This window comes from Cetorhinus maximus, chromosome 11, assembly GCF_964194155.1.
Source record: "Cetorhinus maximus chromosome 11, sCetMax3.hap1.1, whole genome shotgun sequence".
NCBI lineage: Eukaryota > Metazoa > Chordata > Chondrichthyes > Lamniformes > Cetorhinidae > Cetorhinus > Cetorhinus maximus.
In genome coordinates this window covers 5,950,459-6,238,816 of record NC_135889.1, presented here as the reverse complement: position 1 = coordinate 6,238,816, position 288,358 = coordinate 5,950,459, and the positions used below count along the sequence as shown (strand labels likewise).

The 288,358-nt window shown below is 43.4% G+C and overlaps 3 protein-coding genes across 11 annotated transcripts; 2 read left to right on the top strand and 1 right to left on the bottom strand.

Annotated features, from left to right (window-relative positions):
* The first annotated feature begins 28,195 nt into the window (after nt 1-28,195).
* Nucleotides 28,196-67,124, top strand: LOC144686346 (eIF5-mimic protein 2). Of its 3 annotated transcripts, XM_078551421.1 has the most exons (12): nt 28,196-28,315; nt 44,348-44,421; nt 45,028-45,204; nt 46,692-46,786; nt 49,268-49,333; nt 49,704-49,839; nt 50,546-50,655; nt 51,769-51,939; nt 55,726-55,872; nt 57,263-57,401; nt 60,593-60,715; nt 65,915-67,124. In XM_078551421.1, the coding sequence occupies exons 2-12, from the start codon at nt 44,358-44,360 to the stop codon at nt 65,941-65,943; spliced, it is 1,257 nt and encodes a 418-aa protein (XP_078407547.1). In that variant the 5' UTR covers nt 28,196-28,315; nt 44,348-44,357; the 3' UTR covers nt 65,944-67,124. The 3 variants fall into 3 exon arrangements, with proteins under 3 accessions (XP_078407547.1, XP_078407549.1, XP_078407550.1); XM_078551423.1 differs by lacking the exon at nt 45,028-45,204; XM_078551424.1 differs by lacking the exons at nt 28,196-28,315; nt 44,348-44,421; nt 46,692-46,786 and having other exon boundaries at nt 45,069-45,204.
* A 3,511-nt stretch (nt 67,125-70,635) lies between these two features.
* Nucleotides 70,636-90,351, bottom strand: LOC144686350 (uncharacterized). Its single transcript, XM_078551432.1, has 5 exons — nt 89,872-90,351; nt 86,271-86,848; nt 81,519-81,597; nt 78,678-78,779; nt 70,636-71,540 (listed from the first exon to the last, which is right to left on the bottom strand). Exons 1-5 carry the CDS (start codon nt 89,985-89,987, stop codon nt 70,934-70,936), a joined length of 1,482 nt encoding a protein of 493 aa, XP_078407558.1. The 5' UTR covers nt 89,988-90,351; the 3' UTR covers nt 70,636-70,933.
* A 12,591-nt stretch (nt 90,352-102,942) lies between these two features.
* traf3ip1 (TNF receptor-associated factor 3 interacting protein 1) lies at nt 102,943-233,987 on the top strand. 7 transcript variants are annotated; one of them, XM_078551426.1, is made up of 16 exons: nt 102,943-103,442; nt 122,337-122,405; nt 129,459-129,620; nt 131,489-131,638; nt 134,990-135,418; nt 137,048-137,131; nt 142,398-142,427; nt 149,145-149,220; nt 151,402-151,422; nt 153,777-153,870; nt 155,521-155,604; nt 156,697-156,832; nt 172,811-172,847; nt 177,045-177,121; nt 221,264-221,487; nt 228,974-233,987. In XM_078551426.1, exons 1-16 carry the CDS (start codon nt 103,320-103,322, stop codon nt 229,137-229,139), a joined length of 1,962 nt encoding a protein of 653 aa, XP_078407552.1. In that variant the 5' UTR covers nt 102,943-103,319; the 3' UTR covers nt 229,140-233,987. The 7 variants fall into 7 exon arrangements, 6 of the variants coding, with proteins under 6 accessions (XP_078407552.1, XP_078407555.1, XP_078407554.1 ...); XR_013577908.1 differs by lacking the exon at nt 177,045-177,121; XM_078551429.1 differs by lacking the exon at nt 142,398-142,427 and having other exon boundaries at nt 155,524-155,604.
* Nucleotides 233,988-288,358: the final 54,371 nt, after the last annotated feature.

Below are 288,358 nucleotides of genomic sequence, written 5' to 3'. Positions count from 1 at the left end.
CAAATGCAGCCTTGATGTCAAGGGCAGTCACTCTCACCTCAACTCGGGAGTTCAGCTCTTTTGTCCATGTTTGGACCAAGGCTGTAATAAGGTCAGAAGCTGAGTGGCCCTGGTGGAAACCAAACTGGGGGTCAGTGAGCAGGTTATTGCTAAGCAAGTGCCGCTTGATAGTACTGTTGACGACCCCTTCCATTACTTTATTGATGATCGAAAGCAGATTGATGGGGCAGTAATTGGCCAGATTGGTTTTGTCCTGCTTTTTGTGTACAGGACATACCCGGACAATTTTCCACATAGCCGGGTAGATGCCAGTGTTGTAGCTGTACTGGAACAGCTTGGGTAGGGGCGCGGCACATTCTGGAGCACACGTCTTCAGTACTATTGCCGGAATATTGTCAGGGCCCATAGCCTTTGCAGTATCCAGTGCCTTCAGCCATTTCTTGATATCACATAGAGTAAATTGAATTGGCTGAAGAATGGCATCTGTGATGCCAGGGACCTCCGGAGGAGGCCGAGATGGATCATCCACTTGGCACTTCTGGCTGAAGATTGTAGCAAATGCTTCAGCCTTATCTTTTGCACTGATGTGCTGGGCTCCCCCATCATTGAGGATGGGGATATTTGTGGAGCCTCCTCCTCCAGTTTAATTTGTTTAATTGTCCACCACCATTCACGACTGGATGTGGCAGGACTGCAGAGCTTAGATCTGATCTGTTGGTTATGGGATCGCTTAGCTCTGTCTATCACTTGCTGCTTATGCTGTTTGGCATGCAAGTAGTCCTGTGTTATAGCTTCACCAAGTTGACACCTCATTTTTAGGTATGCCTGGTTCTGCTCCTGGCATGCCCTCCTGCACTCTTCATTGAACCAGGGCTGATTCCCTGGCTTGATGGTAATGGTAGAGTTGGGGATATGCTGGGCCATGAGGTTACAGACTGTGTTTGAGTACAATTCTGCTGCTGCTGATGGCCCACAGCACCTCGTGGTTGCCCAGTCTTGAGTTACTATATCTGTTTGAAATCTATCCCATTTAGCACGGTGGTAGTGCCACACAACACAATGGAGGGTATCCTCATTGTGAAGGCGAGACTTTGTCTCCACAGTGACTGTGCAGTGGTCACTCCTACTGCTACTGTCATGGACAGATGCATCTGCGGCAGGCAGATTGATGAAGACGAGGTCAAGTATGTTTTTCCCTCTTGTTGGTTCCCTCACCACCTGCCGCAGACCCAGTCTAGCAGCTATGTCATTTAGGACTCGGCCAGCTTGGTCAGTAGTGGTGCTACCGAGCCACTCTTGGTGATGGACATTGAAGTCCCCCACCCAGAGTACATTCTGTGCCCTTGCCACCCTCAGTGCTTCGTCCAAATGGTGTCCAACATGGAGGGGCACTGATTGATCAGCTGAGGGAGGGCGGTATGTGGTAATCAGCAGGAGGCTTCCTTGCCCATGTTTGACCTGATGCCATGAGACTTCATGGGGTCTGGAGTCGATGTTGAGGACTCCCAGGGCTACTCCCTCTCGACTGTATACCACTGTGCCGCCACCTCTGTTGGGTATGTCCTGCCAGTGGGACAGGTCATACCCAGGGATGGTGATAGTGGAGTCTGGGACATTATCTGTAAGGTATGATTTCGTGAGAATGACTATGTCAGGCTGTTGCTTGACCAGTCTGTGAAACAGCTCTCCCAATTTCAGCACTAGCCCCCAGATGTTAGTAAGGGAGGACTTTGCAGTGTTGACAGGGCTGGGATTGCTGTTGTCGCTTCCAGTGCCTAGGTTGATGCTGGGTGGTCCGTCTGGTTTCATTCCTTTTTTGAGATTTTGTAGCAGTACTAAATGGCTTGCCAGGCCATTTCAGAGGGCATTTAAGACTCAACCGCATTGCTGTGGGTCTGGAGTCACATAGGCCAGACCAAGGAAGGACAGCAGATTTCCTTCCCTTAAGGGCATCAGTGAACCAGACAAAACAAAAACAGAATTACCTGGAAAAACTCAGCAAGTCTGGCAGCGTCGGCGGAGAAGAAATCAATCAACGTTTCGAGCCTCCATGGCCCTTCGGCAGAACTGCAGCATAGTTTCAACAAGGGAGAAATATAAATTGGTTTAAGGTGGGTGGGGGGCGGGGGGGAAGAGACACATTGAGGGTGTGGTGTGAGCAGATAATCAAAAGATGTCAGAGACAAAAGGGTCAAAGAGGTGTTGAAGGTGGTGGTCTTTGTCTGAGAAAAGTGCTAATTAAGAATGGAATACAGGATATTCAAAGTACAGCTCTAGTGGGGGTGGGGTGGAAAGACTAAAGGTTTTAGTTTTAGATTTAAAAATAATGGAAATAGGTGGGGAAAGAAGAATCTATATAAATTATTGAAAAAAAAAGCGGGTGGGGGGGGAAAAGAAACGGGGTGGGGATGGGGGGAGGGGGAGTTTAAGATCTAAAGTTGTTGAATTCAATATTCAGCCCAGAGGGCTGTAAAGTGCCTAGTCAGAAGATGAGGTGCTGTTCCTCCAGTTTGCGTTGGGCTTCACTGGAACAATGCAGCAAGCCAAGGACAGACATGTTGGCAAGAGAACAGGGTGGAGTGTTAAAATGGCAAGCGACAGGGAGGTTTGGGTCTTTCTTGCGGACAGACCGCAGGTGTTCCGCAAAACAGTCGCCCAGTTTGCGTTTGGTCTCTCCAACGTATTCACTATACCCCCTGACCTTCCCCTCTCCGATGCTGAACGTTCAGTGCTCAGCAAAGGACTTAGTTTCATACCCTTACGCCCTCATCTCAATGAATTTCGGGCTCGGCATGATGCTGAACTCTTCTTCCGCCGTCTTCGTCTCCGTGCTCACTTCTTTGGGCAGGAGTCCTCTCCCCGTTCAACGGATCCTTTTACCCACCTCCAATATTCTCCCTCCACTTGGACCCCTCCCTCTGGATTCTTACCTTCTCTTGATCTTTTCATTGAGAACTGTCGGCCTGACATTAGCCGTCTCAATTTCTCTGCTCCTCTCACCCAATCTAATCTGTCTCTCTCTGAACTCACTGCACTCCGTTCTCTCAGGTCCAACCCCAACATTGTCATCAAACCCGCTGACAAGGGTGGTACTGTTGTTGTCTGGCGCATTGACCTCTACCTCGCGGAGGCTGAGCGTCAACTCGCAGACGTTTCCTCCTACCTCTCCCTGGACCATGACCCCACCACAGAACATCAAGCCGTTGTTTCCAGGACTGTCACTGACCTCATCTCCTCTGGAGATCTTCCTCCCACAGCTTCCAACCTGATAGTCGCCCAACCTCGGACGGCCCGCTTCTACCTCCTACCCAAAATCCACAAACAGAACTGTCCTGGCAGACCGATCGTGTCAGCCTGTTCCTGCCCCACGGAACTCATTTCTCGTTATCTTGACTCCCTTCTCTCTCCCCTTGTCCAGTCCCTTCCCACCTACATCCGTGATTCCTCTGACACCTTACGTCACATCAACAATTTCCAGTTCCCTGGCCCCAACCGCTTCCTCTTCACCATGGATGTCCAATCCCTCTATACCTCCATCCCCCACCAGGATGGTCTGAGGGCCCTTAGCTTCTTCCTTAAACAGAGGCCCCAACAATCCCCATCCACCACTACTCTCCTCCGTCTGGCTGAACTTGTTCTCACACTGAACAATTTCTCCTTTAACTCCTCTCACTTCCTCCAAATGAAAGGTGTGGCTATGGGTACCCGCATGGGCCCCAGCTATGCCTGTCTCTTTATGGGGTATGTGGAACATTCCTTGTTCCAGTCCTACTCCGGCCCCCTCCCACAACTCTTTCTCCGGTACATCGATGATTACTTCGGTGCTGCTTCATGCTCTCGTCGGGACCTGGAAAAATTTATTAATTTTGCTTCCAATCTCCACCCCTCCATCATCTTCACATGGTCCATCTCTGACACTTCTCTTCCCTTCCTTGACCTCTCTGTCTCAATTTCTGATGATAGACTGTCCACCAATATCCATTACAAGCCTACCGACTCCCACAGCTACCTCGACTACAGCTCCTCACACCCCGCTTCCTGTAAAGACTCCATCCCATTCTCTCAGTTCCTTCGCCTCCATCGCATCTGTTCTGATGACGCTACCTTCAAAAACAGCTCCTCTGACATGTCCTCCTTCTTCCTTAACCGAGGTTTTCCATCCACGGTCGTTGACAGGGCCCTCAACCGTGTCCGGCCCATATCCCGCGCATCCTCCCTCACGCCTTCTCCTCCTTCCCAGAAACATGATAGGGTCCCCCTTGTCCTCACTTATCACCCCACCAGCCTCCGCATTCAAAGGATCATCCTCCGCCATTTCCGCCAACTCCAGCATGATGCCACCACCAAACACATCTTCCCTTCACCCCACTTGACGGCATTCCGTAGGGATCGTTCCCTCCGGGACACCCTGGTCCACTCCTCCATCACCCCCTACTCCTCAACCCCCACTTATGGCACCTCCCCATGCCCACGCAGAAGATGCAACACCTGCCCCTTCACTTCCTCTCTCCTCACCGTCCAAGGGCCCAAACACTCCTTTCAAGTGAAGCAGCATTTCACTTGCATTTCCCCTAACTTAGTCTACTGCATTCGTTGCTCCCAATGCGGTCTCCTCTACATTGGAGAGACCAAACGCAAACTGGGCGACCGTTTTGCGGAACACCTGCGGTCTGTCCGCAAGAAAGACCCAAACCTCCCTGTCGCTTGCCATTTTAACACTCCACCCTGTTCTCTTGCCAACATGTCTGTCCTTGGCTTGCTGCATTGTTCCAGTGAAGCCCAACGCAAACTGGAGGAACAGCACCTCATCTTCTGACTAGGCACTTTACAGCCCTCTGGGCTGAATATTGAATTCAACAACTTTAGATCTTAAACTCCCCTTCCCCCCATCCCCACCCCGTTTCTTTTCCCCCCCCACCCGCTTTTTTTTTTTCAATAATTTATATAGATTCTTCTTTCCCCACCTATTTCCATTATTTTTAAATCTAAAACTAAAACCTTGTTAGTCTGTCCACCCCACCCCCACTAGAGCTGTACTTTGAATATCCTGTATTCCATTCTTAATTAGCACTTTTCTCAGACAAAGACCACCACCTTCAACACCTCTTTGACCCTTTTGTCTCTGACATCTTTTGATTATCTGCTCACACCACACCCTCAATGTGTCTCTTCCCCCCCGCCCCCCACCCACCTTAAACCAATTTATATTTCTCCCTTGTTGAAACTATGCTGCAGTTCTGCCGAAGGGCCATGGAGGCTCGAAACGTTGACTGATTTCTTCTCCGCCGATGCTGCCAGACTTGCTGAGTTTTTCCAGGTAATTCTGTTTTTGTTTTGTTTTGGATTTCCAGCATCCGCAGTAGCTTTTAGCTTTTTGTTTTTATCTCAGTGAACCAGACAATGTGAACTATCGGCAATGGTTTCATTGTCATCAATAGGCATTTTTTATTGAATTCAAGTTCCATCATCTGCCATAGCGGGATTGGAACCCTGGTCCCCAGAGCATTACCCTGGGTCTTTGGATTATCTCCAGCAACAATACCACTACGCTATCACCCCCCCTCAGTTTAATAATGACAGATGCCCATACTTCCCTTGGGGGCTAAGGATGGAATTTTGGATGAAACCTGAGCCTGCTGTGTTTTCACTCCATTTCCTCAGCATCTAAATTCTGATTGTGGATTGGACGGGTGTGTTGGTACATTTCTCAGCTACAACCCTCGTACATATCCTGGCAGGAGTTAGGGGTCATGTGTCCTGACTGTCTTGGGTCAACTTGGAAATTTCATGGATTGCACTGGTTTTAGGTGCCTTGCATCCCGAGCGTGTCAAAAGCCAAGGTAATAAATCCCAAAGCAGAATGATCACCTCTGAATGCAGATGCTGGCTTCCCTATAAGGATTAGTAAAGCTTCCTGTAACCTTTATCACCTGTTAAAGTCCTCAGATTTTTTTTTTGAAAAATATACTTTATTCATAAAATATCTGGAAGAACATTACAAAACATTTCAAAATCACCATCGCAAAAGTACAATCAGATTCAACTTTTACACATGGATCATGAGGTGCTTCAATACAATCAATGAATATTACAGTCATTTCAATATGGTCATTACAGACAATCAGACAATGGTATTGGAATTATCAACATGCATCATGTTGCATTCTGAGGTGCTTCAGTACAATTATAATACAACTATTATTCACTGCATACATTCATTGTGAGTCATACAACCCGAGGGGTCTATACAATTCCCAGTCCCTCGGTGCACTATGGCAGGAAGGTCTTAGACAGCGACCTTTCCCCTTTGCGGCGGCTGCCCCAAGCTTTAGTGCATCCCTCAGCACGTAGTCCTGGACCTTGGAATGTGCCAGTCTGCAACACTCGGTCGGGGACAACTCTTTGCACTGGAAGACCAACAAGTTTTGGGCAGACCAAAGAGCGTCTTTCACCGAGTTGATGATCCTTCAGCTGCAGTTGATGTTTGTCTTGGTGTGTGTCCCTGGGAACAGCCCGTAGAGCACAGAGTCCTGTGTCACAGAACTGCTCGGGATGAACCTCGACAGAAACCACTGCATCTCTCTCCAGACCTTCTTTGCAAAGGCACAATCCACAAGGAGGTGAACAACGGCCTCATCCCCACCACAGCCACCTCGAGGGCAACGTGCAGAGGGGGTGAGACTCCTGGCGTGTTGGAAGGATCTGACGGGGAGGGCCTTTCTCACCACCAGCCAAGCTACATCTTGGTGCTTGTTAGAAAATTCTGGAGATGAGGCATTCTGCCAAATGACTTTGACAGTCTGCTCGGGGAACCATCCCACAGGATCCACCCTCTCCTTTGCCCTCAGGTCCTCTAAGACATTACGTGCTGACCACTGCCTGATGGACTTGTGGTCAAAGGTGTTTCTCTGCATAAATTTTTCCACGAGGGACAGGTGGTACGGCACGGTCCAACTACTTGGAGCGTTCCGCGGCAGCGTGGCCAGACCCATCCTTTGCAACACTGGGGACAGGTAGAACCTCAGCACATAGAGACACTTTTCTAGTGCTTTTCTTGACCACTGGACGTCTCCAAGCACTTTACAATCAGTGTAGCCGCTGTTGTAATGTAGGGAATCTGGCAGCCAACTTCCATGCAGCAAACTCCCTGAAACAGCACTGACCAGATCATCTGGTTTTGTGATGTTGAACGAGGGATAAATATTGGCCAGGACACCAGGGATAACCACCCCCACCCCCCCGCCCTTCTTTGAAATAGCGCCACCACAATATTACAAGCAACGACTTGAGGAAGACACTTCTGTTGTATTTCTATATATTATTGGGGTTATGGCGGGGTCGCAATGGCAGGCGTGAATTAGTCCAGGACAGCAAATCCACCGCAGAGATTGTGGCTCTGAGTCACTTCCTTTTGTCTGTATCTGATTCGATCCCTGGTGGCGCTCGGAGGGCTGATTGACTTGGGTTGAGTATAGCAAACAATCGGAGCTGTTCACTACCTGGCTCTGCGAGAGAATGTTTTATTCCATTAAAAATCTTGTATTTATCATATGCTTGCTCCTGGACAATTTTCGTAGGCATCACAGTTCATAAGTGTCACACTTTGGGATATACTACCTTAAATGAGGCACCCACAAAATAATCATGCTTGGCTTAAATATCCACTCATCTGTTAAAGCTATCAACTGAATATCCAACTGTCTGAATGTAAATGAATCGCAAGTTGCAAAGGGGACCATGGAGGAATGAATAACCAGCAGAGAACTGAGCAATAAAAGCCCCTCAACCTGCCCTCAAGCAACCTTTCACTAACCAGCAAATTACTGGGGGGAGATCGTGGTAATGTCACCGGACTAGTAACCCAGAGGCCCATCCTAGCACTCTGGGGATACAGGATGAAATCCCACCAAGGTAGCTGGGGGAAATCTAAATTCAATTAATAAAGAATCTGGAATTGAAAGCTAGTCTTTGTATTGGCAACTGCAAAACTATCGTTATTCATCTTAAAGAAGAGTCATACGGACTCTGTTTCTCTCCACAGATGCTGCCTGACCTGCTGAGTTTTTACAGTATTTTCTGTTTTCATTTTATATATTATATATGAACCTATCATTGATTGTTATAAAAATCCAATTTCCAAGTTTGTCCATAACTATCTTCAGCTGCTTGTACAGGAAGAAAGATTTGTATTTGTTTAGCACGGTTTCGCAGCATCAGGACATCCAACGGTAAGGATACACAAACTGCAGTGAGATATGGGGTCAGGTAATCTGGTAGTGCTGTTGGCTGAAGGATATATTTTGGCCAGAAAACTCAGGTAAGAACCTGCTCTTATTCAAGTTGTGCCGTGCAATCCTTTACGACCCCCTGAGAGGTCAGGTGGGGCCTTGGTTTAACATCGCAACCAAAAGATGGCACCTCTGACAGTGCTGCACTCTGAGTTAGTGTCAATGAGGATTTGCCTCTGGGAGAACTCAGGGGTACAAGTGGGATTTGGCAGTGGAGAATGGAGGATCTATGGAAGCCAGTCCTGGTTCCAGAGCTAATGGACTCAGATCTCAGAGGTGTTACAGACAGGAGGGTGTTTAATTTTAACAGCCCTGATTTCTCCTCTCAACGTCCACCTGTGAACAGAAAGGTGTTTTTGATTTTTCATTCCCCCTTTTTGTAAGTGGTGGCATATTTCCCAATTCTCTATTAATAACCGCACAGCAAACTCGAGATAGGGTGAACTAAAAGGGTTAGTTTATTTTTACACACACTCAAAACACGGGAGTGGGGGTGGGGGGGGTGGGGAAATGTCATTATGTAGCCCCCAGTACATTCATACAATAAAAGAGGGATAAGGGTAAGAAAGAGGAACAGGGCAAAGACCACAGACAAAACTAAGAATTATTGTCCAGAGTCTGAATCATAAGTCCAATGGTGAATTCCTTCACAGAGGTTAGCAGGCTGAAGCTGATGCTGGGTGATCCACTTTTCCTTTAGAGTGGAGATGACTTCCATGATGGGAGAGGCACGTAGAGATGAATCAGTCTTGCAGGCGCTGGTACAGATGTTCCAAAGTTCCATAGAAACAGTGTAGCAGGGGGAGCCAGGCATTCAAACTAGGACAGAGCCCTTTATCTGCTGCTGCTCCCCCGCTAGATAGAAAATGGCAGCCTGCCTTATTCTTTCAGCTCCACAAGGCAATATCACAGGTTCTAGCAGCTTGTGGAGGGTGTCATGTCACATGACTCCACCTTGGTTTGGAGCAAAGGATGTATATTGTTGTTCTGGATTCTTGAAATGGCTAACGTTTCAACCATTAATAAGTTCAACAGAGGTTTCCAGGTCCCTTTGTCCTCGCAGGCAGATCATCTCCCTTGGTCGGTGGCCTGGTCTTAGAAATGTAAGTGATCTTTGAACAATTCCTTGGGATTTGACCTCTGCAGTCACAGGGGCATTAGCGCTCTTTTAGAGATAATGGGGTTGGTGCTGTTCTGAAGGCCAGGGCTTCCTTTGGTGTGACTCATAGCCAGTCATGGCTTCAGTCAGTTTAAAGCCTTTGTCCAGTTTAAATTTTTTTTTAATATATAAATTAGCCAGGATGATATATATATATATATATATTTTATAAAAATATAGAGTGAGGTCTTAGTCACCTGACACCCTTCACCACCTCGGGAGGAAGAAATGAATTGTATTTTTTTTACATATATGTGGTCTTGAGAAAGAATAGGAAGTGAAGAAGTATATATTAAGAATACTCAGGAAGCTTGACACTGTCCAGGACAAAACAGCCCGCTTGATTCACAAACATTCACTCCCTCCACCACCGATGCACAGTAGCAGCAGTGCGTACCATCTACAAGATGCATTGCAGGAATTCACCAAGGCTCCTTCAACAGCACCTTCCAAACCCATGACCACTACCATCTAGAAGGACAAGGGCAGCAGATAGGTGGGAACACCACCACCTGGAAGTTCCCCTCCAAACCACTCACCATCCTGACTTGGAAATATATCACCGTACCTTCATGGTCAAAATCCTGGAACTCCCTCCCTAACAGCACTGTGGGTGTACCTACACCACATGGACTGCAGCAGTTCAAGAAGGCAGCTCACCACCACCTTCTCAAGGGCAATTAGGGATGGGTAATAAATGCTGGCCCAGCCAGCGAAGCCCCCATCCCGTGAATGAATAATAATAAAAAAAAACGCTCTGGAACATCAGACACACAGCTAGCTAGGGGCAATTGCAGTTCCCTGCTGCATTTCGGGTTTTTTTTTTTGGTTGGTTTAGGTGGCTTGGGAAGATTCGAAATTCATCTGTGTGTGGGGGAGTCTATTTGGGGCTCGAGGTCCAAATTCCCTCTGTGGGGGATCAGGCTTTCCAACCTCCTGACTAAGCGTCCTCGAAAGGGTCTGGGGGGTTTTTGCGGGTGGTTAGCACTCAGGGTACACGTGATGGTCAAGTTGCTCTGTGTGATCCACAGGGAAATGCTGGGCCTCTCATCTCTGTGGGCGCCACGGCCCTGGATCATAGGGTTGAGCTGCTCTTATCCAGTTTTGTTCCTGCCTGTCCGCTTTGGTAACCTGGGGGTTCGACTGTTCAGACCAAAGGGCCTGTGGTTAGGCTGATGGTCAGGAGAGTGGCGTGTTTTAAAGGGACTTTGGCCTCTTTAGGGGATCCTGGTTCAGGGCCTAGCACAACTAGAGAGTTCCAGCTTCTGCTGCTAGGTGCTTTGGGTTGGCACGGCAATGGGCGAGTAGTTGGCTCCTGAACTTGAGCCTGCCTTTCTGGGCCCGGGTGACAGGAAGATGGCCTTCTGGGAGGGGCCTCTCCCACATCCATGCCAGATATGGATCGTTGTTAATAGGGTGGTTAACTCTGCCCAGTCACCTTGTAATTCTGCATTGTGGTGGGTGAGCATAGGGTCCAATCTGGTTGAGGTTCCTCTGCTGGTCAGTTGTGTGGTAGGTTATGTGTCTTTTGGGACACCACTGTCCTCTAGTGGATGGTCAGCTCTTGCTGTATCTCCTGGCGGCTTTTCAACTAAGTGAAGCATTACCGTCAATCTTTCTGGGCCAAATTGGGAACTTTTTTGGTCCACATTCAAATTTGCCATAAAGCTACTGGTCAGTCCAGTTAATGGCTTCCTGGCTGGAGCCTTTGGTTTTGGACGGGACGCTCTCCTAACTTGTTCTATAAACCCTGGAACACTTCTACCCTCAAGTGGAGGTGCAGTTCTAACTACACTCCTTTGAGGCTTTTCGGCTGGGGGAGGCATCACATTCCCTATCTGCTCATTTGTTTGGGAACTCCATTTGTCCCTATTTAGTGTCAGAAAGAACGTTTCTGCTCACTATACTTCAGGCAAGTCCTTTCCCTTTTCCATTCCAGGCTTAATAACCTGCCTTCCCTCAGGCTCTTCAACTATGTGGGGCAGATCCCTCACTATTTCTTTCCCTGTTCTAGGACTTCCCTGGTCCCGATTTAATTCTGGGATACCTGGGGTAAATCTATTTTGGATTCTAGGGGCCTTTCCTTGGACCTCTTTTAATTTTACTGGCCCGGCTTCAGCCTTGCTACCTTCGATCTCTCGCCCAAGGTCTAAGAGTGCTATTTCATCTTTCTGGGCCTCCCCAGCTTTCTACCCTTCTGCAGCTTTCTGCTGATTGGCATGGCCTCTTTTCTAATGCTGGCTGATACCGTCTGTCAGTCAAATCGTTCCCAAGGAGGGAATCAATTCCTGCTACTGATAGTTTAGGGACAATTCCTACTGTAACAGGGCCTGAAACAAGATCAACAAGGCACCACCCCCCACCAAGCTCGAGGTAGATCCTATGGAGTGGGGGCAAACACAAATCTTCATCTAACTCCACTGATTAGTGCTTTGGCCTTCAGGAGGGACTTGGGGGCGGGGGTGGTGCGTAGTGTGGTAGGTTTTAGGTTTCCCTCTAACATTAAGGACTGAGTGGCCCCTGTGTCCAGGAGCAGTACCACGGACTTGCTCACATTTTCGGATGGGTAGGGGGACACTGTTCCTGACAGGACAAAACACCGGAAGCTCTCTGGGACTTTGTCCGACTCTGACACACATAGTGCCACGCCTTCCAAAGGGTAAGCTTCTGTAGCAAGAGCCTCTGCCTGCTCTGCTGCGCCACCCATTGGAGCATCCTTCAGGGGACTACTCATGTGAAGCCCTATTATGCCAATGGGCTCGCCGCACAATCTCCAGCACTCAGATCTGGAATGGCCTTTTTTGTTGCATTGAGAACGCACTGGCCTCCGGGAGTTCTTCTTTCATAGAAACATAGACAACAGGAGCAGGAGTAGGTCATTTGACATTTGAGCCTGCTCCGCCATTCAATATGATCATGGCTGATCGTCTATCTCAACACCATATTCCCGTTCTCTCCCCATACCCCTTGACACCTTTGGAGTCCAGAAATCTATCTAATTCCTTCTTAAATATATTCAGTGACTGCACAGCCTTCTGTGGTAGAGAATTCCACAGGTTCACCACATTCTGAGTGAAGAAATTTCTCCTCATCCCAATCCTAAATGGCCTACCCCATATCCTGAGACTGTGACTCCTTGTTCTAGACCGCCCCCCCCAGACAGAGGAAACATCATCCCTGCATCCAGTCTGTCCAGCCCTGTCAGAATTTTATACATTTCAATGAGATCCCCTCTCACTCTTCTAAACTCCAGTGAATACAAGCCTAGTCGGCCCAATCTCTCCTCATACGACAATCCTGCCATCCCAGGAATCAGTCTGGTGAACCTTCCCTGCACTCCCTCTATGGCAAGTATATCCTTTCTTAGGTAAGGAGACCAAAACTGCACACAATACCCCAGGTGTGGTCTCACCAAGGTCCTGTACAGCTGCAGTAAGACATCCTTGCTCCTCTACTCAAATCCTCAATGAAGGCCAATATACCAGTGGCCTTCCTAACTCCTTGCTGCACCTGTATGCTTGCTTTCAGTGATTAGTGTACAAGGACACCCAGGTCCCTTTGTACATCAACATTTCCCAATTTATCACCATTTAAATAATACTCCGCCATTCTGTTTTTCCTACTGAAGTGGATAACTTCACACTTATCCACGTTATACTGCATCCCATTTCAGGCTGCAGGGGGGCTTCTCGCACCCTGCTTTGTGTTTTCTTTTCTGGGTGCGGGGCATCTCCTTTCTAGGTCGACCTTCTTATCTTTCCAATGCTCCTGGGAGTGGTTTGGAAGTTTCCAGGTCTATGGGTAAGAGCAGAGCTGTCTGCTGTGACCGCTGCATCCCGGGTTGTCAGGATTCTCTGCTCCTCTAGGTGCATTCGCAGGTAAGCAATTTTTGAATTCCTTCCACAATACTAGCTCACGCAACCCCTCATAGATGAGTGGGATTCTTAAGTATCTTGTCGATCAGTCAAACACGATTTGCTTCAGCCATTCACACTTGATGTAGGTTTGTGTGAGCTTCTTACGAGTGTTCCAGAATTGCTGGCGATATGCCTTCAGGACTAACACGTAGGTACTTAGGGTGAGAGACTTGATCCACTCATAATTCAGGGACACATCAGAAGGCAGCATGGAGTAGGCCCCTTGGGCTCTCCCTGATAGCTACCCTTAAATTATGAATGTCCAGATATCTGAGGGCCATTTTAGCTATCCTGATATTTTCCCTAAAGTGGCAAACAGTGACTCCACATCACTCTCTTCGAATTTGGGAATGAATCTCGCCTACTTGAGGGCTCAGAGAGTGATTCCAGGTTAGAGGGATAGCGAGTGCTCCTGGGTAGAGAGAGATTTTCCCTTGCCGCTTCCAATTGTTTGGTCTCTCTCTTCCCTTGAGTTGCTAGCTCCATTTCCAATTTTCGGAACTGGAATTCTCTTTCCCTTTCTCATTCCCTTGTTCGCTCTCTCTCTATCTCTCTCTCTCTTTCCCTCTGCTGAAATTCTAGCTGTAACCTGAGGTTTTTCACCTCGAAATTGGCTAAGGGAAAGGATTCAAACTCATGATCGATCTTTAACATCTAACTGCTCCACTGACAACGTGAGATCCAAATGGTCCCACCAACGACTGGATCAATTCACTCCTTTTCATTTTTCTGGGTAATTTTAACTGTATCTCTCTAGGTACAGCTTCCAATTGTTCTGTGCTAAGGGTCGCCTAAGTGTCACCATTTAAATTCTGAACTTGCTGAACAAACGTCTGGGCATCAAACATTGCCATTTTACTTAGTGTTAGGGAAAAGGAATTTGCTGTGATAAGTTAACTTGTTTTAGGCTTTGTTCCAGCCACTAAGTTTTCCTCTTAGCTTCCAATTGACTCTTTTATATCAGATTTGGCTCGTCTCTTAGCTTGGACTCTGGTCAAAATCAAATTGGGTTTTCCTGGCCTTGAGCTCCCAATTTCTGTTATGGACAGGAGGGGGTTTAATTTATACAGCCCTGATTTCTCCCCTCACCATCGGCGCGTAAACAGAAAGGTTTTTTTAGTTTTTGAGTTCCCCGTTAGTAAGTGGTAGCATATTTCTCAACCCCTCAGTGTTGGTGTGATCCAGTTTCTATTAACAACCCCACAGCAAACTCGAGATAGGGTGAACTAAAAGGGTTAGTTTATTTTACACGCACCCAAAACGCGGGAGGGGGTGTCGCTACGCTGCTCCTAGTACGTTTGTGCAATAAAAAACCGATAAGGGAAAGGAAGAGGTACAGGGCAAAGACCACAGAGAAAATAAAAATGATTGTTTCACCAGAGTCCAGAACCAATAGTCCAATGGTGAATTCCTTCACAGAGGTTAGCAGGCTGGAGGTAATGCTGGGTAATCCATTTTTCCAGTAGCGATGACTTCCACAATGGGAGAGGCATGTAGAGATGAATTAGTCTTGTAGGCGCTAGTACAGAAGTTCCAGTAGAAGGTGTTAGTGGGGACCCAGGTATTTAAAAACCTGACAGAGCCCTTTTCCTCCTGCTGCCTGCTAGACAGAAAATGGCAGTCTGCCTTTTTCATCTCCACAAGGCAATATTACAGGTTATACCAGCTTTGTGGGTTGGGACGGGGGGTGGGGGGGGAGGTGGAGAGGTTTAATGTCACATGACTTCCATTTCTGCACCTTGGTTTGGACAAAGGATATAAATTCCTGGTCTGGATCCTTGAGAGGGTTCAACCATTAATACATTCAACAGAGGTTTCAAGGTCTTTTTGTCCTTGCAGATCGATCGTCTCCATTTGCCTGGGGCCTGGCCTTAGAAATGGAAAGGGCTTCCGTACATTTCCTTCGGATTTGATCTCTGCAGCCACAGAGGGCTTTGGCGCCTCTTTAGAGATAACCAGGTTGCTGCTGGTCTGAAGGACAGGAATTCCTTTGGTGTGAGTCATAGCCAGTCATGGCTTCAGTCAATTTTAAGCCTTTGTCCAGTTTTTAAAAAATGATAGATTAGCCAGGATGAGATATATATACTATATATATATATATATATAGAGACAATGAGGTCTTAGCCCCCTGACAGAGGACATACCATGAAAAGAGAAATTCTGAGTGAAAAACACACTCTGAGAGCCATTTGGGAGGACAGAGAGAGGGTAGGGGTCACATGGAGGTGAATTCCACCCTGAGTGTCAATATCTGAGGCAGGATAGACTCATTGCAGCTCTACCTAGAGTGATTGATGTGACCAGAAAGATCAAACTCCCACCTAACAGAGAGGCTCCGGGCCAATCAGCACATCCCAAATGGGTGTTTTGACCATGTCCTTCAGGCATATAGAGAGTGTTAGAATAAAACACTGTAATGGCAGTTATCCTCTTGAGAGATTCAGTGCACTATCTCTCAAGGTCTACAGGATCTAACTGACACCATCAGGTGTGCCCTCCCACTGCGTGATGGGCTCTGAGATGCAGGCCCCAGCAAGAGTGGCATTACTAGAGTTGGCCTTCATGCTCCCACTTGCGTGGTCATTGAGAAGACCCCTGATATTCTGAAGCAGAAGTGTCAATGCCCAGATCATCCTGGAGCCAATTTGTAATACAATCTGGGGATTGAGGTTATTAGGATGTTATTGAGGACAGTTCTGTCTTGCGACAGAGTCATTGACAAGGGCATCCACCCTGAATAGCTACAAGTGGAGAGGGCAGAGGAAACCAGGATGATTTGGTAGGTGAGGAAAATGGGCTTTCAGAAAGGCCACTGGACAATTAAGCTCTTACCGGGCTATGCATCTGTATTGTAGCCAAATTTGCAAATGATACGAAGATATGCAGGAAAGCAGGCTGTGAGGAGCATATAAGGGTCTGCAAAGGGCATGTAGATAGGTTAAGTGAGTGGATAAAAAATTGGCAGGTGGACCACAATGTGGGAAAAAGTGAGGTTGTCCACTTTGGCAGGGAAAACAGAAAAGCAAAATATCATTTAAATGAAGAGAGATTGCAGTGTGTTGTGGTGCAGAGGGATCTGGGTGTCTTTGTACATGAATTACAAAAGGTTAGCATGCAGGTGAAACCAATGATTAGGAAAGCAAATGGAACGTGGCCTTTTATTGCAAGGGGGACAGAGTATAAAAGGAGGGAAGTGCTGCAGGCTCCCCTTCGATAGCTCAGCTGGTAAAGCGGAACACTGTAGGTGACTGTAAAACTAGCATCCTTAGGTTGCTGGTTCAATTCCGGCTCGAAGGAAAAAAACTCTTCTTGTTAGGTCCCCAGTTGGGGGGGGAGCCCTCTATGGGGGGTGTCCTCCCACTTTCCATCAGGGACCTGGGGTGGAGGGTGTTGCACGCAGTAGTTCCATACAACCGTAGGTTGTGTCAGTTCACGGACTCCCAAGACACCTGCGTCTTTTGCAGCCTTGTGGAGTCCGTGGACCATGTCTATGTTAATTGTTGTAGGCTGCACCCTCTTTTTAGTTTCCTGGGCCTGGTCAAGTTGGCCATTAGCAGGTCCAGGCAGCGGGCGATGGAGGGGGTCGTTCAACCCAACTGTCTGCTTCTCTTCCGCAGCTATGTTCGCAGCCGGGTGTCCCTGCAGAGGGAGCACGCAGTGTCCACCGGCACTGTCGAGGCCTTCCATGCCTGCTGGGCACCGCGGGGGCTGGGGTGTTGTATCGACCCCCTTTAATCACATTTTGATTTGATGTTGGTAAGTTTCCTTTGCATTTTGTCTTTTGTTTTTGCAGTTTCCCTTTAAGGGGCTGCTTTTACTTTGTCCCTGGTTTTGTTAACTTAGTTTAGTTGTTTTGACTCAAAAAGAGTTACAACTGGAAAGGCATTAGTGAGACCACACCTAGAGTACTGTGTGCATTTTTGGCCTCCTTACTTATGGAGGGATGTAATTACATTGGAAGCAGCTCAGAGAAGGTTTACTAGGCTGATTCCTGGGATGAAGGGATTGTCTTGGGAGGAAGGGTTGAGCAGGTTGAGCCTGTACTCTTTGGAGTTTAGAAGTATGAGAGGTGATCTTATTGAAACATATAAAATTCTGCAGGGACTTGACAGGGTAGATACTAAGAGGATGTTTCCCATCGTAGGGAAATCTAGAACTAGGGGGCATAGTTTAAACATAAGGAATCTCCCATTTAAGACTAGAGATGAGGAGGAATGTATTCTTTCAGAGCCTGTAATTCTCTTCCCCAGAGAGCAGTGGAGGCTGGGTCACTGATTATATTCAAGACTGAGTTAGACAAACTTTTGATTTCCAAGGGAGTCAACAGATTATGGCGCACAGGAAAGTGGAATTCAAGCAACAATCAGATCAGTCATGATCTTATTGAATGGCAGAGCAGGCTCAATGGGCCAAATGGCCCACTCTTGCTCCCATTCCTTATGATCTGAAGAAATCTCATCCTGAAACCCTTCCCCTGAACATATCATTCTCCTGACCACCCCTGCATTACATTCTTTTCTTTTGACCGACCCCTGTTATAAAGACATCCCTGAGAAATGTACACTGAATCCATCCTCAGTCCTTGTCACCATTATTCAACCTGCTACAAATCCCTCCAACTTTGGTTGCATTGAAGGGTTTTTCACAAAGCATAAGCGCCAACCAATGCATTTGTCACAAAGACATACGACTGTGACTGTCCAATTTAATTCATTCCACCACCTTCCTCCTCCCTTCCTTTCTAACAACGGTTGTCTTTTATGTAAAGTCAACGAGTTTGGAGTTTCATTTAAGTGGTTTACACAAGACAGGAATGGGTGGAAGGATGGCAGCCGGGTATCTCCAGGTTTGAGCCACCTCCACTGTAAGAAGATGTCCATTCAAGAAATGACATCTCCTGTCCATTGAAGAAGTAACAATGCAGCTGAAGGTCTGTATTGCAGCAGTCTGAGCACACTTGAGAGAGCCTAACCTAAGAACATAAAAGATAGGAGCGAGAGTAGGCCACATGGTCCCTTGAGCCTGTTCCGCCACTCAATAAGATCATGGTTGAAATTCTGCAGCAACTCCATTTCCTCTCCAATCCCCATATCCCTGAGGGCCCATAACTCTATCAATTTCTGTCTTGAATATACTCAGCAACCGGGCATCCACAGCTCTCTGGGGTATAAACAGTTCCAAAGAATCACAACTCTCTAAGTGAAGAAATTTGTCCTCATCTCAGTCCAAACTGGCCGACCCCTTATCCTGAGACGCTGATGCATAGGTCTAGACTCTCCAGCCAGGGGAAATAGCTTCTCAGGTTGCACCCTGTCAGGGCTGGCAATCAGTCCTCACTTCTGACAGGTTGCAAAGCAGGTGGTTCTGGAGCTGCCACCCACTCTGGGGATGTGGGATTTCATGTGTTCAATAACATAGCTCAGAAGATGCCTGTTTTTAAAAAAAAAAATTCTGGTGAGTGGTGTAGGAGGAAATGTAGCAGCATGGATGGAATGTTGATTGACGGACAGGAAACAAAGAGTCATGGCAAAGAATTGTCACTTGGCTGGGGAAGAATTGGAAGTGATGTAACCTAGGAGTCAATGCTGGAATCACTTTTATTATTAGTATTGTATGTTATGATATGGCAGGTGGTAATTAACAGGCTGACCAAAATCCCAAAGGAAACTTGGCCAAGCTATCACAACAATTTGCAGTTTGTATTTGTATTACGAGAAAGTATATGCACTAAAGTCAGAAGTAAAGAGTCCACTACCACTTTTAGAGATTTTAAGCATTAAATTAAAACATTTATTAACAAAAGAAAAGAAAACTTAGGCACACAAGATTACAGTTACACAGCTAAATTTAGTCTTACCACATTTCTCAAATGATTTCTACTTAGCTAGACTCCCAAATAAATACCCTTTTCCAGGCAACAATCCAAATAGATTCTTAATCTATAAAACATCCAGTAATATTACTGTAAGGCACTCACTGTTACTATAAGGGAGGTATTTCACAGCTTCTCTCCCCTTCTCGCTCAACACTGGAAATCCAAGGTTTTTAACAAAACCTTGCTTTCTGGAACAAGCACACATTTCTCTGGGGTGGATAGAAGTTGCTACTTCACAGTACACATTTCGAGATCTCATATGGCCACTCCACTCATACAGCTTTTGATCTTTCCTGAAATATGTTTTCTCCCTTTTTGATCTGTAAATACTTTGTTTCAATCTTTCTTTGCAAGTTACTTTTCCCAGAATATAAACTTCTTTCATGTTTCCATCTTTGCTTTGCTTTTGGTTCAATAAAACATGATATCCCCACTGCTTGTTTACCTATGAACTCCTGCAAGATGCAAACATTTTCCTTGGCACCTTCTAATTCCCCTTTGAAATTCAAACAGCCTCTCAACTTATCTACAAGTGCAAATGTTAGCTCATCCATTTCCATTTCAAAATGCCTGCTTACACCTAATCCTTTTGATGATTTAAACCTTGCAGTCTGAGTGTCTTCAGTTTGCTTAAATTAGTCTCACACACACACACACCCCACAAGCCTGCTTTACAATATCCCACAGTAATATTAGGAAAAAAATAATATTTCCTTTACCTATATATAAATATATTTGTCTCTCCCACGCCTGTAACTTGTTCTCCCTGACTATAAGCGCCAAGAAAACCTTGGTCATGGAACAAGCTGTTGCATTTCTGCCCCTGATCACACTAAATTACATCCCACTGGAAGTGGTTAACAAACTCTGCTACTTCAGATCCATGGTGATAGACAATCTGTCTCTTGATGCAGAACTTGATACACACATGGGCAAAGCAGCTACTATCTTTGGCCAACTCACAAAATGCGCATGGGATAAAACCAAGCTGGTGGTTTATAAAGCCTGTGTTCTCAGCACCTTGCTGTATGACTGTGAAACATGGGTGGCTTACAGCTATCAAGAAAAGAAGCTCAACAATTTCCAATTTCCGCCAACTCCAGCATGATGCAACCACCAAACACATCTTCCCATCACCCCCCCGGCGGCATTCCGTAGGGGTTGTTCCCTCCGGGACACCCTGGTCCACTCCTCCATCACCCCCTACTCCTCAATCCTCACCTATGGCACCTCCCCATGCCCACGCAGAAGATGCAACACCTGCCCCTTCACTTCCTCTCTCCTCACCGTCCAAGGGCCCAAACACTCCTTTCAAGTGAAGCAGCATTTCACTTGCATTTCCCCTAACTTAGTCTACTGCATTCGTTGCTCCCAATGCGGTCTCCTCTACATTGGAGAGACCAAACGCAAACTGGGCGACCGCTTTGCAGAACACCTGCGGTCTGTCCGCAAAAGACCCAAACCTCCCTGTCGCTTGCCATTTTAACACTCCACCCTGCTCTCTTGCCCACATGTCTATCCTTGGCTTGCTGCATTGTTCCAGTGAAGCCCAACGCAAACTGGAGGAACAGCACCTCATCTTCCGACTAGGCACTTTACAGCCTTCCGGGCTGAATATTGAATTCAACAACTTTAGATCTTAAACTCCCCCTCCCCCCATCCCCACCCCGTTTCTTCCCCCTCCCTTTTTTTTCCAATAATTTATATAGATTTTTCTTTTCTCACCTATTTCCATTATTTTTAAATCTACAACTAATACCTTGTCAGTCTTTCCACCCCACCCCCACTAGAGCTGTACCTTGAGTGTCCTGCCATCCATTCTTAATTAGCACTTTTCTTAGATAATATCACCACCTTCAACACCTCTTTGATCCTTTTGTCTGTGACATCTTTTGATTATCTGCTCCTATCACTGCTTGCTTGTCCCTACAACCACCCCACCCTCAACTTCTCTCCCCCCGCCCCCCACCTTAAACCAGCTTATATTTCATCCTTCTCCTAACTATACTTCAGTTCTGTTGAAGGGTCGTGTGGACTCGAAACGTCGAATCTTTTCTTCTCCACCGATGCTGCCAGACCTGCTGAGTTTTTCCAAGTAATTCTGTTTTTGTTTTGGATTTCCAGCATCCGCAGTAGCTTTTTGTTTTTATCAACAATTTCCATCTCTGCTGTTGGCGGTGCATTGTGGGTATATCCTGACAGGACAAGATCATGAATGTGGCAGTCCTCTCAAAGGCAGAGCTCCCAAATGTGTTGGCACTAATCAAACAGAAGCAGCTTTGGTGGAATGGGCACATTCGCAGGATGGAAGATGGTCACATACTCAAAGACCTCACGTATGGTGAGGTAGTTGGAGCTAGATGACCAGTGGGATGCCCAAGGCTCTGCTTCAAGGATGCTTGCAAGCGTGACGTAAAAGCCCTAAACGTCGCATTTGGGAGTCACTAGCAGGCAAAAGAGGGAAATGGCGACACCTCCTTGGAGCTGCCGTTCACCACCATGATGACCAGTGGCTACAGCAGCTTGGCAACGGGCGCCAACACTGGAAACAACAACCCACAACAGCACCTGGTAGCTTCGTGTGTGGCACTTGTGGCAGAACCTGCCTCTCAAGGATTGGCCTTCATGGCCATCAGCAAAGTTGCACCAAATGAAGACACCCACCTAAATGGATTCTTTGCTGCGTGCCCATCTCTCGTAGATGGCAGGATGCCAACAACATATAGAAATATATATATATATGCCTACGATACTAAAGTAGGATATCTGGGAAACAGTGAGGGGACTGCAAACTACCTCAAGATGAGACAGACAGGTTAGCAGGATGAGCAGGCTGGTGGCATCTGCAGTTTAATGTGTGAGGTATTACATTTCAATAGAGAGGAAAAGAGCAATCAATGGTAGAATACTTAATGGAAAAGACATTGAAGGGTGTGGATGAGCATACACATGTTCAAGGGGGGTTCAAATACATCTTTTACCCAAAGGATGTTGCGTAAGAAATCAATAGAATTTTGGCGCAGTACTTCCGAAGAGTGGCAGTCACCATCGGACTGCCACTCTGCTCCTTTTTACTTACTAAAGCTGCACATTTCTCACCCAGACTTCCGACCTGGGCCTGGTGAGAAATGTGCAGCACGGCAGCTCCTGAAGTCCTTCCAGTGCACTAGCTGCCGTAAAGCAGGTACGTCTGTAGGTCCCAGCCACCTGAGAAGCTATGGAGAAAGTAACTGTGCAAGGTAAGTGGTTAGGGCAGTCAGGGGTGGGGGTGGGGGGGAGGGGGTGGGTGTCCAGTGGTCAGGGGGAGGGGAGGTTGGGTGGTCAGGGAGGGTCAGGTGGTCTGTGTGGTTCGGGAGGATAGTCAGGGGGTGGGAGGGTAGCTGGGGGGAATGGGGTAGTCAGGGGGTGGGAGTATAGTCAGGGGAATGGGGTAGTCAGGGGGTTGGAGTATAGTCGGGGGATTGGGGAGTAGTCGGGTGTTCGGGAGGGGTGGGAGGGTAGTTGGGGCTGGAGGGTAGTTGGGAGGTGTGAGGTAGTTGGGGGATAGTCGGGGGATCAGGAGGTCGGGGGTTTTCGGGGGATCAGGGAATAGTCAGGGGTTGGGAGGGTAGTCGGGGGATTGGAGGGTAGTCAGGGGGCGGGAAGGTAGTCGCGGGATGTGGAATAGTCGGGGAATTGGGAGGGCTGACAGGGGATCGGAGGGGATAGTCGGCGGGACGGGAGGGTAGTCAGGGACCGGAGTGTAGTTGAAGGGTGTGTGGTAGTTGGAGGTTAGTTGTCGGATCAGTGGGGAGAAGTGGGAGGGTAGTCAGGGAGGTGTGGGATAGTCAGGGGATTGGGAGGGTAGGCAGGGGATCGGGGGTAGTCGGGGGGGTGGGATGGTAATCGGAGGATTGGGAGGGTAGATGGAGGATTGGGGAGTATTCAGGGGCGGAAAGGTAGTCAGAGAATCGGGAGCATAGTCAAAGGGTGGAAGGGTAGTTGGGGGATTGGGAGGGCAGTTTGGGGATGGGGGAGCTATTCAGGGGGTGGGAGGGTAGTCGTGGATCATGTGGGTAGTCGGGGGATCGAAAGTATAGTTGGGGGGTGGGGGATCAGGAGTGTAGTCAGTGGTTGGGGGTGATCGGGGAGGGGGTCCAATGGGAGGTCGGGAGGAGTGGAATCAGTACCATAGTTACTCAGGAGTTGGAAGTGGTTTTAATTTTAACATTTCCTGGGTAGCTATTCTGCTAAGTGAGTAAGTAACATCTGAATTCTCCAATTTAAATCAGAGTATAGGATGGTTCCCAGTGCAGGGTAATTGCCCATTGGGAGTTTAAACTTGCTTGCATGAGGACTTCAGTGGTGTCCCCCAGCGCATCTTCTACAATTCCCCTGTGGAATGGAGGTTCTGGGCCTTTGGGTTTGACATCTGGTTCACTAATGTCCTTCAGGGGAGGAAATCTGCCATCCTTACATGGTCTGGCCTACCTGTGACTCCAGACCCACAGTATTGTGGTTGACTCTTAACCACCCTTTAAAATGGCCTGGCAAGCCACTCAGTTCAAGGGGTAATTAGGGATGGGCAACAAATGCAGGCCTTGCCAGTGATGCCCACATGCTATGAAATAACAAATAAATTGGCACATAGACCAAATGAGTAATGATCATTTGACATAAAATGTTGGCTAGGCCGCAGTTAAAATAGTGTGTGCAGTCTTGGGTACCCCGTTATACAAACAACATGAAAGTCATGCAAAGTGTAATGTGTAGATCCATTCAAACAATATCGGGTTGGAAAACTGTAGTTATGAGGAGACTTGAGCTCCTATTTTTAAAATTCGTTCACAGGATATGAACATCGATGGCAAAGATCAATTCGTTGCCAATCCAAAGTTGGAGAAGGTGGTGGCAAGCCGTCTTCCTGAACTGCTGCAGTCCCCATGACGAAGATGATCCCACAATGCTATAGGTCAGATGTTCCAGGAATTTGACCCAGCGATGATGGAGTGGTGATATATGTCCAATTCGAGATGGAATTTGACCCAGCGATTATGGAGTGGTGATATATGTCCAATTCGAGATGGTGTGTGACTTGAAGATGATGGCGTTCCCATGCCCCTTCTAAACTTGTTCTCGTAGGTGGTGGGTCTCCCGGGTTTGGAAGCTGCTGCTGTGTAAGCTATGGAATTCCCAGTCTCTGACCTGCTCTAGTAGCCTTGCCATAAATGTATGTGATCTAGTTGGGTTTTTGGTCAATGGTGACCTGCAGAATGTTGATTATGGGGGATTCAATGATGTTACTCCCAATTAATGTCAAGGGGATATGATTGAATTCTCTCTTGTTGGAGATGGTCATTATGTGGTGTGAATCTTACTTGCCACTTACCAGCCCAAGCCTAAATGTTATCTAGCTCTTGCTGCATGTGGACATGGACGGCTTCATTATCAGAGGAATTTTGAAGAGAGAGGATTTCTACTGGAACAGAGGCAATACAATATTTTTAAAAGTTATATAAGATTTTGAAACACTGATTAGGGAAAGACTATTTCCTCAGGTTAGGGAAATCAGTGAGGTGGCTTCACCAATTTAAAATTGCCTACAGGGGAGAGGTTAGGAAAAATGTTTTATGCAGAGTGCTGTTTAAAACATCAGCTTTGGCTCAATTAGAGCACTCGCTCCTGAGCCAGGAGGTTGTGCGTTCGAGTTTCACTGGTTTTTATACATAAACATCTTGACTGTGCAGTACTGACGGAGAGCTGCACTGTCAGAGGTGTTGTTTTTTGATGTGATATTAAACTGAGGACTCATTTATCTCTCAGGTCAATGTGAAAGATCCCACATTACTTTGAAGAAGATTTGGTGTTCCGACCCAAATTTATCCCTTAATCAACATCACAGAAACAGATTATTTGGTCACTATCACATTCCTGTTTGTGAGAGTTTGCTGTGTGCAAATTGTCTGCTGTGATTCCTACAACACTTCAAACATATTTTGGCTTTAAAATGCCTTAGGATGCCTGGTGGGTCTGGAAAAGTGAAGATACAATAACTAGTCAGGAAGATACAATAATTTTCATAATGTTATTGCAATTCATTGTAGAGTAATAGTGAGGTCTGTGTCTATGGGTCTATTTCTGTGTGCGTGTGTTTGTGAGTTAATTGAATTAAAGGCAGCTGGTCTGAAGGCTTTGATGTAACAGAAGATGAGCTAGGTTTGAAATGTTAAGTAGGTAAACATTGGTGTAAAGGGAACATTTGCATTTTTAAATAAACCAGGCTAGATTGATTTCAAAGGAGGGGTGAAATGCTCACCTAGCCAGGAGAAGTTAAGAAACAGTGTGTTTATTTTTCCCAAAGATTACTGGTAAAATTGCTACTATGATAGATTTTTTAAAAATCAAAATAAAGTCCAAAGACATAAGGAACCAATGGGAATTTTGCATTCAAAGGGGAAAATATGGATAAAGGAGAGAAGGCTGTGTGCAAGGGAAGGAATTCTAAGATCTAACAAGTGTGAAAAAAGTCTCCAGCATCTCAGCCTCAAGCTGCTGTCTACAAAGAACTGAAGTTAAGGAAACTCACTTTGAATTGGATTGTCCAGGGTATTGCGTTTCTTTGCCTGGGTCTTTTAAAATCTATGTGTTTTACTGTTGCCTTAACAAAAGTGTAACTGGGGGTTAGATTAACTAGGGGATTTAGAAATTATCATAGTAGTAAGTTATAGATTTATGTATGTATTTAATATCATTTCTTCTATTAATAAAGGTTTAATCTAGTTTTGTAAGGAACCTATAATACTTGGTGGTCTTATTACTACTGAATTCTAGGCACACATCTCAAAATTTATACAAATTGAAAAACAGTTGAGGTGTTTCAAGTTTCCCTTTAGGATTTGAGCAGCTCAGCATTTACCATTGGCTGTGCCATAACAATATATAAATGTGTTATGGCACAGCCATTGGTAAATGCTGAGTTGTTCAAATCCCAGAGGGAGCAACTTGTTTTGCAATTTGTATAAATTTTGAGATGTGTGCCTTGAATTCAGTAGTAATAAGACCACCAAGCTTTATAGGTTCCTTACAAAACTAAATTAAACCTTTATTAATAGAAGAAATTATTTTAAGTACATGCATTCATCTATAAATTACTGCTATGATAACTTCTAAATCCCCTAATAATCTGACTCCCAGTTACACTTTTGTTAAGGCAACAGTAAGACACACAGATTTTAAAAGACCCAGGCAAGGTGACACACACAATACTTTGAACCAGTCGAGTTCAAAGTGAGTTTTCTTAACTTTAGTTCTTTGAAAACAGCAGCTTGAGGTGTAGATGCTGAAGGCTTTTTACACTTGTTAGATTTTAAAAATGCCTACCCTTACACACAGCCTTCACTCCTTTATACATATTTTCCACTTTGAATGCAAAGTCCCATTGTTTCACTATGTCTTTGGACTTTACCTTTCTGATAATGAAAATCTCTCATAGTACTAAGTTTTACCAGCAATCTTTGGGAAAAATAAAGACTGTCTGAACTTCCCCTGGCTAGGTGTAACATTTCACTCCCTCTCTTTGAATCCAAACTAATCCGGTTTATTTAAAATGCAAATGTCCATTTACCTCTTACATTTTAAACTTCCCCGTTTACCTACTTAACATTTCAAACCTAGCTCATCTTTTGTTACCTCAAAGCCTCCAGCCCAGCTGCCCTTAATCTAACTACGTCTCTCACTCACACACAGGCTCATATAGACACAGATACCACCATTTTACAATAAATAGCGTTATGACAATTATTATATCTTCCTGACAAATGTAAGACTTTCTTTTTACGTTGAAGCACTCTGCCTCAGGGAGTGGTGGGAGGTAGAGACCATTGTGCATCTCTAAAGGGAAAGTTGAATAAATACTTGAAGCAGGGAAACAGCAGACACAATCTAATATTCAGGCAAATGCTATGCTGAGGACCTGGCGCCAGGAAGTGTGTGGCACGCATCTCAAGTGGTGGAGGTTTGGAACTCTCTTCTGCAAACAGCAATTGGATCACATAGTCTTTACAGTGCAGGAGGAGGCCATTTGGCCCAGATTGATTGCCCATTTTAAAGCTGAGATTGGTAGGTGTTCTGAAGAAGTCACATTGGACTCGAAACGTTAACCCTTGTTCTCTCTGCACAGATGATGCCGGACCTGCTGAGATTTTACAGCGCTTTCTGGTTTTGCTTCGGATCTCCAGCATCTGCAGCATTTTGCTTTTATTGATAGGCTTTTGTTCACCAAAAGGATGTGGGGGCAGGGGCTGCAGACTAGCCACCATCTCACTGAAGGGCTAGAAGGGTCGAGTGGCCTCCTCCTGTCCCCCCTCTGGCCATCCAGGTGGAGGAGTGAAAGCAAAAAATAAAAAGGCTACACAGCTGGACGCTACAATGGGAGGTATTTTCTGCAGTGATGAATAAGGAGGGCTTTACTCATGCCTTTACTCCCTTGTGGTGCTACTGTAGTGAACAGCAGTAGCACATGCACACGCCCAACCTTGCTGCAACGCATTGTTCAATCACACTCCGCCCCCTACCTCTGACGCACGCGGGACGCCGTATTTTGTTTTCACGTTTTCTTACGTCAACAGTCAGGTTACGCGGGGCGACGTCAGGCGCCGGCGGGCGGAACCAAGGGGCTGAACCAGAGAGGGTTGACGGCCAGTGCGGAATAAAGTAAAAAGTGACTTTTCACAGGAGGAAACCGTTCGGGTTAAATAAGACACACGTTGAAAAAAATAAAATAAAACCAGTAGCGCGGTGTGGCACGGATTTAAACCCCGGTTCCCAATGATGCATCACCTGAGATTTCCCCCCCGCCCACACTCCCCCGCGTATGAATGGTTTGTAACCCGCTTGGATTGTACTATCAGCATCTGTACTCCCCCACCTCCCCTCCCCTCCCCTGTACAAGCAGTGGAATAGTCCAGGCCCCGGGTTAGGGGGGGGTGGAAACACTGTGCATGCGCAGTCAGCTCAGATTCTTACTGCCGGACACCATTTGAACGTTAGACCCAAGTCTCTTTGCGTGTCACTGACTTTCACAGCAGTATTTATCTCGGTGAGTTTATATATTTTTAAACATATATAAATATATATAGACGCCGAATCTATACATATATAAATAAATATATGGGGTAGGGGAAAAAAAAATAACCCCGACCTTTTTCTGGCTACGGTTTGAGAGATGCACGCACTCTTGCCGTCCATCGCCGGGTGTGGGTTGGTTTGAGGGGATGTGAGGTGAGCTGAGGCGAGGCGAGGGCAGCGCGAGCCTCCTCCTCAAGCCTGGGCCCTCGCGCGCCGGGTGGCGGTTGGAAGCCGCTCGCGCTTCGGCACGGGCGGCGGTTTGTTCCTGTTGGAACCGGCACATGGGATATGAGGAGGGGGGGGGGGGGGTGGTGCGCGCGGCGAGCGACGTGGCCTGGGAGTGGGTGTGGGGGAGGGGAGGGGATTCCGGGCCGGCCTGCGGCAAGGCCTCGACCATCGGGGCCACCCCCCCTTTCCGCTCGGGGGTGTGTGTGTGTGAGCCCCCCCCCCCCCCCCCCCCCCCATATCTCCCAGTGTCTTCACTCTGACTTTAACAAAATGGCTGACGGGCCATTTTTCCTCAGTAGACTTGAGTTTTAACTTGTCTGTATTATATATCTATAGGGGTGTGTGTGTATGTATTATATGTATGCGCATGTACACATGTGCACATAGACATGTATGTTCCGTGTGTATGGGGGGAAAAATATATATTTATTTATTTATTTTCATGGCCATGTGCTTCCCTGACCAGCCTAGTCTGGGCCCTTCCTGCCCCCTCCCTCATTGAGAGGTACACCCACCACGGTGGGTGAATTGGTGGTGGGGGCAGGAGGTGTTTTTCCAGAACTTAACGATGTGAAGGATTTAAAAACAGGGGGTGGCTTGTGGGGGCTGGGGGCGTGGCTTGTGGGGGCTGGGGGGGTGGCTTGTGGGGGCTGGGGGGGGTGGCTTGTGGGGGTGGGGAGGGTGGCTTGTGGGGTGGGGTTGGGGGTAACTCAGCAGGCCTGGCAGCATCTGTAGGGAGAGGTTGTTGATTCAAGTCACTGGCTTTTTTTTACTTGCCAAGCTGGGAGACTGGGTCTTGAACAGAAAAGGGAAATTGTGTTTCTCTGTGTTGGTTTTGAAGTTTTAGTTTGGGGTGGGGTGGGGGGGCAGGCTCTGTCCTTAGGGAGTTTGTGATCAACACTGTGCCTGTGCAATAATCCCCTCCCTTGTCCTAGTTCATTTCCTGTTGATGGGTTGGTTCAGGGTGGAGCAGCAAGTGGATAAGAAGGGAGGGTGAATAGAACTGCCATTCAGTCATAGAGGCCTGCAGCACAGAAAAAGGGCCCTTCGGCCCATCGAGTCTGCGCCGATCAAACAAGTACCTAACTATTCTAATCCCATTTTCCAGCACTAGGCCCATAAACTTGTATGCCATGGCATCGCAAGTGCACATCCAAATACTTCTTAAATGTTATGAGGGTTTCTGCCTCTACCACCCTTTCAGGCAGTGAGTTCCAGATTCCCACCACCCTCTGGGTGAAAAAATTCTTCCTCACGCCCTCTCTAAACCTCCTGCCCCTTACCTTAAATCTATGCCCCCTAGTTATTGATCCCCCCCCACCAAGGGGAAATGTTCCTTCCTGTCTACCCTATCTATGCCCCTCATAATTTTATACACCTCAATCATGTCCCCCCCTCAATCTCCTCTGCTCCAGGGAAAATAACCACAGTCTATCCAATCTCTCCTCATAAACTCCCCAGCCCAGGCAACATCCTGGTAAATCGCCTCTGCACTCTCTAGTGCAATCACATCCTTCCTATAATGCGGATTCCAGAACTGCACGCAATACTCTAGCTGTGGCCTAATGAGCGTTTTATACAGTTCCCAGCATAACCTCCCTGCTCTTGTATTCTATTCCTCGGCAAGTATCCCATATGCCTTCTTAACCACCTTATCTACCTGTCCCGCTATCTTAAGGGACCATCTCGTCAAAAAAAACTGAAAAAAAAGCTTGCATTTATTTTTGTAATCGCCCTTTTCTTAAAGTTACTCAGACAATAGAAGAATCACCACAAGTTAGGAGGTGGCGCAAAGCTGGACCTTAAAGAAGGAAAGGGATGGAAGCTTATGGAGAGAATCTCAGAAGTTGGGGCTCTAGATGGTTAACGTTAGTGCTGGAGTAAAAGTGAGTAGGAGTTGTGAATAGCCCACTCACTTGGAGCATCTAAATCTCTTTTGCATCGGATTCATGCCTCTAATTTCTTAACGTTTAGATAAAACATCCTGCAAACTTATTGGCCTGGCCATTGATTAAAAGCTGAACAACAGTGGGCCTAGGACTGGTCCCGGGGGGGGGGGGGGGGGGGGTCACCATTAGTAATCTATTTCTAGCCTAATCCGTGTTTATCGACTACAACTTTTTAGCTATAGGATTGGAGCTAATTCCCATTGATACCACAAGATCCTATATTTGTGAAGTCACCTTGTGTGTGGTACTTTTATGAAAAAATTTCCTGGAACTTGGATAGACACTGTCTACTGGGTTTCCCTTATTCACTTAAAAAATCATTTAATACAAAAAAGTTAATGCATAAACTCCTTTTCTAGAAGCCATGTTGAGTATGTCGAATGGCTCCTTCACTTGTAAAGTGATGACGGGTATCTTTTAAGATCCCTTCAAACATCCTCCATAAATGTGTCATGATTGACCTATGGTTCCCTGCCTCTGATTTGTCTCTTTTATTTCAAAGAAAATATCAGCCAGTAAATTGTACAAAGTACCTTGATAAATATATTAGGCCAATAAGTTTGCAAGATGATTTATTTAAGCGTTAAGAAAATAGAGTGCAATCTGATGCAAAAGAGATTTAGATGCTCCAGGTGAGTGGGCCATTTCCAATTCCCACTCACTTTTGCTCTAGCACTGACTTTTTTAACTATCTAGAGTCCCAACTTCTTGGATTCTCTCCATAAACTTCCACCATTCTCCTTTAAGGTCCAGCTTTGGACCACCACCTCACATGGGCCAATTTTTTTTGTGCCTGAGTAACTTTTTAAAAAGGGGGTTACAAAAAATGCAAGCATTTTTCTATAAAATTCCAGTCTGAGGAATTCCTAAACCTATTGAAGATATAGATGAAGGGTCCTCGAGCATCTGTCCCATTTCTTTAATCAAGTTTGAGTGGATATCATCTGGACTTGGAGCACCATTTTGATATTTCCTCCTCTTTCCAAGAATTGTAATTATCACGGTATTTTGTACAATTTACCATTCGTCACAGGAATATAGAATTGTGTAAAATGTCATTTAGCAGCTCTACCATTACCTGAGAATTGGTTTGAATTTTTCCCAAGCTGTTTACTGCAAAGACTGCCTACTTCACCTTTGTAACAAAATGCCTTGTCTCTGCTCCTTCTTCAGCCTGTCTGATGTAAAATGCTCATCCATGACTTTGTCACCTCTAGACTGAACTGTCACTATGCTGTTCTGGTCTACTTTCCATCCTATACCCTTCGTGAACTTCTCGCACAAAGTGTTTATCCTGTCCTGTGCCAAGTTCTGCGCACCCAAAACCCCCCCTCCTCGCTGAAAAATATTTGGCCCATGGGTCTTCAATGCCTCAGTATAAAATGGATTATTCTTGTTTTCAAATCTGTTCATGGCCTTTCCTCGTGTTTTTCTAAGCTCTTTTGCCCAACCCTAAACTCTCCTTTCCCCTGACTAGCCACCTGAGTATTTCCCCCCTTCATGTCCCACCATTTGTCGTCATACCTTCAGCCATCTAAACTGTACACTCTGGGATTTCTTCCCTAAATCCATCCACCTCTCCACCACACTCCCACCTTTACCTTTAACCCTTCCTTAAAATTCCCCCTCTTTAACAGACTTTTTTGTTACCTCGTTTAATATTTTCTTCTTTGGACTTGTTTGGGGTCCGTTTATTATTTCTGGAGTGCCTTGGAGTAATTTTTTATTTTAAAGCTGCAATGTAACTGCATTTTTTGTAATTCATTCATGGGATGTGGATATTGCTGGCAAAGCCAGCAGCTACTGGGAATCCCCAATTTCCCTTGAGATGGTGATGCTGAGTTTGCTTTTGAACTGCTGTGGCTTATATGGAGTTACACCCATTGTGCTGTTGAGGGAGTTCACGATTTTGACCCAGTGACAGTGAAGGGAAGTGGATATTTTTCCAAGACAGGATAGTGAGTGACTTGAAGGTGGCGGGATTCCCATGTACCTGTTGCTCTTCTCCTTAGGTGGAGGGCGTGCTGTTAAGAAGCCTTCGTGAGTTCCTGCAGTGCACCTTGCAGATGATGAGCACTTCAGCACGATGTGCCAATGATGAAGAACATGAATGCTTAAAATAGTGGATAGGGTGTCAGTTAAATGGGTTACTTTGTCCTGGACAGTATTGAGCTTCTTGAGTGTTGATGGTCCCACTCATCCAGGCAAGTGGGGAGTGTTCCATCACACTCCTGACTTGTGACTTGTAGATGGTGGACAGGCTTTGGGGAGTTGGAAGGTGAGTTACTCTGTGGAACTTCAACCTTTGACCTACTCATGTAGCCACAGTGTTTAAGTAGCTGCTCGGATAATATTTCTGGTCTTTGGTAACCTCCAGGGTGTTGATGGTGGATGTTGATGCCAATGAATATGTCAGTGGGAGGTCTCTTTCTTGTTGGAGACTGTCATTACCTGTAGTTGTGCATAAAGCATATAATAGTATATACTAACATCAGCTACCTGTCAGGTCTTCATATGTGGGGGAGGCAATTGAAGAAACTACTGTGAAGGTGTTCTGGGATGGCCCCCTTGTTGCCTCTGAAGTGGTATAGCAGCAAGGAGATCAGACGTTTTGGACATTTGTGAGATCTGACTTAAGTCAGGAGTTGATCAGTTTTTAAATGATATAAGTCTCCCCTTGATTTCAGCTTTGAGATGAATAAATGATTGACCTATACAAGGTTGGGAATTTTCAGGGTTATTGTTGTGCATCTCCTGCAGCTTGAGGTTGGAATGGAGGCAGGAAAATAACTGGGGAAAAAAAGGATTTTTTTAAATAAAAGAAGGCTAGTTGATCCAACAATCAGGTTATTTTTTGAATCACCACCTCACATAGTGCATTATATTTTCTCCAGAAAGATGTCTGTCTAGTGGTATTTCAGAACATAATTGTGAAATGCTTTGACAACATTTTGATAGGTGCTATATACATGCTTAAGAGCATCCTCTTGAAGAGCAACTATCCTGTTTTCTGCAGTAGCCTTGCCTGGTAATTTAGTCCCAGTACTGCCTTTCTATCTGAATTTTCTTCATTTATTCAAGCTAAAGACTACAAAATTATCCTACTGTTTGAAACCGTTGCCAAATGGCAATCAACCTTTCTGTTTTCTTCATATCTACCTTCAATTAAATACATTTATTTCCTGGAAACAATGAACCCAACTTCCTTAACCTTCCCTCATGTTTTGCTGTTCCCTCCCCTACATCCCTTTGTCTATATTTTGGATAATCAGGACTACATAAAACATGTCAGGATTTGGAGTGCTCTAATGTTTGTCCATAAAAGTCCCTGCAGTTCAGGTCCATTGTTTGAAGTATTTTGAGATGTGATCAAGTGCTATTTATAAGCTTCTGGTATATATTGATGTGGTTTGTTCATACTTTGTACAGCAGAAATACAACAGTTCTGATTTTATACAATCCAGCACCTCATTTTATTCTTTTATCGAAAAAATGTAGATGGGAGAATTTCCAGCTGGCATTCAATAAAGTTTCCGTGTAAGAGATGTAGTTAAATTTAAAAGCTCATGAAATTGATTCATTAGGTGGTAGATAACATAGAGCTAGGGTAATGGTTATGTACACATGTACTTAAGACAATGAACCTGAACTGCAGTGACTTTTGTAGACAAACAGAGCATTCCAAATCCTGGCATGTTTTATGGAACCCTGATATACCCCAGATATTGAAAGATGCTTGCACGGGTGAGGAAACAAAGCATGAGGGAAGGTTAAGGGAATTCAGCTCATTCTTAGGAAATAAAAGAACTTAACTAATTGAAGGTCAAGATGAAGGAATGGAAAATTGATTACTATTTGGCAAATAAAATAGGGTTATTAATTATTATAGAATATTAATTGTTTGGCCATGACCAAAGGTGCCCCACAAGGATCTGTTCCGCAGCCTATATTTACTATTTTTAAAAAACGCTATGGATAACGAAGACTCATCCAACTTTGCTGACACAATGCTTGGTGGCATAATAATTAGTGTGACTGGTGGCATAAAATTGCAAAGACACATTGATAGATTACGTGGGCAAAACACAGATTTCAACTCAGCTAAGTGTGAAGTTATCCATTTTGGAGCAGTAAACTGTAGATCTGAGCTTTTAAATGGTGAAAAGCTAAAACATTGGAGGTCCAATGAGATTTAGAGGTCTATGTACCTAGATCACTAAATTACAGGGGTCAGAAATTAAAAAAAAAAATCAAAGGCTAGTGGAATGTTAGTCTTTATAAGTAGAGTGTTGGAATACAAAAGTTTTGCTACAGCTGTGCATAGCCCAGATTAGAGTACTGCATACAGTTCTTTGCATCACATTTTTGGAATATATGGTCCTTGCAAGAATTGCAGCATAGATTCATCAAAAGGTTGCTGGGGCTACAAGGGTAAATTATGAGCAGAATTTGCATAAACTAAACATTGAAATATAGAAAATTGGGTGATTTGATTGAGGTTTTTTGGATTTTGAAAGAAATTGATGTGTAGGTAGAGAATTTTTTCCTCCTCATTGGTGAGAGTTATAGGACAAGGGATATAACTAGAATTAGAGCCAGGGTATTCAGGAGAGAAGTTAAATACTTCTTCACACAAAGGGCACTTTCCCACAAAAAGAAATAGTGTTACAATCCCCGTAGAGGTCTATAACTTTTAAAGCGATTTGAACTTCCAGTTGACAGCTGAAAGAATAACACAACAGCAAGATTTACATTTTAAACTTCTCCTTTAATAAATGACTAAAATGCTATTGACTAAACACTCTACCTTTTGTGGCAAGTTAAACTACAGAGAGAAACATTCTCCTTTTATATTTATTACATATTTTACCCTCCATGGAATTACAGCCCTTATATCAAACAGCCCACAGTTGTTCCCAGCTTCCGATGGGTTCCCATATCCCTGCTCCGTCAAGTAACAACTTAAGGATGGCTATCTCCAGGTGCTTTCCTCAGCTTTCAGAGAACTTCTTAAATCCACCATCAGCAGTAAAGCCTTTTCTGATGATGATTCTTTCCTCCTGGCTGTGCCAGGACAAATTTCCTGGAATCCATAGAAAAATGCAAGGTGCATCTCTTCAGCTAGAAACTGCCCGCCTCCCACAGTGGTAACTCGCAAAGTCAAACATCTTTTTCTCTCTGTTGACCACCCATAACCTCTGCTATCTGTTTGTGACATTCATTGATTTGTAGGGAAATTTGTAACCTAATCTAAAAAAAAAGTCATCTTCTGCACTCTTTCCGATGGCAACATATGTTGTCTTTGTATCTTGATAGAATTGCTGATTAGCTGTCTTTGATCCTAACTCTGTTTCATCTTAGAAACTGTTTACAACCTGATTCCTGGAACATCTTCCTGGGACTTTGAGAGACTCAGTGCCCACTCATTGCAAACTCAGAGATGATGGCAGCAGTCTCTAAGTGTAAATACCTTGCACCTTCTCAGTAAAACAATCTAAACCTTCCTTTCATCTCCAACAATCAAACTGCCCAGAAATACTATCAGGCAGACTGCAGAGCAGGTCACATGACCCTCTTCATTTAAGTTTAAGGTATAGTCCTAAAATATACTTTTATAAACCTTCTAATTGTAAGAATAGACACCTGAAACAATTAGTTTTAAAACTGAGGTTGTAGACTTTAGTTAGCCAAAGTTATTAAGAGATGTGGAACCAATAGAAGAATAAAATTTATTTAAATGGAGATAAACTTCAGAATGCTTCAGTGCAGAGGGATCTGGGTGTCCTCGTGCATGAATCGCTGAAAGCTGGTATGCAGGTACGGCAGGTAATAAGGAAGGCAAATGGAATTTTGGCATTTATTACTAAAGGAATAGAGCATAAAAATAGGGAAGTGTTGTTGCAACTGTACAAGGCATTGGTGAGACCGCACCTGGAGTACTGTGCACAGTTTTGGTCATCTTACTTGAGGAAGGATGTAGTTGCATTGGAGGCGGTTCAGCGGAGGTTCACTAGATTGATTCCAGAGATGCGGAGCTTGTCTTATGAGGAGAGATTGAGCAGTTTAGGCCTATATTCGCTAGAGTTTAGAAGGATGAGAGGAGATCTAATTGAGGTATATAAGATGCTAAAGGGGTTAGACAAAGTAGACGTGGAGTGGATGTTTCCCCTTGGGCATTCTAGAACGAGAGGCCATAGTTTTAGGCAATGGGGTGGTAGATTTAAATCAGAGATGATGAGGAATTACTTTTCTCAAAAGGTTGTGAATCTGCGGAATTCACTTGGAGTGCAGTGGATGCCAGGACGCTGAATAAATTTGAGGAGATAGACAGATTTTTAATTAGTAACCGGTTGAAAGGTTATGGGGAGAGGGCGGGAAATTGGAGTCGAGGCCGAAATGAGATCAGCCATGATCGTACTGAATGGTGGGGCAGACTCTAAGGGTGGAATTGCCTACTCCTGCTTCTAGTTCTTATGTTCTTAATGGTGGTAAATTGAGTTCAGATCGGGCATGATCTCCCTGAATGATGAACAGCCTTGAGGGTTGAATGGCCTGCTCCTGTTACCATTTTCTGTTTGATTTTAGCTTGGTTGGTTTTGTAGATTTATCCACCATTATTTATAGATCTCTGCTGATCAGTCAAATGTTTATATTCATCTAATGCAATCTCTCTAGATTTCAACCATATTATCAGAACCCCTGGAAGCAGCGTCGTAAGGCCAATTTCTCCTTCAGGTACCATTCCCTAAGTGGGTGTGGTGGCCATAGACTTCCATTGGATTGGTCCATGATTAAACTTGGCAAAGTATTTAAGGTATCTGAAGTATCCGAAGAAGGGCCATATTCACTCGAAACATTAACTTTGTTTTTCTCTCTCCACAGATGCTGTCGGGCCTGCTGAGTTTATCCAGCATTTTCTGTTTTTGTTTCAGATTTCCAGCATCCACAGTATTTTGCTTTTATCAAAGTATTTAAGGGGTTTGCCGTTGCCCTCTGCAGTATGGCTGACCAGGCAACTCTCCCGCTCTTAACACCTGCCATCAAGCATATTGGAAGGATTTACAGGCTGATAATCAACCTGTTTGGCCATGTTATGAACACGCCTTCAGTGGCCATTAAGTCCTGAAGTGGGACTTGAACTGCCTGTATCAAATGTTCCAAAAATAGGTGCTGTAACTGGTGCACCTGATGCATATAAAAATAAGTTTATAACACTTAGTAATGTAAGTATAATCAAAATTTTTATAGAGAAAAATAATCAACTATAATTACAATCAAAAATTAGCTGAACTATTGCAGTCGAATATTTTTAAGAAAGTTATTAGTAAATTAATTTTAGAACTGATCACTTAAAGGAGAACATTTTTCAAACACATTCCCTCGCATTAAAAAACAAATTTGTTTAAAATAAATGCTTTTTAAATTTGGTTTAATTGAGTAAACAGTTAAAATACTAATGAAGTCACTTGATTGCAAAAATTAAATGGAAAAAGGCCTAACCTGTTACAAAGAAGCACTGACAAAGTGTTGTTTCAGGCTGTTGATAACTGTCGCTGAAATTCTCAAAGTGGAGCTATTGATGATTACAGCTGTTCTGGGATTGTATTATTTGTTAAAATTTTTACCATTTCACCTGATCAGGTTAGTTTCAATTCTCCACAAAAGAGGGAAGCAGTTCTCTCTAGCATGTTTGCTAACAATAAATTCACAAGTTGGGAGCGTTGGTGGTGGAGGGGAGAACGACAGTTGTGTGATTCTGCAGCCACAGAATTGTTGAAAGATAGGGTCCTTTTTTATATGATGTTGAGCTGTATCTGCTACCAATGACCCAACAACTTGAAATGGCTATACATTCTAAATTGGGTTGTATTTTATTTCTGTCACCTGCCTCTACCTACAAATTCAGATTTTTCTGTACAGCAGAATGTGACAATTTTAAATAGCAACAGGCGTATAGCCAAGGTGTCCTCGGGGCTAGCTTAGACTCCCTTTACTATTCATGTGATCTGACTGTCACAAGCAAGGCTAATGTTTATTGCCCTCTCCATGTTACCATTGAAAAGGTGATGGTAAGCCACTAAAGGTAAGTAGGAAATTCATGGATTTTGATCCAGTGATGACAAAATTGTTCTTTACAAGATCAATGGGAACACCTTGTTTCAGCCAGTCACTTGGCCTATTTTAACCCTTTGGAAACTACTTGGTGTTAAACTGCTTCTCTGAGTTTTGCGCTCAAAATAGATTTTCACTTATACTGGAATTGCTGTACCCTCAGTTTACTATTTATTAGTAGAATCGAGGAAATGTTTTAAAAGTGCTCGCTGACCTGCATTGGCTCCGGGACAAATAATCCCTATTTTTAAACTTGCATCCTTGTTTTGAAATTCCTTCCTGACTTGCTTTCCCTCCTGCACCCACTCCCCTAGATATGTACTTCACAAATTCTGGCCTGCAGAACATTCCTGATTTGAATCACTTCTTAGTAGGCAGTCATGCATTCAGCCTCTCTCCCTAAACCTCTCTTCCTTGTCTTCCTCTTTAACAGCCCGTCTCCTTTGACCAAGCCTCCTTACATGGCTTGGTGCCTAATGTTATGCCAGAATGCTCCAGGGAAATGCATTATCAGAAAGTTTACAAAACTTTAATTTGTAAGAGTTAAGAGTAGGAAAGAGCAAGAAAAGGGGGTGTATGGCAAAGGTCAGCTTGATAATACAAGAGTAAATCAGAGGACAAGACAAGTGAAAAAGTGAGGGGCAAAGAACCACAGATATACTCCGGTATTAACTTTGAAGTAAATACAGAACTCTCCTATAGGCATATTAAAGGTAAAAATGTTGTTGGAGGACAGGTGGGACCAAAATGTAGATCTTTAGGTGCAGGCAGAAGACATGGCTGAGGTACCAAATGAACACTTTGAATCTATGTTCATCAAGGAAGCAGACAACCAAAGTGTGATAAATGAGGAGGCTGTCAGGATACTGGGTGCGTTTAAAAATGGATAAAGAGGAAGTACTAGGAAGACTTGCAGTACTTAATATGGCTAAGTTACCTGGTTCAGATGGGATGAATCTTAGGCTGCAGAGGAGTAAGGGTAGAAATTCGCAGAATCACAGAATTTTAACAGCACAGAAGGAGGCCATTTGGCCCATCGTGTCTGCACCAGCTTTTTTTTCCTTTGCAAACCACTTCAAATCTGTGCCCTCTCGTTCTTGATCCTTTTGCGAGCAGGAACAGCTTCTCCCTATCTACTCTGTCCAGCCCCCTCATGATTTTCATCATCTCTATCAACTGTCCTCTTAGCCGCCTTCTCTCCAAGGAGAACAGTCCCAACCTCTCCAACCTATCTTCGTAACTGAAGTTTCTCATCCCTGGAACCATTCTTGTAAACCACTTCTGCACTGGCCATAATCTTTCACTCTACCCTAGACTCAGGGGTGGTGCTAGAGGACTGGAGAATTGTAAACATTACGTCCTTGTTCAAAAAAGGTTGTATGGATAAGCCAAACAATTACAGACTAGCCATTTTAACTTCAGTGGTGGGCAAGATTCTAGAAACAATTATTCGAGATAGAATTAGTCATCACATGGAACCATTCTTGTAAACGTGTGTTCACGTCCTTCCTATAATCCCAGAACTATATACACTACTCCAGCTGAGGTCTAACCAGTATCTTATATAAATTCAGCATAACCTCCCTGCTGTTGTACTCTATGCCCCTATTAATAAAGCCCAGGATACTATAAGCTTTATTATCTGCTCTCTATACTATAAGCTTTATTATCTGCTCTCTCCAACTGCCCTGCCTTCAATTATCTATGCACATATACACCCAGGTCTTTCTGCTCCTGCACCTCCTTCAAAATTTCACTCCTTATTTTATCTTGTCTGTCCATGTTCTTCCTACCAAAATGCATCACCTCACTCTTCTCCGCATTGAACTTCATCTGCCACCTATTGCCCACTCCACAACTTGTCTATGTCCTCTTGAATTTCCACACCGTTCTCCTCACAGTTCACAATGCTCCCAAGCTTCGTATCATCCTCAAATTTTGAAATTGTCCCCTGCACACCAAGATCTAGATCATTAATATATATTAGGAAAAGCAAGGATCCCAATACCGAGCCCTGGGGAACTCCGCTACAAACCTTCCTCCAGCCCGAAAATAGCTGTTGACCATTACTCTCTGCTTATTTTTCAGCCAATTTTGTATCCATGTTGCTACTGTCCTTTTTATTCCATGAGCAATAATTTTTCTCGAGTCTTGTGTGGCACTATATCAAATGCCTTTTGAAAGTCTATGTACACCACATCAATAGCATTACCCTCATCAATCTTTTCTGCTACCTCTTCAAAAAACTTGAGCAAGTTAGTTAAACACGATTCCCCCTTTAGAAATCCATGCTGGCTCTTCCTTATCAACCCATATTTTTCCATGTGACAACTGATTCTATCCCAAATAATTGTTTCTAGAATCTTGCCCACCACCGAAGTTAAACTGACTAGTCTGTAATTGCTTAGCTTATCCGCACAATATTTTTTGAACAAGGGTGTAATGTTTGCAATTCTCCAGTCCTCTGGCACCACCCCTGAGTCTAGGGAAGACTGAAAAGATTATGGCCAGTGCCCCTGCAATTTCTACTCTTCCTTCAATATCCTTGGATGCATCTCATTCAGTCCTGGTGCCTGTCAACTTTAAGTACCGACAGTTTATTCAACACTCCCTCCTTATCAATTTTGAACCCTTCTAGTGATAGTTTTCTCGTCTGTCACCATGGCCTGGGAGGAGCTGACCACAATCTTCCATAGTTATAAAATTTTGCCAGAGGACTGGAGGATTACAAATGTTATACCCTTGTTAAATCTGATAAATCTTGACAATTACAAGCCAGTTGTTTAATGCCCATGGTGGGAAACAATCTGGGAGAAAATGAACAGTCACTTGGATAAGCATGAGCTAATGAAGGAGAACCAGCATGAATTTAAGGGAAAATACAGTTTAACTGGATTGAGTTTTTTGAAGAGGCAATAGGATGAAGGGGTGAGCTTAGTGCAGTCATGTGTATATGGACTTTTAAATGGTATTTGAAATATTAGGCTTGTTAGCAGAATTGAAGCCCATGGAGTAAGTGAGGCAGTAGCAGCATTGATACAAAGTTGGCTAAAGGATAGAAAAATATTGTGGTGACTAGCTGATTTTTCAGGCTCAGTGGAGTTCCTGAAGGTTCTGTACTAGGATCTCTGCTCTTTTTGATATTCATTAGCGGTTTGAGGGTACAGGTCACAATTTTGAAATTTCAGGTGACACGAAATTTGGCAGTGTAGTAAAACATTCAGGAGAATAGTAATAGACTGTAAGAAGACATAGACGGGCTGCTGGACAGGACAGAAGTGGCAGATTCAATGCAAAGAAGTGTGAGGTGATGCATTTTCATAGGAAGAGAGAGAGACAATACATGCTAAATGGCAGAATTTTAAAAGGTGTGCACAAGAGACAGACATGGCTCTTGGCGGACCAGGCTAAGAAAACAGTTAATATGTATGGGATCCTGGGGATTATAAATAATTGCATAGGATACAAAATGCAGGAAACTATACCAAGCTTGAGTTTTATGTCCAATTCTGGGCACCACACTTTAGGAAGGATGTGAAGACTTTGAAGAGGGTGCAGAAAAGATTTCCTAGAATGATTTGAGGGATTGCAGTTACACAGACTGGAAAAACTGGGTGCTCTCAGAGCAGAGAAAATCTGATACAGGTGTTTAAAATCACGAAGGGTTGGATAGAATAAATAAAGGGAAAATGTTTCCAGAGGCTCAAAGATCATTGAGAGGGTGCAGATTTATGGTGATTGGCAAAAGAACCAGAGGACAACATGAGAAACTTTTTTACACACAGAGTGGTCTCCTGTCCTCAACTATTCAATGCACTGTGTTTGTGTTCTTTTATTGCAGCACTGATCTAGAAAATTCTCTTGATAGGCTAGAAATTGTTGGGAAGTCAGGTCATTATAATAAAGATCCATTAATGATGCTTGCCGTTATAAACAAAACAATAGGCAATTGCAGAAAAGGAGATGTATATGAATGATACGCCATAAGTTGTTAAAGAAAACACTTGTATTTAGTGTTAAGTGTAGCATGAAAAGGTGACTTGGACCTGTAGTTCGCAAAACTGCACCACTGGGGATTTTCCTCATGTTTGGGTCTGTTGTAGACAAATTGATAGAGATTGATTGCTATGATTAGCCAACAAACCCATTATTATACCTTGCAACTGCAGGGTAGTAGACGACAAACTAGCTGGACATTTATCATCTAGCAGTCCTTCTGCTTGTTTTTATATTTGTTCTCTTCCTTTCTGTATCACCTAATCTGGTCTTTCTTTCCATCTCCTCTTTCTGTCTTTTTTTGCTTGACTCTAATTTGCCCTGTTTCATTTTTGTTTTCTCACTTTATTTTAAATCCTTTTTCATTTTTTGGTTCAGGAGAGAAATCATTGGACATGATGCTCACAAGATCTCACATGTAGCATTGACATTGCTACACTATCAGATTGTATTCATAGTAATTTACGGCGTAAACCTGTCATTACAGAAGTTTCTGGCCCAGCAAGTTTTGGAATTACAAGTTAGCTGTTCAGTTTCTGTTAAGTGAAAAAATGTCAATTATGATTGAAATTTTACACAAATATAAACTGAATAGAGTAGTACAGCACACGAAGAGGTTATTTGCCCTATCGAGTCTGCATTAGCTCTTTTGAAGAGTTAGTTCCACTCACCAACTCCTTTTTATGCCCACCCCCACCCTCAATCCTTGCAATTTTTCCACCTTTTAAGTATTGATCCAATTCCCTTTTGAAGGCAGTACATTCCCAATTCTAACTACTAATTATGCTTAACCCTTTTCTTCATGTTGCCCCAGGTTCCTTTTCCAATCACCTTAAATCTGTGCCTTCTGGTTAAGGGCTTCTATATTTTTAATTGTATTGCCATTTCTATTTCATTTTTCTCATGCCATGGAATACAGGATTTTAAAGTGACTCCTCTGGCTGAAGGGTGCATGAAGTACTTGGTACGGCGGTGATCCATTTCAATCATGGAGGCCATGGTCACCACTAAGTCAACTGATCTAGGGCCCAGGCAACTGAAAGCATGGTCTGCAATGGTTGAGTGATGAAAATTAAAGATATGCAAGAGAATAGAATTAGAAGTGCTGAAATTTCAGCGGATTATATGGCTAAAGTAGGCCACTGAAGTGTGGAGAGGTGAGGCCATTGAGCAATTTGAGCACAAAGGGGATGATTTTAAACTTGAAGTGCTAGAATGGGAGCCAGTGTAGGTGTGAGTTGGGATATGGGTGGTAGAGTTTTGGATCAGCTGAAGTTTACAGAAAGTGGAAGGGCGATTAGCAGAGCGTAGAAACAATAAGAGTTTGGAGATAACAGCATGGTTGAGGGTTCAGCAGCAGATGGGTTGAGGTGGGCAGAGATTGGTGCAATTATGGAGGTGAACATATTTTAGGGAACCTTGGTGTGACAACTTGGAACAAAGCAGTGAACTCATTTGGTGAATTGTTTGAAGTATGTTATATTGACTAGAACTTTAAAATGATTTTGATATGATATTGACATTTTAGTTGAGCCATTTGATGCTTCAGTATTCACAAATTCTGAAGTATTTCTTGTATGTTGCTTTGGTTTGTTAAATTCTCATTACATCTGACCAAATTTGACTTGGGTTATTTTAAATTGATACACGTTCTCTGCTGAACTGAATTAGGTTTGTATAGAGAGATTTGTAAACTTTTTACTCTTATTTCTTGGCAGGGTGTCTTTTATGAATAATCCAAAGCAGCAGAAGCCAACGCTAACTGGCCAGCGTTTTAAAACTAGGAAAAGAGGTATGTTACTGAGGTAAAATGTATCAAAATACTAATTTGAAAATTATAATTCTACAGCTTAACCATATGTAATTGTATGTAATTATAAAGCATGTAAAAGAATGTGGACGTGTTGTCTACGGTGTTTGGTGTTAATTGCTTGTTCATGTAAATGAATCCCATTGGATGTAATCCTACTTTAGATTGAAAGAAAGTGGTTGGGTGAGCCTGTTCTATTTTTTTTCCTGGGTTTAGAGGGATGGTGGTGTGCTGTCAAGTGGTATGGAGAAGAGGTAACATTTAGAACGTCAAACCATGTCTTATCCTTAAATTAATATGGTTGAGATCGGAAGCTCAGTGTGGGGTTTTGTTTTTCTATGGCATTGGTCTTTGTTATGCTACACATCAATCAATTGTGTGTGAACTTGGTGCTTTCACCAGTTGAGACACCACAGGCAGTTTTTCACACCCCTGCCCCTCTACTGCCACTGGGTTAAACAATTCCTAGGGCTCTGACATTCGACACCTGTGGATAATGTCAAGTTTTTATTTCTGGGAAATAAGTAAAAAGCATACTTGTATGATTAATATGTTTGCCATGCTGACGATGAGTTTCTCCTTGCGTAGATGAAAAAGAGAAGTTTGAGCCTACTCAGTTCCAAGATTCTATTATCCAAGGTTTGAATGAAAATGGCAGTGATTTGGAAGCTGTAGCAAAGTTTCTTGATGCTTCTGGAGCAAAGCTCGACTATCGCCGCTATGCTGAAACTCTATTTGATATCCTGGTGGCCGGTGGGATGCTGGGTGAGAGCTCCATTTAAGTTTTTTGCAAACTTTTGAATCTGCATTGCTAACTTCGTTTTGGCTGTTGAAGGACAGCTTTCTAAATTGAAAGGAAATTGATACATGGTTTGGGTGGGAAAATTATAAACCGATTCAGAACCTTGCCTGCAGGAGAAATAACTGTCCACATTTCCACTGAACCAGTGTTCAGCTGGCATTCTGCTTTACTGTGTTTCCTGGCTAGAGTTTACATGTGAAATCATGCAGGGGAGGGATATTGCAGTTAAGCAATCCAGATACATTTATGTAGAAAATAATGATTACACAGTGATTTTTTCCCCCATCCCTTCAGACTTGCGCATTTCCATCACAGCTCTTTTAAATGTCCCAGGCCTTGGAACTGGTAATGGCTGATCCTGTTTAAAAAAAAACTCTGCTTTCTGAATAAACCAAATCAGGGACAACATTTGTCTTAAAAAAGAAAGGAATCAGAAGGGGCAGATTTGACCCACGAGCCACATGCTAAGCGTTCCATTCTAGTGACATTCTTTTAACCTTTTTCCTCGAGATTGAGAAGTTTGCTGTTCTGTCTGTCTCCCTCCCATTCACCCTCTCCCTCTCTCTCACTGTCTCCTTTCCTTTTCCTTTCGGGATATCTTCTGTTCGCACTTCCAGCTTCTCTTGCTGGCATCTCCAGTGCAACCAAAGCAAATGCAACACACCTGCCCGTTTTACCTCTTCCCGCACCATTTGATGTCCAGGATGTCAAATGGCACTGCTATGAAGGCAGCAATTTGTATACAATCTCCACTGAATACATTAGTTTAATGCATTGAAGAGAATGAACTTTAGTTGATGTTGTGCCTTTCAAGCCCTGTTTTGGATTGTGGCTCCAAAGTCACAATTCCCCAGTAACCAGTTTAGCACTATTTATCTGCTGATTGCTTGATAAAGTACAAAAGGTCATTTACAAAACTAGCACTGAATATTGAAGAGGCACAGGTGGCATTCTAGCTGATACTTGGCAGTGGGATACCTTGGAAAGTGTCTATGTTCAGTTTGTAGTTAACACTTCTTACAGCAGTTTTTCAGAGATTACTGAAATGCTGTGCACTGTACTTTTTAAGGATTAGATCGAGACTGTTCATTTTTCTACTTTAAAACTTACATTTGGTTATGAGGATCCTCATATCTCCTCTTACACTGCCCTCACCTGAACCCTTGTACTTTGGGTTGCAGTTTGAAATTTGTGCAAACCTAGGATGTATATTTTGCTGTCTCATTTGGACGCTCACTTTTTGAGGAGTCTTGCACAAGGCTGAATTTATTTCATAGAATGGTTACATCACAGAAGGAGGCCATTTGGCCCATCATGTCCGTGCCAGATCTCTGCCACTGTTGGACAGTGCATTCCAGATCCTAGCCACTCATTGCTTAAAAATTTCCTCATGTGCATTTTGGTTCCTTTACCATTCACCTTAAATCTTAATTTCCTTTCTACTTTATAGCTCCAGGTGGTACCCTTGCTGATAACGTGACCCGTACAGATGTCTGTGTGTTTGCTGCTCAAGAAAATCTAGAGACCATACGTGCATATGCTCAGGCAAGTTTTATTGCCTTTACATTTCTTCTCCTATTGGAGAAATGCAAAGTTCACTTCATTTATTTATGGATCTGACTTACTGGGAGTGCCTACTAGTGGAAGCCATCATCTCTGTTCCTAGCTGCTGACCCCATCTCTCTCCCTGACAATTGATTGAGATTGAACCAGATTGTTCACAACCTTGGTATCTTATTTGATTCTGGGGTGAACTTCCAACCAGATATCTCCGTCATCACTAAGACCACATATTTCCACCACCTTTGCAACATTGTCCAACTCTGTCCCCGTCTCAGCTTATCATTGCTGAAACCTCCATCCATGCCTTTGTTACCTTTAGACTTGATAACATGCTCCTGGCTGGCCTCCAAACTCCTATCTGTAAACTTGAGGTCATTCAAAACTACTGACCATATCCTAACTGTAGCAAGTTTTGTTTATCAATGCTCACTGAGCTACATTGGCTGCCAGTTAAGCAACACCTTAATTTTAAAAACTTCATCCACGTTTTCAAACTGCAGCATGGCCCCACCCTTCCCTGCCCTTGTAATTTCCTTCAGCTGTACAATCTCCTGAAATATCTGGTCGTCTTGAGCATCCTAATTTTAATTGCTCAACCATTGGCAGATGCGCCTTCAGCTGCCTAAGCTCTGGAATTCTCTCCACAAAGCTCTGTTCCTCTCTTTCCTCTTTTAAGGCGCTCCTTAAAACCAACTTCTTTGATAAGGCTTTTGGTTACCTGCCCCAGTACCACCTCATGTGGCTCGGTGTCAAATTTTGTGTAATGCTATTGTGGAGTGTCTTGAAACATTTTAGCATTAAAGGCGCTATATTAAACATAAATTGTCGTGTGACATGTTTAAGTATTCTTTTAGTGCAGCTTTGAATTAAGCTTGCATGCAAGCATTTTTTTCTGTCCCAATTTGCAATTTTTAATTTGTCAGAGCTGAGTTGTAAATTGTTACTGAAAGCTTCATATTAATGATTTAGATTTGTGGTTCTTAGCTGGAAAAATTACCTGGAAAGGGAGTTAAATGCCTTGCTGTAATAGATCTTTAAAACTGGCAGAGAATGGAAGGTAGCTTACTTTGATTTGCACCATTCAGTTACCAGGTGTTCCTTTTAAATATTAAATTAAAATCTCTCCTCACCTCGACTAGTTCTGTTCCTTCTGCCTTATATTCTGACGTACAAAATCATGCACCACTTGGTGTTCAGCATATCCAATAGATGATCAGCTATTTGTTAGCATTATGTTGAAGTGACACTTTTTTTATTAGAATTAAGTTGAAGCGTAAAAAATAGTGTTCCAAATAATCTCATTGTCAGCCTGGTAAGGAAGAAGAGAGAAAATGTTCAACCACTAATAATGTTGTAAATGATGCTTTATATATTTTGTGCATTTGAGCTTCACAAAATGAATCTTGTAACTCTACCTGAATTATAAAGCTGAATATAAAAGTGCTGTTTGCTATAAATTGTCTTACCAGGCAGGGTAAGGTGCTTACTTTTAATTGGCTAGATTTTGGTAAAAACCTAGTAACTGCTTTTGGGAGTTCAGCAGGGAATGGTCGTACTGTGCCCGAGGGATATTCGGATGCCATTATTAATGCTCCCAAATACTAATTAATGTGATGGGAGGACGATGATCCTATGCAATGAAGCCACAATAATAGGTATTCTGCAGCCACTCTTACAATTTGAAATGGAGCACTAAGAACCACCAGCAAACACTGAAAGAATCTGTGTAACATGAGCTGATGAGCTGATTTACATGGAGATAAAGTGCCATACAAGAGAACATTAAACATGTCAATTTTTGACAGACAGGCAGATCGTTTGTAGTTTTGAGCCTCTGGACAAGAGCTGATTATTTGTCAAATAGAAAAGTCTTGCACTGCACTCTTCCAAATTGTATGAAACTTAGAAATTAAAACACTCTTCTGAAGGGAGTGCTTTGTTCCTGTGTTGTAGAATGTGGGACCAGCCATAACATCAAAGTAAACTCAATGCACAACTTGTTCAAATGTTGGAGTTTTGTTCACTGCTTTTAACTCCCGTGACAAATTAATCTTTAGCAATCCATTTTTGAATGGTGAGCAGCTGACTTTTTTCAAGTTAAGCAGGTGAGGTTGTAGAAAACTGATATAATGATTTGGGACTGTCTCATTACAGTAAACCTGGAATTGTTAACGTATATTTTGCATGGATAATAGAAATATGAATAGTTTGAGCTCTGAAACCAACAAAATTTTTGAGTTAGAAATATCTTGCCTTCAATAGCTGCACTCCTAAATAGTTAAAACTTGTGCGAGACTGCTTATATTCCATTATGGCTGAATTTTCAGTGTAATTGCTTGATAAGTGAAGACAAGGATGTTTATAATGAGGCCAGCTAAAGGATAAATTGCTGAGCATTCCTCTTGCTCTATGCTGGTAATCACTTTTCAGCCACTTGCTGAAATCTCAAATTTTGTATTACAGGTGTTTAATAAGCTGATCAGGCGTTACAAATACCTGGAGAGAGGATTCGAAGAGGAAATAAAAAAGGTCTGAGCTGATTCAAATAACTATCTTGGTTACTTGATGAAATACAAAAAAGTTGTCAAATTTTGTCATCAGTAATAGAACTTGGAACATATGATTTTATTTAGTAAACCTATTCTTTACACTGGAATCTGGAATTCGTGAAATCGTATCCATTTTTAATAGCTCTAAATTCATTATTCTATTGGTATTTTTGCACATAATTACTCTTTTGCAACCAGAACAACCAATCAAACTGATCCTGCATGAGCAGATGTCTTTCTTTTAGGAAACTATCAATTCATGAAAGTTTTTATGCTAATTATATTTGCAGTATTAAATATTTCTGCAAATGATGGATAAAGAATTAATATTAACCACTGGCTTGTTTCAGCTGCTGTTGTTCCTGAAGGGTTTTACAGAATCTGAACGAACCAAGCTAGCCATGTTGACTGGGATTTTGTTAGGCAATGGAACATTATCATCCTCTATTCTGAGCAGCCTCTTCAATGAGAACTTGGTCAAGGAAGGTAAATTCTAAATTCATTCGTGAGCTTTGTCGTAAATCTTGGTTGATCAAGGCAGCCATTAGATCTGGTTGTCTGCTGAGGTGTTCCCATTTGATCCCCGTGTCCAAATTATGCTAAGATGTTTTAATTCACCTTTCTATTAATTTTCTATGCAATAATTCATTTTCACTAATGTTCTTTTGGGGAAGGAAATCTACCATCCTTACCTGGTGTGCCCTATTTGTGACTCCAGATCCACATTAAGTGGTTGACTCTTAACTGTGCTCTGAAATGGCCGAGCAAGCCACTGTTCAAAGGTAATTGGAGATGGGCAATGGATGCTGGCTTAGCTAGCGACACCCACATCTCATGAAAGAATAAATGAAATAAAAACTTGTGGCTGCTTTTATTTTGGATGAATGATGTTTCAATTTGGTTAATTTTAACTAAAGTGAATGTTTTGTTTGGGTCATTGCAAATTGGTGCAGTTGAGGGGAACCAGAATGGCACCTAGTCTATTAGCTCTTGGATCTACTTTACGTAAGAAGGATGTAGGCTGAGAGAAGTAATAATGTGAGGTTTTTGAAATAACATTGGTTAGGTTAGTGGTAGATGGAGTATATCCCAATATGGGTCGATGGTTTATGTGGTTACATCATGTCTCGATGCAGTGGATCAGTCTGAGCTTTTTTCTGCTTATATATTTAATATTTTGTTTTTGTTTCAGGTGTTTCAGCAGCATTTGCTGTAAAACTATTCAAATCTTGGATATCTGAGAAGGACATCAACGCTGTTGCTGGGAGCCTTCGAAAGGTCAATATGGACAATAGATTACTGGTGAGCATGAAAAAAACTATTGTATCAGTTAAAATTGAAAAATGCTTAACTCTTTGAAACACTTTCTTTAGAAATATCCACAATTTCAAGTTGATAATTTACGTTTCGTAGCATGCCATTATAAATGGATTTTTGTTTAGATCATCCAAATTAGGAATGACATCTAAGTGTTTTTCTCCTATTATACATCCTTAAGGGAACAAAATATGTATAGACCACTGAGATTGTTGATAAGTTTTATATTTACTTTTTTTTCTAACTCTTTAGGTCATTAATTTTCATCTCCCTGGACAAAGAGTTCTGTAGAACTTGTGTTGCGAGTTGATGAAAGTCTGCATTGCTTCAGTCAGTGCCTGTTGTGCTGTACTTACCTTTTCTGCTTTTGGTTAAAGCAAATATGACTAGAGAAATTTCCATTCCCTATTTTGTAGTCATTGTTTGGGCACCAATAGTATAATGATTATTAAGGTTATACAACTGATTCACATGACCTGTCATCTTGCAGACCCAAGGTCGTCGAATTTGGCCTATGTCAGTGTTGTCTTTCCAACTGTCCCGTGAGTTCTGATCTTGAGGGCTGTTCTCTGATATTTGTGTACCCTTTCTTTGTGAGTTATTATCACGTGATAACCCAGAATGTATATTGAAGTGAGTTCCTTCTCATCCAACCTCTAGACTTGACATAATGGCTGTGTTCATGGTTTAACTGTTGAGCAGTTAATATTACAAACAGAACAGCGTGACCTAGACAATCTCAGATAGTTAACTGATGATGCTTGGGTCTTCCCATTCTTCTGGCCAACACCTAATACTCGCACCTGATGTGAGTTGTAGCCAACATGGCAACTATCGTTTTTATTCCCACTGCTCTGGCCAATAACTGATGTTAACACTCATTCAAACTCAAATCCAAATCAAGATGTGATTTACTATAAGGTGAGTTGCTCCTTTAGAGAGCCAGCACAGACACGATGACTGGCTTCCTGGGCTGTATATGATTCTGTGATATAAACAGCCAAATTTCCCAACATCTGCATTTAGTTTTTAGCCAACATACGTTGTGTAAGAAAGTATGTTATAAATTGATTAGTAAGTCTTCTAAATCTTTTGCAGGAATTGTTCCCAGCTAATAAACAGAGTTATGATCACTTTGTCAAGTACTTCACTGATGCAGGGTTGAAGGAACTTGCGGACTTTGTCCGTAACCAGCAATCTCTTGGTGCACGAAAGGAGCTGCAGAAGGAGCTCCAAGATCAAATGGCCCGTGGTGATCCCCTCAAAGAGGTAATAGTGAGATTTAGTGACATTAACCTTAACTTCAAGGTTAGTTGGAGAACAGAACATAGAAATGTATAACTGACTTAAATGATGTGATATTGCTGCTGTTGGTTTCTGATTGAGTTTATGGCTTAAGTTTACTGTTCTTAACATTTGGACATGGAAGTTTGGTAACTACACACAGATTGACTTGATCTGTGAAGAAACAAGATGTTCCATTGCCATAAAATTGCACCTGGCTGCTCTCTATGATATTCCCATGGTCCCATGCAGTGGAAAGGTGCTTTAAGCCAGAAAAATGTCTGTAGTGCCTGGGGCATGGATTCATGATTGCGATGTCTTGGGTCTTAGGTGGTCAAGATAGTTGCCTGTGTCATCTTCTTAACTTAGTTTCATGGCCTGCACTAGACTTTGAAAATTGCAAGCCATGAAGGATAATTGAGGCATATCAATATAATACTGCTTTTGCTACCCAACTTCTAGCTGTTTGCTGATTTTAATATGATGTCTCAAGAGATTGGAATCGTTGACTATGGCCTTGGCTGTAGGATATGCCTTTGTACAGACAACCAAGCAAATCTAAATATTTCCAATTCTTCTTACTTTTATGTAACTGTTTCTTGTTTTTTTGTGTGAATATATTAAAGGCATACAATGTTTATATATCTGGTGTTGTCTTGGAACACAATCTCTTCAAGAAGGTCCCTTTCCCACTCCTGATAGCTCAGTAAGTTTAGCCTTTATGTAACAGAGTTAGAGATCAGGAAGTCTTAAGTTTTGATTAACAGCAACCACAAGAACTAGGAGCAGGCCATTTGGCCCATCGAGCCTGCTCCGCCATTCGTTAAGATCATGGCTGATCTGATTGTGGGGTCTGTCCCACATAACCCTCGAGTCCCTTGTGTAACTCAGCCTTGAATATATTAATTGACTCTACCTCCACTGCTCTTTGGGGAAGAGAATTTCACAGGGTGACAGTCCTTTGAGGGGAGAAAGAAATCTCTTCATCTGTGTTCCCCCACAAGGCAAAATATCCTCTCAGCATCCACCCTGTCAAGTCCCCTTCATGATCTTATTGGAACATAGAAGATCCTTTTTATTGTTGTTAAGACCAATGGGTACCAATTGGTATCAAGGGCCATTTACACACAGACAAAATCAGTCGTGACCCACACATGCTTAAAAACCAACTTAATTTATGTTTTTTGAGAGCATACAGAAAAGTTCATCTCACCCATTACTTTAATGTGATGGCTGTTTGCTTTTCCTTAATGAGTACCACAGCTTCTGTGTCTCAATCACAGCACTCCTGAAATTCAGCTCAACTTTTTGCTTGCTTTCCTTTCCCATTTATTCACTCTCTCTGTCTTGGCCCCAAACCAGCCCAGGGCAGTGACACAACAACCCAGGTTCTGGCCAACTCCCAGTTGAAGACTGCACCTGGGCCTCTTCCTCAGTCTGCAGGGGCTAAGCCCCTGTCCTGGGATACCAATTGAACTGGGAGGGGAGGGGGGTGGGTGAGCCGCCAGTGAAGCTGGGTGCCCTGCTCCCTTTCTCCCCTGTCCTGGGTTACCCACTATAAAGTTTATGGTACTCATTGGGGATAGTGAGCTGTTATATCAAGCCCCACTGTTCCCCAAGCCGTGACAAGTGTGAAAAGTTTGATCAAACCACCAAATTGCCTCAATTCTACCTAACTGTTTAATTTAGGTTAACAGAATACTGGCACCAGGTTTGTAAACTTAATAAGTAAATAACTGTTTATTGAACAAACTGTAGTTAACCAGTGGCGAAAGAAATATGAATTGGTAATTTCTAACTCTAACCTAAACTCTACCTCTTCTTAGATCCCTATACACGCTCAAATAAGACACACAAAAACATGGATTTTAAGGGTGGGATAAAACAGTTCAATAGCACCAATTCCGGAGTACAGGATTCAATGGGTTGATTTTGATCTATGTCTTCCAAATTCCTTTAGTTCTTGTTGCTGAAAGAGCACCTTGTATCATCACTTTCGATATTTAGTTCACTGGCTGAGCACTTGTCTTTCAATGTCTCTAGTAGTGATTTTCCCCATTGCCTCTTGACAGGGGTTGTCAGAGAGGGCAGGTTATAGAGATATGAGGAGAAAAAGGCCAGCTAGGTGGTATTGTAGAATTACAGGAATCTTCTACACACAGGAGAAAGAGGTTTTAGGTCTTGTTCCTTTCAGGCTAGGAGCTACTTTGCTGCCATACTTCTCACACAAAACCTTGGTCACCTGGTCAGGACCCAATCAAAACGTTGTTGCCAGGCAGTTCCCTTGATCCAGGACTCCTTTCTGACACCATCCTGTCTTTCATGGCACACTCTGTTCCAAGGCTGGAACATTGTATATATATCTCATCCTGTCCATTGGACATGTCTTTCAAACTTCAGCCATTGTAATTTTGATCCACAATCCAGCCGAAAATAAAAGATATGTTCTTTACAACAGCCCAACAGAAATTAAAAAAAAATGTTCCTAGCAGCTTCTAATTTCTGCGCTATCCCAACAAGTTCCTCTATCCTGGAAAGAATTGCATCTCTTGTCAAATCCATCTGGAAAATGAAGTTTTCTGAGTTGAGATCTCAATATTTAGCACACTGACTGTCCTATTGAAAAATAGATAACATAATAGGAAGTTATTAAGAATACTAAAGTACTTGTTTGTCGTCTTTCTGTTCCATGGTATAAAAGTAATTTTTCATGTCCTCCTTTTTTCTCCACTTCCCCTCAAGCGCACATCATTCTGACCAGCCTAGTAGTCATGGTTGACCTAGAGATCTGGTCGCAGATCTTTCCTATTAAGACTCTTAAGTTGGCCATCCACTGTAGCTGTCCAGGTTACTCTCACTTAACCACCCGATCGGCAGCTGGCATCTTCCTGTCCTTCGACAAATAAACATTGAATTTCAGAATTCCAAAGCCATGTTTCTGTTTGCATTAAGTTTTAGCTGCATCAACGTGAGCTCTTGTTTAAATAATTCACTTTTCCATTGAGCCCATTTTTCGTACCACTTGTAAACTCTCTATTTAACTTTGGTTTCAGAGCACAATTTGCACACAATCCCACAATTCATTGAATACTGAAAGTGTCTCCCAGTTTTCTAAGACCTTTACTAGAGACCTTTGTTCTGGTTTCCACAATGTCCAAAAAACGCACTTTTTAAATGTTGAACAGCATTTTTTTTAGCCACATCTTGTCTGCCTCAATAACCTTTTCTGCTTTCAGCCACGCCCCTTTCAATGCTCAAGTCCTCATCGAGGCAGTTTTGTAAATAGTCAATGATGTTTAAATTGTGTTAGTATTGGCCAGTAGTAGAAACTAACTCCTTGGAGGTGCATGCAGCCTGTTCGATTTACTGAAATACATTTCACATCACTGGCTATGGGAGCTCAGTTTAGGAGGAACATTGGGACCACAGTGAAGCATTGATACCCTGAGAGGAGGAAATCGCAGGAGAGAGTTTAAATTTGTATAGCATGGACCATTTTTAAAATAGCAAGTTGTGAGCTTCTAGAACTAATTTATGAAAGGAGTCCATAAAATTTGTGGCATTTTTAAAACATTGAACAGTTGCCCTGTTTCATGACATACTCTTAGTCAAAAAGGTCAAATGTATATCATCTTGAGGGTGGAGCAGTAGGATATGCTGCAGTGAGTTGTATAAAATCCGATTAAATGGACAAGTTTGGATCAAAATTTAATACTATTTGGAGGTGGGGGGGTGAGATGAGGATATTAATTCCATAAATTTATTTGACAGATCATCACATATGCCAAAGAAGAGATGAAGAAAAACAGCATCTCTGAGCAGACAATGATAAGCATTGTCTGGAGCTGTGTAATGGGTGCAGTGGAATGGAACAAGAAGGAGGAATTGCTAACAGAACAAGCCATTAAGCACTTAAAGGTAAACTTCTGTTACAGTGTCTTCTGATGGGATTTCCTTGTGAAATGGCTTCTGCTCAACATCTTTCAGTAGTTGAGCTAGCAATGCTTGGTGACTGAAGGCCTTCCTAGATAATTTTGCAAAACATTGAGAAGCAGGTGCTGTTTTTGAGGTGGAGTATCCAGTTACCTAATGGTTCATTTTTAAAATCCTGCTATTGGGAATTTTATATGGCTGTACAGTATGCAACTAATAAATTCCATAAACATTTGGAGTCTACCATGTAGGAAAGGGAAATGGGAGGAATGATGACAAGTCACTAGCATTAGCATTGAGCCTATTGTCCATATGACCCCATTTTATCCACCATATCATTCTGCTAATTGATCTCAGAAAGAAATAGTCTACAATTCACATGAAAAGGGAGCCTGAGCTCCTTTTGTAGACCGTGAGGAATCTTGACCCCTTTATTCTTGAGTGACCTTTTTGGAGTAGCCCTTAAGGTTGGGCGTCTGGAACCTATATTTATGCAGGTGCTCCAAAGTCTCTGACTGGCCACCTCCAACTAGAGAGAATCCAACCATCGCCCCATGATGTCCAATGGCATTATCATCACTGAATCCCCCACTATCAACATCTTGGGGGTTGCTATTAACCAGAAACTGAACTGGACTAATCATAAATACTGTGGCTACAAGAGTAGGTCAGTGGCTAGGAATCGTGCATTGAACAGCTCCCCTCCTGGCTCCCCAAAGCCTTGTCCACCATCTACAAGGCACAAATCGGGAGTTTGATGGAATACTCCCCATTTGCCTGGATGAGTGCAGCTCCCACAACACTCAAGAAACTTGACACCATCCAGGACAAAGCAGCCCGCTTGATTGGCACCACATCCACAAACATTCACTCCCTCCACCACCGATGCACAGTGGCAGCAGTGTGCACCATCTACAAGATGCACTGCAGAAACTCACCAAGGCTCCTTAGACAGCATCTTCCAAACCCATGACCACTACCATCTAGAAGGACAAGGGCAGTAGATAGATAGCAATAGCACCACCTAGAAGTTCCCCTTCAAGCCACACACTATCCTGACTTGGAAATACATCGCCATTCTGTCACTGGGTCAAAATCCTGGAACTCTTCCTAACAGCACTGTGGGTGTACCTACACCACATGGACTGCAGCGGCTCAAGAAGGCAGCTCACCACCACCTTCTCGAGGGCAACTAGGAATGGGCAATAGATACAGGCCCAGCCAGCGAAACCCACATCCTATGAATGAATTAAAGAAAAAATTATACGCCCAAGTCCAACCAGATCAACAGAGAGCAAATATTTTGTTTGTGGTTGCACTGAGTCTCATTGCTTAGAAAGCATGCATCTGATGTCTTTTTTTTTGGGATTTTCAGCAATACAGCCCTCTCCTTGCTGCCTTCACCACCCAAGGTCAGTCTGAGCTGACTTTGCTGCTGAAGATTCAGGAATACTGTTACGACAATATTCAGTTCATGAAGGCCTTTCAGAAAATTGTGGTGCTTTTCTACAAAGGTAAATGTATGCCATTGATAACCAATATTGAGGGCATTGGACAATATTTAGCAGTATCTTGGAAATAAAGCTGTTGAAAGTAGTAATTTATAACTTTTTGAATGTCAAAAAATGACCATGGAATTTAATGTTCTGTATACAAAATAAATATAATCTCATCCAAATATGGGGTGCAGGGGGTTTTGGGGGCGGGGGAATGCCAAGAAACAATAAAGTTACATTTTTATCCCATTCCTGGTAATGAAATTTACATGATGTTCCTGAATTGTAGCTTTTTTCTCTTGGTATGCATTTGTGTGTGTGGTCAGTCTGTACAATTTTTATTTCACTAGGGTAGCATAAAGTTTTTTTTTCATATTTATACCTAGCAAGTTTTTAAAATGTCATCTTAATCACAATTGTTCACATGTTCATCAAATGAGGCTTAGACTTCTGAATCTTGTTTGATCTGTTGGTATTTGGTTTAAGATTTGTATTGGATGCTGTGAATTATTTGTCGGTTCTACCAACTATACTAGTTTGTATTGATTTGTGAAATGCTTCACTTCACCACAGAAACTGTCTATTCTCTCTCCTGGAAGGCAGTTTTGACCATTGGAGTGAAAACCAAGTTCTGTTTCTTATGAAAAGCTTCTCCCCATATGTAGATCCAATCTAATATCTTGCCTACAAGATTTTTTTTGGACTGTCCCTAACAAAACTCTTAGGCAAAGAAGACGCTAGCTCATGCCATCAGAACATTTCCTTAGTATGTGGTTTGGCTCATTTGGGTTGCCAAGATGCTACTGCTGACATCAGTTCTACCAGACATTGTTAGCTTGTTAATTGGCTATTAATAGTGGATGAATTAACAAGAATTTTGGGACCAGAAAGCAGATTTCAAAGTAGGTGTTCCCTCAAGGAATAGAATGTTGAAACTCTGTATTCCTTCCAATCGGTTCCTAGTCTCACTCTTCTTCACTAATCAATATTGCCATTAATTTTCGTATCTTGAGGAATGCTGACTGCTTCCTGGGTCTGTTCTCCTAAATTAAGATTTTTATATCTTTTTTTATTCCTGTACCCTGCATGGCCTGTCTCAAACTGGGAGAATTGGTCTGTTTCTCAGTCCAAGATCCTGTTCACAAGAAATTTGTTATCGTGATGGCACTGTCCCTAATTCTCTTACCCCGCAACTTGAATGTTTTTTTTTTATGTTAGCCTTAGCTAAACTTACACATCAAATAATTATCAGGTACTAGAAAGCTTCAGAAAAAAATCAGACATGTCTTTAAAGGAATTGGCCCCCAAAGACCATATCCAATCAGCGTGTGCTTGGATGCACTACTGCAATTGAGAGGCAAAGCTGTCTGTGTACCAGATGGAGCTTTGCCATCCAGATTTAAAGTTTTATTCAAGGGGGTCATTGAAGGATTAGCAGCTATCTTCAAAGTTAAAGTCACGCTTTGGTCTCACAATTGGGACCTCATATAGACCAGTGAGGAGGACTGTTCAGGAATGGGTTTATAGGAGAATGGCTTTTTTTTTTCTTTCAAGTGTTCATATTGGGAATTGAGATTTCTGACGACGGGAATCTTTTAATACAAGAGGAAATTATTGCAAATTTCTTACATCCCAAGCAGTTTTTGATGCTTAGGAGGTCTTGAGTAGGCTAAGAAAAGTTGACTTTTCTCAAACTGGGAAATAAGTTGGACTTCTTTATAGGGGCCTGCAGTAAGATCTTGGCCATGGTATAATTACCAGTGTGAATGCACAAATTACTGGTAGACAACTGTTTCTAATTTCTATTTTGAATAAACCTTTGCTAAGCAAAGATTAGGACAGCAGGATATTTGGTTACCAGGAGAACCAGCTTTTATGAAACATGTGAATTCCAAGCAAGAGTTTCAGCCAAGTACCAAGATTTTGTATTTAGTTGAACCATGACTCCTGCTTCTGGGACCAAAGGGTCATGAACTGTCATAAAGATGCTGGGTATGAAACACAATCTTCTTATGCTGCAAAAATAATACTGTTACATTTGCAGCAGTAAAATTACGATAGTATTCTATGAGGAGGCTTCACCAGTTCCTAATTCCTGATTTTGTCAATTGCCATTTCATTTCTGTTCTACTTGCCCTTGGAGTACAGTGCAACATGAAATTATTGGTCCACTAAATTGCTCAAAGAAAATAGGTCAGCAAAGTAGAAATGATTTTTGTTTTCTGTGCTGTCCTCTACTATCACCATCTAAAGTGTTGATTCACATTTGCTGCATGAATGCAGAGCATTGCAAGATCGCTTGCAAGGTGTCCATTATATAGAATTTAGAACTGGGAGTGGAATTCTACTGCAACTCGTTTGAACGCCATCTTGAATAAATGAGGGCGATCAAAAATATTGCCTACAGCAGGTAACTTGAATTTTATGAACTTGGCACACCTTCAGTTATTGTGATGTTTTATCTAGGATATATTTTTAAGCGTGGGAAAGGAGCCGATTAGTCCCTTTTGTTCTTCGCAATCTCTTCTGTGAAGTTCCATAATTGGGGGTAGCCTTAGGTTATCCAACTCTACATGGTATTTGATACCAAAGAGTTCAGGATTTGTTAGGAGACAGACTTGGTGCCTTGCAAGGAATTTCTGATGTAAAACCATAAAAGATAATGGTAAACTATGGATGCACAAATGATATTTCTTTTAGATTCTGACACTTTTAGTAATAAGCAGATTAAAATAATATTGTTTTATTCTTTGATTTTAATATTGACTGATATTGCTGCTTGCATTTGCTGTTTGTAGGATGGGAGGAGACTCGCGGAGTATTAAGATCAGTATTAACCATTTGGGCTAAATGCCTGTTTCTGTGCTATAACATCTATGTAACAGCGTTTCACATGTTTTGCCACATTCTTGCCCTCCAATTTCTTAACATTTGTATTGTAAATCTCAAAAATGTACATAGGGTTTAGCTTCAAAGCTACTGGGATGCAGCTCTGATAATGATATAGCTGAGATATAACCACATCTGGCTTAAACATTGCGTTGACTTGGGTACTTTGATTCATATCTGTACAATTTTGAACCAAAGAATTTGGTTATTTCTTCTAAACTACCTTGGGATTGGCAAAAATTGCATTTTATAGCTTGAGATTAGCATTGTAAACAAGATCTTAATTTCGTTTTTGGTCTTTTCCTTCATCCACATTATAGCTGATGTTCTGAGTGAAGAAGCCATCTTGAAATGGTACAGAGAGCCTAATATGGCAAAAGGGAGGAGCATCTTCCTGGACCAGATGAAGAAATTTGTCGAGTGGCTCAAGAATGCTGAAGAAGGTAGAACCTTATGGATAAAAACATTAAAAGTAGGGTGCAGGAATGCATGGTCTGGAATTGATTAAGCTATCATTGAAACCAGCCTTCTGGCAGAATGTAGAAGACAACCATTCAGGCCCCCTGCAACTTGATTGCCTATGTTGGTGAAAATAATGCAGTGTTAGGTTGGAATTGAAAACCCATCTATAAATTTTAAAACCCCATCTAGTATACCATCCATTGTGTAATGCAACTAAGTATTGATACAGGAACATTGCACCATTGATCACCTTTGTAGATAAGCAGTGTTTTATGCAGTCTTGTGTTGCAAGCTGGCTGTGCTTTAAATGGAGGCAGGGTATTTCCAGCACAGATTCGCTGACTGTCAGCCATGATCTAATTGAATGGCAGGACAAGCTCAAGGGGCTGAATAGTCCGTGCCTGTGCCTTTCTATTGTAAATGGTGCTTATTACTGTAGGTCATGTACTTGCAAGATTGTAACCCATGCTACTGGAGAGTTGACTTACATTTTGGTTTTGTGCAGTGTCTGAGTGGAAGTGAACTCTTAGTTACCCTTGAGATTTTTTGTTTTCTATTTTGCTCAGTTGTGACACTCTAGTCTCAGAGCAATGAGGTTGTGTTTAAGCTCTGCTTCAGGACTTGACACTCCAGTGGAGAGCTGATTTGTTGGAGGTGCTGTTTCAGATGAGATGCTAAATTTGAGGCCCCAATTTGCTGACTGGATGCACAAGATCCTGGGGCACCATTCCAACAGGAGGGAGGAGCAGGAAATTGACCTGGTCTATAACCTTTCTTCAACCATTAGCCAAAGCTGATTAATTAGTCATTTATTTTTGATATGTTGCTAGTGCAGAATGACTGCGTAGCAATCACCTTCATTCAAAAAAATAATTGCTGTGTTCACCTGGACGCTTGTTTTTTTTTGAAGACCAGTTCGAAATCACTTCAGAGCTTCTCAACTTTGAGTTGTCAATAGACTACATTCAAAAGATTAACAAAATTTAACGCTGACAAATCCAGATATTGCACCATGGCTTTCATTTTTATATCTATGCAATAGATTGGACAGAATTAACACAGGAAAAGTTGAAAAGGAACTACTTGTAATAACCAATGTCTGCAACGAATAAGCTACATAGCTGGAATACTAGTGTGCATGTTTCGAGGCTATGCTAAGGCTTTAAGTTGCATCAGTCAGATTGGTATTATGCACCATAGCAAGTACACAGGAACTAGAATACAAGATCTTCTGTTATAGAGATCACAGAATCTCACAGTGCAGAAGAGGCCCTTCGGCCCATCGAGTCTGCACCGACACATGAGAAACACCTGACCTATCTACCTAATCCCATTTACCAGCACTTGGCCCATAGCCTTGAATGTTATGACGTGCCAAGTGCTCATCCAGGTACTTTTTAAATGATGTGAGGTAACCCGCCTCCACTACCCTCCCAGACAGCGCATTCCAGACCGTCACCACCCTCTGGGTAAAAAAGGTTTTCCCCCCATCCCCCCCCCTAAACCTCCTGCCTCTCACCTTGAACTTATGTCTCCTCATGACTGACCCTCCAACTAAGGGGAACAGCTGCTCCCTATCCATGCCCCTCATAATCTTGTACACCTCGATCAGGTTGCCCTCAATCTTCTCTGCTCCAACGAAAACAACCCAAGTCTATCCAACCTCTCTTCATAACTTAAATCTTTCATCCCAGACAACATCCTGGTGTATCTCCTCTGCACCCCCTCCAGTGCAATCACATCCTTCCTATAACGTGGCAACCAGAACTGCGCATACTACTCCAGCTGTGGCCTCACCAAAGTTCTATACAACTCCAACATGACCTACCTACTTTTGTAATCTATCCCTCGATTGATAAAGGCAAGTGTCCCATGTGCCTTTTCCACCACCCCACTAACATGCCCCTCCACCTTTAGAGATCTATGGACACACACACGCCATGGTCCCTTTGTTCCTCAGAACCTCCTAGTGTCATGCCGTTCATTGAATACTTCCTTGTCAAATTACTCCTTCCAAAGTGTATCACCTTATACTTTTCAGGGTTAAATTCCATCTGCCCATTTGACCACCCCGTCTATATCTTCCTGTAGCCCAAAACACTGTTAACCACCCGACCAATCCTTGTGTCATCCACAAACTTACTAATCCTACCCCCCACATAGTCATCAATGTCGTTTATATAAATGACGAATAAAAGGGGACCCAGCACAGATCCGTGTGGTACGCCACTGGACACTGGCTTCCAGTCACTAAAGCATCCTTCTGTCATTACCCTCTGTCTCCTACAACTAAGCCAATTTTGAATCCACCTTATCAAATTACCCTGTATCCCATGTGCATTTGCCTTCTTTATAAGCCTTCCATGTGGGACCTTGTCAAAGGCTTTGCTGAAATCCATGTAAATTACATCAACTGCACTCCCCTCATCTACACACCTGGTCACCACCTCAAAAAATTCAATCAGATTTGTTAGGCATGACCTCCCTCTGACAAATCCAAGCTGACTATCCCTGATCAAACCTTGCATCTCCAAGTGGAGATAGATTCTCTCCTTCAGAATTTTCTCCAATAGTTTCCCTACCACTGATGTGAGACTCACTGGCCTGTAGTTCCCTAGCTTATCTCTACAACCCTTCTTAAATAGCGGAACCACATTAGCTGTTCTCCAGTCCTCTGGCATCTCCCCTGTGGCCAGAGAGGAATTAAAAATTTGGGTCAGAGCCCCTGCGATCTCCTCCCTTGCTCCCCTCAGCAGCTTGGGACACACATCACCTGGACCTGGAGATTTGTCCACTTTTAAGCCTGCCAACACCTCCAATACCTTGTCACTCCCTATATCAATTTGCTCAAGAACCTCGCAGTCTCTCTTCCCAGAGTTCGATACCTTCATCCTCATTCTCTTGGGTGAAGATGGATGAGAAGTAATCGTTCAACACTCTACCGATGTCCTCTGGCTCCACCCATAGATTGCCCCCTTGGTCCCTTACAGGCCCTACTCTTTCCCTGGTTATCCTCTTCCCATTGATATACTTATAGAATATCTTGGGATATTCCCTATTTTAACTAGCCAGAGCTTTCTCATATCCCCTCTTTGCTCTCCTAATTGCTTTCTTAAGCTCCACCCTGCACTGTCTGTACTCCACTAATGCCTCCGCTGATTTGCTTCCCTTGTACCTGCTAAAAGCCTCTCTTTTTCTTTCTCATCTTATCCTGAATATCGCTGGTCATCCATGGTTCCCTGGGCTTGGGTTACTCCTTCCTACCACCTTAGAGGGAACATATTTAGGCTGTACCCTCCCCATTTCCTTTTTGAACACCCCCCACTGCTCCCCTGTAGATTTCCCCACAAGTAGCTGTTCCCGGCCTACCTTGGCCAGATCCTGCCTTATTTTACTAAAATCTGCTCTCCCTCAATCCAAAAATTTTTATGCAACTTGTCTATTTCTTTGTCCATAACAAGCTTAAACTGTACCATGTTGTGGTCGCTTCACTAAAATGCTCCCCCACCACCACCTCAGCCACCTGTCCGGCTTCATTCCCCAGAATTAGGTCGAGCACTGCGCCTTCCCTTGTTGGACCCTCTACATATTGACCTAAAAAGTTCTCTTGTACACATTTCAAGAAATCCAAGCCCTTAACACTATGTCTATCCCAATTAATGTTGGGAAAGTTGAAATCACCTAATATAGTTACCCCATTATTGTTTTTACACACCTGCAAATTGTGCACATTTGCTCCTCAGTTTCCTGCTGACTGTGAGGGTCTATAATAAACACCTAACAATGTGGCTGCCCCTTTTTTATTCCTAAGCTCCACCCACAAAGCTCATTCGATGCCCCCTCCAAGATATCATCTTGCCTTACTGCAGTAACTGACTCCTTAACTAATAGCGCAACACCTCCTCCTCTTTTACCCCCTCCCCTGTCTTGCCTGAAGATTCTATATCCCGGAATGTTGAGCTGCCAATCCTACCCCTCCCTCAACCATGTCTCAGTGATGACTACTATATCACAATTCCACGTGTCAATCCTCACCCTTAACTCATCCGTTTTGCCTGTAATACTGGCATTAAACTAGAGGCCATCCAGTCATGCCTTACTCCCTTGAAACTTAATGCAGTTGTACTCCCTCTGACTTGATTGTTTTACTGTATTATGATGTGTCTCTATTCTGCTAACATTCTGTGTCCCCTCCCCCTGCCAAATTAGTTTAAACTCCTCCCAACAGCACTAGCAAACCCGCCCGCAAGGATGTTAGTCCCGCTCCGGTTCAGATGTAGACTGTCCTGCTTGTATCGGTCCCACCTTCCCCAGAAATGGTCCCAGTGATCCAGGAATCTAAAACCCTCCCTCCTGCACCAATTCTTAAGTCACGTATTCATCTGTGCTATTCTCCTATTTCTGAGCTCGCTAGTATGTGGCACTGGGAGTAATCCAGAGATTACAACCCGAGAGGTCTTGCTTTTTAGTCTACTGCCTAACTCCCTGAATTCTTGATGCTAGACTTCATCCCTCTTTCTACCTATGTCATTGGCACCAACATGTACCATGACCTCTGCCTTATCACCCTCCCCCTTCAGGATGCTCTGCAGCCATTCAGTGATGGTTAACTTCTGCTGTTAAGGTTTGGAAGGAACTTCAAAATATGTCTAGTTGGACCAGATGACTTATTTTGAACAGTAAACTTAACATTTTTCTTTACTTTAATGTTGATGAACATAGGATAATCTGATTGGTAGTGGTCGTTGGAGTTGTAGTTTGGAAATTGAGATTTTAGAGCATTTGGATGCTAGGCTGAGAGAGATGGGTTGTAGAACATTCAGCTGTGGATATTCTCATTCTTTGATCACTCAGTACTCTGCAGTTGAAACGTGAAGTAATTAAGATGGTCCTTGGACACCTGCACTCCGATTATAGTCATGGTTTTACCAGATGTGGGGAACTATTCTCAGCAGTTTTTGGCTTTGTTTAATTAAGTTGCCTGCTGAAAAAGCACCTTTTTACACTTGTCTAATCTAGTGCTAAATTCTCTTCAGTCATCAATGTTTACTTCAAATCTTCCAAGAATATAAATGAATTGATTTACAAAAGTATATTTTATGTTTAAATGCTGTGTTGCTTTTGCTGTGCTTAAAACTAAATGCCTACCCTACTTGATAACTTTATTCTTCTCTCCACAGAATCTGAGTCTGAAAGTGAAGAGGACTGAAATTGGAAGAATGTCAATTGAAATCATGTTCTGTATTTTTAATAAACCACAGGGGTTGTAGAATTGAATTTCAGAGTTCAGAAATTGTCTTGATTTGGCATTCTACCTCCTGTATTTTCTACTGTAATATCTAGATGTAAATTAAGGGCTTTACAGTGATCGCACTGGTTTGTTTTAATTCAGTTTTCTATATAATAAAGTTATTGCAGACATCTTCTGACTTCAAATTACCGGCTATGAAAGTCAGTTGCAGTTACTTTTGACCGGTTGTTTTTTTTTTTGCTGTTCATATTGATGAAGCTTTATATTTTTCTGGGGAGGTTCTCATTTTCAGATTTAATGGTGAATCAATGCTTTCTTGATCAGTCTTGGTTGTATCAGAGGACACAAGTTGTACTCTAACCTTCAGTTAAGCCTTGGAGAACTCAGTACTTAGAAGCAAGTGGCAGCATCTTGTGGGCCTGATAGTTGAGATTTAAATTAAGGATGTTATGCCACTACTGGGTTATTCTATACATGAAGTGTTCAGTCTGTTTGAAAGTTACCAAGAATTTACAGGAGGATGAAGTCCAGAAAATAAGACCATTTTATTATAACATCCCTTTCTTTGGCTACACATTGTATTCTGTCCAAATCTAAATTGAGTGCTCGTTCAGTCCCAACTAAAGCAGTAGTGTTGTGACTTAATGGTTTCTTGCATTGTGAATGGAGAATTTCAAGTGCATCTTATTTTGTGTAGTCATACAATCCCTTTGCCAGTATACAGAGTGGTTTTAATTCAAGTTGGTTCCTTTGTTGTTCAGTGTACTCTTGACAAATCTGTTAACCCAAGAAGCACAGTCCATCAATCTACAAATGTGCGCAATGACTGCAGGTTATTAGATAAATGGTTTTGAATCTTTTGCTTTCATGAGATACTCATGTGAATACACTTACTTTTTAACCCATTTTTGTAATGCACAGAACCCACCTGAAGTGCATTCCTTTCGGTGGTCATTACGTACAAATTAAATGAAGCCAGTTGGAGGGATACAAGATGTTTTCTCAAATCATGGTTGGAAAACCCCTTCACATGGTTAATAATAAGTGTTAAATGGTGGAGAATCCTTCCCATTACAGTAAAAGAATTGTTAACTTTGGTTATATATGTACCAAAAATTAAACTACTTTTTATCAACCAATCTGCCTAGAACACTGGCTTTTTGCAGTTAAGTGCATTTCGGTTTGTAAATGTGGTACAGAAGGTTTCTGGGGTGTTCTTGGGCTCCTTTACTTCATAATGGAAATTAACTGAGCAGTTTTTTGTTTTTCCACTCTGAAGCAGTATCACAAATGTAATTTTTTTTAAGGCTATTTTACCTAAATGCTGTTGTGTATATAAGTTTATAGATTTGAAGCTGCATGTGCAAAACTGCCAATTGAGTTTCCATAATTGATCTGATTAAACATTTTCTACCTCTAATATCAAAAAGGGTAGAAACAAATTGAATAGTACCTTGAAACTATGTGGGGGAAATGGAATCAGGCCTGTGCGGTACCTATTGCCATTTTTCCTGAATCAATGTCTGTTTTTATACATCAAGTCTTGAGTGTTAATGAATTACTGTGAAAGTGTAGATTTTGTTTGATGTGAAGTGCACTCTCCATTTACCAAATAGCAGCATGTGTTCTCTTGGCTACCTTGATTTCAATTTTTAAAACTTGGCTCCCCAAAAAGATTCCATTTGTAGGCTGAACACCTAAAATTTAAGAATAAATCATCTGCCAGTTACAGGTCAGTCAGTTTAACATTGGCTGGGGGGGACGCTTTTAATTCTGGAGAAAATTAACAGCCACTTGGACAAGCATACACTGAAATGAGCTAGCATGGATTTAAGGGAAAATTGTTTGAACTTGGTTGAGGATTTTGGAGTTAGGATGGGTGAAGCAGTGCAGTTGGTGTATGTGTGTGTCTATGGCATTTGATCAAGCTACATTAGGCTTGTAGCAAAAATGGGAATAAGCAGCAATAGCCATGTGGATACAAAATTAAGTGATAGAAAACCGTTATGGTGCATGGCTATTTTTCAACTGAGAGGAAGGTATACAGTCATTGGATCCCTGCTGTTTTGGGTATACAGTGATACAGTGCACAATTTTTGAAACGAAGTAAACAGTGAGGGTAATAGACTGCAAGCAAATGAAAATCAGTTTCAAGAATGAACAGACCATTCAGCGGAGAGAAGGGTAAGATTTGGAAGAGATGATGCATGGAGAGACAGCAATGGCATTGTGTATAAAACTTGATCTGACCTGTCTTCAATAGAGTTGATCAATCAAGGTAGAGTACAAAACCCCCACAAATACAGGCTTTACGTAAAGAAAACATAGTTCAGCTGGAGTATTGTCAAATTTTGGATGCTACACTTCAAGGCTTTGGAGGGGTCCAGATCCTGACAATGTGGTGGATAAATATTCAACAGTAGCTTTCAAAAGGTGAATTGGATAAATATTTGAAGAAAAATTGGAGGGCGAGAGCAGGGGAGTGGGATGAAGTAGATTGCTGGTGAAGATTTAATGGGCCAAATGGCTGCCACCTGTGCTGCAGTTTTCCCATGTATGTTACAATAATTGGGGGATTTCATTTTTGACACTTAGAGGTTAGTCTGTTCACAGTGCATTCTGCTTATACAAAGTAGGCTGAAACACCTAAAAGACTTAAGCTTAGGAGTTGGTTGTCCAAACAACCACAAGTGTGCTCCTAGGACGAAGTGGCTAAGGTACATACATTAATGCTGTATCACTATGTACTGAGGATTAACAGGCCCAGCTAACAATATGAATCTTTCAAGGTCCCGTTGCCAAATGACAGTATTAAATGGTGTTTATTCAGTTGTCCTTAAATGTCCCTCGAAGGTATCCCAAGATCAGGTTCCTTGAACCTTCATATTACTGGCCAGAGTAAGCAACTTAAACTCAGCACTAATTCTGTAATTTTCAGTCAAAAACTTAACTTGCTCTCTAGTAAGCAATGTTTTGAACCAGACAATTCAGAATCCAGTTTCACCAGAGACCACATTTCAACTCCAGTCAATGCATTCAAAGGAGAGGGGGAAAAAGTTATCTTGGAAGGTGTAATGGTAGGGATTCTCATTCTTTGCTCCAGATCCCTATAATCTAACACGTCCATTTAAAATTAATCATACCATTAAACATCTTCAAGCACAAGTGAAGAGTGTGAAAGACTACTCACTATTTGCCTGAGAGTGCAGCTCCAATACTAAAAAAGCTTGACACGATCCAGGACAAAGCAATCCACTTAATTGGCACCCCTTCCACATACATTCACTTGGTCTGCCATTAACAAACAGTGGCAGCAGTGTGTACCATTTTCAAGATGCATTGCAGAAACTCACCAAGCCCCCAACCATCTAGAAGGACCAGGGTAGTAGATACATGGGAACACCACCACCTGGAAGTTCCCCTCCAAGCCATCCAACATCCTCACTTGAAAATATATCACTGTTCCTGGATCAAAAACCTGGAACTCCCTTCTTAACAGCACTGTGGGTGTGCCTACACCACAGGGACTGCAGTGATTCAAGAAGGCAGCTCAAAACCACCTTCAAGGCCAATTAGGGATGGGCAATAAATGCTGGCCTAGCCAGTGATGCCCATATCCTGTAAATGAATAAAAATATATTTTGTTTCACTTGAGCATAAATATGACACTCCACATGCCAGGTAAATAGAATTGTGCAACAGCTGAACCCTCCCAAGGTATTTCTGCCGTACCCTTGTGACAGAAGTGTGTTCAGGGTAATTTCCAAACATCCACATGACTGCTTGCTCCCAGTATGTGTCACACAGGAAGACCATGCATATTTTGACCTGATGTCTGTACACCTACACCACAGTCAGCCTTTTTTTAATATAAAAAAAATTGATAAAACATTCGTATTTTAATATGTCAAAAGCCGATCATAGGAGGGAGGGATGGTGATGATTGCAGTTTATAATGTCCTGCTGGCACAGCGAGGGTGCAGGTAGACAACAGGCAGACAGGGAGGAAAGCCAGCAGTCCCCACTTTTTGTCTCCTGCCAGCAATGCTGCAGTCTGGATCTAGTGACTGGACCTCCTTTTCAAAAAAAAAGCCCAAGTCTTCACTGCCATTCACATTAACTGCATGCAAAACCAAAAAGCATATTTTATTCAAAAAACATTTGGGGTACTAAACATTACACATTAGTAAAATGGATAAGTTCAGATTTACAGAATTAGTGAAATCTGACTGATGGTTGGTATTGCTGTGCAATTGAGCTGGTCCTAACAGGTGAAGTATAATAGGTACAAAGCTTTTTCTCAGCGTATCCCTTATGATAGCAACAAGGCATTTTAAAAGTTACTGGCTATTTTGAAAATCAGATTCTACTCATAGCAAGATAAAGGGCAAATCAAAGTGATTTTGTGTATATCTTGGATCAACATGTAAACATTAATAGTTTTCAAACTTCCAGGTACATTTTCATCAAACTAGGAAAAGTCTGATACTGAAGCTGTAACTCTTCATCCGAGGTGAGAATTGGATGTTCATCTACTTGTCAGTGGGCAGCACTTGGCTTCAATTTCAAATGGGATCATTTAGAAAGTCAAGCGTTTACCAACTTGGCTGCAACACTAGCTTTTAAATGAAACAATTTATTACCAACCGCAACGGTCTTCACAAATTCTACTTTTAACTCATACCGAACGAGGGGGTGGGGGCAGGGAATTCAGAACTAAGCCAATAGAAAAAGAAAGCAATGTTAATCACTGCTGTGCTTGTTTAATAAATATAAACAAAAACATTGGTCAAACTGTCCAAAATTAAAATAATTGGTGATTTGACTAAATACTCCAACAGAAACAAACAGTATTAGTTATACATTAATTGCATACATAAGCGTGTGCGAGTACAGAGAACAGCTTTGTGCTGACTTCTTTAAGATAAGTTTGAAAGGAAAGAGCAAGTCATGTCTCTTTGACAACACTGCCTGATGAGGTCAGAGATCTAGCCTTCAGCTTAGCAATCATAGACGTGAAGCCACCAGGTTTTAACCAACCAAAAGAACTGGGAGGAGCTATCCTAGAATTTATTTTGCTTTGCGTTCCTTCCCACGTTTTTGCTTTTCCATTTGGAGAATGCAGCTGATTCTCAGGACACGGTGAAGCAGAAGTTGAAAAGGCAGGCTCTGTCTTTCCTGGATTAAAATTCAAAGATCTGGAATCATATGCAAGGTTGGTACAGGTGCTACTCTCGCACTGCACCGATTTGCTGTCGGAGCTGTAAAACCCACTTTCACAGGTATTCGAATCGTCCTCAGAAAAGTCACAGCTGCCTTTTTTGGTCCTGTCTTCTCTGCTCAGGACAGCCGTTGTTAGTTTCCTTTTAACAGTACTGATTTCTATTTCGGAATCTTCATTATCTGAGATTATAATGGAAGATGCAGGAGTTTCAGGAAGCTTGAAAACAAACAGCTCTTTCTTCCTTGATCTTTTTCTCGTCTTTTTTTGAGGCTGTTTTTTTCTATGCTTGGCAAGAAATTCATCAACTTTTCTCCTGGAGGATCGTAGATTCCTGTGGTTAAAATAGCATCACTTAATTTACACCTTTATCCAAAAATAAAGCTATCTGCAATATACAAAAACAAGGTTATCCAACTGACAGGCAGGTGTTTTGGAATCCTTATTCTGGAAGCTGTGCATTAAAACAGTCGCATGTGATTTTACAACATTGCTGCTTTGGTTACCAGAATATAAAATCTTGAACTGCAACTCAATTATGAAAACATCTCTCCTGAATATGTGCCAGGGAGCAATCATAGTTGACATTTTCACAATGAGGGTTAATCTAAACTGAGGAAGAGTAATAAATATATCATAACTTTCTAACCCAATGTATATTTTATTCAACTCCAAGTGTGTGAAAGCCTCATATTTTCTAATTAACTGCTCTCCTTCCCCACCCACCCCTACCTTTTCTACCATTAAACATTTCTATTAACAGCCACTGTGCTTACCACCACCAATTGCACTTCAACATATGCAAAGCCAGAAACAAACTGTTTTACTAAAAGGAGCGTGCAACTTGTTAACTGGAATTTTGTTCTATTACGAAAATAATTTGAAGTAACTTATTTGAAAGAATTTCTGAAAAAAAGAGACATGTCAAAGCTTTTTGTCTTGCACTCTTCAGGATAATTCGCAAGAATACCAATTTAGGGCGAAGACAATTTATACTGTATGTAAAGAGTGCGCTGATTGGTTGGCAAGTAGACTCTGATTGGAGAGGCGTTGCAATGGAGAATGCACCAGTGATGGTGACCGATAGTTAACATTGTTTGAAATTTAAACCAGAATGGTCAAGGCATTGCCCTGAGGAATGAGCCAGCGAATGGCTGTCACTTATTTTGTTTAGCTGAAACAGGCACAATGTGTGTACATGTTCTTTCTGCCTGTAAAGAACAGGGCCCTGTGTATTAATGTATGTAGTTTCCTTTACATGCAAATGCACCACACTGCAAGCCCAACTGAATCTTAAATTGGTTGTCAGCGTAATTCTTAGCCTCATTGAGGATTATTTAGCAAATGATGTCAAATTGCAGAATCACATCTAATATTGGACACCGTGTTTTGAGTTTTGCAAGCACAGACTGGTTGTGTACAGACTAAACCTTGCCTGTTGCGAACAGCGGCTGGGACATGCTGTTTGACACGATCCGTCTGTGGGATGTATGGCCTATATACCTAGCATCACACTGGCACTGAAATTCATATACCACATTACTCATTTGTGAGATAGGCAGAATATCTTTTTGGCTTGACGGCAGCATCCCCTGTGGCAAATACCACTCATGTTGCTACTATGTAGTAGCAGCATGACTCTCAGGTATTCTTGCATAGTGTCCTGAAGAGTGCAAGACTAAATCCTTTGAGCTGTCTCTTTTTCGGCAATACTCACGTTCTGTACTACCAAATGACTATTTGGAAGAATTTCACTAAAGTAGCATTTGGCACTTTTGTATAATTAAATAATGGGTTGATTACTGTCCGGCATTAATGGAGATAGTCTGGAGAGCACACGACTCAATTTTCCCCTTTTAGGATTAATTCTGTGATTATCAAGGTGATATGCTATGGAACAAATATTTGCTACTTTTCAAATCTAGTACCAGCATTAAGTAGCCTCAGATCTGAAGTCTGACTGTTTTGGCACAATAATTTCAACTTATTCCCCAAAGTTGTTAACTCCGAAAACTATCCTGGAATGCAAAGACAACCCCAGCTCCTTTTCTCCACTGCAAGTACTCCTTTAACCTCTTTCCCGTCTTTTCCACCCTCACCTCCCAACAATAAGTGTGAGGAGCTTGTGGACTTTTGTCACAAAGATCAAGAGCATACAATCAACTACCTGTGCCAAAACTCTCCCTTTCACTAACCCACCGGGCCAAGTTTTCCCCACTGCTCTACCCTTAAAGTCTCACGTTTCTCCCACATCTCCCCTCATGTCCTCTCCAAATTAATCTTGTCCATGAGACCCACTTCCTGCTCCCTCAACCTTATTCCCATTAAACTGCTGATTATCCAACCTCCCCTTCCGTTTCCTTGCTCCCCCTTGTTTGGTAGTTGATATTTCTCTCCAGGGGTTGTCCCCCCTTTCCTTTAAATCTGCCATCATCACCATCTCTTTAAAAATAAAACCATTGGCCCCACCGTCCTGGAAAACTAATACTCCATTTCCCTTTCCTCACCAATGTCCTTTAACACGTCGTTGCCTCCCAAGTCCTTGCCTGTCTCTTCCAGAAACCCATTTCCCTCCCATCAGGTTTCTGCCCTTCCAAAGCACCAAAGAGCTCTTATCTAAGTTCTATGTGATTGTGACAAAGATATCCCTTCACGTCCCTCCCAAACCATCTGCAGCATTAGACATGGTTGACCAGGCCAGCCTCCAATTAAATGTTAGGAAGGCTGAAGCCACTGTCTCAGTCCCCTCATACTGTGCCCTAGCAATATCTGAGACTAAACCAGACTGTTCACAACGTTGGTGTTAAATCTGACTGCGATGAACTTTCGATGCATATCCATTCCAACATTAAGACCACCCATTTCCACCTCCATAACATCACCGGACTTCACCCCGCGTCAGCTCATCTGCCGCTGAAACACTCATTCATGCCTTTGTTACCTCAAAACTCGACTATTTCAACACGCTCCTGACTGGTGTCTCAGATTCCACCCTCCGTAATCTTGAGATCATTCAATTCTGCTGCCTATGTTTTAACTTGCAGCATTCACCCATCGCCCTATGCTTGCTAACCTACATTGGCTCCCAGTCAAGCAATGCCTTGATATCAAAATTCTCATCCTTGATTTCAAATACCTCCATAGCCTCACCCCTCCCCATCTCTCTAATCTCATCCAGGACCACAACCCAAGATCTCTGCACATCTAATTTTGGCCTCTTGCGCACCCAGATTTTAATCATTCCAAGGGTATTGGGACCCTTGCTTTTCCTGATATATATTAATGATCTAGATCTTGGTGTGCAGGGGACAATTTCAAAGTTTGTGGATGATATGAAGTTTGGGAGTGTTGTAAATTGTGAGCAGGACAGTGTAGAACTTCAAATGGCTGTAGACAAGTTGGTGGAGTGGGCAGATAGGTGGCAGATGAAGTTCAATACAGAGAAGTGTGAGGTGATGCATTTTGGTAGGAAGAACATGGACAGATAAGATAAAATAAGGAGTGAAATTTTGAAGGGGGTGCAGGAGCAGAAAGACTTGGGTGTATATGTGCATAGATCATTGAAAGTGGCAGGACAGGAGGAGATAGGAGTTAATAAAGCTTATAATGTCCTGGGTTTTATTAACAGGGGCATGGAGTACAAGAGCAGGAAGGTTATGCTGAATTTACGTAAGACACTGGTTAGACCTCAGCTGGAATATTGTGTACAGTTCTGGGCACCATATTATAGGAAGTATGTGAACACATTGGAGAGAGTGCAGAAGAGGTTTACAAGAATGGTTCCAGGGATGAGACACTTCAGCTATGAGGATAGGTTGGAGAGGTTGGGACTGTTCTCCTTGGATAGAAGGCGGCTAAGAGGAGATTTGATAGAGATATTCAAAATCATGAGGGGGGTGGACAGAGTATATAGGGAGAAGCTGTTCCTGCTCGTAAAAGGATCAAGAACGAGACGACACAGATTTAAAATGATTTACAAAGAAGCAAATGGGACGTGAGAAAAAAAACTTTCACACAATGAGTGGTTCGGGTCTGGAATGCACTGCCTGGATGTATGGTGGACGCGGATTCAATTGAGGCATTCAAGAGAACATTAGATGACTATTTGAATAGAAACACAATGTGCAAGGGCACAGGGAAAAGGCAGGGCACTGGCACTGGGTCATAATGCTCATTTGGAGAGCCAGTGCAGACATGATGGGCCAAATGGCCTCCTTCTGTGCTGTTAAGATTCTGTGATTCATTCATGACTGTGCCTTCAGTTCCCTCCCTACACCTCTCCACCTTTAAGACACTCCTTAAAACCTCTGAACAAGCTTTTGGTCATTTGACCTAATATCTCTATGTGGCTTGGCGTCATATTTCGGTTCATAATGCTGCTGTGAAGCACCTTGAGATGTTTTATTACATTAAAGCAGCTATATAATTCAAGTTGTTGTAGTGATGGGATGGGCAAAGAAACAAAAGATGTGTCCAGAGTTGGTTCAACTGGTTACAGCAGAATAGTGGGGAGGAAAGCATGGAAAATCTGTCAAAGAGGAGGGGGTTGCTGTGGTCCAGGAATGTGGAGGAGAAGGGTGGATAGACCCCAGGGCTATGGACCACCCCTGGCTGGGTATCCTTAGGAAGTGCCCCATCCAAGCACCAGCCCACACATCCTTCATTCCCAGCGGCTTTGGTGCAGCCACCTTCCATTACCTACTGTACGAGAAAATGACTAAGATCTAAAGTTGTTAACCCCATGTTAAGCTTGTAAAGTGCCTATTAGGAAGATGACATGGTATTCCGTGAGTTTGCATCGTTTTGTGAGAACAGTACTGCCCCTCCCTTACAGCACTGTAGCTGTACGAACACTAGAAGGACTGCAGTGATTTAAGGAGGCAGCTCACCACCAAAATCTCAAGGGCAATTAGGGATGAGCAACAAACGTTGGCCTTGCCAGTGACGTTCACATCCTGTGGAAGAACTTAAAAAAGTATGAGGTAGAGGATAGAGGAGGTCCAAGCATGATAGAGAATCAAAACGACAAGCAGCTGGAAGCTCGAAGTCACGCTTATGGACTGAACATAGGTGTTCAGCAAAGTGATTAACCAATCTGCATTTGAGCTCCTCAATGTAGGTGAAACCACATCGTGAGTAGTGAATGTATTATACCAAGTTAGAACTAGTGCAAGTCACTCACTGTTCACCTGGAACATGTTTTTAAGGGCATGGGTTGTGGGAAAATAAAAGATGAGAGGGCAGGTGTTGCATCCACTGCTCTTGGATAGGAAGGTGCCAGGGGAAGGGTAGTAGGCAATCGAAGAGTGGACCAGGGTGTCAAAGAGGGGATGGTCTCTTTGGAACGTTGAAAGCAGAGGAGGAAAAGATGTGTTTGGTGGTAGCATTATAACGGAGATGACAGAAAACAATCTGTCGGAGGCTGGCGGGGTGGAAGGTGAAGACCAAGGGGGCCCTCTCATGGTTCTGAAGGGGAGGGATGGGGTGAGGGCCCGATCAACCACAGAGGAAGGAAATCCTTGGCTAAGGAAACAGGAAGACATTTCAGAAACATTGGTGTGGAAGGTCGCACAGCCGCAACAGGTGCAAGAGAGTCGGAGAAACTGCTGAATTGAATGAAGTCTTTGCAGAAAACAGGGTGGGAGGGAATCAACAGTTAGCTGAGGAAGGGGAAATTTACTCTGCAAAAGAAACAAAGTGGCAGGAGTAAGTATGTGCATTTAAACTTTACATTTTTTTACAGTTTAACATCGTCGAAAACAGCTCACTATAGAAATGAGTTGGACAAAACGTAAGTGGGGAGAACAATGACGAACATTTAAAATGCAAGATAGCACAAATAGGAAAGCAAAATAAGCAACACACATATTCCACAAATTTGGTTAAATAGATAAGAATGAAGCTGACAGGGACCCAGGAGTCTTAATAGATTGGAAGCTCAAGATGGTCCTATTTCCACCTCTGTATCATCCAGGTGCACCCCTGCCTCAGCTCACCTGCTGAAACCTTCTTCCATGCCCTTTTTTTAACCTCTAGATTCGACTATTCTGATGCGCTCCTGGCCAGCCTCTCACCTCCTACCTTCCATAAACTCAAGGTCAACCAAAACTCTGCTGCCCAGATTCCAACTCCTACCAAGTCTTGTTTGCCCATCACCCTGTGCTCACTGGTCTACGGGGGCTCCCAATTTAGCCTGGGTTCTAAAATTCCCACCCTTGTTTTCAATTCCTTCCACTGCCTTGTCCCCTCCCCATCTCTAATCTCCTCCAGCCCTTCAACCCTCCAAGTTATCTTCGTTCTTTCAATTCTGGCCACTTGACTACCCCGATTTTAATTGCTCCGGCACTGGTGGCCGTGTCTTCAGCTATCGGGGTCCTAAACCTCTGGAACATCCTCCCTTAAACCTCTCTGCCTCACTTCCCTCTTTAACATGCTCCAGAAAACCTCTCTCTTTAACCAAGCTTTTGGTCATCCATCCTACTATCTCATGTGGCTCAGTGTCAATAGATAACACTCCTGTGCACCTGGTCTTGGGACTTTTACAACATTAAAGATGCTATATAAATACAAGTTGTTGTTGTTCAGCCAATGCAGAGCAGCAATCAACAAAGGGAATAGAAATTTGAACAGTTACACCAGAATACTGGAATAAAGGTCAACAACTGAATACACGGCAGAGGGAATAGTTAGCAGATTAAAGTACTTTGGTCAGACTGCACCTTGAACACCACATCCACTTCTGGTCTCAGACGCAAAAGAGACATAAGTACTGGAGTTAGTGCAGAGAACAGTCACGAGACTGACTGCCGGTGTCAACAGTCAGAGTTTGAGAGAAGACTGGGGAGACTTGGGCGTTTCATCCTGGAGATGAATGTCTAAGCGGTGATCTTATCAAGATGTACAAAGTAATTCTAACAAATCTGGAATACTACTTTTAAGTTGTGGGAGTAGGAGAAGAGGATATGGACCAAAACCGGAGAAAAATATATTTAGGGTAGGTATCTGGAAGGTCCTCACACTGAGTGAACAACATATGGAATAGACCTTATGGAAGAATACTGGAGGCAAAAACTCAAAAGCACATGAATAATCCTTGGGTACTGCAACGGGGCAACCATAGCAATTTGCTAGATAGATACATTTAGATGGGCTGAATGGTCTACTTCGTCTATAATTATTTGCGATCTACATTCAGGCGGCACAGTGGGTAATAAGTTCGATCCAGAGTGGCATCAACTTGATGCAGTATTCAAACCAGGTTTTATTGGGTTATGCATCTTTCGGGTCAAATTAAAAACGATTAAAATTGTGGGTTAACGGAAATAGAGACTCCAGTCTGGTTCCATATGATGCAGTGAATCACGGACATTTATTGGGTAGGAAGGAAAAGGACGACTCTGACTAAGTTTGTGGGTAAAAATAATTTTGCACAGAAGGCAGGACTCCTCTTTGGGAGGAACAGGGTTATTACCTCTGCAGAAACACGTGAGGCCGGGAACACCGTGGGATCCACTTCCTAGTGACTTCACTCTGAGCAGATGCACCAATCGATTTCTTCAGGCACCAAATCTCTCTGCAATTAGAACCGTAAGTCACGAGAAGATTTAGCACATACAAACTAGATTTGAATAAAGCCAACTCCACTACAAATTGAGAAACAGCAACAAAAAAACAACAGGCCAATATGTGAAAAAAAAAGATTCAAGGTGCAAGTACAAATGCTGACTTTTTGTGCAGTTCCAACAGAAAACCTACTGATGGGTTCGAAAAACTTGGAGAATGAGCTCCAAAAAATAAAAAAACAATTTCAATGCCATAGATGTTTCCCCTTATAAAATTCAGAAGGAGAATACGGTGAAAGGCAAAGATTATAAAACTCCAAATATATTCATTTTGAAGCTGTTATTCTGCTTCTTTGCGTCTGCATCAGAATGCAAAGTAGCACTGGAATAATTGAGTTTACGTAGCTCATCATAGTTGTAAAGTTGCCTGGGGCAGTACAGAAAATTGCTCATGCAATTGTGGGGAGAGACAGGAAGAACACTCAAAAAGAACCAAAGTTTTTAGGTGCTTTTTCACCCATAGTAGGAGGCTAACCTGAAACCATAACATTAACTAACACATTTTTTGCAACTAGTTAAACAAACTATTTTTACCCCACATATCTGACTTAGGATCATACTTCACATAGCCCAAAATGTTCAAATTCAAACAGAGTTGATACCTCGCACTCGCATAAAAGGACTTCAGTGTTGTTTTTCTAGAGGATGCCACATTAATATCTGTAACTAAGCAAACAATGCCCACGTCTTGGAACCTCCTCCCTTCCATAAAGTTTGAAATCATCACTGGTGAACCATTTTAGTTTTAAAAAAAAATATCAAAACTTGCTTCTAAAATGAAAGGTGGCACTAGACTTCCCTTAGCTGGTTATTTTTTAAAATTAGTTACTAGTAATTCTGCTGTGATGTTGCACAGAAGGATCCAAGACAAAAATGTGATCCCTCTGGATGAAGCAGGGTTAAGGGAAGAGTAATTGCGCTAGTTTGTACGCAAAGGTCAGTCCCATTTTGCGTTCTTTTTAAGGCACTTGGGATTTTATATTACAGCGGAACAACAAATCTCAGCGGAATTTAAGCAGGAAATTGAAGTTTCCCTGCGGCACAGGTGGAGAGTTGGAACTAGCAAGGCTGAGGTGCTACAGGATTGTCACTGGAAGGATACAATTGCAGCATGTTGGTTACTATTATAAAGGTAGAACACTGCAGATGCTAGAAATCTGAAATTACGAGAAAACGCAGGAAACTTGGGCTGAGAGAAGTTCGGTGCGCTGATCCAATCTTTCTTCTTTTGGGGCGGGGGGGCGATTCTGCCAATGCAGCAACATTTTCCTCGTCATTAAAGGTACCATTAAAAGGAAGGAGCGTCTTTCCTTTATATGGAATTCTATGCTGGAGTTTGATAGGATAAATTGAGAAAGACGTGTTTCCAGTGACCGAAGGTTCAGTAACAGAGGACACACCCAAAGAACCAGATGCAACATGAGAAAGCCATTTTAATAAGACTAGCCAAGCTGCTGTGATGTGGAATGTACTGCCTGAAAGGGTTGGAAGCAGATTCAACAGTAACTTTCAAAAGATTAGACAAACATTCGAAGGGGAAGCATTTTGCAGGACTTTGGAACTAATTGGATTGCTCAACTAAAGATCCAGCACAGGTACTATGGGACGAATGGCCTCCTCCTGTGTTGCATCATTCTGTGAACCTGTTAGAGACTTAACAGTTCCTCGAGGAAGTTCTGCTCTTCTTCCAATGGGGTTTCTCTTTAATTTTTTTTTTAAAAAGCCTGGTTCATCTTCATGGTTTAGCAATTTATAAACAAATGTGCTGATAGTTTCCAGCATTTTCTATTTTAGTCTCTATCATAGATTTGAACAAAGGAATTTAGAATGGAAAAAAGCTGACAAAACGTGATGCTAAGATAAAAAGGAAAATATTGTGGATGTTGGAAATCTGGAAAAAAAAAAGTGTGCCGGAAAAACTCAACAGACCTGGTAGCATCTGCGGAGAGAGAAACATGAGTTAACGTTTTGAGTCAATTATGACTCAAGTCACGTTAACTGTTTTCTCTCTCCACAGATGCTGCCAGACCTGCCGAGTTCTTCCAGCACTTTCTTTTCGTGACAAGACGCAACAGCTGGAATTAAAATTTTATAGACAGGAAGTGTACAGGCATTTCTTTTTTAAAAATACAGGCGTTAGCAGACCTTTTGACTCCACTCACGGGCCTGATGCACGTCTCTCATGATGCACGGTACATTTAGATGCAACTCAATTTAAAAGCAAGGGCACCAGACGAATATTTCTGATCATTCGAAAATTACCTTGAAGAACGTTTACCGTAGATGTCAGCGCACAAGACGACGTTGAAGCCTCGAAAAATCCCTCCAAAAACAGCGGTCGACTTACACGCCAGGCATGAGAGTGAACCGCTGGTGAGGGGCGGTCACCAATTTGAAATGTCATTAGCATCCGACGCAAAAAGTGGGAATGTCTTAAACTCCCACAGATCTTTGAAACATAACCCACATCGCCTGCTTGATCTCTGGTGCCCAGTTATAAGGTACTGGGATTAAGTAAAACATGCATTTGTAGGGTAAAGAATTGAGGCTTACTACTAGTGCAAGTAGTGCAAGCATGTGTGGCTGAAAAATCAGGTGCGGGGTGGGGGGGGGGGGGTTCAACTTATACACTGAGTATATGCAAAAACATGATTTTTGGGGGCGGACTTATACAGCACGATTTACAGTACCTTCTACGTTTCTGTAGATGACTTCTAGGCAACAAAGGTTTTTTCAAGACCCACTGGTCACAGGATAAAGAGGTGGGATCTGAAAAAGAAACCTATATAAAAATGGTGTTTATAGCAGTTTCAGTCCAGCTTACGTTCCATTTAAATACAAACATTTGTTATCCAACGTTGCTTGGCACATTCACCAGGAACAGTTTTTGAATTACTAATACATGGAAAAGCTAAATGTTGATACCCATTGAAGGTGCTAAACAATTTTTAAAATAGGCTGTCGAAAGTGGGGAGGGGGAAGAACAAAAGGGAAGGTCTGGGATAGGGTGCAGAGCAGGGGAACATAAGATGACAAAAATGTCATAGAACAAAAGGCAAAAGAAGTGGTAATGATTGTAGTAAAGAGACAAAGCATTTGTCCAGAGTGAGCATAAATGCCAGAATAACTGTTTCTCTCTCCACAGATGCCATCAGGCCTGCTGAGTATTTCCAGCACTTTGTTTTTATTTCAGGTTTCCAACATCTGAAGTACTTTTTTTTATTTTGATGCTTTGTGTTACTTATGTCCAAGGAAAATATTATAAATGCATATTTAAGAAATGCAATATGAAAAGTCTCAATTTTCTAAACTTGGTGATTCTTGTTGGAATTAATCATATATAATACAAACTATGTAGAAAGCCCAACTTGGGAGGGGACAGTTCTGGACCTAATATTTGGAAATGAGCCTGGGCAGGTGGAAGGCGTATCAATTGGGGAGCATTTTGGAGATAGTGACCATAACTCAGTTAGATTTAGGATAGTTGTGGAGACGGATAAGGTTAGGCCGGGAATAAAAGTTCTAAACTGGGAAAAGGCTAATTTAACTAAGATGAGATACGATTTGGCCCAAATGGACTGGGAGCTGCTACTTGCAGATAAAACTGTGTCAGAGCAGTGGGAGGCATTCAAGGAGGAAATAGCTAGAGTACAGGGCAAATATGTTCCCATAAAGACAAAGGGAAGGACAAAGTCCAGACAACCCTAGATGTAAAGGGACATAAAGATTAGGATTAAGGAAAAAAGAGACGCTTATGCCAGATACTGAGGGCTGAATATGGCAGAGTCCTTAGAGGAGTATAAAATGTGCAGAGGGCAGCTTAAAAAGGAAATTAGGAAAGCTAAGCGAGTGCATGAGAAAGCATTGGTGGGTAGAATAAAGGAATCCCAAAAGAGTTTTTTAAATATATAAAGAACGAGAAAATAACTCAGGAAAGAGTAGGGCCAATTAGGGACCATAGAGGTAATGTACTTGTGGACCCGGAAAACGTGGGTACAGTCCTCAATGAATACTTTGCGTCGGTCTTCGCAATGGAAAAGGACGACGCAGATGTGGACATCAGGTTGGAGGGCTGTGAAATATTAGAGGAAATTAACAGGGAGAGAGGAGGTACAAGTGGATTTAAAGGCCTTAAAAGTGGATAAATCCGCAGGCCCGGATGAGATGTATCCCAGGCTGTTGAGGGAGGCAAAGGAAGAGATGTCAGGGGCCCTGGCAGTAATTTTCAAAACCTCTCTGGCCACAGGTGAGGTGCCAGAGGACTGCTAAAGTTGTCCTATTATTAAAAAAGGGAGGGAGGGATAAACCAGGAAATTACAGGCCAGTCAGTCTAACCTCGGTGGTGAAGTTACTAGAAAGAATTCTGAGGGACAGAACATACCTACACTTGGAGAGACATGGATTAATCAGGGACGGTCAGCATGGATTTGTTAAGGGAAGGTCGTGTTTGACAAATTTGATCAAATTTTTTGAGGAGGTAACTAGGAGTGTTGATGAGGGTAATGCATTTGATGTGGTCTACATAGACTTTGGCAAGACTTTTGATAAGGTCTCTCATGGCAGACTGGTCGAGAAAGTAAGAGCCCATGGGATCCAAGGCAAAACAGCACATTGGATCCAAAACTGGCTGAAAGGCAGGAAGCAGAGAGTGATGGTAGAGGGATGTTTCTGTGACTGGAAGTCTGTTTCCAGTGGGGTTCTGCAGGGCTCGGTGTTGGGGCCCTTGCTGTTTGTGATGCACATAAATGATTTGGACTTAAACGTAAGGGGTATGATCAAGAAGTTCACGGGTGACACGAAAATTGGTAGGGTGGTAAATAGTGAGGAGGAAAGCTATAAACTGCAGAAGGATATCAATGGACTGGTCAGGTGGGCAGAGCAGTGGCAAATGGAATTCAACCTGGAAAAATGTGAGGTAATGCACTGGGGGGGGGGGGGGGGGCTAACAAGGCAAGGGATTACATTATGAATGGTAGGACCCTGGAAAATACTGAAGATCAGAGGGACCTTGGTGTGCATGTCCACAGATCCCTGAAGGTAGCAGGGTAGGTAGGTAAGGTGGTTAAGAAGGCATATGGGATACTAGCCTTTATTAACTGAGGCATAGAATTTAACAGCAGGGAGGTTATGCTGGAACTGTATAAAATGTTGGTTGGGCCCAACTGGAGTACTGCATACAGTTCTGGTCACCACATTATGGGAAGGATGTGATTGCATTGGAGAGATGCAGAGGAGATTTACCAGGATGCTGCCTGGGCTGGAGGTCCTGAGCTATGAGGAAAGATTGGATAGGCCGGGATTGTTTTCCTTGGAGCAACAAAGGTTGAGAGGGGACCTGATAGAGGTGTATAAGATTATATGGGGCATAGATTGGGTGGATAGGAAGGCACTTTTTCCATTAGTAGAGGTGTCAATAACCAGGGGGCATAGATTTAAGCTAAGAGTTAGAAGGCTAAGAGGGGAGTTAAAGAGAAAGTTATTTCACCCAAAGGGTGGTGGGAGTCTGGAACTCACTGCTTCAAAGGTTGGTTGAGTCAAACTCTTGTAACATTTAAGAAATATTCAGATATTCACATGTGTTGCCACAGTCTCGAAGGCTATGGGCCAAGCGCTGGAAAATGGGATTAGTGTAGTCAGATCTTTGTTGACCAGCATGGACACAATGGGCCGAATGGCCTCCTTCTGTGCTGTAAACGTCTATGGGCACTGTAATTATTCTTCAATACGCTCATGCAAATATGACAGCAAAATACTGTGGATGCTGTAAAACCACAATAAAAACGAAATAATGCTGCCAATACTCAGCGGGTCCGACAGCAACCTGCGGAGAGAGAAACAGGAACTATTGTCTCGGAGCTGTTCCGACGATGGCTCAGCAAACTGAAACGTTGACTGTGTTTCTCTCTCCACAAGTTGCTGTCGGACCTGCTGACCATTATTTTGTTTTTATTTTGGATTTACAGCATCCACAGTATTTTTCTCCACAGTTGCTGCCAGGCCTGAGTATGGCCAGCATTTTCTGCTTTTATATCTCGCAAATGGGATGCCACTTTCAAGGGCAGCTAGTGCAATTCACGCGGAAAGTGCATCAATGGCATCTTTCCAAATACATTCGTTATCCTCAAAAAGTCCAACATTCTACCAAGTCAGATGATGCAATCGCTCTGATATTTTCATGTCAACATACCAAGCAATAATTAAATTCTAGGGTTTTCAACTTACTATTCAGTTGGGATTTTGAATTTAGTTAACTTGCAATAAAGCAGTTTTAGCGTAATTAAAAAATCACTTGATAATCCGATAACTGGTTCTCTCTGAGGGACAAGAGAATGTTTCATATGTATCAAATGGGTATTTTATGTAAACATTGAATATTCAAGATACTGTATCCTTAATGAGTAAGCCTGTCTCACTGGAGCAACGCTAGAATTTGTCATACCAAGTTATTTGCAGTGTCTGATTGGCTTAGTCAACACCACTCCTACTTCTGAAGCACATGATTACGGTTACAAGATCTACCTTGGGACATGTGCACATGAACTATAGTGGCATTTCAATGCAATGCTGAGAGAATGCTGCATTGCTGAGGGTGCCATTCTATGGAGAAGGTGTTAAATCGATGCTGGTGATTCAGGCAGAGGTTAAAGATCTTGTGGCACTACACAAAGAGCAAGAAGCTTTCCCTATACCCCGATCAACTTCTTTCCTTTAACCACCAGCGGGTTATTCATCTTGCTGCTTTATGTACAATGGCAGACACACTGGCATACATAATAGTTACTGCCTGTTCAGGTATTCAATACATGAGGTGCTTTAAGATGCTAAGAAACAGGATAAGAGGCAAGTCTTCTCACAACAACTTCTGCTGGAGCACCTTTCAAAGCGCATGGGTTAACCAATATTTAACAAGCGTTTTGACAGATGTTCAGTATTCCAGTAAAACAAGCAAACTAACTGCCTGCAAACAAAGCCTTTTTTTCAGAAATCCTTTCAGCCCTCAAACTTGTGCAAGGACAATTCTTGACTCATCCACTCTGATTCTATAAGGCACGATTATAAAACGTTTCTACTGACTGAAAGGTCAGCTTGTATTTCGATGTAAACCAAGTTGTGTGCCGTCTCCTAAATGTTGGACATGAGATCTGCCTGGGGATAGACTCAAAGTAAGTTTTCTACAACTGTATCATGACATAGGCTGGGTTAGTAATTATGTAAAGTGCAAAGAATTCCTAAAATGTGTACAAGAGAGCTTTTTAAAATCAGTGTTTCCAGCCCAAACTGACATCAGGTTCTCACTAATGAAACAAGGGATAAAATTCAATGGTATCCATCATTGAATTTCACCCATGGTACAATATATTGCCCTTACTAGGACACATACATACACTGTACATCGTATACAATCAGCATTAAGGAATGATTGTGAAAATGCACCATCCTACCATAAGGTTGTTTCTTCCCTGATGCACGCCCCTTTTTCTTAGTTGCCTTTTTATTTACCACTTTCCAAAACATCTCCGAGCAGGCCTCACAGGTGACCGTTTCTCTGTAATCCTCCCCAGAGTTTGTCGAGATAGCATCATCATCATCATTAGAGAATTCAAAAATTCGTTCTTCGTTCTTATCACTGTTTTTGGGGCTTAGACCCGCTGCTTGGAGAACTGGTTGCTCCACAGCAAAGAATGAAGTCTCAGTGTTTGACTTCAAGTTCGCTTTTGCCTTCCCTGGAAAAGTGTTATGTTTTAGATTGGGTGTTTTGGCAGAAAGCCTTGCAGCTTCATCACCGCAGGTGCTAGGGATGGCTCTGCCACTGTCGCTATTCCTCAGCCTTAATTGCTCAGATAGGATGGAACCCTCTGTTATAAGGACATCTCGAGAGGCATTTTTTAGGTTATTTTGGGGGGCATTCTCCAATGCTAGGAGGTTGTACAAATCTTTCTGTGTCGTGGTGTGAGCACAATGGTTGTCCTTCGGTGCTGATTTTTCAACTTTTTCTTTATTGCCAAGCAAAGAATTATACCTATAACAAAAACAAAATAGTAAATGAAGCACAAATTTCTCAGGATAGTAAACTAAAACAAAAAGTTTATAACTCAATTATTGTCCTGTTTCCATTTATAATTAAATCTTTCTTGCTTGCGCTCAAATTACTAACTGATGCCACAAAGATACTTCCAATGATGCTTAAGTTCAAAGTAAAGACTGAAGAGCAGAATAAAGCCAAGGATTACACTGGATCTCCATGGTACATAAAACAGACACCAATACCAGGGCTTTGTAGTTCAGGAATACAGCTGGCCATGTTGCTTCTGTAGAGAAATTTCTTCAAAAGCAAGTCTATAAACATCAAGTTATCAAGTTTCTGAATCAAACTGACTTTGAGAATTGTACCCAAATACCTGAGATATGATTATAGTGGGTGTGAGACAGTGAATAAATAAATGGATAATGAGTATCAGAATCCAATTATTTTTCTTGTACTCAACAAGAACACTTCCCAAGCAACTCCCCTTTCCCTAAAGGAGAAAGTATGGCCTTGTGTACATAACATCTAACAGTGTAGCATGGTCCGGGGATTGAACAGAATGTTGTTGGTGTAATTTGCTTACTGGAACTGACAAGCCTCATGCTTTCCTAAACTTCAAACAGGAGAATAAACACTAAGACTTAGGCTATAAATATAATTGGATTAAATATAGAAAACAAATAAAATCAATACAGCTGGCCAAGTTGCTTCTGTAGAGAAATTTCTTCAAAAGCAAGTCTATAAACATGCCATAATCTTGTCAAGTTTCCGACTCAAACTGACTTCGAGAATTGTACCCAGTCTTTACTTTGAACTTAAGCATCCTTGTGGCATCACTTAGTAATTTGAACGCAAGCAAGAAAGATTTAATTATAAATGGAAACAGCACAATACAGAAATTTTAAACTGAAGAAAAATGTAAGATGCAACATTTTGCTAGCTTTCCCAATAAGAACAAATCTTTGTGTTAATAGAACAGAGCGGATAGCATGTGAATTTGGCTGTTTCGGCACTGTGAGAATCATGAAAGCCAGACTGGGAGGATTTAAAGAGGTAGTTCCAGGAGTTGGAATGCACTTGGGAAGCAATGAGATGTTCAAGATCCTTGGATAGGAAAGAGGGGTGAGAAATGGGGCTGAGGTTGAAGCCGATGGAGCAGTAGTTGAGACAGAATGGATTTGAGGGAAGAGTGACAGGAGTTTTGAAGGAGAGAGGAACTGCAAAGAACAGGGAAGTACTTACAATCTCAATTAGAATCGAGACAAAGGAAAGAATTGGTGGAAGTGGTAGATCTTAAGGATGAAATGTGCCCGAGGAAGATAGGGAAGGTGAAGAAAAGCTACAAAAGAAAAGGCCATTGAAGGTTAGGAGTGAGGGCAGGGAGAAGGCTGGGGGAAAAGGAGAAAAAGCAGAATAAAAAAAGCTACATGAAGGGCTCTATCTCAAAGTAAGAAACCCATGAGTTCCCCATGTTTGCTGTTTGTGACAAGGCTGAAAGGGGCAAGGAAAAGGGTTAAAGCAGAGAGCTTGACATGAAAAGAGAGCTTGGGGTTAATTTGCCCTCAAGGAAATACTGAAGAGGCAGGCAATTTTCAATGCAGAGAGCAAACAACTGTAATGCTTGAATTGGTCGAACAAGGTCTGCCAACAAGCAGTTAGGCCAGTTGCTTGCCAAGTAAGTTTCAGTTTACACCCATTTTACTCGTGGAAGAGCAGCTGGAGACTGTGTACTGGGGTGGGAAATGATGATTACTTTGCTAGGTACAAGGGCAAGAAAAAAGGTTAGTGAGCAGTTGACCCCAAGTCAACAGGAGCAGAGATGTTGAGACAAATAAAGGACTTAAGGCAAGGGAGTTGGGAATTTATGCACAAGGTTGTAAGAATCCCAGGAGGGAAGGGGATGGGAAACTGTTTCCTCAATGGGCAGATGACAGGCATAGTGGTACTGTTTCACAGTAAGGCAATGGAGATGGAGAAGTGGTCAGGTATCAGGATCTCACACGCAGAGAGACCATGATTTTCATGAAAGTGACCAAGACATGGCATGGGGAATTCATGAGGGTGAAACATTGAGGGTGGATGGGACTGAAGTCAGAGGGCTTAGGGGACTGGAGGGAGAGGCTGGAAATCAGCAAAGCTGTGGGGTCATTTCATACAGGGACCAAAGGAAGGAAAATACCTGAGGGAAGTCAGGCTCCCAAGTGGTAAAATGTCAAGTTTGACCTGGAAGGAGGTTCTGAAGTGGTCACACAGCCCGTGTCACTGCAAAACATTTCACCGGAGATGAGAGAGCATCACCTCCCTGTTTGAGTAGCACAATTACCAAGGTGCTTTTAAAAAAAAAACATGGGGGGGACCTTTTTAAAAACAATGCATGCTGTGTGGAGATGCACGGTACACACTGCAGAACAGAGCGTGGCAAATTGGGATATACAATAGGCAAGTCCTCCAAATTGAGGCGACGAGGGGAGGTGATGGTGTAGTGGTATTGTTGCTGGACTAGTAATCTAGAGACCCAGGGTAATGCTCTGGGGACCAGGGTTCAAATCCAGTTATGGCAGATGGTGGAATTTGAATTCAATAAAAATATTGAGGCGATATTGAGAACGGGTTTCTTCGGGAGGGCAGGAGCTGCAAAGGTTGGTTTGTTTTTTTTTTGGAGGGGGGGAATCAGGGCAAGATATTCAAGTGCTTTGGTGCCAAAAGTCCTTTGAGATGAAGCAGCGGGGCTGGCACGGGATACCTGGCCAGTCAAATGCAGGAACAGGTTATTCGTCCAGGTGCCCGAAATCAAAGCCAAAACCTTTCTGGGCCTGGCGAATGCCTTTAAAAACACGGTCAGGCCCCCAACACCCTCAAACTCGGGGCTTCAACGGCTTTAAGCAGCTGTCCCAGCTCCGTGACCGCCCTAAAAAAAAATAAACCTGGCTCCGTGAGCGGCTCGGGCCTCTCGAAACGTAGTCAATGCACCGGCCGCGCGGCGGGCTCCGCGTAACAGAACGGGGAAAAACTCTCACAGCTCCTGGAAGGCGGTCTCCACCTCCACCGGGCTGAAGGCGTTGTCCGGCCGCGAGGTACAAGCCTTGTCTTCGGTGCCGCCATTTTGTTGTCGTCGCCGCCGTCTCCTTCGCATCCTCCTCCTCCTCCTCCTTGCGCGCGCGCTCGCCAGGCCGCCGCCCGGCCCGTTCGAACCGCGCGCTCCTCCCACCACCACCACCACGCACCACAGCGCCTCTGATTGGACCGCTCCGCTGTCGATCTATCGCACTCATCCAATAGGAGCTAAGACTAGGCTTTGGGCCAACCAAAGGGGTTGGGGGGGGGGGGTTGCTCGTCCCAGCATGCGCGCGCCACTGCGGCTCTCTTGATTGGGTTAGCTCCCTGTTCGTCAGACATACTCGTCCAATAGGAGCGAGGTCAGGCGTTGCTTTTGCCCCCGCCCCCCGAGCCAGGCGGCTCGCTCCAACCCTCGCGCGGCGCACCGCCCACCGTCCTCCCCACGACGCGTCGGACTGGACCATTCGGCTGCCAATGATAAGCATTTGTCCAATAGGAACAAACCCCGACGTTCTTTACCCCACCCACCAGGTGGCTTGCTCCAATCCTCCTGCGCAGCAGCACCCACCACGTTCTCTACGGTGCGTCTGATTAGATCATTCCACTGTCACTCACCCACCAAACAGCTCATTCCAACCCCTCCCCGCAACTTCCGGCTCCTTTCCTCGTCTGATTGGCTGAAATGCTGTCAATCACACGCGCTTGTCCAATAAGGGTCAGTTGCCCACCCACTGACATGGCCCATTGGATCCCACACTCGCCACCCACCTCTGCTGATCCTATTGGACTAGCCCGCTGTCAATCAGCTGCATTTGCCCAATTGGAGCGAAGGGGTGGGCGGGCGCTGCTTGTCCTTCCAGCTTGAATGGTTGGTGAAATATTCTTTGCGCCTTATTTGTGGGCATAGCAACAATTTGATGCAAACATAGTGTGGAAAAAGGAGCAGATATGCCTTGGTGTTTATCTTTCACACCAAGAAGAGCTGATATGCCAATTATTTTTTGAGTATTGAAGTCAGTGAGGATATAGCCTCCTCAACTCTACCCAGAGTGGGAGTCAACAAGGAAAAAAAAAACCCCAAAAAAATGATCTATTTCCTTTCAGATATGGAAAACCCTGGGATTGCTGCTGTTGTGAATGTGGAGCCACTTGATTCATGGGTCCAATGGTTTTGGTTGCTGCAAATGAAGCTCCTCACCTGCACATGCACTTACTGGGATCACCTGTGCACATTTCCTACACATTTGGTTCTTCTGGCTTTGACTTCTTGCTGTTGGATGTTAAGAAGTCTTTTAAATGCAGTTAGATAATTCCTCTTGATTCAGGCTCGAGCGTGTTGTCCAACTGCAAGTTCATTACTCAGGCACCAGTAGCATATCTATTACAGTTACGCAATAGGCATACGTCCTGGTTTCTTGCAGACCCAGGATGATCAAACATATTTTTTTCCAAAACTATACTTTATTCATAAGATGATAGGAAGGAGTAACAAGCCCAGGGAACCGTGGATGACCAGAGATATTGAGGTTACGATGAGAAGGAAAAGAGAGGCTTTTAGCAGGTACAAGGGAAGCAAATCAGCAGAGGCATTAGTGGAGTACAGACAGTGCAGGGTGGAGCTTAAGAAAACAACCAAAGAGGGGATATGAGAAAGCTCTGGCTGGTTAAAATAGGGAATATCCCAAGATATTCTATAATTATATCAATGGGAAGAGGATAACCAGGGAAAGAGTAGGGCCCATTAGGGACCAAGGGGGCAATCTATGGATGGAGCCAGAGGACATTGCTAGAGTGTTGAATGAACACTTCACGTCCGTCTTCACCCAAGAGAATAAGGATGAAGGTATCGAACTCGTGGAGAGAGACTGCGAGGTTCTTAAGCAAATTGATATAGGGAGTGACAAGGTATTGGAGGTGTTGGCAGGCTTAAAAGTGGACAAATCTTCAGGTCCGGATGATTTGTGTCCCAGACTGCTGAGGGAGGCAAGGGAGGAGATCGCAGGGGCTCTGACCCAAATCTTTAATTCCTCTCTGGCCACGGGGGAGGTGCCAGAGGACTGGAGAACAGCTAATGTGGTTCCGCTATTTAAGAAGGTTGTAGAGATAAACCAGGGAACTATAGGCCAGTGAGTCTCACATCAGTGGTAGGGAAACTATTGGAGAAATTTCTGAAGGAGAGAATCTATCTCCACTTGGAGAGGCAAGGTTTGATCAGGGATAGTCAGCTTGGCTTTGTCAGAGGGAGGTCATGCCTAACAAATTTGATTGAGTTTTTTGAGAAGGTGACCAAGTGTGTAGATGAGGGGAGTGCAGTAGATGTAGTTTATATGGATTTCAGCAAAGCCTTTGACAAGGTCCCACATGGGAGACTTATAAAGAAGGCAAATGCACATGGGATACAGGGTAATTTGATAAGGTGGATTCAAAATTGGCTTAGTTGTAGGAGGCAGAGGGTAATGACAGAAGGATGCTTTAGTGACTGGAAGCCAGTGTCCAGTGGTGTACCACAAGGATCTGTGCTAGGTCCCCTATTATTTGTCATTTATATAAATGACATAGATGACTATGTGGGGGGTAGAATTAGTAAGTTTGCGGATGACACAAAGATTGGTCGGGTGCTTAACAGTGAGGTTGAGTGTCTTGGGCTACGGGACGATATAGACGGGATGGTCAAATGGGCAGATAAGTGGCAGATGGAATTTAACCCTGAAAAGTGTGAGGTTATACAATTTGGAAGGAGTAATTTGACAAGGAAGTATTCAATGAATGGCATGGCACTAGGAAGTTTTGAGGAACAAAGGGACCTTGGCATGTGTGTCCATAGATCTCTGAAGGTGGAGGGGCATGTTAGTGGGGTGGTGAAAAAGGCATATGGGACACTTGCCTTTATCAATCGAGGCATAGATTAGAAAAGTAGGTAGGTCATGTTGGAGTTGTATAGAACCTTGGTAAGGCCACAGCTGGAGTACTGTGTGCAGTTCTGGTCGCCACATTATAGGAAGGATGTGATTGCACTGGAGGGGGTGCAGAGGAGATTCACCAGGATGTTGCCTGGGATGAAACATTTAAGTTATGAAGAGAGGTTGGATAGACTTGGGTTATTTTCGTTGGAGCAGAGAAGACTGAGGGGCGACCTGATTGAGGTGTACAAGATATGAGGGGCATGGACAGGGTGGCTAGGGAGCAGCTGTTCCCTTAGTTGAAGAGTCAGTCACAAGGGGGCATAAGTTCAAGGTGAGGGGCAGGAGGTTTAGGGGGGGAATGTGAGGAAAAACCTTTTTAACCCAGAGGGTGGTGACGGTCTGGAATGCGCTGCCTGGGAGGTGGTGGAGGTGGGTTGCCTCACATCCTTTAAAAAGTACCTGGATGAGCACTTGGCACGTCATAACATTCAAGGCTATGGGCCAAGTGCTGGTAAATGGGATTAGGTAGGTAGGTCAGGTGTTTCTCACGTGTCGGTGCAGACTCGATGGGCTGAAGGGCTTCTTCTGCACTGTGATTCTGTGATTCTAATTTGTAAAAGCTTATTACAAAACATTTTAAATTGAATATTACAGCAAGTGCAGTAAAATTCACCTTCCAAACCCATGACCACTATCATCTAGAAGGGCAAGGGTAGCAGACACATGGGAACACCCCTCCAAACCACTCACCATCCTGACTTGGAAATATATCGTCATTCCTTCAATGTCACTGGGCCAAAATCCTGGAACTCCCTCTCTAACAGCATGGTGGGTGTACCTACACCACATGGACTGCAGCGTTTCAAGAAGGCAGCTCACCACCACCTTCTCAAGGGCAATTAGGGATGGGCAGTAAATGCTGGCCCAGCCAGCGACACCCACGTCGCATGAAAGAATATTTTAAAAATTCAACTAATGCAGCATGTTCTATTCTGAGGTGCCACAATAATCTTGATATTTGCAATAATAAAAACAGAAACTGCTGGAGAAACTCAGCAGGTCTGGGGCAGCATCTGTGGAGAGGGAAACAGTTAACCTTTCAAGCCCAATGTGACTTCTCCAAAATGTACACCTCATGGTGTTATTTCAGATCTCTAGCATCTGTCGTTTTGCTTTTATATAAATGAAAACAACCTCTTTGTGATTTGTATTTACACATCACTTAATTTTTAAATAACAACCTGAAAGGATTCTGCTTCCACAACAGATAAAAGTTTCATTCAGGGAAAAATACATCAAAATGTTTGGACAAAAATACCAAGTTCTCAAATACTTATCTTGATTCAACTGCTGTAAAAAAAAACCTTAAATACTATTGATAATACGCTCTTTGAATCTTTCCAGTGCCCCTCTATAGCATGCTTTACTTTGTACACAAAGTTCAGCTATGGTCGTTTGGTAGTACAGAACTTGACTATTGCTGAAAAAAGAGACATGTCTAAGCTTTTCATCTTGCACTCATCAGGACACTTCACAAGAATACCAATCTAAGGTGAAAACAATAATTTATGCTTTATTTGAAGAGAGTGCTGATTGATTGGCAAGTGGCATTGCCATGGAGAATGCACCCATGATGGTGACTGACAGTTAACTGCCAAGCATTGTTTGAAATTTAAACCAGGCAGCTTGACCTTGATTGGTCAAGGCATTGCCCTGAGGAATGAGTCAGCGAATGGCTGTCACTTATTTTGTTTAGCTGAAATGGGCGCAATGTGTGTAATGTTCTTTGCAGACAGAAAGAAGGATGCTTGCATCAGCTCATCTAGAAACTACATTGGAACTTTTTCAATTCCACATAGTTGCTGCAGTCAAAGTGACTTCACAGGCAAGATGACAACAAATGCTTTCACTCCTTGTGATACTGATCAATTGATTCACAGAATAAGTAGGTCTCAATGGTGTTTCCTGCCACCTTAAATCATTAATTAGTCCACTGAGCACATTCTTATCTTTGCAGCTATTTCTAATCTAGTGGTCAAAATGAAATGAAAGATTGTAAATGCTGGAAACATGAAATGACTGCAGTTAATGTTAGAAAGACATAGTTAATCCATCAACATCTGGAAGAAAAATCACAGTTTATAGCTTTTCATTGCCAGAACTGCTGCAAGATTCTGGATTAAAAACTGCAAATATTAAGCTTCCTGTTGCCCTCTAGCGTTACTGGAGCAGAACTCTCTAACAGATTTACATTCAGACCTCAATACTATAAAAAATAAAATACTATGGATGCTGGTAATCTGAAATAAAAACAGATAGCGCTAGAAATAGTCAGCAGGTCTGGCAGCATCTTTGGAGAGAGAAACAAGAGTTAATGTTTTGAGTTGAATATGACTCTTCTTCGGAACTACACTCCCACCTCCTCTGGGCAATCTTTTATTTCCTTACTTGTCCCATTACCAGTCCCTTTGCCTCTACCCCACCAACTCTTTTTGTCATTTAATGTTTTCTATCTTCCCTCCATCTGTCCTTTTTCCACCTTCCCTCATTTCACCCACTTAACAGCTGTTATGTCTAACTTTTTCCAGTTCTAATGAAAGGTCACAACACTTAAATCTTACCTCTGTTTCTCTCTGCACAAATCTCTCTCCATCCTGCTGAGTTTTTCCAGCACTTTCTGTTTTTACATTTTGTGACCTGTGCCATATTTATTATTATTGGGGGGTGGGGTGGAGGAAATCAATTATCCTTGAAACAACCGATTTTCCTTTGAATATTTAACACAGTCAAAGGTGATACCACCTTGTAACTTCAGTGCTTTTTCTTGGGCTACAAATATAATAAAATATGAATTATTATTAATTTCTCTTTCAATTCAATTGTGTGTTATCCAGTTAGCTAATTAACAAAGTATTTCTCATGTCACAAGGCTCGAAATGGTATGCCATTTCCACATTTTTTAACATATATATAACAAATATGTGGTACTAAACTAAATAATAATATATTTATACAGATTTATACTTATAAGCATATACAAACATGTAGTGTTATGAATATCTAGTTCATAACTCAAATGTCCTGGAATATAACTTTTAGTTTCAGGAATTAAAGTTTAACCGTAAATAAATGGAAACTTCTGAGTAAAAAACTGATAAGCGACCCTGAAGTAATGTAATTCAAATGAGCTCGGAGTTAATTAGTTAAAAGCTAGCCTATGTTTATCTTAAAAGGTCAGATGTAGAGGTGTAAAGTTTATAAACAATGAATATAAACATCTCTGGGCTTGTAATAAAGCCAGAAGGTATATTTGTTCTTGAGTTCTCCGCCCAAAGGCAGGTCCAACCCACAGCACTATGACATCCACATACGGGTAGGGCAAGGAGGCAGGTCCCAAATCCACCCCAGCTGGAACAGGGTTCACACCCCATGTTGTTGGCACCAATCTGATCCACACCAGCCAACTGTTACCCACTTCCCCAAGGAGACAGAGTTGCTGTGGCAATTGTAAATAACCTTTTTTTTTTGGACTGTAGCTTTAAAATTGGACTGTGGCTTTTAAAAAAACTACCATGGCTACAGTTGAAAGACATGTTTACTGGAGCAGGATGAGAAATATCTACAATGTTGCTATCCTGGAACATAGGGTGCCATAAGAGAAAAGGATGGTGCCAGAAAGGGGTTCTGGACTAAGGGGAATTGCCTGACAACAGCATTTTAATTGGCTCCTGACCAGGGTTTTGTGTGGTAACAATGCTGGCAGAATAGCTCCTAGCCTGCAAAGAGGGAAGACCTAAAACCTCTCTCTCCTGTGATTTTAAGATTCCAACAATTCTGCCATAAAAGCTAGCTGGCTATCCCACACGTCTCTGTAACCTGCTTTCTCTGAAAACCCCTGTCAAGAGGGAAAGGGGAAAAACCACCAGAAGAGACATTGGAAAGCAAGTTTTTCAACCAACGAACCACAGACTGAAAGTGCTGGGAGACCACCTCATGTCATCAACAACAAACTGCAAGGAATTTGGAAGACATCAATCAAAATCAACCCATCTAATCCTGTACTCCAGATTGGTGTTATTGAACTGTTCTATCTCACCCTTAAAATCCATGTTTTGTGTGTCCTATGTGTGTGTTTGTGTATAGGGGTTTAAGAAGGGGTAGAGTTTAAGTAATTGAGTTAGAAGTTAGCAGTTCATATTTCTTTCTTTTGGCATTAGTTAAAGACAATTTGTTCAAGAAATGGTTATTTGCTTATCAAGTTTACAAACCTGGCGCCAGTATTCTGTTAACCTAAATTAAACAGTTGGGGCAATCTGGTGATTTGGTCAAAGTTTTCACATTTGTCACAGTTCATGGAACATTGTGGGGTTTGATATTACAGCGCACTATTCCCAGTCAGTCGTGACACAATATTCACTTTCATATGCATGTTGTAGCCAGGTGCTGATAGTGATGGTAGGCGCTCCAATTTGTTTTCATCACATGGCTGACCAGCAATCTCTCCCGCTGTTACCGCCTGCCATTGGTGTCTGTTGGAAGGATTTACAAGTTGATCCTCAACCTGTTTGGCCGCGTTATGATCACATGTTCCTTGGCCATCAAGTCCTAGAGTGGGACTTGAATCCGGAACTCCTGGCTCAGAGGCAGGGATGCTATCCACTGCCCCACAAGACGTCCTGGGTGCAGGTCTACACCTACTTCAATAAAATATTTAAATCATTTATGTAGTTCCCAGATCAAAAGAAAGTAAAACCAAGTTGTAAACAAAGGATTTCCTTAACAGGGCCAGCAATTCTGGGAGAGGGATCGCAAACTCCACTAGCAATATAAATTATTCTTATGGTTTACAGAATCAAAGAGTTGTATTGAAGGTAAAATAATTAGTTTGCATTTCTGTTTGAACCATCCCAAAGCATGCCATGTTTCCTAGAGATAGTGATTCAAGGTGGAGCCTTGGTTAGAAGGTTCTTTTGTTTAATTTATGTCTGTGTGTGTTTGCTGATAGAAGCAAGCAATTCACTTTGGGAATAAACAGAGTAAGTTGCAGATTTGGTCTTGTGTAGGCTGCTAATCACTGAGTGGGGAGAGCCAAAGGAAATGAATGTTAGTCAGGCCTGCATTTAAGCAAAGAAAATACTTACCTTATCATTCACTGCATGGGGCTCAATCTCAGTTTGGATTCTGTGAGGAAAAAGCAGCTGGAAGATATGCTCTAGCTTGCAGCCGGTGAAGAAATGAACAGTGGCCCTCACAGAGAGTTGTGACAGAATGCAGTCAGCAGAGTTAGCTTGGAAAGCAGTGGGGAGGTAGCTGTGTATCTGCCAACAACCTGAGCAAGGAGCTGAGGTATCCACAGCCTTGAGGTCTGTAAAGAAAAGTTGGAGGCTCGTGTAACCGAAAAGGCAATGGAAGGATCACCATAGAATTTTTCTTCGGAGAATAGCTGGACCACTGAAGAGAAATCAAAGTGACTTTTGCAGTGCTGTGGCATACCTTTAGGTTGTCCCTATAGAAGTGAATGAACCTTCAAGATTTCTTGAGATAAGGGAACTCTTGGGTGTGGGGTGGGGGGGGCGGGGGGGGTCTAACAAGTAGAACTGAGTTTATAGCATAAGTTTTTATAAACGATGGTGTTAAGATAGTGGCACTTGCTTTGTTTAAACAGTAAAGTTTGTTTTTGTTTAAATATGTGAAATCTTGCGGCGTAGTTCTGTCTGTTAATTACTGGGTGTTCAGATTTCTTCTTTAAGCATTAACTGTCCCTAATAGGATCCTAACAATTGCCATACATTAAAACATCTTTCTGTGCTCTGCAATCTTTGAAGGTTTGCTGATCAAATGTAAATTCAACCTCATTTTAGTGGATGTGAAACTGCAGTGTCAATGTCATCGCTTAAAAATCACCAGCAGAGTTATGATAGTGCTGGCTTAAAGAACTGGGGGAAGTGTGCAAGTGTACAATTCGAGAAGATGTTTGCAAGGCTCTCCTGAGACAGTATTTTTGATTGCATCTTGTAAAATAGATGATTAGTATTTTTCTTATTCACTGCAGGTAGATAAAATGGAAGTTCTCCTTATACATTACAGCAATGTAAATAAATCTCTACATGTAATATGGAGAACACCTCTTTATCTTTATTGCCCATCTGGCTGTGATGTGAAATATCATAGCTAGGGCCAAGAAATATGTACAATTTAAGATTAAACTAACTCGCATATTATTTTAGAATAACTGTGTTTAATGTTACTGAAAAAAACACCCTACCTAAATAAAGATATTTAAACTCGGGACTTTTATACAGAATCTTACTTGAAACTTAAAGACTGTTCTTCCAGTATCCCTGTTTTTAATATGAGTTTTCGCTGAGAGAAATATAAATTAAACAAGGCAGCTGCTATCACTACCTAGGAACCACTGCAAATGTAAAATTAAATGATGAATTCTGCATTTTCTAAACAAATGCAGCCATTTAATTACGCACATTTCATCATTTAATTGTATATTTTGCAGTGGATTCTAATTGGTGATACCAGCTGCATTTTTCAATTTATAACAAAATAATGCTGTATTTACTGCAGCATTAAAAAAAAGTGAAGATTTTATGTTTTACCTTGTTGTGATGTCCCATAAAATAATATCTTGTTAATTTTAATTAACCTGAAAAAAAATGTTTCCCCGCAGGTTTTCGTCATTGACCATTGGTACACAGATGTGGTTAGGTGACTAACTTTACAAATAGCAGGTCATGCAACTGTCTATGAATGTCCAGTCTTGCTGCCAGTCATAATAAAGATCGGGAGGAATAGGTATTAATTTGTTTTGTACCATTTTTCTTCTGATACTCTTGGCACATTGGTGATCCCTCACCCCCTAAGTCCTCATGAGTGTTCCCACTTTCCTTGTTCAGTAGAATATTGTAGTGCACCTGGGATTAAATACAAGCATACAAAAATGGAGAACAGGATAAAAGCAACTGGTCCATCTAACCTGCCGCGTACAGTTGTGATGCTTTCTGCATCATGATTCAGACACTTCTTACTGACCTGAAAGCATGTTGTCTCTTGAGAGAGGCAGAAAATCACAGAAAAGAGCCCACACATGGCTTATATTTCAAGCTCTTGTAGGATATGATCTCTGGCCTAGCCAGAAGCAGGTCCAGCTCTCTCTTGGAGATAGTGAATCAGAGTTTATTGCACAAGCCAGAGGTTCCAGAGGTCTGTTATTCTCTTGGAAAAGAAGAACCACCTGATATCACAAGGTACATTTTAAGGAACATGCTATCTATACCTGTCTTTACATAACACACCAGTGTGAACCCTGGTCTTCCCTAACCTATCCAGTTACACCAATTTGTCCGCATAAATAGAACCTAGTCAAGTTGTTTTAAACTGGGATTCAACACTATGGCCTTCTTCTATGATGGAATCAAAACTGGACACAGAACAGAGAACTAATCTTTTCACTTACTTCACCTACTGTTTCTATATTGTGACTCCAAAGGATCTTCAGAAGTGTAACCCTCACACTCGACCTTATATTAGGCTTTAAATACCAAAAATGTTTATTAAACAGTAAATGAATAATGATGACTTGTATTTGTATAGAAACTTTAACAGGAAAATATCTAAATACACTTTACAACAGCATAAAAATTGACACTGATTCAACGAATATTAGCAAAGATGACTAAGAAGAGTTGCTAGGTCCTTCACTGTCACTGGGTCAAATCCTGGAACTCCCTCCCTAACAGCACTGTGGGTGTACCTGCATCACATGGACTGCAGCGGTTCAAGAGGGCAGCTCACCACCACCTTCTCAAGGGCAATTAGGGATGGGCAATAAATGCTGGCCTAGCTGGCAACACCCACATTCCATGAAATAATAAATTTTAAAAAAAGGAAGGTTTTAAGGAAACTTTTAGAAGAGATACAAAGAGAGAAGTGGGGGCAGAAGATTTAGGGTGGGAATTGAAGAGCTTAGAACTTAGGTGGCTGAGGGCATGGCCACCAATTGCAGGGTAAATGGATTGAGTGATGCGCAAGAGGCAAAGTTAGAGGATCTTGGTTGTAGTATTGGAGGAGGTTACAGAGATATCGGTTGGCATGGAGCAACTTGAACACAAGGATGAGAATTTTAGAATTAAGGCATTGCTGAACCAGGAGCCAAAGTAGGTCTGCGGGCACAAGGGAACTGGGTGTGGGATAGGGTTTCGGTGACAAAGTTTTAGATGAGCTGAAGCTTATAGAGGGTGACCGAAGCTAGGCTGGCCAGGAGAGCATTAGAATGGTCAAGTCTGGAGGTCACAAAAGCATGGGTGAACGTCTTGGCAGCAAATAAGCTAGGGCAATGATATAAACAGGCAATGTCATGGAACTGGGAGTAAACACTCTTCATGACTGAGTGAGTATGGAGTCAGAAGCTCGGCTCATGTACAGCAAGGTTGTGAACAGTCTTGTTGAACCTGAGACAGTGGCCAGGGAGGGGGATAGAATTGGTGACTAGGAATGGAGTTTGTGTTGAGAGATATTTAATTGGGGAAAATTGTTGCTTCGTTCAAAACTGGATGCAGGACAATCTGCCTTACAACAGAGTCAGTGGAAGGGTTCGAGAAGATGGTGATGAGGTAGTGCTGGGTGTTGTCAGTGTACATGTTAAATCTTTGAATAATGTTGCTGAATGTAGATAGGAACATATTTTAAAGGGTAAAGCATTCAGCCCCTCAAGCCGGATCTGCCATTTTATTAATTTATGGCTGATCTGTGTCCTCCACCTCCATTCACCCGCCTTGGCTCCATATCCCTTATGTTGTTTTGTTCAATTATTCAAAGCCTTCGCAAGTTTGATTATTATTCGCCTCTGATTATTATTTGCTCCACTCTTAATGCTTTAACCCTTGAACTTCTATATCTGCATTACTAAAGCTGCCTCAATTGGTTCCTCACTTTGAACTAAATGTTTTCTTCCTATCAATAATTCTTAATATCTGTAAAATTCCAATGCTTTCCCAGGTTGCAAAACTGAGCCTGGGAAACACTGCTTTCATGCTCTTTAACCGGTGCAAGGAAAAGCTTATTTTCTAGGATACCATCCCTCGATTCCCCTCATATTTTTGGCATCATAAAGCTTTTAAAACCTAGGTTGGCCATCGCCTAACCTCTGCTGATGAAAGAACTGAAGAAGAGTCATACGGACTCGAAACGTTAACTCTGTCTTTCTCTCCACAGATGCTGCCAGGCCTGCTGAGTTTTTTGCAGCACTTTATGGTTTCCCCTTTCTGACTTTTTAAAATTTTTTTTTCTCCAATTTTTGATGTGACCCTGCATCTTGGCAGGGGGGAGTGGAGTTTCTCAACGAATGAAGTACAGTAGATGAAGCGGTAGCACACAAACCAGTGAGAATGTGGAACTTGGTGGGGGAGGAGAAAGGGAAGGGAAGGGAAGGGGAAGGGGAAGAGGTAGTGAACGAAATTGGGAAGAGGCAGCAGGCGGGGCTGGCCCAATGGGTCAGGTGAACTGCACCTTTTTGTATTTACTCTTCAGTGGGATGCGGGCATCGCTGATCAAGCTAGCACTCGTTGCCCATTTCTAACTGCCCTTGAACCGAGTGGCTAGACGAGGCGATGTCAGGTTGCCGTGGGTCTGGAGTCACGCGTGTCGGCCGGGCCAGGCCAAGGATGGCAGATTGGCGAAGCTGGCGAGACAGGAGTTTCTGTGTGTGTGTTTTGAAGAAGGTCGGTGTTTTGAAGACGCTCACCCCGCTGTCCTCTCTCCGCAGATGCTGCCAGGCCGGCTGAGTTTGTTTTTTGGGCAGCATTTTCTGTTTTTGTTTCAGATTTCCAGCACCCGCAGTTGTTTTGTTTTTTTTATCTATAAGATTGGTGAACCGGGTGGGGTTTTCTTTTAAATTTCAATAACAAGGTGGGGGGGGGGGAGCTTTCAGTTCCAGATTTGATTTAATTTAAAATTCCACCAGCTGCCCTGATGGGGATTCGAACCTGCGCACCCAGAGCATCAGCCTGGGCCCCGCGGGTGGGTTGGCAGCCCCAGTGACGTCATCACTGGGGCCACGGACCCTCCCAACTGTCGCGGCGGTTGCTAGGCGGGCGCGTGGCGCGTGGCGCGGTTGCTAGGCGGGAGCGCGGTTGCTAAGCGAGCGCGTGGCGCGGTTGCTAGGCGGGAGCGCGGTTGCTAGGCGGACGCGTGGCGCCGTTGCTAGGCGGGAGCGCGGTTGCCAGGCGGGCGCGTGGGGGCGCGGCGCGGTTGCTAGGCGAGCGCGTCACGCCGCGGCCGGCTCGCGCGGTGACGCAGGCGCGCGGCGGCGGTTAGCGCTGAGCAGCAGCGGCGGAGAGGGAGCGAGAGGGGGGCGGTGGGAAGGTGCTTGCGCCCGATTTTGGTGGTGGTGGTGGTGGTTGGGGCACCACGAAGCGATCGGCGTATCCGCCGTTCGCCGCACTTGCGCTGCCGGATGAGGTAGATCAGGGAGAGAAGGAGGCAGAGGCAGAGCCATGAGCGGCCCGTTCGTCAAGCGGACCCAGGAGTCGCTGGGGAGGGTGATCAAGAAGCCGCCGCTGACCGAGAAGCTGCTGAGCAAGCCGCCTTTCCGCTACCTGCACGACATCTTCACCGAGGTGAGGCTGCGGGGGGAGGGAGAGGAGCCTGGGCCCCGGGGTGTGGGGGTGGGGACCAGGGACCAGAGACCGACGCAAGGCCCGGCTGGTTGCTAGGGACTCACTCCCGCCCCCTCCCGGTATATTATTCACTGCACAGGCATCAGGAGGGGAGGGGATTCATTGTTCCGGACAGGCTGGTGTGTGGTTGCATTTCCACAGCCTCTCTGACCCTCTGGCTCCTGTACACAGGGACACACTGTGTGTGTGTGTGTGTGTGTGTGTGTGTGTTGACGGGTCCTCTCAGCTGTTTTGTTTTTGGTCAGGAGGTTCTTTTATTTCAGGATTGGCAGAGCGTTTCTCCTCAAACACCTGGTTGAAAATTGTCACATCCAATACATGGGGGCTATCCTCACATTCTGAGTATACTCACACTGTGTGAACCTGAGGTCACCCCCCCCCCCCCCCAATCTGCTGCCCTCTGTGTCTTCACTCAGACCCGAGTCCTTTATCACCACCTTCAACACCTCTTTGTTCCTTTTGTCTGTGACATCTTTTGATTATCTGCTCCTATCACTGCTTGCTTGTCCCTACAACCACCCCACCCTCAACTTCTCTCCCCCCGCCCCCCACCTTAAACCAGCTTATATTTCATCCCTCTCCTAACTATACTTCAGTTCTGTTGAAGGGTCGTGTGGACCCGAAACGTCGACTCTTTTCTTCTCCACCGATGCTGCCAGACCTGCTGAGTTTTTCCAGGTAATTCTGTTTTTGTCCCCAATCCCTGTGCTCGCTGATCTACATTGGCCGGGAACCATTTTTGAAAATGGTTTCAAAATGAGGCATTTAAAAACCATTTCAAGGATGAGAGTTTTTCGAAATGCGGCATTTAAAATTCAAAAATAAATCTCAACCTTGCTTTCAGATCTCTCCATGGTCTTGCTCCTCCCGACCTCTGTCATCTCCTCCAGCCCCACAACCCAGCAAGACCTGGACAATATCCAGGCTTGGGCTGACAAGTGACAAGTAACATTCACGCCACACAAGTATCAGGCAATGCTCATCTCCAGCAAGAGAGAATCCAACCATCTCCCTTTGATGCTCAATGGCATTACGATCACTGAGTCCCCCACTATCAACATCCTGGAGGTTACCATTGACCAGAAACTGAACTGGACCAGCCATATAAATATTGTCAGAGGTCAGAGGCTAGGAATCATGCAACCTCCTGACTCCCCAAAGCCTGCCCATGATCTACAAGGCACAAGTCAGGAGTTTGATGGAATACTCTCCACTTGCCTAGATGAGTACAGCTCCCACAACACTCAAGAAGCTTGACACCATCCAGGATAAAGCAGCCCGCTTGATTGGCACCATGTCCACAAACACTCCCTTCACACTGACGCATAGTAGCAGCAGTGTGTACCATCTACAAGATGCACTGCGGGAATTCAGCAAGGCCTTTTTGACAGCACCATCCAAACCCACGACCACTACCATCTAGAAGGACGAGGGCAGCAGATAGATGGGAACACCACCACCTAGAAGTTCCCCTCCAAGTCACTTACCAACCTGACTTGGAAATATATCACCGTTCCTTCACTGTTGATGGGTCAAGATCCTGGAACTCCCTTCCTAACAGCACTGTGGGTGTACCTACGCCACAGGGACTGCAGCGGTTCAAGAAGGCAGCTCACCACCACCTTCTCAAGGGCAACTAGGGATGGGCAATAAATGCTGGCCCAGCCAGAGAAACCCACATCCCGTGATTGAATTGAAAAAACCTTCTGAGATCTCCGTGCTCCTCTAATTCTGGCCTCTTGAGCATTCCTGATTTTAATTGCTCGATCATTGGTGGCTGTGCCTTCAGCTGCCAAGGCCCTAAACTCTGGAATTCCCTCTCTACGTATCCACCTTTCTACCCCACTTTCTTTCTTAAAACTTATCTCTTTGACCACGTTTTTGGTCATCTACCCTGATATCTCCTATGTCGAGTTTTGCTTTAAAGCACCTTGGGATATTTTATTATTTTAAATGTGCCATATAAGCTGTTGGAGCTTAACAGTTTCATATTTGATGGAAGATGACTAGAGGTTGAATTATTCCCATATAATACTCTGCACACCAAGTGCTCATGTATTATAACTCTTAATAACTATATTATGTGGTTAACCACTCTCAGTTTGACGTTTAACACAGAGCTTCATTCATTGGTCTGTAACAAATATTTTCAATGTCCTATGAAACAGGTTCCCATCCAAATCTGAAAGCAGCAATATACAAAGGCACCTCTCTACTTATGATCTTATTGCAACATGTAAGATTCTGAGGGGGATTGACAGTGTAGATGTTGAGAGAATGTTTCCCCTCATGGGGAATGTAGAACTAGGGGGCACTGATTTAAAAATAAGGGGTCTCCCATTTAAGATGGCGATGAGGACAACTTTCTTCTCTGAGGGTTGTTAGTCCTTGGAGTTCTCTTCCCAGAGAGCAGTGGAGGCTGGGTCATTAAATATATTCAAGGCTGAGTTAGACAGATTATTGATCGACAAGGGATTGGGGGACAGGCAGGAAAGTGGATTTGAGGCAACAATCAGATCAGCCATGATCTTATTGACTGGTGGAGCAGGCTTGAAGGGCCGAATGGCCTACTGCTGCTCCTATCTCTTATGTTCTTATGAACATCAGACAGACTGTCATGTCTTCCATGTAGCCAACTGCAATTTTAACTTTAACTCTGTGTGCTGTGACAAGAGATGAACCATTAAATAAGCTTTCAAAGAAATAAAGCAAGCTCCACTCTTCCCTGCTAGGTTTCCTTGATTCCTGGATAATAAATCAAGGTTAACACTAGGGCCACCAAATCAGAAAAAATACCGTCCTTACTGGTATTTTGAGGGCCTCGTCCCTTAATTCAAACTATTTAGCTGTGACAATAGTAACATTGATCATGATTCACAGATTTGCAATGATTCTCAGTTGTTAGTATCAGCTGTATCTACTGACTAAAACTACCCATTGTGATATCTACAACTAACACAGAGAGAAAGGAACCATACCACCACAAGACTTCCATACGTTTGGCCTGTACTACTCCGTGTGACAGCTTGGCTCTGGTAACATTCTTGCTTCTGACTCAAAATCCAGTGAGATGTAAAACTGCCTACCCATGCATGATTGCCCCTTTTTAACCCGGTGGTAAAAGTTAAAATTACCTCCAAGGACGGGAGCACATAATCCAGACGGACATTTCAATGATGGAGTTCTTCACTATTGGGGAAACTGCTTTTTGGATGAAACATTAAACTGAGATCAGGCGGATGAAAAATATCCCATGGTAGTTCTCCTAGAAGAGCAGGAGGTTCTTCTGGTGCCTTGGCCAACATTTACTCCTCAATCAACATGATCAAAACAGATCATTTTAAAGCTGGTTTTCTATTGTATTGCTGTTACGGGAGCTTGGTGTGTGAAAATTGACAGTTGCCTACAGGACAACAGTGAAACCTAGCTCCATCCATGATTACCCCTGAACCTTTTGTGATCCTGTTTGGATTCAAAGATTCTAGAGCTTCTTCCTAAGGGAAGTCTGAAAATCAAAGCTAGATATATTACTTCTGCACTAGAACTTCAATCAGATATTGCACAAATTAATTTATCTTCTTTTAGATTCTCCTGGTACTTGATCTAAAATAGCAATCTGTAATGGTTGATGTGATCCAGGTACTGATCATAGTAAATGTTAGCAGTTGTGGCATTGTGGAGTGATGGACATATCCAGGTTTTTTGTTCAGGTTAAGAAATTGGAATCTCTTGCTTTTAATACACTCCTCATCACAATTGGAATCAGAGAAACATTTTCATTTCATAGCACTCTGGTTTATTATACAGGCTGTAACTAATTCTTTGTCAATTTCAGCTTTTTTTAAACATACTGTGTAACAATTGGGCTTGTCCAACATATAAGCTCTAATAGGCAAGCCTGTACCTCCTATGATCTGAAATGTGATCTTATTCCTTAGGTAGACTGGCATTGTATACTCTGGGTCAACAGTTGATGTCTGGAATGATGCATAGGAATTCTCTTGTATACTGAAATCAAAGAAAGATTTATAGCACCCATCACAACCTCAGGACATGGCAAAATACTTTATGGGCAATTAAGTACTTTTTGAAGTATGGTCACGATAGTCACTTCTAAAGGCAGCTTGGTAAAAGGACCCTTGCTTGGTTCTCCACTCTTAGCTGTCCAATCCTAGCTGGAACATCATCACCAAAGGCTTTTCTGCCCACCCCTCTATCTGTGGAGTCTGCGCGGATCTATTCTTGACCACCTCTTCCTCAACTACATGCTGCCCCTTGGTGACATCATCTGAGAACATATTCTTGAGTGTAAACTGAGGGCACTTGACCCCTCCACTATTTGCCTCATGCCATCCATTGGCAGCTATGGCGTCGGATTGCTTGTCCAACCTAAGCTGCAATTTCCTTCACTTAAACATTGGGAAGACCAAAACCATTGACAGTGATCCCTGCCACATGCCCTGTAACCATACCTCTGATTCTCCTCTGCCTCTTTCTGTTTGAACCAGTTTGAACCTGTTCACTGGCCTTTTCGATGCTTAGCTGAACTTCCAATCCCTTACTGTGTCCATTACAAGATTGCCTATTTTCTCTTCTGTAACATTGCCCTCCTCCTCTCCTGCCACAACCCATCTGTTGCTGAAAGTCTTATGCATGCCTTCTTACCTCCAGACTCAACTATTTGAATGCTCCCCTGGCTTTCCATCCCCAACATTTTGAAAGTTTCAGCTGATCTGAAGCTGCTAGTATCCTGCCCTGCAGCAAGCTCTGTTCACCCATCACCCCCGTCCTTGCAACCTACCTTGGGTTGTGATCTTTCTATGCTGACAATTTAAAATTCAAATCCTCATTTTTTTATTTTTTTTTGCCCCTCCCTATATATGCAACCCATCTCCCCCTACCTTGCCCAACTATTGACAGCTTTGCCTTTAGCTGTGTAAGCTCCACACACTGGCATTCCCTACTTAAGTCTTAAGACCTCTTAATTTACAATCTTGCTTAAAACTCACTTCTTTGACTAATCATTTGTTGAGCTTTCCTAATATCTCACCTTCTGGCTTGATGTCTGCTTATGTCTGATTACACCACAGATGTTTTTCTTTGTTAAAGATATGATAAAAATATAAACTTTCTCTTTCTGTTTTATGTCCATCCATTTAAACAGCCACCTCTCCTCTCTGCTTGATATTTGCAGGATAGCGCTTGCCTGGTATGATTTAATGCTTTGAAGTTATGTGGGAGAGGGCTATGAGTAACTTCTGATGAACTATACCCCATAGTACAAGCCTTAAAAGAGTGAGAATTTGATTAGAAGCGGGGTTCTTTGGGACTGAGAAAATCTGTTAGGTGTAATGCTATCCTGGTGGGTTAACTAATTTTTTAGATACCTACCTTTTAAAAAAAAAAAGACACATTGAAAACTTTCTTCTAAGGTGAATGAAAGCAGGCTGGACTCCTATTGTGACCATTCTTCATCACATGGTCTAGTCAACTTGTTTAAAAGTAACATTCACTGAAGGCACTTATAAGAAAAGTCCATTCATAGGGACAGGAGTAGGCCATTCGGCCCTTCGAGCCTGCTCCACCATTCAGTAAGATCATGGCTGATCTGGTTGTGGTCTCAACTCCACTTTCCTGTGTATTGTTTATATGATTATATTATTTTATATTAATTGAATATGACTGTTTAGGGTTTATGTAGAGGAGTCATATACGACTCGAAGTGTTAACGCTGTTGTTTCTCCACAGATGCTGCCTGACCTGCTGAGTCTTTCCAGCATTTTCTGTGTTTATTTCAGACCTCCAGCATCCACAGGATTTTGCTTTTATTTTAGTTATCAGGGATGATTGGTAGCCAAATCAAAGAATTGTAAAATAGACAAATATATATTTTTGTAAACAATGGAATTGCAAGATGAGTTGAGCTGTGCTTCTGCATTGAAATCATGTTTGCTTGATAATATTTTGGTATTTTTATTCAGGGTAAAATCAAACTGAAGGACATTTTCTTTTTTCCTAAGCTCCAGAAGGTGGAGCTCCTCATATTTTTGAGGAATTGACTGCAGTGAGCTCATGATGATCTGCCCTAGTTATGTACAGGATAAGTTGAACTCATTAAGCATGCACAGCATTGCTGATGCTCACTGTAGAACAGAAAATCAAAGTCATTTTAATGTAGCCCCCTAGCTAACTTATTACCAGATTGTAAATATTTGTTAATGCACTTGAAGTGCAACAATTCAGGTAGTGATTTGAAGTAATGAACAATTGAAGTTATAAATTGCTTGTGTTGTGTGGATGTTGTATTTGTTTCTGCTGTTACTATGGTACTTGGAAATGAACACAACTAGGGGCTGTCTTAAAAGTCTGTTGTCACAAAGGCTTTCATTATAAGGCTTTTTTTCCTTCCGCTCGTCAGTATGAAAGAAGTTTAAATTATTACCAGAAATTGCAAGAGAATCATATGTCTTCTATGATGCAAAAGGTTGCTCTGTGTGTTCCCAGGTAGTGATTCAAAGTTGCCCGTGCATTTTATTTAGTAATCTACTTTAAGAAAATAGCTTCTATGCACTACTTAAAATATGAAAATGCCAAGCAGCACATACTTTCACGAAAAGAATGGGATCATGATCAACCAATATACAAATAAAGCACTGTGTGCAAAATCATTTAGTTTGCTGACAGAAAGGCAGCGTGGGTGAATTTTGGCCCTTCATCACAGCCTGAAACGTTAACTCTGTTTCTCTCCACAGATGTTGCCTGACCTGCTGAGTATTTCCAGCATTTTCCGTTTTTATTTCACATTTCCAGCATCTGCAGAATTTCGTTTTTGTAACACTAACCTCTGCATGTTACAGTGATTTTTTTTAACATAAGCAACGAACTTTAACACACATCCACAAATAACTGTATTGTACTTGCAATTGTACTATTTTAAAGTATTACATTAAATAGCAAGCAATTAATACTAAATCAAAATACTGCGAATGCTGGAAATCTGAAACAAAAACAAAATAAGCTGGAAATGCTCAGCAGATCAGGCAGCACCTGTGGAGAGGGAAATGGAGTTAACGTTTCAGGATGCCATGACCTTTCATCAGGCCCTTTCGTCGAGCAATTAATACTACCTGTTGCCTCCAGAACGTCCAAAATAATCAAATTTGCACCTTTATGGGCTACCGTTAAAGCAAAAGAACTCCTGACTCCTGTGAGAACTCCGGCTTTACTAATTCGCATGCTTGAGCTGCACACACTCATAACAGTGTTGTTTTATTATCTCACCAAGCTGATGCTATGCTGAACAAAAACAAAAATACCTGGAAAAACTCAGCAGGTCTGGCAGCATCTGTGGAGAGGAGCACAGTTCACATTTCGAGTCCGCATGGCTCTTCAACAGAACTAAGGAAATATAGAAAAGGGGTGAAATGTAAGCTGGTTTAAGGTGGGGGTGGGGGGGGGGTGGGAGGGGGACAAGAAGAGCTGGATAGAGGGCCAGTGATAGGTGGAGATAACCAAAAGATGTCACAGACAAAAGGACAAAGAGGTGTTGAAGGTGGTGATATTATCTAAAGAATGTGCTAATTAAGGGTAGAAAGCAGGACGAGCAAGGTACAGATAGCCCTAGTGGGGGTGGGGTGGGGTGGGGTGAAGGAATCAAAAAAGGCTAAAAGGTAGAGATAAAACAATGGATGGAAATACACTTAAAAATAATGGAAATAGTGGGAAAAAAAAATCTATATAAATTATTGGGAAAAAACAAAAAGGAGAGGGAAAATCAGAAAGGGGGTGGGGATGGACGAGAGAGTTCATGATCTAAAATTGTTGAACTCAATATTCAGCCCGGAAGGCTGTAAAGTGTCTAGACAGAAGATGAAGTGCTGTTCCTCCAGTTTGCGTTGAGCTTCACTGGAACAATGCAGCAAGCCAAGGACGGACATGTGGGCATGAGAGCAGGGTGGAGTGTTGAAATGGCAAGCGATAGGGAGGTCTGGGTAATGCTTGCGGACAGACCGAAGGTGTTCTGCAAAGCGGTCACTCAGTCTGCGTTTGGTCTCTCCAATGTAGAGGAAACCGCATTGGGAGCAACAAATGCAGTAGACTAAGTTGAGGGAAGTACAGGTGAAATGCTGCTTCACTTGAAATGAGTGTTTGGGCCCTTGGACGGTGAAGAGAGGGGAAGTAAAGGGGCAGGTGTTGCACCTTCTGTGGTTGCATGGGAAGGTGCCGTGGGAGGGGGTTGAGATGTATGGGGTGATGGAGGAGTGGACCAGGGTGTCACGGAGGGAACGATCCCTACAGAACCACAGAAGGTGCAACACCTGCCCTTTTACTTCCCCTCTCCTCACCGTCCAAGAGCCCAAACACTCCTTTCAAGTGAAGCAGCATTTCACTTGCACTTCCCTCGACTTAGTCTACTGCATTTGTTGCTCCCAATGCGGTTTCCTCTACATTGGAGAGACCAAACGCAGACTGGGTGGCTTTGCAGAACATCTTCGGTCTGTTCGCAAGCATTACCCAGACCTCCCTGTTGTTTGCCATTTCAACACTCCACCCTGCTCTCATGCCCACATGTCCGTCCTTGGCTTGCTGCATTGTTCCAGTGAAGCTCAACGCAAACAGGAGGAACAGCACCTCATCTTCCGACTAGGCACTTTACAGCCTTCCGGACTGAATATTGAGTTCAACAATTTTAGATCATGAACTCTCTCCTCCATCCCCACCCCCTTTCCTAGTTTCCCCCTCCTTTTTGTTCTTTCCAATAATTTATATAGATTTTTCTTTTCCCACTTATTTCCATTATTTTTAAGTGTATTTCCATCCATTGTTTTATCTCTACCTTTTAGCCTTTTTTGATTCCTTCACCCCACCCCACCCCCACTAGGGCTATCTGTACCTTGCTCGTCCTGCTTTCTACCCTTAATTAGCACATTCTTTTGATAATATCACCACCTTCAACACCTCTTTGTCCTTTTGTCTGTGACATCTTTTGGTTATATCCACCTATCACTGGCCCTCTATCCAGCTCTTCTTGCCCCCCCCCCCCCCCCCCCCCCGCCCCCACCTTAAACCATTTCACCCCTTTTCTATATTTCCTTAGTTCTGTTGAAGAGCCATGCGGACTCGAAACGTGAACTGTGTTCCTCTCCACAGATGCTGCCAGACCTGCTGAGTTTTTCCAGGTATTTTTGTTTTTGTTTTGGATTTCCAGCATCCGCAGTTTTTTGCTTTTATCTTGATGCTATGCTGAGCTGTTTTCACAGCCTCCTAATCTCCTCTGTCCTGTAGTGTCCTCCAAAACATGTAGGTTTTACCTGTAAACGTCTTGTTCTCTGCGGTTTGTAACAGAACAAAGCCTGCTGTTTGTAAGCCCAGCTCGTACGTTTCAACTGGCCGTGCACAGGACAGGCCTGATGGGGAGGTGGTTGACTAGTAATGGTCAGTGTTTTAACGTCTCCTTTTGAACCTGAGTGAACCACTTTGGCTCAATTTTCACTTTACTCATTAATTTTCCTTTGAATATTTGGTTTTATTATGTTTACATAAACACATTACATTCGCATTGCTTCAGCGGTTCCTTTGGCATCACCTTATTTGTTGATAATCACGTATGAGTTCCTCTGTACTCCACACAAGATGTTTTTGTTTTCGCCTTTAATATTTAACAGTCCTCTCAAAATTAGTGACTGGAATATTCACAGTTTGAATCGATTCAAAACCAAAAGTATGACTCATTGTATATTAAAAATAATACGCAGGTTTATACATATCTAGAGAAGGCAATTAACAAAACCAAAACAGCACACGTCTATAGAAAAGACATTGATTAAAATAATTAATGTACTTCCAGCATCAAAGACAAAACCACAGAGGGAAGGTCAGCAAACACCCACACAGGTAATGTTGAAGAACGCTGTATCAATGCCTGCCACATCTTTTTCTAATACTCATCCAGCTTCATCACATCACCATCTGGGGAGCTTGAAGAGGTTATGGTTCTGGATTCTGGTCCTCCTCCTCCCTGGCTTGACCATGCTTATGCTTGTTAACAGCCTCTGCTAGTTGTCTAAGGTTTACCCCTTCCCATGAAGAATTACTGCTCTTGCTATTTTGTGGATAAATGAAGTTAGTTGTATACCTTTCTTTTGCTTCAACTCACCTCTAGCTCCTGCCTATTTTTTTTGACATCATCAATGCTCACTGTGTCTCCATCACTATGTTGTTTCCCCTGCTGTTGTTTGAGGACACCATTTAAGACACTGGTTAACTCCTCTACCTTTTGTTTCAATTTTATTTAAACTCCTCTTTTTGCTCTGCATCGCATGCTGCTATTTTCTGTATTTCTTTGCACCTTTGGCTTGAAGATAATCTACTGACATGACCAAGGTCAGGCTTTCTTTTGGCTTTTTGACCGATTGGAATGTTTTAAAGTTTTGATGCAATTGCTATCTGTTTGGTTATTTTGCTATAATGGAATTTTCCAGGTTCTGGCGGTGATTGCTGTCTGTTTTTGATTGTGTCTTTATATTTATTATTTGCTGTCCTAGCCAGACCATAACCACAATTCTTCTTTTTGAGATGGTGCTCTTTGGCTAGTGTTTTAACCAAATCCCCTCACTGTTCTATGTTTTCTGTTTGCTCAGTCATGGGGATGTACAACCCTAACCATTTTTCCACATCTGTGTGTGGTGCACATGTCATTCTTACTTCTTTAGCTTTTAGGGTTGGCTACTGTCTATAAATCGATCATAACCAAATATCTCCTTCTGATTTATGTTTACTTAAGGGTTAGCTATCGTTTATAACTCGGTCACAACCAAATATTTCTTGAAATTCTCAAGTCAGAATCAAATACCTGTTATTTTTAAAACTCAGGCCCACCCAGGGACGCCAATTTTAGTAGATTTCCCGTGGTTACGGTTCCAACAAAGGATTGTCAGTTCTGCAGGAATAACCTCCACATGCTTCAGCCCTGAGTGGTTTTCAACAGCAAGCTTTAATTATACATTGACTAATAGTTTAGGAAGGGAATTCTAGAGTTTAGAGAACAGTCATACAAACTTACGAATTAGGAGCAGGAGTAGGCCACTCGGCCCCTCGAGCCTGTTCAGCCATTCAATAAGATCATGGCTGATCTGAATGTAACCTCAACCCCACATTCCTGCCTATCCTCGATAACCATTCACCCCCTGTTAATCAAGAATCTATCTAGCTCTGCCTTAAAAATATTCAAAGACTCTGCTTCCACTGCCTTTTGAGGAAGAGAGTTCCAAAGACTCACAACCCTCTGGGAGAAAAAAATTCTCCTCATCTCTGTCTTAAATGAGCGATCCCTTATTTTTCAACAGTGACCCCCTAGTTCTAGATTCTCCCACAAGAGGAAACATCCTCTCCACATCCACCCTGTCAAGACCCCTCAGGATCTTATATGTTTTAAGCAAGTCGCCTCTTACTCTTCTAAACTCCAGTGGATACAAGCCTAACCTGAAGGCATGGCTGTCATTGGTGGAGTGATTAAGATTGGGGTTGCACAATTGGAGGAGCGTGGAGATCTCAAAGACTTGCAGGGCTGGGGGAAGCTACAGAGTTAGGAGAAGGATAAAATCATGGTTCAGCTTCAGACAGTTGTCAAAGAGAGGAATGAAGTTGGTGGTTGGGAATGAAGTTTGTGGTGGAGATAGGAGGCATAATTTTCGGGCTTCCAACTCTTGCTGCAGGAATTTTCTGTTTATCCAGTTCTGTATGGCAGACAAGTATTGTGACAACTCAGAGACAGTGAAGGGGCTTGAGAGAGGTGGTGGTGAGGTTGAGCCCAGTATGATTAGTAAACCTGTCATTAAGTTCATAGTTGCTGCTGCTGATGATGTGAAATAAGAGGGGCCATGGATAGATTCTTGGAGGAACTCAGAGGTGAGAGCAGGAAGAGAATACATTGCAAGTGATTTTCTGGCTATAACTGGGTAGATAAGAATAGAACTGCTACAGATGGTCCGGTTTTCAATCTAGTGGAACAAGAATCAATCCTCTCTGTCCGATTCTGATATTACATTATTTTATTAATATGCTTCTAATGCAATAACAACTTGCACTTACATAGCATCTTTAATGTAGGAAAACATTCCAAGGTGCTTAACAGAAGCATAATCAGACAAAATTGAGACCGGGCAAAAAGAAACTGATGCTAAGAGGGGTCACTAAAAACTTGATAAAAGAGGTAGGTTTTAACAAGGCTATTAAAGGATGAAAAGAGGTAGAGAGGTTTAGTGACGGAATTGTTGAGCTTGGGGCCTAGATAGCTGAAGGCATGGTCACCAATGGTGAAGCAAAGGAAGTGAAGATAGATTACTTGTAGTTAAAATATTACATAATATATATTGTGTTTTGCATTGAGCAATTTCAAGATAGTTATGGATGAGGAAAGCCATTTAACCCACTTTAGTTCATTCACCTTTACATTGTAGCAATGAGATGTTTCTTCAATGATTTCAAGGTTTTTTTCTCTGCTATTTTATCTGAAAATTGATGCCCTGTTTTGATCGCTCTATAGACAACTTCCTGATATACCAGTCCTAAATTTATTTTTTACTGGTTTGAATCCTTATCTTAATTTAAAGTATAATTCCAGATCTAGCTTTACACCCTTGACTATTTTGTATACCTTTAAGATCACCTTTCAGATGTCTCTTCCAAGCTGAGAGCCTTAATTTCTTGTCTGTTCTCTCTTAGCTTGAATCTTTTACGCTAGCAATCAGCCTCGGGTTGTTCTCTGCACTGCCTTCAGTGCTTGGATCTTTTCATTGTTCTTCTGCAACCAGTACTGAGCACAGAACTTAAGGTGCACTCTGACTAGAGCGTTGTACAATTTGATCACTACCTCCTCTGACATATTTCAGTATTCTTTTAACTTTTATTACTGCTTGCATTAGTTCAGCATGTTGAGTTTGGGTTTATGAAGATTCAACTTGGCAATTTCAACATAAATCATAGATAATTTGTGTCATCTTTCTTTTTATGTGCACAACCTTACACTTGTCTTTTTACCCATTGTATTTTGTACAACTTGCTCTGTAATTTTTGAGTTGCATCGTTCAATTCCATTGCCTCTTCCCCAACCCTCCCCGTTTACCCCCCTCCCCTGTTTAATATCATCTTCGAGTTTGACTGATTTGATTGAGTTTCTGAGTGCACATCAATAACGTAAGTTAGAAAGAGTAATGGTCCCAACACTAAGCCTGCAGGCATCCTACTCAGTACCATCTCCTCCCACCCCCAATGTAACTCCGCTAACAGGTGCCTCTTGTTTTCTACCCTTCAGCCAATTTTGTGTTGTCCGTTCTCAAGATTTACTGTGGACACTCTTAGCTTTGAGCTTTGTTAATTGTCCTTCATGAGGAATTTTGTCAAATACCCTTTGGAAGAACCCATCCTATAGAGTTCTCCACAGTCCATTTGGGTTGTCGGTTCCACAAAGTTATTGAGGGGGTCAACAAGGCAGGATTTTCCCCTCTGCAAAAATGTGGATAATCAAATTTACTTATAATTGATTCCATTATATTACATTAAAGTTATAGTAATGAACCTGTTGTAATCCAGGTCTGGCTGCCATTTCTTTTCAATATGGATACAACATAAATTTTTGCAAGCTACTCCCCAGTGTTTATTGAATCCCTCATACTAATTGTCAGTTTAGGTTTTTCAAGCTCATCTGAATATCTTTGACATGCAATCAGTTTTTTCAATTCACTGCCACCGTTTAGATTATTATTGTTGCATAGTCTGTCAATTTATGCACAGTTGAACATGAATTAAGCAAATCTTGTCCATTTTATTCAGATGATTCATCTATCCTTTCCTCAGGGACACTTCTGTTCTTTCATCTCTTCCCCATACAGCTTGAGAGTGTACTGTAAGGAATGATTAGCTCCACATCTGAAGAGCTAGAGATGTGTATGCTTTTAACTGTGCTCGTAGCAACACGAGGAAGTTGCACATCCAAATTAAATAAAGTATGAAAAAGAGGTCCCATTTTCCTTTGCACCAGTAAATATTTTGAATGGAAAACACCATTTAGCTGCAAGATGGTTTGTAGTGGTGCAGTTCCCATTGTACTGTTTGATAGACACTTAATGGACGCTTTCTGTGAAATCTCTATTCCACTTTGCCCATTATTTGTTCGTGGATTTAGCAGTTTTGGTTCTGTTTGCTGCTGCTGGGCTGCTGCACCAATTCAGAAGCTGGCATCTAGAATCGTGAACCAGTGTTTAATGCTGTGATAGAATGAATGGCACAACACAGCACTTGAGGGACATTGGCTACCCTGGTACTCTTCTTTGGAAAAGAAGTGAGTAATGTAATAGAAGCATTTAAAATTGAGGGATCTGGAGAATGTGGATTTAGATATGTTTTCTACCTGGCAAAAATTTGAGAGCAATGGGTTATAGTTTCAAATTGAGGACAACAAAGGAAAATGCTGAAATTCAGGCAAATTTATTTGCAGTATAAAGACCTGTGCAATAGACTTGCAATGAAGGCGGAGAAGCAAGAGAGCAACACATGGTTCTAAAAGAGGCTAGACATCTTCCTGTCAGCACGTAGAATTCAGGGCCTTTAAATTTAAAGGTATATGCAGGTAATTTTGTGCAATGTTGATTGATAGATGGACCAATGGTTTATTTCTTCCTGAAAATTGTAATATTCCAAATTTTTCATCCTTGAAGCAGTGAGTTGATATCAACTGGGACAACAGTTTGCTCTCCCTCTGGGTTAGGAAAGGAAGAATTGTTATTTCTGATCCTGATTATCGTCTAGCAATTGTACACCTGCGAGTGTCCAACGAGGGTTGGGTTTGATTATAATGCACCCAAGGCCAAATAGCTTGCTGTCACTCCGCTCCCAGGCTCACTATTGAATAATCAGAACATAAATAGGGGCAGGTGCAGATCATTTGATTCTTCATGCCTCCAGGTATGGTCTCACCTAGGCCTCTACAATTGCAGTGAGACTTTTTCACTTCTAACCTTTATTACTAAGGCATTGGAGTATAACCTACTCTTTACTGCTTGAGCAAGATAATAGCGTCAAGCAGCAATAGAACCAATTAGTCAATGGCGAAAGTGTGGTGCTCACCATTTCGCCCACAGAATTCTCTCTGCCATATAGTTTTCATGGACTTTAGAGTGGAGACTTGCTCTAATCCACGGTTTATTTCTTAACTGTGCCCTCTACAGGAGATCTGTGGCATGTGAGCAGGGCAATAAACATTAAGGCTCTTAAAACCAATCAGACTGAGACATAGGGCTGAATTAAGGCCCGCCCAATGTGACGTCTGGCAGGAAGTGCGCTTCCTGTGCGGGCGGGGGGGGGTTTTCCCAAAAGCGAGAGTTGCTCTTTCGCGCATGCGCACATCTCTCAGAGGCTAAGTGCTGCCTCAGGGAAATCACTTACACTTCTAAAAATATGAAAATTAGAAAAAAAAATTCCCTAACATGTCCCCCTCATGTGACAATGTCACATGAAATGGGACATGTTCATAATTTACATTATAAGTTTATTAAACTTTTTAAATCCCTACATGAAGCCTCATCCCACGGCTGGATGAGGTTTCATGTTTTTTCTATTGCCCGCCGGAGCAATCAATCCTGACCGACTCGCCAACTTTAAGGTTGGACGGGCAGGTCCTTTAATTGTTTAAATGATCCTGTCAATGGCCTCAATTGGCCATTGACAGGTTGGCGTGCGCACAGCTGATTTGGCTGTGCCCCCGCCTTCCTGAAAATTTAAATGGGGCGGGATAACATTGGGGTTCCCCCCTGACATCATCCCGCGTCATATTACGTGTTGGCGAGCGGGCCCCGCCCCCTGCTCGCCGATGGCCAAATTCTGCCCATAGAGTCCAAATTGGAGTATAAAGAAGGAAGTATAAATTGGATTTAAACAATGTACAATAAGTGGGATAAAGATTGGGAAAGACAGATGGGATTAAGAGAGAGATAAGAGACAAAATTAGTTTTAAAAATATCTCCGACGCTAATTAACTTCTGAAGGAATAAAACTTCATAAAATTAAATTTTCGAGACTGGAGAGGCTGTATGACAATAATTTTCATTTATCACACCATTAAAATTTCATTTACTCCTGAATGCACCAGCTTTTTATGGTTAACTTTAGTGGGAACTAGTGGGCATGCCCCCCAAATTTATTGTTGCATATCTATCAATGCTGATTATATCAGTGAGATTGACATTGTTACAGTGCACCCTGTGGAGGATTGGGATATTTCTGGCAGCAACTTCTGGATTTCCGCATTAAAGTGTGCATGTGCAGACACCAGAAGTTGCTGTCTGATTTACTCCATAATAACAGTGAGCTCTGTTAACCTCATTGTTATTAACACAAAATTGGGGCCAATATCTTCGCAAGGGGTGGGAAAGAAATTCGCGAGAAAGGAAATGTTGAAAGTTTGCATGCAATAAAAAGCCATCAGTTTTACACTTTGCTTTGATTTAGTCTGTACTGAATGCATGGAGTGTGTTTTGAATGCTATTTTTAAATCTAGTTGTTTTAAAGGTGAATTACATCAAGTAGGTCACCAATCTGATCCATCTCTGTAATGGATGTCATCAGTTACATTTGAACTCATTTTGTTTACATTGGTGTTACCAGGCAATCGTTACCATGTGTGAAAAAGATTCTAGTAATGCTAAAAGAAGGATTTGGAAGGGAGCAAATATACATATTAATTCATCTGTAGGTTAATTTTAATATCTGGAAACAGACATTTTAAAAAAGTTTTTGCATAATTTACAGATGTAAATATTCAAAAGAGAAAACCAGGTTTTTGTACCAGATATTATTCTTTCTTACCACTCAGATGAGCTGGAGTCTTTAAGACATGGGGTGAAGTATGTAGGAGCAAAGAAGGTCAGGAGAAGCATTGCCACAGCAGTTTAGAGAAGAGACCACAAAAGTGTTACATGAGTCTGAAGAGTTTGAAAGCCAAAGATGAGAAATGTTGCATATCAGAGTTTTGGTTTCATACTATACCTTGTCCAGAAGTGTAAGGGAAACATTAGAACAATCTTATAGGTACTGGAGCAGTATTCAAGACTTGGGCTTACTTGTAACACTATTTTTGATGATAAAACCCCTAAGGCGGTCATGTATTCACAAGTTAAACTTGGCCACCACCTGTGAGGTAGGCCAAGATTAAGGTTCAAGGACTCCTTGAAGGCAAACTTCAGGAAATGTTGCATGTTCACCATGGGCTGGGAGAAAATGCACAAGATAGAGCTACCTTGGGAGTGATCTCAAGCAGTGGTGTTGCTTTCTTCAAACAGCAAAGGATACAGGTAACTAAGGATAAAAGGCAAGCTAGAAAGACAGGGCAGTCTCAACAAAATCAGAAAATTCTTCCTTTCCCGCACTGTGGAAAGCCGTGCAGATCTGCAGTCAAGCTCCACAGCCACGTTAGAAAGCACAACAGATGACTCAATACACGCAATGAACAGCCATCTTGATAACAAAGGGAAACTGGCAATGATGACGAGGTGTTTCAGTCTATCTGCTGTGTTCCATGTGCCCTTTCCCAGAAATACTTTTTAATCATTATTTTTACATTATTATTTCCACACTTGTGTGTACATTATTTTCTTGGTGGTTCTATGAACAGTTTTCCTTACTGCTTTTTAAAAACCCTGTCTATCAAGACCATTGAGAAATCTGTCCACATTTCTCCTTTAGCTTACATTACTTTTTCATTTCCCTTAAATTTCTTTGTAGTTGATGGCATTTTACTAATAACTATTTTTGCCATTTTTAAATTATTACAAGTGGATATGTTGCTTTTAACTGAAGTGTCTACAGTTGTTATAAAAGTGTTACAGTCTGAACAAAGTTATTGCCCAATTCACACAGAACAATAACTTGTATTAAAATATCTACATAAATATCAAACAATCCCAAGATATTACAGGGCTAGGTGTATGCACAATAAGTGTGGAACCAGAGGGATAACCAAAAGTTTGGCCCTAGAGAATGGGTTTTGAGAAGAGTTTTAGAAAGTAAATGGTGAAAAAGCTGGATGGAGTGGAACTTATAATGGGTCAAAGATGATGGTTGTGGTTTTAGTGTTGAGCTAGATGCTGAATCTTGTGTAAGACTGAATGGTGGACAAGCAGTCTGCCAGTTTTGAGGCTGTTGCTGAGTCGAGAATCGGTGGAGAAGTACAGCTGGATTACAATAATTATTGGTATGCAGAAGCTGCGATCCTATGTCAGTTGATGATATTACTAAAGGAAGCAAATACACGAGGAAAAAAGAAGGAATGCGGGTAGATCTTTGGGTGATACTTGGTGATAATGGTATTAGAGTGGTAAATAAAGCTGCTAATGAAAATGCTCTGGCTATCTTTGGATAAGTAGGAGTGGAATGTTGATTTAATTAAGGGCAGTCCCACCAAGCTGTACACTGGAGGAGGAGTGTTGGAGAAGAATCTCATGATCGCAATGTTTAGAGATCGAGAAAGGATAAAGAGTGTCCACTTAGCGTGTCATTCATGACTTTGGTTCAGTCTGTTCTTTTGGGAGGGATTTGGACATGGATTTTTAGGACAGAGGAGCATGATACTGCGAGGTGACAACACATTCAATGACCTTGGGGATTTTTGATGGGGGATGTTTGGCGGGAATGGTAGGGTTGAGGGTGGGTTTGTTGAAGAGGGAGTGACGACAGCAGTTTTGAAGAGCAAAGGGACTGACTGGTGTTTGAGGGGCTTGAACTATTGATACTGGTAATAGTTGAATAAATATGTTTTGAGTTACTGTTCTTTTCTATTTTTAGGTTATAAGGACCACTGGGTTTCTGAAAGGACTGTATACAGAGTTTGAGATGAAATCTGATAATGTCAAGGTAAGTGAAAAGTAATTGCACACATTGCATTGTTTATATAGTAGGCTGTTTAGGTTAAATCATTAAAAAATGATGAGCTCTAGCACAGTGTAGTCGATGTGAGGGTTGATTCACCGTTCTCACATTCCCAGTGGGAATCCTCTCACTGATTATGGTTATACACAAATTGGAAAAATGAGAGCATGCACAATTGGAGATAGCCCTTTAACTTGGTTTGGAAATTGGTTGGGAGGCGGGAGACAGAGTGTGTGCATTAGGGGCATGTACTCAGATTGGTAGGATGTGACAAGGAGTGTTCCCTAGGGATCTGTACTTCGGGCCTCAACTTTTTACCATAGTTACTAATGACTTGGATGATGCAATAGAGAGTTGTATACCCAAGTTTGCAATTGACACTAAATTAGGAGGAGGTTTAAGTATTTCAGTCGGGAGCAGGAAGTTGCAAAGGCCCATAGGTTAAGTGAATGGCAAAACTAAGACAAGTATGAGGTCATCTACTTTAGAAATAAGAAAGGTAAATCAGAATATTTTCTAAATGGTGAGAAGCTAGGAATTGTAAAGGAGAAAAAGGAAATAGGAATCCACACACACAAATCAATTAAAGCTAGTCAACATGTTTTTTTTATTTATTCATTGACGGGATGTGGGCTTCACTGGCTAGGCCAGCATTTATTGCCTCTCTAGTTGTCCTTGAGAAGGTGGTGGTGAGCTTCTTGAACCGCTGCAGTCCATGTGGTGCAGGTACACCCACAGTGCTTTTAGGAAGGGAGTTCCATGATTTTTGACCCAGTGACAATGAAGGACCGGCGATATATTTCCAAGTCAGGATGGTGAGTGACCTGAATGGGGGACCTTCTAGCTGGCGGTATTCCCATCTATCTGCTGCCCTTGTCCTTCTAGATGGTGGTGGTTGTGGGTTTGGAAGGTGCTATCGTTTTGGTGAATTCCTGCAGTGCACCTTGTAGATGGTACATGCTGCTTTTACTGTGTGTTGGTGATGGAGGGAGTGAATATTTGTGGATGTGGTGCCAATCAAGTGTGCTGCTTTGTCCTGGACGGTGTCAAACTTCTTGAGTGTTGTTGGAGCTGCACTCATCCAGGCAAGTGGGGAGTATTCCATCACATTCCTGACTTGTGCCTTGTAGATGGTGTACAGGCTTTGAGGAGTCAGGAGGTGAGTTACTTGTTGCACGATTCCTAGCATCTAACCTGCTCTTGTAGTTGCAGTATTCATATGGCTAGTCCAGTTCAGTTTATGGTCAATGGTAACCCCCAGGATGTTGATAGTGGGGGATTCAGTGTTGGTAATGCCATTGAACATCAAGGGGCGATGGTTGGATTCTCTGTTGTTGGAGATGGCCATTGCCTGACACTTGTGTGGTGTGAATGTTACTTGCCACTTGTGAGCCCAAGCCTGGATATTGTCCAGGTTTTGCTGCATTTGGACATGGACTACTTCAGTATCTGAGGAATCGCGAATGGTGCTGAACATTGTGCAATCATCAGCGAACATCCCCACTTCTGACCTCATGATGGAAGGAAGGTCATTGATGAAGCAGCTGAAGATGGTTGGGCCGAGGACACTACCCTGAGGAACTCCTGCAATGATGTCCTGGAGCTGAGATGACTGACAACCATCTTCCTTTGTGCTAGGTATGACTCCAACCAGTTTTCCCCCTGATTCCCATTGACTCCAGTTTTGCTAGGGCTCCTTGATGTTACACTCAGTCAAATGCTGCCTTGATGTCAAGGGCAGTCACTCTCATCTCATCTCGGGAGTTAAGCTCTTTCGCCCATATTTGAACCAAGGCTGTCATGAGGTCAGAAGCTGAGTGACCCTGGCGGACCCAAACTGGGCATTAATGAGCAGTTATTGCTATGCAATTGCCACTTGATAGCACTGCTGGTGACCCCTTCCATCACTTTACTGATGATCAAGAGTAGACGGATGGAACGGTAATTGGCCGGGTTGGATTTGTCCTGATTTTTGTGTACAGGACATACCTGGGCAATTTTCCACATAGCCGGGTAGATGCCAGTGTTGTAGCTGTACTGGAACAGCTTGGCTAGGGGCGCAGCAAGTTCTGGAGCACAAGTCTTCAGTACTGTTGCCAGAATGTTGTCATGGCCCATAGCCTTTGCAGTATCCAGTGCCTTCAGCCATTTCTTGATATTAGGTGGAGTGAATCGAATTGGCTGAAGACTGGCATCTGTGATGCTGGGGACTTCTGGAGGAGGCCGAGATGGATCATCCGCTCGGCATTTCTGGCTGAAGATTGCTGTGAATGCTTCAGCCTTATCTTTTGCACTGATGTGCTTCATTAAGGATGGAGATATTTATGGAGCTTCCTCCTCCATTGGGTTGTTTAATTGTCCACCACATTCACGACTGGATGTGGCAGGACTGCAGAGCTTATATCTGATCCATTGGTTGTGGGATTGCCTAGCTCTGTCTATCACTTGCTGCTTAGCACGCAAGTAGTCCTGTGTTATAGCTTCACCAGGTTGACACCTCATTTTTAGGTATGCCTGGTGCTGCTCCTGGCATGCCCTCCCGCACTCTTCATTGAACCAGGGTTGATCCCCTGGCTTGATGGTAATGGTAGAGTGGGGGATATGCCGGGCCATGAGGTTATAGATTGTGTTTGAGTACAATTCTGCTGCTGCTGATGGCCCACAGCACCTCATGGATGCCCAGTCTTGAGTTGCTAGATCTGTTTGAAATCTATCCCATTTAGCACGGTGCTAGTGACACACAAAAGGATGGAGGGTATCCTCAATGTGAAGGCAGGACTTCATCTCCACAAGGACTGTGTGGTGGTCACTCCTACTGATATTGTCATGGACAGATGCATCTGTGGCAGTCAGGTTGGTGAGGAAGAGGTCAAGTATGTTTTTCCCTCTTGTTGGCTCTCTCACCATCTGCCGCAGACCCAGTCTAGCAGCTATGTCATTTAGGACTCGGCCAGCTCAGTCAGCAGTGGTGCTGCCGAGCCACCCTTGGTGATGGACATTGAAGTCCCCCACCCAGAGTACATTCTGCGCCCTTACCACCCTCAGTGCTTCCTTCAACTGGTGTTCAACATAGAGGAACTCATTCATCAGCTGAGGGAGGGTGGTAATCAGCAGGAGGTTTCCTTGCCCTGGGATGGTGTTGGTGGTGTCTGGGACATTATCTATAAGGTATGATTACGTGAGGATGACTGTGTCAGGCTGCTGTTTGACTAATATATGAGACAGCTCTCCCAATTTTGGCACTAGCCTCCAGATGTTAGAAAGGAGGACTTTGCAGTGTTGACAGGGCTGAGATTGCCGTTGTTGTTTCTGGTGCCTAGGTCGATGCCAGGTGGTCCATCTGGTTTCATTCCTTTTTTGTGACTTTGTAGCGGTTTATTATAACTGAGTGGCTTGCCAGGCTATTTCAGAGGGCAGCTAAGAGTCAACCACATTGCCGTGGGCTTGGAGTCACATGTAGGTCAGACCAGGTAAGGGCGACAGATATCCTTCCCTAAAGGACATTAGTACATAAAACAATCAAAAAGGCTAATGGAATTTTGGCATTTATCTCGTTCAGCTTTAGTTTTAGTACAGAGCCCTTGATCAGATCTCATCTGGGGTGCTGTGTTCAGTTTGGGCATCTTACATTGAGAAGAATATATTGGCCTTGGAAGGAGTACAGTGCAAATTCAAAAGAATGATGCTGGGGCTTAGAGGATTAAATTATGAGGACCGGCAGCGTTAACTTAGTTTGTATTTTTTTGAGATGAGAAATAGTTGATGGGAAACCTAAATAAGCTCTTTAAAATGATAAAAAGATTCAAGGGCTGAATGGTCACTCCTGTCCATAAGGTTATCTGATGTCTGGCAAAGGATGCACACCTACAAATAATACGGAGTTAGGGGAATGTGAATCCAAATGCATGCTTGCTCATGTAAAAGTAAATGGGTTTTTTGGTGAAGGACAATTTAGTTGGTCCTGATATTCTGAATATAATAGTAACAGGTCCATGATGAACCAGAGTGTAAACAAACAATACAACTGCATTGAAGTGGCACTTAATTGGCCAAAGGGTGGATGGGCTATCTGCCATCTACCCCTCAGTTGGTAAAGTACAGCGGGAAGGTGATGGGCGTGGCACCTCCTGTCATCCTACCTGATTTTATGCCCTCCTCTGCCTCCCAGCATGCTTCCTGGGGCCCTGTAAAATCCTAGACCTATTCACTCTACTGAGTAGTCACAGTGGGTACCCTCAGCAAGAACAAGGTCCAGACTCAAAATGTCTTCTACTTTGTGAGAATGCCCAGGATTATTTCTATCTGAGTCGCGTAGAAATAGATCTTCCAGACTGAAAGATTTGAGATTCTGCTGTAAGAACTAGGCCAGCTGTTTGGTTGTTAACACAGTCAACCTAATGAATTGAAAAACTTCTGGACACCTTTGGTTACAAAGTTATCATCAGGATTAATTTGGAATAAGCTGATCATTTTTAGGGACTTTACTGTCCAAGGAAAGCTTGGTCCTTGGATCACCTCTCGGGGACTTCCTTCACCCATATCAGTTCCCATGTAAACAGGACTCCTTGTACATCACCCATGAAAGGCATAATGCTAACTTCAACAATTTGAAGAGACCTTCAGTGCTACCAAAACCAATGACTACCTGTAGTGTAACCAAAGCACAGAACTGCCCTTGAATTTAGCTAAATTCTATTATCCCTCTCCAATACTGTTCCACAGTTGATAGTTTTGCCCAATATTTGCATCTTGCTTTGCATTTTCAGCTTTAAAGATGGTCAGGAACAAAAATACATATAAAGGCCACTCATTTAAAGTTTTCACAGAATAATGGATAAAGTTGTGGAATTTAATCCCCAAAAAAATTGGAAAAAAAACAATTCTCAAATACTATTTAATAAAATGGAATTTCATTTTTTTCTATCTGTGAAAATTATTAATCCCAATCTTATCCCCTATTTGGTATGAACACACTGCTACAAATATCTGACTTATCCTAGTTCTTCTGTCTGGTTAGCGCCACTCTGTAAGCATCCTTCATGATTGGGAGTTTATCTTCACTACCCAATATTTAGATGCCTCTGGATAATATGGCCCAAGAGGTTTTAACAATAGGGCTTTTCGCCATATAGACTGAATATGACTGTGGGAAAGTTGTGTTTCAATAGTATAAAATTTGGGGATGGGGAGGTGCAATTTGAATTTGGGGTAATGAAGGTGATTATGGCAGTGCTGAGGAATGGAATACTTTCCCACAATGGGTATCTATTGTCAGCCTCAATTGTTTTCAAGCCCAGGATAGCACAGAATAAAGCTCTGTCTGTCTCCTCCAGGGTAAAGAGCACCCATGCTTCTCTTCCCACAAAAGCTCTATTTATAGTACTTTAATGAAGCTATCAATTTGCATTGAAATGGAGGTAATTTTCCATATGGCCTAGATCTTCTGTTCAGCGATAATGCTGGGCACGTTGCCTCTGCCTGCGACCTTTTTACCGACCCAATGCTGCTGTCCATTTCTTATGGATCTTCCGATCCTGGTTGAAGGAGAAACTAGATTAAGATTTTGAGATGCTCAGAATCATTTAACTTAGAACTCTTAAAACTGGTAGATGTATACTGTTGTATTAGTCTGACTTGGATTTGAAACTAAGTTCCAGAGGAGAATGTGCTCTCTTTACCAGTCCCCATAAAAGCTACTTTCTGTTCCAATAGGTAGTTACAGGTTGCCTGTGGGTGGCTTGAGCCACCCCACCCCACTTCTTCCCTTTGCTCACAAATATTTATTTCTGTACTACTTAAGCATTTCAGTATGTTTTTGATGAATACAAGGTTAAGAGGAGAATTCTAGGCTGTTAGCTAGAAACCGTGCAATGATTTCAAACAAGGTGTACCTAGGACAGCACTGAGTAAACAAATTGGTTATATTACCCTTTAACATTTGATTGCTTGAAGGATCAACTGTCTTACACTTGAGTTCTTTCTTTAGCGGTAAGTTAGCCATTATTTCAAAATTATGGTAGATGAACAGGTGGGTCTAACCATGCTGGGAAAGCTCATTGCTTAAATTTTGATTCTTGCAACAATTTTGATTTACATTTGACTCGAAAAATGTAAAATTAATTTCTATTGCTGTTTTTGTCGGTTTCTCAAAGCGGCTCACATTCCCTCTCTGCCTGTAGGAACTGAATGAGCTAGAACCTTCTCCAAAAGTGAGTGTCTCTCATTTCTGCTTTGTCATAGCAGTGGCCAATACCATATCCAAGGGTAAACTATAGCCTATCATTTCAGTACTTCTGTCTTGCACTTTGTGAGTGATGCTCCTCTGATCTTGCCTCCTTTGTTCTTTCGGAGTTCCAGATATAACAGCCTATGTATTTTTCCATTCTTCAGCATTATCGGTCTTGAAATCAAAGACATTGCAATATTTTCCTATCTTCTATTTTTTCCCTTTAAATTGTGTAATTTTGATTTCCTTCGCCTTTTATTTCTGTTTAAATCTGGGCTTTGGCCCTTCAGTTAAGTTTTCAATTTAAAAAATATATGTGTTCAAGAATATGAAGGCAAGCATGGCTTGGTGATAGTGATATAATGCGTCAATCAGAAGGCAGTGCATTTAAGCCTTATTCCATTTGAGCATGTAATTTAGGCTGACCTTTCAGTGCAGTACTGAAGGAGTGCTGCTGAGTTGGAGGGAACCACCTGTTGCACAGGATGTTGAATTGAGGCCCCATTGGCTTGTTCAAGAGGGCGGAAAACAAAATCCAATGCACTATTTGAAGAGGAGGAGGAGGAGATTTTTTTTCTTGTGTCCAGGCTAACATTTATCCCTCAACTAACACAATCAAAAAAAGACTGGTAATTTATCTTAGTTGCTGTGAGAAAATTCTTACCACATTTGTTAGTGAGAGATTCATTACAGAGGCTGTAAAAGGTTCTATATAAATAAAAATGTGTTCTTTGCTAGGTATAGATATTATAAATTGAAAGTTGTGATTTTAGCTTGCCCAGTTAATTTATCTTCCTTTGTTTTCTTGTCAGGATAAAGATGCTAAAATTGCATTCCTGCAGAAGGCTATTGATGTAGTGATGATGGTGTCTGGTGATTCTTTGTCTGTGAAACCTGCGCGTGTAGTGGCTGGTCACGAACCAGAGAAAACTAATGAGCTCTTGCAAATAATTGCAAAATGTTGTCTTAACAAGGTAAATTCTTTCTGGGGGAGATAACCCTGGGTATGTGAAAGAACCAAAATGGGCATCTAGCACCCATTTTTAAGTACTCTGTAAGAGGTATTATCTTGTAGTCTTCCTGCACCACTGTGTTACTGTATCACTCTAGCAATTCTTGTGTTTTCTCCAATGCTGACAATTAATGTTTAATTGAGACATGATTTGAAGGAGCACTTCAACAGCAAAATGTATATAAAATGTCCAATTATGTAAACTACACTCAGGGATACAATTATGCACATTTAGTCTTTTAGACACTTACACAATCCAAGACTGTTTTCTGCTAATTTTTTTATGATTCTTGTCATTCAATAATACAACACTAAAGTAAAGGTAGTTAACACTGAGCTGTGAGTAATGGGGAAAACAGTAGAGTAATAGAAAGACACTGGGGTTCTACAGTCTGGATTTTGCTGTCAAAATAATGATGAGGGAAGCGGTGCTTTGCGTTATTTATGCACAAATGGTACAGCAACCTCAAGCAAGGGGCATGGTTAAATTCAAATGCCTGGAAGTTGCTATTCAATTTGCGCCATTCCACTGTTAGCTTCAAGAAAATGACATCTCGCTGACTGCCACCCCAAAAAAATATTGTTAGCTCCTTTTAGAATAGCACTTTTCCCAAATAAGTGATAAATAAGAGTTGTATCACAGTTTAAAGTGCTAGTGATAAATGAACAAAAATAAATGAATAAAAACATTTCAGGAATTGGGGTATATGTTGGGGGTGGGGGAAGCTTCAGAAATATTGGAATTGGTAGAAAAACTACGTTGACCTTTTTATTTTAAAATGAGACTAAAACCAGGAACCTTTACATTATGCCCTTCAGAACTATTTTTTTTTTTGAAGGAGTTAAATAATATAATCTCCAGTTAAAAACTTTCTCCTGAAGATGGAATTCGGTAGTATTTCAATAAGAATTAAAACAGTCAGGGATGCAGCTGATGGTGGTGTATGTTGAGAAAATGACATTGGCTGAGTGAATTCAGCCTGTTGTGGGAGTAGGAAAAAGAAATTCCACTTTGAGAGGGAAAGAGGAGAAACAGATGATTTGGGGGTGACGGCAGTGTGTGTGTGCTGGAGAAGAAAAGACATGAAGACTAGTGGCAGGAGGGGGGGTGGTTGGTGGAGGAGGGAGATCCTGATCCAATTGTAGTCACCTCACTACTGTATGCTTGGTTCTAATAAATCCTTTTGGATAATTGACATATTTCATGACTTGCCAAACAATTGTGTTTGCCATTAGAGGCAATGTTTGTTCAAGAGCTTTTTATTTAGATGAGAATGTTTCATTACCTTCCATTCAACTTGGATGTTTCACAAATAGTTCCAGACTTCAGAGTTCATGTGTGGTGATATTCCTTTTATCAGGTCACCAACCTGAAACACAATTGTTTCTCTTTCCACGGATGCTGCCAGACCTGTTGAGTATTTCTGGCATTTTGAATATCATGGCAGCAGCCATTGTGGTAGTAACATGATACTTTGAGGTGGCTACAGTCACTTACTGGTTTCTTAAAGAATTACTACTGTCACATTTGATGTAACTGCTCCAAGTTTTTTTGAATTTTTGGTGAAATAACACAATTACAGGATGCCAGTTATATTGGACTCAAGCCTGTGTGACCTTGCATGTGGCATTTCCTTCACAGGGAGGGAGAACAGATTTGCAAAACTAGTTGAACCCAAAATACTTCAAATGAAACATAAACACCAAGAATTGTGTTTCTTTCCAGCCCTTGTAAATTTTTAGAATATTGTCCATAGTAAAATCAATGACCACTTCAGCTTTGTATAGAGTTAAGAGTAGTATTAATCCATTTTGTTTCCTGCCCTCCAGCTTTCCAGCGATGAATCTGTGAGGAGGGTCCTTTCTGGTGAAAAGATAGATCTTAAAGCAAAAGCACTATCCAGTTCCAAATCACAGGGCAAAGAAAACAGAGAAAAAAAAGATGATGAGCGCAAGAGGCAGAAGGACAAAGAACAGGAGGTAACTCCAGACTTTAATTTGTCACTCAGGAAATGCAAAAGGTACCAAACTTTAACATATTTTTGAAGTGGTCAGGATAAACCAATATGCCCAAAGCTATTAATAAAAGGAAGCAGCCCTGTCACTCCATTATGTCTATGGTATTGATTTTTTTAAAAGACGAATATTAAAATGAGTTAAGGGTGTTGTGCAACTAGCATAATTTATATTAATATTATTGTACATCAAGGGGATTTTCTACTATTTACACAAATAAAAATATGTTTATGACTTCACTTTTCATGTTTGTCTCTTCTTGTGCCTACCTAAGTAACTAGACTTGGTAAAGAAACTTGTTGGGTGTGGTGTGCTTCAAGATGTCCTGCAGACATCGTACAGATTTGTATGTTTTTTATGTAGTTGGGAATTAATAATTTATCCAATTTATGAAATGTTGTTACTATTTGCATATCCAATCTATTTGAGTGAAAAGTGAAATTGATATTTTGAATTCAATAGTCTACAACAGTGAAACAGTCCATATTTTCTTGTATCTAGGTATTTTTGTGCATATTTGTGTATGCATTGTGCATGTTTGTGTGAGTATTCTGTATCACTCAAAATGTTACTGTTTTTCTTTTGTATTTGCATCTTGATGCTTAAATTTACCTTTATTTCCTATGTTTGCTTTAGCTCACCTTCTGTGTCGTTGTTGTTCTCTGCAAATAATGTTGTTTATTTATTTATTTAATCTCACTCTCGATTTCCAGTCTACCTTATTGCTATGCTTATTCTTTTGCTAAACTCACTGATTGCTATGTGCTGCATCAACATATATGTCATCAATACTGCTTAACAGATTAAGGATTTTGTTATGACATTTTTGAAGATATTGACCATAATTTCCAAAGACCAGCATAAGTAACTGAAAGGAGTGCTACCCGTGCCCATTTTTCTATCAGGAATCATGTAAAACAAGGGATTCCCCACATTGAGAGTGCATGTAAACTGGAATTCATAAAACCATAATAAAAATGACAGCAGAGAGGCCATTTGGGCCAGATTCTGACCTTAGCTCATCTACTAAAGCCCCGTTTTCCATGCCCATTCCCTGTATTTATTATATTCTTTCTCAAATACCTATCTAGTTTCCTTTCCAATTTAAATGGCCCCCTCAAAGCCGTAACCCTCTGAGGTAAAATAAAATCTTGTGATTTTCTCTTTCATTCAGCCTGCATCCTTTGTTGTCAATTCTCCAATCAGTGGAAGAATCCCTCACTATGCCCTCCAAATTTTTTGTCATTTTAAAAATGCTTACTAGATTCCTGTTTCAGTGAATAATATCTAAATTTTTCAAGCCTTCCTTCATAATTATAACATTCTGTTCCTGGTTTCATTCAAGTGAGTCTCTGCTGCACGCTTTTCATGGCTTTAATATCATTCCTATTATCAGGTGTCAAGGGCTAACCAAGTCTTGATAAGAATTTTTTAATCAATTCCTTGTTTATTAAACACAGCCTTAATTAGCCTTTTTATGCCTTTTGCTACTTGCATCTCTACCATCAAATTTTAAATATTTCCATCTCCAAATCTTTTTCTACCTCCTTTTCTTTCTCTTTTGGCTTTTCTCATATTGCATGGGGTTGCCACAATGTTGGTGGATCACTCCTTCATATCAGCCATCATTTTTGGACTTGGTGGGTAGGATGCCTTTCCTGCCACTAACTCTCCCCATTTATCTAGGCTGGGGACTGGGACTGGCACTGGTACTGATGCCTGCTGGCTTGCCTGCACTAGTGGCTGGGTCAGATCTCTCTCCACCTCCATTCTGATAAATATTACACTATTTAGGGCCCAGTTCCTTTCATTGTGCTTTTCCAAAACGTACAACCTCACATTTCTCTGTATGGAATTACATCTGCCACCTATCTGCTTACTCTGCCAACCTAATAATGCCCATCTACAGTCTTGTTTATCCTGTCCCACAGTTTGCAATGACCCTAGTTGCATAATTTTCTCTGGTAAGAAATTAACTATGTTAACAGATACCCCAAAATATCCACAGGCATAAAACTTTTCTTTTGTGGTCTCTGGTTGTGTGGTCAACATTCATGGTATTCACTTCTGTGTCATCTCCTGTTTTTCCTTCTTTGAGGTGGCAGCAATTTTTCTTTCCCACGACTGGGAAAGAGAACCAACTTTTGGCTGTCACAACACCCAGCAGGACCTCCAAGGCAAGTCGTTAAATCTGGGTGTATCCTTTGCTGTCCTGCCCTCAATAACTGTTAATGTAGCCCTTCAAATCCAATGTAGCAAACTTCAAATCTCTTCTTCCATTCCAGCTCGCAACTGGATTTTTAAATAGTTGAGGTGTAATTGTATCATGGGAGTTCACGTTATCTTTGCTCACAAACAGCAAGAGGGACACAGAAGTAAAATGATAATGAGGCATACCTGGAGAAATCTGGCATTTCCATATGTTCCACATGATGTTGCATGTTTGTCACCCTCTATCATGCTCTTCCACCACCTCGCTCCATTCTGTACCCATGAAGAAGTTTAAGGCAGGAGTTCAAGAGCTTGGGGTGCGGACAGCTAAAGGCATGGTCATCAATGGTGGGGTGAAGGAATTTGGGGATGCACAGCAGGTCTGAAAGCGAGGAACACAGAATTCCCCAAGGGTCACAGAGCTGGAGAAGGTTACAGAGAAAGGGAGGGGCAAGGCCATGGAGAGATTTGAACACAAAGATGCGAAGTTTAAGTTTGAGGCATTGCTGAAAGAGAGGGCTAATGTAGGTCATTGAGCTAAGGGGTGTTCCTGAAAATCATGTGCTGCTCCATGACCTGTGTTTTTCTTGGTCTGTTTTTTTCTTCCTACTTCTTGATATACCCATTATCCAGAATATTTACTTGCATATCGAAGGGAAGATGGGCTGGAGACTGAATCACACCTTTGTGTGGTTGATAAATTTACCTTACTGTGTCTTCTGGCTGAGCGTTTATTTTTCTTTAACACTGCTGTGTTTTTTCTAACTTTGAGAGTCAATATTTAAATCATTGCTGTTTGGTGTTTCTCAGCCAACTTATATAAGGTGCCGCTCAGCCAACTTACATAAGGTGTCCTGCTGTATGAGATTTGTTCTGGAACTTTTTGCCCTGCAGTAGAATGCTGCATTCTGGTTGAAAATTAAAAGATTTCAATGAAGCAACTTTACATGTTGATTCCGATAGTTGCAAGCTGAGTAGAAAAGAGTCCGTTTGCTAGTGCAGGTGCCAAACAATCTCCATCTTCTAATCTCTTTGGGTTTCTATGTATTATATTTCAATCATCTTTGTGTTTATGAAGCATACTTTTCCAATTTTTCTTTTAAGGAAAGGAATGAGAATGGAATTAAGCACACCAGCGGAGACCGGAAAGAAAAGGAACAGTCAAAGGAACAAGGGAAAGCAATGGACAAAGAAAGAGATCGACACAAAGATGGTGATAGACGAGAAAAGGGAAAGGAACATGAGAGGGACCGAGCAAGAACAAAAGAAAGAGATCAGGAAAACCACAAGAATCGAGGGGATGGAGAAAAAGTGGAAAAGGACAAGAATCGAGAAGGAGAAAAAGTGGAAAAGAACAGGATTAGGGGAGATGGAGAAAAGGACAAAGAGCGAAGCAAAGAAAGGGAAAGAAACAAAGACAAAGTGAGAGAAAAAAGACAAAGAGACAAGGAGCGTGAGCATTCGAAAGACCAAGGCAGAGATCAAGAAGCAGAAAGGGAAAAAGCCAAAGAACAGGACAAGACAGATAGAAGGGTAATTATAAATTACATGACTTTGTTTTAGTGAAATATGGTAGCATGTTTACAGTACAAAGTACGGCAATTAAATTTAGCAAATGTTTTGCAGATGTTAAGAGAATGTGTGCAGCAAAGTACAAAACAAACCCATGTGATATTTCACATTCTGCAAACCAATTAAATCCCAGTTATGCCAATTCATTAAGGATGGGCCCTTTCCAGCAACACCCACATGCCATGAATGACTAATATAAAAAGAAATTCTGCTGAAGCCCATTTCTGACCCGTGTTGGTTTTGCATATAATCTTGCAATTCATACTCTTATTCCCAGAATTAAATGCCACATTTAAAATGTTCTGTTTAACCTGGAAACTGTAGGCAGTAAAGTTGCCAAACAGGTGTAACCATTTTATTATTGTAAATATAATATTACGTTTTTCCTTTAAATTACCACTCTATATTACGGTGAAAATGGTGGTGTAGTGGTAATGTCACTGGATCAGTAATCCAAAGGCTTAGGCTAATGCTGTGGGGCATTATGGCAGCTGGTGAGATTTAAATTTAATTAACTAATAAACCTGGAATTGAAAACGAGTCGCAGTTACATGGTTACTATTACCAACATCGATTGTTGTAAAAACCCATCTGGCTCACTAATGTCCTTTAGGGAAGGAAATCTGTCACCCTTACCCGATCTGGCGTACATGTGACTCCAGTCCCACAGTAATGTGGTTAATTCTTAGCTGCTCTCTGAAATGGCCTAGCAAGTAACTCTGTTCAGGGCAATTAGGGATGGGTAACAAATGCTGACCTTATTAGTGATGCCCACATGCCATGAAAGAATTAAAAAAAAAAAATCTAAATTTGCAAATGAGATTAACAGCCAACTATCAAGTCAACGTGGGTTTATACGGATTGGATCTTGCCTGCCCAATCTGGTAAGCATTTTGGAGGAAATGACATCCCAAATCAATGACTAAGTCATGTGATATAGTTCACCTCGACTTCAAATGGCCTTTGATAAACTGCTTGACATAGTTTTTCTCCTTTTGAAGTCGAGTGCTGCACTCTAGAAGCAATGGCCAATGAGTATCAAGGAAAATGCATGGATATGGATTAGTAGCTTGGTAAAGGGAAGAAAGTGAAATGTTGGTGCCAGATAAGAAAAGTCACCTTGGGGAAAAAAACTTTATGTAGGATATCCTAGATTCCCTTCAGCCTCAATGAAGGATAGTTCATTTCTTGGGTGATACCAAATTGGAGTGGACTGTGTAGTCAGAGGCTGCTGCCGGGATTTTGCAAAGAGAGAGATGATTTGCTGGACTGAATTGAAGTTCATTATGGGCCAATTAATTTCATTATTGACAAATGTGAGGTACTGTATTTGTGAAAATATATATATGCACCCCTTGGGTGGGATAAAACTTAACCAAAGACTTTGCTCATGAGAAGCTAGTTTGTGACTGAACACTGTGCACAATTTGAGATTTAATCATTTATTCTTTTTTTAAATTCATTCTTGGAGCGTGAGCATTGCTTGTAAGGCCAGCATTTATTTGCCTTGCGAAAGTTGTGCCTTCTTGAACCACTGCAGTCTATGTGGTAGCTTTCTGTCTGTTTTAATGCTGCTTTTTATTTCTGCAGCTTAAAGTTGCAGCTGAGGAGAAACCACACAAACTGCCTCCAGAGGTGATGAAGAAAGACAGCAAAATTGATACAGACCAAGAGGTATGTATGCAATGCGTGATTAACTCGGGAGAAGATTTGTTGTGCACCTGCAAACTATTTACTGTAGAGAAATATACACTTTATAAGCTAACTGTAACACTCAGACTGAACACTACCTATAAGCAAATATTATGGTGTCTCCAAGTTAGGGAGTTAAAGCAGTCAAAAAACGATTAACCAATATTTGTAAAATGAAAACATGTCCATTTTTGCGCGTTATGTTTAGCAATAAAAAGGTAGATTTTTGTTGCCATTTTTATGTGGACTTGTTCTTCAGATACCCTGTTTAGATGGTTGTTTTGGAATAGAAATGGCACCAATGTATTCCAAATTCCAAGAGCAAAAGTGCAGCAAAACTACATGTGTTTGCTACAACACCAAAGCAAATATAACTGGCATTTGGGGGGGGTTCTGTCCAATTTATTCAGTATTATATCTGCAAAAAGTCTCAGTTGAGAATTACAGGCTGGAGAATGCAATTCTTGAGGACATATTCGGTTACAGGAGGTAAGTTACTCATCAGCTTATGATTGTGATGTGTCTGGGGGTAATTATGGTCGCCTGGACCTTGCTTCATTTCCCATTGGGAGTCAGAGCGATTTCCCAGAGTTTCTCCTGAATTTACTGCAGGTTTTTCCCTTCTAGTATTTTGCATCAGTCAGGCAGTAGTTAGCAATGGGTGGGTGAATAGCACGTAAATTCGCACCCTTACTGGGATGGATTGGGCCGTATGATTTTTTAAAAAATTTTCATTTTGTATACGAATGCAAATGTTGTGTCATGTACTCTTGGGAAATCATTGTGTGCTTTGGAACGTTATTGGGAACTGTCGAAGCTCCGTTATAATGGGTTTAAAGTACAAATGTCAATTGAGCAGAAAGCAGAACGTAACTTTTTTTTTGCTTTTAGCCACCAAGGTGTGTAAGACCTTTATAAATCTTCAGTGAAAAGATCAGCATCTCGGGAAGAGGGTATAAATAGAAGCTCTGAAGGGTGAAAAACCACAATTGGAAAGACAGCCCAACAGCATGTGTTAGGAAGATCAGACAGTTTGTTCCGATGGCTCTTGCAATCAGCTGATCAGCATGGCCCTTGATGGGTGCTGAATTGTTGATCCCAGCCATTTGGAATAAGGACCCTTAGCAGGCCTTAGTTAGCCATGATTAGGCAGGGGTTCAGATCACTATCCAGAAACCCATTTTGGAAGTGTACTTTCTTGGGCATTAGATGAGCACAGAATTACACTTGGCTTACCCTAGACACTTGGTGTCAATGAAATTAGTGGAAATTTTTGAAGCAAAAAAGGCTCAAGACAGCTTATATGTCATGAATTTTGTCATCATGAATACATTTGTGAAAAAATTGGGACCATTTTAAGCTTCCTTTGAAAATCTGAGCAGAATGGCTCAATCTTTGCGGAATAAACTTGACGTTTGTTATAGTTATCTCCTCCCCCTTAGGCAGTCCCTCAGGATCGAGGATGACTTGTTTCCATTCTGGTTCAATGTGTTCTGAAATGGCTGATAAGTCCAATGTGTGATCTGTATGTACACCCTGCCACTTGTGGGGCAGGTGTGCCTGAAGGGTCAGTTAGATGGGTTGTTTGGAGGTTTGTGTGCTCTCTCCAACGCCTCAACTTCACATCTGCGTGTTCCTGACGAAATTGCTCAATGTGTTCGGTGCCTTCCCCAATTAAGCCTCTCTATTTTGTTCGGTCACGGACTCTAATGATTGAATAGCTCAGCAGGGAAATTTGACCTCTTCAGAGACATTTTGCGGACATCCCCAAACTATTTCTGCTGTCCTCCTGGGAGCCTCCTACCATGACTGAGTTTGGAGTGGAGCAGTTGCTTTGGAAGCCTGGTGTTAGCTATACGAGCAATCTGCCCCACCCAATGGAGCTGGTTTTGGGTGATTAGAGCTTTGGTTCTGGGCGTGTTGGCTTGGGAGAAGACATTGCTGTTGGACCATCTTTCTTGCCTCTGGATTTAAAGGATCTTGCGAAGGCAGTGCTGTTAGTACTTCCCCAGGGCTTTGAGGTGCCTGTTGTAGGTTGTCCAAGTCTCCAAAGCATCTCGGAGTGCAGGGATCACTACTGCCCAGTAAACCATACCTTAGTCTTGGGTTTGAGAACTTAGTCCTTAAATACTCTTTTCCTCAGCTGGCTGAAGGCTGACCTAGCACATTGGAGGCAATCTATTCTACTAAAGGCCAGTTTTGTTGAAGTGTGGATAGAGTGTCAAATTTCACTGTTGGGATGAGAGTAGGGAAGATGTGGTTCTCTGCACAAGTACTGAAGTGAACGCACCCACAGAGTATGTCCAGGATACTTGGAAAATCCTACTTCAAATAGTGTCATGGAACCTTTTATTCCCACCTGAGAGGGCAGGCGAGGTCTCGGTTTGGTCTCACCTGAAAGATGACGCCTGTAACAGAGCACCATCCATCAGCTGAGATTATGTGCTTGCCCACAACCTTCTCAAACAGAGGTGTTAGAACTGTCCATCTAATCATTGCTGACAACTGAAAGGAAGCAAGTAACTTTTAGAAATGCCATAACAAAAATAAAAATACCCGGAAAAACTCAGCAGGTCCGGCAGCATCTGCGGAGAGGAACACAGTTAATGTTTCGAGTCCGTATGACTCTTCAACAGAACTAAGTAAAAATAGAAAAGAGGTGAAATATAAGCTGGTTTAAGGGGGGGGTGGGACAGGTAGAGCTGGATAGAGGGCCAGTGATAGGTGGAGATAGCCAAAAGATGTCATAGACAAAAGGACAAAGAGGTGTTGAAGGTGGTGATATTATCTAAGGAATGTGCTAATTAAGGGTAGAAAGCAGGACAAACAAGGTACAGATAGCCCTAGTGGGGGTGGGGTGGGGTGAAGGGAAGGGATCGAAATAGGCTAAAAGGTAGAGATAAAACAATGGATGGAAATACATTTAAAAATAATGGAAATAAGTGGGAAAAGAAAAATCTATATAAATTATTGGAAAAAAAAAGGGGGATCGGAAAGGGGGTGGGGATGGGGATGGAGGAGAGAGTTCATGATCTAAAATTGTTGAACTCAATATTCAGTCCGGAAGGCTGTAAAGTGCCTAGTCGGAAGATGAGGTGCTGTTCCTCCAGTTTGCTTTGAACTTCACTGGAACAATGCAGCAGGCCAAGGACGGACATGTGGGCATGAGAGCAGGGTGGAGTGTTGAAATGGCAAGCGACAGGGAGGTCTGGGTCATGCTTGCGGACAAACCGAAGGTGTTCCGCAAAGCGGTCACCCAGTCTACGTTTGGTCTCTCCAATGTAGAGGAAACCGCATTGGGAGCAACGAATGCAGTAGACTAAATTGAGGGAAGTGCAGGTGAAATGCTGCTTCACTTGAAAGGAGTGCTTGGGCCCTTGGACGGTGAGGAGAGGGGAAGTAAAGGGGCAGGTGTTGCACCTTCTGCGGTGGCATGGGAAGGTGCCGTAGGAGGGGGTTGAGGTGTAGGGGGTGATGGAGGAGTGGACCAGGGTGTCCCAGAGGGAACGATCCCTGCGGAATGCCACCGGGAGGGTGAAGGGAAGATGTGTTTGATGGTGGCATCATGCTGGAGTTGGCAGAAATGGCGGAGGATGATCTTTTGAATGCGGAGGCTGGTGGGGTGATAAGTGAGGACAAGGGGGACCCTATCATGGTTCTGGGAGGCAGAGGAAGGTGTGAGGGCGGATGCGCGGGAGATGGGCCGGACACGGTTGAGGGCCCTGTCAACCACCGTGGGTGGAAAACCTCGGTTAAGGAAGAAGGAAGACATGTCAGAGGAACTGTTTTTGAAAGTGGCATCATCAGAACAGATGCGACGGAGGTGAAGGAACTGAGAGAATGGGATGGAGTCCTTACAGGAAGCGGGGTGTGAGGAGCTGTAGTTGAGGTAGCTGTGGGAGTCGGTGGGCTTGTAATGAATTTTGGTGGATAGTCTATTACCAGAAATTGAGACAGAGAGGTCAAGGAAGGGAAGGCAAGTGTCAGTGATGGACCATATGAAAATGATGGAGGGGTAGAAATTGGAAGCAAAATTAATAAATTTTTCCAGGTCCAGATGAGAGCATGAAGCAGCACCGAAGCAATCATCGATGTACCGGAGAAAGAGTTGTGGGAGGGAGCCGGAGTAGGACTGGAACAAGGAATGTTCCACATACCCCATAAAGAGACAGGCATAGCTGGGGCCCATGCGGGTACCCATAGCCACACCTTTTATTTGGAGGAAGTGAGAAGAGTTTAAGGAGAAATTGTTCAGTGTGAGAACAAGTTCAGCCAGACGGAGGAGAGTAGTGGTGGATGGTGATTGTTGGGGCCTCTGTTCAAGGAAGAAGCAGAGAGATGCCATGTTGTTGCAGCTATATAGAGTCATAAAAATAGTAATTTAGAGAAGCCATTTGGCTCATCACGCCCAAGCAGTGCTTTGATGCATGAGGAAACTGGTGGATTTGACTTCAAAAGCACAACAAAGGATGTGTATTGTATACCATTCAAAATGGAGCTGGATATGTTCATGCAAGCAGAATACACCTTGAGTTATAAAATATGGCAATATTGACAACAATAGTGGTACCAACCACTGTGGACTCCTGCAGCTTGCTTGTTTGCCTGTGACAGTCATGGAGGAAAATGCCAGAGTTACTTTTTCTGAGATTGGCATATTTTTTTTTCTTTTTGGCTACCTGTTCCAGGTGATTGTTTGGCTGCAGAGAGGGACACAGGGTGGGAAGGGCTGAATGATTTGTCCATGTTTCATCATGTGGGATGGGACGGGCTCGATAGATAAGCTGGTCTATTCACCTCCTTTGTCAAGTTAGTTGCTAAAAGCATATGGCATTGGAGTATTCGCACCCACAGTGTGCAGGGAAGAACATTTTTAAGTTTTTTCCTTAAGATTAGGCGATGGGGGTTTTTGCTTTTTCGGGATTTTTAACTTGGAGAGTTATTTTGATGGATTGCTCGCCAATAAAAATTTGTTGGGCCATTATTTCTAAAATCAAACTAATGTGATTTTGACTTCTGGGTTTCAATTATCTCCCAGCTTTTAGTGATGATGTAGTGCTGCGGTTTACCTCCCTAAAATTTTCCTTCAGTATGTACTTTATATTTAAAAAAATTCCTTGCAAATCATATAATGACGTAATTTTGGTGTTTGTAGTATTACAGTTTGTAAAATAAATAGTTTTGCATTTTTCTGTTTACTCACAATTTAATGACCCCTTTTTCTTTTGACTCCAATTATTGCAAGCAGGATAAAGTAGTTGAGATTCCTGGAGCAAAGGTATTGCACTGTTTACACATTTCCTAACGATGCTAATTTTGTGAGTTAATTTTACAAGTAAGACAACCCTTTTTTAAAAATAGAGTTTCAACTAATCCCAGAAAACTTATTTCTGACTGCTTGCTGCAGCCAGTGCTCGCCACACTGTTCATTGGCTGCATGCATCACAAGGGGAGCTGATATCCCGAGTGGCCAGTTCTACTTAAATGCAGACTGTATCTCTTAAAGGGGAGCCGTATTGTGGCTGCAAGTAGTGGTGAGAATCATTTGAAAACTCAATCTGTGCTCTGATAGTTTGAACACTGGCTGAGCTTGGGAGAGAGTGAGCACCAAGGTTTCCTGACAATGCACTGGAGATCCTGTTGCAAGATGTGGAAATGAGATACATCCTGCATCCACGGTGGGAGCAGGACACCCTCCAGACTACTCAGGAGGTGACAGAGGTCAGGGCTAGGAGTGTGATTTCAGCATCAGGAAAAAGTTTTAACAATCTTTTGAAAAGGCTGAAGGCACTGGGCACTGCAAAGGCTATGGGTCCTGACAATATTCCAGCAATGGTACTGAAGCCTTGTGCCCCAGAACTCGTTGCGTCCCTAGCCAAGTTGTTCCAGTACAGCTACAACGGGCATCTACCTGGCTATGTGGAAAATTTCCCAGGTATGTCCCATCCCAAAAAGCAGAACAAATCCAACCCGGCCAATTACTGTCCCAACAGTCTCCTTTTGATCATGATGGAAAAGTGATGGAAGGGGTCATCCACAGTGCTGTCAAGTGGCATTTGCTTAGAAATAAGCTGCTTACTGGTGCTCAATTTGGGTTCCACCAGGATCACTTATCTACTGACCTCATTTCAGCCTTGGTTCAAACATGGACAAAAGAGCTGGACTCCAGAGGTAAGGTGAGAGCGACTGCCCTTGACATCAAGGCAGCATTTGACCAAGTGTGGCATCAAGGAGCCCTAGCAAAACTGGAGTCAATGGGAATCAGGGGGAAAACTCTCCACTGGTTGGATTCATACCTAGCACAAAGGAAGATGGTTGTGGTTGTTGGAGGCCCGTCATCTCAGTTCCAGGGCATCACTGCAGGAATTCCTCAGGGTAGTGTCCTCAGCCCAACCATCTTCAGCTGCTTCATCAATGATCCTCTATCAAATGGTTAGAAGTGGAAATGTGATGACTGTGCAATGTTCAGCACCATTCTCGACTCCTCAGGTACTGAAAATACCCATGCCCAAATGCAGCAAGACCTGGACAATATCCAGGTTTGGGCTGACAAGTGGCAAGTAACATTCATGCCACACAAGTGCCAGGCAATTACCATCTCCAACAAGAGAAAATCTAACTTTTGCCCTTGACATTCAATGGCATTACCATTGCTGAATCCCCAACACCCTGGGGGTTACAACTGACCAGAAACTGAACTGGACTAGCCATATAAATACTGTGGCTACAAGAGCAGGTCAGAGGCTGGGAATCCTGCAGCGAGTAACTCACCTCCTGACTCCCCATAGCCTGTCCACCATCTACAAGGCACAAGTCAGGAGTGTGATGGAATACTCTCCACTTGCCAGGATGAGCGCAGCTTCCACAACACTCAAGAAGCTCGACACCATCCAGGACAAAACAGCCCGCTTGATTGGTGCCCCATCCACAAGCATTCACTGCCTCCACCACCCAGGCACAGTAGCAGCAGTTTGTATCATCTACAAGATGCACTGCAACAACTCACCAAGGCTCCTTAGACAGCACTGTCCAAACCCATGACCGTTACCATCTAGAAGGACAAGGGCAGCAGATGCATGGGAACACCACCACCTGGAAGTTCCCCTCTAAGCCACTCACCACCCTGACTTGGAAATATATTGCCGTTCCTTCACTGTCGCTGGGGTAAAATCCTGGAACTTCCTCCCGAACTGTGGGTGTACCTACACCACATGGACCGCAGCGGTTCAAGAAGGCAGCTGATCACATCCTCAAGGGCAATTAGGGATTTGCCATAAAAATGCTGGCCTAGCCAGGGACACCCACATCCCATGAATGAATAAAAAATGTGCGCTCACCTTCAAAAGGCATATCCTACCAACTATATCATTAGCCTCATCTACTGCTCAATTCACTGCAGCCCAATCACCCATCTAACACCTATCTCTAGCAATCAGTACTCAACCTTTGGATCATGTTTTACCTTGCCCTCACTCACTAAGCACTCTTGCAAACCTTGCACCTACAAACCTCAGCTCACACAAGCTGGATTTATTCAGCCATGACAGCCACATAACCCAAACATATTGCAGGAAACTCACTGATTTACTTCTTTTTACAAGAGAAAGTGGTGCATAACAGAAGTCAGCAGGAAAGAACTGGAGGAGGACAAGTGTACCTTCATGCTATAACCCCTATGGAGCAGACGGTGCTGGCTAGCATGGGAAAGGGCATTGCTGAGACAGTGACCACTGGAGATGTTGGAGCTTTCCCCTCCCCCCTCCCCCCTCCCCCCACTCCTGCTTTGCGCTTGCGTCCCCCCACCCCCCTTTGCCCTCATGTGGCGGTTTCTTCTGACTTTCAAGATGCATTAGCGTAAGCATGCACTTCTTATTTTCTCCTCATGAGTGGAGAAAAGTCTTATCACCCAGTAGACAAACATTGTTTGTGATGCATAACATTGGCGTTGATTGGCCCTCGATTCGAGGATGAAGTTTACTCAAGGTCGTGAGTTTCTGCCATGGGTCTTCACTTGACTGAACAGGCTAATTTTCGACTTACAGATCTTTGGGCGCATGGGCCAGGATGCCCCAAGAGGTAGTTGAATCCGGAGGGCAGGATTTGCTTCCTTTTCTTTCCTTCTCTGCTGCCGCTCTGTCTCATCATTGAGACGTTGTGACTCAAAGCAAAATGCAGCTTGATGGACAAACTGTTGCCACTTTGAACGATTAGTAGCAAGCTTTTCCCAGTCATTAATGCCAATGCTGCTGCGCTTGAAGGAGAGCTTCAGTGTCTTAGTAGCATTTTCTTTGTCCTCCCCTGGAACACTGACCATTTGAGAAAACGAGACCTGCCGGGGGAGTCGCTTCTCGGCCATCGGGCCAGTGTTCAGTCCATCAAAGTTGATTTTGTAGGAATTTTTCCTGAATGCTTGTGGCACTGGTTTCAAAAAGGACACTAGTATTTGTTCAGTGGTCCTCCCCATTTGAATCTGAAGGATGTGGCGAGACATTGCTGATGGAATTTCACTAGCTCTCTTATGTGTCGCTGATGCACAGCCTAGGTTCCATTGCAGTACAGTATCATGCTAAAGGCAACTGCTCTATGTGTGATGACCTCTGTTGACTTGCAGTGGTCTTTATTGTCACACACTTGTTGCTGTACTTTGTAGAAGGCTGAGCTGGCACAGCTGATCCAGTGTTGGATCTCCTCATCAATCTTTTAGAGAGAGATATCTGCCAAGGTGTGGGAAGTGCTCAATGTATTCCAGAGTCTCTCCTTCAACATATATGGGAGGTGGAATATTTAGCTGACCTGGTGTGGGTTGATATGAATTTTCTTTTGGCAACAATTAAGTACAGGCCAAGTTTCTTGTATGCAGAATTGAAGAGATTGTGAGTGGCTTGCAACTCTGGTGCAGAGTGGGCAACAACACTGCAGTCATCTGCAAACTGTAGATCATGTATTTCTACGGTGGTCTCATAATTTCCAAGCTCCGGGGTGTTGTAACTGGGGGAATACCCCAAAGATGCACTGGGGAAGCCCCCTCTCCCCTCCCCTACAAGCCCCCAGGTAAGGATTGCACCGCAATTGCCCTGCCTGGGAAGTTCAAACTTCCGTTGGGCAATTTCCCTGCAATAGGAACTATATGAAAGTACGGTATAAATTGCAAACTTCGGATGGTTCCGACTGATTTACAGCAATAGTTACCTGGAAAAGGTTAGAAAAATTAAAACCACTTACTTATAACTTCTGGATAACTATAGGACTAGTGCTGTTAAAAAATGGGGCATGGCTTCCTTATCTCCGATACAAAGCCTCAGGAGCCCACTGCACTACACTGCTCTCACCCAGCCTGAGTTGGAAGGTCGGGTGAGAAAAGAGCGGCTTCATTTCAAGGTAAGTAAGTAGGAGCAGAGTGGCAATCCGACTCTGCCACTCCAAGCAAGTTATGGACCCATGTATATCTATGGTGGTCAGTTTAGTTTTGGAATGGAGGCGACTGAGGTGAAAGAGCTTCCATCTAGGCAGTATTTAATACTGACACCTGAGGGCACTTGATCTTTGGCAAGGTGAATAGCCACTGTCAGGAGGATTGTAAATAGTATGGGGGCTATCACACAGCCTTGCTTCATCCCATTCCGGATCTTGAGGGCGTCTGTTTCAGAACTCCCACTCAAGACAGTTGCAGTCATATCATCATAAAACAATTACAGGATTGTGATGAAGTTTCTTAGACATTCAGACCTTTGGAGCACAATCCACAGAGCCTCGCAATTTACTGAGTCAAATGCTTTAGTCAAATTGATGAATGCACTGAAGAGTTCCTAGTGTTTCCTTGGATTTTACTTGGTCTTTGTTGCCAGACAAATCCCTGTTAGAGGTTCATCTGCATGGTCTAAAGCTACCGCTGTATTGGTGGGTCATCCCTTATAGGTGGCACAGTGGACTGCCACAGAGGTGCCTTCATTCTGTTCAGTTGTGCAAGGTTAGCTCGGACTTTCTGGAGTGTGACTTTTGAAAATTGCAACACTGGAGTCAAATCAGCATTCCACACCGCATCTTAATCTGCCTGCTGTGTATGCTGCCAGCAGTTGTTAGCTCCCCGGCTTCCCTTCATGCCTATCATCTTAGCCGACATTGTTAACAGTTCTCGCTCTTCAGGTTTTTCCCCTTCTCCTTCAAATCTGCCATTATCACCACTTTCCTCAAAAAAAACTTGACCTCTCCATCCTCGCAAACTTCTGCTCTATCTCCAACTTCTCTTCTTCTCCAAAATTCTTGAATATGTTGTCACCTCCCAATTACGTGCCCATTTTTCCTGGAACTCCATGTTTGAATCCCTCCAGCAAGTTTTCCACCCCTGTCACAGTACCAAAATGGCTCTTATCAAAGTTATAAGTGACATTCAATGTGACTGTGGTAAAAGTATTCCTCCTCATCCTTCTCAAACTTTCTGCAGCCCTTTACACACTTAATCTTCCAAAGCCTCTTTTCTATTGTCCAGCTGGGTGGGACTGCACTTACCTGGTTCCATTCTTATCTATCTAATCGTAGCCAGACAATCACTTGCAATGGCTTCTCTTCCTGCTCCAGCACAGTTACCTCTGATGTCCCCCAAGAATCTATCTTTGTCCCCTCCTATTTCTCACCTATATGATGTCCCTTGGCAACTCCATCTGAAACATAGCATCAGTATCCATATTTACACTGACAATATCCGGCTCTACCTCACCACCAACTCTTCAACTCCTCCAATGCCTCTAAATTGTTAGAATGCTTATCTGACATCTGGTACTGGATGAGCAGAAATTTTCTCCCAGTTAAATATTGGGAATGCCGAAACTCACTACAATCTCCGCTCCCTGGACACCAACTCCATCCCTACCCCTGGTAGCTGCCTGAGGTTGAACCAGACTGTTCACAGCCTTGGTACAATATTTGACCTGGGACGAACTTCCAACAACACAATTGCGTCATCACTAAGACCACCTATTTTTACTTCCATAACATCACCCATCTTTGTTCCTGTCTCTGATCATTTAGTGCTGAAACCCTCATCGATGCCTTTGTTACTTCTCGGCTTGACTATTCTAATGCACTTCTGGCTGGCCTCCCAAGTTCTACCCTCTGTAAACTTGAGGTCATCCAAAATTGCTTCCTAGCTTACACCAATTTCTGTTTCCCCCGTCACCCCTGTGCTCACTGTCCTACACTGGCTCCAGTTCAGCAAGTCCTCAATTCTAAAATTCTCACCTTGTTTTCAAATGCCCCATGGCCTCACTCCTCCCTGTCTCTGAAATCTCGTACAGCCCTCTGAGATATTTGCATTTCTCTAATCCACTCCTAGCTTCTTGAGCAGCCCCAATTTTTATTGCTCCACCATTGGTAGTCAGGCCTTGAGCTACTTAAGACCCTAATCTCTGGGATTCCCTCCCTAAACTTCTCCACCTCTCCACCCCCTTCCTCTTTTAAGGTGCTGCTTAAAGCCTACCTTTTTTGCTCAAGCTTTGGTCACCTTCCCTAATATCTCCTTATGTAACTTTGTGTTATATTTTGTTTTATAATGTCTCTGTGATGTGCACCTTGCGATGTTTTACTAGGAAAGGTGCAATACAAATGTAAGTTGTTGTTGTTAGGTGCACGCGCCTTTACGAATGCATCCTGCGCATTTCCTGTCAGAAGTGTGCACTCACACCTCACAATCCATTTTTGAATGTTAGGTTGCCGTGTAGCACCTAAAAAAAAAAAGGCTGTAGACTTTGATTCAGCTCCCATTATATCTTAATCATTGTAGAATGATTAATATCTCCACTCACAAGGCTGACTTAGAAGCTAACCTTAGAAGCTGTTCTGTTGATTCAAATGTGTCACTATGAATCATTTTTCACTGGCAATGATATATTGCAAATGTCTAGAATTAGGAATGCTTTAAATAATTGATGGTGACCTAATGTAATTATGACTTGGTCTTTCAGCAGTGCTTGTGAACTTATAGATACCTTTTATTTTGAAGGCTGAGAGCCCTGTAAGGATACCCAGACCCTCATCAGCAAAAGGCCAAAGACGAAAACCAAAACCGGGAGTTGAAGGTATTAAGTTTTACTGTAAACAGTCCTAACCTTAACCAAAAAAAGTCCTTTAATGCATTCTAATATCTATAGTTCATGCAAGATAGAGATGTTTCATGCTTGTTTTCATAATGTGTGTAATCAATAACCTCCTCACCTTTTGTGAAGGGTAGAGAAATCAAAATATCTGGAATCTTTCAGAGCTGGTTAAAACTGCAGGTGTTTATGGATAGGGAGATGGGTTGAATGGCCTTCCTCTTTTACTTATTTTTCTGAAATTGAGAGTTCTAACAGGAAATTGCAAGCAGCCAATGACGTGTGCTTTTTAAAAAAAAGTATTTATTTTGAAAGGCACAGATAGTAAAACTAATTTCGAGAGAGAAGAAATTTGTGTCTTTATAAACCTGGACTATTTAAATTGCAGTGGCCAGCTCGTTCTTAACACTGCTTTATGAAATGTCTTTTCGAATACACCAGTTGCAGATTATTTTAGAAGCTTGAAAAAGTTTGAAAATCTTTGTCAAGTCAAATTATTGGGAAGTGTGGTGCATTGTTTGTTTGTGACCTGAAACTGTCAAAAAATTGAGTATTTTCATGCATATTGCTGGAATAGACATTTACATTTTTGCAGTTAGGAGTGAATCGATTATATTTCACTTTGCTCAGTAGTCTCCCAGCCCTTCAACACCTTACCCAAGGTGGTATACTTCACGTGTGAGCATAAATAGTGAGTGAAAGGGGCTATTGAGGAGCAACTTGGTTGAGCCCAATCCTGCCCTCAACTAATGTCCACAGAAGCTTAATTCTAGCAGGGTTCTCTGGCTGGTTTTCTCCTTAGCCCCAACTTGGGCAGCACTGAAGAAAATTGTTTCATCATCGGTGCCACCTTACCTCATATCCACCAACTCAACCTTTGTGGCCTATGGAATATCTCAATTCTTCACTGGGCTTATGCTGGATTTTGATTCACATTATTGTTAAACCAGTTTTAATTTGCAGTTTTTTTTTGTTCTAGACTCCAAGAAAGTGTTATTTGGGCTGCTTCAACTGTGACAAATGGAACCTTCCATTTGTAACCCTTTGACAAGTGCACACAGCATCCTTGAGAATTCAACATCTTTCACAACTGTGACATACTCTGGAATAACCAGAATTATACCGTCAGTTTGCAAAATGGAGCATAAAAGCAAAAAACTGCGGATGCTGGAAATCCAAAACAAAAACAAAAATACCTGGAAAAACTCAGCAGGTCTGGCAGCATCTGCGGAGAGGGACACAGTTAACGTTTCGAGTCCGAATGACCCTTCAACAGAACTATCTGTTGAAGGGTCATTCGGACTCGAAACTTTAACTGTGTCCCTCTCCGCAGATGCTGCCAGACCTGCTGAGTTTTTCCAGGTATTTTTGTTTTTGTTTTGCAAAATGGAGCATACTGCTATACAAAACCTACAATTTGCATAATAAGTAGTCACAGTCAATTCACGTATTTTTGAGTTTATATATTGACCATACTGCATCCCATGACATACACTCCTCCCTGACCAAGAGGTCAGTCAAGCTACCTGCTTTCTTGGGCTTAAGCCCAAGGTGTTGAATACATTTTTAGTAGCTTGCCTTGTTTGAAATCTTTCCCTTCCAACGCAGAAGTGCTTTCCCTGGGCAGCCTGGTTAGCATTGATAACTTGCTGTGTAAGAAGTGTGTGCTAAGTAATTACAAAAGCCAGCAGAAAAACGGACAGGTATTTTAACTCAGTGCAAGCATTAAGCCATTTACTTGGGGGGCATACTAATGTGTTCTGCTTTTGCCCAACCCTTACCGAACAAAATAAACTGAATAATGTATTCACAGCTAGACAATAGATTATTTTTTAATGTTGAAATCATTTTTGATGAAATATTTTTAAGAGTGACTTGTAACACTGATTTATTCTTTCTGCCACTGTCTGTCAGAAGAAGAGAGAGAATCTAATACATCAGTTAGTCAGCAAGAGATGTTAGAGCAAAAACCTGAGAAAGAGACCATTATAAACAAGCTCGGTAAGATTGCAGGGGCAGATTGACCTCTGAATAGACTTTACGAGTAGCAATAGACAGCATGAATTCTGAATAATTTAGTTCTATTTTTGGTTTTGGGTTTGAAATTGAAAATGGCACTAGTGATTCAAGCATCTCACTACAGCATATCCTATTTTTCCTTTCCAGATGAGTCAGATATCGAAGGAGGTAAGTACTTATATTTCAGCATTGGCTGTTACTCTCTGTTTAGAACTGGAAATAAAAGACATTGTAAGGTCACTGATTCAAATGTCTGGTATCTTGTTTTTTTGAACAGATGAAGAGAAACACAATTTTAGTTCATGACAACTGAGTTTCGCTTTCCTCCTCATATAATGTATGCATTACACTGCGCCTCTAAAAATGTGCTCTCACTCAACCTCTTCAGAAAATTTTTGTACTCATTATTACATGTTATCTTCATTCATTTGGTGAAATTCTCACTAGTCAGGAGGTGAGATTCAATCCCCAATTCTATCTAGGCTTGCACTTTAATACTGCACCACACTCAATACTACGCTTTGGAAAGCCCTGTCCTCAAATGAGAAATTGGAACTTGTCCACCTGGTGATTTAGGCAAACGTTAAAAATTCCCATGGTGTTGAGCATCGGAATAGAAGTAGGTTATGTCTCTTGAACATATCCACCATTGAATTAGTTCATAGCCAATCAGTATCGTAACATCATTTACCTGTCTCTGCACCATATCCCCGGATACTTACCTAATAAAAATCTGTTGATTTTAGTATTGAAAATTTTAATTGCCTCAACATTCACAGCCTTTGGAGTGTATTCTGGATCTCCACTACCTTTTGTGCCCAAAGGCGCCTCCTAATTTCACTTCCAAATGGTCTTAAACCAGAGTAAGTTGCGAGGAGGATATAAGGAGTGTGTAAAGGGTTATAGATAGGTTAGATGGAGCATGATGTTGGAAAATGTGAATTTGTCCACTTTGGCAAGAAGCATAGAAAAGCAGTGTATTATTTGAACGGAGAGAGATTGCAGAACTCTGTAGTACAGAGGGATCTGGGTGTCCTGATACATGAATCACAAATCCTCAACTCCACTTTCCTGCCTTTTCCCCATAACCCTTGATTCCCTTACTGATTAAAAATCTGTCTATCTCAGCCTTGAATACACTTAACGACCCAGTCTCTACAGCCCTCTGTGGTAAAGAATTCCACAGATTCACTACCCTCTGAGAGAAGAAATTCCTCCTCATCTCTGTTTTAAATGAGCGACCCCTTACTCTGAGATTATGCCCTCTGGTCCTAGACTCTCCCCACAAGGGGAAACAACCTCTCAGCATCTACCCTGTCAAGCCCCTGAAGAATTCTATATGTTTCAATAAGGTCGCCTCTCATTCTTCTAAACTCCAATAAGTACAGGCCCAACCTACTCAACCTCTCCTCATAAGAAAATCCCTCCATACCTGGAATCAACCTAGTGAACCGAGTGAGCTTACCTTTTCCAAGATACTTTGAATCACCTTTTGAACAAGTGTCAATATCGTTTTTATGTAGTCAAATACAGCAACCAGTTTTCATACAACGTCCCACAAATATCAAATGAGAGGCATGATGAGTTATTTTTTAATTGGTAGTGGTTGGGGAAGAAATACTGGCTCGGGCTCAGGAAATACTGCATGTTGCTCTTCAAATAACATTAATGGGAACTTTTGCATCCACCTGAACAGGTCAAGAATTTTTAATTCAGCATCTTATTCAAAAGACTGCACTCTAACAATGCAGCATTCCCTCAGTAATGTATTGAAGTGCCTGCTGAGTGCCCGAGCTATAACAGACAGGAGTATTTTATGTGCAAGTTTAAGTTGAGCACACATTGAATTTCTGTGACCTTTTAATACTGGTTTAAAAAACATTGAGTTGCAAACCAGCCCCACCCACAAATCTGGTCACACTCCAAAATTGAAATAATGAGCATGGCAAGTTTCCACCATTTGTGACCATTCGAGAAGACTCTTCAAATTAAACTGTTTAGGCACACATGTACTAGGGAGCACATGTCAAAAAAAGAAACTTAAATAGTAATGATTTAACTGACTAATGCACACCAATGAATTTGTTAAATGGTTCAGCATAGTTTTTTAAAGTAGGTTTTTTAATTATTAAAAATCAGGTTACTCACAGGTGGGGAAAAAACACCTATTAAAAAGCTTATTTGTTATGACAAACCTATTTTCAGCTGTATTAATAAAACCATACCTGCTTAGCACTGTATTTTAGGAGTATTTTTTAATTTAAGGGGGAAAAAAATAAGCAATTACATTCTACTGTGCTGGTTCATGGGAGATTTTACATTTGTGATTATGCAAATAAGTTTGAACAGAAGCTTGAACTGTAACTTCACTTCAGAAAACCAGTTCAATTTCAAGCACCTCGTCTACCAATTATGCCCAAAGTGGCAATTGCAGCCATTGCTACCTAGGAGCTCGCAACCCCAAAATCTTGTCCCCAGTTTGGGAAGCCCTGTCCTAGTGATTGATGTATCAATATTTGCAGATCTTGAAGCTGCCCACAATTCCATCGAGAAGAAGCATACAGCTGAGGTGAATGGAGAGATTCCTGATGAGCTTTCTCCCCAAGTTGCACAGAGGTTTGATGTCTTTATATTTAATGATTGATACTCAGCTGATAAACCTTACTTTCATATGACTGATGTACTTGTATAGTTGCAACTATAATTTTGCATTCACGTGTATAAGATCGATAATTGCTTTAGGAGTAGTGGAGTGTATTGCTATGATGCCTGTGAATCAGCATTGAGTCATGTGTTCCATGCTTTGTTCTGGAAGACCATAGTTACAGACTGGAAAGTTCTTAATTTTCCATTTGTGCATCAAGTATTCACATTTGCCATGGTTTGTGCAGATATAGCCTAGAGTTGCACACGGAAGGTCGAAGCCAGGTATTTTCTGCGCGGGTCTTTAATGAGGTATTTGCTTGTGACTTCTTATGAACTTCATTCAACTTTTTAAGCTTCATCAAGTTTGAACTCGCATTGTCAAAGGTTAAGCAAGTGAGTCCAAAATGCCTTGCGCAACTAGAAGCTGTGTTGAGGGGCATTGTTAAGGTCCTGGTGGATGGGATGACATTTGTTTTCCTAGATCTTTTGGACTTCTTGGAGGGCTGCAACATTGTGGTGAATGGATGGGGTAGTGACAGCGTGGGCAGTCAGGTTATTGGGGTTGACTTAAGGGGCTCCAGTGATACACCACTTTGGTGTATTCAGCTGGACATCAACAAGTAATATGTGGCTACTTCTAGTCCATACTGGTGCACAGTACTCACTACGGACTGCACTATGGTCATTACTGATGTCTGAAGCACTGCTTCCTAGCTTCTGCTTGACCTTACCTGGTCTAAGTTGGCCCTCAACTCCATCTCGATGGCTGCCTTCTTCAGATGGTTATGGAGGGCTTGTGTGTGGCCTGACTTTTATTCTTTCAAGGGATTTGGGCGTCGCTGACGAAGCCAGCATTTTTATTGTCCATCCCTAAATGCCCTTGAGAAGGTGGTGGTGAGCCGCCTTCTTGAACCGCTGCAGTCCATGTGCTTTAGGTATACCCACAGTGCTGTTTGGGAGGGTGTTCCAGGTTTGTGACCCAGTAACAGTGAGAATGGTGTGTGGCCTGGAGGGGAACTTCCAGGTGGTGGTGTTCTCATGTGTCTGCTGCCCTTGTCCTTCAAGATGGTAGAGTTTGGAAGGTGCTGTCTAAGGAGAGGTCCGAGAGGTGCCATATTGCATGGTGTTCCTGCAAAAGGCCACCTTCAGGGTGCACTTAGTGTTCCAGTTTTCATGATGGTTACCGTTTTCTGGGTTTTGGCTTGAGCTTCCACTTCCAGTAATATTCCTACATCATGCTTACTTGTTAAGTGACTTTTTGAGATTTTATTGTTTCTGAGGCAGCTTATTTAATTCCTGAATAATTCCAAACACAATCATAAAGGATGGATTTAGCACAGAAGGAGGCCATTCGGTCTGACATGTCCTTGCCAGCTCTCTGCAAGAACAGCTTACCTAGTCCCATCCCCCACCTTTTCCCTGTGCCCTGTTATTTTTTTCTGTTCAGATAATTATCCAATTCTCTTTTGAAAGCTTGGATTGAATTTGCCACCACCACATTCTTCAGCAGTGCATTACAGATCCTAACCACTCACTGTGTAAAAGTGTTTTTCCTCATATCTCCGTTGCTCCTTTTTTATTTAGTTATTTTTTTCCATATTTGTGTGACTCAAATAACAGCAGGCGAGTACCTCGACCAGGAAGTGCAAGACCAGCACCTCCCAGAATAAAGAAGCAGGAGAGCTCAGATTCACCGTCAGAGAGGTAGATTTTTCCCCTGTTATTGTAATATGGAGGGTGTCCGAGAAATTCATTGCAAATAAAACAAAAAAAATCCTGCAAATCCTTGGGTTTTACATCACAAATTGAATATATTTTCTGCCAGTACATTATATGGTGTCAGTGCATTGCAAGGTGATAATTGGATAGTAAGATTCAGATGACAAATGTAAATTACTCCACCTTTGCCTTTACTGGATTATATTATCTGAACACCTTCTTTGAATAGCCAGCTCTCCTATCAGTGAGATTAGTCGATTAACATTATGAAAACAAAAACACCCTTGACATAAGACTGGAAATTCAGTGCTTCATTTGTTTATGGTTAAATGGTAATTGATTTCTCTTTGGCATAGCTCAAAGCAAAGCTTAAATAAGCTACATTTTTCTCTGACATTTGGGTGCAAATAGTTTCATGAGTGAGATGTGGCGCAAAAGCATTTCAAAATTGTTGGAATTAAATTTAATTGTCATTTTATTGAAATAATGAAGTGAGACAACCCAAGTATTGTGTGCCATGATGATTGTGATAATACAGTTTATTTGATCCCAAATGTGATGGGGGAAAAGCCATGAGGAAAGATTAGAAAAGCTGCAGTCTAAAGAAAAAATAGTTTAATGAGGAAAGATCATCAAAGCATATCAAACTATTGAATGGTATAGAAGGCAAACCCAGAATATTATCTCAATGGAAATAAGGATTAAAGGATCAGAATTCACAAATTTAAATTGAGAGTAGAGAGTAGAGAAATTCTTTCAAAAAGTAATACTTTTTTTCCCCCATAATTTGTCTCAAAAGTTAATATTCTTTAGCGGGCATTCATGCTGTATAATTGAATTATAGGCAGGAAAAGTTAGTGTTATAAAGCGGGGGGCTTCAGTAGGTCATTTGCAAAGATACCCTGTATTGCTGCACATTAAAGAAAGAATATTGGTTACTCATGATTGTCTTGACAGCTGCTATAACATTACAGAAGTTTATAGCACATAAGTCATTTAGCATTTTGTGTGCTTCACATAAATTTAACATATTTTTGAAATGAGTTATTTTTAACTGGTTTTATTGCCCTATTCCAGAATTGGTAGTGCAAAGCCTGTGTCTAATGTAATTGTGGATAAAGGAAAGAATGTTGAAGAGGAAGAGGATGATGATGAACAGTTTGTGGTGGAAGAAGCAGTATCACAGCTGCCAGATATGCCTGAGATGGAACCTGTAAGTCAAGCCCATGTGTTGAAATGTGATGTGGGAATAAGAGTGAAAGACTCCTTCAGTATTACACTATTAACCAACTGGGTAGTGCTCACATAATCTCTTTGTGTTTTGACAGAGGGCCCAGGTGAACCAGCTCATTGACAATGGTGAACGACTTAATTTAGTCAATTTTTAAAAAGCAGTTGAGAGGCATAGTTTATTAGTGCACTGCCTTTTTCTACATCTAGGCATTGGATTCAGGACCAGCTCCAATGAAAGGATTATAAATCTTTTCCCTCTGCCATGCCTACTGGCATGAAGTGAAATTACTTGTTTCAGGTTAACACTGTTGCTTTTGGACACATATTTGTTCAAAAAGGTGCAATAATGATAGATGAAAGAAGTGAGCAAGTTCACTCTAGTGCAAGAGGTATGCTTTTTAGAAGGGATATGGCATGTTGTTAGGACAAAATAAAAGGAAGCTGTATTGTATATATACCAGGTAGGGATGCTGAAGCACAGTAATGCTTTTGTAGATGAGGACGTTAAACAATCAAAGCTATGTAGACCCTGACCCTGTCCCTGTCATAAGGCTACCCGGTGTACAATCCCAAGATCAGCTCTGAATTTCATGATGTTCAGACAAGTTCCAAGCACTAATGGAGGAAGGGCTTACTATTCCTATATTGGTCTTACTAGCTTACTTACTCCAACTGTCTCTGTGAACTTACTTTCCATTTGAATGGGACAGGACATCAAACAACATCATGTCTGTCCACAAGAAGATAGTGAAAGTTAGAGCCTAATAATTACATTCTAGTATTTTCGCTGCCACTCACATCAGAGGTTATGGAAATCACAGCTCGAACACCTTAGCCACAACCACTTGCTGTTTATGTTGTCGGGTTGACTTCAGGGCAAATTGAACAGTGTTTACTGCTAAGCTCAGCCCACTCTAAAGCTGTGCAAACTGTGGACAATGAGGCAATTTTATTTTTTTCACAATTCAGTGTCGAAATGATTTTCTGAGCTGTAAGTCCTTTATAGTATTATGACTGGAGTACCATCACAAGATTTGTTAGTACTTTAACAGGACCTCCACATTTACATCAGTGTTGATGCTGCTGTCTATCGGCTTTCAGTTTGTACACCAATGCACCTGCCAAAATGTCAATGCCAAAGTTTCATGCACCACATCTTTTCCGTATGGAACTACATTCCCAGGCAGTATTCTCAACTGGAATTCTTTCCCCATGTATGTAAAAATTTAAATGCAACATTCATTTGTTACTCGCTGAGCGAGGCATTTGGAACATGTATTAAGCAGGCCTGCCCAATGATGCCCTACCTGTCTAAATTTTTCTGTGATTCCAGTAATCACCAATATTATTGTTGTGCCGCATCCTTTTATGTTACAGTAGTCTTCAGCATCACTCTGTCATGTCACTTTAATATAAAGGTTGCAGATTTAAAAGCTTAAACTTGTTTTATTAGATTTGTAAACAAACTTCCTAAGTGACTTGTTTTTCATAGGTTCGTTTCAAAAATGCATTTGTTTACAAATTGAACCTGGATCCCAAATACCAGGCTAAAGACTCATCAGAATTTTAGGTTTTTTACTGAAGTGTCTGGTTGTTTTCTGACAGCTGTTGCAACTCACAAAGCATTTACAAGTGATAGTCATATGATACATGTTAATGTCCTGACTGGCAAAGGAATCTGATACAGCTTGCAAACCCAATTACTATTTTCCTTTGTCATTGTCCATTTTGAAATATTCGAGTATATTACAGTATTAGTTATACACTTCCTGTTCTTGAATTATATATCTATGACAACAACTTGCAATTATATTGTGTCTCTAAGATGCCCTAAGTCATTTCGTAGGAGGGTTAGCAAACTAAATTGTCAGCCATGGCTCAGTCAGTAGTACACTCTGAATCACAAGGTTCTTGTTTCAAGTCCAGCTCCAGAGCTTGAGCACAAAAATCAAGGCTGACACTTCACTGCAGTACTGAGAGCATTGCACTGTCGGAGGTGCTGTCTTTCAGCCGAGACGTTAAATGAACGGCCACCTGTCTGCTTGGGTAGATGTAAATGATCCCACGCCACTATTTCGAAGACGAGCAGGGGAGTTATCCCCACTATTTATTCCTCAATCAACATCACAAACAAAACCAGATTATCTGGTCATGATCACATTGCTGTTTGTAAGAGTTTGCTGAGCACAAATTAGCTGTAATTTTTTTATCCATTCTTGGGATGTGGGCATCGCTGGCTAGGCCAGCATTTATTGCCCCTCCCTAATTGCCCTTGTTCAGAGGGCATTTAAGAGCCAACCACATTACTGTGGGTCTGGAGTCACATGTAGGCCTGACCAGGTAAGGATGGCAGATTTCCTTCCCTAAAGGACATTAGTGAACCAGATAGGTTTTTACAACAATCGACAATGCTTTCATGGTCCAGATTTTTATTGAATGCAAATTCCACTATCTGTCGTGGCTGGCTTCAAACCCGGGTCCCCAAAGCATTACCCTGGGTCTCTGGATTACTGGTCCAGCAAGAATACCACTGTGCCATTGCCTCCCCCTAATCCTACATTACAGCAGTGACTACACTTCAAAAAGCACCTCATTGGCTGGCAAGTGCTTTCAGAGGTCCAGTGGTCATGAAAAATGCGATATAAATGTAAGTCTTTCTACTTTCTAAAATTTGATATTGAGCCAAATAAGGAGATGTGAGGGCAGATTTCCAAAAACGCTGTCAAAGAGGTAGGTTTAAGGAGTGTCTTAAAGGCAGAAAGAGAGGGAGCAAGGCTGAGAGGTTTAGGAAATAAATTCCAGAGCTTAGGACCTTGGTAGCTGAAGGCAATGATGGAGCAATTAAAATTGGGGATATGAAAGAGGTCAGAATTGGAGAAATGTAGATACTTTCCCAGAAAGTATTCTCAACTGGAGTTGTAGGGCTGGAAAGGATTTCAGAGAGAGGAGCGAGGCCATGGATGGCTTTGGAAACTAGAATCAAACTCTTTAATTTGAGGCATTGCTTAACTGGAACCAGTGTAGGTTAGCAAGCACAAGTGATGGGTGAACAGGACTTGGTGTGAGATAAAATACGGGCAGCAGAGTTTTGATAAGCTTAAGTTTATGGAGAGTGGAAGTTGGGAATTTAAATATGTTAAAATAGTCAAGTGTTGAGGTAACAGAGGTATGGATGAGGGTTTTGGCAGCAGCTGAATTGAGAGAGGGGCAGAAAAATCAGGCGATGTTATAGTGGTGCAGATAGGCTGTCTTGGTGATGGTACAGATATGTGTTTGCAATGTGGTTGACTCTTAACTGCCCTCTGAAATGGCCTAGCAAGCCACTCAGTTCTATTAAACTGCTAAAGAGTCTGAAAAGAATGAAACAGGACAGACCACCTGGCATCGACCTGGGGACGTTAAATGACAACGGCAAACTCAGCCCTGTCGACTCTGAAACGTCCTCCTTATTAACATCTGGGGGTTCATGCCAAAATTGGGAGAGCTGTCCCACAGACTAACTAAGCAACAGCCTGACATAGTCATACTCATGGTATCAGAAAATGTCCCAGACACCACCACCACTATCCCTGGGTATGTCCTGTCCCACCAGTAGGACAGACCCAGCAGAGGTGGCGGCACAGTGGTATACAGTTGGGTGGGAGTTGGGCTGGGAGTCTTCAACATGACTCTGGACCCCATGAAGTCTCAAACATGGGCAAGGAAGCCTCCTGCTGATTACCACATAGTTCCCCCCCCCCCACCCCCTCAGCTGATGAATCAGTGCTCCTCCATGTTGAACACCATTTGGAGGAAGCATTGAGGGTGGCAAGGGTGCAGAATGTACTCTGGGTGGGGGACTCCAATGTCCATCACCAAGAGTGGCTTGGAAGCACCACTACAGATTGAGGTGGCCGAGTCCTAAAGGACATAGCTGCTAGACTGGGCCTGTGGCTGGTGGTGAAGGAACCAGTAAGAGGGAAAAATATATTTGACCTCATCCTCACCAACCTGCCTGCCGCAGATGCATTTGTCCATGACAGTATCGGTAGGAGTGACCACCACACAGTCCTCGTGGAGATGAAGTCCCATCTTCACATTGAGGACACCCTCCATCGTATTGTGTGACACTACTACCGTGCTAAATGGGATAGATTTCGAACAGAACTGACAACTCAAGGTTGCCAACCATGAGGTTCTGTTGGCCATCAGCAGCAGCAGAATTGTACTCAACCACAATCTGTAACCTTATGCCCAGCATATTCCCCCACTCTACCATTACAACCAAGCCAGGGGATCAATCCTGTTCAATGAAGAGTGCAGGAGGGCATGCCAGGAGTAGCACCAGTCAAACCTGAAAATGAGGTGTCAACCTAGTGAAGCTACAACACAGGACCAGCTGTGTGCCAAACAGCATAAGCAGCAAGTGATAGACAGAGCTAAGAGATTCCATAACCAATGGAACAGATCTAAGCTCTGCAGTCCTGCCACATCTAGTCGTGAATGTTGTGGACAGTTAACCCACTGGAGGAGGAGGCTCCACAAATATCCCCGTCCTCAATGATGGAAGAGCCCAGCACATCAGATAAGGCTGAAGCATTTGCAACAAGATTATGAGGGGCCTGGGCAGGGTGGATAGGGAGCAGCTGTTCCCCTTAGTTGAAGGGTCAGTTACGAGGGGACATAAATTCAAGGTGAAGGGCAGAAGGTTTAGGGGGGATGTGAGGAAAAACGTTTTTACCCAGAGGGTGGTGAAGGTTTGGAATGCGCTGCCTGGGAGGGTGGAGGAGCCGGGTTGCCTCACATCCTTTAAAAAGTACCTGGATGAGCACTTGGCATGTCATAACACTCGAGGCTATGGGCCAAGTGCTGGTAAATGGGATTAGGTAGATAGGTCAGGTGTTTCTCATGTGTCGATGCAGACTCGATGGGCCGAAGGGCCTCTTCTGCACTGTGAGATTCTGTGAATCATCAGCCAAAAGTGCCAAGTGGATAATCCGCCTCTGCCTCCTCCGGCAGTGTCCAGCATCATAGATGCCAGTCTTCAGCCAATTTGATTCACTCCACGTGATATCAAGAAATGGCTAAGGCACTGGGTACTGCAAAGGCTATGGGCCCTGACAGTATTCCGGCAATAGTACTGAAGACTTGTGCTCCAGAATATTCTGCGCCCCTAACCAAGCTGTTCCAGTACAGCTACAACACTGGCACCTACCCAGCAATGTAGAAAATTGCCCAGGCATGTCCTGTGCACAAAAAGCAGGACAAACCCAACCCGGCCAATTGCCGCCCCATCAGTCTGCTCTCGATCATCAGTAAAGTGGTGGAAGGGTCATCAAGAGTGCTATCATGCAGCACTTGCTTAGCAATAACCTGCTCACTGATGCTCAGCTTGGGTTGTGCCGGGGCCACTCAGCTCCTGACCTCATTACAGCCTTGGTTCAAACATGGACAAAAGAGCTGAACTCCCGAGGTGAGGTGTGAGTGACTGCCCTTGACAACAAGGCATCAATTGACTGAGTGTAGCATCAAGGAGCCCTAGCAAAACTGGAGTCAATGGGAATCAGGGGGAAAACTCTCCATTGGTTGGAGTCATACCTAGCACAAAGGAAGATGGTTGTGGTTGTTGGAGGTCAGTCATCTCATTTCCAGGACATCACTGCAGAAGTTCCTCAGGGTAGTGTCCTCGGCCTAACCATCTTTAGCTGCTTCATCAATGATCTTCCTTCCATCATGAGGTCAGAAGTGGGGATGTTCGCTGATGATTGTGCAATGTTCAGTACCATTCGCGACTCCTCAGATACCATGTCCAAATGCAGTAAGACCTGGACAATATTCAGATTTGGGCTGACAAGTGGCAAGTAACATTCATGCCACACATGTGCCAGGCAATGATCATCTCCCAACAAGAGAGAATCTAGCTTTCGTCCTTTGACAGTGAATGACATTACCATTGTTGAATCCCCCACTATCACCATTCTGGGGATTACCATTCTCCGAAAACTGAATTGGACTAGCCACATAAATACTGTGGCTACAAGGGCAGATCAGAGGCAAGGAATCCTGCAGCGTGTAACTCACCTCCTGATTCCCCAAAACCTGCCCACCATCTACAAATCACAAGTCAGGAGTGTGATGGAATACTCCCCACTTGCCTGGATGAGTGCAGCTCCAACAACACTCTAGAATCTTGACACCATCCAGGACAAAGCAGCCCGCTTGATTGGCACCCCATCCACAAACATTCACCCCCTCCACCGCTGATGCACAGTGGTAGCAGTGTGTACCATCCACAAGATGCAGCGCAGAAACTCACCAAGGCTCCTTAGGCAGCACCTTCCAAACGCACGACTGCTACCATCTAGAAGGGTAAGGATAGCAGATAGGTGGAAACAGCACCACCTGGAAGTTCCCCTCCAAGCCACACACCATCCTGACTTGGAAATATATCGCCGTTCCTTCACTGTCACTGGGTCAAAATCCTGGAACTCCCTCCCTAACAGCACTGTGGGTGTACCTACACCACAGGGACTGCAGTGTTTCAAGAACCAGCTCACCACCACCTTCTCAAGGGCAATTAGGGATGGGCAATAAGTGCTGGCGTAGCCAGCCACACCCATATTCCGTGAATGAATAAAAAAAATCACTTCAGGGTCAAATATGACTCCAAGGGGTGAGGTGGAATAGTTTACCACGGTCACAATCATATAGGATGTCGTTGTGACTGATAACGGTTTCAATAATGTGGAAGCTTTCTTGGAGCAATTTGAACATGGAGTTGTGGAAAAAATGTACACAGATTTGGGAGGCGATGGCGCATTCAAGAAAAAAAATGGTTAGAAATGGGGCAGTCGTTTGCAAGGCAGGGATCAGGATTCTCTCTTTTGAAGATGGAATGGTGACAGTAGATTTGAAGAGGGGACAGTACCTGAGGAGACAGAATGTTAACCATATCAGCTAACCTGGGGCACAGGAAGGGAAATTGGGTGGTCAGCAGTTTAGTGGAAATAGGGTCAAGGGAGCAGGAGGTGGGTATCGTGGACAAGATGAGTTTAGGGATGGTGTGAGGGGAAATGGGAGAGAAACTGGAAAAGGGTGTGAGTTCAGGGCTGGGTCAGGGAGGACTTTAAATGAAATTTGACCCAGTGGCTGGGCAAAGGGAGGAAACATGCACAGGCAGCTGAATGGATGGTCTCAATCTTAGTGTGAAAGAAGTCCACAAGCTCCTCATACTTGATGAGCATGTGGGGGGAGAGGCGTTTAAGAAGATGGATTGTATTTTTAAAAAAAAAATGCCAAGGATTATCTTTGCATTCCTGGATGATTCTGGAATAGTGAGTAGTTTTGACAAAGAGAGTAGGAATCAATAGTGCTTCATCAAAGGCGAAGGTGAGGATGTGGCTGAACAGATGCTCCATAAATGTCATGGTGAATGGGGGAGCTCAAGGCTAGGCAGTGTGATTTAGGAAATGCAGATGTGAGTGAATTGAGACTTTTTTCCCCCCAAGGGGCAGACACAAAATGAAGTAGAGTTGGATTGCAGAAAGGGGTTTGGTGTGGACAGAGATCAGAGATGGGTTTATCTGTGACACAAGATGGCAAGGAAAATCTACCATCTGATTCAGAATGAGAAAGCATTTTTTTTAAACAATAAAATTCATATTTTTCCTACATCTGATGAATCCACACCTGAAGATTTGTAGATTTGACTTTCTTTTTTTGCACCACTTCTGAAAATTAGCAAAAGCCATAGATTTAAAAAAAAACAGCTGTTACACATTTCTGACCTATTTTTTTGTGGTCAGTGGGGGGAGATTGGTGGATATAATCTATACCCTGCAGATTTTTTTCCTTATATGGAGTATGCCCCTTTTAAACTTGTACTGAAATGAAAATGTTATCAACACTCAAGTTGGATCCAAAAGCATTTCCTGTACAGATTCCATCAACACTGTGAAAAAGACCTGGTTGTGTAAAACTTCTTTTGATGTTAACTCTTGCACTGAAAGCAAACAAGAATTCCTCATTGCTAATGTAAGAATATGGGTGGCAGTGTTTTGACTGAACAGTTCCAGTGGTATTTCTAAACCACCAGCTTGAATTACCGTAAATCGCATAATTCTACCTGGCATAAAAATCATGTTTTTGCATATGCTCGGCATATAAGTGTATATATTCAGCCTTTTCAACCATGATGTGCTATACTTGCATTCATAATCAGCCTCAATTTTTCACCCACAAATGCATTTTTAACTTACTAGAACCTTGTAGCTGGGCACAAGGGATCAAACAGACGATATGGGCTGTGTCGCATAGATGCATGGCATCTTTAAGACACGCCCACTCTTTGCATCTGATGCTGATGACATTTCAGACTGGCGGCCACCCACATCCATGCCAGTGGTTCATTTTTATACTTGGCATATAAGTCGACCCCATTTTTGGAGGGATTTTTCGAGACTTCAAAGGTCGACTGATATGCTGACACCTACAGTATTTGTGAGACAGAAAAATTCAAGTTTGACTCGCAACTATCTTTTTGTAATAATAAAACATTTTCAATTTAGAAATTTATGGGAAATGTAGTAAATAGTGAGGAGGACAGTAGCAGACTTCAGGAGGGCATAGGCTAATGAAATGGATAGACACATGGCAGATATCCTTTAATGTGATGCTCTTGGGGAGAAACACTATGGAGAGGCAGCATTACTCAATTGGTACTATTCTGGGGGATGGCGTGAAAGAACAGAGGGGCCTGGGGTTGTACGTTCACTAACTGAAGGTGGCAGGCCAAGTTGAGAAGCTGTTAAGAAAGTGTCTGGGATACTTGGCTTTGTAAGTAGAGTCATTGACAAGGAAGTCATGTTAAACCTTTACAAATCATTGGTTTTTGCTTCAGCTGGAGTAACGTGTAAAATCCTGGCCACAGCACTTTAGGAAGAATGCCAAAGCCCTGGACAAGGTATGTAAGAGGTTGCCAGGATGATATCAGATGAGGAAGTTCAGCTATGTGGAGAAATTGGAGAAGCTGAGATTTTTTTAGCTTGGAATTGGGAAGGTTAAAGGGAGACCTAATTAGAAGTATTTAAAATTATGAGGTGTTTTGATAGAGCAAATAGGAAGGAATGTTTTCCCCTGTCAAGTGGGCTAGTAACAAGAGGTCATAGATTTAAAATAGTTGGCAAAAGAGGGGAAATGAAGATAAATTTCTTCACAAAGAGGATTGTTAAGATCTAGAATGCATGACCTAACTGGGTGATAGAATCAGATTCTGTTGGCACTTTTAAAATGTGATTGGATGCTTTCTTGAAAGGGACTAATTTTACATGAAGGGTCATTGAAACTTTAACTCTGTTTCTCTCTGCAGATGCTGCCTAACCTGATGAGTTATTTCCAGAATTTTCTGTTTTTATTTCTAATTTTACATGGTAATATGGGGAGAAAGCTGGTGTGGGACTAAATTAGAAAGCTCTTTCAAAGCAATTAACTTCACTAGCATGATGGGCTGAATGCTGTCCTTTGCTATAAGAGCCTATGGAATGAAATTAGCTGAAGAAAATACAAGCTGATTGAAATAGCTGCTTCTGCTTCAGTTGTGTTAGCATCACAGACTAATATCAGTATTCTGTCAACATTTATATGGGTAGGGCTAGCTAAGCCAGGCATGCAAAATGTACACTTACTGGCGCTGTAAGAAATTACCATTTAAAATGAGCATGAATGGGAAAGAGTTAAAGATGAGGGACCGATGAAGGCAGCACTCAAAAAAAAACCTGAGAATCATATGTTGATGAGTTGGGAGGGGAAGACAGTAACAGAGTAAATATATCATTGAGAAAGTAAGGAGAATGAATGAAATAAATATAGAATCTGGCCAGGAGCAAAGGAAAATCCTGCTGTTGAAGCCAGATTAAATGGAAAAGAAAATCTGGACACTCTCCAAAAGACTATAAATGAACATTAACGAAAATAGCTGGAAAAACTCAGCAGGTCTGACAGCATCTGTGGAGGGGAAGACAGAGTTAACATTTTGAGTCCGTATGACTCTTCTTCAGAACTGAAGAGAAATAGAAATGAGGTGAAATATAAGATGTTTAAGGGGGGTGGGACAGGTAGAGCTGGATAGAGGGCTAGTGACAGGTGGAGGCAAAGAGAGATTGCCAAAGATGTCATAGACAAAAGGACAAAGGCGTGTTGACGGTGGTGATATTGGCTAAAGGATATGCTAATGGTGACATGAGGGTAGAAAGCAGGATGAGCAAGTGACAGATGGCCCTAGCAGGGCTGGGAGGAAGGAATCGAAATAGGCTAAAAGGTGGAGATAAAACAATGGATGGAAATAAATTTAAAAATAAAAATGGAAATAGGTGGGAAAAGAAAAATATATTTAAAAAAAAATATATATAATAATTATTAGAAAAAAGGGGATTGGAAAGGGGGTGGGAATGGAGGAGAGAGTTCATGGTCTGAACTTGTTGAACTCAATGTTAAGTTTGGAAGGCTGTAAAGTGCCTAATCGGAAGGTGAGGTGCTGTTCCTCCAGTTTGCTTTGAGCTTCACTGGAACATTGCAGCAGGCCAAGGATGGACATGTGGGCACGAGAGCAGGGTGGTGTGTTGAAATGGCAAGCGACAGGGAGGTCTGGGTCATGCTTGTGGACAGACCGAAGGTGTTCGCAAAGCGGTCACCCAGTCTGCGTTTGGTCTCTCCAATGTAGAGGAGACCGCATTGGGAACAACGAATGCAGTAGACTAAATTGAGGGAAGTGCAAGTGAAATGCTGCTTCACTTGAAAGGAGTGTTTGGGCCCTTGGACGGTGAGGAGAGGGGAAGTAAAAGGGCAGGTGTTGCACCTTCTGTGGTTGCATGGGAAGGTGCCGTGGGAGGGGGTTGAGGTGTAGGGGGTGATGGAGGAGTGGACCAGGATGTCCCGGAGGGAATGGTCCCTACGGAATGCCGCCAGCGGTGGTGAAGGGAAGATGTATTTGGTGGTGGTATCATGCTGGAGTTGGCGGACATTGACCCTTTGAATGCGGAGGCTGGTGGGGTGTTAAGTGAGGACAAGGAGGACCCTATCATGGTTCTGGGAGGGAGAGGAAGGTGTGAGGGCGGATGTGCGGGAGATGGGCAGGACACCGTTGAGGGCCCTGTCAACCACTGTGTGTGGAAAACCTTGGTTAAGGAAGAAGGAAGACATGTCAGAAGAACTGTTTTGGAAAGTGACATCATTGCAACAGATGCAAGGGAGGCGAAGGAACTGAGAGAATGGGATGGAGTCCTTAGAGGAAGTGGGGTGTGAGGAGCTGTAGTCGAGGTAGCTGTGGGAGTCGCTGGGCTTGTAATGAATATTGGTGGATAATCTATCACCAGAAATTGAGACAGAGAGGTCAAGGAAGGGAAGGCAAGTGTCAGTGATGGACCATGTGAAAATGATGGAGGGGTGGAAATTGGAAGCAAAATTAATACATTTTTCCAGGTCCAGACAAGAGCATGAAGCAGCACCGAAGCAGTCATCGATGTACCGGAGAAAGAGTTGTGGGAGGGGGCCTGAGTAGGACTGGAACAAGGAATGTTCCACATACCCCATAAAGAGCCAGGCATAACTGGGGCCCATGCGGGTACCCATAGCCACACCTTTTATTTGGAAGAAGTGAGACGATTTTAAGGAGAAATTGTTCAGTGAGAGAACAAGTTCAGCCAGACGGAGGAGAGTAGTGGTGGATGGGGATTGTTTGGACCTCTGTTCGAGAAAGAAGCGGAGAGCCATCAGACCATCCCGTTGGGGGATGGAGGTGTAGAGGGATTGGACGTCCATGGTGAAGAGGAGGAGGTTGGGGCCAGGGAACTGGAAATTGTTGATATGATGTAGGGTGTCAGAGGAATCGCGGATGTAGGTGGGAAGAGACTGGACAAGGGGAGAGAGAAAAGAGTCAAGATAGCAAGAAATGAGTTCCATGGGGCAGGAACAGGCTGACACAATCGGTCTGCCGGGACACTCCTGTTTGTGGATTTTGGGTAGGAGGTAGAAGCGGGCCGTCCAAGGTTGGGAGACTGAGGTTGGAAGCTGTGAAGGGAAGATCTCCAGAGGAGATGAGGTCAATGACAGTCCTGGAAACAATGGCTTGATGTTCAGTGGTGAGTCATGGTCCAGGGGGAGGTAGGAGGAAGTGTCTGTGAGCTGGCGCTCAGCCTCTGCGAGGTAGAGGTCAGTGTCCCAGACAACAACAGCACCACCCTTGTCAACAGCTATGATGACAAAGTCAGGGTTAGACCTGAGAGAACGGAATGTGGCAAGTTCAGAAAGAGAGGTTAGAGTGGGTGAAAAGAGCAGAGAAATTGAGACGACTAATGTATTGCCGACAGTTCTCAATGAAAAGATCAAGAGCAGGTATGAATCCAGAGGGAGGGGTCCAGGTGGAGGGAGAATATTGGAGGCGGGTAAAAGGATCTGTTGAACTGGGGGAGGACTGCTGCCCAAAGAAGTGAGCCGCACGGAGATGAAGGCAGCAGAAGAAGAGTTCAGCATCGTGACGAGCCCGAAATTCATTGAGATGAGGGCGTAAGGGTATGAAACTGAGTCCTTTGCTGAGCACTGAATGTTCAGCATTAGAGAGGGGAAGGTCAGGGGGTATGGTGAATACATGGCCGGGGCTGGGATTAGAAGATGGGATGGGGTCAGAGGGACGGGCAGGGGTGGAGGGTCCTGGATGGGCGTTGGTGTCGATGAGTTGTTGGAGCTTGCATTCCTTTGCACCTGAAAGAAAGAGACAAAGTTTCTTGTCAGCGTCGGATGAGATGAAGAATAAAATGAAACTGGGGACAAGGACAGCTTTGAGATAGGGTGAGTCGGTGCTGCTGGAGGGAGAGGTCGAGTGTGTTCATATGAACATAAATGAACATTAATTGTTTTATTTGCAATTTTCCTCCAGCTCTTTGACTTTAAGTATGCTCAAGGATAATCAAAAGAGCTAATTTATATATACTCCTGGTTAGACCCAATGATCCACATAATACATTTTGATGAGAATTGGAATTTGTAGTATCGTTTTTTTCTGCACATCAACAATCTAATTTTTTTTTCTTGTATTTTCATCCCTCGAATGCACACGCACGCACACACACATACTCAACTCTCTCTCTGTCTGTTATGATCCCAGCTGATGTTAATACTGGACATGTCAGAACCCAGAATGAAACTTGGCTTGTTTGATCCTAACTTTGTTTACTTTTGAAACAGTGGAGGAAAGTTACTGAACAAATCCACAGGAGTCTGTTGATGAACTTTTAGCGCAAAGAATAAAACATTTATTAAACAAGAAAAATGAACTATATTATACCAGACAAAAAGGTTGGAAAGATCTCAATACAAACACAGGAAAATTATTCAAATATTCGCTTTTCCTTCACCCCAGCTACATCTTAACAGCCACAAAAATTCGGAAAGATAAAACAATTTACCGTATCTATTTTATACTCTTAATATTCAGGGTAAATATGAACCAACTGGTGAACTGTGGTCAGACACACCACACTCCAATGTAAATGACAGGTGTGACCAAAGCAGATTCTCTGGATTTCTCAACAACCCACCCAGACATTTGTCACACCATTAGTCAACCGGCTTCACTGAAATTCTGTCTGTCTTATAAGGGTTTCCAGTCCTCACATTTGAAGATCTCGCCTTGGAATTCTATTCAAATGTCGCTCCCCCTTGGATGGCTTCAACAAGGATCCACCTCCAGGATTTCATTCTCGCCTTCTGAGATTCCTTTCCGCTGGATCTCTGAGTACACTAGCTTCACCTTCCAAGTACGCTTTCAGATCTTCTGCCGCACCGAGCAGAACACCACTGCTCCAATAGCCCGCAGTAAGGAGTCACCAACCTTTGACTGCTTCCTCGGATCTACAGGGCTTCTCTCAAGCCCTATTCACTTCAAATCAGCTCACTGCAGCTCTCTCTTTAACTTGGAGCCTATTTCTCTGGTCCTTCCTCTCAGCTTTACAAAACAGGATATGTTTCTGATCTCTGCCCTTGTCCCTTACATGGGACTTTCTTCTAGGACCTCTTCCTGATCCCTGTCTTTGGTTTGAGACCCCCCCCCTCGGGCCCTGCCCCCTGCTCCCTGCTCCCTAGGATACCTTCCTACGGAATGGTGCTCTGGCTCAGGTCACCTAACCCGTGGTTTCACGCTATTTCACTCCTTTGCTTCCCTTTATTTTGCGCAGGTGCGCAAGGCTGGTTCCTGGCCCAAAGACGTGAAAAGACACTAACTGGACATGTGTGGCCCTTTCCCGGCCGGTGCATGTGCAGCATGCTCCTACCTCTGACTGCTGATTTAAAAGTAGCATAAGTATTAATGTTTCATCACGACACACCACCTTAGGTCAAGTTGCTAATTGCCAGAGTGATTGATTTAAAAAGGGACCAGCCTCAGTAATATGAGAGCAAAAAAGTACTGTTCCAGGACACACAAACCATTCATCCATATGTTCATTTTATTTGAATTTCAGTACAGCTGCTAATATTTCCATTAATAAACACCAAAGTAATGGGATTATCATTTTTATTATTATTACAAGATTAGTTAGAATGCGCTTTATTTAAAAAGAACACTTTATTATGAAGAAAGTTGTAGACTGTTCTAACAGTGGCTATTATTAAGGCCATTGATTTGTAGTCTTCATGAAAGAATGAATAGAACTGCCAAAATAGTGATGATAAACCTGAACTGTAATAAACTGAAATTTGGCTTATTTATTATTGTGCCGCAATTATTGCCACTTTGCAATCATTCTTTTTTCCCACTACATACTTAGTATCTTACAAGCCGTTTTTAACCCTGGCCATCCAAAGGAAACCTGGTAGGCAATTAAAATGGCCACAGTGACTTTCCCCACCAATCACAACTGATTCCTAAAATGAGGGGACTGTCCATTAAGGAGAGACTGAGTAGGCTAGGCCTTTATTCCCTGGAGTTTAAGAAAATTGAGAGGTGATCTCATTGAAACGTTTAAACTCATAAGGGGCTTGACGAGGTTAAATTCAGGGCCACAGGTTCAGAACTAGGTGTTAAGCATTTAGGACTGAGATGAGATTTTTTTTCATGCATGGGATTGTGAATTTTTGGAATCCTCTACCTCAGATTGGTTTTGCAAGTTCAAAAGTGAATGTATTTAAGAGATCCATAGGCTTTTAGATGCCAAAGGAATTAAAGAATATGGGGATAGGTGGAGTTGAGGGCGAAGATGAGCCATGATCTTATTAAATGCAGCAGGCTTGAAGGGCCATATGGCCTATTCCTGCACCCATTTTGTATGTTCTTACATCCAAATGATCATGCTGCCTTCCAATGCGTTCGAATTTTAACCTGCTCCTTTGAGCAGGCAAGAGGACGTGTGCTAGAAAGTAGTAGTGTCCTTCTTTAAATGTGCAAATTGGATTCCAGTTACGATATTGGTACCTGATTACAATTTTAACTCGAGGCCAGCACGGGGCTTCCCCATCAGGTCAACCTCACGGCAAGAGAAGCTGGAGCCAGAGGAAACGAGTTAAATTTTGTTTTTGTTTCTTTTGGGATAGGAGTACGAGTGCTCCTCTGGACCCACAAGGAAACCTTGGGCTTTCCTTGCCCTTGACCACAATATTCTTTCTAGTGGATAGTGGCTTCGTGATTCACTTAATTGAAAGAATGCATGTAAGCCTTTCATTTTTTTTTGGAGGGAGATTTTAAAATATTGTCTTGGCATTACTGCCACAGCAACCCAGTTTGATGCTGCTATTTTAGCAATATGTTTTTTAAACTTTGAATCTGGAAAATCATATATTTTAAAGTGACAGACAGATATGACACCACGGTAGAGATTAGAGGGTATTGTTAAAATTTTTAACCACAAATAATCTCCAAAGCTATTGGTAAGAAGAAACATTACTGTTTGGCCAAGGTGATTAAATGGATGTTTTTACTTGTGTTTTTCCCTAGGCTACAGCGGTGGAACTGCATGGCAGTGAAGACCATGGTATGTGCAGCTAAAACTTATTCCTTAATGTGATAATTTGACTTATTTTCCCCTTTGTGTTGTTAGTGGTGTGCCCCAGGGATATGTGCTGGGGCCTCTGTTTTTGATTATATTTATAATTGACTTGGAGGAAGGATTAGAGAGCTATGTATCTCAGTTTGCGATGATACTAAGTTAGATAGCACAGTAAATAGTATAAATGGGAGCAGAAAGTTGCAAAGGGACATTGCTGGATTAAGTGAATGGGCAACACTGGCCCCTGGAGTTCGGTATGGGCAAGTGTGAGCACTTTGGAGTATTTTCTAAATAGCAAGAAACAAGGAACTGTGGTTGAGCAGAGAGTCTTGGGCCCAAGTACAAAAATTAATAAAAGCTATTATTGGACATGTACAAAAAAAGAAAAGGGCTAATGAAACTTTGGCCTGTATTTCAAGAGGGCCGCAGAATAAAGAGGTGTAAGTTATGCTACAGTTGAATAAAGCTCTGGTTAGACCCCATGTGCAGTAACTAGATTTTATTTCTGGGCCCTGCACTTCAGGAAAGGTACATTGTCCTTGGGAGGGGGTGCAACACAGATGCACCAGAATGATATCGGAGCTAACAGGGCTAAATTAGGAAGATGGTTGCATAGACTAGGCTTGTATTCTATTGAATATAGAAGTTTAACGGATGATCTTTGTGGTGTTCAAGATGATAAAGGGAATTGGTATACAGAGAGAAATAATTCCCTCTGGTGGGGGAATTCAAAACAATGGGGCATAATCTTAAAATTAGAGCTAGGCCATTTGGGCTGACATCAGAATGCACTTCTTCACACACAAACCAGTGAAAATCTGGAACACTCCCGTAAAAGGCTCTGATGGTGGATCGGTTAAAAACTTCAAGATTGAGATTTTTGTTGCAGCCAGGGTTATGGAAACAAAACAATTAGATGGAATTACACTACAGATCAGCCATGCTGGAGTTTTTGGAAAAGGTAACAGAGATGGTTGATGAGGGCAAGGCTGTGGACGTGGTGTATACGGACTTCAGAAAGGCGTTCGATACAGTGCCACACAACACACTTGTGAGGAAAGTTATAGGTCATGGAATAAAAGGGACAGTAGCAACGCGGTACAAAATTGGCTGAGGGATAGGAAACAGAGAGTAATGGTTAATGGGTATTTTTCAGGCTGGAAGAAGGTTTGTAGTGGAGTTCCCCAGGTGTTGGTATTGGGACCCTTGCTTTTCCTGATATATATAAATGATCTATATCTTAGTGTGCAGGGGACAATTTCAAAGTTTGCGGATGACACACGACTTGGGAGAATTGTAAACTGTGAGGAGGACAGTGTAGAACTTCAAAAAGACATTGACACATTGGTGGAGTGGGCAGATAGGTGGCAGATGAAGTTCAATGCAAAATGTGAGGTGATACACTTTGGTACAAAGAACATGGAGAGACAGTATAAAATAAAGGAAATTATTCTAAAGGGTGTGCAGGAGCAGAGAGACCTGGGTGTATATGTACATAAGTCATTAAAGGTGGCAGGACAGGTAGAGAGAGCTGTTTCTAAAGCATACAGTATTCTAGGCTTCATTAGTAGGGACATAGATATAAGAGCAAGGAGGTTTTTATGAACTTATATAAGACACTGATTAGACCTCAGCTGGAGTGTTGTGTACAGTTCTGGGCGCCACACTATAGGAAAGGTGTGAACGCATTGGAGAGAGTGCAGAAGAGGTTTACAAGTGTGGTTCCAGGGATGAGACACTTCAGTAATGAGGAAAGATTGGAGAAGTTGGGACTGTTTTCCTTGGAGAGGAGAAGGCTAAGAGGAGACTTGATAGAAGTTTTCAAAATCATGAGGGATCTGTAGATAGGGAGAAACTGTTCCCGCTCATAAACTGATCAAGAGGCAGGGCACAAAGTTTTAAAGTGTTTTGCAAAAGAAGCAAATGCGAGGTGAGAAAAAACTTTTTCACATGGTGAGTAGTTAGGGTTTGGAATGCACTGCCTGGAAGTGTGGTGGAGGCACACACTTGTCAACTGAGGCATTCAAATAGGCATTGGATGATTGTTTAAATAGGAACAACCTGCAGGTTTATGGGGAAAAGGCAGGAGACTGGCACTAAGTTAAAATGCTCAGAGAGCAGGTGCAGACACAATGGGCCAAATGGCCTCCTTCTGCACCATAACAATTCTGTGATTCTATGATCTAATTGAATGGCCTATTCCTGTTCCTGTGTTACTCAAACCTTCAGCTGGATATTGCTCAGTGCTAATGTACGGTGCACATAATCGCTAATTTAAGTGACATTGGTAAAGAACAAATTGTTAACGTTAACACTTAAACTCTTGAATGTATTGTTACGGAAAACCCCAACAGATATTGTTGCATTAATTGTGGATTGTAACTTGAGCATCCATTTTAGCCAGCCCTGCAGCTTAAATGTTTTTGAGTTGAAATTCCATGTACTGAAGGCCATTATTTATTTTATGGTTGTGACTAGTTTCCACTACCAGAGCAACTTATTAACTCACACGGATGAAAGCCAGAAAACAATAGTGCAGTTGAATTGTCAAACATCTGTTACTTAGTAGTGTTTGCCAGTCTTTATTTGAATGGTCACAAGTGAGTTGGGTTAGAGATGTGTGAAAATATATTTCACATCTAAGCTTCAGGGTTTAGTTAGTAGGCCATTGGGGATTTTCTACAATAAAAAGGAAAACTGCTAATACCTTTTTGCAAAGGTTTTCATATAAAAATGGCAATTATTCCATATTAAAAGCAGGCATCATTCCTAGTAAAGAAGATGCCATCAGGATGCATGTATGTAAGTTTACATACAGCTGTTTACCACAGCTTCCCTGACTAGACCATGTTAATCCGTTGACTGTATTGTGGGGAAGTCACAAAATTGTAATTGGATTTTACCCTGGATTCAAAAAGAAAAGATTTCTTTATATGCCCTCTATGATATGTTTATTGCTGTATATGTTTTTTTTCATAATTGTAAATTGAGTAAAACACAACTAAATGTACAGACAGATTGAATTTGCTGCTTAAAAGGAAAATGTTACTTTTTTGAATTGTAACTTGTTCTCATAAGATCAGAAGATATAGGAGCAGGGAGTAGACTATTTGGTCCATTGAGCCTGCTCCTCCATTCAATAAGTTCATGACTGATCTGATTGTGGCATTAACTCCACTTTCCTGTCTGCCCCCGTAACCCTTGACTCCCTCATAGATTCAAAATCTACCTAATTCAGCCTTGAATATATTCAATGACCCAGCCTCCATTGATCTCTGGGGAAGAGAATTCCAAAGATTAGTGACCCTGTGAGAGAAGAAATTCCTCCTCATCTCCGCCTCAAAGAAAGCGATTGTTACATCTGTTGCTTTCTAATACTCCTCCTGACTCAACCGTGTTTATGTTTTGAAGCTGCTAGTCGGAGCTACCTGGCATTGTGTGTTTTGTTTAGGGTATTCATGAAATTCTGCTTTTCGGGATGTGAGGAAAAGAAGGAATGCTTCAGAGAAGATCTCGCCCCAAACTTCCTGTGACCAGTTTTAAGGGAATTTGTTTTTGATCAAGTTGTATCTTTCGTCTCTAGCTCCTGGCTTTGAGTAGTATCAAAACTGGCAGTCGCCAGTAGGCAGTAGCTATCTATGTCCTCAGCGAAATGATTTTATGCAATTTCATCCTAGTTTCCAGTGAGTATAAATCTACAATAGAAAATAATCCATAAGTTAAGAGACTGACAAGAGTGTCTGCCATGGAACTTGGAAATATTACAGTAGGGAGTGATTTACTAAGCCAGAAGAAGCTTTGCATTACGCTCATTGCTGCACCTGGGTCATATATTTTTTGTTTAATGACGCTCCTGTAAAGCTCCTTGGGATGTGGGGGTATAGGGAGTGTACAGGAAAGCAGAGGCACAATCAGATCAGCCATGATCTTATCAAATGGCGGAGCAGGCTTCATATGTTGTTTGTATGTTTTACTAAGTTAAAGGCACTAAACAAATACAAGTAGTTGTATTTGAATTGTGATGCTGATACTGGCTGACGAAAGCCAATTTCCCTCTTGTCTATCTCTTGTATTTCCATCAACTTAAACTAGAAAACAATCTTGAAAACCGTTGGAAGAATTTTACATAATGCAAATTTCATTCTGTCAGCACACATAGAGAGAAATCTATTTTTGTCACAGGTGTGCTTGTCAGGAAGATTTTAGAAACAAAGAAGGATTATGAATCTTCAAAGTCTGCAACAAAACCCAAAGACCAGGTAAGGAGAAGTTACAGGAACCATAATTTGTACATGATACTTATGCCAACCATTTTATAACTTGGATACATGAATTTCAACCATTTTATTATGAAGTACTACAAGTTTTTTGTGATAGTTTAGATGGAAAATAGTCTCCAGTGTGTTCATCTTTTCATCTTGAGATTTAGGTTTAAAAGTTAACTATGTGGTTCGGTTCACTCCATATGAATAGTTTTATTCAGTCTTTTTTTAAAATAATGCATTGATTATTATTTCTCAACCTCTAGAACCACCCTACAGTTTGTTTTCCACTCAAAGTGGGAAGGGATATACTTTGTTTAAAGTACAAGAACAGGAATTCATACAAGGAGTTATTCTTCCTGGATAGTGCTAACTTTTGAGGGAACTACAATACAGACTGATGTTTCCAAACATTTGACGAAAGCAATCTTAAATCTAGTGTACATGCCTCTATGTATTATATAATTGCTTAGTAAAATTCTATGATATCAGTATAGAAACTCTTATCTTTTAATTGGAGTAAGAAACTGAATATTGTGGATTTAGCCCTCCCTCCCCATAGCAGATTGGTCACATAGTCATAGGTAACTGGTAAATAAAAATCTAAGGCAGATTTTGGTTTTGCTAGCTGAATTGTACTGTTTATAAAGTCACTCAACTATCTAAGATCCAGAAGTAGATGTGATCATGTGACTCATACTTTGAGTTATGCTTTAATAAAAAAGCTGTAGCTTTGTAACCTCTGAAATTAAAGTTAGTCCATCCCCATTGTCACTAATCATCGCTAACATCCTTATGGAAGAGTTCAAACAAGCAGCACTTCAATCAGTAAGTCTGCAACCTAAACTCTGGCTTTGATATGTCGACGACACTTTCGTCATTTGGCAACATGATAAGAGAGAACGGCATAGTTTCCCACAACACCTTAATAATCAACTTTTGAGTATTAATTTTATCAGGGAGACAGAACAACAACTTTCCATACCATTTCTTGAAGTTCTCATCACTATGTCTCAGCAGTACACCAATATGTCAAGTCTACTGTAAGCCCATTCATACTGACGGATATCTGGACTACTGATCTTTCCATCATCCCTGCACCCTCCAGTGGCTTCCAACACCCTCATTAGAAGAGCCTAGTCCATTAGTGACAAGAAAGAACTTTACAGTAAGAACTTTGTGATATTAAGTCTACACTTCAACTCGATGGCTTCCCTTCACACAGGATTAACACACACCCACCTGTTACTCGCTCCCTAACAACTACTTCCTCTAAGGCAAGAGTCACCCTCCTGTACATTGGTTCCACCTCACATAGACTATAGTGCATACTCAAGTCAGTGGACATAGAAGTCTGACACAAGTCATCTATGAAGCTCCACTCCATCCTCCATATCCATAAAGACAAGAAGCCATCTTGCAATAAACCAGGAATTTACTGCATGCCATGCAATTGTGGACCCGTCTACATTGGGAAAACAGGCCGCAGCCTACACACTAGACTCAAGGAATAACAAACCTGCTTCAAACATAGTGAATGGGACAATTCAGCTATTGTCAAAGATGATCAACTTAATAACCACCACATCCAATGGTCCAGACTGTCAGCTGAAATCTCCAGCTAGTCAACAGACACTGGATTGACAGGAGAATATTAGCTATGGACAGAGAAAATGGAGTACTCTGCCTCTCTCATGTGCCTCTAGAGGCGAGAGCTACTAAGTCTAAGTCAATGGATCAACTCTAGATGTATCTCATCTGTCATAACCAACATACAAGATGTGTCAGGGAAACCATGAAGATCTATCAATACCACTTCTTATCAGTGACATTTGGCTACCTTTACTCAGCAAATACATTACCATCCACTCTGCAAGGTTGACCAATCAGCAAGAATGTTGACATATACCACCCTATTACAAAAACAATAGCCTGACCAATCAGCAGTAAGTTCCTGCGCATATTCCCGTCTTTTACCACATATAACTACTGCTTTCACCTGTTCCAGTCAGTCTTCCAGATGACGGACAGAGTACGCTGCCTGAAACATTGAGGCCCACCAGGTGTACTAAGGAACACTTCTAAGGTGACAACTGCTCTTTTCAGAGCAAATTTTACATGGCGTAACTGTAAAATCGTCTTACTCAAGGTTACCGCTCTCACCATAAAAACCTTCAAACAACTTTTAGTCCATTTTTGTAACAAACTTATTGGCTTTTGCATGCACACATTTTTTGTTATTAATGTTCTGTTATGTGCTCTTTGTAGTATTCTAGCTTATCTTAATGGAGAAATGCATCTTATGGGCAGCAGGTCTGAATTCTTTCGAGCCAAAAGAGATATAGATCTATCTAGAACAAGTGACTTTTGTGCTTAAGTCTGTGGTAATATGTTCTGTACCACAAATCTGATCCAAATCTCTCTGCATTCTGAGATAACCAGAATTGTGTTTGTGTAGGGAACGTAAGCCATGCAGGAAGCGATGGTCCTGTGAGATTATACTGTCAAGTTTTCTCTCATGTGTTCCTAACCTCTTAGGGCCGAATACTCAGATGCTTAGAAGTTTCCTTCTTAAACGTGCTTTTTTATCCTTTTGGTGACCAAATGAAGGGGGAGTTAATGCAACATGTATTTGGTTTACTAATTGTCAACATTTTAAAGCAGGTGTCCATAGCAGTCAATTTGTTTTGATTAAATATATTTAAAATACTGTAAAGTAGCCTTTTTGATATAACTGGTACTACATAAGTGATGGTGTTGCAGCTACAATGATAATTTTTGACCCTGTCTGCGTGGATGAGGATGCTGTTTTTGGAAGAGGCTGGAGTTACTGCTGTATATTGTAAGTGTTCCTAGCTTGTCACATTTACCCAGTAGAACTTTGTAATGCATAGATTATCCTCTAGATGATGCTCTTGTTAATGAAGGGAATGAAATTCAAAACTACAACAAATATTTTTAAGGCATTAAAGGAACCAAAAAAAAACCCAGGATAATTTAGATGTGCTAAGACCATTTGAAACTAAGAAAAGTGATTTTTTTTTATATTGTACATACTTTTTAAAGTAAAATTGCCTGTTTAAGGGTTACAGTTGGAAAGTTGGATACAGGTTTCTGTAATTCTTCTTTCAACATAACCACATGTTGTGGTGTTGTGAAAGACAACCAGGAAACAAATCTGAGTCACCTTCTCCCAGAACTGTTCCACATCTGAAACAAAACTAAGGAAAATAACGCTAAGTTTTCAGATTTTTTAAATTGTGTTTGCGCTTAACCCTAAAGTGCTCTCTGAAATTTAGGATCAAATCTTGCATTATCTTGCAACCTAAAGATTTAGGCTGTGATACTTAACTCAAAGCTGAATTTCAGTGGACAAAGGAAAACTCAGGTACAATAGTATCAGTTGGTGGCAGCCTTCCATCTCTTCAGACAGTGGTTTGTGCTGTAGTAGTCAACTCTAAGTTAAGAATCGCCTGGCGTGCCTCAGGAACCCTATTCTAGCATGGCAGTCTCTGCCACATTTGCTGTAGAGGAAGACAGTGGCTGAGAAGGTGTATGATTCGCTGGCCTCTGTTTTCTCTGGGCCCGCTTCTTGGCCAGCTGAGCATTTTGTTTCTGCCAATGCCTCTTCCAATGCCCTTCCTAATAGACAACCTCCAGAGGTTACAGCTGTCAGCGATTGTCTCCCAGTTGTCAGTGTCGATGCCTGCCATCTTCATATCTTTCTTGAGGTGTCCTTGTAGACACCAAGGAGTATGTTCCACTTTGCTTCTGCACTGTGTGTGAGAATGCCAGAGAGCACCTGTTCAATTGAGTTGACGAACTATCTTGGTGGGCAGCATGACTGACGTATGAGGACAGCATTTCTGCTTTGAATGAAAAATCTTCAAGGGTCACATTCTAGTGTGGTGCACACTAGGGAGTGATCTGTATCAGTGGTGTGGTAGCTGCAAGTGTTGAGCATGCTGTTCAGAGAGTTACATCTAGTGATGATCAGATCCAGCTGGTGCCAAAGCCCTGGTCTTGAATGTTTCCAGGATACCTTGTGGCTTGGTTTGTTCTGAAAGAAGGTGTTAGTCACACACAGCTCATGGTAGCAGCAAAGCTCAAGTAGCCTCTGTCCATTCTCATTTATCTTTCCCAAACCTTGATGTCCAAGGCAGGAGGGCCATGCCTCGTGGTCTGTGTCCACTCTTGCGTTGAAATCCCGTAGTAGGTAACGATGTTCTGACTTAGGGATCCTGCAAATAGCAGTGTCAAGCTCCTCATAGAACTGGTCTTTTGGCACTGTAGTGGAGCATAGATACTCTTGAGGTTAACTGGTCCTGTTTGAGTTGAGATAGGATAGAGAGAACACATTCCGAACCATTTGTGGGAGGTTCCATCATTGAGAGTAGCGAGCTCCTTACAGCAAAACTTACACCTTGTTCATGCATTTCCGCTGAATTCTTCCTGTACCAGATGAACATGTAATCTTTATCTCTCAGTGATCCACTCTTGGCGAGCCTTGCCTTTTGGTAGAGAAGCTATGCCAATATTCAGCCTATCAAGTTCTATGTAAATCACAACTGTCTGCAAGTTGTCTGTCTCTCCGGTGCACGTGTTCCTGGCTTTCCAGTCTGCCAATTTAAGAGTTGTTATCTTCTTTTTGTTTGTTTTCCTGGTGCAATGGATTTTGTCCACTTGTTGAGCAGAAACTCTAAGCTCCAAGCACCCATTGAAGCAGATGGACTGTGGCAGGTCAGCACTTTATTAGTTGGGGGCTGCTCAACTTGAGGTGGGCAGTGGCTGACCATTGGGACACAACGGTCCCTCCTACTGTCAGAGACCGCCTGTAGTACCCGTTCTCTATGCCAGCTGAGTTGAGCTTATCACTCCTAACTGCTGTCTCCTGTGTTCTGTTAACGCTCTGCAGCGAAACTGGAGTGTCCACTCCAGGGTACAAGCCTGGTCAAAATTTATGGAGATGCCCAAATGTCAGGGTCCCGCTTTTGAACTCCCTGGGTGAGTCTAAAGGAATGCATAGCACTACGTTAGGCACTGGCTTGGTTGCAGGAGTTGCTAGAAAGATAACATGTTTAGACATCAGTCTGCCCTTGGGTTCCACTCCAGATTTTTTGTCAGGGTTTATTCCCTTCCACTCTCCTAAGTCCCAAGACAATGGAGCTATTTGCTAATAGCTGGGAGTTTGGCTCATGAGTGTCAGGGCATGTCCACATGCCAGTGGACCTGCACACTGCATGTCTGGGGTCAAATCTCCTCTGAGTTCCCCTGAAGCTATAGCCTGGAGCCGCGAGGAGGCACAGCTGAGACTTGCCGATGGAGGTGCTGTGTGCCGACTGGGAGAGACTCGCACATTTGGCTCTCTTTCTTGCATTGCTGCTAGCTAGCAGTGTAGGCTGAAAATGACTAGCAAACTAGCACACAAAAACAGAAAACATGTTAACTCTCTTCACGTACGCACTAGATGCATCACATCGACCTATTGGTCACACATCAACAATGTATTTATTTAGAAACTTTTAACTTAAATACCCTATGATACTTCACAAGGGTGTAAACAGACACTGAATAAGACTCGGGAGATGGGGAAACAGACAGAGAAGGACTTGGAAGAATAATTGGGACTAAGATGGAACTCATAACAGGAGTTGGAGAAATGAACACTGAGCAGGATTTGGGGGGAAAGATGCTATGTTAGGAGGCAGAAGACTACTAAGGAATGTGTAGAGTAATTGAGGAATTCTGCATAGTCCCAAAATATGGCTCAAGTTTTCATGGCTACTGTGCATCAGCCTTCACTACTGATGATGATAGTTAACTACCAATATTGCAGCATAGTGTTTATGCTGATATTAAATTTATAAATGCTGATCTTAATTTGTAAATGTGGAAATGATCTTTGCCAGAATTAGAACTAAGAGTCAGATCAGGCAGCTTGGCCTGATAGCGTTCGCCCTAGGGTGCTTAAATAAATCGGTCTTTGTGATGTGGCCCACTGTCTCATATATTTAATTACTCCCTGAGATTTGGAATTGTTCCCAGGAAATATAGATTGGCCTATTTGGTGCTTGTGTTTAAAATGGGAAATAACTCAATGAGGAAATTACAGCTTTGTTAGTTTAACATCAAGGCAAGTTGCTTGAAGGGATTAGTAGAGATGTGTTATATTAACATCTTAAGTCAGTAATTAGCCATAGTCCACAAAGGACCATAGGCACCTCTAATGGGGAAGGAGAGATAATTGGTTATATATAGCATGAGGGTCAGCACTCCACAAGCATAGGGCAGGGTGAGGAGGTAGGCCTTCATGAACCACCACAGCCAGTGGATAGAGATTATTAGGGAATCTCAGGACAGGCTCTGGAGGAAGAAATACTGTTTCAACAACTTGATTGAACATTTCAAAGAGGTTGCAAAAAGGGTGGAGAAATTGGTTCACATTGTGATTCAGAGCTTTCAAAAGTTTTCTATTAAAATACTGAACAAAAAATTAAGGAAGGTTACACCTAATGGGGTTGGTGGTCAGATGCTAGGTTAATTAAAGAATTGGCTATATTTGCAAAACATCAGTAGAGAGCGATGAAGTCAGTGGAGAAACAATCCACAAGCTTTCAGATGATACGAAGATATGTGCAGGTGTGAGGACTTTGGATGAAGTAAATGGGTGGCAGATGGAGCGGCTACTGAATACTCCTATGTTTGGTAGATATCTTTAACATTGAGTAAGTAGCCAGAAGCATTTGTGGGGGTCCGCTCCAAACATAAACAAGGGCTTGGTCTGGCCATATCTGGAATAGTCTCCATTTGTCGTGCCCTCATGAGCGGGGAGGCGGTGGCATTGTGGTATTGTCACTGGACTGGTAATCTAGAGACCCAAGATAATGCTCTGGGGACCCTGGTGGAATTTGAATTAAATAAAAATCTGGAATTAAAAGTCTAATGATGACCATGAAACCATTGTTGTAAAAACCAATCTGACTCACTAATGAAGGAAGTCTGCTGTCCTTACTTGGCCTACATGTGACTCCAGATCCGCAGTATTGTGTTGACTCTTAAATACCCCCTGATTAGGCCTAGCAAGTCACTCAGTTGTATCAGACCACTAAAAGGTCAATAAAAAGGGAACGAAACCAGACAGATCACCCGGCATCGACTGAGGCACTGGAAACGGTAACAGCAAACCCAGCCCTGTCGATCCTTACTGTGCCAAAATTGGGAGAGCTGGCTCAGAGACTAGTCAAGCAACAGACTGACATAGTCATACTCACGGAATCATGCCTTACAGATCATGTCCCAACCATCACCAACACCATCCCTGGGTATGTCCTGTCCCACCGGCAGAGGGGACAGTACAGTTGTATACAGTTGGGAGGGAGTTGCCCTGGGAGTCCTCAACATCAACTCCAGACCTCATGGCATTGGGCCAAACATGGGCAAGGAAACCTCTTGCCACACACGTCTGTTGGAGCACCATCACAGACCGAGCTAGCTGAGTCCTAAAGGACATAGCTGCTAGACTGGGTCTGCGGCAGGTGGTGAAGGAACCAACAAGAGAGCAAAACAGACTTGACCTCATCCTCACCAACCTTCCTGCCGTGGATGCATCTGTCCATGACAGTATCGGTAGGAGTGACCACTGCGCAGTGCTTGTGGAGACAAAGTCCCGTCTTCACATTGAGGATACCCTACATTGTGTTGTGTGGCACTACCACCATGCTAAATGGGATAGATTTCGAACAGATTTAGCAAACTCAAGTGTCATGAAGAGATTAATATGTATAATGCTATTGAAAATTATTTTTTAAAATGGAATTCTAGTGGGGTTCTGTGTCTAGGTGGTGCCTATGTGTGTGTCTTAATTAGATTAAAGCCAGCTAGTCCAGGTGCTTTGACGTATACTAGTTTTGAGATGTTAATTGGGTGAACAGTAAGGAGAACAGTTAGGTAAAGTGTTCGTTTGCATTTGTTGAATAAACCACTCAAGACTGCGGGTAAAATCTAGCTAGAAAAAGCCAAACAAAGTGTTTATTTTTTCAGCTTACTAATAAAGATGGTGCTATGGAAGGGGTTTTATTGTTAGAGGAGCTAAGTTCAAATGACCTTGTGATACAATGGAAAATTTACATTCAAAGGGAAATCTAGGTATATAAAGGAAGGAATTTGTGTGGGTAAGGTAAAGGCATTTAAGAACTAAACAGCCTATGTGCCTCCAACCAACTTGCAAAAGGACCTCATTTGGAATTCGTAAGGTCAAATGTGCTTTGCCTGGTGTCAGTTTAAAGTGTATGGGTTCCTGTTGCCTTAGTGGAGATTTACCTGGGGGTGATTAATTCGGGGATTTGGATAAAAGTTATTAAAGCAATAATTTGTAGCCATATTTATGTGTTTAATTTGTTGTTAAATTAATAAATGTTTAATTTAGTTTTATATAAAAAGTACGAGACTCGGTGGTCTTATTCCTACTGAATTCAAAGTCTGCATCTCGAAATTACAAATTGCAAAAATGGGTTATGGCAGTTGTTTCAAGTTTCCCTCTGGAATTTGAGAACTCAGCCTTCACCATCGGCTGTGTCATAATACAAGACTGGACATCCATGAGACACTGTGGGTCATCAGCAGCAGCAGAATTGTACTCGACCACAATCTGTAACTTTATGGCCTGGCATATCCCCCACTCTACCACTACCATCAAGCCAGGGGATCAACCCTGGTTCAATGAAGAGTTCAGGAGGGCATGCCAGGAGCAGCACCAGGCATACCTAAAAATCAGGTGTCAACCTGGTGAAGCTACAACACAGGACGACTTGCATACCAAACAGCATAAGCAGCAAGTGATAGACAGAGCTAAGCAATTCCACAACCAATGGATCAGATCTAAGCTCTGCAGTCCTGCCACATCCAATCGTGAATGGTGGTGGACAATTAAACAACACACTGGAGGAGGAGGAGGCTCCACAAATATCCCCATCCTCAATTGTGGAGGACCCCAGCACATCAGTGCAAAAGATGAGGCTGAAGAATTCGTAACAATCTTCAGCCAGAAGTGTCGAATGGATGATCCATCTCGGTCTCCTCCCATGACCCCCATAATCCCAGATGTCAGTCGTCAGCCAATTCAGTTCACTCCATGTGATATTAAGAAACAGCTGAAGGCACTGGATACTGCAAAGGCTATGAGCCCTGTCAATATTCCAGCAATAGTACTGAAGACTTGTGCTCGAGAACTTGCTGTCCCCCTAGCCAAGCTGTTCCAGTACAGCTACAACACTGGCATCTACCCGGCTATGTGGAAAATTGCCCAGGTATGTCCTGTACACAAAAAGTAGGACAAATCCAACCTGGCCAGTTACCACCCCATCAGCCTATTCTCAATCATCAGTAAAGTGATGGAAGGGGTCATCAATAGTGCTACCAAGTGGCACTTGCTTAGCAATAACCTGCTCACTGATGCTCAGTTTGTGTTCCGCCAGGGTCACTCAGCTTCTGACCTCATTACAGCCTTGGTTCAAACATGGACTTCCAGAGGTGAGATGAGAGTGACTGCCCTTGCCATCAAGGCAGCATTTGATCGAGTGTGGCATCAAGGGTCCCTAGCAAAACTGAATTAAATGGGAATCGGGGAAAACTCTCCATTGGTTGGAGTCATACCTAGCACAAAGATGGTTGTGGTTGTTGGAGGTCAATCAAGTCAGCTCCAGGACATCACTGCAGGAGTTCCTCAGGGTAGTGTCCTAGGTCCAACCACCTTCAGCTGCTACCATCAATGACCATCCTCCCATCGTAAGGTCAGAACTGGGGATGTTTGCTGATGATTGCACAATATTCAGCACCATTCGCGACTCCTCAGATACTGAAGCAGCCCATGTCTGAATGCAGCAAGACCCAGACAATCTCCAGGCTTGGGCTGACAAGTGGCAAGTAAGCTTCAAGCTACACAAATGCCAGGCAATGACCATCTCTAACAAGAGAGAATCTAACCATCATCCCTTGACATTCAATGGCATTACCATCGCTGAATTCCCCACTATCAACATCCTGGGGGTTACCATTGAGCAGAAACTAAACTGGACTAGCCATATAAATACTGTGGCTGCAAGAACAGGTCAGAGGCTGGGAATCCTGCATCGAGTAACTCACCTCCTGACTCCCCAAAGCCTGTCCACAATCTACAAGGCACAAGTCAGGAGTGTGATGGAATACTCTCCGCTTGCCTAGATTAGTGCAGCTCCAACACCACTCTAGAAGCTTGACACCATCCAGGACAAAGCAGCCCGCTTGATTGGCACCCCATCCACAAACATTCTCTCCCTTCGTCACCGACGAATGGTGGTAGCAGTGTGTGCCATCTACAGGATGTACTGCAGAAACTCACCAAGGCTCCTTAGGCAGTATCTTCCAAACCTATGACTGCTACCATCTAGAAGGATAAGAACAGCAGGCACATGGGAACACTGCTACCTGGATGTTCCCCTCCAAGCTACTCACCATCTTGACTTGGAAATATATTGCCATTCCTTCACTGTTGCTGGGTAAAAACCCTGGACCTCCCTCCCTAATAGCACTGTGGGTGTACCTACACCACATGAACTGCAGCGGTTCAAGAAGGAAGCTCACCACCACCTTCTCAAGGGCAATTACAGATGGGCAATAAATACTGGCCTAGCTAGCCATGCCTTCATCCCGTAAATGAACAAAAAAAACATAATGGGCTATTGAGTCCACGGAATAGATTGAGGCAAACTGCTCAATTGATACCTAGTTTAAGAGCTCATAGTTATCAGGGCAGGCTTCGAGAGCTGGAATTCTTTATCTTGAAAAGCTTGGACTTCAAGGTGAAATGATTGAGGTCCTTAAGTTATGAAGGAATTAGATTCTATCTGTGTGAATGGGTTACCTGAGCTAGATACTTAGCTAGACCTCGGTCATCAGTACATGTTAACAAAATCATGGAGTTAGGTTAGATACCGGGGTATGGGGTGGGTGGTGGTAATGGGGTGAGATGGCCTATCTTTCTCTTATTCAGAAAGGGAGGGAGACAAAAAAAAAGCAGGTAACTATAGGCCAGTTAGCTTAACAGCTGTCATTGGGAAAATGTTGAGGTCTATTATAAAGCATGTAGAAATGCATAATATAATCAAGCAGAGTCAGCATGGCTTCATGAAGGGGAAATCATGCCTGACAAGTTTATTGGAATTCTTTGAGGAGGTAACAAGCAGAATAGATAAAGGGGAACCAGTAGATGTAATATATTTGGATTTCCAAAAGGCGTTCGATAAGATATCGCACATAATGCTACTTAATAAGATAAGAGACCATGATGTTAGGGATAGTATATTAGCATGGATAGAGGACTGGCTAACTAATAGACGACAGAGAGTTGGGAAAAGGGGGGCATTTTCAGGATGGAACCTGTAACTAGTGGAGTGCCACAGGGATCAGTGCTGGGGCCACAATTATTTACAATATATATTCATGACTTGGATGAGAGAAATGAATGTACTATCGCCAAGTTTGCGTATGACACAAAAATAGGTGGGAAGGCAAGTGGTGAGGATGAGGCAAAGAGTCTACAGAGGGATATAGACAGGTTAAGTGAGTGGGCAAAATGTGACAGATGGAATATAATGTGAGAAAGTGTGAGGTTATGCATTTTGGCAGGAAGAATAGAGGAGCTGAATATTATTTAAATGGAGAAAGACTGAAGAAAGCTGCAGCACAGAGGGATTTTCGTGCATGAATCACAGAAAGCTAGCATATAAGTTTAGCAGGTAATAGAGAAGGCAAATGGAATGTTGGCCTTTATTTCAAAATAGGGAAGCCTTGCTAAAACTATACAAGGCACTAGTTAGACCACACCTAGAATACTGTGAACAGTTTTGGTCCCCTTATTTAAGGAAAGATATACTGGCGTTGGAGGCAGTCCAGAGAAGGTTCACTAGGTTGATCCTGGGGATGGAGGGATTTTCTTATGAGGGGTGGTTGAGTCGGTTGGACCTGTACTCATTGGAGTTTAGAAGAATGAGGCAACCTTATTGAAACATATAAGATTCTTAGGAGGCTTGACAGGGTAGATGCTGAGAGGTTTCCCCTTGTGGGAGAGTCTAGGATCAGAGGGCATAATCTCAGAGTAAGGGGGTGCGCATTTAATACAGAGATGAGGAGGAATTTCTTTCCTCAGAGGGTAGTGAATCTGTGGAATTCTTTACCGCAGAGGGCTGTAGAGGCTGGGTCGTTAAGTAAATTCAAGGCTGAGATAGATGTTTAATCAGTAAGGGAATCCAGGGTTATGGGGAAAAGGCAGGAAAGCGGAGTTGAGGATTATCAGATCAGTCATGATCTCATTGAATGGCGGAGCAGACTTGATGGGCCAAATAGCCTACTTCTGCTCCTATGTCTTATGGTCTAATGGATTTTTACTTTTATACACCCTTTTTTAAGATTAGAGTTGGCAAATTAGTTATACTTTTCTCTCAAAAACTGGCTGTAAATTTTGCCTCATTGGCATTTACTAAATTCAAAGCAGGGCAAGGATGCTGAATTAACAAATGGTGTGAATGGTTCTGAGAATCACCAAGTTAATGGATGTGATTATTGATGCTTTAGTTCCCTCCTTCCCACTTTCATTTTCAGTTGCTTCTCTTTAGTCCTGCCTCCCGCCCCAAATATGTTATCAGTGCTCATCATTTTATAGCTTTATTTTTAATTTTTTTGTAATGGTGAGGAATTAATCATTGTCAATGTGCAATAAAGTTTTTCCTTTTCAATTTTATTTAATGTAAACAATGTTTGCTAGAATTGAGATGACTCTGTTCATCTGTGCTCTGGGTTAATTGTCCAGCATTGACAGCTGTGATCCAAGCAAAGACAAGAACTTAAACAAGGAAACATTTACAAGTGCATTGGTCAGGGGTGAGACTGCTCTGCTTTAAATAAGTGTAAAAAGAAGTTTAGCAGATCAGTGGCTGGAAACAACTGGTCCTCATTAAGATCATTACACACTCTGAGAATTTAGTGTATTTTTGGATTTTTTTTGTGTAGTCAGCTGAAGGCAGTTTTAATTGTTTCCTTCCTGATTTGAAAGGGTTAGAAGTAAAATGCAATTGAATAAAATTAGTCTGCTACAATATACTGGCACCATGGGCCTTTTTCTAAACAAAACAAACCCAAGTCTGCTTGAAATATTTCTTTTTTCAATTCAGTTTCTCATTTGGTTACAAATGGGGAGAAACATGTGTAGACATTTTTGACAATATTTTGTTAAATTAATCTGGGTTCGTATCTATAGTCCTGGAGTTTCCTAGCAGTATACTATATGTTGACAGCAGTAATGTTGAAGTATGGATAACCTGGGCTTGATTTTCTCTTCTTCAAAAAAAGGAGAAATGCTTGCTTTTCTTAATTTATTACCTGCTAATGAAAACTGGTGAGTGGAGTTTTAAAATGCAGTTTTGTTAACAGTAGTGGTAAAATAGCAATTCACAATGCACCTATAAAACAACTCTAGCAACTAATGAGCCCCATAACTAGTCTAAATGTCAAAGCTCATTCATCAAGTTGGGGAGTACGCAATTTTAAAGGAAAATGGCTTAACCGCAGAGACTAACCCATTTACTGATCAAGCCTTGTACATCCTGATGAGCTGTGTTTTGGAAGAATGTAAGTAGATTTTTGATGAAGGAAGTTGGCCTCTAAATATGTAATGTCACTGAAAGGGTCGTTATAATGTTAACTACTTGGAAGACTGAGTCGGAGGTCAGAAGAATTTGCAGCTTAAAGGAGTGAGAGGTTAGCCAGACATGGGATGGAAGGGAAAGGTAATATACTCATTGGAGATTCCGTTGGGAAATAATTCAACTTAAAAGAACTATATCGGGAATATTGCATGTAAATTTATTGCAGTGTATTCAATATATTAAAATAACATTTTGCACCAGGACAAGGATATCATTGGAGTTTCCATATTCAGCCTGGAAAGGCTGCAGTGTTAAAACTCCAAATATGCAAAATCATAATCATAAATGGGTAATTTATTTTGCAAATGTTATATGTGCAATAGCTTAGAATTCTATACCATAGAAACAATATAAATTTACAGTGTTCTTTGGAATACATTTTATTTGAAAACAGGTACAAGAGTGATCGTGCAGATTGTCACAGTCAAGTGCATAGTATATCAGTGTGCGTGCAACAGCAAGGTTGAACTCTCTGGGACTGATGATATCTGGGTGGCTGGGTAACCAGGCACTAAGGTCTGCAAGGCATGTGATAACATCCTAGTGCACGCTATTTGGTGAGGGCTGCCTCTTTGAAAATGCTGCAGGCACAGCATTTGGGCCACATTATTGGCTCAAATGCTCACTTTTGGTGCTCTGTATTCTTCTGAAACAGAATGTCACAATGCATATGCTCAGTGGTGGTCTTGATTTTTAAGACCCCATTGTGTATAATAAGTATAATTCAGATGAGTACACTTTAAACACTGATAGGAAGAGATTGTTGTTGCTGTTGTATTGTGTGTCAGGATGCAGTCCATTGTTAGACAGGTGTAAATACATTGTTGCTGTACTGCTAGTCCATCTCATTTGGTGAGGGTTGATGGTGGCGGGGTGAAGACAGAAGAGCATTTTATTTCACCAATCTGTCCTAGTGAAGTAATGACTGTCTTTATGTAGGCAGACGTGACAGTCAGTTTGTACACAGCAAGACCCCACAAAGATCAATGAGATAAGTAGCCAGTTAATCTGTTTTCAGTGGTATTGGATGGGGATAAGTGTTGTCTGGGACACCTGGAAAACTCTCCTGTGCTTCTTGAATAGGACCATGGGACCTTATATTTCTACCTGAACAGCCAGTTGGGACCTTGGCTCAAACATCTGATGGCTGGCACCTCTCGCAGCGTAGCACTTTCTTGCTCCTGTAATGAAATGAGATTAGGCAACATCTGTGTTTCCATTATATAATAAAATGCATTAAAACTATAGTATGACAAGGATATCCTCTATGTATGTAGTAGCCCTCCTTCACAAATGGTCTCACAATTAAGATTACGTTGATCTAAATGATTTGCTAGATGATGGTCAAACATTCTGTACCAACTTGTGTTTCATGATGCTGTTAAGCCATATGCAAAACCCACACATTTAACCTTTTGTTTGAAGCGCATTCTTTCATGAGAAGGTCAGGAATTGTAAATAGCTATAAATTTACGTTTAATTTATAGACTTCTCCCCTAAAATTAACAAATACTTATAACCACTTCGGTATGTGCATGTGTCGTTGTTCCTCAAATAATGAGACATTGCTAATTATCCTGGCTTAGAGATTGAGGATTTCACTGGTGTTTTTAAATTGCATTCCTTGTTTTGTGCAGAATTATTTGTAAGATGCGCTGACTATTTGACAGAGACAAAAGCGAATGGAAACAAATGCTGTAATTAATTTGAGTCCACGTGCCTTTCTAAACCATAAGCTGCTTTCTACAGTCTATTTTAAAAAAATAACAGAGGGACTGCTGTCCTCTTGTTAAGTACAAGGAACTATAACCCAACAAGGCTCCATACTCACCAGCCTTTAAATGTGATCTTTCCTCCTGATCTCTTCCCACACTCTTAGCCACCACATGTGACCAACAGGAACATGCCACCTGCCAGTCTGTGACTCTTTGCTGAATCTCTCTTCTCACTTCATCCCCGCCATCCCCACCCGCTATCACCACCATGTTTACTACTCATACCTTTCACCAGCTAGTGTCTGCACCTTTACCCCTCCCCCAACTCACCACAAAGGAAGATAAGTAATTATGGCTGAAGATTTAAATGGACATTGTAGTTGTCATTCTATTACTTGGAAAATCTAATGAATTTAGTAGCCTCATGTGTACGTTCTACTGGATTTATAATCGAGAGAAAATATTTTCTAAGGGCAGCCTTGGTACCAGGCTAGTAATCAATGCAAATGTTTAAACCCTACTCGCCTAACGATTTGAATACTTTCGTGTTCCAGTATGAGGGCAGGTGCGGTACCATTTTACAGTTCCTGGTATTGCTGACCCACAATATCTGTAAAATGTACTGTGGATCGCGGAATATATATCAACCTTTGAAGCTTCAAAAAATCCCTTCAAAAACAGGGATATTTAAACTCTCACGCATCCTCTTGGCAACATGGCTTGCATCACCTGCTTGATCCCATGTGCCGACTTATAAGGCAAGTATAACCCTAAACGTATTTCTGAGCTGAAAAATTGAGGCCGACTCTGAATGTGAGTAAAGCCCCATACGTGCATTTATTAGCTGAAAAATGGGGATCGACTTATATGCCAAGTATAGGCCTAAACATGCATTTTGGTGTCTTGTATATCGGGTCAACTTATTTGCCGCATTCTACGGTACTTCAAACAAAAGATCTTAACAAAACTGCAAACATATATAAATGGTGATGCAAACAAAAAGCTAAAAGCTACTGCGGATGCTGGAAATCCAAAACAAAAACAGAATTACCTGGAAAAACTCAGCAGGTCTGGCAGCATCGGCGGAGAAGAAATCAGTTAACGTTTCGAGTCTTCATGGCCCTTCGGCAGAACTGAAGCATAGTTAGGAGAAGGGAGAAATATGAACTGGTTTAAGGTGGGGCGGGGGGTGGGGGGGTGGGAAGGGAAAGAGAGACATTGAGGGTGTGGTGATTGTGGAGATAAGCAGTGATTGGAGCAGATAATCAAAAGATGTCATAGACAAAAGGGTCAAAGAGGTGTTGAAGGTGGTGATATTTGTCTAAGAAAAGTGCTAATTAAGAATGGAAGACAGGATATTCAAAGTACAGCTCTAGTGGGGGTGGGGTGGACAGACTAACAAGGTTTTAGTTTTAGATTTAAAAATAATGGAAATAGGTGGGGAAAGAAGAATCTATATAAATTATTGAAAAAAAAGGGGGGGAGTGGGGGAGAAACGGGGTGGGGATGGGGGAGGGGGAGTTTAAGATCTAAAGTTGTTGAATTCAATATTCAGCCCGGAAGGCTGTAAAGTGCCTAGTCGGAAGATGAGGTGCTGTTCCTCCAGTTTGCGTTGGGCTTCACTGGAACAATGCAGCAAGCCAAGGACAGACATGTGGGCAAGAGAACAGGGTGGAGTGTTAAAATGGCAAGCGACAGGGAGGTTTGGGTCTTTCTTGCGGACAGACCGCAGGTGTTCCGCAAAACGGTCGCCCAGTTTGCGTTTGGTCTCTCCAATGTAGAGGAGACCGCATTGGGAGCAACGAATGCAGTAGACTAAGTTAGGGGAAATGCAAGTGAAATGCTGCTTCACTTGAAAGGAGTGTTTGGGCCCTTGGACGGTGAGGAGAGAGGAAGTGAAGGGGCAGGTGTTGCATCTTCTGCGTGGGCATGGGGAGGTGCCATAAGTGGGGGTTGAGGAGTAGGGGGTGATGGAGGAGTGGACCAGGGTGTCTCGGAGGGAACGATCCCTACGGAATGCCGTCAGGGGGGGTGAAGGGAAGATGTGTTTGGTGGTGGCATCATGCTGGAGTTGGCGGAAATGGCGGAGGATGATCCTTTGAATGCGGAGGCTGGTGGGGTGATAAGTGAGGACAAGGGGGACCCTATCATGTTTCTGGGAAGGAGGAGAAGGCGTGAGGGAGGATGCGTGGGATATGGGCCGGACACGGTTGAGGGCCCTGTCAACGACCGTGGATGGAAAACCTCGGTTAAGGAAGAAGGAGGACATGTCAGAGGAGCTGTTTTTGAAGGTAGCGTCATCAGAACAGATGCGACGGAGGCGAAGGAACTGAGAGAATGGGATGGAGTCTTTACAAGAAGCGGGGTGTGAGGAGCTGTAGTCGAGGTAGCTGTGGGAGTCGGTAGGCTTGTAATGGATATTGGTGGACAGTCTATCATCAGAAATTGAGACAGAGAGGTCAAGGAAGGGCAGAGAAGTGTCAGAGATGGACCATGTGAAAATGATGGAGGGGTGGAGATTGGAAGCAAAATTAATAAATTTTTCCAGGTCCCGACGAGAGCATGAAGCAGCACCGAAGTAATCATCGATGTACCGGAGAAAGAGTTGTGGGAGGGGGCCGGAGTAGGACTGGAACAAGAAATGTTCCACATACCCCATAAAGAGACAGGCATAGCTGGGGCCCATGCGGGTACCCATAGCCACACCTTTTATTTGGAGGAAGTGAGAGGAGTTAAAGGAGAAATTGTTCAGTGTGAGAACAAGTTCAGCCAGACGGAGGAGAGTAGTGGTGGATGGGGATTGTTGGGGCCTCTGTTCAAGGAAGAAGCTAAGGGCCCTCAGACCATCCTGGTGGGGGATGGAGGTGTAGAGGGATTGGACATCCATGGTGAAGAGGAAGCGGTTGGGGCCAGGGAACTGGAAATTGTTGATGTGACGTAAGGTGTCAGAGGAATCACGGATGTAGGTGGGAAGGGACTGGACAAGGGGAGAGAGAAGGGAGTCAAGATAACGAGAAATGAGTTCCGTGGGGCAGGAACAGGCTGACACGATCGGTCTGCCAGGACAGTTCTGTTTGTGGATTTTGGGTAGGAAGTAGAAGCGGGCCGTCCGAGGTTGGGCGACTATCAAGTTGGAAGCTGTGGGAGGAAGATCTCCAGAGGAGATGAGGTCAGTGACAGTCCTGGAAACAACGGCTTGATGTTCTGTGGTGGGGTCATGGTCCAGGGAGAGGTAGGAGGAAACGTCTGCGAGTTGACGCTCAGCCTCCGCGAGGTAGAGGTCAATGCGCCAGACAACAACAGTACCACCCTTGTCAGCGGGTTTGATGACAATGTTGGGGTTGGACCTGAGAGAACGGAGTGCAGTGAGTTCAGAGAGAGACAGATTAGAATGGGTGAGAGGAGCAGAGAAATTGAGACGACTAATGTCACGCCGACAGTTCTCAATGAAAAGATCAAGAGAAGGTAAGAATCCAGAGGGAGGGGTCCAAGTGGAGGGAGAATATTGGAGGTGGGTAAAAGGATCCGTTGAACGGGGAGAGGACTCCTGCCCAAAGAAGTGAGCACGGAGACGAAGACAGCGGAAGAAGAGTTCAGCATCATGCCGAGCCCGAAATTCATTGAGATGAGGGCGTAAGGGTATGAAACTAAGTCCTTTGCTGAGCACTGAACGTTCAGCATCGGAGAGGGGAAGGTCAGGGGGTATAGTGAATACGCGGCTGGGGCTGGGATTGGAAGATGGGGTGAGGACGGAGGGACAAGCAGGGGTGGAGGGTCCCAGATGGGTGTTGGTGTCGATGAGTTGTTGGAGCTTGCGTTCCTTAGCACTTGAGAGAAAGAGAAAAAGTTTCTTGTTGAGGCGATGGATGAGGCGAAGAATAAAATGAAACTGGGGGCACGCGCAGCTTTGAAAAAGGGTGCGGCGGTGCTGCTGGAGGGAGAGGTCGAGTGTGTTCATATGACGGCGCATGGCCGGAGGGAGAGGTCGAGTGTGTTCATATGGCGGCGCATGGCTGGAGGGAGAGGTCGAGTGTGTTCATATGGCGGCGCATGGGTGATGCAGTTGGCTCAGAACCCTTTGTCATGCAATGTAATATTAAACCTTACTTAACCTGTAAAACTGTATGTTCTTTCCCCTTTTAATGCATACATATGGAAAGGCATTCACCAGCAGAGCTGACAGACAAGGATCAATGCATTCTGTTTCCAGAGCTCTGGTTCTGAAATACAATATATTGTGTTGAGACTGAACTTGTAGGTTGACCATCATCCAGTTTTCCATCCTTGAATATATATATTTTTTTAAATGGGATTACTGTTAACTTTGAAAACAGCAAACTGGTTGAAAGCACATCTACTCTGCTAGTGTGCAAAAGCCATAGAGTAAAGAGAGGTTAAATATAAATGGCATTGTGCAACCAGGCAATGGTATGCATGGTGGGGAACTACTTGTACCCTCATCTCATGATTTAACTATTTAGAACCAGTTGCAAACAGTCATAATCTCACAGGTGAGGCAAAGATACAACGTGATTTCCGTGTGATTGTAAGATGTCAAGAAAAATCTGAGGTTGGGGTGGAGATAAATTACCCACCAAAATATATGTACACTGCATGTGGAAGTACAAGAGGTGATTTTTGATGATTACAACTGATTCTTTCTAACTACACATTATGGATAGCAAGCAATTTAACAACTTTGAAATATGCAGACCACTTCCAACTCAATTTGCGTGCTTATACATGCTTTCTCATCTGTTTTCAGATAGCTAATAGAAACCACCCAGTTAATTTCCAAAGTTCTCTTAATATATACAACTCTGAATGTGATAAATGACTTTATGAAAGTTGTAACCAAATGTGTGTTTAGCATTTTATGTAATTAACTTAGAAATTGTAAATTTGAAGCAACTTATTTTCGGTTGTAATCAAAGTTTGCACACAATTGTAGAGTGACCTTTTTTAGGGTGACTCAAACACTTGTATATTATCATAAGCTACATTTTCAGTGCAGCTTTCACATTGTAGACTAAAGCATTTTCAGCAGCAATGTCTTAATATGGTAATTTTATGTGTAAAATTGCACTTGATGAAGGTTTCTTGAAGACCAAATAAACATCATTATAATTTGTAGCTGGTGAGTGAATATACCACAGTCTAGAGACCCTCCTTAACCCTTTATGTGCTCTACTTCTTAACCAAAACAATAAATGCTACTTTGTGTGTATTTCCACACTAGCTGCAACAAGCAAAATGGTAACTGGGCTGAAAGTAACAGGATGCTAGAGTGTAGCATCGATTACCATTAACCTTGCTAGAATATTAAGCAGCTAAGCTGAAGCAGGGAAGGATGTTTTAAGCTTTTGGAGCTCAAAGGATCTGAGTTTTAAATAAGAACGTAAGAAATAGGACCAACAGTGGATCATTCGGTCCCTCAAGCCTGCTCTGCCATTTAATATGATTATGGCTGATCTGATCATGGCCTCAACTCCACTTTCCTGCCTGTCTCCCCATAACCCTTGACATCCTTATAGATCAAAAATCCATCTAATTCAGCCTTGAATACTTTCAATGACCCATGCTCCATTGCTCACCGGGTAGAATTTCAAGATTAACATCCCTCTAAGGAAAGAAATTCTTCTTCATCTTACATGGGAGACCCCTTATTCTGAAATTGTGATCCTGGTTCTAGATTCCCTCAAGGGGAAACACTTTCTCAGCATCTACCCTGTAAAGCCCCCTCAGAATCTTCTATGTTTCAATAATATCATCTCTCATTCCTCTGAACTCCAATGAGTATAGGCCCAACCTGCTCAACCTTCCTTCATTCCAAAAATCAGCCGAGTGAACCTTCTCTGAACTGCTTCCAATGCAAGCATATCCCTCCTTAAATAAGGAAACTAAAACTGTGTACAGTACTCTAGGTGCGGTCTGACCAATGACCTGCACAGTTGTAACAAGACTTCCCTACTTTTATACTCCATCCTTCTTGCAATAAAGACCAGCACTCCATTGCCTTCTTAATTACTTGCTGTACCTGCATGCTAACTTTTTGTGATTTATGTATCAGGACACCCAAGTTCCTCTGTATGCAGTCTCTCTCCATTTAAATTATATTCTGCTTTTCTGTTCTTCCTGCTAAAGCGGTTAATCTCACATTTTCCCACATTATACTCCATTTGCCAAATTTTTGCCCACTCACTTAACCTAACCCTTTGTAGCCTCTTTGTGTGCTCATAATTTGCTTTTCCACCTTGTATCGTCAGCAAATTTTGGCTACAATAAACTCGGTTCTTTCATCCAAGACATTAATAAAGATTGTAAATATTTGAGATCCCAACCCCAAGGGACCAATGTTTACTTTAGCTTCTCAATTCCTTTTTATATACTTGTATAAGTCTTTCTGACCATTCTAATTTCTCCCTCTTTATTCTTTTTGATCGTCCTTTGCTGATTGACAGTTATGAAATATCTGCTTAAATGTCCACACTGCTTATCCACCGTCTTAACTTTTAACCTATTTTCCCAGTCTGCTTTAGCCAGCTCTGCCTTCATACCTTTATAATTGCCTTTATTTAGGTTTAAGACAGTAGCTTTCAGGTCCACGTTTCTCATCCTCAAACTCACTGTGAAATTCAGCATGTTATGATCTCTCTTGCCGAGAAGATCCTTTACTATGAGATCATTAATTAATTCTGTCTCATTACACATTACCAGGTGTAAAATAGTCTGTTCCCTGGTTTGTTCCATAACACATTCTTTCTAAGAAACAGTCCCAAAAACACTCTATGGCCTCATCATCAAGGGTCCCATTGCCAATTTAATTTTTCAAATCTACTTGAAGATTGAAGTCTCCCATGGTTATTGCAGAACATTTCTTACAAGCACCCAATTTTTCTTGGTTTATACTCTCTCCTTTGTTATAGGTACTATTTTGGAGTCTATAAACTACTCCCACCAGTGAATTCTTTCCCTGGCTATTTCTTATCTCCAGGCAAGCTGATTCTACATCTTGATCTTTTGAGCCAAGATCATTTGTCAATACTATACTGATCTCCTCCTTTTATTGCCAGAGCTACCTGACCTTTTTCTTTGTTCCTAGCCATCTGAAATGTCAAATCCCCTTGAATATTCAGTTCCCAGCCTTGGTCACCTTGCAATCACTGTAGTGCCTATCATATCATACCCATTTGTTTCTACTTGTGCCATCAATTTATCCATCTTGTTATGGATGCTTTGTGCGTTCAGATAAAGAACCTTTAATTGTGTTTTTTTTTACCATTTTCACTACTTTGACCATATTTGTTGGTGCATTCTTATGTTTGTATGCCCTGTCCCTTCTTGATGTGATGGAGTGCATGATAGTGGAATGGGGAAATGCTGTGCATGGTGCTTGTGCCTTGGGGCTAGCTTCGGTGCTGCTGTGTGGATCCAGGCTCTATGGGTCTGTTACCGTGAAGGCTGATGTGCAGAGGCAGAGTGAGAGCATTGTGTTTGTTGTCAGCGCTGGCGGAGTTGCCTGCTGGGCACGGGGTGGCTCTGGCTGCAGAGCTGGGGATTCTGCTGCTTTGAAATGTTGGCGGAGTTGAGAGTGGCCATCACTAGCACGTTGGTCCAGCCTCTGAAAGGGTGTGAAATGGGCCCCACATGACCAAGGATTATTTTTCTTGGAGGGAGAGGTTGTGGTGCAGATTTTTAAAAAAAAAAATGTAAACACGATAGCTGGATCCAGGAATGGGCATAGGGAGAAATAAGGTTATTACTGCTATCTCAAGATATTCTTAAAGGAACTTATTAACCAGAATCGGTCTTACAGTGCACAGGGCTTGTTACTGAGGCTTTGGATAAAGGTATTTCTGGTGGATCCACACCTTCAAGACTGTCGTGAGTAGAGCTGAGGAGGTTCTGCAGAAGTGTGCCATTTTGGTGAAGACTGTGCCCATGGAACCTGGGTTGGTTGGGAGTTGCTGCCAGATGAGGATCAGTGATGATATCTTAGATGAAAAGGAGCTGGAATTACTGCCTGAGGAGCTTCAGAGCTTTCAAGGGCTTTGTGGCTGAAATTAGTGCCATAAATGCTGGGTGCACTGCCTGTAACTCTGAGAGATCTATCTTTGTTGTATCAACTATTTAACACGTAATTTATAGTTTATATTAACCACAATTGGCCTGTTAATTCATGTTTCATTTATTTGGATTCCGGTTTGAATGTTAAAGTAAAAGTTATACAAGTGAAATCTTGTCCATTGTTTTGCTCATTGCGGCCATTCGGTGAATTTGGTTCTTTTGGTTTGTTGGTCTCCATGGGATCATAACACTGCCACACTCTGACTATCATTACCCTTATCGCTGCCCTGCACCATTGCCTTGTCCTTTCACTTTAACCTTCCAAATTTCCCCTCACCTGAGCCCTCCCCCATACTAAAGTTTTTAGTTTAAAGCTCTCTCTACAGCCCTAGTTATTCAATTCGCCAGGGCACTGGTCCCAACATGGTTCAAGTGAAGCCTGTCCCAGTAGAACAGCTTCTGCTTTCTGTGGTACTGATGCCTGTGCCCCATGAATTGAAACCCATTTTTCCCACATTAATCTTTGAGCCATGCCTTCAACTCTCTGATCTTATTTACCCTATGCCAATTGATTCATGGCTCAGGTAGTAATCCAGAGATTTGTGGTTCTGCTTTTTAATTAGCCCCTAGTTGCTCATGCTCCCTCAACAGAACCTCTTTCTTAGGCCTACGTATGTTGTTGTTACTCATGTGGACCACAATAACTGGATCCATCCCCTCACACTCCAAGTTCCTCTCCAGCTCTGAGGAGACATCTTCAACCCTGGCACTGGACAGGCAGCACAACCTTCAGGATTATCACTCTGGGCTGCAGAGAACAGTATATATCCCCCTAACTATACTGCCTGCTACTACAACTGCATTCCTTTGTACTCTCTCAACTTGAATGGCCTCCTGTACCATAGTGCTGTCAGTTTGCTCATCCTCCCTGCAGTCTTTGCCCTCATCCACACAGGCTGCAAGAACCTCAAACTTGTTGGACAGGTGCAAGGGCTAAGGATATTCCAGTGCTACCTTCTGGATCCCCATACCTGCCTCCCTCACAGTCACACCTTCCTGTCTCTAACCACGGACCAAACCTGAAAGACAGGGGTAACATCCTTTCTACATCTACCCTGCCTAGCCCCTTAAGAATTTTGTAATTTTCAACGAGATCACCTCTCATTCTTCTAAACCCTAGAGAATACTGGCCTAGTCTCCTCAACCTCTTCTCATAGACAGTCCCACTGTTATTAAATAGTTTAACAAGCTAAGCTACAAATTTAATGCAGTACTTATACAGTGCTTCTGGTCCTAATTTAACCTGCTCACTTACTTAATACCTATAGACCTCAGCTCTCTAGTCTCACTGTCTCTTGCTCCCACTCTCTCGGACAGCTCTTTGTCTTGTAAAAGGCCAGAACAGCACATATTCCTTCACTGCACTGAATTCCCTCACTCACCAACTTCCTGAGTTAAGTACCCTATAGAAGCTGTACTTTGTCAAGCTTGTCTCCATGCTACTTACTCTAGCTAGTTTTTACTTTAGTACATTGAAACCTAGGGGGTTCAGCAACTACCCTTTTCTGCATAACCTGATATTCCAAGTTGCCAGCTTGCATTCAATGGCCATGTGTTTGCATCAGTTTGTAATGGTACATAATTTAGTTGCCAGGTACCTCATTTACGAGGGCGCTTTATTTCTTCCTTTTCAACAGACATCAAGCAATTGATGCAAGGAAATCCATTAAAAAAATTAGTCTTATAAAGGTACATAGCGAGGAACTGAAAACATTTCCACCCTCAGCACCAGGAGTAGCCATCATGTCATTCCGGTTCAGGTATAACACAGGCTAGGTACAGACAAAGGCCCCTTTTTTCTGGCTAATGTCCAGCCTTAAAAGAGCTCCTCCTTTGCAACAATGTGATATTACTAGTTCCAAAACAAATCATATTTCTTAGCTTGTCTGGAATTCCCAGTTTATGCTAAATTATGGGTCTCTGGTGAAAAGTGAAATGAGAGTATCTGAACTGATTTCTTGTAGAACCTATGTTGCTAGCAAAAAGAACACATATTCAACCTATCAATCACTTCTGAAAAGCAAACATCATACTCAATGACCAACAACTAATATTCATAACAATGTGCAGTACTATATATATTTTTGCTGTAAGTTATATTTTTTTTACATTGCCATTCTTTGGATTTGGCACCTTCACAGCATTCATCTATAATGCAAAGGATTTTCAGGACCATACAATTTTTAAGGCTACAGTTTTTCTCTGGGTGATGTGTCTCAGTAGTTTGCATCACCAAGTGATAGAATTGGGGCTGGTGCTTTCAATGGTAGTTAATCAGGATAGCTGACCTGAAGGATATTTTGAGAGTAAGTTTGAAAGTAGGACAAATCTAGGACTTGCAATTAGACTGCAAAGCTCCTCATCTGAAATAACTTTAGTCGAGAAGTCTTGCAAAATTGCCAGAGACAAATTTGTTGAAAGCTATTCGGTGATCTAAAGATGGTTCACAGCAAGTGTGTCTGAACTTCAGCTCCTCAAAGGGCTTTAAAATATTAATGACCAATTTGTTTCATTTTTAATAATCCAATGTTTTGGATATCTTAATACTAAGCAAATTGGGGCACTTTCAAGCTTTTTCTGAAAAAAAAGGTTGTCTGTTAGCCACCTGCCACCTATGGGAACAGTGTTTTTCTCATTGAATGAGGTAATGGGGAAATCAGACTGTTTCTGCTGCATTGAACATAAATATTTTTCTTGGTGCCTCGTGAAAGATAATAAAAATATTGGAACCCAGAGCTTGTAGGCCATGGTGAGAACCTATAAATGGTTGAGTTATTGCTGTCCAGACAGGACAGTGGTGGTTTAAGGAGGCAGTATAGACTGGGAATAAATGGTCTGAATTATTCTTATTCCCTTGTTGTAAGAAGGAGATGTACCGTGATTTATTTTTACGGGTGTCTGTCATTGGAATTCAGTTCAGAAAGCCACCCACACACTTCCCATACATGTTAACTGCTGCACGGCTATTTCACATATTTGTATAAAAATGAGGATAGAAATACCATGCTGTTGAGCTGAATTGCTTATAAAATTGACAGCAAGTGAATAAACTTCAGTCTGGATACTGTCTGCACTGCTGTTTGTTTCATTTCATGATACAAATGTGTGTGCCTTAGTGTGGTAATAGGCAGCAGGCAGCTATAGCACCGGGTGCACTTGGCAGGTCTCCCCAGGGCCTACAAACACAGCTGTACAAACAGTGCAGGGCTTGTGAAGGAAACAGGGCCAAAGGGAGGGAGGGGGGGTGCGGGAGGAATGACAGAATGACATGACTTGGCACAGGCAACTCCTGAGAGGCAGGCTAAACCTCTAAATATCAGCTGTCTGTTTATAAAGATTTTATTGATGGTACTGATTGGTGTAACAAAAAAATGTCACGTAATAGCCTCCCTGGATTTGGGTTTAACATCAGAATGATTAAACAAAATATACTCATGACTATGAAAGGAGTTTGAAAAATGAATGGACCATCCTCAAAGGTTTGCAGTTTTTTATAATGAGTTAAAATGTGCATCTGAGGTTTGTCAGTAATATGATTGAGCTATTAGAAAGAGCACACTGAAATTCTTTTGTCCTTTTGCTTTACATTGGGGTGATTATAACCTAATTGTTGCTGAAGAAGTCATTTGATGCCATTTGTTTAAAAAGTGATATTGCATTTTAATGTCATAATTTCTGGGCATATGAAGTGTGGTGCATCTCAATATAGAAATGCACTAAAAAAAATTAGTCAGCTTTCTGAGGGGGTAAATTTCTCTTTATGAAGGAAGGGGAATAATTCTACCCTCTCAAAATATTTGTATAATGGCATATCAAGTTATAGGCAAAGTATTTAGTTTAATTAGCTGAACTTAATCCCCAGAATTAAAGGAAAAAAGCAAATTTTAATAGATTTTCTGGAATATGTAAAAATATTTTAACAGCTTTACTAAATATTTTTTCCTTCTCGCTAAATCCTGATTGCATAAGGCGTGCATTTTTATTTTTGTTTGTACTAATATTTTGACTAGAGTGATGCACACAATTTTGCAATTTAACTGCTTATTCAAGAAATGTTGGTACATTCCCTTGCTTTGGTATCATGTGGTCCCTAATTATTATAAGTTGAGGGACTTGCTTGGAAATTCTCTTGGCACAGTGCTGCATCTGTACTGTTTCCCTTGCTGCCCTTCCCCATGCCCACCAGCCCTGAACATCTATCTTGTCCATGAGACATGGTCAACCACAACATCCTCCTCCAATGACTCTATTTTGTCAACCAGCTCCATAGAACTGCCTTTGATTGGTTCCACTCCGTTATTTGATCAGAACAAGAGCAGCTTTACCAATAGCTTTTGTTCCCATCTTTGCACCATCATGCCGGGAGTCCCCAAGGATCTATCCTTGGTCCCCTCTTCCTCATTTACACGGTGCCATTTTGCAACATTATCTGCAGAAATAGGGTTCTACTTCTACCTACATGCATGTATGCTGATGACACCTGCCCTACCTCTTCATCACTTCCCCAAATCTTCGCCACTGCTGTTAGAGTCCTTGTCTGAAATCCTGTCTTGATGAGCCGTAATTTGATCCAGGCTAAACATTGGGAAGACCAAAGTCATTGTCTTCAGCTCTTGCCACAAACTCCATTTCTCGTCACCAGTGCTATGCTCCTGCATGGCCACATTCTCATGATGAATAACATAGGGCAGGGTCTTCTTGTTGGTGAGGGGGTGCAGGGCCCGCTCGCCGGTGCATAAAATGACGCGGATGACGTCGGGTGAAACTCCCGATGTCACCCCGCGTCATTTCCATTTTCAGGTCAGCGGGGGTGCAGCTAAGTCAGCTGCGCGCCCGCTGACCTCTCAATGGCCTATTGAGGCCATTGAAAAACGAATCAAGGTAATTAGTGGACCTGACCGACCAACCTTGAGGTTGGCGGGCAGGTTGGGAGCCCTGGTGGGCTTCGGACAAAGCATGAAACTTCATCCACGGGCGGGATGAGGTTTCATGAGGGTATTTAAATTTTTATCAAATCTTTCAATAAAAGTTATGGACATGTCCCAACTCATGTGACAGTGTCACATGAGGGAACATGCCAGGGAAATTTTTTCCAGATTTCTATTAAAAATTTTTAATTCCGAGCTGATCTCCCTGAGACAGCACTTAGCCTCAGGGAGATCTGTGCCCTCTTTCGCGCACATGCGTGAAAGAGCGCACTCCCGGCTGAGGGAACCCCGCCCCGCCCGCACAGGGAGTGCACAGCGCTTTCTGGCAGACGTCACGCTGGGTGGGCCTTAATGGGCCCCCCCCCCACGTAAAATGGCGGCGCGCCCCCAATCAGGGGTGCCAATCAGAGGCGTGTCTACCTGTGCCCACTCCTGCACCCGCCCCCCTAACGGGGGGAAAGTTTTTCCCATAAATGCAAAAGGCAAAAAAAACTGTAAATGTAATACTAGAAAACTTAGCAGACCAAGTAGCATCTGTGAAGTTGACAGAGGAGATATGTTTGGGTGTGTGGAGCCCACAATGGCATTTGACAATTCAGCCATGCTTTAAAAATCAAATCCACTGTTCTGCACCAATGCTATTTGACAATGTCAAGAGTGCTCACTCTAACCTCAGCTTTTGCGTTCATTGCGCTGTCTTTTGGATGAGAAGTTAAACCAAGGCACAATTTACCTATCCCGTCCGGTGGATGTGAAAGGTCCCATGTCACTTTTTCAAAGAAGAGGAGGGGAGTTATTCCCAGTGTTGTGGTTAATATTTATCTCCCCGTCAACATCTCAAACAGATTCTCTGCTCATTATTACATTGTGGGAACTTGCTGTGAGCAAAGTGGCTACTCCATTTTTTACATTACAACAGTGACTACACTTCAAAAGTACTTTGTCTGTAAAGTGCTTTGGGACCCTGAGGTCATGAAAAGTGCTATAGAAATGCAAGTCGTCTTTCTTTTCAAACAAATTGCTTATTGTCTACAGCCTGCTGGTGGGGGTGGTTAGAGAGAGATGGAGGCTTGATGAGCATGTTATCTGTCTGTCGATCAAGTTAGCTTTAATTTGTGTGATTATACTTTAAAGATTTATTTGAAAAATTATACTTTTTCTCAGATCCTTTTTTCAAATAAATATTAATTCTTGGGATTTGGGTGCCACTTTAGGAGTACCAATTATTTCCCATCCTAATATCCTATGAGAAAGTGATGCTGAACCTCATTCTTGACCACTGCAGTCCATGTGGTAAAGGTGCTCCTACAATGCTCTTGCATTTGGTGGGTTTGAGAATTTTGACTCAGCAACAATGAAGGATCAGCAATATATGTCTAATTCTGAATGGTATGTAATTTGGATGGAGACATTTAAGTTAATAATGCATCCTTCCGCCTATTGCCCGTGTCCTTCTAAGTGGTGGAGGTTGTGGGTTTGGGAGGTGCTGTTGAAGAAGCATTGCAACTTGCCGTAGTGCATCCAGTACATAGTGTACACACATCAGCTACAGTGGAGGAGGGAATGAATATTTAAAGTGGCGGGTGGGGTGCCAATCAAGCAAACTGCTTTGTCCTGTATGGTGGTGAGCTTTTTGGGTTATGCAGTTTCTCCTATCCTGGCAAACAAAGAGTATTGCATTATATTCCTGATGAGCCTTGTAGATGGTAGTGTGGCTTTGGGGGAGTTGGGAGAGAAATAGTTGCCACAGAATTCACAGCACCTCATCTACTATGCTTCTAGCTATGGCACTTATGTGGTTGGTCCAGTTAAGTTTTTGGTCAGTGGTTGGATGTTAGAGAATTCAGCAATGGCAACGCCAAAAAATGCCAAGGGCTGGTATTTAGAGTCTCTCTTGTTGGAGATGATCATTACCTGGCACTTGTGTGGTTACTTGTCACTTAGCAGTCCAACCCTGGAAGTTGTCCAGGATTTGCAGTATTTAGGCATGAACCTATTGATTATCTATTGAGTTGATAATGGAGCTGAATCAGTCATCAATAAGCAGCCCTGCTACTGACCTTAGAATGGAGAGAAGGTCATTGATAAAGCAGCTGAAGATGTTTGGGCCTAGGACACTACCTTGAGAAGCTCCTTCATTGATGTCCTGGAACTGAAGTGATTGTCCTCCAACAACCACAAACATCCTCCCTTGTGTCAGGTATGATTCCAATCAGCGGGGATTTTCCCCTAAATCTCCATTGACTTCAGTTTTACCAAGGTTCCTTGGTGCCACACTTGATCAAATGCTACATCAATGTCAAGAGTGTTCACTCAGACCTCAGCTTTTGTGTTCATATTTAGACCAAGGCTGTAAAGGCTGAGTGGTCCAGGTGGACACAGATTAAGCATCAGTGAGCAGGTTATTGGTGAGTAAGTGCTACTGAAAGCACCATCAACAGCAGCTTCCAGCCTGATAATGTAGTAATTGGCCAGGATTAAATTTGTCCTGTTTTTATGGACAGGATCCATGTTGCCGGGTAAGTGCCAATGTTGTAGCTGTACTGGAACAGCTTGGCTAAAGGGCAAGTTAGTTCTGGAGTGTGCAGGTCTACAGCACTGCAGCCAGAATGTTGTCAGGGCCTGTAGCCTTTGATGTGTCCACTGCATTCAGCCATTTAGGATTATAGAATGATCGACAGGTGGCCCATCTTAGCTGTGCCAGCTCTTTGAAAGAGCTATCTAATTATTTCCACTCCCCTGCTCATTAGCTATAGCCCAGTAACTTTTTTCTCTTTCAAGCATTTGTACAATTCCCTTTTCTACCACTCTTTCAGGCAGTGCATTCCAGATGACAGTTCAGTGCAAAACGTTTTTATTTTATCACGTTGCCTCTGGTTCTTTTCCCGATTACTTTAAATCTGGGACCTTTGGCTGCTGACCCCTTTTGGAAACACGTTTTTTTCCTTATTTACTCTGTCAAAACCCTTCATGATTTTGAACACCTTCATTAGCATCCCTTTAACCTTCTTTGCTGTAAGGAGAAAAACTCCAGTTACTCAAGTCTCTTGCCATAACTGAAGTCTTTCATCCCTTGTTCCGCTCTAACAAATCTCCTCTGCGCCATCTCTAAGGCCTTGAATTCCTTCCTACTGTGTGGAACCCAGAATTGGACACACTACCCTAGCTGACTCGTGATTTATAAAGGTTTAGCATAACTTCTGTGTTTTTGTACTCTATGCCTCTATTAATAAGGCTAAGGACTGACATGTTTCTTTTTAATAGCGTTCTCCACTTAATCTGTCACCCTCAAAGTTTTGTGTGTGTACGCCCTCCATATCTCTCAGTCCCTGCACCTTCTTTAAAATTGTACCATTTAATTTATATCATCTCCCAATTTTTTTCCACTGTTCGGTGTCAGCTATAGTTGAGTTGGTAGCACTCTTACCCCTGAATCCAAGGTTCTGGGTTTGAAAAGGTGAGGGCTTGCCCAGTATCCAAAAACACCTTGAGAGTTGGGTGTCTTGTTCAAGTGAGTGATCTTTATTGTGAGCATGCAAGGAGAAGCCCCACTCTCACAAGTAGGGGTTCTACAGTACAATGTTTGAGCTGTCAATTTATACAGTTACAAAAAGTTCACTTGACCAGCTGCTTTGTCTTTAATTAGATCTTTCCACCCTATCCCCTTGGTCTCATCTTTCCTTAATCACATTGTCATATGTCTCTCTGCCTTACCCCCACCCCCTGTCTGATCTTGTCTCCTCTTGATTAGATCCTTCATATGACTCTCTGTCTCACAGATAAGCTTCTCTCAAGTTTTAGCAGCTTAGCTTTTATGCTAAGTATCTCATGATGCCCATTCATCAGTCTCCCCTTACAGCCCCCCATTTTGGCCCTTGGCGAACACCTGGTCCATGATAGCTATACCCTAGAATCCTCCTCCTATGGTTGTCCCAGAGGCCCTCTGAGTTCCATAAGCTTCAGGTTCTACTAAAGCCTTATGCCTGTGATGACTGCATTGGCTCTATTAGCCTCCACTAAGTCTGGACAAATGTTAGGAAATAAAGCAATATAAACCAAGCTATCCCTGTATTATTTTGGGGTCTCATAGTGGATGCTCGCTATTGGCTCCCTCATTCCTCAGTGGCACTGCTTCAGCCTTCCTTGCAGCTTTAGCCAAGTTCTCCTTCTTCTTCCCAATTTTGTGTGTGAGGCAAATCATGTACATCATCAAAATGGACTGCACGACCACCAGGCCATGGGAGATAATTCTGATCCAAGGGTATATTTGTACATAAAGCCCCCAGTTCCAGACATCCTCCCACCAAGTTGTGACTTGGATTTCACATGGCCTGATCCTTAATGCACTCCGTCTCTTGACGGAGAGCGTTATAGGCCTTGTGGACCTTATCTAACTCTGCCTTGACGTCATCCAAATGTTCCGGTAGTAGGGGTATGGAATAGGTGAACTGGTTCATGTACTACTCAAGCTCATCTCAAATGTCTTCCTTGGTGTTAAGATTGACTGTTTCCCGTTGGTGTATGTCCACCAGCTCAACCCTCCCTACCTGTGATGGCAACTGTGGTCCAAAGCACACGGTTTGATTTTCCAACTGGCATTGGGTATGCCTGTGCCAGGACGACGACTGGGACATAGTGACGGAGTACTGGCCTTTACCCAAGTAAGCTATCCGGATTGGTTCCATGTTGGCTGGCATTGCCTCCATGGTGCAGTTGGCTATGGTATTGAGTCTGCATTTCGCCTTTTCTGTCTCATAGATTGGATGATGGCACACTATTGTGGAGCCACCAATGCCAAACCCTTCCGGTTTGGTCCCTAACATATCTTTACCGCATATGGGAGTGTACTGTGGTACCTAACACTATACTCTTCCCTAATGAGCCCTATGCTCTCTTTCCTATAGACTTCTTTAGGTGGGGTGGTATCAGTGAGCACTGGTATAGCTAGTACCATTCCCAATAACATTCCTTCTTTTACAGTACAGTCAGTATTAGTTGAATACACACATTCTAATCCCCTGAGTTGGCAACTGGTTGTGTTGGACCCCACATTCCTTGTAAGATTGGTAAGTTGCTCATTTAAGTCCAAGCTCTGCTTCCACTGCCTTTTCTTAAGTTTACTGGGAGTCCCTTGGCCTCCGAATTTGGTACCCTAAACCCATAAAATTGTTGTCATTTGTTTCACTAATAGGCCTAAAAGGGCAGCAGGAAAAGCTGTGGTCTTTTCCAAGTACCAGAGTGGTAATGCTACATCTGTAATGTTCAACACTATGGGTACCAACTCATGATGTTGGTCTTGTCTTCCTTTATCAGCACAAGCCCATTCTCAGGTCCCTCTGTCTGGACAGGGCAGGGAGTAGTGGTCGGCGGACTTGTTGGAGAGTTCAATTGTGGTAGGGCAAGTAGAAGCCCTCTGTTGTCATTGCCTCACTCATGCTGGCATTGGAACCTGATGGCTTCAGAAGTTGCCCTACCCTTGGCACCCTCTGTCCAGCCTTCTGGTTGGGCACACATTTACATTCTCACACTTACGATGCCTGATCCTGTCCAGTGCCATATATGCCACACAGCCACGCCACCTTCACAACTGGGAATTGGTACCTGTAGGAGCATTCAATGCATGTGTAATTACTCTCAGTCTCTGCAATCATTTGTGGTACAGCTGCTCCATCTCTGGTTCTGATCTGCTTGAAAGAGATTTCCTTGTAGATGCCTATAACATAAAACTTGCCATGCATCGCAATTGTAAAATACGCCAAGTACTTTCCTTCAGTGAAGGCCAAATTGTTCAACAGCATCAGCAAAGCTCATTTGGTCCATCTGCAATATAATCTGGAAAACAGAAAATACTTGGGTATCCGCTCGTCACCGGGTTCCCCATTATTTAATTGTACTCTTACCCTTTATACAGTTGCGACTGGAATCAATGTTTCCTTCGGCCCCTTTTCCCGTTTACCTTTCTTTCGCCTCTTCCCCCATGCACTCTGGACTGTTTCTTATGTTTATCCATAACAAATTTAGTGATGGACCCCTCCGGGCCCCAATCCAATTCTTCCTAATTGTCCAGCCATGTTTACTTTTGGGCCCCCTGCACTCAGTTTGTTGAGTACCATATCATACTGTACTTAGTAAATCAAGCACCTTTAATTAATTTTTTTTCTCCATCCAGTGTGTCAGACCCAATTGCACTTGGTACAGCAAGCACCCTTTAATCCCTTTTTACTTTGTTAAGTATGTTGGACACTTCTAACTCTCACCGTGCACCTCTGTCCTGAGTTCTCCATTCAGACTCTTAGATGCCCGCACGTACCTAACTGTCCGGTTGGTCTGCCCATGCATTTCCCTGCTGAACAGGGATAATGATCTCCTGGTGAACTTTAGCTTTAACTACTGCAACTTCCTTTGATGGTCCTGCTGCCTCTACGAGGTTCCTAATTATCTTTTCTTGATATATATGACCTTCCCCCTGAGGAAATATACATCCTTGCCTACTTCAGGCGACCATGTAATCGTGCACTACTCCAAATGAATACCTACAATCTGTGTATATGTTGATTTGCTTTTCTTTCCCTTTAGGCGTTTGGCAAGTGCTACAAATTCTGCGACCTGCCTTAAACTAGCTTTTAAAATCATTCTTTGGGACCAAACAATGTGCAGGGTAGTCAGTTTGTTTAAAGTGCACATTGTTTGGCCACACACACAGCTATCATTTCAGATCAGCAGTGTGTGGGTTCAGGGCTCCCTGGGCTACTGTGCTCCCTGGGAGCTGACCACATTTGAATTGCTTCTTCTTTAACTTTGGGATGAAAGTTTAGAACTTAAAAATGACTAGAGCTTCATCCACAGTTGTGCCAATGTGTTTTAGCTTTAGAGTCACACTGAACGTCACTCTTATCCAGTAACTTGAATCTTCAAGTCTAGTTAATTTCCCTCAGCCCTGTAGCTGGCAGGATTTTAGATTAATTGTCAAGTCTCTACAAACTTCTTAGTTTCTTTCTTTTGAATTTAGATCACCTAAAATGTTTGTTTCTAATTTCCAAGTAGCAACATCTGAAATTAAAATAAACTCCCCCTAGTCTTTTCAGGAACCAAAATCCTCAAATCCTTAAACTTTGCAGTAAGTTTTTAACCCAAGATCAATCCAATCCAAGTCAGAATTAATTATTATTAGTCCAGACATTTCAAATAAAGCACGCTTCCCCCTTTAATCCAAATCATAAAATCACAAATTCAAACACACAGGCATCATGCATACCAAAAAAACCCCTCTCACACACACACACACACACACACACACACACATACGAGTAACTTGTGCATTTAAAGGAAGGGAAACAGAAATAAATAATTACGTTAACCACCCCAATTCTTTCTTTAACTGTCATTCAACAACTGTAATTAGAAACTACAGAGAAAAGCTAAATTCTCACAAAACAGACATAATGCAAGAGGTTATGCAGCAGCCTTTCACAGTCATTCTAATCACTCAAATTGTCATTTTTATCTCGGCTTCTCTAGTTTCTTCTTCTTTATATTACACCCATTTGATATAACGTCACTCAGAGATGCTTCACGCGCTTTCACATTTACCATTCAACAACTTCCGAACACACAAAGAGACCTAACATAGACTTGCGCGCGGACACACACACACACACGTTTTCCTTCTTTTGCTCTTTCAACAGCATCCTAGACTACTGTGGTCGATTTCCTTCTTTTGTCAATCAAGAATTTAGCTATCCACCCTTTGGGTCCCCAACTAAAGGTATCACCTTCTGACATGTCTGTATGGACAGGGTTTTTCATATGGCGGGTGGGCGTGGAGCCGATCGCTGCTCGTGATCGGCTCCGTGCCGCCATTTTACGTGGGCGGGCCAATTGAGGCCCGCCCAGCGCAATATGCGGCTGATAGCGGCGCTACCTGTGCGGACAGGGGGAGGAAGGAGAGTCGTCAGGGCCAGCGCTCTTTCGCGCATGCAAAAGAGCGCTTCAATCTCCTTGAGGCACGGAGCTAAAATTATTAAATAAAAGGTGTAAAAATTTATTTAAACGTCCCCTCGTGACTGTGTCATGTGAGTTGGGACATGTTTCTAAATTTATGAAAATTTTAAAATTTATTTAATAAACGCTTTAGGAAACCTCATCCTACTCGTGGATGAGGTTTCCTAAAAAAACTAGAAGGCCGCTTGGCCTTTTTGTGTGCCCGCCATAAGGTTGGACGGGCAGTGTTAACAATTACCTTAATCAGTTCCTTAATGGCCTTAATAGGCCGTTTACATTTTGCCAGGTGCACAGCTGACTCTGGCGCGCACCTGCTGAACGAACCATCGTTACTGAGCGCGATTACATAGGGACGCACACCCAACGTCTTCGCACATCGGTGTGTCGGGCCCGCCCCCGCACACCGACTGGAAAATTTTGCCCTATGTTTCTACTAATCAGTACCTCTTTAGTTTCTTACTCCTATACTTATGGCCATTCCTCACTTTGGGCCTCCTGTCCTATGGTGATTCTGACCTCTGTCGCGCATCAGCTCAAATCACCCTCGCACACACCCCCCCTCCCTCAACAACAGGTCATTCTGGCCCACCTGTCATGTGACAGTTCTGATCTACCCTGCCAGCTCTTGGCTCTGCGCGCTACTCCTTTGTTTTGTTTCACCCTGCCGTGATTCTGACCTGCCTGTTGTGCAAGGTCACTCGCTCACAACTCTCTACCCCTAGCGCACACTTTGATCACTCGAGTCTCGAGGCGTTGGTTCTTTGATACCCACTTAAATTACCAGTCCCACAACTACGGTTGGTAAAGTGAAAGGTACTCACCCCTTGATCGGTCTCCTCACTGCCACAGTCCCGATGTGATGTATCCCATCCTTGTCACCATGTGAAAGGTGAAGGCTTGCCCCAGCACCCAAAAAGCTTCCCGAGAGTCAGATGTCTTGTTCAAACAAGCGATCTTTATTGTGAGCATGCAAAGAGAAGCCCCACTCTCGCGAGTCGGGGTTCTACAGTACAATGTTTGAGCTGTCAATTTATACAGTTACAAAACAGTTCACTTGACCAGCTGCTCCGTCTTTTAATTCGACCTTTCCACCTTATTCCCCCGATCTTATCTTTCTTTAGTCACATTGTCATGTGTCTCTCTGTCTCTTACCCCCCCTTCCCCGCCGGATCTCGTCTCCTTTTGATTAGGTCTTTCATTTGGCTCTCTGTCTCACGGCAAGCTTCTCTCAAGTTTTAGCAGCTTGGGTGTTACACCAAGTATCCCGTGATCCCCATCCATCAGTCTCTGCTTATAGGGTTCAATCCCCTCTCCTGGGCTTCATCAAAAAAAAATCAAAGCTGACACTCCAATGCAGTACTGAGCGAGTGCTGCACTGCTGAAGGTGCTGTCTTTTGGATGACAAAAAAGAGACCTGTATTTATATAGTGCTTTTCATGACCACTGCATGTCTCAAAGCACTTTACAGCTAATTAAGTAGTTTTTGAAGTTGCAATGCATGGAAAATTAAACCGAGGGCCCTGTCCACCTGCGTGGCTGGTTGTAAAAGATCCCATGACACTATTTCGAAGAAGAACAGGGGAGTTAACCCCAATGTCCTGGCCAATATTTATCCCTCAGTCAACACCACAAAAAAAGATTACTTGGTGAGTACCATGTTGCTGTTTGTAGGAGTTTGCTGTGCACAAATTGGCTGCTGCGATTCCTACATTACAACAGTGACTACACTTCTAAAGTACTTCATTGGCTGTAAAACATTTTGCGTTGACAGGTGGTCGTGAAAAAAACGTGTATAAATGGAAGCCTATCTTCCTTTTTTCTAATAAAAATAATTAAAATATTTATTAAAAAAATAAATCACTTCACGCTTATCTGCATTACCTTTCCCCTGCCATGTGCCTGCTCATTTTACCATTTTGTCCGTAGTGAAGTCTGTATTGGCCTCCTCGCTTTTTACTACATTTCCGAGTTCTGTGTAGCCTGAAAAATTTTAAATGATATCCACTAAACCCCAAATCCTGGTCATTAATACATATCTAAAACAGGAATGATCCCAAAACCGACTCCTGGAGAACACCACTGCACACTTCCCTCTAGTCTGAAAAAACAACTGATCATCATTTCTGCCCTTTAGCCAATTTCATAACCAATGTTTTAAAGAGGTTTAGCATAATGCCTGTGCTTTTGTACTCTATGCCTCTATTAATGAGGCTCAGGATCTCACATGCTTTTTTAATAGCTTTCTCCACTTAACCTGTCACCTTCCCCATATCTCTCTGCTCCTGCACGCTCTTTAAAATTGTACCATTTAATTTATATTGTCTCTCGATATTCTTCCACTATTGGGTGTCAACCATGACCAGATCCCTTTTAAACTGACTGAAATTTGCACTGCTCCAATTGAGCATTTTCACCTTTGATTTTTTTTTTAATACAGTTTTGTTCTTTTCCATAACAATCCTAAACCTGCTGATATGCTTCCCAACTGAAACATACTCCACTTGACCCACTTCTTTCCCAGAACTAGATCCAGCACTGCTTCCTTCCATTCTGGGCTAGGAATATACTGAGCAAGAAAGTTCTCTTTTGCACATTTCAAAATTCTACTGCTTCATTGTTCTCCTAGTCTGTATTTGCATAATTGAAGTACCCCACTATCCGCTTCTAAAACTTTTGCATCCTTTTGCAATTTGTCTGCAAATTTAGTCCTCTATCGCCTTCCCACAGTTTGGTGGCCTCTATTGTACACCCAGTGTAAAAGCTGCACCATTGTCCTTAAATTCTAACCACATAAATTCTGCTTTGGATCCTTCAAGTACACTCAAGTCACTGAGCCTCCTTCGGCAGCATTTCCCAATTAAAAGTCACCTCTTTCTAGTCCTGTAACAATGCTTTTGGTCAACACTGCCACTGCTTTTTATTTTTCCCTATCTTTCCTGAATACTTTATAACCAGGCAATAGCGCAGGGTAGCAATCTGGGTAATGATAACCAGAGTGTGACAGGAAGGGACAGAGCCTACCAACGTAAGAGTGCACCGGCAAATAAGGTCAGAGTAGGGGAAAATGATAAAAAGACAGAATTAAAATCCTCTTTATCTGAATGCATGAAGCATTTGTAACAAGATGGTTGAATTGATAGCACAAATAGAAATAAATGAGCACGATATGATAGCCATTACAGAGACATAGTTGCAAAGTGACCTTGGCTGGGACCTGAATATTCAAGGGTATTTGACATTTCAGAAGGACAGGAAGAAAGGAAAAGGAGGTGGGGTGGTTCTGTTAATAAAGGATGAGATCAGTACAGTAGTGAGAAATGATCTTGGATTGGAGGATCAAAATGTAAAATCAGTTTTGTTGGACATAAGAAATAGCAAAGGAAAGAAGTCGCTAATGGGAGTGGTTTATAGGCCTCCTGACATTAACTATACTGTAGGATAGAGTATAAATCAACAATTAATGGGGACTTGTGAGAAAGGTACTGCAATAATAGTGGGAGATTTTAACTTTCATATAGATTAGACATATCAAATTAGCAAAAGTGACCTGGAGGATGAGTTCACACAATGTATTTGGGTTAGTTTGTTAGAACAATAAGTTCTGGAACCAGCCAGGGAACAAGCTATTTTAGACCTGATAATGTGTAATAAACAGAATTAATGAATGGCCTCATAGTAAAGGATCCTTTAGATAAGAGTGATCATAACAAGATAGAATTTCATATTCAGCTTGAGGTTGAGAAGTTTGGGTCTGAAATTAGTGTCTTAATCTTAAGTAAAGGCAAGTACAAGAGTATGAAGACAGAGTTAGCTAAATTGGAATGGGAAAATAGGTTAAAAGTTAAAATTATAGAGAAGCAGTGGCAGGCTTTTGAGATATTTCGTAACTCTCAATAAAGATATATTCCATTGAGAAAGAAACATGCTACGAGAAGGATGCACCGTCCTTGGCTAATCAAGGAAGTTAAGGGTGGTATCAAATTGAAAGAAAAAATGTACAATACTGCAAAGATTAATGGTAGGCCAGAAGATTGGGAACATTTTGGAAACCAGCAAAGGATGACTAAAAAAAAAATAGAGAATGAAATTGGAGAATGAGAGAAAATGAGCAAGAAATATAAAAACAGACGGTAAAATCTTCTACAAGTATATGAAAAGGAAGAGCGTAGCTAAAGGAAACATTGGTCCCTTAGAGGGTGAGACTGGGGAATTAACGTGGACCAAGGAAATGGCAGAGACTTTGAACAATATTGTTTATCTGCCTTCATAGTAGAAGACCCAGCATCATCATAATACAGAAGCAGGGGGAAAAAGGGAGAGAGGAACTTAAAACAATCATGATCACTAGAGAAGAAGTACTAGGAAAACTAATGGGACTAGGGCTGACGAGTCCCCTGGACCTGATGGCCTGCATCCTAGGGTCTTAAAGGAAGTGGCTGCAGAGATAGTGGATGCATTGGTTGTAACCTTGCAAAATTCCCTAGATTCTTGAAAGATTCCTGCGAATTGGAGTGGTGCAAATGTAACATCACTATCCAAGAAAGGAGGGAGACAGAAAATGCTAAAATCTATTATTAAGGACGTAGTAGCAGGACTCTTCGAAAATCATAATATAATCAGGCAGAGTCAGCATGGTTTTGAGAAAGGGAAATCATGTTTGAAAAATTTATTTGACCCCTTTAAGAATGTAACAAGCAGGGTGGATAAAGGGGAACCAGTGTATTTGGATTTCCATAAGGCATTTAATATGGGGCCGCTTAAAAGGTTACAGCATAAGATAAGAACTCATGGTATTTGGGGTGATATATTAGCAAAAGAGTCATTTTCAGCGTGGCAACTGTAACTAGTGGAGTGCCACAGGGATTAGTGCTGGGGCCTCAACTATTTATCATCTATAAATTATTGACTTGGATGAAGGGACATACTATATTGTAGCCAAATTTGCTGATTTTACAAAGATAGACAGGAAAGCAAGTTGTGAGGAAGATACAAAGAATCTGCAAAGCAATACAGATAGGTTAAGTGAGTGAGCAAAAAAATTTGGCAGATAGAATATAATATGGAAAAATGAGCTTGTTGATTTTGGCAGGAAGATAGAAAAGTAGAATATTCTTTAAATAGAGAGAGACTGCAGATTGCTGAAGGACAGAGGAATCTGGGTGTCCTTATACATAAATCACAAAAAGTTAGCATGCATGTACATCAAATAATTGAGAAGGCAAATAGAATGTTGGGGCAGAATTTTGCCGTCGACGAGCAGGGGGCGGGGCCTGCTCACCGACGCGTAAAATTATGCAGGATGATGTCGGGAGGAACCCCTGATGTCATCCCGGCCCATTTAAATTTTCAGGAAGGCAGGGGCACAGCAAAATCAGCTGCGGGCCCGCCGACCTGTCAATGGCCAATTGAGGCCATTAACAGGATCAATTATACAATTAAAGGACCTGCCCGTCCAACCTTAAGGTTGGCCAAAAAGGTTGGCGGGTCAGCCAGGAGCCCCGGCGGGCAATAGAAAAAACATGAAACTTCATCCACCGGCGGGATGAGGTTTCATGTAGGGATTAAAAAAGTTTAATAAACTTTTAATGTAAATTATGAACATGTCCCATCTCATGCTTCAGCTCCAGATCTTATATCAGAATTGTTGTGATGAACAGGGGCTTTTTTTTTTGTAGTTCAGCAATTAAATAGATAAAATACAGCAGCTTACACTTTGGGAGATGTATTCTTTATCAATTTCATTAAATTAGTGCTATAATTCATATAATTTAACCATAAATTAAGGGGGGGACATGTTAAGGAATTTTTTTCTTCTATTTTTAATAATTTTAAAAGTGTCAGTGATCTCCCTGAGGCAGCACTTAGCCTCAGGGAGATGTGTGCCTTTTCGTGTGCATGCGCGAAAGAGCGCACTCTCGCATTTGGGGAATTCCCCCCCCCCCGGCCCGCACGGGGAGCGCATAGCGCTTCCCGCCGGACTTCACGCTGGGTGGGCCTTAATTGGCCCACCCATGTAAAATGGCGGCGGGGCCCACTTCTCCGGCAGGGATCGGCTCCCCGCCCGCCAGAAATTGGGTCGGGCCCACCCACCCGACAGGCAGAAAATTCTGCCCTTGGCCTTTATTGCAAGAGGGATGGAGTATAAGAGTAGCGCTACAACTGTACAGGGCATTGGTGAGACCGCATCTGGAGTACTGTGTACAGTTTTGGTCACATTGGAAGCAGTTCAGAGAAGGTTCACTAAGCTGATTCCATATAAGTATTATGGCTACAAGAGCAGGACCAGAGATTGGGAATTCTGCGACGAATAACTCACTTCCTGACTGCGCAAAGCCTGTCTACCATCTACAAGTCAGGAGGGTGATAGAATACTCTCCCCTTGCCTAGACGAGTGCAGCCTCAACAACACTTGAAGCTTGACACTATCCAGGACAAAGCACCCATTTGATTGCCACCTCATTCATCACCTTAAACATTCACTCCCTTCTCCAGCAGTGTACAGTGGCAGCAGTCTGTGTCATCTACAAGATGCAGCAACTTGTGAAACCTCCTTCAGTAACACCTTTCAAACCCATGACCTCTTCCACCAAGGAGGACAAAGGCAGCAGGTGCATGGGAACACCACCTTCAAGTTTCCTCCTTACCCACGCACCATCCTGACTTGGAACTATGTCACTGTTGCTTATTGTTGCTTGAACTTCTTTCCTAACAGCACTGGAGGTGCTCCTGAACCACATGGACTGCAGGAGTTCAAGAAGGTGGATCACCACCACTTTCTCAAGGGCAATTAGAAAGGGCAATAAATGCTGCCCTTGCCAGCAATGCTCAGACCCCAGGAAGGAATAAAAATAAATCGCACCTATGAATTTAAGGGGACACACTATAAATGTCTAATGCACGATGTGCTGCAGTAGTTTATGGGAAAATGAAACCTAAACGACATTGGGATTAGTAACTGTCAAATTTCCGTTGGATTTGTCTTACAAGTTATTTTAGCCCATTTTGTAATGTTCATGTTGTACATACACTGATGTATGGTTTTTCTGTTAATGATATATATTCTTGAAATCTAAGGACTTATATTGTCCGAACTGTTGATTGCAACCTTTGTCTTTTTGAAACATACAGTACCTGTATTATTGTTTCTCTGCACATCATAATTAGCTTTAGGAGCTTGTCAGACATTCTTAGTGTAGCAAGTTCAAGGTGCATAATGCCCTGCTGTATTTATTATGGTTAAATTATATGAATTATAGCACTAATTTAATGAAATTGATAAAGAATACATCTCCCAAAGTGTAAGCTGCTGTATTTTATCTATTTAATTGCTGAACTACAAAAAAAAAGCCCCTGTTCATCACAACAATTCTGATATAAGATCTGGAGCTGAAGCATTAGCCTGTGTCTTTACAGATGCCTGGACACCTGTTGTGTACTTCCACCATTTGCTGTTTTTTTGTCTGCAGTTGAGGTGTGATTGATAAGCAACTTTTCTTGGCATCCACACAATTTAATTGACTGCATTATTTAAATTTTAAATGAAACAGAAAATTATAAAATGTTATTGTTTCACACAGTTGGGAATGATGTCGAAAGTGGGTCTTATAATGTCGCTGCAAAATTGTTTTTCAGGAGAAAACCATCATCTCCGAAACGGCAAAAAAGAAAGAGAGGGAACTTGTGGCCAAGGAAATAGAAAAACTACGCACGTCCATCCAGACTCTGTGCCGCAGTGCCTTGCCTCTCGGAAAAATAATGGATTACATACAGGAAGACATGGATTCCATGCAGAATGAATTGTCAATGTGGCGTAGGGAAAACAAGAAGCATGCGGAATCTCTTCTAAGAGAACAGAGGTTAGGAGCTCTATAATATCTGTGAAAATGTGTGCAGAAACCCGGATGGTTGGTGTTTAATAATGTGAAATGGTGGGTGAGTGTTGCTGTCCATCCTTCTAAATTTTCTGGAATAGAATTATTTAACCCCAATCAGTCCTTTTATTAAAATGCAGCAAATCTCAAGTATAAGGGAGGGAATGCAATGCATAGTGCAACTGCAGAGCAAGGGTCTGTTCTTTTGTTAAACAAAACCTCAGAACCAATGAAAGGCTGTTATTGTTTTAGTTTATACCCTAACCGAGAAATCTAACTTAATACACTTATAAAGGTATATGAGATAAACAAATGAACCAAAAGCCTTGTCTGATCAGAACTTGCAATGGTGAAAATCTGAAGACCTGTAATAAATCTTGAATCTTAACTTGATTTGGGATTTGAGTATGTATTAGTGTTATGTGAAATATCTCCAAGATGGCTAAATTTAGGATCATATTTATTAAGTTTCTCGTCAAGGTTGGAAAGTTGCACTCACTAGCTAGCAAAGAGTGAGTTTCCAGCTTCTGGTGAGGCTTAAAAAGTTGCAACTCGCCAGATTGCACAACACTAGCGTGCCTTTCTACCCTAATTTTACCTCTGCTGTTTCTCTGTTTTCCTGCTACACTTTTTTCCTGCTACATTTTATCTTAAGTGCCTTTCAATAGTTTTTCCCTACTCTAACCACTTCTGTTGTTGAACAGCAAATAGCACAGGGTAATAGCGTTTATTAAACTGACAAGTGGAAAGGAGGCAGAACCCAAGTAAATAACAATATTTCTTGTTTTTATTTTTGCCAGGGTTGACTACACTGACAATATTCTAAGTCTCTATTTTCTTTAAGTTCTCTGTCCGTGCTATACACATTTTCATTCTGCCTTTCGTAGGTATCCTTTCATTCTCAGCATTTGGAATTATTTTTTGCAAGTGAATGCCAGTCACTAATTAGGAAAATAGACCTTGAATTGTAACTCAGCTCAATGACGTGCTGCCATCTGATCTGTTGATTGTCGAAATTTCCATTATCAGTTTTGTTTTTGTTGGCTGTTCCCAGAAGTTACTTGGCTGGTGTGAGTGTACCTTTAGTAATCTGGTTTCATCACATGTCTGAATCTTTGACTCAATCCGTTCTAAATAATACAGATTCGACAATAATGTCCATATAGTGCCTTGTAACGTTATAAGCTGACAAGCCTATGTCTTCCATTGTATGTTATTTTTCCATCGGTCTGTCTGGTGATATAGCACCAAAATTAGGGCATATGTATAAGCTTGAGACTGGGAACCCCACAGAGCTAATTCTCAATGTCAGTCCACCGGAACCCATCTACTTTCGCTTGGATGAATAAAAGCTAAGAGAGATTAATTAATGGAGTATTCTTGTACATCTCTTAACAGATGATATATGGTCTAGGAAAGGGTTACAAGTGGTTACAAAGTAACTTTTTAAAGAAAGCCCATTTTTGCTCAGTCCACACGTTTGAAAGTTGCCCTTCTTAAAGCCCTGGGTATTCCAGCAGTACTATCAATCTTCAACACACAGTGATTGAACAAGCACATCACATGCCCATAGCAGGTAGCTCACCGACCAGTGTAGACACCGTTGTAATGTGGGGACATGCAACAGCCTAAAGATCAACAAACAGCAATGAGATAAATGGTCAATTAAACTGTTTGTGGTAAAAGCAAAATACTGCAGATGCTGGAAATCTGAAACAGAAACAAAAACAAAAATTGCTGGGAAAACTCAGCAGGTCTGACAGCATCTGTGGAGAGAAAGACAGAGTTAATGTTTCGAGTCCAGATGACTCTTCTTCAGAACTAAAGACAAGTAGAAATGTGGCGAAATATACACTGTATTTGGGGAGTGGGACAGATGAAGCTGGATAGAAGGCCAGTGATAGGTGGAAGCAAAGGAGAGATTGCAAAAGATGTCATAAACAAAAGGCCGAAGGGGTGTTGATGGTGGTGAATCTGGCTAAAGGATGTGCTAATGGTGACATTAAGGGTAGAAAGCAGGATGAGCAAGTGACAGATGGCCCTAGTGGGGGTGTGGTGGGGGGAGGGGACGTGTGAGAGCAAGGATCAAAATAGGCTAAAAGGTGGAGATAAAACAATGAATGGAAATAAATTTTAAAAATAATAAGAGAAATGCATGGGGAAGAAATGTATATATAAAAATTCAAAAATAAATATTTGAAAAAAGGGGATCAAAAAGAGGTGAGGATGGAGGAGAGAGTTCATGGTCTGAAGTTGTTGAACTCAATGTTAAGTCCTGAAGGCTGTAAAGTGTCTAATTGGAAGATGAGGTGCTGTTCCTCCAGTTTTCGTTGAGCTTCACTTGGAACATTGCAGCAGGTCAAGGATGGACATGTGGGCATGAGAGCAGGGTGGTGCTTTGAAATGGCAAGCGAGAGGAAGGTCTGGGTTATGCTTGTGGACAGACTGGAGCTGTTCCGCAAAGTGGTCACCCAGTCTGCGTTTGGTCTCTCCAATGTAGAGGAGATCGCATTGGGAGCAGCGAATGCAGTAGGCCAAATTGAGGGAAGTGCAAGTGAAATGCTGCTTCACTTGAAAGGAGTGTTTGGGCCCTTGGATGGTGAGGAGGGGGGAAGTAAAGGGGCAGGTGTTGCACCTTCTACGATTGCATGGGAAGGTGCCATGGGAGGGGGTTGAGGTGTAGGGGGTGATGGAGGAGTGGACCAGGGTGTCCCGGAGGGAACGGTCCCTATGGAATGCCAACAGGGGTGGGGTGAAGAGAAGATGTGTTTGGTGGTGGCATCATGCTGGAGTTGGCGGAAATGGCGGAGGATGATCCTTTGAATGCAGAGGCTGGTGGGGTGAAAAGTGAGGACAAGGGGAACTCTATCATGGTTCTGGGGATGGAGAGGAAGGGACGAGGGCAGAGGTGCGGGAGATGGGTCGGACACGGTTGAGGGCCCTGTCAGCCACTGTGGGTGGGAAACCTTGGTTAAGGAACAAGGAAGACATGTAAGAAGCACAGTTTTGGAAAGTGGCATCATTGGATCAGATGCGACAGAGGTGAAGGAACTGAGAGAATGGGATGGAGTCCTTACAGGAAGCAGGGTGTGAGGAGTTGTAGTCAAGGTAGCTGTAGGAGTTGGTGGGCTTGTAATGAATATTGGTGGACAGTCTATCACCAGAAATAGAGACAGAGAGGTCAAGGAAGGGAAGTATCAGTGATGGACCATATGAAAGTGATGGAGGGGTGGAAATTGGAAGCAAAATTGATAAATTTTTTCAGGTCCAGACGAGAGCATGAAGCGGCACCGAAACAGTCATCGATGTACCGGAGAAAGAGCTGTGGGAGGGGGCCTGAGTAGGACTGGAACAAGGAATGTTCCACATACCCCATAAAGAGACAGGCATAGCTGGGGCCCATGCAGGTACCCATAGCCACACCTTTTACTCGGAGGAAGTGAGACGAATTTAGGGAGAAATTGTTCAGTGAGAGAACAAGTTCAGCCAGACAGAGGAGAGTAGTGGTGGATGGGGATTGTTCGGGCCTCTGTTCGAGGAAGAAGCAGAGAGCCATCAGACCATCCCGGTGGGGGATGGAGGTGTAGAGGGACTGGACGTCCATGGTGAAGAGGAGGCGGTTGGGGCCAGGGAACTGGAAATTGTTGAAATGATGTCGGGCATCAGAGGAATCGTGGATGTAGGTGGGAAGAGACTGGACAAGAGGAGAGAGAACGGAGTCAAGATAAGAAGAAACGAGTTCAGTGGGGCAGGAACAGGCTGACACGGTCTGCTTGTGGTGCTGGTTGAGGGATAAATGTTGACCAGGGAATCAGAAGTTGTGAACTTGACCATTTTAATAACACAGAAAGAAGTTTGTCAAGAACAAGCTTCACTTGTTGATTTTTCTTCCATTTTGTGAAATTGATCTGTTATGTGACTGATATAAAAGCCCTCCTTGTTTTTAAAGGAAGGTACTTCCAGGTCAAATATTAGCTTTACCAGGTACAAAGTAAACCTCCCTTCTGGCCCAACAGTATGCCTTAATCACAACATCAGGTGAAGATCTCCTTCGATATTGGTATGAAGCTTGATAATGAAACTCTGATTTGCTGACCAGATAGACCCAATTGGGAAATTGAGCAAAGTTCTGTTACACAGAATTTTTGTCTGCCTTTTTGCCTGTGCTGCCATGGGAAATGCTGCCTGTTTTTGGGCTGTTCTATGTAAATAAGGCAAGCGACTTGTGATATGCCTTATCTCAGATCATTTCTAACCTCATTTATACTGATTCCCCATCTTGCCTGTTACTTAGTATTAGGGAGAAGATGGAAGAGAATTTAATGATCTAGACTCTTTGTTGGCATCAATTTAAAGTTAATTTCTGACTCATTTTGTGGGGGTGTGATTTTTCTTTTGCTGTTGTGAGCTACTTTGATATCTGACTTTGGGCCCTTTACAGTTGTCTGGAGGAGTCTACATTCTTTCCTCATCATAATGGCGATCTTGACTTGGCAACTCTGGATAACACATGATTTGACACCACTACAATGCAAGCTGGATTCAAGAATATCAGTCCTCCACCATCAGTTCTGTACAGCTTTATTGTTCTTTCATTAATATAAAGAATGCTGGTTACTCAGCTTGGGTAGATTCTTTCTTGTTCTTGGGAGAGCATTAATTCTCTACCCCAAGGCCTCCTATCTTCATTCAAAGGGTCGTGGATCTTTGCAATTCTCTACACCAGAGGGCTGTGGATATCCATTTATTGATTATATGCACGGCAAACATCGATAGATTTTTTGATACTGAGGGGATTAATGGAAAGTTGGGATGGCACAGGAAGGTGGAGTTGAGGTAGATGAACAGCCATGATCGTATTGAATGGAGAAGCAGGCTCAAAGGGCCGAATGGCCTACTCTTATTTCTTATGTTCCCAGCCTACCTACCCCTTTTTCTCTACTGACCATGCATGCTTTGAAGCTGTTACACTGTGACTTTTAAGAAAAACATTTGCTACTGTACTCTGTTGTTTTAGTGCTCTCTCCATTGCCTTAGCTCTTAATGCAACCTTCTCCAGAAAGCAAATCAATGCCGTTAGAATGGGGGGTGGGGGTAGATCACTATTGCACAGGGCATAAGTTTCCATTAAAGGGCAGATCACTGGTAATTTTCCTCCATGTGAGTACAGAAATTCCCACAGTATGTGGAGGTTGAGCTTCTTTTGAAGGGAATATTCTACATATAGGTGCATAATGTTTTCTCCATTTTAGAACAAACGGATTTGCTAGAATTTCAACATTGAACTGATTATTATCAGAGTGCATGGTTGGTATGCAACTAGAAAGTAGACAAAAGGGCTCCAGATGGCGCTCTGTGTCTAGTTTCTGAACAATATCCTTTTGACTGATCTACAGAGGCTATTTTAAAACCAATCCACAATGTTTATTGTACTAATTCAGTCTCTACGCAGTTTTGTCATATTTTAATTTGAATGGGAGCTGCACAGAATGGTTTGTTTTCTATTTCAATCAAATGTCAATTATCAGTGAATGTGAGTGGCATCCAGAAACTGGCTGGGAGTAGTAGCTGAGCTCATCTAGCACATGCTCAGCTGGGAATAAAAGAAAAATACCTCAGTCCCATTGTTGTTAATACAACAATGCCTGTGCTCCTTATATCAGTGTACTGTATGTGCTTCTTTAGATGAGCAATCACAGGAGCCTTCTCCTCTCTTCCTCTTCATCATCAGCCACCCCTCCCCCTTTGCCCACCATCTGCCTACACCTCATCAAGTTCTGTAATTGTGATTATTGAGGATGTGGGGGTAGGGGGGGGGCAACAAGCTCTGACTTAGGTTGGAGGTAAATATAGTCATTTGCTTATTTACACTTTAAAAATGTAACTGTTTTAACAAAACTTTAGTAGATTGCTAACAACAGTATCATAGTGGTCCTGTGCTAACATACATTTTCTTTTTAGTTAGACTGGTAATGGAATCTCACCTAACTTTTATACTTCTAACTTACACTTATCAGTATAGATTTGGGGCAATCCTCTCTCGTGGATCACAAAGTATATATAGATGAGGAAGAGTATTTACCCAATCTTGACTCGTTCATCTAGAAAACTCTACAGTCCTCCCATCATGGTGTCCACCTATTTCTTCAATGCTTTCAAGTTGTATGCCTCCATTACTCTTCCTGAAAGCCCATTCATTATACGTGTTGATTATTCCTTCTATGAAGAACTACTTCATACAGTCGCAAATTTGCCTGTTATTGTTTGAAGCTGTACTCCCTTGTCCTGTTATGACTGAGTTTGAAGTCCTGTTCCAGATCTGCCTTTTATGAACAGTTTTCTTTGTCTTATAAACTTTTATGCAGTCACCCTCCAGTTGTTTTCTGCCTCAACACTCTTTCTGCACTCTTTTATCATAACTCAGTCTTCTGGTACAAGGGATTAGTCAAATGACTCTTCTCTAAACTACTTCCAGAGCCTAAATATCTCCCTTCGGGTCTTGGTGACCGGAACTGGATGTGGTGATAAGAAGTGGTACCTTAGATGTAGCCTGACTAGAGTTTTACAATTTAAACATTGCTGTCTCTGACTTGTACACCTGTGGCCCTTGGCTGACTTGCTGCTTGTACATATCTGTGGTCCATATGGGAACAGCTGTTAACATTTATTTTTATATGCATGGTGGCTTTTCATCTTTTTAATCCTAATTCCTTTCCATTTCTGCATAGCTGTTAATGCCATTGCTTCCTAAGTCAAGATCTCAATTGATTTTACATTTGTAACTCTTGTGGAGCTGTGCATTCGACATTTTCACAACCATTGATAGGTGTCTTCTGATCAAAAATGCAATACTGTCCCTTCTCTGGTTTTAACTTTCCAGCCAGGGAACATCAGGCAGAGGATATCCCAGTATCCTTAACATAAGTGAAAGGATCACTCAAAGCTCTCCACTGTGACATTATGGGGAGATGGTGGCATAGTGGGAATGTCACTGGACTAGAAATCCAGAGGCCCAGGTTAATACTCTGGGAATATGGGTTTAAATTCAATTAATAAATCTGGAATATAAAACTAGTCTCAGTAATGGTGACCATGAAACTATCATCAATTATCATTAAAAACCCATCTGGTTCACTAATGTCCTTTAGGGAAGGAAACCTGCCATCCTTACCTGGTCTGGCCTACATATGACTCCAGATCTACCACAATGTGGTTGACTATTAACTGCCCTCTGCAATGACTGAGCAAGTTGCTCAGTTCAAGGACAGTTGGAGATGGGCAAAATGTTGGCCTTGCCAGTGACACCCACATCCCATGAAAGAAAGAAGGAAAAAGAAAATGACGGACAGCATTCCCAAACTGTTACTTTTTTCACCAGCGTAATTGGGGAAACCTGTGTAGCTTTGCAGTTTTCACGGCAATAATGACTACGTTATAAACTTGAGTGTTAATTTATTTTTTGTCCTTGCAGCATCACAGACACAGCTGTGGAGCCATTAAAGACTGAACTCGCTGAACTGGAGCAACTGATCAAGGATCAGCAGGATAAGAATTGTGCTGTCAAGGCAAACATACTGAAAAATGAAGATAAGATCCAGAAGATGATTTCAAGTATTAACTTCTCCTCGAGAACGTGAGGGAGGAGAGGCTGTTGCACAGTCGGCACAGAAACCTGTAATGCAGTTCAGCAAATAAGGTGAAGAAATGATGCGGAGGAGGGACATTGTAAGACAGCAGACTGACAAATAATGTGTACATGGGTAAAAAAAGCATTTCTTTGCATTCCTATCTCTCAAATCAGTTGCATTCCACTAGAGAGCTTATTATCTTACATAGTTTTGAAGAAAACAAATACGTACATCAAATAAAAGCAATGTTTATAAATAGCTCGCAGCTCTGAAAGCAGGATTTGTCGTTTTCTTCTTTGCTTACCTTCTTTGGGCTGAAGTTCTTGCTGGTGACTTTAGCAATATAGTCAATGTGAATACAAAGCAGGATGGTAAAATTATTGAACAGAGGAAATTTTATCCCCTTTGTGTTTGCCTGATTGTTACTCTTCCCACAAATTTCTAAATGTTTTCAGCAAAACTGCAGTGTTCTCTGCAGCAATAGATCTTGCAGCACCAAGACAAAAGAGCAATCCAACCCCCCTGGCCATTGCCCATGGTACTAGACACTATACCTGTGCTTGAGGCCAGGGTGGAAGCAAAATGGTTTCATCCATACCACTTAAAGCTGATGGACTAGGCCACCTGGAAGTAGGTTATTTTATTTTTTCATTCACAGATATGAAAGTCTTTGTATAGAAAGTAATTGGGTATTGGTGACCCTTTGCTGCATCATAATGTCACACAAAGGAGTGAATTTTCCTGTAATGTACAGGTTAGGCTTTGGTAATATGGCAATGCCTCACAGATTCGATATACCCTACAGTTCTAACATTATACAAATAATGAAAATGCAGCACTGTAACAGACTGTACAACAATAGGTGATGAATTGAAGCTAGTAATTTGATCTAGGTGATCAGATTCAGGTTCTTAGAGCCTTTGGCATTATGACTTAGTGTTGCATCACCGCTTCAATAAGATCACCAAGAAGTTATCTGTTATCTTTTATTGAGATGCTAAATGCGATTGGTTTTGGGGCCATAATGGGTTACTTGATAAGTGTCTACTATTGCCTATGAAATATCACGAGCCCAGGCAAACATTATGTGCTCTTAGCTGTGGACTGATGAGAACATAGAATTCATGTTTCTGTGAAGCAGATGGGACAAGGCACCAAGTCAGTGAGGCAACCTGGTAAATGAAAATAGTTCCATTGCATTGACATTGATATATGTATATAGCTTCATTAAATAGTGAAACAGATTGATGCCCACTTGTATCACAAAACATAGGCCTAGTTGAATGCTCACTGGGTGGAAACATTGCCATTCGTTAACTATACCCAAGAACACAGTGAAGTACTGAGCACTGCTTGGGAGCCATAATTGGTGAAATATGACCTCTTGGTTTACAGAGCCTTGAGTGTACATTGATGTCAGGAGACATGATGTATTCTGAGCCACTACTTTAGCTATAAAAGCAATAACTGATCACTGGAGCTGCAGACAGTTTGCGTAATAGGTATGGGGCGGTTGAGGAGCTAGGATTATGATGAAGCTGAAGGCTTTGGGAATTGATGTGATATACTTCTAAAATTCACAAGTTTATTTTTACTTCTGAAGATGAACATGTCTAAAAATGCTGTTTCGATAGAACCACAAAAATCCTTCACATTCCAAACCACCAACTGCTGTATGTCAAGAATATATGCACGGTAGTTACACTTTTCTTTTTCCCTGCTACCGTAGGGGTATTTTGGATGGGGTGTGACTATTAAGACATCAAATGGGTGCAGTGCCGGGGACTTGACTTTTTGAAATTTAATGTTGAAAAACTTGTTTGCCAATTTGGAAAATAAATTGTTATCGTTGGCACTTGGACATGTAATCAGACCCTACTATTTGTTTTCAAATGCTTTCCGATGACTAACCTGTCGGATACCCTTGCCTCAGTTTTACCATTGAAGATTACGAGCACCCCCTCAAACAGAATAGCATTCGCTGAAAAAAGAGACGTGTCTAAGCTTTTCGTCTTGCTCCCATCAGGACACTCACAAGTACACCATGCATGAGTGCCAGATGAAAAGCTTAGAGATGCCTCTTTTTTCAGAAAAGCATTGTTACAAGCTGATTTTATCCAGGACAATTCTTGCACATCAGGGGTAAAAAAAAAAAGCTAATTTCTATATTAGGCTGACAGATCCTATAACAGCTGAACTGACTAGAAATACCGCAGAAGGGTTTTTTTTAACCCTCCCAAGTTCCAAGCCAACAGCAAGAATAGGACTTTGAAAATCAACACATTTGTTTAAAAAAGTAATGCTGTGACCTGACTGTTCAATGTTAACATGGACAAAGCTAGACAGATGTTTCCTGTCTCACACTGGAAAATGAGTGCTTTCAAATAGGGATGTCTTACTTTGAGGTTTGTGTATGCATTCCTTGTGACAGTGGCACACTTTGTAAATTCACTTTTAGGTTAATTGACCAAACTTCTAATGCGTATATCTGCCATGGAACAACATTTGTGCCATCTGAGAACCAATGAAAACATCTTTCCAGCAATTCTGACCCCATCTGAACAAGCAGACCTCTCAGGCTGAATGCAGAGCATGCATTTCAATCATCAGGTGGCTTGCAATCCAGTAGTATTACAACTTCTTTTTATCTTTGAATCTTTAAAGTCTCCTTTACTTCATAGAAGCCGGAGGAGGTAATTTGGCCCCCTGAGCCTTCCCTGCCATTCAGCAAGATCACGGCTGATCACCCATCAATCCCACCTTCCTGCACAGTCCCCATGCCCCTTACTTCCTTTGGTACCCAAAAATCTATCAACCTCTTGAACATACTCAACAACTGAGCATCCACAGCTCTCTGGGGTAGAGAATTCCTAAGATTCACAACCCTTTGAAGACATTTCTCCTCATCTCCGTCCTAAACGGCTGACCCTTTATCCTGGTGCTGTGTCCCCGTGTTCTAGATTCCCTGGCTACAGGAAACACTTGGTCAGCATCTACCCTGCAAAGCCCCTTAAGAATTTTATGTGTTTCCATGAGATCACCTCCCCTTCTAAACTTTAAAAGAGAATATTGGCCTAGTCTGCTCAATCTTTCCTCAGAGGAAAACCCCCTCATCCTATGAATCAATGTAGTGAACCTTCATTGCACTCTCTCTAGGGCGTAGATATTCTTCCCCGGGAAAGGAGACCAAAACTGCACAAAATACTCCGGGTGTGGTCTTACCAGTGCCCGATATAGTTGTAGCAAGACGTCGTAGCAGATTTAAAAAATATATTGACAACATGAAGACACTTTAAAGCCCTATTCAGACACAGTTTTAAAAAAAAATGCTAAATATAATTTAGATTATGCCACTCGTTCTGAGAATCCAAAGCCTGTGGCATGACCGTTTTTGTGTAAACGTACTTGAAAAAGATATTTATGTTGCACTCTATGTTTTCTTTATTGGTGTAAAGTTGCAGCTTAGAACAAGCTGTGCAATGTTTTAACTACAGTTACTACCCACAAGATTTTTCTTCAAATATTTATTGCTATTATCCCGCTGAATGCCTCAATGTGATCTGATGAATTTTCTTTCCGCTTCCCCTGGGCCTTTAAGATTACAGCGTACAAAATTGCAGCAACTGCTTAGTTTGAACTTGAAATAGTTTCTTTAAAAGGCTCCTTTTGAATGATCAAAGATCTTCTGATAATGGGTCGTTGCGGCTATTAAGCTGCAGAAAAGGGTCCTGAGAGAGCTTCAGGTTTGAGCACGAAGTTGGCCACGGTACCACAGGCTAGGGACAAAGAAAATTAGCCAGGATTCCCAATATTGATTGCTATCCAGTGACAACTCCTGCTGGAAGGTGAGTGTGTAGGCATAGGCTAAGAAAAGGATTATTCTGACACTCCTTGTTTAGACGCATACGAAAGAAATGACAACTTGGGCAAAGTGTTTGCATCTTCGGGAGGGAGAGAAACCAAATTAAACTTCAAAAATAATTGGCCTTTTTAAAAAAAAAAAAATCTCTTACTAGTCTTAAAGAGAGAACTATTAAGTCTTGAAAAGTTCTTTAGGGTCAACGATGAAAAAGATTGGAGAAAACGTTAAAGCCATCAGCATTTCTATTGCTTTAATCCGGAGCTCTTAGTGTTTTGTGCAAGTAGCACTTCTTAAAATGGTTTTTGTTTAATTTCCCACATCTGCAGTTTTCAGGTTAAAATAACAATTTTAGGTTTTGACAATGAGGCCTGCATCCTCCCCCACCTCCCCGCCAAAAAATAAGTTATGTCCCCATAAGTGATTCCTATAACACAAGTGTGAAAAGTGGGATACTCTTGTTTACAACTGAACAAATGTGCTGCATTTATTTCTGAACTGGTACAGCAACACAAATTAGCGCCAATCTGACATTTCACCAAATTGCCCCACACAGATGATAAACTACAACCAGCATGTCCCTAAAGGTGAATTAATGATAGCAGCAATTTTTGTTTTTAACCTCACGACCTGTATTGAGATGATCATTGCTTTCTAATACTTTCAAGATGAGTGGAAGATAAACAGAACTTTAACTAAGCCTTGGTCATTAAACAGAGCACCAGAGAAAGGCAGCACAGCTTTAACTGAGCAGAAGTCACTGGCTTTGCGGCCAATATTCTCCACTGGACTGCTGGTGCTTGGTAGTTTGCAGTAACATGAGCTTGGATCATTCATTGGCATGATAACTTATATGAAATGAAATGCTTTACAGAGCTTCAGGTGTTCAATGCATTGTTAACTCACTATTTGTACATTTTTGTAAATTTTTGGTCACTGTAACATAGTTAAAAATTAATTTTGTAGCGGAGTGAAATAAAGTGTGTGGCTTTACTGAACACCCTGTTTGTACTAGCTGTGAAGCTAATTGCTGCTAATCTGAAGGTTTATCAAAGGGATATGGATTAATGATGGAAAATATGCCAACAGAATTCTCCTTGTTCTCCCTCTGATCCCTGAATGGTGAAAATGTTATTGCTGCATCTTATTCACTCAGTAATTTGACCAGGTATAACATGAAACTGGAATATTGGAATTGTAGAATGGTTATAGCATAGAAGAAGACCATTCGACCCATCCAGTCCCCACCAGCTTTCTGAAAGAGCAAATCGTTAAGCCCACTCCCTGTTTATCTTCTGGTGCTTATCAAATTCACTTTTGAAAGCCACAATTGAATCTGCCTCCAGCACCCTCTCAGATTGCGTTCCAGATCCCAATCATTTGCTGCGTAAAAAAAAACTTCTCATGTCACCTTAGGCTCTTTTGCTAACCACCTCAGAACTGTATTCTCCGGTTCTTGACGACTCCACCCCTGGAAACATTTTCTCTCTATCTACTCTGTCTTGATCCCCATGATTTTGAACACTCCTTTCAAATTTCCTCTCAGTCTTCTCTTCTCCAAGGGGACACCATCATCTTATCCCACCCACAACATGTGGTGTATGAGCAATGCAACGTGCCGATCAAATCAATGCCTATTAACTTAACAGACTTTTCATTCCAAATCCACAAGCATTTTTCTTTTAACTATGTCTTCACACACCACCCATATAATCTCCAGTTTTTCTCCTGCTGTTCATGTTCACTGTAGCAGAGAAGTAGTTCCTGTAGGAGGCCCATCATCACTACTGGACTGTGTCTGCTGCTAAATCATAATTTTGCTGCCTGACTTCTGCCAGCGCTATCTACAAAGGACAAAATAATATGCTCCTGGGAGTCCAACTCAGACCAACTTGGCAAGTTCTATATCGATTAGGTGAGGAAGATAAATGACAGGATATACAGAGTGCTTCAACTGGATATCAAAGCCTGCTTCTATTTTCAAAATGCAACCCTGACCTCTCTGTAAAAATTGTAATGACAAGTGTTGCCAACCCTAATCTTTCTGGTGATTCACACTTTAAAATAACAGTACAAAATCTACATGTAGTTAACTAAAACTTACAAATGTTGGCAATTATGTGACATCCATTACTGGGAGAGAGGAATTTGTAGAGCACTCATATATTTTCTGCTCGAGAAGAAAAAGCTAGCAGATCAATGACATTCCTGGTGAGGTATGTGCCTACTAGAAAAGATGGACAGTTCGGGATCTTGCACCTTGATCCGTTGACTAAAGTCTGTCAGTCAGAATGGTCCTTCTGCTCTAGTGTCAATGATTGACAAGTCTCCAGCAGACCTATGACCTCAAGGAGAGAAAATCTATTCAGTTGGCATCTGCCCCAATGAGCTTAAGGAAAGGCGCATCTGCATGATGATTGGGAGAGCTGGTGGAGTGTACTTAATGTACTTAAGCCTTAATGAACTAGTTCAGTGGGAGGAAGTGCACTCTGCACTGCATCATCTAGTTATCGGCAGGACACCAGTTGTTCATGGTTTTCATGCCAAAACCTTAAAAGCTGCTGGGGAGTGATAGTATGGAGTAAGAGAGTAAATGGTTCCAGTAACAATCTCCAGTAGCTGGAGATTGGGATTCAGTTGAATGTGCATGTATTCTGGATGTTCGGTTTCTCCCCCCGCCCACATTTTTTGTTGAAGATCAAAGAGAACATGCCCCATTTATATCATGGTACTTTTCCCAATGGGTTATTGTTCAATCCCCATTGGTGCTGAGCACACTGCATTTACACTGAAAGGTAGATTGAGCAACAACAACTTCCTATAAGGCAGAATAACATCCTAAGTGCTTAATAATGGAACAATTCCATGCACAAGTCAATTAAATGTCAGGAACATGACTGTTATTCAACAGCAGCCTCTCCCTTGTTGGGGAAGAAACTCCTTGGGCAGAATTTTACCGTACTGCTGAAGTCGATGGACTTTTGAACGGCTTGCTGCATTTTACGACCCTGCCCCCACCGCGATGGGGACCATAAAATTCCTCCCCATGTTGACCAACTATTTACAGGCCAGCCTTGAGTCACACCAGATTATGAGTCTTTAACCCACCCCGTTGAAACCAGGCCAATGATAGAAGCACATTTTTGGGAGCAGTTAAAAATTCCTGATGTTTCACAAAATCTAAGGGTGCGTGAAGTAAAGTAAAAATGCATTATCCAGACCCAGTTCAAGTGCTGCTGTCAGTAGTAATTTACCTTTGCAACTGGAAACCACTAAATGTGGGATACACTCGGAAAATTCCCTCCTAAGACTACCTTCAAAAACATTGGCAGGGGGTCGCTTATTTTGTAGGGTTTCCCCGCCAGCTGGTAATCTTGCTGTAACAGGCAACCACAAAACAAAAATAAATGAGCTATTAGAAAATGACATTCATAAATTAATAGGTACGTGGGTGTGTTTGTTTTTCAGGCAGGTTCATTTACTGCAATAACCTTCTGTGGAAACTCTGGTCCATAATCATCATTTTGGCCACCCACTAGGAGAGATTGTGTTGCAGTTGAAACCTGTCATGGGGTTTTCTGCCTTTGGTTAATTTTAGGAATACAGTAAAGCAGCTATTTTATTTTAATGTTCCAAAAGAAAAGCTTTTTTATAAGTAGCATGTAGAAATACACAATAATGAGGATTGTCAGAAGTTATACAAATTGTCATGTTTTGTTGAATCACAACACGACTCAAAGGGAAACACTTGTAGAACTCCAAAAGCGTCTCGTCAATTTACCTGGTTGGCGCTTTGCAATTAAGGACAAATTGTGTCATCCAAGTGTATTCAGTTATTCAGAACTTATTTTAATTGGGTATTTGAAAAAATACTGACAAATGAAGCTTTCAAAAGAGAAAAAGCAACGAAGTAGATAGAACAGTCAGCATTGGGTCTTTGATAGCAGCAGACTGACCATGCAGATTGTATTTACAAGGTTTCATACACTTTGGCCATCTTCATGTTGCTTCAAATTTCTGTGTTTTTTTGACCAGGTTCAAAGGAAATCCCTCAGGATGTAGAGAAACTTATTGTTCCCTGTTGCACTGCCTTCAAGCAGCCTGCAGAAGGTGCTGTGACCTTTCTGCTTATGCTTTTCCATCCTCACCCTCCACAGGCAGGGACAAATACTGTGCTCCAATCCAGATTTCATTTATAATTACATTGCTGATGGCTTTTATTTCACTTGTGTCAATGTATGCACGCATTCAAACTTTTTGACAAGTAACTGCTCCTCTGGACTAGTTGCAGCAAGACGTTACCTTCCGGAACTTCGCCGTGGCTTTTCTCCTGCCTTATATTGTCGAATTTTGGTGAGGTTTCCACTTATTTAAGAAAGAATCTGTCTAATGTTTGTGGCCATTTGGTACCTCACCCTTAAGTTGCACCGAACAATGAGTCCTTTAACCCACCCCAGTGAGACCAGACCAATGAAAGAAGTACATCCTTGGGAACAATTTCTGATGTTTCCCAAAATATGAGGTTGCGTGAAATAAATGCCACCACATGCTCAGTTTCATACTCCCTGTGAAGTGTTTATTGAGGTCAGACTCTGAAGATATCAGGAAAAAAACAACAAAAAACAGGTGAACTAAGAAAATAAATGGTTTCAGTGCCTCAATAGGCTTACTCAGTGAGAAACTCAATCGTACATAGTGAGAAGGTCTCAGGTCCAATCATTCGTCTGCAATAGATTAGCTGACCCTTCCCGGATACCATTTTTAAAATATAACTGTCGCTGGGTCAAAATCCTGGAACTCCCTCCCTAACAGCACTGTGGGTGTACCTACACCACATGGACTGCAGCGGTTCAAGAAGGCAGCTCACCACCACCTTCTCAAGGGCAATTAGGGATGGGCAATAAATGCTGGCCCAGCCAGCGATGCCCACATCTCATGAGTGAATTTTTAAAATCTTGCGCTCTGTAATACAAGTCAAATATTACTGCTACCATACATGCTTTAAGTATAAAAATATATTTGAGTATTGCTGAAAAAAGAGACATGTCTAAGCTACGTAGGCCGTACATCCCAAAGACTGGTGGCTGATTGTATCAAACAGCATGTTCCAGCTGCTGTTCACAACGGGCAGGGTACAGGCTGTACCCAACCAGCCTGTGCTTGCAAAACTCAAAATACAGTGTCCAACATTAGATGTGATTCCGCGATTGACAACATTTGCTAAATAATCCTTAGTGTGCTAAGAATTACACTGACAACCAATTTAAGATTGTCAGTTGGGCTCGCAGTGTGGTACATTTGCATGTACTGGAAGCTACGTATATCAATACACAGGGCCCTGTTCTTTGCAGACAGAAAGAACATGTACACACATTGCGCCTGTTTCAGCTAAACAAAATAAGAGACAGACATTCGCTGACTCATTCCTCAGGGGAATGCCTTGACCAATCAGGGTCAAGCTGCCTGGTTTAAATTTCATACAATGCTTGGCAGTTAACTGTCAGTCACCATCAATGGTGCATTCTCCATGGCAATGCCACTTGCCAACCAATCAGTACTCTATTCACATACAGTATAAATTGTTGTTTTCCCCTTATATTGGTATTCTTGCAAAGTGTCCTGATGAGTGCATGACAAAAAGCTTAGACATGTCTCTTTTTTCAGTAATACTCAAGTTCTGTATTCTGTGAAATTTGAGAAAATTGAGCACAATTTAGGCTGATGTGCTCTGTGCTGCACTGTCTGAGATGTTAAAACTGAGGCCTTGACTGCCCTCTCAGGTGAATGTTAAAGATCCCATAATATACTATTTCAAAAAAGAGCAGGGGGTTCTCCGCAATGCCCTGACCAATATTTACTTGGCAATCAACATCACTAAAACAGATTATCTGGCCACTATCACCTCGCTGGTTTTTGGAACGTTGCATTGAACAAAGAACAAAGAACAAAGAAAAGTACAGCACAGGAACAGGCCCTTCGGCCCTCCAAGCCTGCGCCGATCATGTTGCCCGTCAACTAAAACATTTTGCACTTCCGGGGTCCATATCCCTCTATTCCCATCCTATTCATGTATTTGTCAAGCTGCCTCTTAAACACCACTATCGTACCTGCTTCCACCACCTCCTCTGGCAGCGAATTCCAGACACTCACTACCCTCTGCGTAAAAAACTTGCCCCGCACATCTCCTCTATAGTTTTATCCTCTCACCTTAAATCTATGTCCCCTAGTAATTGACTTTTCCACCCTGGGAAAAAGCTTCTGACTATCTACTCTGTCCATGCCACTCATAATTTTGTAAACTTCTATCAAGTCGCCCCTCAATCTCCGTCGCTCTAGTGAGAACAATCCGAGTTTCTCCAACCTCTCCTCGTAGCTGATAACCTCCAGACCAGGCAGCATCCTGGTAAATCTCCTCTGCACCCTCTGCAATGCCTCCATATCCTTCTGGTAATGTGGCGACCAGAATTGCACCCAATATTCCAAGTGTGGCCTAACCAAGGTTCTGTACAGCTGCAGCATGACTTCCCAGCTTTTATACTCAATACCCCTGCCGATGAAGGCAAGCATGCCATATGCCTTCCTGACTACCTTATCCACCTGCGTTGCCACTTTTAGTGACCTGTGGACCTGTACACTCATATCCCTCTGCCCATCAATGCACTTAAGGGTTCTGCCATTTACTGTATAATTCCTGCCTGTATTAGACCTTCCAAAATGCATTACCTCGCATTTGTCCAGATTAAACTCCATCTGCCATTTCTCCACCCAAGTCTCCAACCGATCTGTATCCTTTGACAATCCTCTTCACTATCTGCAACTCCTCCAACCTTAGTGTCATCTGCAAACTTACTAATTAGCCGAGTTACATTTTCCTCCAAATCATTTATATATACTACAAACAGCAAAGGTCCCAGCACTGATCCCTGCGGAACACCACTAGTCACAGCTCTCCATTCAGAAAAACACCCTTCCACTGCTACCCTCTGTCTTCTATGACCAAGCCAATTCTGTATCCATCTTGCCAGCTCACCTCTGATCCCGTGCAACTTTACCTTCTGTACCAGTCTGCCATGAGGGACCTTGTCAAAGGCCTTACTGAAATCCATGTATATAACATCCACTGCCCTTCCATCGTCGATCATCTTTGTCACTTCCTCGAAAAATTCGATCAAGTTAGTGAGACACGACCTCCCCTTTACAAAACCATGCTGCCTCTCACTAATATGCCCATTTGCTTCCAAATGGTAATAAATCCTGTCACGAAGAATCTTCTCCAATGATTTCCCTACCACTGACGTAAGGCTCACCGGCCTGTAATTTCCTGGATTATCCCTGCTACCCTTCTTAAACAATGGAACAACATTGGCCATTCTCCAGTCCTCTGGGACCTCACCCGTAGCCAGTGAGGATACAAAGATTTCTGTCAAGGCCCCAGCAATCTCATCCCTTGCCTCCCTCAGTACTCTGGGATAGATCCCATCTGGCCCTGGGGACTTATCCACCTTAATATTCTTCAAGACGCCTAACACCTCCTCTTTTTTGATCTCAACATGATCCAGGCTATCTACACACTCTTCCCTAGACAAATCGACCGCTAAGTCCTTCTCTTTGGTGAATACTGTTGAGAAGTATTCATTTAGTATCTCTCCCATTTCTTCTGGCTCCACACACACATTCCCACCTCTGTCCCTGAGTGGGCCTACCTTGCGCAAGTTGTATTTCCTGGAGCACATTTCAAAAATACTGTGAAGGGCAAACCTTTATTTCCTTTTTAATGCAAACTCTTTCTATTCCCTTCACCCATCCTTCTAGTAAGTTTGATTATACCCTTTTTAATGCATGTACCTCATTATATCTGTGTTTGGCAAGTGTCTCTACATGCTCTCCGAGTGTCACCAGCCAAGATGTAGAGTGCAATATTCATCTCCAAGAAGCCAAAGTTGCACTTCATTCATGTTTGACTAACAGATTGGTTTAAGATAAAGCTATCATGACTGGGCCACTGGAAAAGGGCCCAATTACCTACATTGCTGTACAAATCATAGAGGATGAACATTGAGTGGACATTACTGTAATTCATAGCTCCACTATTGTATGCATGAACATGTAGTGTTTCTATGACAGAGCTCTCTGCTCTTTCTATTGCCCGTTTGCAAAGGTATGAAGCTGTAACGTAACAATTACTCCCTTTATAGATATGTGGACTGCAGATTGACTGAGATTCCCAGCAGTTCTGTACTTGCCCTGGAGTTTAGGCTGCGTATCAGCTTGTAGCACTTGCCATAACGTTGTCACTGCCTCGTTGGTGAATCGTAGCCTTGAATGCCAATCTGGGTACGTCCACCCTTGTTTGTATATTGGTTCGATAGAATAATGGGGGGACGCATAGTCCTTCTGTGTTGAATTGCATCTGATGCCTCTGCATCCCTTCTCTTTCACCCAAGACGAATAAAAGGGAATTCTTGTCTCAAAAGGGGCACATTGCTTTCAAAGGTTGGTAGACCGAAAGCCTTGTTGTTTGGTGACAAAAAAATTCAGCTAAAGTGAAAAGTGAAAAAACATTTTAAATCATACCTGAAAGTTGCTAACTGCCCCTTTAAATATTGAACACACAGCCCAACAAGCATTTAAATCACTACTGTTAGTAGGATTAATATTGAACACACAGCCCAACAAGCATTTAAATCACTACTGTTAGTAGGATTAATATTGAACACACAGCCCAACAAGCATTTAAATTGCTACTGTTAGTGGGATTAATATTGAACACACAGCCCAACATGCATTTATATCACTACTGTTAGTAGGATTAATATTGAACACACAGCCCAACAAGCATTTAAATCACTACTGTTAGTAGGATTAATATTGAACACACAGCCCAACAAGCATTTAAATTGCTACTGTTAGTAGGATTAATATTGAACACACAGCCCAACATGCATTTATATCACTGCTGTTAAAAAGAAGTTTTGTTCGCTGGTGTCATTTTCTCCTCAGAGGGTTGACTACATTGGATCTCCACCTCTGTCCTGTGCCGCCATTACACACTCCACATAAGTCAGCTCCATCCATTCCATTATGTCCGTCATCCATTTACTCCTCTACTTCCCCCTTCTACGTTTTCTGTCAATCTTTTCTTCCAATGGACTGTCCCTCTCTACCAATTGCTCTAATGATGTGTCTGACGATTGTATCTTTCTCTCTTTGACGTTAAACACTAATTACCTCTTTTCGCCACTCACATCCAGCACTTCCTCGTTAGTCCTTCTGCCTGTTAAGGATATGTAGAACGTCCTCCTATATGTCCGCACCTCGAATGCATTCAGCTTGTCAGTGGTGTCTTTGTTGTCCATGTCCTTGAGGCATTTAACATAGATGTAGTGCCTCAGCATTCTTTCCTAAGATTCAGCTTCAGTTTCTTAGACGTTAGCGTGCCCTTCACTCTGACAGAAGAAGTTTGCTGCTGGTGGAAAGGGTGAGAAATCTTGTGTCTTCCGATGCACTAAATGATTGTAACGAAGCTACTGCTTATTTCAAGGGGAAGTCACCAGTGCCAGCGATATTGCAACTGTACAAGCTCATGTTGCATCAAATGCAGAAAGTGACGAGCGCTCCCTGCAACTTCCCATCTATTGAACTTGGAAGGTAACATTGAGAGCAGGTGCAATGCGGTTTCCTGATATGTGTCACCATCCAGCGACCTCTCCCATCACTGACCAATAATTGGGGAAATACCCCCACACGTTCCCCATTTTTAATGACGAAATATTCCTATTCAGTGAGCTCATCAGCTCGCTTTTTAATTTAAAAACCCTGGAGGCCGGGAGACTTCGCAGACACAATTCTAAATGAATGACAGACCAAAAGAATCTCAACCGCATTAGCGCTGGGTTTGGTTTGACAAAGGCCGATTTGGTGCCTGGGTTGCCGGAGTGGCTAGATTAGAGTTACAATATTTCACAGTTCATATTGCCGAATAACTTCAAGGATGGGAGTGCATGGACTCTGAAATGGCCACCAGAGAAGTATTTGTCTGTGATCCAAACATTTAGCTAGTCGGATTCAATAAGACGCTCTAAGATTGCATGCAATCCTCTCAGTCTAAACCTTGATCAAATCTGAACCTTTTGACTGGCTGTGGTGTAGGACATGAAGATTCAGTGGGGCATTCTGATTTTAAGGTTGAAGGGGATTAGCAAAGTTCTAAATTGCAATTAACAATTCTGACATCGGACGCAGAGTGTTGGACCCTGAGAAGATTGCAAAATGAATTATTTGCCAGCAGAATCAATCCTACTTCTGAACAGAACAGGAAACACCAACGGAAAGGAAAAAGAGGCCCACAGGCAGTGGCTTAGTGGTATTGTCACTGGACTAGTAACCCCGGGGCCCAGGGTAACGCTCTGGGGACCTGGGTTAGAATCCCGCCATGATAGATGGTGGAATTTGAATTCAATAAAAAAAGCCTGGAATTCAAAGTCTAATGATGACCATGAAACTATTGTTAAAAGCAAAATACTGCGGATGCTGGAAACCTGAAATGGAAACAAGAATAGCTGGAAAAACTCAGCAGGTCTGACAGCATCTGCGGAGAGGAACACAGTTAACGTTTCGAGTCCGTATGACTCTTCAACAGAACTAAAGAAAAATAGAAATGAGGTGAAAAAGAAGCTGGTTGAGGTGGGGTGGGACAGGTAGAGCTGGATAGAGGGCCAGTGATAGGTGGAGGCAAAGAAGAGATTGCCAAAGATGTCATAGACAAAAGGACAAAGGGGTGTTGATGATGGTGATATTAGCTAAGGAATGTGACAAAAGGAGCAAGGGGCAGATAGCCCTAGTGGGGGTGGGGTGGAGTGGGGGGAAGGGATTGAAATAGGCTAAAAGGTGGAGATAAAGCAATGGATGGAAATAAATTTAAAAGTAATAGAAATAGGTGGGAAAAGAAAAATATATATAATTAAAAAAATTATAAATTATAAAAAAAAGGGGATCGGAAAGTGGGGTGGGGATGGAGGAGAGAGTTCATGATCTAAAGTTGTTGAACTCAATGTTAAGTCCGGAATCAGCTATTGCTGATTGTTGTAAAAACCCATCTGGTTCACTAATGTCCCTTTAGGGAAGGAAATCTGCCGTCCTTACCTGGTCTGGCCTCTACATGTGACTCCAGACCCACAGCCATGTGGTTGACTCTTAAATGCCCTCTGAAATGGACTGGCAGGACACTCGGCTTCTCAAGGGCAATCAGGGATGGGCAATAAATGCTGGCCTAGCCAACGATGCCCACATCCCATGAATGAATAAGGAAAGACTTGGGCTTCCAGCAATTCCAATGCCATGTTAGCGGAAGTTCAGAACTTCAGAGAAAAATTGGAAGGGCAATAAATTTTGGATACTCTCCTGCCTGAATTTTTTTTTAAAGCCTACAAGTTCACTGTGGTCTGTGAGCAAGCTGCTTTTTTTTCCAAATCACCTAACTTCAGCTAGCTGGTCAGCAGGATACCTGGTGAGGGACGAGTTATTTTGTTTACTCAAGTTAAAGAAAATACTGTTGTTGCCAGGCCTTGAATTCCTGTTGATAGGCTGAAAACACCTGGCCTGGGAGGTGTTCTTGCTGAATGTTTGATTTTGAACACGGTCAGTCAGCCAGTTGTGCCTTGGAAACAGGCTGGAAAGAATGACTGCTTCTCTCTCTCTCTCTCTCTCTCCCCCTCCTCCTGTATTGCCTGTAGTCCAGTGCGGGTTAATCCTCAGCCATAATAACTCATCTGTATTTTTGAAAGTTTGCAAAGTTGTGACAAGCGAGAGTTATCGAAGAGAGTGGGGCCATAATCTCTGAGCACCCCAGCATCAGGTTTGGGGGGTACCCCAAAGATGCGCTGGGGATTCCCTCTCGGAAGTTCCCAGGTAAGGGTTTGCACGGCAATTGCCCAGAAGTGCAAACTTCCTCTGGACAGTTGCACTGCACTGGGAACCATCTGAAAATACAGCTTCAATTGCAAACTCCGGATGGTTACACCAGGGTTAAACTAATAGTTACTCAGAAAAATTTAGAACAATTAAAACCTCTTCTAACTTCTGGGTAGCTATGATAAAGACCCAGGCCGACCCCCCACCCTCCACCCCCACCATGGGACTCCCCCCACAACCCCTGACCATCCCCCCATGAGACTGATCCCCACGGGACTCCCCCCTCCACACCTACAACCCCACCCCCATGGGACTTCTCCCACACCCCGGACCCCACCTGCGGGTCTCCCCCCCCCCACACCCTGAACACCCCCACAGGGGTCCCCCCACACACCCAACCTCCCCAAAGACTCCATCCACACCCCCGACCACCAATTCTCCCATGCCCCAACCCCTGGACCTCCTACCCCCTCATTTCCCCTGGACCTGTGAACTCCCCACCCCAACTGACCTCCGACACCGCCACCCCTTCCCTGACCTCCAACCCCACACCCCCGACATCTGAACCCCCACCTCCACCCCGTTGACCTCTGACCCGACCTGACCTCTGGCCCCTCCACCCTCAACCTCCAACCCTACTACCCCTTGACCTCTGACCCTCCACACCCTCGACTTCCGAACCCCCCACCCTCAACCTCTGAATCCCCACCTTCACCCCACTGACATCTGACCCCCCACCCAACCTCTGACCCCTCCACACTGACCTCCGACCCTACCACTCACTGACCGCCGACCCCCCACTCCCTGACCTTCCCATCCCCCGACCTCTGATCCATCCACCCCCTCAGACCTCTGAGCCCCCCACAACCCCTGGATTCCCAACACCACCACCTCTGGAGCCCTGAACTCCCCCATCACCCCGGACCCCCAACCCCCCCTACCCCCCAAATCCTATCCACTTACATTAGACACTTACCTTCTCCCTGGCCTGTCAATTTCCTTGGCCCTTTAAACTCACCTGCTTTATGTCACCAAGTGTCTTAAAATAAGGGGCACAGCGTCCTTGAATCTGCCAGAGCTGCACATCGCTGGGGATTGGGAGGAGTTTTTTGATGTAGGCCCTAAGCAGCTCCAGTGAATGGAAGGGTCAGTGTAGTTTTCAAAGTCAGGTAAGTATGTAATTATTTCTTCTAATTCCTGTGGGCTATCTCTTTCCGATGCTAGTTGGAAGTTATGGCCCAGTGTTTTACCATAGGTCCGTCTGAGAGGACTTCCAGATCTACTGTGACCAGAACTCTGCTAGATAAACAGCGTCAAGACCTTTTTGAACTTTATCCTTTATAAGGAGTTTCTTTACACCAATCTCTGCAGAGATCTTATTTGTCTTGTCCTTTGCTTTGTGCTTGTGTGTGTGTGTGTGTGTGTGTGTTGGGATTTTTCAAAAGGGGTCAATCGTTACACTTCCAGGTTACAAATTGTATGTTAACCAGTTTTGAAATTTGTTTTAAAAAAAGAAAGTTTGTTTTACAATAAATCGAATTATTTTGAGTTTATGGAAAGAAACCTGGTTAAAATCTTTTTTATGCTGGATATAGCGGTACAGAGGTAAACAATTGGCCATTTTGGGAAGTGAATTAAACATTTACACTCGTGTTGTGACCTGTGAAGCAGTGGGGCTACAGTTAGCTGCGCACTCCTCCCCTTCTGGTCGAAACAACGGCCTCAATAATGTAGAATTACCTGGAAAGACTCAGCAGGTCTGGCAGCATCGGCGGAGAAGAAAAGAGTTGACGTTTCGAGTCCTCATGACCCTTCAGCAGAACCCAGTTCTTCTCCGCCGATGCTGTCAGACCTGCTGAGTTTTTCCAGGTAATTCTGTTTTTGTTTTGGATTTCCAGCATCCGCAGTAGTTTTTTGTTTTTAGCCTCAATAATGTTCCTATTTTCGGGATGGAGACCACGCTATCTTGCACAGGTGAGTTCCAATTTTTACATGACTGTACTTGCTGATTTATATTGACTTGTTTATTTAGTGCATGGGGCAGGGAGACAAAATATATATTTTAGTGTAAACGCACTTCCGCCTGTTGTTTGTTGGACTGAAACACAACAGGCAGCGGACAGGATTTAGGATTTTCGTTCGGGACCTTTCTCAAACCACATTCGGCACCGATTACAGGTGAGATTCTTTTGGGTTTGTTCGTTCAATTAGAATTGTGGCCCCGAGGGTCCTGACCCCACACGGTGCGAGGAACAGTCGCCTGACAGTGATTTCCCCCCGAATTGGCCAATTATTGGCCAGAGGGCACGGGCTTGCCGTCCAATTAAGGAGGGCAAGTGGGCTCTCGAAAATCGGAGGGCCAATCGGCACTGAAGGAAGCTGCGGCCTAGTTATTGCAGGTTAAGAGAGAGCAAGAAAGGGTGGCCCCCATCTTTAGGCGCCCCCCCCCGCCCTCTCAGCAACTTTTCAATTAAAAGATGGCCGCCGCTTGCATGGGCGCCATATTGGAGAGGCGGCCATGCCACAGGGGGCAGCCAGCAGCTGTGGCAAGGGTAGTGGGCAGGGCCTCAAAGCCAGCCTGGAGCCCTGGCTTCCCAGGAATGCTGCTGGAAGGCTGCCTCCAAACAGCTGGAAAACTTCAGTTGGCCTCTGACAATTGGCCTGAGTTGGTCATAAATCTACCTTAACTAGCTAGCCGCTGCTTGTGGATGGGTAACCCTTGAAAATGGCCCAGGACCAGGAGGATGCTGGTGAACTAACATGCAGGCTGAACTTACGCACCCACTCGCCTGCCCCCGTTCTTGCCCCGTATGGGAAGGGGGGGCAAATATTCTGCCACCTGGGGCTGTGCGTCTTTGGCCCGCTCTAAAAATATATTCCATGTCTTAAAGTGACAGTGTTCCTTACTGAATATGTGATTAAACAAACACACTCGCATTTCTCCTTGAATACGTTCGTGTTTCTAAAGGTGAGTGTCACGTTTTTAAAACTTAATTCAAAGCCACCAAAAAATATTTGTGAACTTTGTCCTGAAGACAATCAAATTTGAAACCCTGGGCTTCTCAAAATATCTTTACGTTTTGCCCCAACCAACATGTTTTGGAAGAGTCATTCAAAGCGACTGGAGAAAATGGGGTTTATTTTACCTGATTTCTTGACAGGTATAATGGGTGATAGTGAATCAAGCAAACTATTACAGATGTGGAGCACTCAGCCCGAACGCTGGGATTCCTGTGAAGTGACCTTTCAAACACAGCTTGACCTCAATCAGCTAAAACGTGTCTTCCACATCCAGGCAGGAGACAAACTCAATGTTTAAAATTTACAAAATGTAATTACCGCTCTAAAACTTGCCTTTTTTTTTCCCAGAACTGCACTTTCTTATAACTCCTTACTGTCTGTCTCATTAATAGGTCGTTTTTGATTTGAGCTGGTAACATATTGTTGCTTTAAGACCACCCAGCGACATAATAGGGGTGACAGTAATTTTTATGTGATTGTTAACAAACCTCTCAGTCAAGTGCTATTTATGGAACCTAAATAACCATAGGCGATGTCTGTCAGCTGTAGTTAAGGATTACTAGCAGACAAACCCTTGTTATGGTTGAGCCATTGCAGTGACAGTACCTCCTTAAGATGTACACTGGTTATTTAAAGAAGGAGAGCTACACAATATTTCATTTCATCACATTTCTACTTCTCTTAGACCTGAAGGAAAGGCGTACGGGACTCGAAACATTAACCCTCTTTCTCTCTCTACAGATGCTGTCAGACCTGCTGAGTTTTTCCAGCGGTTTCTGTTTTTAGTTCATGGGTAGGGTTGTTTCTGGTGGTATTAAGATTAACTTCAAGTTAACTAATGGGCATTAATAACAAATGGAAAGCAGGAGGTGTTAATTCTTCCACAAGTGAATTTATTACTCCTTAGAAATTTTCAGCACCAGATTGGCATTGAGGTGGGCGATGTTGGAGAGAGGAAGTTGGCGATGGAGAGCGTATGGGATTGTTAACTCGTATCCAATAGGCTTTGATCCAAGTGTGGGGAGACAACGGTTCAGCAGAGAATTACTTGTAGTTCAGCACAACCCCCTCCGGAGTCAGTCACCAACCAGCTCAAACTTTGGGTTTGGTCCCTGACAGTCACACCTTCCAAACCCTCAACAACTACCATCTAGAAGGACAAGGGCAGCAGACACATGGGAACACCATCACCTGGAAGTTCCCCTCCAAGTCACTCACCATCCTGACTTGGAAATATATCGCCATTCCTTCACTGTCGCTGGGTTCAAAACCCTGGAACTCCCTCCCTAACAGCACTGTGGGTGTACCTACACCACACGGACCGCAGCGGTTCAAGAAGGCAGCTCACCACCACCTTCTCAAGGGGCAATTAGGGATGGGCAATAAATGCTGGTTTAGCCAGCGATGCCCACACCCCATGAACGAATAATAAAAAAACACAAACAATTAAATTGCTTCCATTCACACAAGCAGGAAAGCACCTGCCCCAGATTCACTCCTGGCCCAAGCTGACGCCAAGCTGAGTTTCAGCAAACTGTCTTCAGTTCTGCTTTCCATCACTTTCTGACCTTTTTGTTTCTCCAGAGTCTCAAAGTATACACGTTGTTTACTTGGACTTTAAAAATCTGGCAAAGATTATACTTCTCAGTATTGTGTAAATGTGTCAACCAGTCTTGGAGCTGTCTCTTGGACCCAGTTCAAGTCACAGGCTGGAAACTTGTGCCCTCCTCTGTGGGCTTGGTGATGGTTGGGGGGTGGGGGGTGCGTTTAATGCGTTTAACCCTGCCACTTTCTTGCCTCCACCCCGATTAAGGCCTGTTGCCAGCCTTGTCCACCACCAATTGAAGTCTTTAATTGGGCAATTAATGCCTACATAAGGGCCTCATCCTGCCACCACTAGTATTAACCCAGCAGCAAGCGAGGGAGCTCAATATTCCGGGGGGTGAGGATGGTGGGAAGTAGGGGGTGGGGGACAACAAGCAAACCCATGCTTCAGGGGAGGGGGTGCGTTGTTCAAAGGCATTCCATGCCTGAGTGAGGGACCCGGCATTGGGAGGGGGTTGGGTGCGTAGGGACCTCTGACCTCTGAAAGCCACCCCCTGCTCTTGCTGTTGGCTGCACCCCCCGCCCCCCCCACCCACCCATCTCGCTTCTCTTGCAACCCCCACCCAACAAACCCTGACCCGCCATCACACAGCTGTGGCCTGGAATTCGGCAATGATACTAGCCCTCGGATGGGTGTCGTACCAGCGTCAGCCACCATCTCCCTAGTAGCGCTGCTGTTCAGTACAGCTGCCTGTCTGTGATTGGCCAGCAGCTGTGGGCAGGTGGGACTTCCATCCCCCACCCCGGGATCGAGGACCCTGGGGGCGGAAGGCCCGCTTCTGGCCGGTCAAGCGCCTGAGTCGCACAAGATGTGAGGGGTCAGCCCTGAAAAGAGGCGACATGGGAATCTCACTGGCTCACTGGCCAAGACCTCAGTTACCTCCACAAGATTCTACCCGTAGAGTCATTACGGCACAAAAGGAGGCCTTTTGGCCCATCAAGTCCACACCAGCTCTTTATAGAGCAATCTGGTCAGTCCCATTTCCCCGCCCTATCCCTGTAGCCGTGCAAATATATTCCCTTCAGGCGCCTATCCAGTTTCCTTTAGAAACCGTTGGTCACCTCTGCTTCTACCACCCTTGCAGGCACCAAGTTCAAGGTCATTACTGCTCGCTCATGGGCAATGCTAATTACTCTCTCAATATGCCCTGTCACCTTCAAAGAACCAAGTACATGAACCCCCAGATCTTTCTAACCCTGTACTGGACCTGTGCCATTATGTCTGTATGTCCTCTCCCTCTCTCTTCTGCTAAAATGCATCACCTTGTACTTCTCTGTATTAAATTCCATCTGCTACTCGTCTGCCTATCCTGTTAGCTTCTCCATGTCCTACTGCAGTCAATCACTCCCATCCCCATTGCTAGAATCTAAAAGTTGCTATCCTTTTAACCAATCTGCCTACTTTTGGATTGATACTGGACATCGCCATACATTAGGAGCATACATACGAACATACCAAATAAGAACAGGAGTAGGCCCTTCGGCCCCTCGAGCCTGCTCCGCCATTCAATAAGATCATGACTGATCTGTTTGTGTTTCGATTTCCACATTCCCATCTAACCCCGATAACCTTTGATTCCCTAGCCTAACAAGAATCTATCTACCTCCATCTTAAAAATATTCAATGACCCCACCTCCACCACCTTCTGAGGCAGAGAGTTCCAAAGTCGCGCAACCCTCTGAGAGAAAAAACATTTTCCTTGTCTCTGTCCTAAAAGGGCGACCCCTAATTTTAAAACAGTGGCCCCTAGTTCTGGACTCACCCACAACAGGAAACATCCTTTCCACGTCACTTTGTCAATATCGTTCAGGATCTTGTAAACTTCAATCAAATCACCCCTCACTCTTCTAAACTCCAGTGGAAACAAGCCCAGTCTGTCCAACCTTTCCTCATAAGACAACCCACTCATTCCAGGTATCAATCTAGTAAACCTCCTCTGAACCGCTTCTAACACATCTACATCCTTCCTTAAATAAGGAGACCAAAACTGCACAGAGTATTTGAGATGTGGTCTCACCAATGCCCTGTATAACTGAAGCATAACATCCTTACTTTTATGTTCAATTCCTCTCGTAATAAAGGATAGCATCCCATTAGCCTTCTTAATTACTTGTTGTACCTGTACGCTAACTTTTTGTGACCCATGCACCTTGGAATTCTGCAGTTGTTTTCTGTTTAAGTAATTCTCTGCTTTTTTATTCTTCCTGCCAAAGTGAACAGCTTCACACTTTCCCTCATTGTACTCCATCGGCCAGATTCGCTGCCTTAAAATTATATACACCCCTTTTTATGGATTATTCTTCAGTGGTCAAGCCCTTCAGGACATTGTGCCACTGAGTTGGGACAGTTGATCGAATTATAGGAAGAGGAGTAGACCATTCGGCCCCTTGAGCCTACTCTGCTATTTCACTAGATCATGGCTGATCTTCGACTCAAGGTCATTTTCCTCCACTATCCCCACATCTCTTGATATTTTTAATATTTGAACATCTATTGATCTCAGTCTTGAACATACTCAGTGACAGAGCCTCCATAGCCCTCTGGGGGAATGAATTCCAAAGATTCACCACCCTCTGAGTGAAGAAATTCTTCTTCATCTCAGTCCTAAATGGCCCGACCTCTTACTCTGAGACTGCGTCTCCTGGTTCTTGACCACCAACTACCCCCCAGCCAGGGGGAAACGTCCTTCCTGCATCTACCCTGTCGAGCCCTGTAAGAATTTTGTACGCTTGACTGAGGTCATCCCAATCTTCGAAACCCTAGAGAGTACAGGCCCAGTCTCCTCATAGGACAGTCCCCGCCAACCCAGAAATCAGTCTGGTGAACCTCCGCTGCACTGCCTCTCTGGCAAGTACATCCTTCCTTAGGTAAGGAGACCAAGACCGCACACAATACTCCATCTCTGTTAGACAGTACCTTCTCTGATGCTCTCTGCAAGTGTAGCATCCCGTCCGCAGCTTAATGAGCACCAGTATCTCCTTTCCTCTTTCTCCCTCTGGAATGAAACTTATTAAGTATAGAATTTTAAGAGGAATGAATTATTCATTAAATAAATTAAAGATCATTGAATTTTAAGTTGCACTGTTTGAAAAGAGTGTTATAATTGGCTTCATACTCGTGTGCCACTTATGTGAAGCCCAGCACAGAAGTTAAGACAAAAGGAACGACCGATTGAAATGTAAAGCAGCTATTTGCAGTAAAACACTGCTTCTGTTAATGCCGCATTGTTCAAATTAAACCCCCTTCCCACCCAAATAGGGTTAACAAACAAAGTTTAATTTGCTTTAAACAGATTGCGCTCCGAGTTTTGGAAAGGAGTTAGTTTACTCTGAAGTGTCTGCAGCTGCAGGAACTAAATGCAGCAATCTATTAAAGTCTCACACTGACGGTTGGTTGAAACGTTTTGTCTGAAAGCCAATGGGCAAAACTGTGACTCTCCCGACAGTTCGTCGACTGGCCTGTGAAAACGTTTTCCATGCGCATCCACCATGGATCAAATGCTGAGTGAAAGAAGTGGTTTGTGTGAAAGAAAACACTTGAGATTGTGAATTATAAGTTATTTTTACTTTATGGGCTGATTGAACTGTTCTGTGATTGTGGGTACAAAGAGCGCGGTAGAAGTGGCTTCTGTGAAAAGCGGAGAACTTCACACAGGGCTCAGTGCATGTTGCTCTGGTGGGGGTGGGGAGGGGAGGGGGTAACATATCCAACACCAGGGTCAGGTAGTTGGGTAAAAGCGAAATGCTGGAAATCTGAAACAAAAACAGGAAAGGCTGGAAAAGCTCAGCGGGTCTAACAGCCTCTGTGGAGAGAGAAACAGAGTTAACGTTTACGGCCAGAGTCAACAGACTCGAAATGTTAACTCTGTTTCTCTCTCCACAGATGCTGTTAGACCCGCTGAGTTTTTCCAGTGTTTCCTGTTACTGTTTCAGGTAATTGGAGCTTTGTATCAGGCCAGCACTGTAGCCAATATAGTGTTAATATAACCCGCTCCTTGGGACACTGATGAGCTCGGGTGCAACACTGGTTTTACACTCCTCTTGATTTTACTGTATTGAAATCACTAGAATAATAACGCTGGAGGTTGTTGCTAGCTTCACATATCTCGGCTCGACAACCACCAGCAATCTGTCACTCGGTGCTGAAATCAACACACACGCACACACACACACACACACATCGCAAAAGCTGTTCTGTCTAAGCTGAGTAAGAGAGTGTGGGACAACCGCAACCTGACTGCAAACACCAAACTGCGAGTCTACCAAGCCTGCACCACACTCCTCGACAGTGCTGAGACCTGGACATCATATACTAGGCATAAGAAAAGGTTGAACAGTTTCCACCTTCGCTGCCTCAGACGTATCCCCGGCATCTCCTGGCAGGACAAGGCCACCGACTCAGAATTCCTGAGCGCACTAATTCCATTAGCATAGACTCATTGCTAAGCCAATGATGCCTTCACTGGATTGGCCTCGTTCATCAGATGGATGATGACCGTTTCCCAAGACCCTCTGTACGGTGAACTGGCCACTGGGTCACAATCTCCTGGGCGGCCATAGTTCAGCTACAAGGTCACCTGCAAGCGAGATATGAAGATGGTGGGCATTGACACAGTCACTGATGGCTGTGACTCTCTGGGAGGCTGACTGTTTGTGAGGGCGTTGGAAGAGATGAGCAGAAATAAAAAGCTCCCCCCACCCCCTTGCCCTCCGTCGGGATTGTCCGCTCCTGCTGGAAGGTCAATGGACTTTTGGCTGGGCTGCCGAATTTCCCCTGGCCAGTCCCATCACGATGGGGCCGGAAATTTCCAGCCTATGGGATTGCCGCCCAGCAGCTTGGGTTAAAATGAACTTCCTCTCCCTGCATTCCCAAGTGCCAAAAGTGGAAAAGTGTGCTACTTCCCACAATGACACCCCCCAAATTCATGCACACAGAAGTTTAAGCAAATATGAATGCATGAATTCTCTTCAGGGATAGTTTTGTCCTGTTGTGTTGTCCTCTTCCCAGCCTTTCCCACCTCATTAACGATGCATTCACTGGAAACACGCCGGATCGCTGGTGGGCTTGGATTTTCCCACCACATCGTGACCTCAGCGCTTCCTCGCTCCGGGCACCACATTTAAAGTGCACCAGAGTGCAGCCTGCCCCATGTCTGCAGACCAGGACTGCTCCCAGCGACAGGAGGCCCCGAAAGCAAAGGTGACGGCAGCCCCCAAAATTTAGTGACACTTCTCTAGGGCACCTACTGGACGGGCTGGAAGTCCGCCGTGATGTTCTCTACCCCCATTCTGGCTGCAGGAGGTCCACCAGAGTCACCAATCTGGCCTGGGAGGCGGTCAGTACCACCGGAGCACAGGGGAGGTCAGCCATCCAGTGCAGGAAGAAGATGAATAATCTCAACCGTTCCGCCAGGGTAAGTCACCCACCTCATCACTCACAAACCCATCACACACCCACAGGGATCTCACACCTCAAGGGACAACACCACTAACTCTCATACACACCCTCACATCTCCATCAGGCTCATATCCTCTGGAGCTCGTATCCTCATCCTGTCCATGTCTCCGCTCACCACACAAACATTCCACACAGAGCCATGTGTCCCGCTCACACTCTCTCCATCTGTTTCCATGCAGGAGAAGCTGGATCACATCAGCAGGGAGAGGTCCCAGACCAGGGGTGAAGTGGCCCACATTAGGCCCCTCACTCACTTTGAGGAGTGTGTCATCGCGCTGACTGGTGAGGATGTGGACCATGCCTGCGGTGATGGTGAGGTCAGTGGTGAACACCCTCGTGAGGATCCTACACCACATCATCCCTCTCTCAACACAACTGTGAGTGTCTCTCTCTCCTGCTTTTGACTCTGCTGCCAGGCACTCATTATCTCTACTTTGGTTCACAGGGAGATCTGCCAAGTGACCAACACCCTCAGCCAGACAGTCCCTCAGCTCCATCCACATCCTCACCTCCAGCCAAGAGGACTCCTCCTCCATTGAAGAGCTGGAAATAAGCAGCCTGGAAGACCCATCACAGGGCTTACCCACACCCTCCACCAGCGCAGAGACACACACCTCGGTGGGACCTAGATCTAGAGCAGGCTCGGGTTCACAATCTGGTGGTCACCACACGGACACGTGTCCACAGCAGGAGGATGCAGGTTCAGCCGAGCTCCCCGGCACTCGGAGGGGCTGCTGGGGAAGAGGCATCTGTGAGGCCCGAGTCAGATGATGAGTCTCTGGAGCCTCGAACTCATCCTGGAGAGTCAGCAGAAGGTGGGGGAACATCACACAGAGCTGTTGGGAGCCCTCAACAGAGTGGTACGCGAGTCGGAGGAGTGAGTCCGCCTGCTCTCTGATGAAATGGGGTCCACATGTGTCCATTTGGAGGTCTCCATGGGGAGGGTGGCGGACGTCATGGAGACCCTGGTCCAGCAGAACGTGGGGATGTGTGCAGACCCGCACTCCATCATGGGAGCCATGGGTGAGTTCCTGCAGTGACCACGCGAGAGGGAAATGGGGCACCTCAACCTCCCTCCAGGTGCTCCCTCCCCTCAAGGAGTCAGGCCAGGGCCCTCGAGCACCCAAAGGGAGGATGGACGGCAGCTGGACACCCCTGGGTCATCCACTTAGGAATCTCAGAGGCTGTCCTCTCCCTCTGAGTCCCCTTTGCCTGTGACCCCCTCAACCTCACCCCCTGTCACAGCAGAGGGAGCAGCTGGTCCACAGGAGGACAGCCAAAGCAAACCGGGGCCCTCAAGGCCTCGGCTCTCCAGAGGACCCACGCTGAAGGCATCAGAGGCAACAGAGCCGACCATTGCACAGGCTGTCTCCACCCCTGCTGCGGATGTCAGGGCAGCGCCTAGAAATGTTAGGCCTAGAAAAGTTAAGAAATTCTGATCACAGTTGGTTGCTCAGGTGAACACAATCTGGAAATATATTCACTTTCACTGAATAACCTGTAATGGTGTCTTTCAGCTTCATTGACAGGCTTCACGAGTCCTCCCCCTGCATCCAACCCCCACTGTCGCCTCCCCCTCCCCACCCCCCGCCCCATCAGCAGTTCAGCTGCACACAGCCAGACGGCGAGTGATGCTGGAGGGAGAAGTGTGTGTGTGTCAGGGCCTTTTGGAGCCTCGTGTAAGCCTCTTTTACACACGCGGAGCCTTCACGTTTCACACTCACCTCACTGCCCTGAGTATTTTCAATGCTGCCGGCTGGGGGTCACTTTCAGTGTCTGTCTGAGCTGCATCTCCCCCCACCCACTGACCACACTCCCATCAGCACCTGATCCTGACCAACACGAGGATCGCTCACTTATGATTTCTGCGAAATGGTAGTTGTCGAGTTTATTGTTCCCCCTCCCCCAGTCACCCACGTCCTTTCCCCCATCACTGCAGACCCCTTGGCATCACCTTCCACCTCCCCATCGTCACCTACCAACCCGAACCCTTGTCATTCCAGGATGGCCAGGTGAACGTGTACATTCCCTACCTTCCCGAAAATCCCACCCCCTCCACACTGACCCTCATCCACATTGACCCCCCTCCACATTGACCCTCATCCACATTGACCCCCTCCACATTGACCCCCATCCACATTGACCCCCATCCACATTGACCCCCATCCACATTGACCCCCATCCACATTGACCCCCCATCCACATTGACCCCCCCTGCACATTGACCCCCATCCACATTGACCCTCATCCATATTGACCCTCATCCATATTGACCCCCATCCACATTGACCCCATCCACATTGACCTCCATCCACATTGACCCCCCATCCACACTGACCCCCCCATCCACATTGACCCCCATCCACATTGACCCCCATCCACATCGACCCTCCATCCACATCGACCCTCCATCCACATCGACCCTCCATCCACATCGACCCCCATCCACATTGACCCTCATCCACATTGACCCCCATCCACATTGACTCCCATCCACATTGACCCCCATCCACATTGACCCCCATCCACATTGACCCCCATCCACATTGACCCCCATCCACATTGACCCCCATCCACATTGACCCCCCCTGCACATTGACCCCCATCCACATTGACCCTCATCCATATTGACCCTCATCCATATTGACCCCCATCCACATTGACCCCATCCACATTGACCTCCATCCACATTGACCCCCCATCCACACTGACCCCCCCATCCACATTGACCCCCATCCACATTGACCCCCATCCACATCGACCCTCCATCCACATTGACCCCCCCCATCCACATTGACCCCCATCCACATTGACCCCCATCCACATTGACCCCATCCACATTGACCTCCATCCACATTGACCTGCCCGACCTCCTCCTTCCTGCCCCCAGGGTCCATGTCTGCCTCTGGGTCCCCACCATCCACCCTCACTGCCCCTTCTCCCGGTACCGATGCATCCTCACCCTCCCACCCAACCAGCTCGCTCTGCCCTCTCTCATTCCCACCATTCCCTCCAACCACACCCACCCTCAGTTTGCTCCCCAGGAGGCAGTCATTCACTCCACAGACCCCTCCTTGCACGTTCACCTGGACATTCCCCCTGCTTACTCCTGCCTCCACCCTTACTCCCTCCTCCCACAAGACACCTTCCCCTCTCCGAACTCCCTCCTCCCCTCAGGACACCTTCCCCTCTCCGAACTCCCTCCTCCTCCCAGACACCTTCCCCTCTCCGAACTCCCTCCTCCCCCCAGACACCTTCCCCTCTCCGAACTCCCTCCTCCCCCCAGACACCTCCCCCTCTCCGAACCCCCTCCTCCCCCCAGACACCTTCCCCTCTCCGAACTCCCTCCTCCCCCCAGACACCTCCCCCTCTCCGAACCCCCTCCTCCCCCCAGACACCTTCCCCTCTCCGAACCCCCTCCTCCCTCCCAGACACCTTCCCCTCTCCGAACTCCCTCCTCCCCCCAGACACCTCCCCCTCTCCGAACTCCCTCCTCCCCCCAGACACCTTCCCCTCTCCGAACCCCCTCCTCCCCCCCAGACACCTTCCCCTCTCCGAACTCCCTCCTCCCCCCAGACACCTTCCACTCTCCGAACTCCCTCCTCCCCCCCAGATACCTTCCCCTCTCCGAACCCCCTCCTCCCCCCCAGACACCTTCCCCTCTCCGAACTCCCTCCTCCCCCCCAGACACCTTCCCCTCTCCGAACTCCCTCCTCCCCTGGACACCTTCCCCCCCCTTGCACCTCCCTCCCTTACACCCACCTCCCCACTTGCAGTATTCTCCCCCATTAGACTCCCCTCCCACACCCCCCCCCACCCCCCCGTACTCCTCCCTGCCCCCTGCTACCTTTGACCTCTTCCCCCCTCCTAACCTCATCCCTCCGACACCTTCGTCCCCACATCACAACCTCACCCTCCCCAACACCTTCGGCCCCCTCCCCCCAAAACCTCACCCCCCCCACCTCCACCCCCCCACCACCCCCCCACCCCCGCCCCCGTCGGCACACCTTCCTCTCCCAGCCACAGCGAGACCTTCCTCTCTCCGCTCTTGCTAATTATCTGTATAGCCCAGGGCCAAGACCGTGATGTCCCGAAGCAGACCCGAAGCATCACTGGAGACCCTCCCACCTTCCGCGAGCTGCTTCACGACGGAGCCGTGTCCATGAGGATCCACCCAGCGTGCGATGCACGTGTCCCTCCAGGGCCCGGTAGCTGTTGGGCTCCAGCATCTCCTGCTTCTCGGGTGGTCCGCGATCGGAGCCAGGCGCTAACGGTAAATCTCGACTTCGGCACACGTCACCCTTGTGGAGACGCGCTCTGGCCCCGGCGCGTTTTCCTGCAGGCGTAATGGTAAATCGGGTGTGGGGAGGATGATTCCGGCCGGGCCTTACTTGGCATCCCATTACCGGGGTGCAATCCGTGTTCACTCCGGCCTCCGCCGGGATTCACATTCCACCATGGCGGACACCATCGGATGATCCCGCTCTGACTCCACGCCGGAGTGAAGCCGATCTCTACCCCTCACGCCGAATTGTCCCCACCCCCTGCCTGCCATGATCCCCACCGCCGATGGGACCAGATGTGAGTGCCGACATGACAAACAGAACAAACGCTCTCTTCTCACTGAGAAAGAATGGTATTGGGTCATTGGAAGCACATATTCTCTCAATAATTCCTGTCTTGCTATCATTGAGGTGAAGCTCATAGCCAGCAGGTACTAATCCATTTTGGTCCATTTAGGCGACCATCTTACAACAATTGGCTGAAAATTGACTTAAATCAAAGTGCGATGGTCAAGCTGAGGTGAACATTTGTATAAATATCGTGGAGGGGGGAATACCTTTGGTCTGATTAAGTAGCCTTAGTAATAAAGTCTCAAGCAAAAGTAAAGAAATAGTTAATGAATAATAATTATAATTTGTAGGTTTTTGTAATATACAGTTGGAGATGACGGACTCGGTAAGCTGCTTCCAAATGGGGCATTGAGTCGTGGGTGATACTGATCATTGCCGCAATGGCTGGTGAGCAATATTGGATGGTACTAATCCTTGCAGAAATGGTCAAACGGAACCTCAGTGTAACACCACAACCAAACACCCGACTGTCAGCACCCCCTCCATACTGAAGTGTCACCTTCCATTAATGTGCTCTCCAGTGGGGCTTGAACCCACAATCTTCTGGCTCCGGTGGTGGGAGAGGCTGTGGTGGGGGTTGGGGGGCTTGTGTTGTAGCAGGGAGCAGTGCTACCACTGGACATTGGGTCAATCTCACTGATATATGGCGGAATATCAAACCCATCCCCGAACCACACCAGCCTTTGGCTGCCCACTTTGCAGAGGCTGCCGACTTTGGAGGAGTTCCATGTGTTCTAAGTTACTGCACAAAAGCGTTCTTGTGTGCAGCTGGAGATTGCCTTTAATGAGCAGCCTTTAGCTGGTCTATTTTTGAGGTGGTTCGGAGATGGATTAAAGACAGCGGTTGTGTCACTGACAATAAACTGGAGGATGTTCATCTGGAGGAATGGTAAAGAAAATACACCTGGATCATCGCCCACTTCCTCACCACTGGGCCCAACATGGAGCTGGAGAAGGTCAAATGGAATGATGAGATAAAAGGGAAAAAGATGGAAAGAACAGAACACGTCAGAGAGTAAAGCATTTTCATTTATATTTCTCCTGGAGACAGTTTATACATGTTCAATGGCATTACCATCACTGAATCTCCCACTATAAACATCCTTGGGGGTTACCATTTACCAGAAACTGAACTGGACTAGCCATATAAATACTGTGGCTACAAGAGCAGGTCAGAGGCTCACCTCCTGACTCCCCAATGCTTGTCCACCATCTACAAAGCACAAGTCAGGACTGTGATGGAATACTCTCCACTTGCCTGGATGAGTGCAGCTCCCACAACACTCAAGAAGCTTAACACCATCCAGGGCAAAGCAGCTCACTTAATTGGCACCACATCCACAAACATTCACTCCCTCCACCACCGACGTACAGTAGCAGCAGTGTGTACATCTACAAGATGCACTGCAGGAACTCACCAAGGCTCCTTAGGCAGCATCTTTCAAACCCACAACCTCTACCATCAAGGGCAGCAGACACATGGGAACAGCACCACCTGAAAGTTCCCCTCCAAGTCACTCACCACCCTGACTTGGAAATATATTGGCTGTTCCTTCACTGTCGCTGGGTCAAAATCCTGGAACTCCCTCCCTAACAGTACTGTGGGTGTACCTACACTACAGGGACTGCAGCGGTTCAAGAAGGCATCTCACCACCACCTTCTCAAGGGGCAATTAGGGATGGGCAATAAATGCTGGCCTAGCCAGTGAAGCCCACATCCTGTAAAATGAATTTGAAAAAAGTATGTGTATATATATATGTGTATATATAAATATAAAGTGTATATAATATATATATAAGAGGGAGGATTTTTCCCTCATTGGGCAGGCCCGTGATTGGGGCTGGACCAGGATTTCACGCTATAGGGGGACAATTAAGGCCCGCCCGGTGTGAAACGCGCATGGCGGTGCTCAGCGCTGCCTCTGTGTGTGTGTGTGGGGGGGGGGATGGCGAGGGGGCACATGGGTGCGCCACTGGGAAAGCTCCCTGAGATACAGAGCTGCCTCAGGGAGGTGAAGAGTTTTAAAAATCATAAATAAAGATTTCTGAAATGTTATTAAGCATGTCCCCTCATGTCACATGACCCTGTCACATGAGCAGGGACATGTTATAAATGAAATTTAAAAACATTTTTATTTGCTGTTGGAAACCTCATCCCGCCCGTGGATGAGGTTTCCTAAAAAACGCAAAGGCCGCTTGGCCTTTTCGCCCGCCTGCCAACCAGTAAGGATGGACGGGCAGCGAAAAATTAGTTTCACTGACCTTGTTAAGGGCCTTAATTGGCCTTTTAATTGTTGGCGGGCGCGCGGCTGACTTCGGCACGTGCCCCCCGACTGAAATATCGCGCGAGTGCGCGATGATGTCAGGACGCTCGCCCGACGTCATCGCGCGTCGTTTTACGCTGGGTCGGGTCAGGCACGCGCCCGCCCGCTGAGCTAAAAATCCTCCCCCCTATGTGTGTGAAGTGGGCATCTGCCCATCTGGGGAGACAATGGGCTGTGCCCAAGGTGTATGTCACACATCTGTATTGAACATCTGTTGTGGCTTTAGAGGTCAAGTTGCGAGTGTCAGTCCCTTCTGCAGCTGGCACAGATGAATAGCGTTGGCCTGACTGATGTTATCTCCTTCTGATGGGGTCTTTTCCGCTATCTAGTCATTTCTGTTGTCCTCTGCTTTTTCTCCCCATGCCCTCCCTGACTGCTTGTCTCCAGGCGTCCGGTCAACAGCGACGCCTTCCCATGCATCAACTCTGATCCTGGTCAACTTGAAGCCTCGCTTGCAGACATCCTTGTATCGCAGACTTGGAGTGACCTGTTGGTCATGTGCCGATAGTAAACTCGCTATAGAGCACGTCTTTGGCGGTGTGGCTGTCATCCATTCGGCTCACATGACCCAGCCAGAGTCGCCTCTGAATCAAGGGGGTGCAATCATGCTGGGGGCCCCTGAACTGGTGTACAATCATATTCAGCACAAGCCTGGTATATGCGTAACTTTACATTTTCAGGATGTTTGCTGTCGGTCTACATATAGTCTCCAATAAACAGAGCATGTAGAAAAAGGTAAAGACTAAAGAGGCAAGGGTCAAAGTTCCACCCAAGGGAAACAGCTTAACTGGCAATAACTCCAATAATCTACTGGCAGTAATTTCCACTCATAAGTGGAAGATAAAGACTTGCAGAATTCCCACCGGTAAAACAGGACCCACTGAGTGAGTGACCCTAGTTCCTCAAAGCTGCACTCTAAACAGTTTCCAGGTCCCAGCCGGTAATAATCCTCTCCATTCCAAATTGTTCAGATTTGATCAGCATGGACAAAGATGATTTATTCTTTCATGGGATGTGGGCGTCCATAACAAGGCCAGCGTTTGTTCCCCTTTCCCTAATTGTCCTGAACTTGCTCGGACATTTCCAGAGGGGCACATCGCTGTGGGTCTGGAGTTACGTGTAGGCCAGACCGGGTAAGGACGGCAGATTTCCTTCCCCAAAGGGCGCTAGGGAACCAGATGGGTTTTTACAACAATCGATGATAGTTTCACGGTCACCATTACTGAGGCGGGCTTTATATTCCAGGTTTATTCATTGAATTTAAATTCCACCTGTTGCCCTGTGGTGGGATTTGAACACGTGTCCCCAGAACATTAGACTGGGCCTCTGGATTATTAATCCAGGGCACCCGTCTCCCCACCCTGTGACCAGAAATGGCACCAGTGATGAAATCTTCACACTTGTTGTTAAAGGGTAGGACGCAGCTACAGGTCCAGGCAGAGCCACGTCAAAATGACAGAAGAAAACTCCCTCTGCGGGCTATGGCATCAGCAGTCACGGAGTTATACCATCTGCTGTGAGGCGACTTGCAGCCAACCTCCACCAGAGGGATGGCACTGCACAGCCAACGTCAGCGTTTGTATCTGTGGCTGAATGAGGTGGTCACCTGCAGTGGAAACCAAGTTGCAGTAACGGGGTGACTGACAGATCACCCTGCAGGATAAACGCTTTTCTCACTGACAGTGAATTCAGGTAGTCCATAGCGATGGATTCCCTAAATTATAGGATGGCGGTGTACTGGGGATATCACGCTGTAATGTCAAGCTCCACTGTTCCCCGAACCGTGACAAATGGGAAAAGTTTGACCAAACCTGATTGCCCCAATTCTACCTAACGGTTTAATTTAGGTTAACACCAGGTTTGTAAACTAAACAAGTAAATAACTGTTTATTGAACAAATTGTCTTTCACTAGTGGAAGAAGAAAGAGATATGAACCTGCTAACACCATAACTTAAACTCTACCCCTTCCTAAAACCCGACACACACACACACACACACACACAACATGGACTTTAAGGGTAGGATAAAACAGTTCAATAGCACCAATCTGGAGTCGATGGGTTGATTTTAATCGATGTCTTCCAAATTCCTTTCTGCTCTTGTTGATGACACGAGGTGCTCTTCCAGCACTTTCAGTATTTAGTTCACTGGTTGAGAACTTGCTTTTCAATGTCTCTAACAGTGGTTTTCCCCTTTTCCTTTTTACAGGGGTTTCCTCAGAGAGAGAGAGAGCAGGTTATAGAGATATGAGGAAAAGAGATTTTAGATAGTTTCTCTTTGCAGGCCAGGAGCTTTCTGCACTGCTACCACACAAAACCCTGGTCAGGAGCCAATTAAAATGCTGTTGTCAGGCAGCTCCCTTGGTCCAGGTCTCCTTTCTGGCACCATCCTTTCATGGCACACTCTGTTCCAGGACTGCAACATTGTATATATCTCTCATCCTGTTCCAGTGGACATGTCTTTCAACCTGCAGCCATTGTAACTCAAATCCACAGTCCAACAGAAAATAAAAAAGATATGTTCCTTGCAATGCAGCATTGCCTTGAGAAACATCAGCCCAATCCATGTTAAATTCAATTTTGTTCCTGCTGCCAGTGACTCCATATGTCCCTGGTCTGCATATGTGAGCTGATTTCTGGGCTGCAGTGAGACCATTGCACCACTCCCTCCCACTGCCCCCACAATCCCCTCAGAGTTCTCTCACTCTGATCCCCCAACATATGAAGAGAGCAAGTTGTAAATTTGAGTGTAAAGCCTCGCCAGCAGTGGTATGGGCATTCATCCGAGATAATCTGCTTGGCTTTTGGGAGTTTAGCATTCAAGGGAGGGGCCTGCACTCCAGTTGCCCTTGGAGTTGCCACACAATCCACCAGGATGACCAAAGGAGTTGATAAGGCAGAAAGAGGGTAACTATTTCCTCTGGTTGGGGGGAGTCTCGGACAGAGGGGCAGAACCTTAAAATGAGAACAAGGCTGTTCAAGGGTTCATGTCAGGAATCACTTCTTCACACAGAGGCTAGTGGAAATCTGGAACTCTCTCCCCCAAAAAGTTGTTGAGACTGGAGTCAGTGGAACATTTTAAAATGGAGATAGTTTTGTTAGGCCAGGGTAATAAGGGCAATGGAACCAAGGCGAGTAGATCAGAGTTGAGATACAGGTCAGCCATGATTTAGTTGCATGACAGGACAGGCTGAAGGGACCCGAAACACTTCCCCCTGTTCCTGTGTTTCAGTGGGACGAGAATCCATGTTGATTTTGATGGGATAGGAGTGACATTTTTGGGTGAGAGCCATTTTGCTGATGTTAGCTATTTTTCTTGTTGCTAAAGTTTCTGGATGTGAGGGCCCATTGCCTGTATGTGCTCCAGCGTACTCATGTAAGTGACATGCATGGCGTCAGAATTCCTGTCAGGCATACTCACTCACATTCAACATAATTTCTATTGGTGTAACTTAGGCCCAGATAAACGTCTTCTCATTTGTTGACACATTCATGGTCCATTTTGAAGATATTTACTGCCTGGTAAAGATTTGCCCATTTCCAGGGGCAGCAATGGCATAGCGGTATTGTCAGTGGACTAATATTCCAGAGACCTAGGGTAATGCTGTGGGGTCCCTGGGTTCGAATCATGGTAGATGGTGGAATTTGAATTCAGTAACATCTGGAATTGAATGTCTAATGATGACCTGGAAACCACTGTTGTAAAAACCCATCTGGTTCGCTAATGCCCTTTAGGGGGGGAAATCTGCCGTCCTTACCCGGTCTGGCCCACATGTGACTCCAGACCCACAGCGATGTGGTTGATGGGATGGACAATAAACGCTGGCCTAGCCAGTGACACCCACATCCCATGAATGAATTAAAAAAAAAGTGTCCAGGGTTTGCCTGGAGGGGTTTTTTGATTGTTGGGGGGGCGGCATGGAGCTGGTGATAAAGCCTCTGGTCACCAGCAACTTTTTACCCCTCCTGTTAAGGGATAACTACAACATCACATGTCTCCCTATGGAGATACTTGGAAAGGAGGAGGACAAGCAAAGGAGAGTGAGCCAGCATTAAAGAACGATTAGTTTAAACCTTTATTAACTCCTACAACGTGTATATATAAATCTTGATGACCTTATGAGGGACTGAAAGAAATTCCTGCTCCTGATTGCTATGCATGACTAGGAACGCAAGTAGGCCGTAGCCTGTTCCATCATTGAATGAGATCATGGCAGGTCTGTGGCCCAACTCCAGATTACCCTGTGCCCCTTAATATTTTTGGCTAACAGAAAAACTATCAATCTCAGTGTTAAAATTAAAAATGATCTAGCATCAATTGCCATTTGTGGAAGAGTGTTCCAAACTTCTCCCACCCTTTGTGTATTGAAGTGTTTCCTAATTTCACTCCTGAAGGGTTTGGTTCCAATTTTTAGCCTCTGCGCCCTAGTCTTAGACTCCCCGACCAGCAGAAATAGTATCTCCTGATCTAACCTGTCTGTCCCCCTTAATATCCTGAAAGGTTTGATCAAATCACCTCTTCACCTTCTAAATTGTGGGGACTACAACCCTGGTTTGTGTTAATCTCTCATTATATTTTAACCCTTGGAGTCCAGGCGTCATGTTGGTGAACTTGATCGCTCCGGCCAATATATCCTTCTTAAGTTGTGGTGCCCAGAACTTCTTGCACTATTCCAGGTGCAGTTTGTGTTGAAAAGTACATGTGTGAACGTTGGATGAGGTAAGATTAGACGGATGTGTGGCTGTAATCTCCCCCGTGGCACGCAGCTCACTGTCAGGGCCAACACATGACTCCTTGGGTAAGCTAACATAGCCCATCTGATTCCCATGGAGCTGTACTCCAATAGGACTTGGTGCCCACAGGAGAGACGGGGAAATCAACCATCAAAACACAGACAGTGATGGGCTTGTTTCCACTGGAGTTTAGAAGAGTGAGGGGTGATTTGATTGAAGTATACAAGATCCTGAACAACCTTGACAAGGTGGACGTCGAAAGGATGTTTCCTCTTGTGGATGAGTCCAGAAATAGGGGCCACTGTTTTAAAATTAGGGGTCGCCCTTTTAGGACAGGGATAAGGAGAGACTTTGTCTCTCAGAGGGTTGTGCGACTTTGGAACTCTCTGCCTCAGAAGGCGGTGGGGGCGGGGTCATTGAATATTTTTAAGGCGGAGGTAGACAGATTCTTGTTAGGCAAGGGAATCAAAGGTTACCGGGGTTAGATGGGAATGTGGAATTCGAAACACAAGAGGATCAGCCATGACCTTATTAAATGGCGGAGCAGGCTCGAGGGGCTGAATGGCCTACTCCTGTTCCTTTTTTTCTTATGTTCTTAATGCACTTAATGAGATACACACAGCAGAAAGCTCCCAGGTTTGTTCGTGCTGTTGCCTAGTCTTGGTCAGGAAGAGGATGCAAAACTTGGAACTATTGTGAATTGTGAGGAGGATAGAGATGAACCTCAAGAGGACATAGACAGGCTGCTGGAATGGGCGGAGCCCCTGGCAGATGAAGTTTAATGCAGGGGGGTGTGAAGTGACACACTGGGCAGGAGACTGGAGTCAATCCCAAAAGCAACACTCCTAGTTGAGCAGGAGCGGCGCAGCGTATTGATAAACTCCTCGGGGGAGCACTCCATTGAAGAAATAACAAAATAGTGGAGATTTGTGTAAAAATAAAATTGTGTCAGAATAGCGCAAAGTATGGAGGCGACAGGTTCAGTGGCTGCTCTGGAGTACATTCAGAAAGGGAATAAGCACCACCCATTAAGAGGGCACCCATTAAGCGGGCAGCATCTACAGTTTGGAAGATGAATGCGATTTGAGTCTGAAGTACATTAATAACCCATTTGCCACAGTTACATCTTGTCGAACCTCAGGAGGTTTATGTGCTAGTTTTCTCAAACGGCCACCAGGTATTACCAGGAGCCTCCCCTGTACATAGGTACATTTTTTAAAAAACAATAGCAGTCTCTTCTCTTTCGGAGAGCAGATTTAAACCAAAAAAAAAAATTATACCAGGATCTGCGAGGCCTTCAATCACTTTGTCATTAACTTTTAAATCAATAGCAATGGGTTTTCCTTAATTAGCCGACCACAACAGCTGCAGGTTAACCGCCAGAAGGAAAGAAAGTTAATTATAGGGATCTGCAAAATGTGCAGAGGGTGGGGAAGAAAAGGCAGAAAAAGACAGCGTTGACATGAATGGCAGAAGTTACTTACTAAGGACAGCAATTGGCCAGATGGCTGCATCGCTTGGGTCCCCGTAACCTCTTACTTTGCAACGTTGACATGTTGACGGGAGCACACCAGGCTTTCAGTTCTGTTCCCTCTGAAGTATCTTTCTCTCCCTGGTTTGATCTGAGGCAAGGAAAATTAAATGCGGCTTCGCAAAAGCCAAACTCTTGAATTGAGCCATCTGGGCTCCCTGAAGGGTTAATTCTCCTTTGACAAGGAGAATTAAACGGGCTGCAGTGTTTCCCAGGCAGGCTCTAGCCTTTCCTCGCTGGCTCACAGCATTGTTACCCTTTATTCTTTCATGCAATGTGGGCCATGCCGGCAAGGCCCGTGTTTGTTGCCCAGATTCCCCCGGGCTCAGCCATTTCGGAGTTAACCGCATTGGTTGTGGGTCTGGAGTCATGTGTAGGCCAGGCCGGGTAAGGACAGCAGACTTCCTTCCCTAAAGGGGCATTAGTGAACCAGGTGGGTTTTTATGACAAATCACTCATATCATCATTACTGAGACTAGCTTTCTAATTCCAGATTTATTAATTGAATAGCTCCCATGGATGGGATTTGAACCCATATCCCCGGGACATTAGGCCAGGCCTCCTGGATGACTAATTCAGCAACATTACAGCTGTGCCACCATCTCCCCCAATTACATTCAGCATCTATAATCCCAAAGAAAGAACAGTATAACCAGGCGTCTGTACAGATGTGCTCAAAGTCCCTTTAAACTCTTCTAAAGCACAGAATACTGGGTATAGTTCACATTCGAGGTACAGATGTCCTCTCTTGGTGTGATTCATTCATCCAAACCTGGTAGACCCTAGGATAAAAGCAAAATAATGTGGATGCTGGAAATCTGAAACGAAAACAAAAATTGCTGGAAAAACTCAGCAGGTCTGACAGCAACTGTGGAGGGGAAGACAGAGTTAACGTTTCGAGTCCGTATGACTCTTCATCAGAACTAAAGCGAAATAGAAATGTGGTGTAATATAAGCTGGTTGAGGGGGATGGGACAGGTGGAGCTGGATAGAGGACCAGTGATAGGTGGAGGCAAAGGAGAGATTGCCAAAGATGTCATAAACAAAAGATCAAAGGGGTGTTGATGGTGGTGATATTAGCTAGAGGATGTGCTAATGGTGACATTAAGGGTAGAAAGCAGGATGAGCAAGGGACAGATGGCCCTAGTGGGGGTGGGGTGGGGGGAAGGGATCGAAATAGGCTAAAAGGTGGAGATAAAACAATGGATGGAAATAAATTTTAAAAATAATAATAGAAATAGGTGGGAAAAGAAAAAAATATATATAAAAATCTATAATAATTAGAAAAAAGGGGATCAAAAAGGGGATCACCTTCCTCTCCCTCCCAGAACCATGATAGGGTCCCCCTTGTCCTCACTTATCACCCCACCAGCCTCTGCATTCAAAGGATCATCCTCCGCCATTTCCGCCAACTCCAGCATGATGCCACCACCAAACACATCTTCCCTTCACCCCCCCTGTCAGCATTCTGCAGGAATCATTCCCTCCGGGACACCCTGGTCCACTCCTCCATTACCCCCTACACCTCAACCCCCTCCCACGGCACCGTCCCATGCAACCGCAGAAGGTGCAACACCTGCCCCTTTACTTCCCCTCTCCTCACCGTCCAAGGGCCCAAACACTCCTTTCAAGTGAAGCAACAGTTCACTTGCACTTCCCTCAATTTAGTCTACTGCATTCGCTGCTCCCAATGCGGTTTCCTCTACATTCGGGAGACCAAACGCAGACTGGGTGACCGCTTTGCGGAACACCTTCGGTCTGTCCGCAAGCATTACCCAGACCTCCCTGTCGCTTGCCATTTTAACACTCCACCCTGCTCTCATGCCCACATGTCCGTCCTTGGCCTGCTGCAATGTTCCAGTGAAGCTCAACGCAAACTGGAGGAACAGCACCTCATCTTCCGACTAGGCACTCTACAGCCTTCCGGACTGAATATTGAGTTCAACAATTTTAGATCATGAGCTCTCTCCTCCATCCCCACCCCCTTTTTGATCCCCTTTTTACTAATAATTATTATATTTTTTTATATATATATTTTTCTTTTCCCACCTATTTCTATTATTATTTTTAAAATTTATTTCCATTCATTGTTTTATCTCCACCTTCTAGCCTATTTCGATCCCTTCCCCATACCCCACCCCCCACTAGGGCTATCTGTCACTTGCTCATCCTGCTTTCTACCCTTAATGTCACCATTAGCACATCCTTTAGATAATATCACCACCGTCAACACCCCTTTGACCTTTTGTTTGTGACATCTTTGGCAATTTCTCCATTGCCTCCACCTATCACTGGTCCTCTATCCAGCTCCACCTGTCCCACCCCCCTTAAACAGCTTATATTTCACCACATTTCTATTTCTCTTTAGTTCTGATGAAGAGTCATTCGGACTCGAAACGTTAACTCTGTCTTCCCCTCCACAGATGCTGTCAGACCTGCTGAGTTTTTCCAGCTATTTTTGTTTTTGTTGCTAGTAGATCTTAGGTTTGCTTCCTGATCTTTGCCCCAGCTTAGCTCTACTCACCTGGGATGATGGAAGAGGTATCTGCTCATCTTAACATCCTGTCTGAGCGTTCCGAGGAGAATCTGAGAGGGGAATCATAACAGATACTAGGATCTTGGAAGAAATTGGCGAATTGGTGATAGTTTTCAAAATTCCATGAAATCTGCATCCACAGAGCCAGAAGCTAGCAAATAAAATCCATCCCTCCTCTTACATATTTATATCGATACGGACTCGAAACGTTAACTCTGTTTCTCTCTCCACAGATGCTGCCAGACCTGCTGAGTTTTTCCAGCATTTTCTGTTTTTATTTCAGATCCCCCAGCATCTGCAGTATTTTGCTTTTATCTCATATACCTATAATGCCTTACTTCAATTTAGCATCTTCTGTGTCCTCATCCTCTTCCAATCCAAAACATGAGAAGAGGGAGATTCCGACTTGGGTAATTCATGTCCCCAGATGTAAAGCAGAGCCCACTTAAAACAAACAGCATAACTCCTGATTAAACATCCAAAGCACTCTCTCTCTATCTCTGCAGGCACCATTCCCTAAGAGGTTTACTGAAGAGTCATACGGACTCGAAACGTTAACTGTGTCCCTCTCCGCAAATGCTGCCAGACCTGCTGAGTTTTTCCAGGTGTTTTTATTTTTGTTTTTGGATTTCCAGCATCCGCAGTTTTTTGCTTTTATTCCCTAAGAGGGGGTCGGTGACCATGTGTTGGTCCATGATTATGCTTGGTAAGGTACTGCAGTGGTTCACCATTGCCTTCTGCTGGTTCTGGCTGACCAGGAAACTCCCCCCCTCTCACCGTCTGCCCATCAGGGGTATTGGAAGATAAAAGCAAAAAACTGCGGATGCTGGAAATCCAAAACAAAAACAAAAATACCTGGAAAAACTCAGCAGGTCTGGCAGCATCTGCGGAGAGGAGCAGGGGTATTGGAAGGATTGACCGGCTGCTACTCAACCTGTTTGGTCCCATTATGAACGCACCTTTCGTGGACATCAAATCCTTATGTGGGACTTGAACCTGGAGCTTCTGGCTCAGAGCCAGGGACACCACCCACTGCGCCATAAAAACTCCCCGATCCACAGTACTGAGGAGATCAATATAGAGGAATTAACATCTTCAGTAGCAGCACACAAAATATGCATTGCTGATTCAGGAAACCTCCTACTGCCCCTACCACCGCTTACATTGTGACAGTAATGATCGGGGATAGGTTAGGGTTGGAAGATGAGGGAAATTGGGTGTAGGCTTTCGCTGTTTCCCTTCAACGCCATTGAGATTGAGCAGGACGGGTCAGAATTCTCCAGTGTTTAGAAGAACGAGATGTGGTCTCATTAAAATATATAAGATCCTTTCGCAAAGTTGACAGGGTAGAGGCTGTTCCCCACCTAGCTGGAGAGTCCAGTGTGAGGGGGGCACACTGAGGACAGCCATTTTGGACTGAGATGAGGAGAAATTTCTTCACCCAGAGTGCGGTGAGTCTTTGGAATTCTCTACCCCAGAGAGCTCTGGATGCCCAGTCGATGAGTATATTGAGATTGATAGATTTTTGGCTGCTTAGGGAATTGAGGGATATGGGGGAGAGGGGCAGGAAAGTGGGAGCGGATGTCAAAGTTCAGCCGAGATCTCGTTGAAGATTAGAGCAGGCTCAAAGGGCCAAATGACCTAGGCCCAATCCTGTTTCTTATTTGGTGGATCGGGGTCTCATTCGGGCCTTACAGGGGAATGATAGTATTTTCGGAAAAGAGCTTCTGGTTTCTTGATTTCTGATTTGTGATTGAATTGTAGAGGTAGCATCACCCCCCAGGATGGCTGGTAAGTTAGGGCTGGTGTGTCTTTTACCTGTGTTTGTGTTCATGCAGCTGACAGAGGGGAGAGAGAGAACTCCAAGCGTTACAGCATGAATCGGCGATTTCAACGGAGCGGGGCTACGTGGGTGTTCACAACTCAAAGCTCAGCCTGTATAAGTGAATTATGCGCCATTCTGCTCTGAGTCTCTCTCCCTTCGAACTGCCTCGGATCAGCCGAAATTAGAAATTCAGAATCAACCAAGAGAAGGATGAGGAGCTTGTTTTTAAAGCTGCTTTTTGCAAAATTTATTCTTGCACAAGAACTGAACCAAAATAGATTAGAAGCATGAAAAATCAAATGGGATATCATTCAAATTATTGACCTTTCCGTTAGATTGTCCAAAAAGCCCATTGTCGTAGGATGGCCGAGTTGTGCTATTAATGATGTAGTTGATCTGCAGACACTTCTTGGGTGGAAACTTTAAGTTTATTTACAATATACTCAGCAGCAACTACACGTGTGCTTTCAACTCCAACTCTATCTCTGCACTGACTGCTGTGGTAGCCCGCGCTACTCTCCTATTTGTTACTACAGATCATGTGATCTTCCTTAACAAGTATTATTCTTAAAAGTACATTACACACTAAATAAAACCATAGTTACTACACCCGTCTTGTGCTTATTTGCAGTTATATTTGTACAGAGGGTTTTTGGATTTTGCTGAACATTGCTAATTTGAAATCTTATATGCCTATTTGAACTGATGTCTGGTGTATATGAGAAACCAGGACTGTATATATCATCGTCAACCTGAAATGTTAATTCTGTTCCCCTCTCTTTACAGATGCTGCCGCTTTCCAGAATTTTCTGTTTTTATTTCGGGTTTCCAGCATCTGCAGCATTTTGATTTTGCATGGAAATTTGGGGTGTTTCTGAGCACAAGTCTGCTTCTAAGGATTTATCTTGGCCTTTTCTGGGTTGCGAACCTGAAGTGAAACATGAAGTAATTAACATCGGATTGTCTCTTTGGTGGATACAGCTTGTATTGAGTAACCTAGCAACTACTGTCAGTACCTAATTTTATTGCCTGATGCAATTAAGACTAAACGAAACCCCGCTCCAGTGTGTTAACATTGGGCTGGATTTTACAGCAACCCCCTCCCACACCACACTGGGCATGTTTTCAGTCGGGGGTTGAGGGGGGGGACATGTAAAATATGACAGGTGGGTAGCCCACTGCCTTCCCTCCCCTCCCCGACCCAGTCGGCATAATATGGTGAGTGCGTGGGCATTGAAATCAGCAGCTGCCCGCCATGTTAAGGAAGTAATTAACAAGCGATTGAGCTTGTTGACAAGCTAATTGGTTGGCATGGACAGGCGGGGAAGATCCAGAAGGCTGTTTTTTTGAGTAACTTTGTTGAAAAGGCGGGAAGGAAGGAGTGGGCACATCATTCGGGTTGGGGGGGTGGTGTGCTTGGTATCCTATGTCCATTGGGTTCACCACCCCCAAGATGATACCACCCCTTTTTGCATCCCTGCCTGACCCCAAAACCCAGCCCTGCCCCTCTCCCTCGGCTCTTCAACCCCTTCCCGCCCTAAAAGCCCGGGGGGGGACGTGCCTCACTCCGGACGCCATTGACAATCACGGTGGGCCTCCTTGCAGTCTTCGCAGCGCCCCCTACTGAGTTCCGCTGGGACTGCTAGAGCTGCCGGCCAATCAGATTGGCCAGCGGCTCTCCAGGGGCGGGGCTTCCTCCCACTGAGGCGTGCAAGTGTGCCATTCCATAAAATCCGGACCAGGATTCTTCACCGAGGCTCCAACCCTGTGAGGCAGAGCACAGTTACCAAACAACAGCCATAGTAACAGATGCAAACATTAAACACGAGCATAGGAACAAGGAGCAGGAGTAGGCCATTCGGCCCCTCGAGGCTGCTGCACCATTTAATAAGGTCATGGCTGATCTGATAACGCCGTGTAGAACGCGTACGTTCACTACGCTGGAGGAGAAACACACCTGTAAATGAGTTATTTACCTTTCACACTGCTGAATTTGCACTACTAACCAACGCACAGCCAGTTTACGCTCCCTTCTGTGAATCGCTGCAGTACTGAAAACGTGCTTTGCAAATCAAGATTTTGCGAAATCGGGAGCTGGCTGATTCAGCCTCCCTGACAGTTTTAATGAATGAAATCCATCCTGAATCACAGGGATAGGATCAGTGTGTGTCATTGTAATCAGGCCCCCAAAAAAACCTGACCTGCTGAATTCATTACATGGGTGTGATTCAGATATCACTCCCAGAAACTCAGCCCAGAGGAATGTCTTTGAGAAGGAAGGTCAGGATTTCATGAGTGAGGCAGTGGGAATTTCTCATGGAGTTGGAATCTTCTTTCACTGTGTTTCATGAGCTAAACACTGGAAGTGGAGCAGTAAATCTTTTACAGTGGGCACAAACATGCTGCACCTGAGTAAAACTGAAGGAGGAGGACGAATAGAAATTATGTGCAGGGTTTCAGTGGGGGGGAAAACACAGGAGAATGGCACCAAGTCATAATGCTCATTTGGAGAGCCGGTGCAGACACTCTGGGTGGGGTACTTCAATGTCCGTCATCAAGAGCGGCTCGGTAGCACCATTACTGACCGAGCTGGCCAAGTCCTAAATGACATAGCTGCTAGACTGGGTCTGCGGCAGGTGGTGAGGGAACTAACAAGAGGGAAAAACATACTTGACCTCATCCTCACCAACCTGCCTGCCGCAGATACATCTGTCCATGACAGTATCGGTAGGAGAGACCACCGCATAGTTGTTGTGGAGATGAAGTCCCACCTTCACATTGAGGGTACCCTCCATCGTGTTGTGTGGCACTACCACTGTGCTAAATGCGATAGACTTCAAACCGATCTAGCAACTCACGACTGGGCATCCATGAGGCACTGTGGGTCATCAGCAGCAGCAGAATTGTAACTCTTTCGAGTTATCAACAGATCGCATGTAACTCTTTCGAGTACATTCACAGTTCTTGGTTTCCGGGAGTGGGACATGAACCCACAACCTTCTGATTCAAAGGCGAGGGTGCTATGAACTGAGCCACAGCTGACACCTCGAGCAGCAGAATTGTACTCAAACACAATCTGTAACCTCATGGCCCAGCACATCCCCCACTCTACCATTACCATCAAGCCAGGGGATCAACCCTGGTTCAATGAAGAGTGCAGGAGGGCATGCCAGGAGCAGCACCAGGCATACCTAAAAATGAGGTGTCAACCTGGTGAAGCTATAAAACAGGACTACTTGCATGCCAAACAGCATAAGCAGCAAGTGATAGATAGGGCTAAGCGATTCCACAACCAACGGATCAGATCTAAGCTCCAAAGTGCTGCCACATCCAGTCGTGAATGGTGGTGGATAATTAAACAACTCACTGGAGGAGGAGGCACCACAAATATCCCCTTCCTCAATGATGGAGGAGCCCAGCACATCAGTACAAAAGATAAGGCTGAAGCATTCACAACAATCTTCAGCCAGAAGTGCCAAGTGAATGATCTATCTTGGCCTCCTCCGGAGGTCCCCAGCATCACAGATGCCAGTCTTCAGCCAATTCGATTCACTCCGCATGATCTCAAGAAACGGCTGAAGGCACTGGATACTGCAAAGGCTATGGGGCCATGACAACATTCTGGCAATAGCACTGAAGACTTGTGCTCCAGAATTTGCCGTGCCCCTAGCCAAGCTGTTTCAGTACAGCTACAACACTGGCATCTACCCGGCTATGTGGAAAATTGTCCAGGTATGTCCTGTACACAAAAAGCAGGACAAATCCAACCTGGCCAATTACAGCCCCAGAGTCTACTCTTGATCATCAGTAATGTAATGGAAGGGGTCATCAACAGTGCTATCAAGTGGCACTTGCTTAGCAATAACCTGCTCACTGATGCTCAGTTTGGGTTCTGCCAGGGCCACTCAGCTCCTGACCTCATTACAGCCTCGGTTCAAACATGGACAAAATAGCAGAACTCCCGAGATGAGGTGAGAGTGACTGCCTTTGACATCAAGGCAGCATTTGACTGAGTGTGGCATCAAGGAGCCCTAGCAAAACTGGAGCCAATGGGAATCAGGGGGAAAACTCTCTGCTGGTTGGAGTTATACCGAGCACAAAGGAAGATGGTTGTGGTTGTTGGAGGTCAGTCATCTCAGCTCCAGGACATCACTGCAGGAATTCCTCAGGTTAATGTCCTCAGCCTAACCATTTTCAGCTGCTTCATCAATGACCTTTACTCCATAAATAAATTCAGATGTGGGGATGTTCGCTGATGATTGCACAATGTTCAGCATCAATCGTGACTCCTCAGATAATGAAACAGTCCATGTCCAAATGCAGCAAGACCTGGACAACATCCAGGCTTGGGCTGACACATACCGGTAATATTCGTACCACACAAGTGCCAGGCAATGACTACGTCTAATAAGACAGAAGCTAACCATCACCCCTTGACATTTAATGCCATTACCATTGCTGAATCCCCCACTTTCAACACCCTGAGGGTTACCATTCACCAGAAACTGAACTGGACTAGCCATGTAAATACTGTGACTACAAGAGCAGATCACAGGCTGGGAATTCTGCAGTGAGTAACTCACTTCCTGACTCCCCAAATCCTGTCCACCATCTACAAGGCACAAGTCAGGAGTGTGATGGGATACTCCTCACTTGCCTGGATTAGCGCAGCTCCCACAACACTCAAGATGCTTGACACTATCCAGGACAAAGTAGTCTGCTTGATTGGTACCACATACACAAACATTCACTCCCTCCACCATCGATGCACAGTAGCAGCAGTGTGTACCATCTACAAGATGCACTGCAGAAACTCACCAAGGCTCCTTAGACAGCACCTTCAAAACCCACAACCACTACCATCTAGAAGGACAAGGCAGCAGACACATGGGAACACCACCACCTGGAAGTTCCCCTTCAAACCACTCACCACCCTGACTTGGTAACATATCGCTGTTCCTTCACTGTCACTGGGTCAAAATCCTGGAACTCCCTCCCTAACAGCACTGTGGGTGTACCTACACCACATGGACTGCAGCGGCTCAAGAAGGCAGCTCACCACCACCTTCTCAAGGGCAATTAAGGATGGGCAATAAATGCTGGCCCAGACAGCGACGCCCACACCCCGTGAATGAATAAAAGAAAGTTCAGCAGTGGTAATGCCATTAAATGTCAAGAGGGTGATGGTTAGATTCTCTTTTGCTGGAGATGGTCATTTCCTTGCACATGTGTGGCGTGAATGTTACTTGCCACTTGTCAGCCCAAGCCTGGATATTTTCCAGGTCTTGCTGCATTTGGACATGGACTGCTTCAGCACCTGAGGAGTCGTGAATGGCGCTGAACATTGTGCAATCATCAGCGAACATCCCCACTTCTGACCTTATGATGGAAGGAAGGTCATTGATGAAGCAGCTGAAGATGGTTGGGCTGAGGACACTACCCTGAGGAACTCCTGCAGTGATGTCCTGGAGCTGAGATGATTGACCTCCAACAACCACAACCATCTTCCTTTGTGCTAGGTATGAATCCAACCAGTGGAGAGTTTTCCCCCTGATTCCCATTGACTCCTTGATGCCACACTCGGTCAAATGCTGCCTTGATGTCAAAGGCAGTCACTCTCACCTCACCTCTGGAGTTCAGCTCTTTTCTCCATGTTTGATCCAAGGCTGTAATGAGGTCAGGAGCTGAGTGACCCTGGCGGAACCCAAACTGAGCATCAGTGAGCAGGTTATTGCTAAGCAAGTGCTGGTTGATAGCACTGTTGATGACCCTTTCCATTACTTTACTGACGATGGAGAGTAGACTGATAATTGGCTGGGCTGGATTTGTCCTGCTTTTTGTGTACAGGATATACCTGGGCAATTTTCCATTGTCGGGTAGATGCCAGTGTTGTAGCTGTATTGGAACAGCTTGGCTAGGGGCGCAGCATGTTCTGGAGCACAAACGTTCAGCATTATTGCCGGAATATTGTCAGGTCCCATAGCCTTTGCAGTATTCAGTGTCTTCAGCTATTTATTGATATCACGTGTAGTGAATCGAATTGGCTGGAGACTGGCATTTGTGATGCTGGAGACCTCTGGAGGAGGCCGAGATAGATCATCCACTCGGCATTTCTGGCTGAAGATTGTAGCAAATGCTTCAGCCTGATCTTTTGCACTGATGTGCTGGGGATATTTGTGATGTGATGTGGCAGGACTTCAGAGCTTAGATCTGATCCATTGGTTGTGCAATTGCTTAGCTCTGTCTATCATTTGTTTGTTATGCTGTTTGGCACACAAGTAGCCCTGTGTTGTAGCTTCACCAGGTTGACACCTCATTTTTAGGTATGCCTGGTGCTGCTCCTGGCATGCCCTCCTACACTCTTCATTGAACCAGGATTGACCACCTGGTTTGATGGTAATGGTAGAGCGGGGGATATGCCGGGCCATGAGGTTACAGATTGTGTTTGAGTACAATTCTGCTGCTGCTGATGGCCCACAGCGCCTCATGGATGCCCAGCCTTGAGTTGCAAAATCTGTTTGAAATCTATCCCATTTAGCACGGTGGTAGCGCCACACAACACGATGGAGGGTATCCTCAATCTGAAGGTGGATGCTTGCGGAAACCTTGGATTCCAGGGATGAAAACCGCTGGCTTCATCGAATGAAAGCTTTTATTGGTCACGTCTGTCCACCTTTGAAACGTCAACAGGCGCAAGTCAATAAATTGGAGCAAGGCACAAGTTAATTGGTGGTGAAATTGCTGGCAGTGCCAAATGGGCTTCTGGTGAATCACCATCCGATTTTTCACTCTTCTAGTCTTTATTTCCCATCTACTTGGAAAATGCTGCCAAGATTTTTAATTTCAAGGTAAGTAAAAGTGACGGTTAGACTAGGAAACGAGTCTCCAGGAAGAATTTGAACTATTGTCCTGTGAACTTCAGTGGAAAGATGATCAGACATGGTGAAAAGTTGGCTGCTGATTTGCTGGGAGTCTGCTTCATACTGCTGGCAAAGACTGGTTTCACTCCCATTATCTCTGAAAGCTGAAACCTCAAGGACATGTTTCAACTGAAGCGAATTCATATCTCAAAGTTAGCATTTGTGACACCAAAGTCTTCTTTGGCTTATACCTCACCGTTCATCCTAAACTGAATTCAGTTATCATTGGTGTGCTTAACTAGGATTTGCACCATTTGCATGCAACATTGAGATCCTGTGGCACAGTGGATATTGTCCCTGCCTCTGAGCTGGAAGCTCTGGGTTCAGGTCCCACTTGAGGACTTTTTGGCTAAGGAAGTTGTGTTTATAACATGGTGAAGCTGGTTAGGTATCGATCTGTAATTCCTTCCAACACATACCAGTGGTAAGAGTGGGAGAGATTCCTGGTCAGCTGTGTGATGGGAAGAATGTTGGAGCCTCTACCATCACTAAACATAGCCTTTAAAAACTACAACACATGTGTAAAAGGTATGTTCTAGCAACAACTTGGATTCACTGTATGAACCATAACATGGTACCAAGCACATCATTGTATTCTACAGGTTTGACACCATTATGTCCAAAGATCTTGCCAAGTAACGAACTCAGTAAGAAGTACTGTAATTTTTGACAGGTGGTTTCTGATCTCTTTTGGTTTGATCCTTCCAGTAAGGGTTTAAGTATTGTACTATTGAATGTCAGCCATGGCTCAGTGGTAACACTCAGACCTCTGGGTCACAAGGGAACTGTCTGCTCAGCTGCATGTAAAAGATCCCATGGCATTATTTTGAACAAGAGCAGGGGAGTTATCCCCGGTGCCCTGGCCAATACTTATCTCTCAGTCATCATTACACACACAAAAAATTATCTGGTCATTATCGCATTTGCTGTTTGTCAGAGTTTGCTGTGTGTAAATTGGCTGCCTTGTTTCCTTTTTCTTATTCGTTCATGGGATGTGGGCTTCGCTGGCTGGGCCAGTATTTATTGCCCATCCCTAATTGCCCCTTGAGAAGGTGGTGGTGAGCTGCCTTGAAGCGCTGCAGTCCATGTGGTGTAGGTACACCCACAGTGCTGTTAGGGAGGGAGTTCCAGGATTTTGACCCAGCGACAGTGAAGGAACGGTGATATATTTCCAAGACAGGATGGTGAGTGGCTTGGAGGGGAACTTCTAGGTGGTGGTGTTCCCATGTGTCTGCTGCCCTTGTCCTTCTAGATGGTAGTGGTTGTGGGTTTGGAAGGTGCTGTCTAAGGAGCCTTGGTGAGTTCTTGCAGTGCATCTTGTAGATCTTGCTGCCACTGTGCACGATGGTGGAGGGAGTGAATGTTTGTGGATGTGGTGCCAATCAAGCGGGGCTGCTTTGTCCTGGACGGTGTCAAGCTTCTTGAGTGTTGTGGGAGCTGCACTACATCATACTGCAACTAAACGTCAAAAGTCCTTCATTGGTCGCAAAGTGCTATGAGACATCCTGAGGTTACGAGAAGCACTATATATGAATGCATGAAAATGCTGGGAAAACTCAGCAAGTCAGGCAGTTATCCGTGGGGAGTTGTGCAGATGCTACCAGACCTGCTGAGATTTTCCAGCATTTTTTGGTTTTACTTTCAGATTTCCAGCATTTTGCTCTTTTACAAATGCAAGTCTTCTCTTTATTAGTTTCCATCTTGCTGCTTCTGTGCACTGCCTTACTTGGAGGTAAATGTGACCATTAATTTTAGCCATAATGGGCCGGAGTTTTATGCACCAACCCGGGAGCGGGCGGGCAGGTGGGTGGTGGTGTAAAATCAGGTGGTATGGCAGGGCCTCTAGCCTGTCTGGTCTGCTGGTATTTTACCAGAGTCAGGGGAGGTCTCTGCAGTCCTCCCTGCCCACCTTTGAGCCAGTTGAGGCCTTAAAGTGGCCAACTAATGGCTAACTAAGGGATTCTTCCCACCACCGCTGGTATTTTACTGGTGGTGGGAGGGAGGGGTGCCCATGCCAGTTGGCTAAGTGAACCCTGGCAGCTTTGTTGGGGGCTCAGAGGGCGGGTGGGGGCTTTCCTGTTCATGCACCCTATGCTCAATAGAAGCCCTCCAAATGGTGATTGCCACCCCTGCCTTTTCCGCCCCTTCCTGCCCTCATGACCTTGGCACCCCCCAACACCAAACCCTCTTGCCGGGGCCTGCCAGTTTGGTCCTGGTGGTGGTATACCACCTGCCATTGGCCCAGCCAGCGAAGCCCACATCCCACGAAAGAATAATAATAAAAAAAAATCCCCCCCCCCGCCCAGCTCACATTCTAATCCCGCCCCGGCAACGATTGTCACTGAGGAACTGCCTGCAGCCCCAGTAGCGGCCACTGCTCCTGGTGGCGCTGCTGCGACTGGAGATCTGCCAGCCATCTGATTGGCTGGTAGCTCTCGGAGGCGGGGCTCCCTCCCAGATGAGCCACTTAATGGCCCAAGGACCATAAAATTAGGCGGTGGCTTCCCGGACAATCGGAGGCCCTCGCATTGCCCAGCCAGCGGGTGGGGGGCCATCACCTCCAGCCAGCGATTCGACTTTTGTGATAGTTCCTGTGTCGAGATGGAGATAACTCCGACGTCATTTGCAGGAGGCAGAAAAGCACAGGTTTCAGTTCATCGTGTGCTCATGGAAAGTGTCTTTTTTTTGTTGCTGTAAATTCAAGATAAATGCGTTGGGCAAAAGCCAAACAGTGAAGTGCCAGCTGGCTCTTACTGCTATGGAAAATGGCACAATATGAACGGCTTACACAACTGTTCCACCTCCAGTGGGGTAAATATTTACATGGCTCACAGGGTTGCTTTGGATGGTGAAGGTATGTCGGCCTACTGGAACTCTTCCTTCGACAAACTAGTCCTACCAACTTCCCGTGGGAACATTCAGATGTTTCTTAAATCAGTTCGATGCCCAGTCTTACCCACTCTTCCTGGCAACTGTTCCAGCTGTTGATTGTTCTGTGAAGTATTCCCAACATCTGTCCTAAATTTGCCTTATAGGACGCTGAATTTAGAACATAAGAACATAAGAACTAGGGAGCAGGAGTGGGCAATTCAGCCCCTCGAGCCTGCCCCGCCATTCAATACGATCATGGCTGATCTCATTTTGGCCTCAACTCCAATTTCCCGCCCTCTCCCCGTAAACTTTCAACCGGTTTCTAATTAAAAATCTGTCTATCTCCTTAAATTTATTCAGCGTCCCGGCATCCATTGCGCTCTGAGGTAGTGAATTCCACAGATTCACGACCCTTTGAGAAAAGTAATTTCTCCTCATCTCTGATTTAAATCTACCACCCCTTAGCCTAAAACTATGGCCTGTCATTCTAGAATGCCCCACAAGGGGAAACATCCGCTCCACGTCTACTTTGTCTATCCCCTTTAGCATCTTATATACCTCAATGAGATATCTTCTCATTCTTCTAAACTCTAGTGAGTATAGGCCTAAACTGCTTAATCTCTCCTCATAAGACAAGCCCCGCATCTCTGGAATCAATCTAGTGAACTTCCTCTGAACCACCTCCAATGCGACTACATCCTTCCTCAAGTAAGGGGACCAAAACTGTGCACAATACTCCAGGTGCGGTCTCACCAATGCCTTGTACAGTTGCAACAACACTTCCCTATTTTTATACTCTATTCCTTTAGCAATAAATGCCAAAATTCCATTTGCCTTCCTTATTACCTGCTGTACCTGCATACCAGCTTTCAGCGATTCATGCACAAGGACACCCAGATCCCTCTACACTGAAGCATTCTGAAGTTTCTCTCCATTTAAATAATAAGTCACCTTTTTATTCTTCCAACCAAAATAGATAACCTCACACTTATCCACGTTAAACTCCATCTGCCAAATTTTGGCCCATTCACCTAACCTGTCCATATCCATTTGTAAATTTCTTATTTCTGCATTGCAACTTACTTTCCCACCTATTTTGGTGTCATCTGCAAATTTAGCTGTAGTACCTTCTATCCCTGAATCCAAGTCATTAATATAGATTGTAAATAGTTGGGGCCCAAGGACCGAACCCCGTGGCACCCCACTAGTTACAGCTTGCCATCCAGAAAAAGACCCATTTATCCTGACTCTCTGCTTTCTGTTGGTTAGCCAATCCTCTATCCAAGCTAATATATTACCCCTAACTCCGTGTGATCTTATCTTGTGTATTAATCTTTTGTGCAGCACCTTATCAAAGGCCTTCTGGAAGTCCAGATATACTAAATCTACAGCATCCCCATTATCCACTTTGCTTGTCACATCTTCAAAGAACTCTAGCAAATTAGTCAAACACGATTTACTCTTCACAAAACCATGCTGACTCTGATGGATTGCATTTTGACTTTCCAAATGCCTTATTACTACTTCCTTAATAATGGATTCCAACAATTTCCCAATGACAGATGTTAAACTAACTGGTCTATAGTTTCCTCCTTTCTGCCTCTCCCCCTTTTTGAATAAGGGTGTTATATTAGCATTTTCCAATCCACTGGAACCTTTCCAGAATCCAGGGAATTTTGGAATATTATAGCCAATGCATCCACTATCTCCGCTGCCACTTCCTTTAAGACCCTGGGATGTAGGCCATCAGGTCCTGGGGACTTGTCACCCTTTAATCCCAATAGTTTGCTCAGTACCTTTTCTCTGGTGATGGTGATATGTTCTAAGTTCCTCCTTCTCTATACCTTCTGCAGTACCTGTTACTATTGGGGTGGTACTAGTGTCCTCCACCGTGAAAACTGAGGCAAAATATTGATTAAGCGTCTCTGCCATTTCTGCATTCCCCACTATTAACTCCCCAGTCTCATCCTCCAAGGGACCAACATTCACTTTAGTTACTCTCTTTCCTTTTATATACTTGTAGAAGCTTTTGCTATCAGTTTTTACATTTTGCACTAGTTTTCTTTCATAATTTACCTTTGCTCTTTTTATTATATTTTTTTAGTAACCCTTTGTTGATCTTTAAGTTTCCCAATCTTCCAGCCTGCCACTGACCTTTGCAATTTGGTATGCCTTAGTTTTTGCCTTGATGTTATCTTTAACCTCCTTGCTTAGCCATGGATGCTTTTTCCCCCTCTTACCATCTCTCTTCCTCTTTGGAATATATTTTACTTGGGAGGAATTGAATATCTCCTTAAATATCTGTGACTGTTCATCAACTGTCCTACCTTGTAGTCTTCCTGCCCAGTCCACTAGGGCCAAATCTACCCTCATGCCTATGTAGTTACCTTTGTTTAACTCCAGAACACTAGTGTGGGAACCAAGTTTCTCACCCTCAAACTGAACTTGAAATTCTATCATGCTATGATCACTCTTCCCTAGAGGATCCTTTACTGTGAGATCATTCATTAATCCCATCTCATTACACAAAATTAAATTCAGAATAGCCTGCTCCCTGGTTGTTTCCGCAACATATTGCTCCAAGAAACAATCTCTAATACACTCTATGAACTCTCCCTCGAGGCTACTCCTGCCAATTTGATTAGTCCAGTCTATATGAATTTTAAAATCACCCATGATTATTACCGTGCCTTTCTTACATGCTCCCAGTATTTCCTGGTTTATACTGTGCCCTACTACTGTTTGGGGACCTATAGATTACTCCCACCAGGGACTTCTTTCCCTTGCTATTTCTTATTTCTACCCAGACTGACTCTACGTCTTGCTCTCCAGTGCCTATATCATTCCTCATTATAGCACTGATCTCTTCCTTTACTAACAAAGCTACACCACCTCCTTTTCCTTCCTGCCTATCCTTCCGAGACACTGAGTACCCTTGGATATTCAACTCCCAAACCTGTTCCCCCTGTAACCTCGTCTCAGTAATCGCCACCAAATCATACCTATTTATCTCTATTTGCGCTGTTAACTCATTAGTTTTATTCCGAATGCTACGCACATTCAGATACAAAGCCTTTAAGTTTGCCCTATTGTCAATTTTCCCTCGTCTTATATGATTCTTTGGTGCAATATGGCGTTCACACACTCTGTCCCTCCCTTTCACTTTTTGGTAACAATTAGCCTCGTCACTAACCGGCACTCTTACCCTCTCCTTAAACTTTGATTTTTTGTATTTCCATGCTACTGAACCCGCCCCCCACTATTTAGTTTAAAGCCCTATCTACAACCCTAGTTATGTGTCCCAGCACGATTCAAGTGGAGCCCGTCCGAACGGAATAGCTCCCTCTTTCCCCAGTACTGGTGCCAATGTCCCATGAATTCGAACCCATTTCTCCCACACCAATCTTTGAGCTACGCATTTACCTCTTTAATCGTATTGACCCTGTGCCAATTAACTCGTGGCTCATGTAGTAATCCAGAGATTATTACCTTTTTGGTTCTGCTTTATAATTTAGCCCCTAGCTACTCGTATTCCCTCAGCAGAACCTCTTTCCTCGTTCTACCTATATCGTTGGAACCTACGTGGACCAAGACAACTGGATCTTTCCCCTCCCACTCCAAGTTCCTCTGCAGCCCAGGTGAGATATCCTTAACCCTGGCACCAAGTAGGCAACACAGCCTTCGGGACTCTTGATCCTGACCACAGAGAACACTATCTATTCCCAATTACAGCTACATTTCTCTTTTTTCCCCCACTTGAATGGCTCCCGGCACCATGGTGCTATGGTCAGTTTGCTCATCCTCCCTACAGTCCCCATTCTCGTCCACACAGGGAGCAATAATCTCGAACCTGTTGGATAAGGGCAAGGGCAGAGGCTCCTGCAGTGCTACTTCCTGGATCCCTCTACCTTCCTCACTCATAGTCACACCCTCCTGTCCCTGCCCACTGGCCGAATTTAAGGTAGTTAATGTAAGGGGTGTGACTGTCTCCTGAAACACAGCATCCAGGTAACTCTCCCCCTCCCTGATGTGTCACAGTGTCCAAAGCTCAGACTCCAGCTCATCAACTCTGAGCTGGAGTTCCTCGAGCAACCAACATTTGCTACAGATGTGGTCACTAGGAACCACAAAGGGGTCCAGCAGCTCCCACATCATGCAGCTACAACACATCGCCTGACCCTGAATCTCTATTTTATTTAATTATTTTTTCAATTTGTTTTTACATTCCCTACTAGGCTTTAGTTTATCAATCAGTAAAATATTTCTCCTATCTACCTTTAACCTGAAGTCAACTTAGAATAGGTAGTTCAAACTAGCAGTTACTTACCAACCGATGAACTTACGGTTTTCCTGTGATGTCACTCTTTGTTTTTTTTCACTCAGCGATGGTGGCTGCAGAGGACGCTCTTCCCAGACTGCTTCACGGTGATGGTGACTGCAGAGGACACTCTTCCCAGACTGCTTCCCGGCAGCGGTGACTGCAGGGGACGCTCTTCCCAGACTGCTTCACGGTGACGATGACTGCAGAGGACGCTCTTCCCAGACTGCTTCACGGCGATGATGACTGCAGAGGACGCTCTTCCCAGACTTCTTCCCGGCGACGGTGACTGCAGAGGACGCTCTTCCCGGACTGCTTCATGGTGACAGTGACTGCAGAGGACGCTCTTCCCAGACTGCTTCCCGCCGACGGTGACTGCAGAGGACGCTCTTCCCAGACTGCTTCACGGCGACGGTGACTGCAGGGGACACTCTTCCCGGACTGCTTCACGGTGACGGTGACTGCAGGGGACGCTCTTCCCAGACTGCTTCACGGCGACAGTGACTGCACGGGTCACTCTTCCCAGACTCCCAAACAATTTGTGCCCCCTTGACCTGTTGATCTACCCTACTGTATCCAAAAGCAGTGTTTTGGAAGTGCTGTTAACTATCCAATTGTGAAGGGAGGTGGTGGAGCGGTAATATCAATGGGCTAATAATCCAGAAGTCCAGTTTAATGTGCTGGGGGTGTGGGTTCAAATCCCACCATGGTATCTGATGGAATTTAAATCCAATTAAAGCATCTAGAATTGAAAAGTAGTCTCAGTAACGGTGATTATGAAACTATCATCGATTGTTGTAAACTCCCATTTGGTTCACTAATGTCCTTTAAAGTTATCACATGTGACTCCTATTGGATCTTGTTTGATGAATTTTATGGGTCCCAATCTCATCTAGATGACACCGAAAGGTAATGGGGGAAGTCATAAGTGTGCTTTGACTTCTAAAAATGCCAACGACAGATTCCTTTACAAATTAAGGTCAGGGGCTATCAAAGGTAAGACTTGGATGTGGATTAGTAACTGACTAAAGGGCACTGGATCACAAAGTGAGCATTCCTGGTGTGTAAATGACACAGGAAACATTTAGGGAAGGAATTCCCAAGCCTAGGCCATGGGCAGCTGAAGGCACAGCCGCCAATGGTGGAGCAAAGAAAATACAGAATGTGTAAGAGAAGGGGTTTGAGGGAAGTGCAGAGACCTCCACATGGCTGCATTCTGCACTCGTGGCGGGGGGGTGGGGGCGGGATTTAACTAGCCTATTATAATCACATGATTGATTCAATTGATTTAGCACGGAACAATCAAAAATCAATTTGGGAGGTTATATTCACACTAAAAAAACCTCGATAAGACAGGCAGACAGGAGTGATGCATCCCAGGAACACCAAACATGCTGTCCTTCTGATTTACAAGGAGTGTGGCGCAGCCGCAAGTTGCATCAGAATGTGTTATCTCGCCGTTTGGACTGCGAGCACGGGCTTTGCTGTGCCTTTTCCACTTCAAAACAGAGAGAAGCCCGACCCAAGCGCTCTTACGGCAAGTTGGTTCCTCTTTAAGGAGAGGCCTCTCACTTCTACAGCTGAAGAATGTAAATCCGTGTACCTGCCAACACTCCATGGTTAATGAGGAGAATGCAGATTTACCCACATTCGTTTATGTGGTTGGGTGTCACTGCAGTGCC

Bases quoted from the DNA above. Each gene is read 5' to 3' on its own strand.
- LOC144686346 (XM_078551421.1), top strand. From the start codon at position 44,358: ATGAATAATCCAAAGCAGCAGAAGCCAACGCTAACTGGCCAGCGTTTT. The intron at 50,656-51,768 runs GTGAGCATGAAA...AATCTTTTGCAG, and splicing joins ATATGGACAATAGATTACTG to GAATTGTTCCCAGCTAATAA. The intron at 55,873-57,262 runs GTAAACTTCTGT...TGGGATTTTCAG, and splicing joins AAGCCATTAAGCACTTAAAG to CAATACAGCCCTCTCCTTGC.
- LOC144686350 (XM_078551432.1), bottom strand. From the start codon at position 89,987: ATGCGAAGGAGACGGCGGCGACGACAACAAAATGGCGGCACCGAAGAC. The intron at 81,598-86,270 runs GTAGGATGGTGC...TTTCTTTTTCAG, and splicing joins AGGGAAGAAACAACCTTATG to ATCCCACCTCTTTATCCTGT. The intron at 78,780-81,518 runs GTACTGTAAATC...TTCTAATTGCAG, and splicing joins CATCTACAGAAACGTAGAAG to AGAGATTTGGTGCCTGAAGA.
- traf3ip1 (XM_078551426.1), top strand. From the start codon at position 103,320: ATGAGCGGCCCGTTCGTCAAGCGGACCCAGGAGTCGCTGGGGAGGGTG. The intron at 122,406-129,458 runs GTAAGTGAAAAG...TTTTCTTGTCAG, and splicing joins TGAAATCTGATAATGTCAAG to GATAAAGATGCTAAAATTGC. The intron at 151,423-153,776 runs GTAAGTACTTAT...CAATATTTGCAG, and splicing joins TGAGTCAGATATCGAAGGAG to ATCTTGAAGCTGCCCACAAT.